This window comes from Lytechinus pictus, chromosome 7, assembly GCF_037042905.1.
Source record: "Lytechinus pictus isolate F3 Inbred chromosome 7, Lp3.0, whole genome shotgun sequence".
NCBI lineage: Eukaryota > Metazoa > Echinodermata > Echinoidea > Temnopleuroida > Toxopneustidae > Lytechinus > Lytechinus pictus.
This window is the reverse complement of record NC_087251.1, coordinates 38,191,476-38,467,993: the sequence shown is the minus strand read 5'-3', so window position 1 is coordinate 38,467,993 and position 276,518 is coordinate 38,191,476. Positions and strand designations below refer to the sequence as shown.

Genomic DNA, 276,518 nt, shown 5'->3' with positions numbered 1-276,518 from the left:
CTGGCTGAGTGGCCAGGCACCCTCATGTTTACAACGAACATGAGTTTAATATGATCTAGAGTAATGAAGGGGTGTGGCCTAGACTATAGCCAGCCTATTCCTGCCTGTACAAAGTAGATCAAGGTGAGTCTAACTCACGCATGTACACTGGTCATTGGCTTTCGTTAAAAGTAGAGCACCATTCGTCTGTGTCATCACAGAGAACATTTCAAGTTTTCAACTGGTATTTTTCACAGAAAGAAAAGAGCATATTGACCTAGATTTAACTATCTGCCTAATGAAGAATGATTATCATAACAACAGATTTGGTTAAGCCACTCTTTTAAATAGTACATGACCTATTTCTGAAGTAGTTTCTTGTTACATTTCTTGTCAGCAAAACATGAAATGTTGCAGTGGAATGCAAAATTGATTATGAATATTTTACAAGCCTGTGTTTTCATATCCAAAGCTTTATTTATTTATTTTTTTATTTTTTTTTTATTCATTCATTATTCATTTATTTATTTATTTATTTATTTATTTATTTATTTATTTATTTATTTATTTATTTATTTATTTATTTATTTATTTATTTATTTATTTATTTATTTATTTATTTATTTATTTATTTATTTATTCATTCATTCATTCATTCATTCATTCATTCATTCATTCATTCATTCATTCATTCATTCATTCATTCATTCATTCATTCATTCATTCATTCATTCATTCATTCATTCATTCATTCATTCATTCATTCATTCATTCATTCATTCATTCATTCATTCATTCATTCATTCATTCATCCACATTCATTCATTCATTTATATAATTCCTTTATAACATCAATTGTTTGGATTTTGTGCCAAATGTAAACACTATAAAGAAAATTCACCAAAATAAGATGTTAAATGTAACTTATTGTCTAGTTGCTCAAGCTCAATACTTCTCCTTTACACAATGTATTCTTCTTTTACCCTTTTTACACAGGATTTTCTTAACCCCGGACTATCGCTAACCCCGTACTATCCTTAACCCCGTACTATTTTTTTTCCTTTTCACACATGCCAAATTGTTATCGCTAACCCCGGATAAGGAATGCTTGCTTTTCACACACGAAACTCGCTAACCCCGGACTAGTGGTTTTTGTCGATCATTCGTAGTACAAGTACTTCACTCGTACCTTTTTACACACGCTAAAATTTCCTTAACCCCGTACTATAGGTGGGGCTAAATTGCCATTTAGCCCCACCTATAGTACGGGGTTAAGCTTAGCCCACTTTCGTTTTACACTAGCGATCTTAACCCCGTACTATCGCTCTTAGCACCGCAATTGCTGGGATAACCCTGCTTTTTTGCAGGGCCAAATAATCCCGTACTAAAGGTGGGGTTAGCCCACTTTGCAAAAATGCTGTGTAAAAAGAAAGTGGGCTAAGCTTAACCCCGTACTATAGGTGGGGCTAAATGGCAATTTAGCCCCACCTATAGTACGGGGTTAAGGAAATTTTAGCGTGTGTAAAAAGGGTATTTGATATTCTTGCTTGTTCGTTTATTTAATTTCATCAAAACTAAAAGTGTTTGGGGTTCCTTTGTGCCTGATGTAAATACCAATACAATTTACCATGTACAAGATGATGAATATACATTTCGGTCTACTCATTCATGCTCAATATATATCAATGCTTCTCTTTTACACAATCTAATATTCTTCTTTGATATTCTTGCTTGTTTGTTTATTTAATTTCTTCATGACTAAAAATGTTTGAGGTTTCTTTATGCCTGATGTCAATACCAATACAATTATACATGTATACATTTCAGTCTACTCGTTCATGCTCAATATACATCAATACTTTTCCTTTATACAATCTAATATTCTTCTCGAAAATCCTTGCTTGTGGGGTTATTTAATTTCTTCATTTATTACATCAAGTGTTTTGGTATTCTTTGTGCCTGATAAATACCCAAATAATTCACCAGTTCATGCTAAATATACATCAACGCCGCATCCTTCTTCACACAATCTAATATTCTTCTTTAATATCTTGTACAATAGTGATGTATATACCATGCTCATGTTAAAGTAATGTCATCTAAAAAAACTGGGTGTGAAATCCTGTTTCCTGGTGATGAGGATAACAGAACATGATCATTCTGCTTTCTTTCCTCCACATCACGATCTTGATCTCAATGCCAAACGAGAGCACCGTAAGACACTGATGGCACATGACATACCAGGAGAAAGTCTTAAAGGAGTTTTGCAAGAAAATATTTGCAATCAATCCTAAATTTCTATTGCAAATTTAATTGATTGATCATTTTCAGCTTTAACACATCAGTTTTCAATCCGTGTTGCCAGAAGCGGAACAGCAATGAATTGCAAGGCGTACATTTCTGTTGCAAATTTACTCTTGATAGATCAATTTTGGCTGTAGCAAATCAGACGACATTCTGTGTTTCCAGAAGCGAATCAGTAATCACTTGCAAGATGTATGAGTATGATTGCAAATAGATTTGCGATTGATTGTAAGTTTGTTGCAATGCCCCATGAAACCCTGCTCACAGTCTCATTTCTTCACCAATCGATCAGTACTGCCTTGATCCAGAGTAGGACCATGAAGCATATATTCCTCTGGAGTCTGGTGGGTGTTTCGTTTGCAACTTATGAACAGCTTAAAATGAAACACCAACCTGTATTGTACAACGCCTACTTAGCGTGTTATACGCGAGCAAATGGGAGGCTGCACGTTGCACATACGACATACCATCCAAAATGTACCGTCGCACGGCTTTAGGAGGTAACGTCACAATATGATTCAATTCATTGCGCTCAGTAATAAATGAAGGTGAAATACGCGTATAGCCTACTGGCTAAATGTGCAATGCTGCCCGAGGTCATATGCGCTTGTGGGATTTTGCTTTTCGCTTTCAATATTTTTGCTCCCTTTTCATAGATTACTGCAGGGAAAAACTCTTTGTTTTTTTCATATTTTCGCTAAACTCTGAGGCGTTGTACAACAAAAATAGCAAATATTCTTATTCGTGCAATGATGCGAGATTTCGCATTTGGTGAAAAAAAGAGACACTCTATTCAACTCGGCTAATGCCTCGTTGAATAGAGCATCTTTCTTTCACCTCATGCGAAATCTCGCACCATCGCAGCCTATTCGCCATTTGTATACCAGGTGGCAATTTTCATAACGCTGTTCGTAAAGTATGCACGACTTTATGTATTGACTGAGTTATATGAAAAATAGAGATCATAATGATGAAGGCCCAAAAATAATTTTCTTGGGGAGCTACAAAACCTATTGCATAAATCTACATCATTGGATAATCGTTAACATTGTAGTGAATAGGACTTTTCCAGGGCTCTTTAAGGCGTATTGGGGATGAAATAACCCCGAGCCCCAGTGAGTTTTTTTTTGTCCCTGCGATGATGTCACACACTAACTATTCTTTTGTATTTTATTATATGAATTACAGAATATCTCAAATTTTGCAGATCTGGGGGATGAAATAGCCCCGAGTCCCAATGTGGTTTTTTTTTGTCCCTGCGATGATGTCACACACTAACTATTCTTTTGTATTTCATTATATGAATTACAGAATATCTCAAATTTTGCAGATCTGGGGGATGAAATAGCCCCGAGTCCCAATGTGGTTTTTTTTTGTCCCTGCGATGATGTCACACACTAACTATTCTTTTGTATTTTATTATATGAATTACAGAATATCTCAAATTTTGCAGATCTGGGGGATGAAATAGCCCCGAGTCCCAATGTTTTTTTTTATTTGTCCCTGCGATGATGTCATACACTAACTATTCTTTTGTATTTTATTATATGAATTACAGAATATCTCAAATTTTGCAGATCTGGGGGATGAAATAGCCCCGAGCCCCAGTGGGTTTTTTTTTTGTCCCTGCGATGATGTCACACACGAAATATTCTTTTGTATTTTATTATATGAATTACAGAATATCTCAAATTTTGCAGATCTGGGGGATGAAATAGCCCCGAGTCCCAATGTTTTTTTTTATTTGTCCCTGCGATGATGTCATACACTAACTATTCTTTTGTATTTTATTATATGAATTAAAGAATATCTCAAATTTTGCAGATCTGTCAATAAGGAGACTGTTCATTGAATCACAATAGCTTTCACAATGACAATGCCACATATTCTGGGAGGAACCAACATATTTGAGGAAAATATTTCAATATTCTATATTTCATTTAAAAAAAAGAAATAGTGAATGGATGTCAGCGGTTCCCTTACTGGCAATACAAAGATGCGCATATAACCTTTTTATGAAATTAAGCAAAATTTTAAAATATTGTAACTTTCTCATTTTACATCCAATTTTGATGACATTTTTACTACTATACTTATTTAAGTTTTCATCTTTTTATCTGATATCAACTTTTTGCTGGGTTGGACTTAACATTTAACAACCTAGAAAAGGATTTTCTATAGCTTCACAGATCATGGAGTTCTAAAAATACATATCATTAGCAAGTAATTACAATCAGACAGGAAAACATTTCAAACACTCCTACACATACATAAAAATTATCATAAAGTAAAATAGGTTAGGACACATTTGACCCAATATGTGACAATCTATTTCATTGATTTCTCTTCTTCTCTTCTTCTAAAACAATGATTACATCAATTTTTATGAAGATGAATGCAAGTATTGATTTGATATGTTTTGTGTGCGATGGTGTACACCACGTTCTAATATTGATATTGATTTTACTGCGTATTTAGGTCATGGGAGTGTAGCCTACATGTACGTCCCGGAATGTCGAAGATCATTAACATATTACATTTAACTGAATGATGTTTCACACAATTACAATTCAATTGATTTAATTACCACATATAAAGATTTAATGGTGGAAACGTTTGTTACATCATCATAAATTTCATATCAGTATACAGAAAAAAAAATACTGGCGCTAATATTTTTGAGCTCATTAGCCAAAGATTCCTACATTAATTGTATTATAATTTGCATTGGTTGGATTCTATGGGAAATTCTGTGTCTCTATTTCAAATGTTCTTGGGCTCTTGGGAGCATTTGGGGGATAATTGTTCCAAGCAATCCCCCCATGTAAATTTTACCCAGTACACAATTAACTTTCCCAGTCCTATTTCTGAATTCATTCCTATGCTCTATAAGACTTTCATCTCCATGATATTGCACGTCTAATATTTTTACATGTTGTGATTATATAGATTAAAAATAAATACCAGTTGTGGTAATGATCTCAAAATGAGTCCGAAGAGAATCCAATAAATTTACCACTTAAGTGTTTGTATCTTTGAATAAAAAAATATGTGCCAAGTGGCACTGGAAGAAAATGTGTAATTGCTGAGAAATGAGCAAAATAAGCACGGAATTCCATCAAATGTTGGGTATTTTTCCGATCAATATTAATACACTGTGCCACATATGCCTTTCTGTGTTAGTTATCAGAATTATTGGTTTTAAGCAGCAAGATTTCATGATTTCACAAAGATAAGTTTACATAAATGTACCAGATGTAAATATATGATAATACGGTGACAATTAATCTTGATTTCAAAGACTTTCTCATGAAATAATTGTTCACTGCAACTTCTATCTTTTTCCTTTAAACAAGTTTCAGTCTGAAGTAGAAACTGATACATGCATTGTATAGAGCTATAGTCCCACAGTTTTTATTTCATAACACAGATCTATGATCAGTTACCCCTGTATGTCAACTTCAATGGCTTAAGGCAATTGAATATATTTTTTTACAGATTCCAGACTTTTCTAGACTTTTATTTTCATTTCAATTCAAACCTTATACATATTAATAAAAATGAAAAACAAATTACAATAACAAAATTGGTGAATGGAAGATAGGATTTAGATTGTAAATAAAAAGCATACACTAAATAAAATCAATATGTATTAAATACACCTGTAAGTAAATTACTTCAATTTTATGAGAAAAAAAGGGACTTTATAGAATTCATATTACAATTTTGACATCAAGAACTGCTCACATGTGATGTCACAACATTAAAACTCTGAAATTCACAACACCATTACTTAACAATGCATTTTCCCAATGAAAATTCAAATGCTTTTCTCCTTTTTCTGCTTTAATCAAAATATACTCAACTTCAAGAAGAGGTGGGGGAAGTGATTCTTTTATACAACAAGCAATTGTTTAGTTATGTGAAGCGTTGTGGCCCAGTGGATTAGTCTTCTGACTTCGATACAGAGGGTTCGTGGTTTAAATCCCAGCCATGGCGTAGTTTCCTTCAGCAAGAAATTTATCCACATTGTGCTGCACTCAATCCAGGTGAAGTGAATGGGTACCCGGCAGGATTAATTCCTTGAATGCATGAGCTGAAAGGCAGCTCGTGCTAAAGCCGAGGTAATAATAATAACAACAACGTGCCTCGGAATAGAATATTTCTAGATTGATGGCACTATAATGCCTTTTATTATTATTATTACTTAGTTATGATCATGTACGCTGATATGCATATTGGATCTTATGTCGAGTATCAAGTTAAGTACAAGATGGGATGCATTAGTTCAGCCACGATAGTCCCATAAATGCCTAATCTTGTCATAATGACATTTGCACACCTCCATCCCCCCTATTAGATAAAGCAGTTAGGCATGGGTACTTCCACACATCATTGCATACGATAATATAAAATTTCCCCTTTTTTTTCTACACCGAGTGTCAATTGGCTATGGTGTTAATACACATCCCTGGCTCCCCTTGCCACTGGGAAATCTGTCTTCTACTGCACCAAAAGAAAGTATTAATTAATCCCGAAAGATCGTGCTAATTGCTATTCCAGACGTATATGCTAGCTGTGTAATATATACATCTCCTTATGATACCATATTTATAGTGGAGCTACCTCTGCCTCTCTTAGTTATTACTGTACAAAGGTGTTATCCTAAGGCTTCATTATAAAAAATAATAATATGCATGTTGGTGTTTTTTGTTTGTTCCGTTATAGGGATGGAATATAAAGCAACCAAACAGTTTAAGGCAAAGATATAATGCTACTTGCAATCAACGAGAAGATTGTAAAAAGATAAATAATGTCGATGATGACAGTGAAGCTTCAATTAGTAAACAATGTCAGGTTTTATAATTACACGATCACCTCTCACAATATTATTTTAAAAAGGGAATCAAAGTTTCAGACGAGAAAACTGCTTCAAATTGATAATGATAAGTGTAAGAAACCCTCCCCATTACATGATTACACCAGAGCAGAAGAAATGTGGTATTAATGTCTCCCAAAATTTTGCCATCGAATGTTTCTCTTCTTTATCCCGGTCCAAGTTGAACACAACATAATTAGCACCTATATTTTATCATTGATTGACAATATTCATGAGGGATATAAGTCGCTTTTATAACTAATGATATCAAATACAAAAAAAAAAGAATTATAATCATGCAGCAATACATATTACTAGTTGAGACTATCAGTGAACACCTCTTGATAGTCTATCATAAGTCTTGAACTTGGAATTGGGCCTACATGTATGTATCATACATTGAATGGAGAAAGGGACAAATTGTCATCCAACCAACTTTGAGTCTGTCTACCTCTACATATTTCATTGGAAGTCGGCTATCCATGGGACCAATGAAAAGTACCAAATTATGATGGCATGACCTTATGTTGCCATGGTAACAAGAATAGAGAGGTTCACTACCTCCAAAGCTGTAGACCTGCTCAGTGGGTAGAATATAGGGGCCAACATCAATAGAAGCTGTTCTGTAGAAGTAACCATTTAGGCCTGCTTTAATTAATACCAGGGTCCCGTCTTTAATACACAGAGTTACGATTGATCCGATCAACCACAAATATGGAAAGCCAGCAATGTCAATCTAAAATAGATGTTTGTTCAAAATATTTTCAAGATATGCTGTACAATCATACATTCATCGTCCTGGAGGAAAGAATACGACATTGTTGGATTTTCTTTTCATAGAGTTTAGGTTGATTGGATCAATCCTAACTCTCTGTAAGGTGGGGGGGGGGGGTGCTGGAGTATACTCCCCACTCCCTGATTTTGTTTGAAGCTCCTTGATTATACTATCTGACTATAATAACTACTATAGTAGCTCCCTGATTATATACTCTCTTTGTTCCCTGTACCCATGCAGCACCAGCTGAATATTATTGTTTCCAGGAATATGATGTTGTATCCACTGATTAACTGTCTAGACAGATATGTCTACAACTAAAACAATAATTAACATATGCTCCTATGCACAGTAGGGGGTAGTCTCCCTTTTCATGGATGTTGCATAACCTCTGCAAGTGTAGTCTCCTAACACCAGACTTCATTCCAAACATGGGCGAAAGATCAAAATCAATATGTATATTTCAGGTAACATATAAGCCAATATAAACAAATTTGAAGAAACTCTCTCTTTCATGTGAGCATTATTGCTCCATCAAGTACTTTTAGTTCTGGTTTCAACTAAACTGCACATAAGATTTTTTTTAATATATACAAAAAGAACAAAAGACAACAGCCTAAACTTATGAACATATGATCAGCGCAAACGTAGGCCTAACACATTAGACAGCAGAACAATGATAACCTCAAAATAATAAATGCATTGATGCCCACATTACATCTCCCCATGCATACATGCAAGGCACAGAGCGGCAATAATACGATTTAAACTAAAGGAAGGGAAAGCGAAGAAGGTGGTGATAAAAAGAGGGCCCCGAGGGGGCGGAACGTCACGGCCATCCTTGACCCTTCTCCTTCAACTTGCAACTACCATTACTCAGACAGATAATTTCTACAACCCCTTCTTTCCTTCTTACTGCTCCTCAAATTACACTTTTCAATTTCTTGCCAAAAAAAAAGTTCGGTAAAGCTGCCCTCTCGGCGATTAGGCACAAGGAGACCTCATCACTACACGGTTTGTTATTTAACTCACTCCCAGTCTGCCGGAGGCTGCGCAGACCATGCTTCAACCAAGAAGAATTATGCGCATATATTAATTCATCATGAGAATGTCAACGACCAGTGCAGGGGGGAGATGGTCAAGCATCACATAGGCCTTAAAATAAAACTTGAAATATTCATAATTCTCGACATTTTACTCCTCATCCATTTTCCATTAAATTTTCACTTTTAGCCTGTATTTCTTATAAACTTCTTTGATTTTTCTACCTCTTATCAAAATGCACAGCACAGCGGTTAAGTTACATCATTATATCAAAAATCTTTCAATTACTCTGATATTGAATTGTTATACTTTAAAGGAATTAGGATTGTATTATTCATGATTTTGAGATGTGAAAACTGTAATTTTTCTCATATGGTGGAAATACATAACATGAAAATGAAATATGTAAATATGCTTAAAACTCTCCAACTACATAATGAAAAAAAAGTTGAATATGTTATTGCTTCGTGTAGGATGGATGAAGCATTTATACATACATCTGACTGAAGAAAGGAATGTCCTGGTCCGACTGCAAGGCACCATGGGTCCTGCTCGTCCCATGGTTCCCTTTGTATACCTTGTACGAAGGCATGTAGAACGCATCAACATCAGTTCTCACTTGCTCAACAAAATTCCTTGCGTACTGAGCTCCAAATGGCGATACCACAGCAGCAGCCCAGTCGTAGAAATCATGTTATGTAGATCACCTCGATTCAGCCATTCCCAAATCGGAACAAAAATCATGAGTGCACTGTGCCAACTCACACAAATAATACCACTATCAGATATATCTCATCAATGTATGATTCCAGGCAACTGTCGGGTTCGTACTCAAAGTTCGTGGCAGGCGACGACGGCAAAGTGGATCCCATGAATGTGTGATATAAACTTATAACTGTCCATTGACACATGGACCCTCCTAGTCCATGATTGAAAGGAAGCAAACAAGTGCAACTCATCGATAAACCAACCTATCACCTGCTCTGTAGGGCTTGACCATGAGTGACCAATTCATGCAACAAACAAAAAAGTGACCTACTTTAGGGCAAAAAGGGTAAACAATGACAATCAGCCACAAGATGAGATCAGTGTCCAAAGACTCCTAACAGGATACAAGCAGTCAAACTCAGCTCTAGAAAGAGAGAGAGGGGGGGGGGGTGTCGGGTCTAATTCAATTGGTATGTTTCGGATGGAGCATAAATCTCCTTTCCTAATAAGCCATATTGATTTAGTTTCTTTGTAGGTTAAGGAGTTAGTTGTGTATTAGTGGGTACATTTGAATAGCATGCAGTAACTACAGTTTGGTAGCCCTTGGAGTGTCCACTTCTAACTCTAGAACCTAGCTTCTTGCACTGGCACTGGGTGTACTGTCTCGAAATGTCCTTCATTTGTTTTTCTTACGAACTGTTAAATTCTTTTGCCTAACTAATGGTGCTATGAACGCAGTTAACATTACTGCCATTATGTACATGTAGGCTAATCGCACCTGTTAATACTTCTTTTTGACATCCATGTCTAGTTTCCATCAAACTTTTATATACATGTGAATTTTTCAAACTATATGGCCTTTTACTTTTTTTCTTTCATCTTTGTATGCCAGTGAAGCTTAGGAAGCCTATAATTCTTCAATAACATCTTACAAATTAATTTGAATAATCTGGTGAAACAAGGAAATAAACAAGAAATAAAATATCAAAAGAATGGTCTTTATCATCCTTTAAAAAATTGATTCAGCATGCAAGGAGATAAAAACATGGTTTGGTTAGTAATTTAACCTTCCTACATCCATGCTGTTACCGCTTTTGTAAAATCTAGTTAATTCATATTTCCTAATTTAAAATTCTGAACAAACATATTTCAAAAAAATATACAAGAATGTAACAAGTCACAGAATCTTGTAGGCCCTACAGTACACAGCAGTTTGATACAGAGAAGTGCAAAAGATCAAGCAGCTAAAGTTTGCAAACTCTATGTGGGTCTATATTCATGGAAGTGTGGCTGGATATTCTTGGTACACATTCGGAATCCGCATAGATAATCAACATGTTTAAAGGAGCAGAGAGGTGTCACGACATATGTAACTAATCTAAATACTCTCTTTATCCCCTCTCACCCTCCTTCTCGCCCCCTAGCTGTTCAGAACCTAGAAGACACCCAAGCCTTTGAGCCATCTGCCCCCTGTTTGGATAAAAACTGTGCAACCCCATGAAGAAGAGACCAGTAAGAAAGGCCAGGAAGACTACGTTACAACTGCACATGCTCAGTTATCAAAACTTTTGTATATAAGGTAAGACCAAGTCAGTGAGAAATAAGACCAATTCAGTGAGTATCTTGGAAAATGGAAACCAAAAAGTTAGTATTAGAATAAATATTTCAAGTGGTATTACAAGAAATTCCTTAATCACAAAAATTATCATACAGCCTCTACAAGATATGACAATCACAAACGCTGAACAGCAGCAGCTATAAAAGTAGTAACAAGAAAATTATTTGTATCTTCAATTATCATAGGTCTTTATCTCCATCTATTAAATACAATTACCAAAAATATCAAAATTATAAACTTATATTATCATCTCAGTGAAACGATAGTGATACAACCTTTCACTGTGATTTAGAACACTGAAAAATGACGTGAAATTCAAGAATGAAACGAAGTGTAACACACATGATCGCACATTTGCATGAAGATGAGTTGCAATCTTTTTCACACCATTTTTAATGCAATTATTTTTGTTGTTCAGTGAATAAAAGGAAAATTATAGGATATGCAATCTTCCAAGCTTTCAACCTCTTAAAACGGCTCTGCATAGAGTTCCATGTACCCATCCACACTTCTTTTATGTATTCATATTATATCAGCATTTTCAGTTGTATTTCTAAACATTTGAATCATCTTCTCATTTTCGTACAGCAATTATAACAAAACCAAAAGCCATGACTGCCCAATAGGGGAAATCAGAAGGCAAAAATTCATGTATGTCTGGCCTGAGTTTAGATAATAAATTAGGTAATTTAAAAAACAAGAGATGTAATAAAACCATGGAGTGGGTATAAGAGGAACCCCCAAAAGACAGCAAGATGATGAACGATGAGGGTGGGTGGGGGGGGGGGAGAAGGGACTATGGGAGGGGGTGGAGAAGAGAAAACCAACTTGTGGGTGAACGCATGAGTCTTTATAGAAGTCTTTGTCATAGTCTGTTTCAAAGACATAGTTGCAATAACATGGAGTGCACTGAATTTACATGTAAAGTTTATCTTACTGTTTTATTCCTCTATCATCGACACAAAAATCATGAAATTATCCTGCGGGTCAAAACTAATAATGTACTTGATGTGAAACTGATCAAAGAACATGATTTAAAAATAATAGTCCCACAGGCCCACACGCATGTATCAATTTCAACTACAATTAGTGTGCAGACTATTATTGACCTGACCACTCATGTAGGAGACAACAACGGAAAAGTTACCGAAATAAACTTTTGACAATAGACGGATCTGAATGGGTGAGTATAGGGGGGGTGTTATCCCGTGAATCAATAGCCAGACCAATCAGATACACCTCAAAACAAACACCTATCTGTCTGAGCCTCTCTTCACCCCCCAAAACTAGGTGATCTACTTTGATAACTGACAAACTAGATCAGACTAAGTTACATCATGCATAACAACAAGATATGAGAGAAGCCCCGTTTTATTTAAGTGCATTTGTTGTTCACCCATGTATTCTAGTATCAATTAAAAGTAGATTACTTTTAAATTTTCTATTTTAAGACACTTCACAGGAAGTAACAAAATTTCAATTTTTTGTTTGTTACAGAGGTAGTATTTCTAAAAAGGGAGTTCTGTTTTGCTATATATGACAATCCATTCCATTGTTTTTGTTTAATCTCTGTTGGCTTTTATTTTTATTTTCATGATAATCAACATAGAATGTAGTTATATTTTATTGTCTTGTTACAAGTACTTTAATCGTATTGACTATTGCATCATTGTAAAGAAAAAATAGAAATCTATGTTCATTACCAGAGGAAGGGGGGGGGGGGTAATAATCTTTATAAATAAAAAGAGGGGGAAAATCAACATTAAATGATAACAAAAATTGCAAGATCCAATTATACAGTATATTTGTATTAAAAATGAAATTCTAAGGGCAATGATTTTCCGTGACCTGTCTCAGAGAATTGTAGTCTCATCATCTCTCATGGACCTGTAAATTAAGAATTTTTTCGCTCAACAATGTACAGAACATTCTGCCATCCTGAGGTGATAAAGAGCTATGTCTGTGGTGCTTGTAAAGCTCACCTTACACACTGTTTTCGAAACTTCAATACAGTCGGGACGGGGTCGGGAATCATGTCTTTATGACTGTGACAGCATGTCTTTCAAGCACTGCAATAATCGCAGAAAGTGGGTTTGCTGGTTCCAAGAAACAGGACTGCATCCTTAAGAGCTGCAAACCTTAACTGTGAAAAAATCCTATTTTCAAATTTCAATCCTGAAATCCTATTTTTCTTTAAATTTTTTTAAAAACATACCAAAACAATAATTCTTTAAAGTTAAAAAAATATATTTCTAAGGGGAAAATGCTAGTTAGTACCACTTTCCCCTTAAAATCCTACTAAATAGGATGAAATCTATTCATAAATCTTCACGGAGATCTAAACATGGGAATGGGGAGCCATCGGGGATACTGAAAAGCACCCCTATCCAGCCTGACTGGACAGCTACCCTGGGGATCTGACCTTAGTCCAGGACACTGATCATTCTGAATTAACCTTAAAGGGGTCTTAGCAATCACTCCAAATTTCACTTTAACTATTAAAGTTCAAGTCCACCCCAAAATAATGTTGATTTGAATAAATAGAGAAAAATCAAACTAGCATAACGCTGTAAATTTCATCAAAATCGGATGTAAAATAAGAAAGTTATGACATTTTTAAGTTCCACTTATTTTCACAAAACAGTGATTTGCACAACTCAGTTGCATGCAAATGAGACAGTCGATGGTGTCCATCACTCACTATTTCTTTTGTTTTTTATTGTTGAATTATACAATAATAAATTTTTTACGGATTCGACAATAAGGACCAACTTGACTGAGCCATATAGTATTAAACAATGTTAGTCCCACATGTTCAGGGCGGAATTGATCGTTGTTTCACTTGACAATGAGGAGAAAATTAGAATATTTCATATTTCACATAATAAAATTCAAAAGAAATAGTGAGTGGATGACGTCACCAGTCTCCTCATTTGCATACCGATCAGGATGTGCATATAACTGTTTTGTGAAATTAAGCGAAACTTTAGAATATCATAACTTTCTTATTTCACATCCGATTTTGATGAAATTTTCAGTGTTACGTTTGTTGGATTTTTCTCTTTTTATTCAAATCGACTTTTTGTTTGGGTGGACTTGTCACTTAAATGTCTCAATGTATTTTTTTTCTTAATTCAATTCAACATTGCTTTGAAGAGATTTAGCAATCTAATAATAACATGTCCTTTCTTTGTCACATTTTCCCCACATATTGAGAATAAACATGAAGTTCTAATTAATTTCCTTTGATTTCTCATACTATTTATACTTTATACTATTTATACTTTTCAGCGTGTACTTAAAGGTTATCTTCTTAATTGTTATTTGTGAGTTGCTCTAGGTTAAGATATGCTTTTATATACTATGTTATTTTTAATTTTGGAGCCTATAAAACTGTATATAAGACTGGAGAATGTTATGATATATCAATATATATTTATCTTGTATCTTGTCTAACTGGATTCTTCTGCAGAGGGTCAGCCCATGTTTTTTTCCTTTTGTATTCTTTTCTTGTGTTTCTTTTACCTTTGTCATGTTTTGTTTTTTTACTTTACTATTATTATTTATACATACGATCGTCCTCTTTTTCTTCATGCCATGTTATCCATACTTATTTCCTCTTCCATCATATATCACTTAATTATATCATATTGTTGTTAGTTTATTAGACTTCATAACTGTACATTCAAGCAATGTATTCTATTAGTGTGTGCTTTTTGTCATTGATTAGTTTTAGTTTGTCTTTTTTGTTTTATTGTTGCATTTTTTTTTTCTTTTGTATTTTTAAAGATATTACATGTCAACACTGAATACTATTCAGTCATGTACTTGAAACAAAGGAGACCCTAGCCTTACAAGCCTTGCTTTTTCAGGGGTTCTCCTTGTCTTTCTCTCAATACGTTTAGTTATTTGCTATGTTTCTTTTTTTCTACTGTAACAATGATTTATGGTTAATTGATTTTTTTCATTTGTAGAATGTGAAATCATACTTGTAAGATAAAATGTATGTGCAGAAAGAAAGACGAATGAATATCTTATCTTATCTTATCTTATCTTTTTTTCTACTGTAACAATGATTTATGGTTAATTGATTTTTTTCATTTGTAGAATGTGAAATCATACTTGTAAGATAAAATGTATGTGCAGAAAGAAAGACGAATGAATATCTTATCTTATCTTATCTTATTTTCAACTGAGAACTGTTATTTCCATCGATGAAACAGTTGGAATATGCTGTCCTTTCTTCAAAATGACAAAATAAAGGAAAGAGTCAGTATTTTACCCCAAGTTTTCAAAACTCTGACAGAATAAAACGGATCTTGAAAAGTGTGAGGTATCCCTTTAAGAAGCGGCTTCCTAGTGGGGAGTGGCCCACGGTATAATGAAAGGTTTGAATAGAGGGGAAAATCTATTGATTGCTGTGTCTATCTGTGAGGTAACCGACTGCTGATGCATTATCACCGTGTTGCTTTTTATTCTTTGTTATGAAATGGCATATAAATACTTCAGCGAGAACATTATGGGGTTTAATCCGTCTTTCGCAACACCTGAACCAATGGAAGCAGTATTCATCTCCAAATGAGATCCCTATTACACGTTTATCCAATCCAAATCGTCATTCAGTTCTCTTTTTTTATGATGTGCCCCAATACCTTCCTTTGCAATATCAGTCATTTTCACATCTTTTCTTCAGCTTCAAGAGATGGAAAATAATTCATTTAAAAATATTTTTTTTTAATTTATTACAGATTGGAGATAATGGTCTGACCCAGGAAGCTCATGGCTTTTTTTAATGATAAATAATAATGATACAGAGTAATTTAATAAAGCCAGCTGAGAATGAATTATATAGAAGATAATGAATGCTTATAGTCCTACATATTACTATCCCATATTTGTATCATTTTAATCAACTTGTACCCCTTTCATAATCCCAATTATGCGGCTAATAGCAGCATAATTTGGTCGTAAAATCAGAGGAGGACCAGAGTTATCCGCATTATTTTGATGCTGCAATTATCCGCATAATAGCAGCATCGGGACAAGATTTTGAGTTTATGAACGTATTTCCAAATAATGCGGATAATTGCCATGGTGCGGTCACAAGGTCACCCTTTTCCAACACAACCGCATCGGAGGGGGCGTGTCCAGTTGTCATGACGATTATCCGCCTTTTTCAGGACGGGCGCTCGTAAAAATAATGCGGATAATTTTCGGAGTTTGTGAACGCAATTTTTATTGAACTATCCGCATTACTATTAGGCGGCTAATTGGAGGATAGGTTTATGAAAGGGGTATTGGTATTTCCATCTTACATATGTATACTTTTATACTTGTAAAAATAAAGTTTGTTGTGAAAAATGGGAGTAATGTGAAGTTTTTCTTTTAATATCACAATGAAAGATAAGTAAACAAGACAAAAAATGTCAACATTCCTCTACATGTATTCAGTATTATTTTGGCAGCCCATGGTTATGGCTTTGACTTCACAGGTTATACCAATATCCCAATAGCCCATAGAGAGAGGGTAGTCTGCTGTGCAAACCCTTAACTCAAGTCTAAGTGGCCTGAATATGCAGCCTACAATAATGTGTACTGAAGGCCTCACAGCAAGTTTAATGTGCTAGTCTTGTGTGAAGACCCACTTGTTGAGCAAAGTTTCAATCGGGGTCTGAGTCTGCAGACTATAGAGAGGGTAACAAGTGCAGTGAAATCGCATTTGGTGAAAGGTGAGGTCATTTTCCTTTGCGCAATTCAGAAGTTAATGTTACATATATATTCACTTATTTCAGAAATTCACAAAAATTGACCAGGAATCACAAACAGAACATCAAATGATCTCATTTATGAATCTTTTATCTTAAAGACAGAGGCCCGTATTCTGAAGTTGGGTTTAACTTAAACTCAGGTTTAAAGTTGTGGTTTAAGTATGGGAAGCCAAAAGTATCAAAATTTTTATTAAGTTGTATGTTTCTTATGTTTACTGTGCTCTTTCCTGATTCACCGATAGTGAAGACAATCATCTATTTATACTTTCTAGACAATTATGAATGATTTGAGAGCCAAATGAGCTGAAATATGATATCTCTACTGTTAGTGATTTATGTAACAATTGGCTATCCATACTTAAATCACAACTTTAAACCTGAGTTTAAGTTAAACCTGCTATCAGAATACGGGCCAGAATATTTAATATTGCATAAGTTCCAGATTATTTTTCTTGCCTAAACCAGATACATGTATGATCTTAAATGAAAATGAATGAATCACACTATCTACTTTCCTCTCAAAATGATATTTACCAGTAAAGAATAACGGTTTGAAAAGGTCCCTCGATCGAAATTCGCATCCTACTTTTTGACAAACTGATTACGTAATTTTATATAACCAAGGATATGTGTGGGGGAAAAAGGCAAGATCATGAAACATAATTATGGAACATGTCCAAGTTTGTTTGTCTACAGGAGCTTTCAGATGGACTTGATCATCAAAATGCCTACAAATTTATGACAAATTGTTCAGTCCTCAGAATATCCTTGTCGAAAGATTCATATTCAGCCAAATCAGACCCTTATAGGGTAAGTTCTCAAAGTTATGAATGTTCACATTACGGTGGGAGTACTACGCAAACAAGGCGTATTCTGCAGGCACAGACCTTTGGTTATCACAATTCGCATAGTGAGACTAGACTCATCACGTACCGTGGGTGCCTTTACCAAAGAGAGTTTGGCTTCTAGTCTTTATTCTAGACAAGGTATAATTGGTTAAAGTGTCAAATATGAGTCTGCACTTGCAGACCAAACAAGGCGCGTGATTTAAATTCGCTACCAAGACAAGCTAGTTACCACTGCACCCTGAGCGTCCGTCTTCCGTGCCCAGCGTACACCCTGGGGTAGGAGAGTTCTTGTAACATTTGCTCCACACTGCAAGAATATCCACAACCTTTAAAAAAATCCTGCGTAAAGTTGACAGGTACATTCTAATACTAGGTATTTTCTTTTGGGAATATTACATGTATTTTGCTTTCACAGTGGCAAAAGTACCTGGGCAAGTATTCTGAAAATTCTCTATCTTTATCTTTTATATTATCTCAACAAGAGCATCTCAAATTGGTATTCAGCTATTTTTTCTCTCTCTGACAGCTTCCCATATTTTGTCTCTGAAAACGTCAATTTTTCTTTTTTCACCAATAAATAATTATTATATATGATTAGCTGAACCAATAAAAGCATCTCTTAATTAGTTTTTGTCTGAGAATATATTGCATGCAACATTAGGTTAGAAAAGCCCTCTAACTCTTGTAAATTTTGTTGTAATTTCTGAGAAGTTAACATTAAAAAAGGTGAGAGAATTTTCAGAATAAATTTTATCAAAATATGTTATCTTACGCACAGAGAAATTTATGCATTGTTTTTTATTTAGCTTTATGCATATTTTAGCTATGACATCATGCATTCTTTCAAAATGTTACATGAAAAGTAAAAAGAAGATATGAAAGAATTTTTGGAATAAAATTTTTCTTGTAACTCTGAAGATAAAAGAATATCTGTGTTAAGACAATTTTCAGATTTTGAGTTCACGATAGAATTAGGGTAAATTTCCCAATCAGAGAATGCCTGGTATTCTCATTTTTTTAGTTGGTCTGAAAGCATAAAGTCATTAGTATGTTTAAGGATAAAGGAAGTAAATTTCCTTCTAATCATACACAATAGAATCTTCTAAAAACGTAGCAGCTTAATAACATAGAAAACACTCCCCCTCTCTCTCTCACAGAAATAAAACCAAAAAGCAATAAAAGATATGGATCCACCAGTAGGCCATTAAAAAGTTAAAAAGAACATTATAAAACAGCTGTGATAATGTATGTTCACAAATGTAAAATAACCATACAGAAAATATTAAACATTTAATGATTTTGTAACCACTCATAAACACCCGATCCATAAACCATTTCATAACTTTATGCCCAATCACAAACGCCCATGTGTAAATAAATGTTTCTCATAAAATTAATTTTGTGAGACAACAGCTTCATCATCTCAATAAACGATCCAGAATGTCATTAAAACTTTATGTATGATGCGGACATACTGTGTGATGCATGTTGTTTGCTGTTGTTTTTTACGCTGACAGTTCACATTAAAACATTCAGAAGGTAATTTGTTTTTACACAATTTATAAAACATATGATATGGCCCAATTTTTCAGCTATATGACGCCGTTCTCACTACCGTCCTAAAACTAGTTTAGTGGAAACTAGTTTAACGTGCAATGAGAACGGTCGAAGCCCAAGCGGTTCAGAAAACCACCTCACGATGTAGTTTTGAAGATTGCTTTCTCTCTTTAAACTGGTTTATTGCATAATTGAGGACACAACCATTCTTCGAGAAGCGATCTTCGCACATTTCGAGCGTGCTATTCCACACACTGTATGTGGAATGCCTACGCTGCAGTTTCATATTTCGCACGAAACATGTCACCCCACTGAGAGTGTTCCCATAGCAACAAGACCGCTTTACATGAAGTGGTTTTGAAAACCACTTTCGGGTGATCAAATGGAAACGCTAGCAAAGCGATCTTCCAAACTAGTTTCCTGAACCGGTTTCCAGTAAACTAGATTTAGAAAATATAATGAGAATAGTGTCTATGAGAGTTGCATACCTTGAAAAGGAGAGACAACAAATTTTTGACAAGCAGCAAACAGGTCAAAACCAGAAAATCATTTGCCAAAACCAGAATAAAAACCAGTGAAAGATAACAAAAAATGCTTGAAATAAAATTGAATCTGAAAATTTTAAAATTTTCCACTCGTAGAATGAATGATCAGTATGTGAATGACTATTCAAAACAGAATGTAAAAAATTCTGACAAAAATAAAAGAGGTCAAAGGTCGCCAACATTTTGGAAGCACCCACCCCCTCATCGTAAAACATATAGAAGGGGTCATGTCATACAAAAATCTGCCTAGGGTTCACTCTGTGCATCCTCCCCCCCCCCCCCCCCCCGTTACGCTAATGGCATTTGATATTGTGGACAAGGCAACAATAATTGATAAGGGGCCTAATTATTTCAAAGATAGTCCGCACTATTTTTCTACGAGTGCTGCAAGGAATTAGTTTGGATTATCGGCAAGGTAACTGCTGGTGATAAAGCTCACAATTTCGGTGTTCATTCAGATCGATTGTACAAAATGCACTGCCGCGGCACGTGGAAAACAAGCGATCTTTGAATACAGGGTCTGTATTATTACAAAATTCAATTAATTTGTTCTGAGATGAGGTCGTGTGCATCTTTAGTGTGGACCAAGTATTTAGCAGAACTCCAATAGTCTGGACTATTCAGGTCCTAGACTTGTATCATTACAAGAACTAGTTCCCACCCAGTTTGTACACACAAAGTAGTGAATGGGGTACATAGATTCATGTTAATGGGTAGGAGTTACGCTCTTCATTGGGCGCAACAAGATTAAAATGGTTTCATTGAGTAAACACCAATCAAAAGATAAATGTACATGTACTATGTTATCACCAAATAAAAAGAGATAACCAAACAATGTGTAATGATGACTCTGTATCTATTTCTTAGTCTGCATGGACAGACCCTAATACAAACTTTATAGGAGTATGTATAACTTTTAATAAATAGGTCTGTCTTGGATGCCAAATGCCGCCCATTGACTAAACCCTTGCTAGAGCTTTAAGTGCACAGCCCTAATTGATCTCTTAGTCTGAAATTCAGACTTCTTCAGTGACTTTCAACAAACCATGTTTGGCACTTCACACAGGGCAATGTAACATACTCTTAGCGATTGACCGTGGGGCTGATTTACACGATTGATTGCATTGATTATTGCGTATAATCAATCGTAAACAGACACCCCACGATCCTTCGCTCAGCTTTATATTACTTGACCCAGGTCTGTAATTACCGTAGACTACCAACCACAGTGTGGGTGTACATGGGGGTAAGTGGGCGTGTCTCTTGATAAAGGGTCATTCTCAGGTCACTCAATTCTTGACAAATGAAGAAATTGATTTGGAGAAACTCAATCAGACTACGCGGCATATGGTGACCAAGTTTTTTTAATCACTTATTGACCTGGATAACTGAGCCATTCAATACGTTAATTACATGCTGATAAGCAAAGACACATCCTATTTTGGAGAAAAAATAAAAAGTAAACTCGCAACTGAGAAACTTATTTCATTCTTTATTCAGGAGAATATATGCTTCCTTCCACATTTACTATGCAAACAGGACAGGATTAAGTCTTATCCGGAAAATTTTTCAGAGAAATCTTCAGATCCTTAATTCTTTAAAAGGAGAAGTTCATCATGACAATAAGAATGAAAGCAGACAAAATAGAGAAAAATATTAGTGAAGGTTTGATGACTGTAAAAACTTCTAAAGTTTTGATTTCTTATATCAAAGACGAGTAGCTCCTCCATTAGGTCTATGTTGTGTATTATGAATTCACTAAAATGCCATTTTCTCAATAGGCCTAATCTGAAAGTGATTTTATTTGTGCTAGGGAGTAGGAATACATCATCACAGACATCATTTCATACAGCCTTCTGTACGAAATGTAATTTCATTCATAATGTTCTATTTTAAATAATGTAATGGCATATATATTATATAACAGAGCTGTTCACATATGACATCACAAATTTAAAACTTAAAAAATGTGTAACTTTGATAATTTATAGCTCTTTTTCTTTGATAATATTTCATAATGCCATTGCCAATACTTTCTCCTAATTTTTCTGCTTTTATTAAAACTAACTTATTGTAAGGATAAACTTCCCCTTTAATTTGGGTTTAATTCATCAAATTGTACCGATTTTCTTAAATCTCAAGTGATATTACACATGCTACAATCTACATTTAAGTGTAGGATGACATTGGATATGTTGTCAGACTCTTTCATTGATCCACAAGGCACAATAATGTCCATTCCGTACTTAAAAAATCAATGTGAGAAAGGAAAACTTGAAAAATCAATGAATCTGTAAGTTGTTAGTTTCAAAAGTTTCAAGTAAAAAATTATATTCAATAATATCTAAATCTAAGCAAAATGTTTTTTGTTTATCTACATAGTATAATCATGACTAACACTTCCCAAATAAACAAAAAAAGCCTCGGCCAAATAACCAAGCCTAAAATGAGTTCAAAATAGCCCCAATCTCTCCTTTCAATTCCTACATTCTATGAAGTATGACTATGAAAGGGGTAAAAGGTCAGAATCAAAAGTCGAAAGCGCGAGTGAGGACGAGAGGCGAGGGAAATAAAAGACAATTCCATGGTAACACGGTGGTGTTTGGCTTCTAGCCCAGCGTTAATAAAAGGATTACACTGCAAATCCATTGTACAGGTAGGAGTGGCCTTGCAATAAGCCCAAACCACCTGACGAACAACGCTATGATATCATCATTTCAACACAATGCTGTCTACCTTAATTACTCATTTATGACTTACTTCAATCAATGCATTACACATATCCATCTATTTCATTTGCTGCCTAGATGGGAATTTTTTTCCCCCCAGTGCTAGATGACAACAAGGCTTCAACATTTACAGGTGTTTTGTTTCATATGGATTTGTATTGGCTTTAGGCTATGAGTGATTCAGTCGTAAACAATTCTGAAGATAATTTGTTGAAACATCTGAAAATGAAACATTTTTAATATAGACACATTTCAAAACGTTTCAAAAATATTTCTTCAGAATATGAGAATATATCTTAAAAACAACCCCTAATAATATGGCTTACATAAATAAATTATACATAAATTTTAAGTGAAAAAAATCTATTTGTATCATTCAGATAGTCCCAAGTAAATGAATCAATTTCTCATCTAGGTTCAGAAGTTTTACCCATCAAAATTTACATGTACATATTAATGAACTGCAACTTTATATACATGTACATTTTACGTCCTGCAACAAAATGGGTAAACCAATACACTGCTCATTTTACATTGATAAGCTTGGTTTGTTTATGCTATTTGAACATATGTTTGAGTGGAGCAAATGCCGAGGTACAAAGAAGGGTAGGAGAATTATTTTTGATGACACTTGCTGTCATCTGTCCGATTTAGAAGGTTGACGGAAATAAGCCGGGGCTTGGATTTAAATGTGTGCGGCTATAAATGCACTGGCGAGGGGTGGCATGGAGAGGAAGACTAATTCAATAACTAGGGGGATAAGGATGATTTAATTACGGCAAAATGGGATGATAAATGTTTGGTCTGTAATACTGCATAAATGACTCCATCAGCCGGCTCCAATCCCGATATTTTTCCTGTGATAATTCACCGAATCAACGCTCTGACAAGTGCTCTAACGATTCCGACAAATCAAAGCTGTTTAGAAGAGTTATTCCCTCCATTCCTTTCAATCATTTGTTTTATTGTCACACAATAGCAATTTTATCATTAAATCAAACATTCTACTATGTGGAGCTGTTATAAGAAGTTTTGAATTAAAATGCTTTCATATAATCACCTTATTCCTCCAACTCCATTCCCTTACTGTATATCTTTATTTCATACTTTTGTGGGATTGTCTCTATGCAATCACACTGACCAACACTTGAATAAAGAAAGTAAAAACAAAATTTGAATAAAGGTATAAATGTTATACAACTTGGTTTACAATATGAACATGTGATTAATTCTTTAAAAAGAATTTAAATCAATGTTTTTTAAAATTCAAACAACAATGTTCAACAATAAATTTCAGAATCTGTACATGGCTTTTATATCTAAATCATTTTGTTTTAAATTTAAACAGTACAAGATCTGTTCATATAGTAAACCAGTGTTTCATGAAAGTTGTCAACATTGACTAAATTGTCAGTGCTGACAATTTTAGTAAAATCCTTGGTTTTGATTGGCTGTGAGGCACTTGCCTCTGACTGTTACTATGGTAACTGTCAGAGAAAGCCGACTTGTCGTGCTGACAACTTTCATGAAACGCTCTGGTTGTTTTAAGCATTTTTACTGTGTAGGTTGTACCTTTCAATCTAATTCATTACATCCATATATATGTATCTCTCTAAAATAGTGAAATGACATTCCACTTTTATACAGCGCTACATCGAATCGTCATTAAGCACTTCACAGATATTATCATCCCACCTGGTCATTGGATCCTGGCTTGTTAGCACACAATGTATGTACTTTCTCCACTCCCTGGGGAGCATTCCAACAAGATTTTTCAAACTCATACTTGCTAGGGATACAAAAATAGGCATTCGTATCCTACCGGGTACCATTCAGCACCTGGGTGGAGAGTGGCAAAGTGTGGATTGATGCCTTGCCAGAGGATGCTAGGATAAGCTAGGATTCAAATACCGACACACCCTCTGATTACAAGGCAAGAATCAGAACTGCTACCTAATGATACTTCCATGTGTAATAATTCATCTATAAGCCATTGATTGTGAATAAAAGGAAAACAAATGAAAATATACCTTGTATTGATAGAATTAGGCCATCCATCTGCTGTTGAATTTGCTGTTGTTGGTGTACTTGATGCCAGTCTTGGCCTGCAGGTGAAAAAATAATAATTGTTTAATTTACTATCATATAAAATAATTATTTACAGATATTTATTACAAAGATGATGCTACTGATGATAAATAGGTTGTTGTTGATGATGGTGGTGGTGGTGGTGGTGGTGGTGGTGGGGGTGATGATGATGATTATGATGATGATGATGGTGATGATGATGATGAAGTACACACCTCAGACTTTCAAAAACATAAAATCAATATTCTGCATTCATCAGATATTTGTTTACATTCTCAAGCTGCAAAACTAATCACAACTCATTGCAGAACATCAACTTTCAGCCAACCCAGAAAGAAGAGCTTAGTTTCGCTGACATCTACCATCCAATATACCATGGATAACTCTGATCTACATAAACATATTCTGCAATATGGTTTCCATGGGAATGTATCATAATTCAGTGTTTATCCTCCCTTTCGAATAATATCCACTGAACTTTGCACATGAACATATAGGAGCCGCAGAAACCTACAGGGCTATAGAACTTATTATCCGTGATTTACCGATACAGTTAGCGCTGGAAATAAATCCCTAGAAGGCACAAATATGATGCGTTGATGGGGGAGGATAAAAAATGGGTGTTTTGTAGTTTCTTGAATGTTGCACCCCACTTGTACTTTTTGTTCTCCTCCTCTCTCTCCCCACAAAATTCACATTCCAGCAAGCATCTCTTGAAACCTTAAATGCTGGACCTGATGCTGCAAGTATCAAGTCAACATCCCATGTGAATTGAGACTTTTGTTAAAGACTCAGTCAAAATATGGTGAAATACAATATCAAAAGTTTGCCCCCTCCTTTAAAAAAGTCTTTTACTCTTTCATTTTCGTTTTCATTTTTTTTACTCAGTTCAATACATCATTCTTGAATCTTGATCTGAAATCAATTTCTAGTATTTTTTTTCTCTTTATAAAACAGTGCATCATCCTTTTATATCATGCATTTTGGCTTGTGGGGGTGCTCCTGAGCTGATTGCCCAGGGGGCACTGTACTTCATGTATACTGCTGTACAAAGGGGTAACCCCCCCCCCAAGAAAAAAATAAACCAGATAAATAAATACATACATAAATAAATGAAATAAATAAACAAACAAACAAATAAATAAGTAAATAAGTAAATGAATAAATACATAAATAAACAAATAAATAAGTAAATAAAATAAAAGTAAAATTTAAAAAAGGGTAGCTGTTGCTGTATAGGATGCGAGATGTGGGGTGCATTTAGCTTGTCCAAGCTGCTAAAAATCAGAAAATCTTATATGTTCATGGTACCAGTATTTTTTTTCATATCCGAGTAGATATTGTGCATATTTCAGTTTTTTATTCATGGTATTCTTGATATACATGTAGTTTAAGGAGTTTTTTAATATCTGTGGTTGTGCATGTATCGACTGTAATACACCCTCCCCCCCCCCCACCCACACACACACACGCTGACTTTCAATACGTCAGTTTAAGGTTGGATCGCTCTATAAGAAATTACATTCAATGTGTTTATTATTCATGTTTATACTTTGTGTGGTGTTCACTTCTGATTTCAGACTATAAGATTATAATTGTTCATAACTCAAAATTTCAAATTACAGGTGTCATTTTCACAAACATCTTGCCAGTGATCTCCACTGACTAATTTGTTCTGAGCCAATCAGATGCAAGGATTTTAGTAGCTTATAACAGTTTCAAGAAATGTTCCGGAGAGGAGAGCTGCAGTGAACTTTTCCTTTTTAAACAGGGCATGAAACACATCATTATGCATTCTCACATATACTGTGTACCCAAAATGGCATGACGATTATTAAAAGTGCTGAATTACTGTAATCAGAGACAACAAAAATACTACCGTACATGTTTATAAGCAGGCTCTATATAGCATCTATCGCTCATCAAAATAAGGAAAATGTAACATAATCGACTTGTTTACTTTTATTTTTGCAATACTTCCATTCCCATTTTAAATTATTTCAATAATCATAAAAAATTATGTGTAAGTTACTTACTTTAGTTACTCTGAATCTTGTTTCTATATCTTGGAGTATGTACACTCTAATTTTCAAGGATTTATTTTTAATCATAAGGATTGACTTCTAAAATCTCTATAGATTTCAATCAAATTCTTTTAGCTTCGAAATCAGATCAGCAAGGTGCGAATCTAAATCTAAGTTAATTTACATCTAGATCTTATATTTGCTGGTCACTATTTACAGCCTATCTGAATTATATTAAATCCTTGAAATTGAGATACCCTCCCATAACCAGTGAAAAAAAAATTGTGGGACATGCTACAAACCTACAATATCCATATCTCCACATATCTGTAAATAATGGGCTTATATGAATTAAACATTTTTTTAACTTGTATGTCACCATCAATACATTTGAATTAAATTAAATATACAATTTAATGCATTTTCCTTGCAGCACATGCAAAGAAACACACAATGAAGAGTTAAGTGATATTATGCTATCATCATACCCTGCATGCCACCATCAGGAAGTCTATCTCCCAATGCCATGCCATCATATTTTAAAAAACACAGAACTCATCATGATAAAAATATAAACAAAAATCTGGAGGGGAAAAATGGAAATGTACCTTCATGAAATAAGTAGACCTAAGAGCAAAGAAAAATATATTTCCTGCATTTCCCCAAAATTATAATTCTCAAGACACCTGTCACTGCATTATGTTTTTTAGGTCATATTGGGGTCAAAATCGACTCTTATAGAAGTTTCTTAATATGCACCCTACCTCTGGGAAGTACACGACACCCCTGCCTAGAAAAGTCAACAAGATTACCTCTCTTTTTTTTAGGAAAGGCACAAAGGCTTTCCATGGAAATAGGTGTTTTGAATCGAACATCATCATAACAATGATATTCAATTTCAATTTCACTTTCCCAGTTTCTACCCAGCCATAATTATGAAACATCTCAACATGGAATTGTTTTCCTGCTTAGATAAATATTGCTACATGTAAACATATTGTACCTATATACTCTTACAAGTTTCTTCAGAGTGCTACTCCAGGCTAAAAATAATATGATTTGAACAGATAAAAAAAATCAGGCAAACAAAACAGTGAGTATTTAATCAAAATCGGACAAGGAATAACAAAGTTATGCTATTTTAACAATAGATTTTAGTGGAACAATTCTAGGCATATTTTATGAATATTCATTGAGCAACTGATGATGTCATATCCCCACTTGTTCTTTTGTATTTTATTACATAAAATTATGTTTATCTATATTTTTCCTTCAAGAAAAAAAAAAGATTGACAACTAATTTAATGCATTAGATATTCATTGCTGCAACTTATAAAGAAGACATATCCTTCACAAATGTAAGAAAAAATTAAATAATTACGATTTCATGTAATAACATAAGAAAAAAGGAAAGTGGGGATGTGACATCATCAGCCCACCTAAAGAATATTCATGACAAAGTACAACTGTCTTCACAAAATATTGTTAAACATTAAAATTCACTAACTTTGTTTATATTTGTTATCAGGTTTTGATATTTTCGGCATTTTGCTCAATAAAGGTTACTCTATTTATATCACTATATTCACTTCAGCACAGAGTACTAGTACCCCTTCAAGATTTATTCATTGAGAAAGATTGATATCTTGAATGTTCTTTGGGGTTGGGGGAATCGAAGTCTGTATCAGCTTTCGTAAACCCAATTTTCAAAGCTTTAATTCGTTGTGGGATAAAACGAAAGAGAATATCTCGCGGAATTTTATTAACATCTTTTGTCTGAAAAGTTGTCAGATCTGACAATTTCTCTTTGTTTTGATTGGCTGAGAAGCACAGGAGTTTGACTATTACTATGGTAACTGGACGAAACATACTTTGGTGGATACAACTTCCAACAAGTCCTTCAATGAAACACTCCCCTAGAAACATGCCATTGAAAAATAATCCAAACTATATAATCTGATGATTTTGATTTTTAATTCACATTAAGTTCAAAATCTCACTTAGGAACATGCCCCTTAATGCAACAACTAAATTCAACCATGTAGTAAAAAAAAAACCACTTCAGCCTATACTGGATAGCTTTTAGGATTCTCTGGGCAATGCATATCTTGTCAAATTCTGAATGTTTGGAGTTTGGAAGATGCAGAGCATTTGTCATTATACCGAATATTATCTCTGGTTGCAAGGGATTTGGGGAAGTTCACGGTCACATAACATGTAAATAAGAGAAAGAGAACCTCAGATTTTATGGGTAGACGGTGGCTAAAGAGATAATACGAAGTTGTTGTCATCAGCCACACATCTAGGGAGAGAAAAAAAAGCTCCTTTCGGAAACAAACTCATGTATGTGGTATTTGGACAGAGACTGCGTGACAAGAGCCATCCAAATCAGATTATACCATTCTCTAATTCTTTATTTTGAATGCGCGACTCATTCCCTTTCAAGCTGCGCCATATCTGCAGGGCGCATTCACAGGGAAGTGAACACAGAGTTAAAGGGAAAGTTCACCCTGACAAAAAGTTGATTTCAAACATAGCAGAAAAAAGGTAAAAGATAATAATGAAGGTTTGAAGAAAATCACACATTTCATAAGTCAGATTTTTTTTTGGTGTCATATGCGAGTAGCTTCTTCATAAATTTTTTTTTTTTTAATGGTATCTTCGGTATATTGACATGTCATTTCAAATCCGCTCCTAAAAGAAACAATTTTTCGGTTATCATGAACCATTAAAAATTTATGCATTATATACTACGCAACATAGAGGCAGCTGCTCATACATGTATGTGACGTCACAAATCAAAAATTTAAAATTCTAATAATTTTCTTAATCTTTGACAGAATTTCCTCAAAACTTCACCATTATTTCTTATTATTTTTGCTGGTATTTTTACAATAATTTTTTTTGGTCAGGGTGAACTTCCCCTTTAAGGGCAAAAAGATGGATGGCAGAGCTAGGAGGGAAAAATGCAGCGCTGGGTTCTCTGGTTGCTGACGCGGAAATCTAATTCAGGGAATGGCAGCGCCCACAGAGAAGGGCTTTGTCTCTTTTCTTCTTCTTCATTGTCGGTGGATTTCCACAAAGAAAAGGAAAAGAATTCTGTGGAGCTCAAATAATTCACCACATATGCATCTTACGACATGATTCATCCGTGAATGGTATTAAAAAGATGGGGTGGGTTTTTAGGCATTCTGGTGAGCACTCCATGCATTCAAATGAGATACAAAGACAGGATTCTTCTATAACTAGATTTTTACACTTCAACCACTACATATTAGTTTATTACGGAGCCATTAAAGTGCCATTGACTTGACGAGATACTTTCTCTTGCCATGTCGAAAAAATAACCTTATGTCGACATGGCGAGATACATTATTTCGCCAAGTTGACTTATAGAAATTTCCATGTCCACATGGCGAGATACGTTATCTCGCCAAGTCAACTTATAGAAATTTATATGTCGACATGGTGAGATACATTATCTCGCCAAGTCGACTTATAAAAAGTTATATGTCGACATGGCGAGATACGTTATCTTGCCAAGTTGACTTACAAAACATTATATGTCAACATGGTGAGATATGAAGTGTCCAAGGCCCGGCGAGTGTCCAAATATCTCGCCAAGTTGACATATAACTTTTTATAAGTCGACTTGGCTAGATAAAATATCTCGCCATATCGACATATAACCTTTTATAAGTCAACTTGGTGAGAAAACGTATCTCGCCATGTCGACATAACTTTTAATAAGTCGACTTGGCGAGATAAAGTATCTCGCCATGTGGCGAGATAAAGTATCTCGCCATGTCGACATGATAAGGTTATTATGTCGACATGGCAAGATAAAGTATCTCGCCGAGTCGTCAAGTCGATGGCACTTTTAAGGCTCTGTAGTTTATTACTCACAAAAGTGGGAGAAAATACATAAATGCCAACATTCATGTAGATACATACTTTTGCTGGGTTCAGATGATTGGTTCAATAAAATTTTTGTTTAAACATTCGACATTCCATTCAAATGCACCAGGATAGAATTTTAATATCATATTTGCAAGGGCTTTCACAGCACTTAATGTTAACTCTGCTAACCTGATCGGGTGCTTGGGTATTCAAGGATTTTTTCCTACCAGGAATCCCGGGGAGGGGGGGCAGTCACATGTATTGCTGTACACATGCGTGACCAGATTATTTGCAAACACCCCCTAAATTAGTTTTTCTCTGCACTATGCAAAATAGCCCCCTAAACTTTCGCTGGCTTCATTTACACATTCTGTCCCCTAAACAAGTTGTCGTACAAGTTTTGTACATTCGGGAAGAACCCAAACACTTTTCAGAAACGAGGAGGAAAAAGCCCCGGGGAAAAATACCCTAAACACGTTTTGCTAGTATTTTTTTAGAAAAAGCTTTAAAAAAAATACCCTAAATACGTTTGACTGCGTGATTGACCATTGACCAGTCATTCAAAAGCACCCCTTTTTTAAAATCAGTGCTAATGTGTCCAAAACTGAAAAAAAAATTTAAACATGTTTTTTTGGTCACAAAACATGATCTCACTTCGCTATAACATCACAATCCAAACATCGTGACTCGACTCCATTCGATTGCATATAGAAAACATTCACAAGCGCAAGCTCAATTCTAGCAAAGTACCAATGTAGAAGGCAGCACACGGCCGTGTGTTGCTGCCCTATACGTTTGAAGATGTACAGCACGATACAAAAATGGCGGATAGGCAAAAGACGTTGACTGCTCAGAACGATGTCCAAAAAGCCCAAAATTATCTATAAAACTTTATCCAACCCTAAAATAATGCTAATATTAACGTGAAAAGGTGAGGATGTATTTATGCTAAATATGTTTACTAAAAGATGTTATGTAATCGTTTACATCCGATGAATGGGGAATTTAAAGCGTTCTTGGTAGTGGCACATACAAATTTTGACCAACGCGAGTATTGTGTCATCGCTATAATGCGTAAAAATGGGCATTGATTATGTTCTTTTGTCGATAGTCATCAATATCAGTAAGATATTTTTAGCAATATATTGACAGATAATTTTCTTAACGATAATAGCCCTACTTACTACACTAGGGTGGAAATTGGCAGATGTACATAAATGCTTGCCAAAGGACGCGAGTGCTATGGTGAGATTGGAACCCTGGACCTTATCCCAGGGGGCCAGTCAAATATATTGCTGTACACACGCGTGACCATAAAACACGTTTAAAGGGGTGTTTTTTCAGTTTTTGACGCGGGCCGCGCGTGCACTCGTTAATGGTATCAAAAACACAGATTTTCAAAAAAGGGGTAGTTTTGAAAGACTGGTCAATGGTCAATCGCAGGGTCAAACGCATTTAGGGTATTTTTTTTAAGACTAGCCAAACATGTTTAAGGTATGTTTTTTTTTCCCAAAGCTTTTTCCCGGGGTCATATTCTGGCGCAGGGGCGACATCGTGTTTAGGGGCCAAAATGTGTAAATAAAGCCCGCGAAAAATCTTGTTTAGGGGATTATTTTGCACACAGAGAAAAACTCTTTTAGGGGATGTTTGGAAATAATTTGGCCACATGTGTGTACAGCAATACATTTGACTGCCTCCCCCCCCCCCCCCCCCGGGCCACTACCAAATTAAAACATTCATAATTTGTGGGAGGATTGTCTGCAGAATACAAAATGACAACCCCAGATCATGGAAACTCACCCCCCCCCCCCCCCCCGGGGACCTTATTCTTCCAATGTATACCAATGCAGAATAATGTGATGTTGTTAATATCACTCAGTGACTCAGATGACATACCGACACTACAACTAGTAGATAGGCATATAATAGCTGATTTCAAGTTCAGTTTGGCTGGCAAGAACAGAAAACAACCAACTTGATATCAGATATTTTTTGTTGTGCACTATAATTATAGCCAGTACCAAGTTCAGTGTTTATCTACTTAATCCAGAATAAAAATGATGGCCCTGCATCGGTTGCAGATGTAATGAAAAGACAACATATATAAAGCAACCATTTGTGAGACTAAATCCATGCTCTCTTAACACTAACACTACACTTTACAATCACACAAACTCTACAATCAAGAAGCAACTGACATCTGAAAATTAATGGAATCTTGAAAATTGTGTAAATAAAATAGCCTGGGTTGCCTTGGGGGTGACAGTCTCTCCATCTTCTTGGTGTAAATAATCTCTCTTCAATGACAGCATTTACAGGAAACATCCCAAATAAATCCTCTGTTTTACTGATTCTGTGAGATACAGAGGATTATCTCCATTACATACGAGAATAATCCTGTGTTCTTACTTTCCCTGTCCTTCGATTGGGGATGCATCTCTGTAAGCCATACTTTGAAAAAACGTGAAATCAACCCAAAATGAGAATAAAAGAAAGAAAAAAAATATATTTGCATATTTTCCGCAAATATATGAAAATGAAAAAATGAAAATCCATATTTTGTTGCTTAAAATGAAAATCTGAAACAGAAATACACCGAAAATTCAATTTTCCCAATGGATCGTGGGCCCGGCAGCCACTGTGCAGTGCCAGATAAACTTTGCTCTATCCCTTCAATCGTTGAAAGCCAAACAGGGTAGCAGCAACTCCCATCTTTTAATTTGGCTAACTTGGCCATAGTTTGACCTCCCGGTTGTGAGACAGACGCTCTACCAACTGAGCCAACACACTGGTAATTAGGGAGATTTGTTGCAATGTCAGACAATCAATTTCAATCACTGACAATTTAAGAATAAAATTTTTGTCGATAATTGATTATCTTTTATTTAAGTACACACTGACATGCTTCTAAAAAGTTCAGGTATTTTAACACTGTTCCTATGTTAGGCAGGCCATTCAAACATCCTTGTGTGCAGATCTTTTCAGAAGTCCACCCTCAGGGTGTTTAGCAGGTTAGATAAAATCCCATGTAGTTCATATTTCTCTAAATGACAGTTAACTTCTTTTGCTTCTTGTGTAACATATGAAATATATATATATATATACATGTATATATATCTCTTTCTACATCTGTGTTTAAGGCGATTTTTTTGGTCTTCTTTCAATGTTCGTAACGCGCCTTAACGCCCTCTATCTTCGACTTAACGTCTAAATGTGTATTATAACGGAATAAACCCATTCATAGACTTCGCCCTTACGTAGGATGTATGCATATACAAATATATATATATATATATACAGTGTATATATAAATATTGCTTTAATTGGTCAAGGACCTTTTAGCCCGACAGAGTTGTAGGTTCATGCTCTGGTGTATCTTCTCGATATCTTGTTTATGTCTGCTCTTCATGAGGGTAGAAAAACACAGGAAAGTGTTCACAAGGGTCCAGCAGACTCCAGCTCACCATAAAGTCATAAAATGATTAACATTATTGAAGCTACAAACAAGAACTACAAGAAAAAATATTTACATCCGAGACATTCAATAAAGAATACAACACAGTCACATACCAACACGCACATCCCTCCCATTCCTAATCAAATTTATCACAGTATGGAGCAAAGAGTGCCACCAAATCTCCCCCTTCAACCCCGACGTATCCGCTCTTGGACTGTAACATAAAAATTTATGTCAGGCCTTGCTCAGTGGGGGCACCCAGATTTTTTTTTACTTTTTAAGAGGGGCAAAAGAAAATGTTGTTAAAAAAATATTAAAATATGTACAAATTTTTGTTTCATTATTCAAATTTTCTGGGGGTGGCAACCAGGGGGGGGGGGGGGTCGGAGGATGCCCCTATGCTCCCCCGCCACCACTGGTCTTGTTGGACCGGACCGAGGGAGGCAAAACAATGGCGGCTGAACCAATTGAACTTCTCAGTTGGTAATTGTGTCAGAGCAGGAAAGGGAAACAGCAGTATAATGCCAGTCACACGGGCAAAACCAACTCCCAACCCAGCAAAGCTATGACATTATATTACTTATGGTTTAAAGGGGAAGTTCACCCTGAAGAAAAGCTTGTTGGAACAAAAGAAGCAGAAAAAATAATGATAGAATATTGGTGAACGTTTGAGAAAAATCCATCAAAGATTAAGAAAGTTCTTAGAATTTAAAATTTGGGATTTGTGACGTCATAAACAAGCAGCTGCCCCACATCTTATGTAATATAGAATGCATAAATTTCCAGTTTTTAGTGGTTCGTGATTGCGTGATTTGTGTTTTCTTTTTAGAAACGGGTGCGAAATTATTTGTCTAATGATATACTGAAGGTACAGTAAAAACTATTTTCAACTATCGGAGAAAATGACATTTCATTGATTCTTTTACCATACGATATGTAGTAAAGCTGCTCTCATACGACGTCACGAGTCCAATAATTAAAATTCTAATAACTTTTTTATTCTTTGACGGATTTTCCTCAAACCTTCGGCAATATTTTTTTATTATTTTCTTCTGCTATTTGTACAATTAATTTTTTGTCAAGGTTAACTACCCCTTTAACATTATTGGGATTGGGGTCGATTTCGCAGGTGTGACTGAGGCAAAAGGATGAATATAAATTCAAGTCAGGTCCATGTCTTACAAAGAGTTGCGACTGATCCAATCAATCACAACTATGGAAAGCCAGCCATCTAAAATGCATGTTTGTTCAAAATATTTTCTAATTATGATGTATATTCATAAATTCATCGTTTTCTTGACAATTTGGAGTTTTCCCCTTTGTTTACAAAGGGCATTTTGCAAATTTCCTGTAGAAAAAAAAAATGACACTGATGGATATCCATAGAGTTATGATTGATTGGATCAATTGTACCTCTGTGTGAGACGCGCCCTATCTCTCTCAGGAATATTATTCCAAATTAAAATGCAAGTAAATTTCAAATCATTGTTATTTTATTATCAGGATATTCAAATCATTTCAAATGCCACTACTGAATATGAGTGCCATAATAAAGCGCAGCAGTTCAAGCTACATGTATGGACATGTATGTAAAGCCCCTGGGGTAATTGTTTGTGTTATGTACATGTACCCTCTGGATAGAAAAATATATTAATCCAGCTTTTTATATCATTATTTATACTGCTACTACTTTGTGAACAAAACTGTATCAAATTAAATACCAACATGCCTAAAGAAATATAAGAACAATAAGTTTCCCCTCCCCTTGAAATGAGTACAATCGAAAGAACCATAACTTTATTTGAATTGTGTCATCCACAGAAAGAAGAGATTTTACATACATTCACAGTCAATATCAATAACAAAGATGAAATGGCGGCTAGCAAAATGAGGTTAGCTACAATGCCTCATCACAGAATTGTGTCAGGACTCGAAACCTAATCTGCATGGCGTCACACCTAAAACTCACTAGAAACACTGCCTTAACGTCATTGCATTACACCTTTTCTTTGTCATAAAACCCCAGTGAATTGGGAAATGATTTCAACCCAGAAACACAAAACAAATTCATGGTTTTATGTATTTTTTTCTTGGTTTAACATAATCAGTAGATCTGTCAGTTTCGATCTGGAGAAAGAGGTCGTACAAGAACATGGCTATGGTATACAGGGCTGTGCTAAACTCCTGCTGAGTAGTAAATTGTCCTGGGCTCTGTCACACAACGGTTAGCAATTAATCGTACGCTTGATTTTCATGATGGATTGTACATTGTGGTCAATGCAATCAATCGTAGAAAAATGTTCTACGATAATTGCTAAGCTTTGTGTAATAGGCCCCTGGTTTGGCTGGGATAGCATCCTCTCATGGATGGCTTCTGCTAAAACCATGATATCACTGAGGCTGTTCTCACTACGTTCCTAAAACTAGTTTACTGGAAACTAGTTTAGTGGAAACTAGTTTAACGCGTAGTGAGAACGGTCCAAGCGGTCTTGGAAGCGATCTTCCAAACCAGTTTGGAAAACCACCTCGCGATGTAGTTTTCAAGATCGCTTTGCCTCGTTAAACTGGTTTTAGCGTAAGAGAGGACACAACCGTTCTTCGGGAAGCGATCTTCGCACATTTTGAGCGCGCTACTCCACACGACAGGTGTAGAATGCCTATGCTGCGGTTTCGAATTTCGCGCGAAACGTGTCACCCCACTGAGAGCGTTTCCACAGCAACAAGAGCGCTTTACGTGAAGTGATTTTGAAAACCACTTTCGTGTAATCAAGTGGGAACGCTAGCAAAGCGATCTTCCAAAGTGGTTTCCTGAATCGGTTTCCAGTAAACTAGTTTTAAAAAGCGTAATGAGAACGGCCTCATATCTTCAATGCATATAAATAGATATCAAACCATGGATCCTACTGGAACATGTTTCCTAACAAGTCTGTGTTGGAGAGAAAGAGGCCTTACAAAGTAAAAACACTGTTCTGAATTTTTATACAATGCTGTTTAATATATTACTATATAATCCTTACAGTAGATGTTTAAACAGTTTAAAGAAGTGTTTAAAACTTTAAATAACAAAATATAATTTTTAATATTCAATTCTCAATAAATTAAACTGACATGGCAGTTTAAACTGTTAAACAACTACTGCAAGGTTCATAATATTATACAGCACTGTATCTAATTTTAAGCAGCATTTCTAATATGTACTTTGACTTGAGTCATACATGTATGTGTGTATGCTCATGCCCTTTTTGCTTTGCCGGCTATCTTCATATAGAAAAGAAGGGACAGTTCACCCCCCTCCCCCCTCCCCCATTTATAAAGATGTTTGTCCCAGAAGATTTTTTTTTTTTTTTTCTTCTGCAGTCATATCACTTTATAAGTAACACAACAAGCACAATATTGTGATAACTGTTTTTGTCATAAATCAAGGATCATGAGTAAAATATTAGAAATATACCATTCAAATAAAATTATCCACTACCAAATTAAAACATTCACAATTTGTGAGAGGATTGTCTGCAGAATACAAAATGACAACCCCAGATCATGGAAAATCAATAGATTTAATACATAAACATAAAGCAAAATCATTACTTTGCTGCCAGGTTCAGTACAATACTATGGAATGCCAAATGTGTATATTATGTTTTTTAAAGACCTTTTTTATTGACCCCCCAATGGTCCTTAAATTGACAACAAAATAAATTCCACATGTTTGTACAAAGAATTGCATACAATGTACTTACAACATATCAATAGAAATAGCATGAATAATAGTCAATTAACATCAACGAAAAGGCATACAAAGAAATGGTAGAGAGCGGAAGAAAATCTTGTAGTATATGAGTATTAAAAACTTAGATTATAAACAGGATAAACAATAAATGTAGAGTACTAAATGATAAGGATTTGGGAAAAGAATTATGTATATTTCTGTTACAACACTACATTTATGAGAAAAAATAAGACAAAGAAATGGGTTAGTTTGAATGATATGCCGGGGGGGGGGGGCACTCAGTATATAATGTATGGTGGGTATGTGCTGCGGAGGGTACCCCCATTTTTACACTAAACTTTCTGTTCCAAGGCATAGCATTTTTATCTTTTTGAGAAAATGAACAAAGAAAGCCGCTCCAAAGCATAGCATTTTCTTCTTATCGAGAAAAAAGAAGAAAGATATCCATTTCAAAGCTACGCATATTTTTTGTTACACCGTTCTGGCCACATTTATCCTCAATTATTTCGGCAGATGTGTAGTGATTAACTTATTGGATGAGCCTGCACCTATGAATGTTTTTAACAGATATATGGCGCAATATAAATGCTGTGGATCACCATCATCATCATCATGAGCGGATGAAAAGCGGCCGCAGAGTTCTGTCCAACCATCGCCTCTGCGCGAGCGCAGCCGGCGCCCGTGCCGCCGGGCTAGCTGCATGCATGTATGCCCGTTCCATAGGGATGCATACGCACTCACACGCAGGCGACCCGTTCCAAAACCGTTCCAAGGACCATCCTTTTTACAATAAGCCTGCTCCAAAGCCCCCGTTTTTTGTATCGCCCGCGGCACATACCTACCACTTGTTTGGTCGAGTACCCCCCCCCCCCCCCCGATGATATATTTCGCAGAATCAAATATGGTGTTCATCACCTTCTCTGGAACCCCCGTATGGTTATAATTGAAATGCAATTTACACTCAGAGTCAGAAAACCAAACATTTATCATAGATGAAGGTCATGTCTCTCAGAATGTATTTGTCCAAATTTGTGACCGATAGAGATTCCCTCCCAATCGCTTTTGTACGTCCTATTATGCAGTATCTTGGCCTTAAAAAAAGATATACCCATTAAATGCGCAAGCCGTGCTGCTGTGACTATGTTTCTGATTCAATGAGTGCATTATAATAAAGAAGAAGAAGATGGACTAAGGGATTGTTTTACCATATTACTTGCTGCTTAACCGCTAAAGAAAGCAAACATAAATTGTACCAGTATGTAAATGGAAAGAAATTAAAACAAGATTACATTCTAATTAGTTGAGAAACCACAGAGATGAAACCAAAGTTCCAAACTATCTTCCAATAGTAACCTTGAAACTCTGCATACTTTTCATTCTTCTGATAAAACAACAAAAGAAGTGAAAAATGTTAATTCATACAGATGTACACTTTTTGGTTTGGAAATTAATCCCAAACGACTGAAGTGAGGGATGAATCCAAAATTAAGTTACATAAATCTCAAAACTTAATCTCATTCCGCCTCCATCTTATTTGAGATTCATCGTCTACTTGAAACTTGTTTTCAAGGACATTGTCAATATGAATGGTACTTATGGATTGGGTTAAGACTACAATGTTAAAAAAAAACTGTTCAAGAAATTTGTTTCATCATAAATGTATATGATAAATCAAGTGAACATATAATAAGCTCTTTCCATTCTTCGTAATTTTATGTACATACATGTAGACACCAAATGGTACATGATTTTTCATAATTTCATCATGCACTTCACAATTTGGCACACAAAACAAAAAAAGTTCTCTTTTAATATGTTTACTGCTGTTCATCCATCCTAAAGGTAAACAAACAACAGTCGCAAAATATCAAAGAAGCATCTATCACTGCGAGCCCTACAAAGTATAACGATCCCATGCAATTTATCATAATTGCGCTACTTTTATTACTGTAAATGACCCGACTCTTTGGTGCATAATAAGCATAAAGGGTCATTGTACTTTGGTGAGGTGAGGGGAGAATACATTCATTGAAGAGAGAGGTGTAGAGTCAGTAATGGTCCACAGCATAGGCAATGAAGTGACTCCCATCATACATTGCTCTAGGCGAGCATGCACCCTCGTAGGTTCAGTGTGCAAAACAGAAATGCACCTGACAAATATTTGTGCTATTGTGCGAGCAGTCTCTGCAGGTAAACCGTCTAATTATTCAGGATTACGCTTGTGTATCAAAACATTCCTTTTACACTATGTAGTTTCAGATGAAAAGTACTAGATTATGGAATATGTGATCAAAATGCATGCTTTGTTCATTATCTACGTGCACCCACCATCCCATTTCTTTCTCTTTCAGCCCCCCCCCCCCACCCCTCTTCATCTCTCTTGCTCTTTTCATCTTCCTACTGCCTTCTCTGCGTTTCTTTGTGTGTCTGTTTTTTCCTCTCTCTCCTCCCCCCACCCCACCCCTCCCTTTCTCCAATATCGCCTCACAAACAATTTTTACTCTCTGGGTATTCCCCTTTTCGTAAGCATCAAGGCTTGATCATTATACCATTATACTGCACATGGAATTATCATGGAAATTTCCAATGCAACATGATCTTGGTAAATATGTACTCATGATATGACCTGCAATAAATCACCTGTGCTACGTGTGCGCAACCATGATAACCAGATCCATGGTACAAGCTAGATTAACTTTCTACTAGAACTACGATGAAAAGGAATCATCCAGGGGCCCGTAAAACAAAACTTAGCAATGATCGTAGAAGATTTTTCCACGATTGATTCCATTGACTACAATGTACAATCCATCGTGAAAATCAAGCGTACGATCAATCGCTAACCTTTGTGTTACGAGACCCAGGTCTACATGTAGGGTCATAAATTTTGGATCATTTTGTTAAATGAAAATTGAAAATTTCGTTCGCAAGGGGAGCTTACAAGAATAGTATTTTTAGAGATTTAATGCACAATGACCCATGGGCAGAAATAATACTTAATTGTAGATGTATATTTCGAAACCTTTTTTTTAAGAGCTACACACTTGAAAAAAAGTAAGGAAAAGCCATCAAAGCTTTTTACAGATTTGACTTCAATTTCTTCTAAAAAAATCAGGCATTGTCTATTATACAATATGGAGATATACATTATCTAGTCAGACACTGTCAGAAGCATTTTTTAAATATTTTCAACTATTAAAAAGTTGATTCATCCCTTTAATACATGTAATTAGACTGCAGGTATGTAAGCCTTTTCCCATTTACATTACAAGTAGAAGTAATACATGTCTTGTATCCATTTCCATTTTCTATATATGTATGACTTCACTAAAAAGCTCAAGTTTTACTTTCTCCAGATGCTCGACTCTAATACAAACATCAAGTTCGGTCTATCTCTGGGTGACCCCATCACAAAGTGACCTGACCTATATCAAAAGAAAGAAAAAAGTAGGATACATATGTACACAATTTCACAGACACGCTGCTGCTGCTGCGACAGCCATACTAGCCAAGCAGACATGCATACAAACTGTGGGTGAGGAAACTGGCTCCGATCGTTCATCAGTTGTTCCTATACAGTTGGATGATTGCATGCATGAGAGCATTGTGGCAATGCGAGATGGTACATGTACATGTAAATGTATGTTATAGACCTACACAACTGAATAAAATATACATATACACGGGGCACAATGACTTTAATGCTGAAGTTTATTTTAAAAATCCACTCAATGCATGGAAAATAGATTATGCAGCAACATAGAGGCCTAATTGTAATTATCAGGAGTGCTAGTAGCTTAGGGTAATTGATGTAAAAATTACTTATTAAAAATAATTGAAAATTTATTCATGAAAATATATCCATGAAAGACAAGATAAAAAATTATTAATTCCACTGCTACAATGTATTAAGTGCCATCTCTATTTTTTTATGCGAGAGGCGAAACTGTGGTGAGCTGCCTCAAACAGTACTATGATACTGTATCTTCAAAAGCCAATATATTACTTTCATCCTTTTGGTAAAGTGAGTGAAAAAGTTGATTATAATTTTGGTATACGTATTTTAAAGAATAAGAAACTACAAATACTTTCTAAATTTATGTCTAGTGTATAATTCAGAAATAACATTCAATAATTAATATCAAGGTCTGTCAGTAGTATCTACATATTATTCAATCACAAACTGTAAAATTGTAATTATTGTATTTGAAAAATTGTATGATTTCTATAGATCTATAAACAAACTGTATGAACAATATATCACCATTCCCACTACCATTCGAATGACTTTCACACAATAGCTACAATGCCTTCTGTGAGGATTCATAGTTTTTTTAAATACATGTACATGTGAGAATTCAAGGATACTAAAAAACACAAACATATGCTGTGAATACTTCAGAGGATGATAATAAGCAAAAATGTTTGTTGCAGTAACCTAACCGACCCAATTAAAAGCTGCCTACTCTTATTTTTCTATTCAATTTTGAAGAAAAAAAATATATGCATGTACCGACCAAGCATGATTTTCATATTCCTTTTTATTTTTCTCAATTTCTTATTAAAAATAATAAAACCTACTAATGGCAAGGTCTAGATGATCCTCTATCTTCAATTTCCACATAAATACATGTACACACAGTTCTATATGTGAGGGTTCCCATCACTCACAGAACAAAAAAACAAATTTAGTTTTCATTTTGTATTAAAAACAAAAAATAGAACCCACCCTCTGTTCCGGCAAACAAATATACATATTATATATATTTGCTTAAATGTACATATAAGCTCTTCCGATTGGTTTCAAATATATGAACTTTATTTTTCATCAATACCCCTATTCCTTTTCTAAATTAATACCAAATTTCTACTACTGTATATGATAAGCCCATGTATCATCCATCAGATTCTACTAATCAATTATTTATTGCCACTCATACATGACATGTCTATATGTTTATATGAGGCAGCAGTTTTGTGACATATACATGTGTATGTGATATTTTGATGAAAGCTAAATGGATTCGTTTTCATCTGACTGGTTTGTAACAAAAAACCAAAATTACAAATTTTATAGGCCTGTCTATCTTAACAAAAATATCATTTAAATTCAATCTATAAATAAACTAATCAAAGAAAAGTCAATGATGAAGGCTCACAAATATATGAGCTTCTTCAATTTTACTTTGATTAGTTTGTTTACTATTTTCTTTCCTTGATGGAGAACATATTTAATTATTTTGTATTTTTCCCACATATTTTATAGACAATCATCAATTCATATAATTAACTTTTTATTACAATTATAATTCATAAGGATCTACAGCATGTACATTAAGAAAAAAAAAGAAATTTCTTAATTTTTTTGTTTTCCTCTGCATTAACAAATTCATGTCACAAACTTGTCCATTAGTAAAAAGTTAGTTTTTCTTTGTATTAATTTCTGCTTTTATTGATCATGTTAATACCCAAACAAAATACGCAAAACATTCTTCTATAGTTAGTAAACAACAAAAAACTATTATATCCATCAGTGTGTATGTGGAAGGACCACTCCAATCATTGGACTTTGTTATTTACCTTTTTTATACTTTAGTTCAACACCTATGAGTGCTATTACACCTTTGGATATGAATTTTACACTCTTTGGTGTAATGTTCAATCTCTAGGTGTGGTCCTTTTGGGACACCAACCAGTGTAAGTTTTAGCACCCCAGTTTTTAACAGTGCAGATCCTACACTGTACAGGCATAAAAACCAAGGAAGTATCATTTTGGGCTCAGCTACCTTTCTTCAACATCATCATAAATTTCATAAACCTCCATATTTTTATATAATAATACATAAAGGACAGTCCTAGCTAGGTGCTTTGATGATGCATTTCTCCATAACGCTCCCTCCATCTTCTTATTGACATGCGTGACAGGCTGAGGTACATAATCCACTTTCGAGTAAATCTCGGCTTCATCTCAGAGCATGCATTACAATCAACCCATCTACAACAGCCCCGGATGAAAATGGCTTTTCACGGAAGCTAGGCCCTCTGCAAAATTCTGAAATTCCTATGCATACACAATGTTATTGATTATGGCCTCCCATCTCCAGAGCTCTCTTCATGTACTTTTATGTGTTGTTGTCTTTCACCACAATCAGGCAGGTCTATACTGCTACATACATGTAGGCCCGTGATTTTACATTGTACGTGTTCATCACCTGTTGTAATCTGTGCATTTCAATTTTCACACTTTGTAAATAACCATGACAATACATCATTATTATTATAATTATCTTCATATCATCATTATTATCACCATCATCAATATCTTCATACTGCACTTTTCCTAAAATGGCCCAAAGTGCTTACAACAAGAAAATAGTAAGGGATTGCTCAACCGATGGAACAAGGTATTATATTGTAATACTTCTTTCCCACTATCGAACGATCCCTTACAGACGCCACGATTGGCCCTTCATAACTGATCACGAAAATTTTAAACCATTCAGTTTTTTTTCTACAATCAATACAATTGCCATGACTAATCTGGTAAGATCTGATATCTAAGATCTGGTAAGATCTGATATGATTACTATGATTAATCACCAGTAACACCAGCGTTTCAATTGTGGCGAAATATTTGTAAGGATCCCTTTGGAAAAATAGGTCTGTTTTCATGATTTATATTCTTTTTTTTTTTATTCTTTCTTTCTTTCATTTTTTGTCAAATTTTCTCTTTAATATCTAATCATATATCATATTTTTACACTGGGAATATACATGCAAAGTGATTATTGTCTATTATGGCCAAGTATGAATACTTTTTATGAATGTTCCAATAACATGACTGGGTAAAGATATCTGTAAAGCGCGGAGAGACATCGTTTCGATATCTAATTAAGCGATATATGAAAGCAGATTATCATAATTGTGGAGCCCAGTCGTGTCAAACACTTCTGTAAACATAATCATAGGGGCAACAAAGGAACTGTAAAATAGAATTTTGAAAACAACATAAATCCAACCTTTAGTCTCTTTGTTTTCATTGTATCTGTTGAGGTGTTACTGTGTGAAAGTTGAGTTCCACAAGAAGGGTAAACAAACCAACCACAATTATTGGAATTATGCGATTTGCTTTGATTTGTATTGATTTCTCACAACTGCAATATAATTTGCACCAGATGACACTGAAGTCCAAGCAGCTGATGACACAAGATAATGGTATGCAACTTAAGTGTTGATTACTTTATACTTGGGTACTTTCCCTCTAATCAGGCAAAAAAAAAAAAATGTTTTTTTTTTTTTTTTTTTTTTGGGGGGGGGGGGGCTATTTGACTAAGAATTTGAATGAAGACATCATGATCAAACACAAAATAAGGTTGTTTCCGATGCTAGATGGGGCTGAAATTCATGTTAAAAATCAATTAAGTTAGATTATTTGGAAGTAAATATGAGCTCAGTTCGAGCATGGAGGTAAATAGTTACATTATCTTGCTGTATATTTGGTATTTTTTATATATATTATATTTTTGCAACTCAAGACATATTATGTCTTCCGATCTCTGCTGTTTTAGCTCTCAACCTGGACCGGCTTGACCCGGCGGAAATCCCCCCAACTCGCCGGGTTCCGAGTTCTAGCCCGGCCCGGCTCCCAACATTAGGGCTACTTTTCGCAACTATATCCTGAATCTGCAAATTGGATAAGCTTTAACATTGGAATGAAAAGGGATCTTCCAGGGCTCCTTTTTTTAGTTTCCAGCGATCTTTGAAACAATTTGGGGGGAAATCGCCCTGAGCCTCAGTGTAATGTATCCTGCCCTAATATCACTATGATCACTAAAAAATAATCAAAACTTTCTCTTAAACCATTGAGGAAAACAATTCTCAATATTGTGGAAAAAAAATTGTTAGGTTTTCATGTACAAATATCACTTTCATCATTTCATATTTCTAAGTTGATAACAAATAAAAGACAGCAGTTTCGAGAAGAAGGAAGTGATGTAGTATGACACTTTTGTCCAATTGATGTACTTGATTTTAATAAATGACAATAAAAGGGAATTGTATATTTCACCTTCCATTTCTTTCTTTTAAAGTCTATATAAAAAGATAGTAAAATCAGTATTGAGATGAAGTTTTATTGTGCGATGAATATTGAACTTTATGTAGAACTTACAGTAACTTAAAAGGCAATAAGAAAGAACCATTATATTTTCCATTCCCTTTCTTTTAAAAAAAAATCTATGATTAAAAAAATAAGGCAGTTTTGAGATGTGTGGCTGTATGACACTTTGAACTTGATGTACATGTAGTATCAGTGTTCTGGCAATTACACAATTCACTTTCCCTTTAAGTCTATAACAAGTAAAATATAAAGCAATATTTAGAAGTGTTGTAGTATGAGTGTGTGACACATCTTGAAATTTATGTACACACACTTAAAGTTTAATGACAATAAAAGAGAACCACAAACGTCCCTTTCTTTCCTATAAGGTCCATAACACCTACATGTAAAAAACAAAGCAAAAGTGAGCGGAATCATATGTGTGTGTGACACATCTTGAAATTTATGTACACACACAAGTTTGATTACAATAAAAGAGAACTACATCATTTCTTTCTCTTTTTTAAAGCCCATTACTAATAAAAAGATAAAGCCATATTGAAAGAAAGTATATGAGTTTTAACAATTTTTTTTCAACTTGATGTACAAGTTTAATGACAATAAAAGAGAACAATAAACTTCCTTTTCTTTTCTAGTATAAGGTCCATAACACCTACATGTAAAAAACAAAGCAGAAGTGAGCGGAATCATATGTGTGTGTGACACATCTTGAAATTTATGTACACACACAAGTTTGATTACAATAAAAGAGAACAATAAACTTCCTTTTCTTTTCTAGTATAAGGTCCATAACACCTACAGGTAAAAAACAAAGCAGAAGTGAGCGGAATCATATGTGTGTGTGACACATCTTGAAATTTATGTACACACACAAGTTTGATTACAATAAAAGAGAACAATAAACTTCCTTTTCTTTTCTAGTATAAGGTCCATAACACCTACATGTAAAAAACAAAGCAGAAGTGAGCGGAATCATATGTGTGTGTGACACATCTTGAAATTTATGTACACACACAAGTTTGATTACAATAAAAGAGAACAATAAACTTCCTTTTCTTTTCTAGTATAAGGTCCATAACACCTACATGTAAAAAACAAAGCAGAAGTGAGCGGAATCATATGTGTGTGTGACACATCTTGAAATTTATGTACACACACAAGTTTGATTACAATAAAAGAGAACAATAAACTTCCTTTTCTTTTCTAGTATAAGGTCCATAACACCTACATGTAAAAAACAAAGCAGAAGTGAGTGGAATCATATGTGTGTGTGACACATCTTGAAATTTATGTACACACACAAGTTTGATTACAATAAAAGAGAACTACATAATTTCTTTCTCTTTTTTAAAGCCCATTACAAATAAGAGACAAAGCCATATTGAAAGAAAGTATATGAGTTTAACAATTTTTTTTCAACTTGATGAACAAGTTTAATGACAATAAAAGAGAACAATAAACTTCCTTTTCTTTTCTAGTATAAGGTCCATAACACCTACAAGTAAAAAACAAAGCAGAAGTGAGCGGAATCATAAGTGTGTGTGGCGCATCTTGAACTTGATGTACACACACAAGTTTAATTACAATAAAAGAGAACCATATCTTTTTTTTTTTCTTTTTTAAAGTCTATAACAAATAAAAGATAAAGCGGTATTGAGAGGAAGTGTTGCAGTGTGACGACTGCAAAGGTCAGGAAAGTACTACTCCAGACCATCTGGATAAGAAATCACACGGAGGAAACAAGACCGTGGAAGTCTAAATAATCTATGATTTTTACTAGCTGATTAAAAGGGGTCATTTTACTTTCACTACAAACAAATACAAAGTTGTGAAATATCCGTAACTGGGGCATGTAAATGGATAGTATATATTTGGAAAATACTAAAATATCAGTGGCATGTCAACTAGGCTTTTAGTTGGAAAGGGGTGCACATGCTCAGGGAGCTACTTTCATGGGCTTTCAACAAGGCAAATTTTTGTGTTTTATGATGAATTAACATTCTCAACACTTTCCCCATGTGGAAGTGTGTTGGCAGGTAGGCGACATAAAGTGAGTATAATTTTACTGCTTCATCATTGCAATGTTTTTTTTTCTTCTTCTTAATATGCTACTGCCCAGAACAAAATGTTAAACCAAACTTTACATGCAAATAAAATAATTTTTCAAAATCATAATATTTAAATGCCTTGATTTAGTGCAATAAAAATGAACCTTTCCGCATAAAAACACCTTTTTTCATGAAAATCCTTGTATTCTAGATAATTTACAGCAGTTAGACAAATATCCTACATCAATGATTTAAAATCTTCTTGGCAGCATGCATATTCATTTGCTCAAAAGTTTCTTAAAATTATCAGTCTTCAGAAACATGTCTTTATCACTACAGGGTGCATATGTACATGTGTGCATCCAAACTTTATAATGAGTTCAAAGATAGATGCATTTTGGAACTGTCCCATACGGTACCAGGATATTTTCATTGCCATTTGTTGTCAATGTGAAAATAAAATCATATAAGTTCACACTACATGTGTGTACGTAGATATCTCACTTCAGGTAAAGGTCGCAAAATTTAAATAAATTTTGAGCAAATGTTATAAGGCTACTTAGTAAAAAAAATCATGTACATGTAAGGAGACATTTATGATATACATGTAGAGAAGAATTCACCCTCTTGGCCTCTTCATGCTCTGATGTTTGATGGAATATGTTGAATTATATTCTCATAAATCCTGCAAATTTCCCTGCATAAAGTTCTAATGATATTTTTTTTAAGGCCCTATACTGATTATGCTTATTTAGATATTGTGAGTCATTTTCTTCCAAAATGGCAAAAAATTGGCTTTTAATTACTTTTCTGTAAAATACCTGATTTGTAGGCTTATAGCAGAGCTGCCAACCTGAACAAAAATATTCCAGTTTTTTTATTTTGAGCTGAAAATCAGTATTTCTAAAAAAATATTTAAATATATGTACCGTAGAACGAAACATAAAACTGAACTTCAGAGATCAGTATTTAGCACGACAAAACCATCAGTATTCTAAGTTTTCAGTACTAAATACGTAAGATCACTACTAATACAGAAAACTTTCATCAATTGTGGATGATTAATTAAATAAACTTTAAGCTTCAACCCACCAATAATTTATATTCCTTAAGAAATACGAAGATACAGACCACCACAGGCAGCAAACTTTGTGACTGATCAATTTGCTTGGGAAAGTCCACAGGAATAGACGTACATGTAAGCATGCCCTATACAAATTAAAGGTTGGTTGAAGCTTAAAATTTATTTAAAAGATCATCACTACTTTGAAGCTCTTCTATATTATAGGACTATACATCAGGTATTTTCCCACATCAGGGAAGAGTGAAAGAACCTGATGACTTGGGTCCTGAATCAAAACCTAAAACCCCTTTCTGTAAATCACTAGTCTGGCTAAGTTGTAAAATTTGGACTTACTGAGGGCATGAGTCACAATTTTAGCTCTTGATTTACATAAAGGCTTCATGGACCAGATATAGCTCCAGGCCCAGCCAACATGATCGAAGGTTACCATGAAATTTCTCCCATTCAGTCTAATGATTTGAGAGGGTAGGCAACATGGTGTTGCAAGAAATTATTTGCAATCGATTGCAAATTTCAGTTGCAGTTTATAGACCAATTTTCACTAAAAACATATCAATTTATAGCTGTTAATGCAGGAAGCAGACCAGCAATTAATTTTGCAATTAATTACAAGATTTATGACAGAATTTTTTAAAAACTAATACTGACTTGCAATCATTGCAATTTTCTTGCAACACCCCATTAGTAGCATGGTCATCTGTGAATTACAAACACAACTTTCACTGCTGACCAAAAGTGGAAACCATTTCTGAAGGGGTATTTGACACTCGAAAAGGAAATTCCAGGAAGAAAAATACAGTTGAGGTAATAATAGATCTCCCTGGAATGTGGAATGTCAATGTCTAGACTCTGGTTCTCTCTTTAAAAAGTTCTCCGCGCTTGAAATTCACAATCATATTAATTACATTTTGAAGTCGAGTTGTGCTGCCATAGAGCTGTTGGTCTTTTGTGTGACTTTTACCCTACGTCTACATGTACATACCCAAGAATAAAAGTTCTGAAAGTTGTACTTGTAGTACTTGCCCTGGGCAGCATAATTTCCCAAAATAGTCTGCCAAGGTGAAGGTGCAAACCATGCACCCACAATTTTAGAAAGCAATTTCTAAAAGAAATACCAAAATAAACATCAATGGATGCCAAAAATATGTACGACTGCTCAAGGAAATCTTACCAAAACAGGGATGAATGAAAGGTATACTTAAATATATTTTTTGTTATGATAATTACAACCCAGACGGAAATACAAGCAACAATCTAATACACAATTGCATGACTGCACAATATCAACTTATGTATTACAATCCATAGAATAGATTTGTTTATTCCTTTTTAATGTAGGGGTTATTATTTTCATTTCACAAAGCCTTGGTTTTATCAAACACATTACGGTACATGAAGTAGATTTACATGTGCAAGAGTTGTGACATTTGGAACTTTCATAACAAATTGACATTCTACCAATCAAGGATTCATATCAGTAGCTTTGGTGGTAGTTTTTCTTATGTGATTGCTGCCCTACATGTAACTCCCCATGCCCAAACTTCTTGTAAACGCAATACCAATTACCAGCAGGCACATCTCATAAAGAATTACATGTACAAGCAAGAAGCAATTACTAGTACTTCAGGTGACAGATTAAAATGACAATTAGCATACACATTGAGTAATGCACAGTGTAGGCCTCTGGTTTATATCAACCGACATGTTTTTTCCTAGACCATTCAAAGCCTACATGTACTTGCACATGAATGTAAAAAACAAGATCTAGAATCTTTATCAATGATCTATCAAATCTATACCTATACATGTAGCCTACACAGTATTCATATACACCGTACATGTAGGCATGTTGTTGTTGATTTAATTATGCATTCAAAAGCTACATCTTGTGCACCAACTGTTACAGATATATCTCTATCTGCTTCATGTTTGATGTATGGATTCAATTCATAAAAAGAAAACCATCATATATTACTGGTTCTTGGAAATATATTTATGATAAAATTACTTGGCTTCCACATAGAAAATGTATCAGGTCTACACTATTAAACTGTAGCCTAATAAATGTTTCACATTTATTTTATACTTCTCGATGGATTACTACTCTGCTATAGTATTGTAACACTTAAAATATAGTAGTGTAGCATGGTGATTGTTCAGTGTTACAAGAATTATGAGACGAATCAATAGTCTTTACAAAAATATGGAATGTAGGGTGTTATAGTATTTATCTCTTGATTTCACAAGTACCCATCTGTGTAAATAACCATCGGACATGTAGGCCCCTACTGCATGTCTTTCTGGAAACAATAACATTCCAGTGAAATTTCATAGTAGGAGATGGGTGGCAGAGGAAGGGGTATGGGGTGAATTTGCCCCTAAAATGCAAAAAAAAGGGCCTGAAATTCTCAAAAGGTCCAATGTAAACTGTAATGTGTAAATAGCGAATTTGAGCTATTGTTATTGAGTTCAGAATGTAGCCCCAGAAAGATTTTCTCCCAAAATGTTGCAATCATAAATTTCCCTGCCACAACTGAATATGGTAATGACAAATTCTGTGAACAGATCTACCGTTTATAAGACAAACCAAACTTGCAGTTTCATATTTCTTCCCAAAGCCTTATTTGCTTTTAAAACATTCCTTCCGAGTGTAATACTCCACGATACCCCATTTTAGTGTTGTGCTTTCTATTCTAACATGAAAAACAAGCATAAACCCCTCAATCTGTGCACACGTAACCAACAAAGTAAATGCTTTGCTATTATTACTTGCCACTGCTTCGATGTGGGCTAATGTGCAATATGTGCACATTTATTGTGTACCTTTTCTAATGGAATTTCTATGAAAACAATACAATATCAACTTTGCAAAGAAGTCATGGTCGTACTACAATCACAGGTTAATCTGCTCTTTGCACTAGTAGAGGATAGAAAACTGAAGGTTTGTTGGCATTCCCCCTCGGCCCACAAAGAAATAGAAATCAGTGGGCTGTGATCAGCCTGCGTCACCTTTGACCTGCCATGTAGCGTTAAGGTTTCAATGCACCTGTAATAGCAAGGGTGTATTTTCTTGTGCAGTGTTATTTTCCTCCAGAGTATTCTCCGGCTCTAGCCCCCTTGTGAAGATTGTGATACAAAGGCACTTTTCATGAGATGATAGGGAGTACATCAAGAGTGATATGGCCGTATTCTGCAGTCAGGTTTAACTTAGACCACGGTCTATTAAACTCTGTGCTAAAATTATGGGGGGCCAAAAATTCTGTTTATATCGTATATTTCTTATGTTCACTATTTTGTTTCCTCTTCGCTTTCATAATGAAGAAAAATGCTTCAAAATACTGAAGTTATCATTCCCAGACAATTTGGGTGTCATATGAGATAGTAAATTGGATGTGTATATACTCTTAGTGATTTGTGCCCCAATTGGCTCTCCATAGTTAAACCACAACTTTAAACCAGGGTTTAATGTAAACCCGAGTTCAGAATACGGGCCACTGTGTTTCCACAGTATGATTTTAAATCTTCAAGCAGTTTGGGATTATGTGATTCAACTTGATAATTATTTAAGCTATCTCAACTGGTCCCTACTTGTCAAGGAAAGAGAAGATTACTATTTAGTTTTCAACTATAGGTTGTTTACATGTAGACCTAGCATAAAATCATAATATTGTATGCACATGGTAATGATATCCATGAAAAGCTTTCAGGAAATTCCAGCTACAAGATATTTCTAAGAAGGTCTACATGTTTTTTTTAGACCTACAATGTACACATTTTTAAAAGTACAATGTCAACAAAAGCACACTAAACATTCCTAATGTAGTGTAATAACTAGTTACCAAAAACAAAAATCATTAAAATATCATAACAAACACCAAATCAGTTTGAAAATGTCAAAAGTAATGACTTCATGTAGACGTAGGCTTCATGGAGAAAGTTCCTTATTTCAACACCTCCCCCCACCCTATTCTCTCTCTTTTTCCTTGCTCTTCTCTCCTCTCACCCTCTCACTCTCTCTAAGTTATATTTCCAAATGTTAACATCTTCCTAATCTTAAATATATAAATTTACATGTAGGCCAAACATTTCTAGGCAAAAAAAAGTTTCAATTTTCAGGGGCTCCTTTTCACACCTACTACCTCAATCTGCAACATTGGATAAGCCATAACACTGCAATGATTCGCAAGGATTTTCGAGGGCTCCATTTTTTTTAGTTTCCAGTACTCTTTTGAGCATTTCGGGGCAAAAATTGCCCCGAGCCCCCGTTTTATTTTTCCCTGCTGCAATGTACATGCAGGGCCCACTTTACTTTGTCATTTTGTTTATGTGTCAGAATTAAAAAGTACCTTGCATGTAATTGCATATATGTAACATTCAAGTGAAAATGATAAACATGATTTACAAAGATCCCATTCATTTCATGAGCACCAATTTCAGTATGTGGTTCCCCCCCCCCCATACTTCCATGGCCCAAGTTTACAAGGTCAATCAATAATGTTGACCCCTGTCAATCACTCATATACTGAGAAACTTACTTTTTGTGTTCTGAAATCTTTTGCTTCATAGTTGACATTCTACATTTAGTTTTAACATTTTATAAAGATATGCCATTTTTCTTTTTTTAAAGAGGTATGTAAAAGTACATGTACAATGATGCACACTTTGTATTCTACTTCTGATTTCATTAACTTGAAACAGAACAGTCAATGGTGTATATTATAATAGGCGTACACGTATGGTCCCTCCTGCTCAAACCATCCTGTCCATATTCAGAATATGCATCTTTTAGCAATTTGTTTTTTGTTTTTTGTTTGAGTACCAGGGTAATTTCAGCATCTATAGTTGAATTAATACATACAGTTATAGATATAGGCCTATTTGAAGAGAGAGATAAATTCTGCACAAATTACAAAAACAAGGAAAACTATTCACATTATCATGACTTTGTTTGTGCACCTACGTATATGTTATCTCAATGCTGTATGAATGAAAGTTTATAATAAAAATATATCCCAAATACTTTTTATATTAAAGGCATCTTCATGTATCAAACTCATGTCTTTATTAAAATGTGTAAAAAAAAAATTCTCTGAAAGACTGAAAATGACCACATAATGGTATCATTGGCAAAAAAATGTTATTTCATATATTGAAAAGACAAGTTGCTACATATACATACGTGTACATGAACATACACCAACATTATAGGCCTTTTACATTTTATAACAATTTAATAACAAACATGGGAAAATCTCTGAAGGCCTTGTACTTTTTTTCTAAAACAAGATATTTAGACTGTATTTTTAGCAGGGAATATGGTACTACCAGTATGTTTCCTACATAAAGACTTACACATGGTTATTTTGTAATATTCCTAGTTGTTTATTTCCTCTAAATTATTGTATTTCTTCCCCAGCTGTCATATGTTTCTGTACTGTCTAAACTATTCCTTTGCATTTCTTTTCAGAACTGTAATTACAATCTAAACTCTGGTTATGAAATATGAGTTTAATGATATTCAGTATTCCAGTTGCTAGTCATTCTTCTACACTCTGAATACTTTTCCTCTGGTTATCTTCTGGCGTTTGCATCCCTTCTGTTTTCACTCATTCCATACCTCTCCTGACTCCTTGATTTCTACTCTTACATAATTACCAAGCCTTGTTGATCATCTTCATTCTCTTACTCTCATTGGCTTCTCTCATTTGGCTTCTCTTATGAACGGGGTTCCTACATTTTAGATTCAGCCTTCCATTCTCTTATTAAAGTTTGATGGGTTGTTGAAAATTCAAATTTATAGGCCTATATGCATTTTGTTACGCTTCAGATTTGAGCTGGGCAAAGTACCCATGAGATTAAAAATCAGTGCAGTACCAGACTTCTTCAGCTTCTTGATTGTTTTTAAAAATGTTTTGCAATGATTGCTAGGCTTTGTTTTATGGTCCCAAAATCATTTCATTTGCATTTCTTATAGTGTCACTTCTTTTCCATTTTGGTTGATGCTTGATTGAGGATTTGAGTTGCTGCTGAGAACTATTTTTTACTCCTAAATATACTTATATTTCTAAAACCCTAACATCTGGTGGCAGCGGTGGGATTAAAAAATAACCATCCTACACACGCATACATTGTACTTCTTTGTAGGGGAATGATTTCACCCACAATCCCACACACACACAATAGTAAATACATTTGAAAACATCATCAATATTATTTATATCAATCATTCAAAATCAATGCATAGGCATACAGTCTATTTCATACAAGTGTAAGTGCAGTAGGCCTACATATATTTAAAAAAATAAATAAAAATGTCATTTAAAGTTTGACCTGTAGACTTGTACATAAATGATTAATAAGTTATTGTGGAATGTATACAAGTTAAACAGTTGTATAGTTTTCCAGAAAGGAAGTTTCAGGATGTGTTGCAATTTCAACTGTTCAGTATCAGATTTCTTTTTAAGAAAACATGGAATTAATGGCTAAAATAATAAGGAAACACATACATGTATTTGCTTAGATTTAGGCCCAATAGGAATTAAATTAGCAGTACATTACGTTATCATAGTATTATATAATCTTACAGTTTTTACATGAGAATATAACATATTTCCACATAAATTGTACATGCAACTATAATCGATAAGAAACTTTGTCCATATTTCATTGACAATTGAACTTGATTTTCAAGTCATCATGATGGTAATAAAAGTAGAAGTAGTAGTAGTAGTAGTAGTAGTAGTAGTAGTAGTAGTAGTAGTAGTAGTAGTAGTAGTAGTAGTAGTAGTAGTAGTAGTAGTAGTAGTAGTAGTAGTAGTAGTAGTAGGTAGTAGTAGTAGTAGTAGTAGTAGTAGTAGTAGTAGAAGTATGTAGTAGTAGTAGTAGTAGTATTAGCTGTAGTAGTCGTAGTCGTCGTCGTCGTCGTAGTAGTCGTAGTAGTCGTAGTAGTAGTAGTAGTAGTAGTAGTAGTAGTAGTAGTAGTAGTAGTAGTAGTAGTAGTAGTAGTAGTAGTAGTAGTAGTAGTAGTAGTAGTAGCTGTAGTAGTCGTAGTCGTCATCGTCGTAGTAGTCGTAGTAGTAGTAGTAGTAGTAGTAGTAGTAGTAGTAGTAGTAGTAGTAGTAGTAGTAGTAGTAGTAGTAGTAGTAGTAGTAGTACTAGTACTAGTAGTAGTAGTAGTAGTAGTAGTAGTAGAAATTAATCACAATAATGATAATAATAATAATTGGATCAATCAATAATTTATTATCCCCATCGAATGGAGAGTCACTTATGAACATCACTGAGATTAAAACAATACCTCAATATCTAAATTGGGTGATTTTTCTCAAATCTAAAAAAAGAAAATAAGGAGGGTATTATTTCATAATTATCCTGTGTATTTCATTGAAAATTGGAAAATAGCCTATGTTTGATCAAACTCTACACAAACAAAAGTTGGTGAGGTCTGTTAGAAATAGACATAGAAAAGAGAGAGAGAGTGGCTATTTTCTGCCTGCAGGGACAATATCCTTGTCTGTGTTATGTCTGCTCTCGAGATCAATTATACATAACGGGACTCTTACGTAATAGCCAGACGGAACCTCTTTCAATCGACAGTGCATAAACTTACGAGGACACGAAACGTCTACCCTCCTATTACAAGGACAATGCACAGCATGAAGGCTTTGCATGTAGGGGGAGCCGCTTACATAGCAATTGTAGCATAGCCTCGCATAGGAATAATACCAGAGAAGCGAAGGTGACTCGCGAATAATACGAAAATTGACTTACCGTTTCTCCTTCTGAATCGGCATTTTTGTTATCCTTTTTCCGATTCCCGATGCATTTGCGATAAGATGGTCCTTCTATATCTTCCTTATATCTCTAACCGTAGCAGTGGGGAGAATTGTGTATGAAAATGATAAGGGTTGTCTCACAGGCGACCGTGTTATTCCGATGTTTACTTCACGATAGCAGCTAGAAGGTCGGCCATTTTGCATGGTTACTTCAGCGAAAGAAACGTCATTTCGAGAGCAAGAGAGTGTAGGACAGAGATCCGCATTTGTACAAGCGGGCGCGACCGACCGACCTACCTATACCACCACCAGCGATGCGCCCGAGCTTTATTCCAATTCTGATACCCAGTTCCAAGCGACATTATACCAGCATCCCATGAATGATGAATTGGGCTCGAAGTTATGGATTGGGGTTAAAGGGCTTTTTTCTTATTGAATGATTTGGGATGAAATAAATTATTCTTATATAATTACTCTATTAATATTTGTCATGATCAAAATATCAATTGCAAAGTTATGATTATTTTGTCCATAATTATGCCATTTTATAGGCCCCACAGCACGGGGGGGGGGTAGGGAGAGTGGTCGCCCCTTTGTTTTTTTTTTTGTTTTTTTATTCATTTTGAAATAAGGAAAAGCTAAAGAGGGTGGAAATAAGGAAGGAAACAAAAAGAAAGCTATATATATGCAGAGATCGAAGCCTTGATCGTGATGTATTTGTACCCATATTATTTCAGCTTGTATTGCCCCCACCCCCATTATAAAAATACCCAGATACGTACCAGTCCCTACCTCCCCCCCCCCCCCCCATGGTAAGCGGTAACGCCGGATTTTGGGTGGAGCCGGGGGGGGGGGCGGGGCATATAAGACTCAAAGACAAGGGCGCAAGTGCATGAAAGAAAAGTTTAGGGTAGTTCCGTAGAAATGCAATGGATCGGCAAAATTAAGGGGGTACTCCAGGCTGAGACTAATATGATTTGAACAGATCAAGAAATTCAGACAAACAAAACACGGACAATTTGATCAAAAGCAGACAAGGAATAACAATGTTATGGCATCTTAAAGATTTACATTACTCAGGTGAAACAGTTCTATATAGGCATAATTATCTCTTAATGAATATTCAATGGCAAACTGATGATGTCATATCCCCAATTGTTGTTTTTTTATTATATGAAATTGGGTTTATTCATATTTTTCCCTTCAAGAACCAAAAGTATTGGGGAAAACGGATCAAGTGCATTACATATTCATTGCTACTAATTTTTTTAAGGAAGACTTATCATTTACACATGTATGAAAAAAATGAAACAATTGTGATTTCATGTAATGACATAAGAAAGGAAAGTGGGGATGTGACATCATCAGCCAATCTAATTAAAATATTCATGACGACGTGCATGTAACTGTTTTCACAACATATAGTTAAACTTTAGAATTCAATAACTTCGCCCTTTGGTATAAGATTTTGATGAAATTTTCAGCAATTTGCTTTGTGAAATTTACTCCATTTTTTTAGATAATTTTCAACCCGGAGCATCCCTTTAACATGTTTAATGATGTCATTAAATTCACAGATTGTCTGAAATGAGTTGTGAGAATTCAATGTGCTCTTTTTAAACCACAAAACGTGCACTTTTCATTAACACTGTAACTGTTCACCGTCAAAATTTTACTTTTTACACCGAAAAGTATTCTTTATTTTTGCTAAGTGCCGTCTCCCCCCTTTTTTTATCAAATATCATATTTCCCTAGTCCCACATACCATATTTACACTCTTAAAATAGGCCAAAAATTCCCAATTTTCAACCAACCCTGCATGGGCAACATACTGTTGGTTGAAATCTGCCCGAATTGGGTAATACAAAATAATAATTGGGTAATAAATTTGCTCAATTGGATAATAATTGCCCAGAATATGTATAATATAATTATATATTTACCAACATTCATTACCCAACACAGTAGACAGTATGTTGCCCAACATTTTAAGTGGGTATTATTATTATTATTTTTTTTTTTTTACGTTTGCCAATATAAAAGTCTGCTACATTTTCCATATATCCGAGTCAAAGGCGGCGGAAGTGGGGGGACGGGGGGTCCTGACCCCCCTAATTTTTTTGTTGATAAACTTTTTTTTTTTTTGCTTGTCAAATTTTTTACCTGTGTCCATCCCAAAATTTGAAATGGACCCCCCCAAAAAAAGTTTTGGCTTCCGCCGCCAATGATCCGAGTCAACATCCTCTCTGTTCTACGCAGGGTCTATAAGAGATACAGAGTAGGCCCGAACCATTGAGCTCCCATAGTAAACAAAAAAAGGGGGGAAGGAAAAAATAAAGAAAAGGGTAAGGAAAAGAAATAAATAAGAACATAAAAAGAGAGGCATGATCGTGCATTTAACTCTTAAAAAAACCGGCATCTTGACCCTCATTATAATACTGCGGTGCCACTCTGGTTCTAAGTGACACCAAGAATCCAAAAAAGTCCATGAAACAAATTGATGGGCAACTAGAGATTGAAAATAAAATGATTTACACATATTTAAAGTAATATCAGACAAACAAAGCAGTGAAAATATTTGGAAACAGAATAACAAAATAATGGCATATTAAAGTTTGGCATTATCTTGGTGAAACTTGTTCTATTCATGCACGTCTTCATGAATATGCAACAGACAAGTTTACGATGTCATATCTCTTGGGCCCGTTGCATAAAACTTTTGCCATACAAAAAAACTCTGGTAAATTTTTTGCGAGTTTTTTAAAGGAGAATGAAACCCTTGAAACCAGCTGAATCCATATCAAAGAAACATATTGTTGAAAGTTTGAGGAAGATTGAATGAATAATAAGAAAGTTATGAGCATTTGAATATTGAGATCACTAATGCCATGTAGATCCTCCCATTGGCAATGCGACCAAGATCTGTGATGTCACACACGTACAACTCCCTCATTACTTTAGTACTTATTTCACTTATATTCTCACTTTTATAGAGTCTATCACAATGTGAGGTGTTCTCTTTATGAGAGGACAAGTACAGAGGTTTCACAACATTATTATCATTGATGAATCGTTTGTCATATGATTAGAATGAGCAAAAAGCGATGTTTTGGGGTATATTTTCAGTGTCCAAAAGGGGAGAGTTGTTCATCTGTGACATCATAGATCTTGGTCGCATTGCCAATAGGAGGATCTCCATAGCATTAGTGATCTCGACATTCAAATGCTCATAACTCTTCTATTGCTAGTCCTATTTTACTCAAACTTTTGTTGATCTTATTCTTTGATTTTTCTGCTTTCACAAAAGCTAACTTGCTCCAAGAGTTTCATTCTCCTTTAATGTGTAATTTTCAATTGCATAAATTTGTTTGCCAGAGTTTTGCTTTAATTACCAGAGTTTTTTTATGGCAAAAGTTTTATGCAGATATCAGATTTTATTACATTTTTAGCATTTCGCTTGGTAAATTTTACTTTTTTATATCGATATGATAGTTATATACCCTTTCATTTGCAACCAAAAAAAAATATTGTCAAAATGAAGACAGTAATTAAAAAAATACAAAGGCTATATCTTGAAAATAATATTATTATTGTGCAAACCCCCAAAATATAATAATGATAATAATAATATAGGGTATTTATATTGCGCACATATCCACCTTGTTAGGTGCTCAAGGCGCTCCTATATTACCCGGCTAAGCTATAGGCGTTCATAGCGCACACAGCTTTTTTTTTAAGGAATTACTTCCTACCGGTACCCATTTACCTCACCTGGGTTGAGTGCAGCATATTGTGGATCAGTTTCTTGCCGAAGGAAATTACGCCATGGCTGGGATTCGAACCCACGACCCTCTGTTTCAAAGTCCGAAGACTAATCCACTGGGCCACAAAAATATGTTAATACTGCTCTGAATGGTTATAACTCCAGGCTGAAAATTATTATGATTTGAACAGATAAAGAAAAATTAGACAAAAAAACACTGAACATTTGATAAAAATCGGAAGGAATAACAAAGTTATGACATTTTAAAGATTTGCATTATTCCGGTGAAACAGTTCTAGGCATGTCTTCACGAATATTCAATGAGCAAATTGATGATGTCATTTGTTCTTTTGTATTTCATTATATGAAATTCGGTTTATTCAATATTTTTCCTCCAAGAACTAACAAAAATGGATTGACAACTGATTTAGTGCATTGGATATTCATGGCTGCAACTTGTTTCATTATAAGGGAATATAAGGGCCTATAACTGTTTTCACAATATATTGCCAAACTTTAAAATTGAATAACCTCGCTATTTATTATCACATTTTGCTTTGTGAATTTTACTGTATTTAGATAGATATAAATATTTTCAGCCCGGAGAACCCCTTTAAATACATATTAAAATTTCGTCCAATCTTTTTGAAAATCAAGTTTGTTTGATTTTCAGAATTGTGTTTGGTTGCATACAACGCGTTGCAACGTGGGCACACTTCCACCCCAGCAACAAGTTTATTCGAACAAAGTAATATAGAAAATCAATTAAACATAACAATGGAAATTTCATGAAAATTGGATATGAAATTAGATTTTCGCTTTTGATCACAGAAAATTAATGCAAACCCTTTTTTTTTTAAATAATATATACTATATACCGGTAAACTGGGGGTGGTATTTTATCAAATTAAAAGTCAGTATTCATAGACTTTGCCAACGATTTCGAATAGTGTTCGATAGAATGCCAGCGTTGGTAAAACAAATTGTTTTCTTCTTCAAACTTAACGGGATCATCTCGGGGGGAAATGATTGGATACACAACAAGAACAAATGGAAGGTTAGTGCCGTTACAGAAAATCATGAACAAGTACAATTTTATTTCACCAAAAACGAGAGAGGGGGCTATTGCGTTCTATTTTTGAGTGACCATTGCGGTTCAGTGGAATTTATACCAAGCTTAACTATGCAACCCTTTGCTGTTATACTTACTTAGGGATACTTAGGGAGTACGGTATACTGAACGAAGTCATTATGACTCTGTATTCGGTTCCAAATTCTTTCTCCTCTTTAGGTTGGCCGGATCATGTCCTGGTGGGATCTTAACGGTTGTCAAATTTTTAGCCTCTAAACGTTTTTTTTCTTCTTTGTATCTGTTCTCTGTCTCAACGACCCAAATCCAGCATAATAGATAGTTTGTACTTTATCTTGTTTAAATGAGATCCTGTAAATGATAATGAACCAAATTATATACAACAAACTTACGGGTATTTTATTTTTGAAAGAGGTGAAAGAGAAAAACAATTAAGACCCAGTAGAAATAGTAAAAAATTATGGACAGAAAATGTTGAGAATTTGAAAACAAGAGAAAGAGAGAGAGAGAGGGCAGAAAGGGAAGGGAGAAAGAGAGGGGCACGGTCACTAGGGTGGGTGTCGTCAGTTCTTCTTAAATGGAAAGTTCACCCTGAAGAAAAGTTTACTGTAAAAATAGCAGAAAAAGGATAAAAATATTCGTAAACATAAGTTTTGAGGAAAATCCGTTAAAGATTAAGAAAGTTATTAGAATTTTAGGTTTAATTTCGATTTGTTACGTCATACGAGCAGCTACCCCATATGTCATGTAATATACAATGCATACATTTCATTTTTTAATGGTTCCTAATGAGTTTTGTTTTCTTTTCATGATCGGATATGAAATGGTTTGTCTATTGATATACATAAGGTACAGTAAAAAAACATTTTCAATTTTCTGACAAAATGACATTTCACTGATTTGTTACCATTCGCTATTCGCTATTTTTACAATTAACTTTTTGTCAGGGTGAACTTCCCCTTTAATTGAAGTTCACCATCGTAGTTTTGCCTCTTGACAAAGATAATTTGAATGTAAGTGACAAATAGTACAGGAATTTGTTTATCATACAGTGCGTCCAACAAAAAAGGGAAACCGGTTTTCAGAGACAGATTTTCCAATTATTAAATATGTTTTTACAATAAATTTGATACTCATGGAAATATTGGAATCTCATCTCTAATTTGAAACCAACAACTTAGCAAATTGTTCACGCATGGCAGATAAGAAACAAAAAAAAAGTTCATTTGAATAAAAAGAGAAAAATCCAACTAGCATAACACTGAAAATTTCATCAAAATCGGAAGAAAGTTATGACATTTTAAAGTTTCACTTCATTTCACAAAATAGTTATATGCACATCCTGCATGGTCGGTATGCAAATGAGGAGAATGATGACGTCATCCACTCACTATTTCTTTTGTGACTTATCATATGAAATATGAAATATGCTAATTTTCTCCTCACTTGACTGTCAAGTTAATTAACAATGATTAATTCTTCCCTGAACATGTGGAATTAGCATTGTTTTTTTATAATTCAGTTTTTATTGTTTTAATATGGTTCAGTCAAGTTGGTACTTATTTGTCAAATCTGTAAAAAATGAAATATTGTGAAATAATTCAAACAATAAAAAAACAAAAGAAATAGTGAGTGAAGGACATCATCGTCTGTCTCATACTCTCATTTGCATGTCACTGAGTTGTGCATACCACTGTTTTGTGAAAAATAAGCGAAACTTTCTTATTTCACAACCGATTTTGATAAAAATGTTTGCGTTATGCTAGTTTGAATTTTTTCTCTATTTATTAAAATCAATATTTTTCTGGGGTAGACCTAACCTTTAACAAAGAATACAAAAGAAATGCCAAAATCGTCTTGCTCATTAATGCGTTAAGTGTTCGTCTCATATTAGGTATCAGAATAAAGAGGAAGAATTGAATTATATGATGATGATGTTAATAAAATATCACAATTAATTTGCCTTTGAATAATAAGAACATGTGAATCTCGGTTCCCTTTTTTTTCTAGGACGCACTGTATAACTTCGATTAAATATTTGAAAAGATGTTCATAGCGATAAGATACAAGGGTTTTTTCAAATCAACCTTTCCATCTATCTGCAGCTTTATTATAGTGAGAAGTAAGGGTACAATTTCTAGTTGATTAGTTCATACAAAGAATTAAAAATCTTGATACTTCCCCTCAATAATATTGATGGGCCACCTGTTCTCAGGACACAGGTAGTTCTTTAAGAAGTATTATATGCTTACAATGTTAAGCCGAAGAGGATGAGCCATTTAACTCCCAGGTATTGTGACACTCGATCTATTCTTCTTATCTTTCAAACACCCTTATAAGAAGTCTTTATTATAGGGCGCGCACGCCGGATTATTATTTTTTGTTGGTGGCACGCTTTTACTTCAAGAGCAGCGGTGCTGTATAGAACAAGGGGGCTTAATCCTTACACAATAGGTGACTCGAGCTCCCCGTACCGACAACAGACGGGGTTTATTCTGGAAGCAAAGAAAACCCACAAATAGAGGTGCGATCGTTTAAATGGTAAATTTATTTGGGATTGCGAGGCAGACAATAGAGCCATTAATCAGTGCTTTATGTGTGTTCCGTTTTGCATGTATTTAAATATTCAAGAGGGGGTACTCAGTTGGCAGAGCTCCGTGGGAAGAGATAGAGAGAAGAGCTATAGCACTCGTCATTCGGATGTTGGCTGGCTCCATCGACGGACAGGCTTTTCTGGAAACATTCATTTCTCGAAAAAAAAAATATATCATTTTTATTCATCTCAAACGACGTTCGTGCCCGTATCTGGACGATGCCGCCGGTTGTAATGAGGAATCGAATGCGGACACGATCCGCGAGTCGTACGGATGCTGCAGCAGAAAGTTCGATGACGAAATCATCGCCGACAACGAAACATCAGAGCCCGCCGCTTCGCCATCAGGAGGTTGACGATGATAACGTCATGTCGCCGAGAGAGCTAGCAAGGGCGATTGCTGAATTCAGGGTTGGAGTGCCATTCTCCACCCCAACCATCGATTCCAAGGAAGAGAACTTCAAGAACAGAAATGCTGATGAGTCTAACAAGATGGATACCCCACTTGATCAAAATGGTAAGAAATCATTGTACTACGATTTTTTTTTTCCGGCATGATTATATTGCTTTTTTTTTTCCCCCCTTTTTTTAAAAAATACATGTGGAAGTATACGTCGTTAAATATTAAGGCACAATCATAGCTTCTTCATTATTATCATTATGTATAATTGTGGGGATTCAATGATTCCCATATAATTATGGTTCGATGAAGAGCAGAGGGATTTGACCCCTTCCCAGTAAAAAAAAGCAAATTGTCCGCTTAATCACATTAGTATTATTGCCAAGACTTAACCTGGATAAATCATTTTTCACATGCATGAATGGTGTCCCCTTTCTCTCTCTCTTGGAGTTCATAATTAAGTTTATTTAATGCAAACGAACTGATTTCAGTATATTCACAAGAATCCGATTTCATACTATATACTCATTGTTCACCGTAAGCAGTTTTTAGAAAAATCATACCCGATATTCAGAGGTGTGACTGTGAACATGATTTGCCTAATTTTAAAAACATGTTCGCGATTATGAAGAAAAGGGTAATTTTCATGAGCATGCATGCATGCACTCGAAATAGGAAAGGAAGTTCTTCAAACTTATATTTTTTTCTGGATCATAACCCCCTTTTTAAAGATTTCGTCAAGCTTTTTTTTAACCTGTGAGGGTGTACTTGGAATTTTGAAAATAGAGTTTCTTGGAACCACTTTGTACCAGCTTTGGGTAAAATATGAAGAAAAAAAACCTAATAAAAAATGTATTCGAAACAATACCTCTTTAGATAGTCACAGAGGGTTCATGTTTCGTTTGCTATCGTTTTCCGAAAAAAAAAGGCCGACGACACCGCCCTTTGTTTGGAACTTCTTGGAAGACCCGCGCCGTCTTTGTACATCGGCGCCTTTCTTCAAATATCATCATTGAATTGAAACTTTTTTTTTTCAAATTAAACTTGAAATGTGAAGAGTCAAACATTAAATACACATAAAGTTCAAACGAAAGACATAGGCCTACAAAACGACCTAGGAATCGTCCTGCATTGATGGTGCAAAAAAGAGCATTATACTTGTCTTCATAGGTCTACCTTCCGTTTTAGCTGCAAAAATTTGTACTTTTTGTCAAAGTCTTATTTCTCTCCCGAAATAATGTTTAATGACCATTATTTGTCGTCTGCATGGAGTTATGCTTTGTGTTAGGCTGCCTTTATGTAATTACGATTGCTGTTTCTTGAAAGAGCACAATAGGTCGATCATTGAATGTATAGTAGAGTATAAATAATAAAGACTCAAGTTTAAGATACAATGTAGTTAATTGCGAGGACATCGAGAAAAACGTAATGATTTTTGTTTGTCCAATAACGATTTGGGTCAATTTTTCATTCATGTTGGAAACTTATGGATGGAATTCCGGGATAGAAATGACACATGAAATGGTGCCCGTGACCAAGAGACGGAGCTCGGTTGTTCTTAAATTCATATACATGTAATAATTTAGAAAATTAACATGCGGGTAGCATGAGTATTACTATATTGACACGCGAGAGTTATATCGATTTATGCAAATAAACCATCTGCACCATAACACAAAGGTACTGGCTGTACAAGGTGTTTTAGGAGTTAAGCCCACAGGAAACGGTGTTGCGAGGACAAAGAAGGCGAAAAGAAAGGGACCTGTTAAGGTTATTTGGTTTGTCCACAAAAGGTTTATTTAATTGAGCCATACAAAGTAGGCTCATCACCATACTTTGAAAATAATTACACATTTGATTTCCTTCCGCTGAAGAATGGTACTTTATCAAATCATCGGCTCCATAAATAAACCCTCATTAAATAGGTAAATTGCGGCCCCAAGGTACGGGGGGGGGGGGCAGGGTAGCCTAATGGTGACAATCCTTTTTTCTTCTTCTTAATTGAGGAACAGGGGTAAATCGAGTCACACGAGCAAGACACTATCTTTAAACTTTACTCTTCTTGTCTCCCCCCTTTAAAAAAAATAAATCTCTCCATTACTAAAAACAAACATACGTGGCACAGTCAGCCTTATTTAAAACTTTTGTTTGTAATGAAAATACTCTCTCATAACAGTTCCCATGACATTCGAAAGATAAAATTTCAATTTTTCCACGGGTGGTTAGCAATTTTGTTAGTTATACTCCACATTGAATCATGTTAAATCTATCTACATTATCCAACAATAGAATATCGATATTACATCTTTGATATTATCACATTCATAAACTTTTTTTTTTGTCAAAGGGTTGTGTTTCAGATTAGGTTAGAAACTCTACTAAAGTGAAGAAAATCCACTTTACCAAAGTACTAGTGCATCTAGTATTTTATCTTAAAAAAGGTTGTATATGTACTGTGTTAATCAGACTCCGTTTGTGCTCAGAAACGCCTTTGAATCACCATGCAATTGCTCTTATCATTATTTTAAATTTATCAGTGACCTTATAAAGAATATTTAATAAAAAAATGTATTTAACCAAGCAACTCAAAGAAAAATTGCGAAAGCCAATATTTTCCTTATATTATGTATTTCTTAGTTTTTAGAAATTCTTATATGTATTTCTATGATTTTACCTTTTGTTTTTCATTGTTTTTTTCAATTGAGATTATTACAGACCATTTAACAACTAAATTAAACCCTAAATTAATTAAGCAGACCAATTAAAACGAAAAATAATCAACCTTTTATGAATTTCCTCTCCCATAGACTTTGTACACAAAGTATAAAAATGAACCATTTTCGGCATGACATTGTCTTGTAAAAAGTCATGTGACGTCGTGATGCTATACCTGTATGTCGCGAATTTGGTCTCAAAAGTCGCATGAGACTACAAAGAAAAAAGCCAAAAAATTTTGCAGCGCTTTCTTTTTGCGTTTCAGAAATATTACGCGAAGCGTCAAGGCCCCCCCCCCCCAGTCCTTTTAAGGTTAATAAATCATGGATCCACCCTTGCTATAAATTTATGCACATGTAGATGAAGTTTGCAAATGTCTTTATTTGACAAGATTTAGTGTATCCTATACATTATCATATCCAGTACTATAATGGGCCCCTAATATTGAAGGGGCTAAAAATGGCATTTGGGGCAAATTTCTAAAGGTGAAAGTTTTTGACCTTTTGAAATGAAAATCTGATTTTGTGACAGGTTTTTGACATAACATTCAGAAGTGCCCTCTTATCTATACACCAGTGATCATACTAATGTGAAGCAAATATTTATATCATCATTAACAGCATCATCCGAAGAACTGTCACCTAAAACCCCTTCACCTGAAGACAAAAGAGCCAGCTCGGATCCATTAGATGCAAATCTTCCTGCTAACCCTACCCAAGCCTCACATACCATGCCTTACAACCTCGAGACAAACGGCTCCCCCATCGTAGGGAATGCAGCTTCTGAAGAACCATCATCAGGGTGTCCAACGAGGCCACACCGAAGGGGTTTCACATCGAGCGAAAGGGACCTCCTGGAAGCGGCCTTCCACATCTCGGATCACCCTGGGACAGCCACCATGAAACTACTGGTGCATCTTACAGGGCTTGACAGCAAGAAGATCCGGGTAAGAATAGTTCCATCATCTGATAAACAGTTTTTAGGGGCCGGCTTCATTAAGGGGTTACAACTGTGAGAACTTTGCTAATATGGCAACTACCATGGTAACAAGGCTCAGCAGCCAATCAAAATAAAAGTCTCCAGGACAGATAAAATAATGGAAAAGTTACAATGAAGAAAATTTACTGTAGTAGTAAGTCTTCATGAAACAGGTCCCATTCGTTTGTAAATTCTTAATCTTTTATTTCAGAGGTATGTTTAACCTTTTCCTTTGTTGTGATGAAGATTTAAAAAAAATTTGAAAGAGCACTGCTTGCCAATAAATAATTGAGGTAATATCTATATGTTGTTAGCTATATTACAAAGAGGGAAGAGAGTGAAATGTATTTATAGAAATATGTATTTCATTATTCACAAAGACATGTTTTAATGTAGGATAAATGTGTAAATTCAGAAATTCACAAAACATGGGACTGAAGTTCAGATTAGCTTCTTGATGTTTTGCATCTAGAATTTGACTATACACTTCTTACAATTACCAGTCTGTCTCTGATTTCTATTATTCCTTAATGTTCTGCTCTTGTTATTCACATGCAGGGTTGGTTTCGGTCAAGAAGACTCCGTCAAGAAAGGGAGGAAGCAAAGGCTGGAAGAACATCGCCATCAGAGACCGAACCAAAACACCAGGTACCACCTCAGTACTGGCCAGAACCTTTGAGAACCTTCTCTCACATGCAACGGCCACACCAAGTGCCAGGTCACAGCTACATAGCTCCATTAGGTTTACCAACAGTACCAGGTGTACCGATAGTAGCACCAGGGATACCTTCTATGGCACCGCCCATGCCATCTAAGGTACCATCAGGCTTCTTGTACCCACCACTACCACCATCAAGTATACCAACCATGGGATTCTTGCCACCACCAATGCCACCACCGGGTCACTGGTACCATCCAATGGGTTTCAATACTAATCAACCACCACACCCTTTGGCCAAAAGAGACAATCCTTTGTCTTCAGGTTCAGCATCAAAGACACCATCAACCACAGAAGCATCAAAGGCACCTACCGCACCTTGGTGCAAGTCTTCCGGTATAGAGCATCCTCTGCAAGGTGTCATCCCACCGCCTACCGGTAATCCACTGCCATCTGGACTCCCGAATGCCGGCCTCATTCACCCTTGGTCCTCTCTTGGATACTATCCTGCACCAGGTATTCATCCTCAGCATCCCGGCACAGGACCTTACCCCTCACATCCAGCCATTCCATACTGCAACCCTTGGTATCCTATGCTTCCACCACCTCAGAAGCCATTGCACATCCAGACTGGATCACAAGCTCCATCTTCAGCAATGGCTACTTCATCAAACTCCCAGATAGTGAAACTGTCTCCATCTGACATGGAACACACCAGGCAAGAGGTCTCAGAGACAGACTCTGAAGCAACTACCAATGAATAACATGCAACTAAAACAATTCAGTCTTTGGATTTTCCTGTAAGCTTGAGTATGTGCTAACGTTGAGATCTACATTTTCTCTACCTGAAGAAATAATAAAAAAAACCTGTTACTCTTGAAACTTTCTATAAATCAAGACTATGAACTAGACATCATACAACTCATTTCCTAATTTATTTTGGTGCTCGAGTTCCCCTTTAAACAGTACTTTTAAGTTCCATCTCAATGATACATATAACATAAATCTATTCTCAGTATAGTAAGTTTTATGATGTGATGTTTTACATACATATTGCTTGAGATTGATTTTAACAGCAAATGTGTGAAATTAATTTTAGTTCATTGGCAAAACTTTGTGCTTCCTCATATTACCTCAATTTAACAATGGCCATATTACCAGGTACTTTTCTAAAAAATACCAATACCATGTTACTAGCAATGTTATGTTACACATTTCATCCATTTGATCAATTTTTGGATCAAAATGAAATTATAAAATTTCTTTTACAAAAAACAAGCTGTTGGCAAATGCAAAAACACTAATTTGATCAACATCACAAATCAATGAAGGATACTTGTTATAATTTGATATAAGTAATATAAGTAATGCATTTTCAATATTTATGTCAATATATGAATGTTTGTTTTTCTTTTTGGTAAATCATGAAAATAATTACCAGACTCAGATTGAAAAAAAAAATAACACGGGCAACTCAATATTTTCACGATATTACATGTTTATTTCTGGATGACTTGCCACATGTATTTTCAATAAGACAAAGAGTCACTTACTACCCATGCACTTTACATTACATACATGTATATGTAATAACTAAATATATGTGTTTAAATAAAATAATTAGCTATATTAAAAAAAAAAATTGTACAAGACTTCACTGTGTCCAATTTCTAAATCTAGCAGTAATATATTCAGGATAACTTCCATGTACTTTAATCTGCGCTTGCATGAAGTATGTCATCAGTAATTTTTAATAACAAATTTGTCCTCAGCCAATCTGATACAAGTATTTCAGTAGCTTAAAACAGTTGTCAGTGAAAAAATCAGACAAATTGATTTGTGAAACACTTCCACTTCATAATTCAATCATCCAGTATCTATAACAATATAAATTGTTTATATCTCTATTTTCTTCCACTTTGTCAATTGACAAAGCCTTCCTCAAAATCTCTCATTATAACATTAACTTATGATATATTCCTTTCATATCATTAATATCACACATTATGTATACATGGCAAGCAGGATAAACATATACAATTTACAAATTAAAATGACATACAAAATGCTATTATAGCAGTACTCTGAAAACATAGATACTGTATAAATACTTTTGTAGTCATCACACAAGTCAATTGGCAGCTGAAAATATATAATTCTTTTTTTTTTTAATCTTCAAATGTTAACTTTGCATACTTTTGATAGCAATGAAAGAACACATGAAAGTGATAAAAAGAAGATTTTCTTTAAACAGTCTTAACAGTTTTATAAACAATTACATGTACATGCTGAAAAAATAAGTGTTTAACAGGGTTTAAATACAGTTTATTAACGTTTTGTATTAAAAAACAAGATTTCCATCACTTGTGAAGCACCAACAACATGTATGCAATCACTTAATTTTTCAATAAGCATTATCTGAGTACATTCCAGGGTCATAATTGTATGGATCAGCTAGCCATATTATTGTGGACACTTTGAGGGTGGGCAGTTGAACTTCGCATCTCAAAAAAGTTGTATTTTAGACTTATGACATAAGTTGCAACATTCTTTGCTAAATAAGAGATCTCTACATGAATTAGTAGACTGTTTTCAGACAATATTAGGTTGCCATTATTGCCATATTTCTAAAATACACCTTTTTCTGAGCTGTATTCAAACCTGTCAAACAGCCCACTGAAGATATAGGTCTGGGGAAAGATTGCAAGTTACAAAGTTATCTCTCTTTTCTTTCTCTGATTTCAAGATTTCAGCGATGCATTAATACAAAACTACAGCTTATCTTATTCTCGAAATACAAAAAATACATAAATGAATACACATATATTTTTCAAAGAAAAAGGAAAATATCGTAACCAAAATAAATGATATCATGAAAAGATGATAACAGGTTGCATTTCAATAAACATCTTGCAGAGTACTAAAGTGTGATGTCATATTTTTTCCCTTCATCTCAGCATTTTTATGACCATATTTCATTAACTCCAGTGTACACTGGCCTGGTTTGTTCAGACTGACACAAATTAAAGTCATGAGTGGCTTGCACACTGAATCTCAACATAATTGCTTTCACATCGGGACAGCAATTGGGCTAAAGCCTGGGTAATACACTGCAAAAACTCCGGTGTTGATTTAACACCAGCCCGGAATCTATATATGTCCACACCAGAGAAGTATTGAAACAACACCAGTTTGGAACCAAACCGATGCTGTTTTAATACTAATTGGTGTTGTATAAACACCTTTCTGGTGTTACACCAAAACGAAGCTGGTGTTGTTTAACACTTCTCTGGTGTGGACATATATAGATTCCGGGCTGGTGTTACATCAACACAATGTAATGACAATATGCAACTTGAACACTCTGCGAAGTTGATGCCAACACCTAATAAGTATATTATTTTCCAAAATATGTTACAATAGTTTAATAATAAAGCCATTGATATAGCATATTTTTTAGTTGGGCAGGTTTGAGACCAAAAATTGAAACAAATGCAATATGGCACATTATATTACAAACAAACTTAAAACAACAGAATGAAAATATTGAAGGAAAAATATTTCAATTCATTAAAATATTAAACATTGACGATTTGAATCAATGCTAACATCCGTAAGTAAAAGTTTCTAAGAAATATTTGCATTAACTGCAATAAAATCACTGAACAATAATAATGCACTTCCATGATCAGAGACACAAATATGTGCAACAGTAGCTAATAAATAGAAGAATGTATGAGGTACTATCACACCTCCACATCAAGAAAAGTATCTAAATTTTTTTCCTTTTTCTAAAGATCAGGTATATTTAATGATCTACTTTGGGAAGGTATGAGTGTGCAAGACAATTATTGGCTTCTTGGGGTCGGAAACAAGTTATAATTTACAGGGATTTTTCTGATCACAAAGTATGCTTTTAGTTGATTTTGTTTTTATCTGTGTTCCAACAAAATACACAAAACTACTTGTCAAATAAAACATCCAACAAGTCCTTACATGAAATGCTTCTCTGGCACACCTAAGTGACGAGACAGTGGCTTGCATGAAATCACATTGTGATTTAGCTTAACCCCAAAATGAAGAAAAAAATGATACCTCATACAAAAGATGATGAAAATATTTTCACATTAAAGAGTGGAAAGGAACAAAGAATGAATAGCTGTATGGCAACAAAATGCCTATCTCCGTCATGTACAGATGACATATTCAAGCTAAAAAATGAATGAAAAATGAGTCTCAATGGTCACAAAGCGGGGAAAAAAAATCTTTGGCTAAAGGCACAGCAAACTGGATGGGCTGGAAGCGCTTCTCAAATGGCACGTCAAAATCAGACTCAAGATATCACAGATTGCTCAAGAAATTCAGCTCCAATCAACATACATGGTACGCTACAGTCACACCTACAAAACCGACCCCAAACCAATCAATGGTATGTCATTGGAAATAATGTAATAGATTTGGTCTGTCTGGGGTCAGCTGTGCTAGTGGGACTGAGGCAATTGTTACATTTCACACAAAAATTACAATGCATCAATACAACACTTCAGTGCTTGTTTTTATCTCTAACTTTGAGTTGTTACATCCTTAGTTGCTTGATAAATATACATGTACTTTAAATATCAATTGCATTAATCAGGGAGGTATGTACCCCGAAATGATATAGTCACTTGCTTCTAAAGTCTTCAAATAAATTATACATAAATTGAAATAAGGTATATAAGTAGCCCTAATGTTAGCAATGACATATGAAAAGTATTTTCAAATATCATCATCTTTTTTGATTTTCCATGAATGCCCTGTCCTGACCCGTATGAACCATGACACCAAGTCCAGACTAGAATATCTCACAAAGCCTGAATTTTGATTGAAACCGTGATTTTAATTGGCTGTTAAGCCCTGTTACACTTTGACTTATCAAGATTGTAGTTCATTTCCACCTCTCATTAATGAATATAAGCATTAATTGTAAGTTATTCATGAAAACAGGCCCTGGAGGATTCACTTAGCCTTGGTATTGATTGGCTGCTGAGCCCTGTTATCATAGGACTTGATGAAATGTTGCAATAATTGTTGAGTTCATCATGAAACAGGTCCAAAATAAATCACTTTTCCTTTGACCTCCATTTCTCAGCACCCTCTGATTTTGATTGGCTGCTGAGCCCTGTTACCATAGGACTTACCATGAATAATTGTAATTATTCTTGAAACAGGCCAAAGACAAAACACTTTGCCTTTAACCTCCACTTCTATGCATCCGTTGGTTTCAATTGGCTGCTGAGTCCACATTGCCATAGGATTTACCTTTAATGAAAAGGAACATTAATTGTAAGTTCTTGATGATAACAGGTCCTACAGGATTCATTTTGCCTTTGGCCTTCACTTCTATGCATCCTTAGATACTGATTGGCGGCCGAGACCTGTTACCGTAGCACTTACCATGAATAAAAAGTTTTAATAATTGTAATTCTTCATGAAACAGGCCCAAGATACTGTATATCACTTTGCCTTTGACCTCCACTTCTCTGCATCCTCCTTCCGAGCATCAGGTAACATCTGATTCCTGACCCCGCCCAGGACGCTGGACGTTGCTTCTGTTGCCAGGATGAGGGGGCGTATGACCGAGGGGGGTATCTGTCGCAGGATGCCCCCAACTGCTCCGGACACGCCCTTGTGTTCGTGCTCTTCCAATGCTGTTTGCATGATGGCTGTGGCCGTATCGCCCAACCCCTGAAATGAGGAAATGGTTTATATTCACTTGATCTACAAACAGTTGGTTTATTTCTCAGTTAGTCTAATACCACATCAGATCATATTCACTCGGTCTATTTCTGAGATACTAGTAGTCTAATACCACATTGGTTTAAAATAACATGGTCAGTTGATCTACTTCACAGATAAGGCTAATAGCACATGGGCTAAAACCCAATGGTCTGAATTCAATAGGGTCGCTTCAATTGCGCTTCTTGTACTACACGCTTCATCCGTGCATGAATTAAGTACCTTACACCAAAAGCTTTTATAACTGGACAATTTCAATTGCATTCTATGAAATTCACATAATTATGTACACGAAACCTGCATAGTCCATGGTTTTGTAACATGGTACAATGGAAACCATCTTTGTGACTTTGGGTCATCGGGTCTAATTGGTCTTTAGTCTACACTACACTTGGTCTAAAACCCACTCAGTCTTATGTCCAGTTGGTCTTATCTCCACCTGGTAGGAAAACATTCCTTGAAATGCATGTGCGCTGTATTAGGGCTAGCCTGGCTAATGCCAGGACAATAATATGCTGAGGCCCTTTCAAAGCATAAGGTGATGTTAAATAACATGTTATGACCTGAATATTATTTTTAGAATTTACAGCATTTCTATGTAAATGATCCAGATTTTGAAGCAAAAAAAAAGATAAAAAACAATAAAATGCAATTATCCGTACCTCTCTGACCACGTTGATGGCATTAGCCATTCCTTCTCTAAAATCAGCTGGTTGTCTAGCTAATCTCTGCTGACCGAATGGACCATACGTGATAGCTCGACTAGACACACTGGGTCCAGGGGACACTACATCATAGGCTGTCTCAGCAGCAACCTGTAAAACAAGAAGCAACAAATATGTCCTTTTTTTTCTATAGTCTAAATCAACATAATGCTTCTTGAAGCAGGCTGCAATTGGATAGATTGGATTTCACTATCAACAAAATTACAAACAAAATGAAACATTAATGATAATAATAATTCTTATTTACGCAGGATAACCACTTCAGATCTTATGAAGCTACATATCATAAAAATGTTTTTATCAGCATTTCTTTATTCTAATAGAGTGCCTAACAAGAAGGCAGAAGGTCCTTTTTGAAGTCTTTAATAGGACTCAGCCAAGGATCGAACATGTGGCCTCTACCACTCAGCCACCATTTTACAGAAATAACATGACCATATTATCATCATGTGATGCATGTCCAGTAAGCGAATCTATAAATTTGATATCTTACATATTCAATATCCCTTTTTTAATGTTGTTATTGATCCTTTCTATTTCAAAGTATACATAACAAAACATTCACAATGTAATGAGTCATTTAATAAAATATTTAAAAGACGTTCATGCATAAAATGGGGCAATACTCATAACCAGTCATGAAAAACATTTTTTTCTTGAATTACAAGGAAGTTAAACTAATATTATTCCTTTTCCCTTGAGAACCCTTTAGTTTAATGTGTTATAAAGTCAATATTAATGACTAGTAATGATCAACATTTTTGCCCCAAATTACAAGCACAAATAACATTAATTTTACCCCATAGTACAGAGGCATTTGAGGACTAAAACTGCTGATTTATTTTAAACATGACAAATATGCATGACTGAAAATATAAAATAAAGAAAAATACAGCATGAACTACCCAAAAAAAAATGGTGAAAAAATTGTAAATACAGGGGAGCTTTTCAGGAAGTCTCTTGTCTGTGATTTTCATTGACTAGTTTGCTCTCAGCCAATCAGATGCAAGGATTTCAGTAGCTTATAACAACAGTCAGTGATTAATGACATACCTGAAGGAGCTTGACGAACCGGTTGGTCAGTTCTACGACAGCCATGGCAGTGGATGTACCGAATGAGTTGGCGCCTCTCTGGATACCTCGCACAAGGCGACCATCTCTCTTGTACTGCTCGACAGGTAACCTTACCAGGTCAAACATGCCTTGGACTGAAAAAAAAAAAAAAAAAATTAATGAAAGTCTAGTTGGTTTAACAACAGCCATGGCAGTGGATGTACCGAGCGACCATCCCTCTTGTACTGCTCAATGGGACTTTTATGGAATATGACCAAGGTCCTGACCCTAATTCTTTTTTTCTTCTTCAGATATAGTAGTAGAAGTAATGATGATGATGATGATAATGATAATGATAATAATAATAATAACAATAATAATAATATGGTATTCATATTTACATTTTTTAAGTATTCAACTTGTTGGGTGCTTAAAGCTGCTTTTATATATTACCCTAGTGAAGCTAAGATGCTAATTTCAGTGATCATAACTTTTTGAGGAACTCATTCCTGCTGGAACCAATTTATGTGCAGCACATTGTGGATTAATTTCTTGCTCAGCAAGAGAAATGCCATGGCTCAGATTCCAACCCACGACCCTCTGATTTCAAGGCAAGAGTCAAACCCACTCGACCACGAGGCTTCAATCGATATAACAGAATAAACTTGCAAGATAAAGTAGTGTTTCACCAAATAATGCAGATATACTTACAGAGTTGAACGAATGAATGCATTGGCCCTACACCTCCTAACACTCTGGGTAACTGGGATTTCTTGATGTCTTGTACCCATTCATTCAATGCAAACAAAATTAATCTATCAACACCAAGCAACCTGTTAAGAGTATAAAAAAAGACAGATTCCACATAAATTGAGTGAGAGGATGAATAATGTTACCCTGATTTATCAACTCTTACTATGACAGACAATTTAAAGTTGTAATTTGGTTTGATATTTATTCATACATAAATTTGGAGTAAAACCTGGTTTTCACATAAAATCAGGAGCATTATCATAATAACAACAACACAGATAACAACACATTCCAATGCATTTATCCAGTATAAAAGGGGGATTCAATATGGTAATAACTTCTGTTTTTTTACCTCAGCTAGCATCTAATAGACTCATCCTTCAACAGTTAAATGTCCACATTACAAATTGGTTTAATAATGAACATCCATTTATGGTATATTAAAATTGAAAATAACATAAAACACTTCCTTTAAACTATTTACAGAGCAGTTGAATGTAAATTGCAGAATATATATTTTGTTTACCCATGACTGGAGGAGTTGCTCTAAAAAATGATAAACAATGGTATTGATTGTTTTCTCTTTTAACACTAATGATTCAAACTTTACACCTCTTACAAAAAGCGATGAGGTAAAAAGTGGTACTGGCAAATAAAAATATTATTGTCACATCGTTCCATGCAAGCCTTGCGTGTGACTTACGGGTAACTATTTTTGCTAACCGCAGGTCGCGCGCATTGACACTATCTTACATGTATCTCACACGCAGTTACCCACAGAAGCGCATGCTAGTCTGATTTGCATGCAAAAAAGTTCTGAACATGCTCATAACTCTGCTGTGGATGAATTGCGAGCAATAACCTGCAAATCACCCGCAAGGCTTGCACGGAACGATGTGACAGTGCCTTAAGATATGAATAAATATCACAGAGAATGGACAGTTGAAAAGGATTCAATGGCCACTAAACTATTGTCAGATTGATACATGTATGTAAGATGATACTCATGTATAATTCAACTTAGTCCATTTAACAAAGCTTTAGATGGGTCTTAAGAATGCATGATTGAGCATGCAACTATACATGCTTCTGGCAGTTTGAGGATGAATAACATAAAAAAAGCATGCATATATAAATCATGACACCATATTTGAATGGCATGATGTTCTTACCCATGTCTATGATGTAGTCTCTTCAGAGTCAGTTCAGAATGGTTAAGTTGACCTAAACCAACCAGAAGACCTAGGAATGTACCCTAAAGAGATCAACAAATTAAAACATTATCATGAAAATATTGAAAAGAGAATTAAAATGTTATTCATTATTCCAGAATTAACAGCTAGAAAAACAATACCAAATTGCACTAGGTCAATTACCTAGCAAAGTTTTAAATACTTTAGGGTTCCCAGCTTTTAAAGAACACAAAATTCCCTGGTTTTTCCCTGATGAAGTTTAACAATTCCCTGATAATTATTTAAACCCATTCCCAGTTTCGCATGTTTTCTAAGTTGTTGCAGTGAATTACATGTATTTTCAGTATGAAAGCAATAGTGTAAAACTAATTAGTACCACCATAACCAGTCATTTAACTCTTTAAGAGCCGTTGGCAGCTATAGTTGCCCATAGGCCTCTAGTGCCATTGGCAGCTATAGTTGCCCAAGTAACTTTTTTTTGTTTAACCAATTTTACAGCCAGAAAATCAACACCATATTCTGTGTTTTTTATGTAGTTATATTGGCAAGGAATTCACAATCGATTTTGTCATATAAATAATAGTGGTTTACATAGGCATTTTTTGAGTAAAATGGCATTTTTGCATCATTATTTTGAAGAGTTGATTTCGGATATTGCCGCGATCTGAATCAAGATTTCCCCTATAGACACGTGTGATATAAAGGTTGTGTGTACCAATACACGTACTTCTATGGGCAGAGCAAAGGCGAGTGTGCGAAGGCATTCAGCTCGGAATTGACCAATGACAGAGCGGTACGATGTCTCTCACCCAACGCTACTCGCCCATTCGCTATTTTTTTATGAATATTCATGAGCTATCGATCGGGTCTTTTGCAGGCCGGTATGGTAGTATTCTTGTGTCAAGGCTTTTTTCTGCCTGCAAATGTGCAAGGTTTGGGGGAGGGGGGGGGGGGAGGTCTTATACTTTGTTTTTTTAGCATTCTCACAAAATTGTTCTCGTTATAAATATATGAGTAAAGAAGGCTGTCATTTCCAACTCTCGTCGCACTGCAATCATCACACTCATTATTTATTAATTCATTTATTATTGATATTATTATTATCATTATTAGTATTAATATTATCGTAATCATTATTATAATTATTGTTATTGTTATTATTATTATCATTATTATCATTATTCTTCTCCTTCACCTTTCTCTTATTAGTATTAATGTTATTGCCATCAGAATCATCATCATCATCATTGTGATTATTATTCAAAAATAATTGTTGTAATCATAACAATGGCATTCCTTCTGCAGCCAAACTCTCTCTTCATAAACTTAAGATCAGGTAAATAACGGTTCATATTCGTTTGTGTTTTTATAGCCCAAACCATTTAAAAAAAATGAATAACTGACTTTGTTATGCTTATCAATATCATATTTAAACTTCTCACAAAAATATGGATCGTTCAATATTCTCCTCTAATAAAATAGGAAGAAGCAAAAAAAAAATGTGATGATTAAAACGGCCGATAATATCGCTTTATTCGTCTCAAGATTTATTTTTTTCAAGGTGGATGTTTTTCCTTTGCTAAATCAAACCATTGTTCAGAGAAAAAGTAAACGGAGTATACACAGTAATATCAGATGTTTTGAGGAAAAGAAAGAAAGGGATACATTAACAAAACCGATCAGACCGACCTGTTAGTTGCTGCATCATTGACGTCACTATCAAGGGGATTTTAAAACGACTTTAGAGAGTAGAAATGAAAATGATAACGGTGATAACGGGTTGAATATTACATTTCTTTATACCACGCATATTATTGTACACTATGTTATCTGAACAAATTATTTCTTTTACCACGGATAGTGCTACAAGCTGGGGAGGCCCTGGGCGGATGCAGGATTTTTCTGTAGGGGGCAAATTGTTTTCTCTTTACCTGGGTCCCCCATAAGAAATCAATACCGGAACCTTTGAAAGTATTCAAAAGTCAAATCAAAAGACGCGCGTAAGCCCCGATTTCTATGAACATCCTGTGCTAAATTACTCTCCTAGATCATGTAGATAATAGGTCAGGAGGGAGCGCGGATTAGAGATTCCTCATGAAAGAGAGTCTGGGCATCTATTGTTCATGACTTGGTGGCATGAACAAAAGGATGTAGTCGCGTAGAATGTTAACGGGTGGCTACTTTGGTCAGACCAGTAATACAGAACAAATAGGCCTATTTTCTTTTTGAAAATTTGTATTGACTTTTTTTGTTTGTAATTGATCTGCATTCCCTCTTCTTTGATTCACGAAAACTATTTTTTTTTCTTACTTCTGTGCACTTTGCCAAGAACGCCCGTATTATTTTGTGGGATTTTATACCCCAAACTTGTAAGTATTGAATCTGTCCGACCCCTCTTTATCTATATTTCAATATATCATCTTTAGTTCTTTTACATTTTGTCTCCTTCTAACTTTGTTTGTTACACTACGAATAAAAAAAAATTACAGAGTCTTATTTTGAAGACTACACGAATGAAAGGGTACGGTTGGCCGCACTTTGAAGATACATGGCTCTAATATATTATTGTGTGTGTTTGCGTGGGGATCGCAGCTGTGCTGTGATTGGTCACTTGATCGACGACAATGCCCTTTTTTGGAAAAGGTCGCTTTCAATTGCGTGTGTATAAACATACTCTCTCATACTTCAGAGGAAATAACTTGAATAGCAAAATAGTATTTCATTCAAAAGAGCATTATTTTTCGTTATTTCTGTTTGTTCAATTTCATCAATAGATACGTCATTTGAAAGGGTAAACATTGAACTTTCATTTTATCTTCTTAATTTCTTGGTATCTCTACAATTCCTCAGGTTATTTACTCTTTAAAATGTTTATGAAATCATAATTTTCTAGGTTTTACTTATTGAAAAAAAAAACGATGTAAAATATTACATCTTTTCTCCATTTTTCCAGACGCGAATATGAAAGATAATAACACGACCATAAAGCCCATGAACCATGCATCATTTCATGTGTAGAAGGTTTTCTTATACAACGTACGGGTAAAGAATTATGACCGTTTTAAAATCAGTCGCTGCTCACGTTTCGGTCAATTTAGGATTCCCTCGAATATCCCTGGCAGTAGAGGGGTATTGAGCCTGGCAGAGTAAGAGTTAATGGATGTTGTTTTGATATGCAAAAAAAATAACAGAGTCTGACTGACTTCTGTGCTTTCGACTTTTAGGCTAATCAAAATTCCATGATTTTTCTCTCATTAGAGTAATTTTTCCCTGATTTTAAGTATTTTTTATCGAATTCCCTGATTTTTCCCTGACTGGAAAAAAGTAAAATAATTTTCCCTGATTTCCCTGATGGGCTGGGAACCCTGGTACTTATACTAGTAGCTTGTTACTTTCCATTGATGATAAAGTTTTGTGAAACAGGGTCACCAATATAATTATAATGATGAGGTGAGGTACTTACTTGATCCATATCAACACGTTTTCCTTCATAATCCAACTTGATGAGAACATCAGGAGAGAATACAAAAGACCTTGAAAGTACACAGAAGAAATATAAACAAATAATGAAATTAACACATGATTTACTGAACCAAAGTGTGATACTCCACAATGTAAAATGATAGGCTACTTAAGCTTACATTAGGTTTTTTTTAGAAAGTCAAAAGGGGCCTAAGCTTTCGATCCTAGCAGAATCTTCGTCGGAGGCAAAATGACAAACATATGAAGTGGAACAACCATAATATAGACCACAGACAAGCTACAGCAACACTAGAAACAAGGAGACAAAAGGGGCATTAGTGAGTAGAGAAGACCAATCAGGTTAGTGAAGGGGATGAAAGAAAAGGAGTAGGCAGACACAAAGGGAAGTTAGTGTAAGTAAGGCCAGTAAAAGACCTCAAGCCAAGAGGTATTAAGATGTTTTTTTTTTCTGAAACCAATATTTCATACTTCAGATAAATGATCACAAACTGATAAGCAAAATGGGTCCACATTTGAATCTTAAAATCTTTCTTCAGGATAAGTTTAGCAGAGTTTGGTGTTCACATTCTTCCTTACATTACAGAATGTCATAATTTAATCTGGGAAAAGTAACAGGTGTGATACTATAGAATATCGGGTAATAAATGTATTGGGAGCAATAGCTATCGACATTGACATCAGCACATAAAACATTTTCTTGACAAATAATGAGTCCAATTCATAAACACTGCATGCAAATGGTCTATATCTGACTGTTAATTCATAAAATCGAGAGATATACAAAAGTTTTAAAAAATAAGGTCTCAATCAAATCATTTATTCTTTAAAAAAGCAGAGATATGATGACTTACTTGAAGAAGACAGGCTGAGCAGGCGAACTTAATACTTTGATCTTCTCACTGGTTGCTTGGTTACTAATGGGATGATCTGATTGGACGGGTTGATTTGGAATGATTTGGGGCGGGGCATCAGCTATCCTCACCTTGTGGGCCTTCTTGTCTGTTGGGGATTTACTAGGCTTGTGATCTGAACACAAAAACACAATAATATTCATGAAATAACAGTAAAATATTGATACAAAACCCCAAAATACAGCTACAGGATTTATGAAAGAATATGCAGTGCATAAGCATATCGCAAAAACATAGAATCATCAATGATTTACCACATTATCAAAAATATAATTGAGAAATGAGATGTCATTGTAAAGCTTACAGTCTCCTCTTCCATCTTACATTACTTAAATGATTCCTCATTCATGTATGAGTGAGTAAAAACATAATATGAAGAAAGGATTCCAAAAAGTCATTTTAAGGATGGCATCTGCATTACAAAAAGAAAATAACACGTTTCATATGTTTTTTCCTCCTTACTCATGTTATACAATAATTGTTCCTCAAGCTCATCATATAAAACAATGCAGATAAAAAAAAAACTCAAAAGGAGTAAAAGTAATGACAAGCAAACATGCATATAAATTGCTACAAAAAAAAGCTCGAATTACAATAATTACAATTATACAGGTGTAGGTAGTAACAATAATATTGAAAGGCATTAATTTTCAGGAGATGGCAAACAAATATTTTCCTCAGTTGAGTGATAACGTCTCCCTTTTGGAAATATATATGGTATCTCCCTCAAAGCCAGTCAATATTATGTTCGTCTATAGAGTAACGAAAAAAAAATTCATATTGTTCGATACATTGCACTACGATATTGAACTGTGCTTTTGTAAAAAAGATATGCTAGAACTTACCGGGACTGGGAACATAAGTAGCTTCAGACGATACCTCTGTGAAGAAATCTCTCAAGAAAAACAATGCATCCTGTCAAGAAAATACAAATACATTTTAATCTAGGGCCCATCTGATATAACTTGATATAATTACCAATTTGCAATAACGGTTAAAAAGCTACTGATATCCTTCAATCTGATTGGCTGAAAGTTAACTCATTATAGAAATCATGCATTTGTTATTATAACAAGTCTTTACGAAACGGGACCCTTGGTCCCGTAGCACAAGGTTAGCGATTAATCGCTAAATGAGATGGCCTATCAAGATCATCATTGCATGCAAATTTTGCTAAGTAGACTGACTAGGAAACAATCCGAATTTCAAATTAGCGATTAATCGCTAATCTTTGTGCTATGGGGCCCTGGCGTGCTCGTGTATGGCATTTGAAGACAGGCAAATTAAGTAATGCAAATTGTGAATATTAAATATGTTGGTCCACACCATATAGAAAACTGCAGCTCATAGCACCAAATAAGATTGAGATTTCTTTGCGATTCTTTACATATCAAGACAATTGTACAGCTTTAACCCTACACCCGGGATTGGGAAATGGGGGGTCAATTTGACGCTTCCTGCTAGAGTATTTGACTGCCATGCATCAGGCCAGCATTTCATTTCATTCCACCTTCATGTGTAAAAATAATAAAAATATATATTTACAATGTGTACAATTAAATCAAGCATTGATACATATGGTGTGGGCCCCTTAAAAAGCTAAGAGCTTATCACCAGGGGCCCAAGCCTGTTAGCATACATAGAGATCCTTTACACTAGTCTTAACATCTGAGCAAAATTTCATTATCATCAGACCTGGGTCCCATTTCAACAGGGTTACAACTATGGTAACTTTTTTATTATGACAGCTACCATGGTAACAGTGCTCAGCAGCCAATCACAATCAAGTTTATTATTGTAGTTACAATAATGGTATATTTAGCATATCTTTATGAATCAGGCCGCTTATGTAGCCAAAATCTATATTTGCTACTCTGCATCTAGGAGCCAATGCCCTGGGACAGGAAGGAATTCCTGGATAGCTAGGAACAGAATCAGCATAACATCCGAGGACCTCGGGCAACTCGTTTGGCGGATTCACAAATTTCATTAAGAATATTCAAAATAATGATCATCACATCAACTGACCTGATCGATATTAAACCTGAGAGGTTGAAGAGAGATCCGCAGACAACATTCTTCTGTGTCAACATGAGGATCAGGTCGGATGTGAAGAGCCTTTACTAGCACCTAATAACAGAAGTATAAGTGATCTTAGTAGATGATATCAAAATCATTTTAAATGCAAATAATGGTTTTTGTCACAATTTTATCTAGTTCCAAGAAATAAAAATCAAGTCAGTCGGTCATTCAGTGGTCCAAGTTTTAAGTCTGGTTTTGTCTACTTGAAAAGGGTGGATAGATTCACCTCACAGGCTCTCTCACACTCGGGGCAATCACCCTTTCCCACTGGTGACACGACATTTGCTCCTGCGACAATTGCTCCGGGCTTAATTTCATCTAAGATATATGGTTAGGGTTCCAAAAGAGTTTCATATTAGGTTTAGTAATATATGTAGTGCTAAACCAAGGGTTGAAGCTGGTAATTCGATTAGTGTGTGGAATTTAGAACTGAGCAACTGTCGTAGGAGCAAATGTCATGGAACCTTCTCACTCATCCCACGTTACATGAAACCACTTCTCAAACATGGAATGGGCTGAAAAATTCAGGATATAATCCTTGTAGTTTTCTGTTAAAACCAATAGCTTTGTTGCTTTCTGATACCCAATCCCTAAATCAAACTTGAACTTTGACACATTTTCATGATTATAAAGATTTTTAAAAATGAGGTATTGGTAAAATTTAAAGACCACTATAGCAGCCACCAGTACCGTAAGAGTTGAAAGAGATGAGGGCATACCATATTTGCATGGGTTCTCTTTGGTCTGGCTTCTGAAGAATAGAGATATAAGAACTTGTTAATTTGAGACTGAGCGAGACGATCCCGCACCTCAATGTCGTTGATCAAAAGAATCTGTCTTGAAGACTGCTTTGCATCGGACGGATAGGTTTCATGACGGAAGCGGACCTGATGGGAGAGACAGTAAATCAGATTAAAAGTTGGTTATTACATACAGCGTAATAATAATAATAATAAAAAAAAAAAAAAACAGCAATCCATATATATGACAGCCAGGAAGCTGGAGTTTAGCATACTCACATCACATTCATTGATCATTTTAATTTCATTCTGTCATTTGAATACCAAGAGAAAAGAGAAAGACATTAGCAATAAGATGATACCATTATGCATATACAAAGTTTAATTATAAGGACAATTAATAAAATAAATATTTATCGGAGTGAATTCTCAAAAGTTAATTCAATTCAATTCAATTCCAAAAGTGAATAGAACCTTGGTCTTAAAAATCTCAATCCTAGAAATCAAAAAGATATCATCAATGTCAACGTCTATTCTTCAGTTAAACACATTAACTTATGTTACTATAATAAAGTTAAGTGAACAAAATGAAATATATGAATGAGTTTGTCATACTTTGTTCATTTGGAGTTCCATAAGAATCGAATGGTCCCTCTCTGGCCCTCCTCTCTCCTGCCATCTCATGTTAGCTACGTTGCAAGTTGGCTTGTCTCCTGGTCTCTTAAAAGGTGAATTACTAGTACTCCCTCCCTGTGGCCTGATAAAGTTAAATTAGCAATAAAGGAACAAATAGATTTTCGTATGAAAAAAATTACATAACAGAGATGTACAAGATTTCGTTGATGAAAATGATGGTTTGAACATGAAATAGAAAATAGTTTTTCAAAACCTTATAATACAAGGAGGAATCTGATGCCCCCTCTCAATATTCTATGCAATACACCAAACTAGTAAATACCAAAGTAGTCAATTTCATCTATTTTTTTCTGTAATGATAAAAAGCCTTGCATGTTTTTAGAAGCAGGTATTGATTGCCAGTCAATTTCTTTTCGGCCCCTCCTGGTATATCCTGGATCCACCCGTGCATGGTTATGTAGACTGTCATCTAAATTAATGAAGAGTGTGCCACTTAACTCATTTACATCTCTGTGTCACAGGTATCATTTAAAATAAACAGCAGCTCATGAGAAAGTAATCAAAGAATATACTTGATAATTCCATTCTGCACTAAATGATAACAAGGTATTTTTATATACCTAATTAACTATTTATATTAAATTCTTGATTTTTATTATATTTAATAACTATAACTTTACCACACCTTTTCTCTCCACTATGTGCTGGGCTGGTACTTTTAAGATCTGTAAGAGATAATGAAAAACCAAAATTGAAATGAATTTCTGAAATATCAGAATCAAAATGAATTAAGGACCAAATTGTAGACCTTATCTATTTAATGAATCCCATCTAATACCCTATCAATAAAAAATCAATACATAAATGAATGACTGAATAAATACATGTTAATTAAATAAATAAATAAATAAATGAATAAATAAATAAATGAATAAATAAATAAATAAATGAATGAATAAATAAATAAATAAATAAATAAATAAATAAATAAATGAATGAATGAATAAATAAATGAATAAATTGATGAATAAAGCATACAAATCCAAATCCTACCTGGTTTGAAGATATTATTGGTTGACCCTAATGACCTTAGGTCATGACCTCCATATATATGCCAGACCACGGTCATCTCTTGCAAAGTATACCTCATGGTAGGAGCCGGGAAGTCTAGCGGAGCATTGAGTTGGTCCCCTCTTGTCCTCGGAGGAGCAAAGTGGTCCTGCTTGATGGTGATTGGTCCATTGTCTAAGACCTTCACCTCTGGTTCACCATTGTGTCTCTGTGTAAGGGAGGAGAGACATGAAGACAAATAGTTTGTACTGGAGTTCTGGGCTCGTTGCATGAAAGTTACCGTTATGGTATTAACTTTGCTATGCCATGGTAACTTGCATGGAATCCTTGATTTCGATTGGCTGTTGATCATCGTTACATCAGTATTGGAGACTTTTCAATATACGCAGTAAGTTAAACGTAATTCATAATGGTGGTGATTTTTTACCTGATTGCTAAGAAAGCATGAATACTTGTAAGAAAGCAACCAGAGGACTGACGGCTTAAGGTCCTCTCCGAGGGACCTGGTAATGATTAATGCAGAGATGCCAACTTTTGGAAATCAGAATTAGGGAGGATTTGCAACCGACACCAAATTATGTGCTTGTAGCGCACATCTCGAGCGCGGAGTGCTCAACCCTTGCGGCCGGGGTCCAGGGCCCGCCTTAGGGCCCTGGAAGCTCTGGGTTTCTAGATGCTCTCTGGAGCAATCTGACCTTTATTTTGGAGCATTTCACATGTTTTTAAAAAAACATTGTTCCCACTTTTTTAACATAAAAATAAAAGAAAAATATCAAATTATATGCATTTTTACATGTAAAAAAAATGAGGGGACAATAGAAGAAAAGTACCTGTTCAACAATAATAATGAGGAATTATCCTCTTTATTATTATTAAAGCGCGGATAACGTCTTCCTCCTCGCTGGTCCCTTGCTTGGTGAAATAAGTCAACAGGGTACTAGTGGAGCTCGAAGATCTCGTCTTCGCAATGTCCGTATGCCGTTTGCTCCCTACGTGCTTCCGAATATCATCACGACCTCCGTGCTCAACTGAAATGTCCACGCTGCAAATTGTGCAAAATGCATGGTAAATTCCTCTTTCCGACTTCCGAATACACGGGTACTGGAGACTGTATTCAGTCTTATACTTCTGAGACCATTTCTTGGTCTTCTTTTGTTGATTTTCCGCCATTTCGTGTCAATATCAACCCATCAATACGCCAAAATCACACACCGATATTCCACCGCACGACTCGACAAATCCAGCGGCCGCGAGCGCACACGCCTCGCGAAGCTAGCCGGGCCTACCAGCCTGGTGCACAGTGGATTCCCGTTGGGCATATCACATGCACCAGCTTTTTGCTGCTCCTTATTTGTCTGCCTTTCACACAGAATTTAGTAGCAGCGAACGTAATGGAGTTACTACATGCTAAAGTTAGCAGACGATACATGTACTTCCGATCCAATTTGATCAATGCAAAAAAATCGTAATTTCGGGAGGATAAGGATGGTAATCGTAAGGGTGGGAGTTGGGATGAATTTTCGGGAGCCTCCCAATGAAATCGGGAGGGTTGGCATCTCTGTTAATGCCTTACCGAAGGGCACTAGCGCACCAAGTGGGAATCGAACCCGGGTCATCGGAATCCGAAACCCCCGCTCTACCGACTGAGCTATCGCACCTCCAGGAAATCTGAATACACCATGGGTTCAACCGGTGGTTTTCAAAACTAACTTTGTGAATTCAGGCCATAGTGTCCTTTGGAGTGAATACATGATGTATATATTGAAAGCTGGGCTCTACAACAACAAGCGCAGTGATTGATCGTAGAACATTCTTGCACAAAAGATTGCATTGACTACAATGTACTATCATTGGTGAAAATCGATCACACCATCAATCGTTAAGCTTTGTGATACAGGATTCTGTACATACCAAGACACCCATACCAGGGTCATCCAGAACACAGAACTCCTCGTCGTTGTAGAACCCGTCTGGCTCGGTCCAGCTACCACCGCTCCCAGAGGACATGCCCACGGACACCGGACTGCTCCCCGGAGGGCTGATGTCAATCAGGACTTCGACGTCGTCATCTTCCTCCTCTTTGACCTCCTCGTCCACCAAGCCGTTGTCTTCGTCGGGGAACAGAAACATTTCCGCCCCGCTGTCTTGCTTCAGGGTGCAGGGAATGTGTACAACATGATCTGGTGATGAAGAAAGATTGAAGTGTTTCTTAATCTACTTTGATATCAATAGTATTCAGCAATTATCAAGAATTTTATGTACAGTGCATCCAAGAAATTAAAAGAAAACTGACTTTCTCAGAATTTTTTTTCTGAGTGAAGGCAAATAAATTTTGGTATTTAATTTACATCATCATTAAAGGAGAATGAAACCCTTGAAACCAGCTGAATCCATATCAAAGAGAAAAAAAAAATGAATGAATAATAAGAAAGTTATGAGCATTTGAATATTGAGATCACTAATGCCATGTAGATCCTCCTATTGGCAATGCGACCAAGATCTGTGATGTCACACACGTACAACTCCCTCATTACTTTAGTACATATTTCACTTACATTCTCACTTTTATAGAGTCTATCTCAAGGTGAGGTGTTCTCTTTATGAGAGGACAAGTACAGAGGTTTCACAACATTATATCATTGATGAATCGTTTGTCATATGATTAGAATTAGCAAAAAGAGATGTTTTGGGGTATATTTTCAGTGTCCAAAAGGGGAAGGTTGTTCATCTGTGACATCATAGATCTTGGTCGCATTGCCAATAGGAGGATCTCCATAGCATTAGTGATCTCGACATTCAAATGCTCATAACTCTTCTATTGCTAGTCCTATTTTACTCTAACTTTTGTTGATCTTATTCTTTGATTTTTCTGCTTTCACAAAAGCTAACTTGCTCCAAGAGTTTCATTCTCCTTTAAGTAAAGTTTTTCTTGATTTTGATATCTAATAAGTGTAGGCATCAATTTAATTTCTGTCAAACAACTAATTTCGACAGGTTTCAGAAAATTATCACAAGGTTATCAAAATGAAACTTTTTTCAGTGACTTCCAAATCAAAATAAAACATATTTTTAATCATATTATCGTTCATTCAACTTGAACTGAATATGCAAGTGAATTACAAGTGTCAATACTACATATACAGTATATCTTCAACAGCCTGTAGCTCCTGTAATGGATCATAAAGATTTACCTTTGTTTTGAGGTGAGTTATGAGGAGACGGTGAATCGCCATTGAGTTCTCTCATAGCTTCTTCCATCAGTTGTTTCATCTGATCAGAGTGGGTATGAGAGACGGGACTGTCTCCTTTATTTGGTATAGGAGATGATGACTCCTACGATGAAATAAAATGCATATGTCTCTTAATAACCGGTGTATTTATTTTAACAATGTCAGTCAGTCAGTTAGTCAGAAGTCTAAAGTTTGAAATCTGGTTTCGTCCCTGTTAAAATTGATGACTGGACTCACCTCCTAATCATGGCAATGGTTAAGTTTAATGTCTATCCACAGTTAGCCAAATGCGAAACTAGCCTCTAAAAGTATATATTTGATTTATGGGCAAATGTAGTTAAATATACTGTCAAGACTGTATTTCAATGAGATGAACAATATTTTCTATGGTGGTAAGAAGCAAAAACTTGTACTCTATTTGATATTCTTTTCTTCTGATAGTTTGTTTCATAAAACAAATCAATAAGAAATATAAATTCAAGAAATTTGGGTTTTGGCCAATCAAATTACCCCATTTCAGCAGCTTATAACAGTATCTTACAACTGCGGACTGATATCAAATTTTATGAAACATTGCTCTGAGGCCCAATGCAGGTTGCAAACACAAAATCCTGAGATTAAATTCAACTTCATTTCATGCCAACCCCCAAAAGCATGCAATTGTATACGTGACATATGTTTGTCTTTTTCGAGTTGTGATCAAATTCAACTCTTTCTGCTACAGGCCCATGGGAAGAACCGCATGAAAATTTATCGGTGATTTTCACAGAGTAATTTGATCTCGGCCAATCAGATACAAAGAGTCGCAATAGCTTATAATAATAATATAGGATTTGTGTAGCGCAGGTATCCACCTTGCTAGGTGCTCAAGGCACTCCTATATTACCCCGGCTAAACTAGTCTACTGATTCTGGTGCGCACAGCTTTTTGAGGAATTACTTCCTGCCGGTACCCATTTACCTCAACTGGGTCGAGTGCAGCACAATGTGGATAAATTTCTTGCTGAAGGAAAATACCCCATGGCTAGGATTCGAACTCACGACCCTCTGTTTGAAAGGTGAGAGTCAGAACCACTAGACCACGACGTGCCCACGCTTATAAAAATAGTGAAATTAGTGGAATTACTGACTAATTAGTGAAATTACTGACAAATATACATTCAGCCAATCAGATGCAACAACTTGCTGGAGCTCAAATCAACAGTCAGTGAAAATCATGGGCTATTTGTTTCATGAAATGAACCCCTTTACCTTACCTCAGGAGGGCTCTCTACTTGCTGCGTTGTACTGCTTCCTCTCGTCACCTGATGATCTGGGCTACATCCTTCGTCACCGTCAGACGACAGGTAGAGTAGCAGTCTTGCGAGGGCACTGCAGGAGTCGGCACAGGTTCGGATGTGAACCACATTGTTACTGACCTTCAACTCAGTCTTGGGATTCTGAGCATCAAGCAAAAAAAAAAATGCAAAGATTAATTAATGTATTGATTTGGATAATGAGGGAAATCATGTTTGTTTCAAAATATCTTAAATATCAAGAAAAAACACCAACAATAAACCACACACCAAATATCAATTACAATGATAAAAATAATTACTTTTAATACATCAAATGTTATGGGGGAAATCTTTTGTCCCCGCCTTTCGTTCAATTTTCCCTTAATGTAGATTCGGTTCCCTTAACGTAACCCGCTGTACTGTTGAAGAAATAAACCTATTGTTCTCCTGGGGTTTTCGTCCAACATCAATTCTTCTTTAATATGGTAGGCTTTAGGGAAATAATAACAATAATCCTTTTCTCACCTTCCCTTCATGGGTGCTCAGTCTGAGAGAAAGCTCTAACATACCAAGATCTACAACACTCACATAATCTAAAACAAAGGAGAATATAAAACATGAATTAATCTTATCTTCGGACCCGAGGACCGCCCACACAGGTCTGGTCACAACTGCAAGGCTCATCTCTACTGTGCAAAGTCAACTATGTTGTGTAAATGATGGCATCATTTAAGTATGAAATGTCTATATATTCCACTATTAAGTGGTCCATATACTTTAAACAAATTATGTAACCACTCTATATTGAATATTTTTTACAGGAGAAACATATATATTTATATCAAACTGAATAATGTAAATTATATGAAGTCAATGCAATGTAAAATATTGCTGTCTAGAAAAAAAAACAACCCAGAAGTTGTATATTGATATCTTAATTGTGTATACAATTTGTTAATGTAGGGGGAATGGACATTATATGGAATGATGTGTAGTGATATAGGTAACCTCAATCAAAAGTTCTAAACGAGTAGTACTGGCGATATTTCCTCAATTATGGTCTCGGCAATGACAATATTTCAGATTTGTTATCTTTTTAATTTCATATTACATCAATCTCACTCCACTTGCCTCGTTTCAGATTCACTTTGGTCTCATTGCACTTTTCAGATATATACAATGCAGCATCATCTATGAGAAATCTGAAATAGAAAACACATAACCAGTGCATCTATTAATTACGTGAGAATAGGTCATTTGCAACACATAATGCAGCATTACAATAACTTCAATCAAAAGACGAGCCACTTTAATAATAAAATTCTGCTTTTATAATGCGCTAAATACATCAGGAGGGCGTCTCTAACTGCTAGATTGCTTGCAGAAAAGTATGCCCTTTCTCCACTCAATGTGGAGCATTCAAAAAATTTACCAATTTCAGAAATGTTTAGGGTTTTACATATCCAACAACTCCATGTGGTCTAGTGTTGGAGCATGCGACTCATGAATAAAAAGTTGTGAGTTCAAATCCCCGCTTGACCATTATCTCCATTTTAATAAACCAAAAGGCCAGAGGGCAATATCTATCTATAAGGTCAGCCAATATGACTGATTAACTTAGATGTAAAATGTTTCCTATGTAATTGGTTGTACCAGCTTGGCATTGATGTGTTGGAATGGTACTGTGTCGAGTTCCTATGGGACTTATTTCAACAGAAACCTAAACAATGTTCATGTGACTGGGTACATGAGACTCACCTGAGTAATGATTCCTTAGCTTCATAAACCAGGTTACTTGATATACTTAAAGACTCTAGTAAGATGAAAGACTTCAACGGTAAGTACAAAGGCCTGGAATGACAAAAGAACAGCCAACATTACAGAAAAAGTGTAGTGTATGAAGGAAACTCATGCTCTATAGGTTCCATGACATGTGCTCCTGCGACAATTGCTCCGCTCTAAATTCCACACACTAATCGAATGACCAGCTTCAACCCTGGATTAAACACTATACCCTACCCTAAACCTAACATAAAACCCTATTGCAACCCCTAACCCTACATCTTAGCAAAATTAAGCCCGGAGCAATTGTCGTAGGAGCGAATGCAGTGTCACTGCTCCATATGCCATCTTGCTGCAATACTCTAACTGGGGGCCGTTTCATAAAGCTGTTTTTAAGTTAAAAGCAACTTTAAGAATGACTGGTGATCCTTTTTTATGATCCTTTCTTATGCGCTAAACCATCGCCAATTCAATATACCACTTACCGCAAGAAGGGATCACCAGTCATTCTTAAAGTCGCGCTTAACTTACGAACAGCTTTATGAAACACCCACCTGGAATGACTAAATAGCAGGTACCATACATGTAGTCATAAATCTAGTTATCACCTAATTATGTAACATGGCCTATACAACTCAGTGGCGGATACACAACTTTGGAATTGAGTGAGGAGGCATGCACCCCTTGCACCACGATCTGCCACTGGAAACTAGACTTATACGGGCCCAAGTGCAGATGCTTGATTTTGTACTAGTAACACATATGAGAGCAAACAGGATGGCAGATGCCATCTAGCTCTCTGAGGAAATTCTTATATTTACAATAAAGATATTAACAAAATGTAAAACATCACAAACAGTTTGATCCCGTACCTGTAATCCAGACCGCAGCCCCAGAAGTGGGCATGAAGCTGGGTGACAACAGCAGGCATATCATAACCCATGATCTGTTCATCTATCACATCAAAGAAATCTCCTAACTGGGTACACCAATGGTACTCCGGCTGACACATGTAGTGACGAAGGGTCGCCCCCCGCACCGCTATTGCACAATCTGACGTCTGTATCAAGAAAAATATGGAAAAGAAACAAAGCCGTAAATCCGACTAAAGTTGAAAAAGTGGCATCTCTGAAATGTTGCTGAGAAACGAAAATCTACTGTACACCAATGGTACTCTGGCTGACACTTGTAGTGACGAAGGGTGGCCCCCTGCACCACTCTTGCACAATCTGACGTCTGTATGAGGGGGAAAATATGGAAGAAAGTATTAGGTGTATTCATTCAATTTTCTTGAATTAGACCAATGAGAGCTTCAGATGAGTTTCAAAACTTGGCCATACTAGTGAGGATCTAGAAGAACCCGGTACAGAGGTATGCCTGGTTCAATCTCACCGGGTGACAAGTTATTTTCAATGCAATAATCATGATACTATTCCAACATGTGCTTATATATGTTTTTTAATTTTTCAGTGAAGATTTCACCGAGTTTAGATGCGGAGACTTACCAGATGTATATTTGTTATGATAAAGTAACCATTAACCTAAATTCTACAGTCATTTTTATGAAATTACTTATTGCTGCAACTACTTGAGATAAGCTTTCAATACATGGCAAGCCAAAGGACAAGGTGATGGCTGTTGCCTTCTTAACCCATACTCCCTCTAGGCATGGATCATACCAGATAAGCAAAGATAACTCACCTTCACATTACCTACAGGATCAAAGGAGTTCTTCATGGCCAGGGACACCATATGCAGGCTGTTCCCCCCTTTGCCTACACTCCCTCCAGTCTTTGTGGAGACCCCATCGTCTGAGAGATAGAGACAGCACTTCATGTGGTCTGGAGGGGACAGTCTGGTGCTGTCCAGAGACTCCCGGAAGGGGTGAGTTACACAACCTACACAGCCATCACATGAAAATATTCAAATCATAATGTTATACTTCTCCTGCTGGTCAAAAATTTCTATTATCTGGGCATCAACTTATTTTTTCTCAAAAACTGGTAATCAATGTTGTCACAATCTACATTTCAATCAAAGATGGATGTTGCAGCCTTTCCATAATTAACTATATAAGTATTGAAATTAACAGTTGCCTACAAATTAACATCACCTGAAACCAATTTATTTACAATAAACATCTTTCAAGATTGACTGTCCAAGTTCTGTGATCAGTTTTGCACTGCTAACTATGTAAGGCTTACTTCCAATGTATGGCACACAGAAAAAAAAATAACGTGAAAACATATCCGATTTTATTTCATTTTTCAGATCAAATTTAAGGAAAGAAATATCTTTATTTCAATATACATTAACCTTACTGGAATTTAAACTTACATATTTTATTCTTGATTAATCATCATTTAAGAAATTCCAACAATAATAATAATATGTCCATTTATATAGCGCAGTTACTATGTGCATATACTCAACTGCGCTTTGATACTTGGTATCATATTATTACCCCGGCTGTAGCTAAGCCGCCATATTAATAGGCGCTAAAGCGTTCAAGGAATAAATCCTACCTGGTACCCATTCACCTCATCTGGGTCGAGTGCAGCACAATGTGGATAAATTTCTTGCCGAAGGAAATTACGCAATTGCTGGGATTTGAACCCATGACCCTCTGTTTCAAAGTCCGGAGACTAATCCACTGGGCCACAACATTCCAACAATATAGGGTTAAGGATCACTGAACAATTCTAGCTTAACAGTGTCATCAGGATGTTTTGAAATGAAAAACAAAAATGTTCTCTGATGATGATGACAAGACAGGGTGGTAGAGGGCATAAGTATGGAAGTATTTTGATATTATTCATTATGAGGTTGGACTTATAATACAAACAGCTTTTGGGAGTACTTACCGTCATGGTAAAGAGCTACTCTGTTTGCTTGAAGGCTGAGGTAACTCTCATTGTCATTCCCTTTATAAGCGGTTACAGCGAACAAACAACCATCTTCCACCTCCAGAAGACATTCCCCATGTTCATTCTCACTAACAGTACCATCAGGATTCTAGAATCATTACAGAATAGTGAGATAATTTTCATTTCCTTTATAAGCGGTTACAGCAAACAGGCAACAATCTTCGACCTCAAGAAAACAATCCCCACGTTCAATATCACTAACGGTACCATCAGAATTCTAAAATCATTAAAGTATAGTCAATTTAAGATTAAAATCTCACAGCATATCATTTCTGCATAAATACTCAGTGATTGTTAGGTCTTCTATGGAATAAATGACATCTTTAGCAACTATTACAAAATATTGTAGGTATTGAAAAAAAAGACATAGAATCTTAATTCGGCACAAATAAACATATTTCCCACATTGGATCCTTTGGAAGAGCTGGAAACAGTACCATAAATCTTATGAATACCAAAACATGAATACTAAAAGCATGAAGTAATCTTAAAAGTATTTTACTACTGAAAGGTAGGACACATTCAGCCACCTACTTGAACCTAGATGAATGTTCTAATGGTCAATCAAGGACATGACCACTGGTCCTACATTCCACCAGACCACTCACCTTGATCGGCATACCCATGGTCAGTTTACCATGGTTCATATTCAGGGTAAAGGACATGTAATGTTGACCACTGGTCCTTTCTGCTATCTGACCGCCGTGCTTTGACCGATGGGATTTTGAATTCATTGACGATGAGTTGTGATCGTAGACAGAATAGAACTGAAGGCTGTCCGGCTCCTCATCTTCGTCCGACTCAGAATCTAGATCCATGAAGTAAAATAGATCAATGATGGCATCTTATACTGGGGCCCATAAAACTTGTTATAACAAAATTGCAATAACAGTTAAAAGCTACTGAAAACCTTCAATCTGATTGGTTGATTGTAAACTTGTTATGAAAATTGTGCATTTGATATATTTCAACAGCCTTTACAAAACAGGACCTTTGTGTTTCTATCATTTCTGGGTCCTATTGCATAGATGATATGATAAAATCGTGATATGGATCCTAATCAAACGATTGGCTGAATTCTATCATGTGACTAGTCATTTACTTTAGCTAAATTTACTAATGACTTGTACTACGACAAATCCTATTGACCAGTAATGGTTTTGAGCTGAAGACTAGTTATAAAAAAAAAAAAAAAAAAAAACCAGGATCCACATCACTATTTTATAAAACAAATAATACACGTCATTTTGTACGGGCATTACAATAATTATCCAGGCTTGTTGGTTTCGAAACAGCTCAGGCTTGTGATATTGAGTTCATATGGATGGACAGATGTACAACCTGAAATCAAACCATCTCTTGTTGCTTCCTCAAACAGTTCTTTAGTTATCATGAGAAAACGATACTTTTGGGTATATAGTGACCGCTGTGACCTTTGACCTCGATACCCTAACCTTGATTGGATCATCATCACTCTCATATGCAAACTTGGACCAAGTTTGAAATTGATCCCGCGATTGGTTGTTTAGTTATCGCAACAACGAAAATGGTACAGATGGAAGGATGAAACATTGAGGAAGTTGGCTTTGTAACAGCACTAACTCAAATAGGTGACTCTAGTTCTCGCGATTGACAATAACCAAAAAGTTCCCGACTGTAGCATATGACATGAATTTGCCATTCACTTTGTGCACTCAACTAGAAATTCTGCTTCTTGTTCAGTGATGTGTGACCCAACAACTTCCAGTCTTACTTGTACTGTAGCTTGCGCTAGTCTAGTTGCATCTGCTTTCGCACCACATTCTTAATCTCTTCTTACATCTCTTCAAGGAGGGATCATTGAAAAACTTGCTACTCGTGCTATTCCTCTTGCTGTATACTATTCTTACCTTCAAGCTACCAGGGCCCCGTCTTACAAAGAGTTACGACTGATCCAATCAATCGTAACTCTATGGAAATCCATCAGTGTCACAATTTTTTCTACAGGAAATTTGCAAAATATTCTTCGTAAACAAAGGAGAACACACCAAATTGTCAAGAAATCAATGAATTTATGGATATGCATTCATATGTAGATAATTTTTTAAAGCAAACATGCATTTTATATGTTGACTTTGCTGGCTTTCCATAGTTGCGATTGATCGAGTCAATCGCAACTCTTTGTAAGATGGGGCCCTGAAGTTACTGGGTCACACAAGTAAACCACATGAGCTCCATCTGGGAAATCTTTGGTTAATGTCGACGAGAATTCTTTAGGCAACCCTTGAAACCTGGTTTGATTTATAACCTTTACTCACCAAACTGAAGACCTGACTTGCACATGCCGAACCTCTCGGCTACACTACTCCCAGCCAGCTGGGTAGCTAGATCCAAACCACCTGACCCTTGATAGTATCGACTATCTATGGGATCCCTTGGGGTTGGAGCAGTCGGCTGCCATAGCAACATGTCATTGGCAAACCTACATAGCAATAATAAGTTTATTTGTAAATAAATATTAAAAAATCTCTTTTTCCATATTTTAAAAAACAAATATTTGTTGAAAATGAAAAAAAAATCACAATCCCTTTCATTACTTACTAGACTCATTGATGGTTAAGTCAGAATAGAAAAAAACCCTACTGAATACAGACAAATTTCAACCCACCCAAAGTAAACAAAGTAACTATCTCTATGTTTTATGTTGTTTGGAAATGTGTATAGGCATTTATGTGCTATATACCATACGTAAATTGCATAGGCATTTTATGTGCTATATTCCATACATGAATTCTTTAACTAGGACAATTATCAAGATTATAAGGCAATCATATAATATACCTGTTATAGAGTATTTCTAAGAAGTCTTTGCTCTCTAATAACACATTGATCCTTGGTATATTGAGTTCAAACACTAGTCTTGATTTGGGTATCGTCTTTTTCATGAAATCTCTCATCTCTTCTTGGTCCCCTGGCATCACCATCTAGAAAAAACAAAACAATGATAATATATAGCATGAAAACCACACTGTTGAGTGCTTGAAATGACTTAAGTATTGAGGAGTAAATAAAAAAATTCTGAAAAAGGTTTTGGAAAATTTGACAGAGATAAAATTTTTGATGTCTTCAAGAAGGGTTAGATCAGTATGGGAGAGATGGAGTGCTTTGCATATTCCACTACATCGCTTTGTCACCTGGAATACAAATGAGTCAATGTTATAAGCTTGTATTACAAACTGTGGATACATTAATCATATGAGTAAACTTGATCCAGAAATGGCCGAAATATTTATCAAAAACATTGTCTGTCTTGGTATTGGCATCATTCATATAACTTCATACACCAGCACACATGCATGTACAATAGGAATTTCATTTACTGCATATACAATGGAAGTGATGTGTGTTTTAATGCTGAGCTCATGTGTGTGGAGGCATCTTATATATGATTAACATCCATTCTATGAAAGAAGGACTTTGGAAAGTCTGTGAAGACTTTCCACCCCCCCCTCCCGATGATCATAACACACTGACCTGCTCGCTCTCGTACATGACTTTCTTTGAACTGAAAGGCGATGGTTCTGTTTCTTGCTGCTGGAAGTAACTCTTATCCCATGATATGTTTAGATCAGGACCAGCTGGGCTTATCTCTTGGTCCTCTTCCAACACGGAAGGCTGCATGACAGGGCTAACAACCACCAGTAATCTGAACACACATAGGTGAGAGAGAGACTATGTTAGGCTTTTGTATTTAATGATATCACTTCACTGCTTGGTCTGGAGAATTTTTTTTTCATCACACTCAATCAATCCATGTTACAAACTCCTCTGAACAGGTAACCAGATCAAATGTACCTAAAATGATGATCATTATCATTATCATCATTTCATCATCGTCGTTGTCATCATCATCATCATCATCACTGTTATCATCAAAGGGGAATTCCCCCAAATACATTAACAAAGTGCTTTAGAAATATTCTAAAGTCACATTATTCAAGAAAAATAGAATTTAGATGATATTAAGCTGGGGAAAAAAGTAAACAAAACTGTACATGAGACTAATTGAGAATCAATATATTTTTAACTGAACACAAAAAGCTACATGATGAGTAAAACAGCAATACAACTGAATCGTTTCAATCAACTAAAATCACAAGAAGGAACTAAATTATTACCAAAAAAGAATAAGTGGAATATCATCTCTAACATACCTTGGCCAGTTGAAGGTCTTGTCTGAGTTGCATGAATTATCTGGCCGGCCTTCACTCACTTTCACAAAGGGGATTGGTGCTTCATCTGGCTTTAACTTCACAGAGGCTGTTGAGATGGTATTTCAAAATAGTGTTGGACAGTATCAAGAATGAAGAGAGGAGTGTTTCACAAAGCAAATAGTCAGTGATTTTCGCTGACTAATTTGTCCTCAGCCAATCAGATGCACGAATTATGGTAGCTTATAACAATAGTCTGTGACAATCACTGACTATTTGTTTCAATGACTATTTGATCTCCAAAGAAAATTTTTTCTTCTATTCTACATCCAATTAACCTATTGGGGCAGGTTTTTTCCTGGATTATTTAATTTAATTTTCATCTCATAAAAACATGACTGATGTTGCATAATCATCAATAAAACCAAAGGAAATAGATGTTAAACAAAAATACATCCTTTATCCTGCATTTTCTTAAGGCCACCGCACACCTTACGACTGTTCGCGATCCGATTTTGGAACAAATCGCACTTTGCTCATTTTCTGAAAATGTGAATGGAACATATCATTTTATTTGAGGTTAATATTAAATGAAAGAATACTAATATAACCATTTTGAAAGATTGCAAACCTTTATTTTGGAGTAAAGGCCAAATTAGTTTCAAATCATAGCCAATCGTACGACTGCTATGACGTCATTACGACTAGATATTAAATTCGCTTTTATTATAAGAAGGATGATAGCATAGTCACAGATTTGGACATACGTATTCCTACGATGATTTAGAACATTACACATTAAAATATTTTAAGTCTCAATATTAGCATCAAATTCTACAACATTTTATTCTGAGATCAGGTCGCAGACCAATCGTAAGGTGTGCGGTCGCCTTTAGAAATAGTGTCCCTCTCCATTACTTTCATATCTGTCCAAATCATTGTAAGTGCAGATGTTGGACTTACATTTGATTTCCCTAGCTTTGACAAGAAACTTCTGTTGGGTCTTGTTATCTCTGATAGCGCAATTAAACTCTCCTTCCGTGATTTGTACGAGGAGTATCTCATCACGCAACGATCTCCTCCACCAAGCCACCTCACTTAATCCTCTAAGATCAGGAATGGGAAACCTACAAAGAAATCATCCATACAGAATAAAAATTAAGCTATTTTGAAAATTTTCATAAAATAGTTGACCTTTTGGAATATCTGACCACAATTTTTCTCAATTCTAACTTCACTTCTAACTCCTCAAGCCACAATAATTTGAGAGCATTCCAACTTTTGGACGATTTCATAAAATAATCAACCTTTCTAGATGTCCAACAACCTTTTTGCTTCATTCTAACTTCACTTTATGAACTCCTCATGATAATTTTAGAGCATTACAATCTTTCATATGACCTAGAAAACAGAGACAAATCACTTCAAGACAAGTCCCATACAAAGGGGGCCAGACATACACATTTTAAAATGTTATCTACATATTGCCTCAATGGCACATGTAATAATAAAACATCACTCCATAAAACAGAAGTAGAAATCCCTAAAATGCACATTATAATAACAATATTCTTCAAATTTCTATAAACATAAATGAGTAAATACAGAGGTTTACTTCACAGCATCCCTCTTCCCGACCTTACATATAGGACCCAACTTTGTGAATTCATACATACAAACACTTGGGTGGTCATTTGATTGAATTCTATTCAAACTCGTTGAGATTGTCACTACAACTGGCATTTAAATTTATTTCATTCAACACAGGTCCCACCTTACCTCAGTGCTATGACAGTAGACAAACAGGTCACACTAATATTAGTCTGCAGGTCAGACCCACTTGGTGAATCATCTAATGCTTGTCTGAAAAACGCTTGTTTATTCTGCAAAAAAATAAAATATAAAAAGGTTTGCTTAGTGTCAAGAAATTCTTCACCAACCTTCATCTAGCATTGCCTGAATTTTTTTCAATTGTGAAGAAAAAAAAATTATTGTCAAATGCCAACAAATTATTCTTCAACCTTCATCCTTTTATACAGTGCTTGTCTAAAAATGCTTTATTTTGCAAAAATGAAAAACAATGTTTTATTGTCAAATGTCAAGGATTTTATCATCCACCATGATCACCCTTCAATAAGAATTGATCATACACTCCCAGGGTGTACCTCCTCCTTTGTGATTTATTTTGTTCAGACTTTTATTCAAAGGTAGAAAATCATAAATCATATGAAGCATAGACATTCATTACACCAAAATTTACGATAAAATACTTTAAGAACATTAATACATCATTTGAATGTTCCACTTTAATAAATTAGCTTTATTTTCAAGAAGTCAAAATAACATTCATGTATCTAATATTTATTTTCGCATGCACAAATGTTTTTCACATAAGTAAGAAAGTCATAAAATCATTCTAAAAAAATGTTCAACTGTGCTACATTTTTATGACACCAAAATTTATGAGACGCATTTTACGATGACATTTCAAGAAAACAAACAAGTGAAGGAAAACACCTTGGAAACTGAGAGACGAACTAAAGTAACTCTGCAACCGATCACTTATGTGTGCAGCCCCTAGATTTTGGAAAAGATATCCACTTTAAATAAGGAAAACATCCTCTCTACAGAATTTCAAATCACATTAAAACACTCTGTGTTCATTTAGAATATCATATGATCTCAGAGCTCATGCAGCACAAGAGAATATATTGATATAATCACTGCACTTTACAAATTACAGGCTAAACTTTGTAAACTTTGCTTTGACTTTACAAATCTGAGCTGCAAGGTCCTCTTTGTCACCCGTGTCTGTGATATGTTGTAAAAAAGAACCCCAAAAGTCATTATCTAGTGCTTCAATAAAGTGAAAAATAAAGAGACCAGAAATATCATTCCAACATTATTACATATACTGCATTTGTTGCGATTAGACTCCCCAAGAGACTCATTAAATGATAATTTTTAAGTTACAGATACCTTAATGTCTGCATGAATCTGATTTAGTTTTTTCTTCCCAGGTGTTTGCTTTTTAATCCGTATGAACAAAATTAAATACAACACACCTCAAACAATGGAATTTTTAAAATAATAACAACAAAGTCTTTAATATTATTTATGTAGATACATACCAGACTAGTATTCGCTTGCATAGAGTGATACATTCTTTGACCAGATGAATCCATGCCATAGGAAGGCTGGGGATGGAGCAAGGTGTAAAGACGATCGACGAGAGAGATATCCACTTCACATTGCACCACGCCCAGTTCTATGCTGACGTCAAGAGTCGGCTTCACTATATGTCTTCTCTTGCTGGTCTGATGAATAGAAACATATATCGAAACAATTCTTAAAGATTACAATCACCTTTAAGAATAAACTCTGTTACTGGTAACACCAGAAAATGAAATGTACACAAAATTGAATAAAACTTACATAGATTTATAAAAACTATAAATAAATTACATCTGCCAAACGATTTTCAGGAAAATGTAAATGTGTATGTTAAACTACAGAGTTATGAGCAAATGAAGATAAGATTATGTACTGAAAAATGCTTGCCCGTTTATAGCGTGGTCCCACATGATCTTTACTGTGTTTGCTACACCACGAAAAGCATGTGGTAATGAAATGAACTCTAAGAAGCATGAAATACTTCAATTAAACTTTGTTGTTCTGTCATATAATAAACACTTTAAAATTGCTTCCAACCATTTTTATTTCAAAATTAGATTTCTATACTAGAACTCAAACATAGCTTTAACTGGATAGTGTAGTATATATTTGAATGGGCATACATTATATATCACTCAATAATCATTATTCTAAAGTTATTACTTGCCAGCCTTGTTTCTGTTAACCATTTCTTGATTTTAATTGATGGTTCTTACTCACAGTGTATCAGTGGTCATAATCATTCTGTTTCACAGTACTGATAATGGATTTGAGAAGGAAAATGTCACTGTGACAACCCTTTTTTGCAACAACAAAAATACATCGTTTATCCTGATATCATGATCAGTAATCTTTATTGTCCTTTCAAGAGAAAATACATGTGTATGATTAAATATCACTTTATTCATTTATTTATTTGATTTATTTCAAAATGGTAGCTCTATTATGTTGTTTTCTAAAGAAGTCCTTCAAAATAACAAAATCGGAAAACATATATTTCAATACAAACTGTTTGCTTATGAAACTTACAAAATTATCTTACATACACAACAGTGTCTGCATTGTAATAAGCAATTTACACCAGTTGAAATCAATTGCAACTAAAATCCAACCACTGCTGTAAATTAACAGGAAAAATTCAAATTGTTAATTCACTTTACAAATTCTAAGTTGTCAGAAAGGTAAACTCACCTGATTTCTGATCTTCTGAGCATGTTTTAACTTGGTCCTGATACTAGGTTTGGTAATATAGCTGCTTTCATTTCCACTCTCCCCACTCAATGATAAGATCTATAAATCACAAGACGACATGTAGAGAATTTCATGAAGAAAAAAATGGTGCGTGATTTTCAGACACCTGTTACAAGCTACTGAAATCCCGCATGTTGCTGTTCAATGAAAATTAGTCAGAAGAAATCGTTGAGTATTTGCTTCATGAAACATTCCCCAGGGGTCTATTTCACAAAATGTTACAACTGTGGCAAATACCATAGAAACCTGATTTTGATTGGCTCCTGAGCCTTGTTACCATGGTAGTTGCCATAATTACAACAGTTGTACATCCTTCATGAAACAGGCTCCATACCTTTATTACAAGATTGTAATTTAACATTCAAGGGGTTGTTTCACAAAGAGTTACTGGTGATTTCAAAGCTCCAATTGAATTTCTACTTGCCTGAGGTAAATAAAAAAAAAACACTCCAAAATTGACCAAAGTACGATATGGAGATGCTGTGCAGCCTAAAGAGATTATGCATTCAATAACATAGCCAAATTATTCGTTATGAGAACAGTCAATGGTCAAACACCAGTTTTGTTTGCCTATTTGCCTTCTTATAATATAAAATATATTTACCCTACATCAACAGTTTTACCCCAGCCTAAACCTTAAAAACAATTCACATCCTTAACCTAAGCCCTCTATTGTTTGACTGCATAGTATCAAGGCCCAGTCTCAAGAATATTGTCATCAATAACAAATATGCTCTCAATCAATCAAATGTCAAAAACTCAGAAGCTTGTAATCGTTATTTGTCATAGAAAATTGAAAATTAGTATCATAAAATATGGTTCTTGAACAAACATTTCAAGAACAAACAGTGCCAGTAAAGTCAAATCTGATGGACACAGGCACTACACAACCACCAAGATGTATAATACTATTGGGTTCTTATAAAATTATCATATTGGTCAGATGTAACACTCCTGGTGCTTCAAAATTATTTCTTTCATAACACATAGCTGCAAAAATACTGCACTTCAGCATTTCAAGGAACAAATTATTGTTTGGTACCCATTCACCTCTACTGGGTTGAGAGCTGCAAACGTAGAACAATGTCTTGCCAAGGGACATTATTGCTGCAGTGGTATTTGAACCATGAACTTTGTGGTGTACAGTCCGGAGATATATCCACTAGACCTCAACATCTCTATTATTCATTTATTATCCTTTTAACTATAACTATTTTAACTATAAATATAGGTAGTATTGTATAAGTAGGTACGTCTTGCACAGTTATTCAGACACCGTTCTCACTACCTTCCTAAAACTAGTTTACAGGAAACTAGTTCAGTGGAAACTAGTTTAACGTGTTATGAAGCGATCTTCCAAACCAGTTCAAGTTTTCAAGATCGCTTCACCTCGGTAACCTGGTTTTAGCGTAAGTGAGGACACAACCGTTCTTTGGGAAGCGATCTTCACACATTTTGAGCGCGCTACTCCACACGACAGGTGTAGAATGCCTACGCTGCGGTTTCAAATTTCACGCAAAACGTGTCAGCCCACTGATAGCATTTCCATAGCAACAAGATCGCTTTACGTGAAGTGATTTTGAAAACCACTTTCGTGTGATTAAATGAAATGGGAACGCTAGCAAAGCGATCTTCCCCACTGGTTTCCTGAACCGGTTTCCAGTAAACTAGTTTTAGAAAGCGTAATGAGAACAGTGTCCAAGATGACCTGCACTGTGTATCAACTCTGTAATAGAGAAAACAGGACCTTTCAACTGACCTGTATGTGTTCAGCTGGCTGAGGTGTCCTATTAGGTAGACTATTGGTCTGATTCTGCCTGCTGAACAGACACTCTTGGAGGTCAACGCTCCCAACAGACAGCTCGACCGAGGTCAAATTCCAGTGGCTATTGCTCTTGCATTTGCACTCAAGGGTAAAGGGAGCTGCTATAAGCCTGTAAGAACAAGTAGTAATGATTATGATGATAGCTTTAAAATAGTACAATGTTCATATGTACCACGTATATATTTTAATCTGGGGTTATCCAGCTTGATTAACTTGTACTTATATTTACAAGAGCATTTATATTTATGTGTAAAATATGTTAATATTGTTTTATTGTTACCACATGTAGACTGATTGTACATTGTTATTATGTTACATTAGTCAGGATTAACTGATATGTTGTTTATTCCATTATCATGCATCCTTTTCATCATTGTTTAAAATAGCCAGGTGGCAACTTTTTATAAAGCTCTTTTGCTTTTCTTGCTGTCTTTGGATAATTCTGTTACTTTGTATGTATTTTTTTTTACTGATTACTTTGATGGAAATAAATAATGACTGAAACAATACATTGTAAATGAATGAATGAATGATTGGATTTTTGAGAAAAAAAATGTATATTGCTTCACAAAATTAGCTCTGATAGCTTGATGTTTTTATTCAAATCAACTCATTGTTGGTGTAAGTTCATCCTAAAAATGCAATACTAATCCTTCTGAGGGGACAAATTATCCATTAAAAAGGAAATCATCCCTAACTATTTACCTGAGATGATCATGGGGGCAGGCCGTCTCGAACCTCTCCGCCCAATCGTCCTGGTCCTTGCGTCGGAAACCGCCCTTGCCCAGAGCAGCAAAGAAGTAGCCCGCCCTCTGGGACAACACCTCCTCTCTGGTCATCCCGCCGCCAACCCTGGTCTGGGACGATGCAGGGGACGGAAGGGAGGATGAGGAGGAGGAGGAAGGGACGGTGGATGCAGGAATGACGGGGGGAGGAGACGGGTCTTCATGGAGGATCGTTGCCGTGATGCTGCTGAATCGGATCTTGTAGCGTGTCATCTCGGCTGCATCGTCCAGGTGGTCGGTGTAACCTGTAGCGAACCAAGGAATATGGGAGACTTCGGTACATTTATTCTTTCCTCATCAGTGAATAATTATACAAATACCTCTTTTCAAAGACATAAAATGTACAATACATACATGAATAATCATAGAATGTGAAGATTTCTACAATAATAATAATAACAATCATAGTCAATTCTTAGACATGCATAATTCCATATCAAACGTCTCTACGCATGTGGAAGGTATGTCTCAGTTTTTTGTAGGACTAATACAAGATCTGTAGAGAACTGTTTTAAATTAAGCAATTAATTTTATTTTCAATGCAATATGTTACCTTTTTTGTGCCTGTGTTTCTTGTGTCCAGTAGACCTTGGCATAGCAGTTGCCATAGGGGAGGCTCCTGGTGCTCGATACAGGGTGCTTCCATAACTCATGTGAGTAACACTGCTAGCTGCTTTATAAACAAGGAGGAGAAATAGGTTTTGATGACAATGACAAGATCAGGGGAATGTTGAACGAGTAAATGACAGGAAAGGTAGGAAAGGTGGTAAAAACTTAAACCAAAATACAAGGTGAGAATCAATCTTACCAGGAAGAATAAAATGAGAGGAGCAATCTAAAACTTGTTTTATCAAAATCAGTTATAAAGCGAGTTATGGAAGTTTGAAAAGTCTTGTACTATCTATGGGAATCCTCAAACTGGCAAACATGCTTGAAAAATGGCTGATTTTGTGGGCAACTGTCCGTTTGTTTTATACAAAAAATTTCAGATTTCCCCCTTTAGTTTGCACACTTCACATCATCTCCTTCTGACCTTGACACATGTGGTGTGAATTATATTTTCCCATGACATAGGTTATGCTCAGGAGACAAGATGCAATTTGAAAGATAATGGGGAAAATCTGAAAATATGAACATTTGTGAACAAAACAATTGGAGAGTTGTCCACAAAATCAGCCATTTTGAAGCATGTTTGCCAAATTGAGGATCCCCACAGAAAGTACAGCAAGACTCATCAATCATCCATAACTTGCTAATTTCATAACCGATTTTGATGAAACTTGTTTTAAATTGTTCCTCTCATTTTACTCTTTCCAATGAGGTTGCTTCTCTTCTAGGTTTCCTTAAATTTGGGGATTTCTTCTTAGGTCATTTCCTTGAACAGTATTGCAATCTACACATGGAGAATGAAAATACAATGAAATAATGAATATAAAATCTTGTGATTTTCCGTTGTTGAAGCAAAATAACAAAATATAATGCCAGCCTAAAATAAGGTGTATACATTCAAGATCATTTCACCGCATCAACGCAAGTGCACTAATACCAGTAGTTTTTAGGAGAAGGCTTTTCAAAGGATTACCTGTGTGACTTGTATCAGTAGAACACGAACTGATAGAACTGGACAGAGATGATTCCATGTCATTGGAATGGACAAAGGTCGACAGTGACATCATACTACTTGTCATGGAGAAGAATACATCATCATCATCTGCAGGGGTCAGAGGTTAACAGAGAAAGATAATGCACCCAGGTTAGAAGTGGCAAATTAAGATTAATGTAGTAATAGTATATAAGTGTTGCAGTGAGACTCTATCTTGGATTGTGGGATGCAATATTCTATACAAATCACAAATAAGGACCTATTTCATAAATGTTGATATCAATGGTGTGCGTGTTGTACATTGAAGTTGAGTTTTTACAAACCAGTTTCAATTGGATATTATTTAATTCTGGGGCCAGCCTTTAACATCACCATCTGAAAGATGCGACGATTGCTCAAAACACAAACCTCAGCATCAATTCCCCAATGTAGCTTAGAACTATACTGTAATCCACAAGACCCAGTTACAAAGGCAAGCTACATGTACAACCATTTGTTATAGGCCACTGAAATGGCACCATTTCATTGGCCGAAAGTAAGTTTTAAAGAAAAATTAAATCTTTTACAAAGAATAATTCATGTACGAGCCAAACATTCCAAATAAAAAATGATCAAAATGAAATAGTTGACACATATCTTTATAGCCTAAAAATCATAATGGAAGCAGAAATGAAAGATTAGAAATTGAGAATTACATTGTAATTACAAATATATGGACTGAAATAGGGATGACTGAAGTACGTATTTACCCAATGAGTGTTGAAAGGAAGGTTGAAGATCATCATCACAATCGTCATCAAGATCATCATCACCATGGAGACTCCATGATCCTTTCTTCATTGTCTGATCTACCTGATGATGCTCCTGATAAAAAAAGAGAGAATTATTTTCTTGACATAATTTCACCATTTTATTGTTCTGTTTTATTATTCTTATATGATTTCAAGTGTTAACCCCTTTAGGAGTGACACCTGGGCCCCGTCTTACAAAGAGTTACGATTGATCCGATCAATCGCAACTATGGAAAGCCAGCAAAGTCAACAAATAAAATGCATGTTTGTTCAAAATAATTTCTAGATATGAATGTATATCCATAAATTCATTGATTTCTTCTTGACAATTTGGTGTGTTCTCCTTTGTATACAAAGGACATTTTACAAATTTCCTGAATGAAAAATTATGACACTGATGGATTTCCATAGAGTTACGATTGATTGGATCAATCGTAACTCTTTGTAAGACGGGCCCAGGGTATTTTGTTGGGGTTGGGAGCAAGGCTACCTACAGGGCACACTATTCAATTCTTAATGGGATAATAGAGTTAATATATACCGGTAGTTATACGACCTAGAGGCCTTTAGTTAATTTGATTCCCATCAATCTTATTTTCATCTTTCCTTTGTTTTTTTCAATGGGTATTACCATGGAAACCTTCACTCCGGAAGATGGACAGTCAGTCCCCCTTAAACTTTGAATCTTCTCTCTTGCTCTACAACTCAGCTTGCTGACTCAAGCCAGCCTTCTCTCTTTTATCTAACTACTCAAGCCTCTCATCTTGCCTACCATTCAAATTTTTCAACTCTTTCTGATTAAAAGTCCTTGTAAATTTTTGAATGAATACTCTACTATCTAACCACCACTTGTCTCGCCTATCCATTTCACTTCTATCTGTATCCACTTTTCTTGGTCCTTTCTAGGACTTTCCACACAGTGTACTGAAAACAGCTTCCGTGATGGTCCATACCACCATACAAACCAACAACGCAATCTAATGTGTGCTTCGAACAACAACATGTGGATTGTTGTGGCCCAGTGGATTAGTCTTCGGACTTTGAAACAGAGAGTCGTGGGTTCGAATCCCAGCCATGGCGTAATTTCCTTCGGCAAGAAATTTATCCACATTGTGCTGCACTCGACCCAGGTGAGGTAAATGGGTACCCGGCAGGATTAATTCCTTGAATGCTTGAGCGCCTAGGCAGCCCAGCTAAAGCCGGGGTAATAATAGCAGGGCCCGCTGGGAGAACAGTTTTCGGAACTGAAGCGGCTACCCTGGGTAAATATACCGCTATTATTATTATAACATCAGCACCAACACCACTCTTGAAATCATAGATTGACTAAAATGATAACAAAAATAAACAAATGAAAACAATATTTACCTGTATATCAGTCTCTATCCGTTGGTAATCCTCGGGTCGCATAATTTTGTTAGGCTGGTGCCCCCGTACAGTAGCTACATCCGAAGTTGCTAAATTCAATAAAAATTGTAAAATTTTTATTAATCTCAACGCGATAATAGAAAAGAAATCAATCAGATGACTCATTAAAAAAAAGGTCTGCTTACGATTGAACATAAGACCAAATGACAATTACACCCATTGACATACCTGCCAACATTTAAAGATGCAAAAGCTGAACAACCAATGGCCAGGGGTCCGACTAGGACCTCAGTGGGGTCCATGAACACAGCCACAAGTGGTTTTAAGAAGGCAGTTTCCCCTGAAATTCCTGTATTTTACCAACTTTAACCCTAAAATGACTGTACTATATTTGATGCATTGAGGACTTTGGGGGAGGGGGGGGGGGCGGCATGTATGGGTCTATGGCTTTTTTTTTCCCCCACATTTCTTTTTTCACATGCAATTTCAGAAATCAGGATCATCCTGATTTTTGGCCATTTTGAAAATCAAAACAATTGGCAGGTCTGCAGTGTTGGACCAAATGGTAATTAGACCAAATTGACAGTAGACCATTTGACTGCACTATTTTTTATACATTGAGGACTGGGTGGGACATGAATGGGTCTACAGCGATTTTTTTTCCCCCCACATTTCTTTTCTCACATGAAATTTCAGAAATCAGGATCATCCTGATTTTTGGCCATTTTGAAAATCAGGACGATTGGCAGGTCTGCAGTGTTGGACCAAATGGTAATTAGACCAAATTGACAGTAGACCATTTGAGAAGTAGACCCAGTGCAAGGAGACCAAGTGGATATAAACAAATGAAAGATATCAGAGAAGATAGAGCATTAAACTTACCAGGAGACAGGAATCCACTGAAGAGTTCCGTCAATAGATGCACTTGTTTAGGAGAAAGGAAGAAATTCACCGAAGCAAGGTAGACATCCAGGTCGGCCTAACAAACGATAAGAAGAATTAATTGACGAATGTGTAATCCAAAGTGATTGGAGATTCTCTTTTTCTAGCAGTACAGCTATTTAAAATCAATCATAGATATGTATAACTTTTTTTACAGTCAATGATATTCAACAGCATGCATGTACAATGGATGTAAATACAGTCAAACCTGCGTTAGTAGCCACCTGCCTATAGTGAACACAAAACCAATTCTCATGGAGGAAGATTGTGTGTATAAGAATCTGTCTACCAGTGTGTTGGCTCAGTTGGTAGAACGTCCGTCTCACAACCGGGAGGTCGGGAGTTCAAACCCCGGCCGCGTCAGAAAAAAAAAAAGTTAAATTATTGGAGTTGCTGCTACCCTCTTTGGCGTTCAACTATGATAGGGATAGAGCCTTGTCGATCTTGGGCAAAACAGATTTTCAGAGTATTTCATGTCTATTTAGAACAATAAAATATGGATTTTCATTTTCATAGCAGTCATTGGAGTGGTTCAGAAGTTACCTTATAAACAGAACTCAATTTGTAGTCATTAATAATTCCAATTCTGAAATACAGCACATTGCATGTGGCGTGCCTCAGGGTTCCCTTTTGGGTCCATTGCTATTTATTTTATACATCAATGATTTCCAAAACTCATCCTCTTTATTATCATTTCTTCTTTTCGCAGATGACACGAGCTTATTTTTTACACACAGCAATCCTCAAATCCTTCTTGGAAGACTAAATGTTGAATTATGCTATGTGTGTGATTGGATACAAGCTAATAAATTATCCCTAAATTTTAAAAAGACACATTATATGGTTTTTAGCAACTCATTACACACATTGCCAGGTCTTGTTTATATGAATGGTAATGTTTTAGAACAAATTGAATCAACAAAATTTCTTGGTATCTTTATTGATTGTAAATTATCATGGAAAGTTCACATTGATCACCTTTGTAAATTGCTCTCAAGAAATCTTGGAGTAATTAATAAACTTAAACCTCATTTTCCTCATCACATTTTGAAATCATTGTATTCTACTCTATTGCCACCATATCTGAATAATGGAATTTTAGCCTGGGGAAATGCCTCTAAGACAAAACTTGAATCCATACTTAAAATTAAAAAAAGAGCCGTGAGGATAATTTCTTCTTCTGACTTTCTGGCTCATACTAATCCGCTATTTTATTCAAACAAGTTATTGAAAGTAACAGATTTATATTATTATTTTGTTGGTATATTTATGTATCAACTAAATAGACAGGAATTACCGAGTGTATTCTCTGATTTGCTTGTTCAAAATCAAGAAATCCATTCCTACCCAACTCGACAAGTACACAATTTCCACATTTCCCCAGTGCGCACTGTTCTTGCCCTTAAATCATTTACTTTTACAGGGCCTTCCTTTTGGAATAATTTAGACACCCATATAATTGAGGCGCCCTCTTTATATTCTTTTAAATGTAGGCTGAAAAAATTTCTTTTACAATCGTACGCTAGTGGGTAAGCGCCTTGCTCGAGTGACTATCATGTAGAACTCTTTATAATGTATTATTTTTCTACATTTGATTTATCTCGCTTCATTGCATTAGGAGTTTTTAATCCTTGATTATTTTCTTCTGGGAACCTATATGTCTACAAGCTTTGCTTTTTAATAGGTTCCTCATATTTCACGATTTTTTATTTCTTTGTAAAACACTGTTCAACTATGTATATTTTGTCATCTTCTCATAATTATGTTCAAGATGTATGTTTTTGTGGAATGTGAAACAATAAATCAAATCAAATCAAATCTGTATATAAAGGACAAATTTTGTGTTTCCCTTGTGTAGTCACTATAGACAGGTTTCACTGTATACCTCATGTACATTTTGGAAATATTTCAAGAGATAGGCTCCTCCAAAACCCAATAGTGATTAAATAATATGAACAAAATTTCAGTCAAGAATTTTTATACAAAATCAATATGCCATTTTTATTTTGGGGGATTAAAAGTTGCATATTTCACTGAAAGTCATTATTGATAACTGCATCAAAGCCTATGTTGTTAACCAATAGATTAATATCATGTATTTGTGCGACATACTGCCATGGCACTATTTCATCACTGGCAAGCTACAAGCAACTGCTACTTAACTTGTGTAACAACTTTACAATTAATCATAACTGAAAGTCATGGCAAATCATACACAGAGTTATAATCCGTTAAAAGTACTTATTGCATCTCTTTATTTTACACCTCATGTTACATCAAGACACTATTCGAAGTAGGAGAAGGTTTTAAAAGAGGAAAATATCTGAGGCAAGACGTTTGTCAACAATCCATATACAAAAAGTAATAATCAAACTTTGTAACTATTAATCTCTTAAGGTTACATCCTATCATTACATCAGTGGAGTGATTCATCCACATTTGTCATCAGAAAAAAAACCCTTGGTTGATTTTGATTTGGCAGAGAAACACAGGTGTCTGATTGTCACTATGGTTACTATCAAATAAAATCGACTTTGTAAGATGAAATATCTTAAAGAGATTTTCTCATAAAACACTTCTTAGGTCACAACTCAAAGAGGATAAGTTTTTTTTTTATTATTGAAATTTCTGATGAGAAAACAAACCTTTGGTCCAGCTATGTGATCATTCTGTTTGATCTTGACCTTGAGTTCTTGTTTACCAGCACACTCTCCGACCAGGCATGACCCGAGAAGGTCAGCTGTGAAGGCAGATGACCCAAGACCTTTGACCCCATTCATCTCACGAGGGTGTTGGGGAGGCATTTCAGGGGAGGAGGCGGCATGCAGGAATGTACTCTGCTCCATCCCTCCGCTGGTGTTCAGACCTTGGGAAAATTGGGATAAAGGTGAATATATATAAACATATATATATTCACTATATATATATCTATATATGTACATCCGCAACTAGCTAAAACTTTACTTTAAACAACTATTGGAACAACAACAGCAACAAAAAAGTTATGCAAAAAAACAGCTGAAGTGCATTCAGTTTGAGATTTCTGTAACTAACAATTACCAACAAGAAAATAATAAAATCATTCTAATCATAAAAAAAAATGTTTTTTAAAACATGAATTCAATCTGTCAAATAGGCCAACATGCATTTCAAATGTTGGAAGAATTGGTGTATTCCTCTTAAATATTTCTTTAATTCATCATTTCTCATCCATCCCTCCATCTGTCTATCTATTTATTTATATCCCTTAATGAAAATTTGTTGCTATTTGATTGGTCAAGAGCCCTTCACATTACTAATCATAATTTCACCAGAAAAATGAAATTCATCGGAGATCAAAATAGTTTGTGACGTTAACATAGAATAGTTTTTTTTACTATTTTGCTTCCGACTGAAAACCACGCAATCACTCGGGCACAGCGCACGACGGACTGCCTCCATCGGACAAGTCTAGTGATGCAACGGCGCGATGCTTTATCGGGGGTCCGCTGAGCGCAGCACAATCAACACAGGTAAAAATTCAATGCAAGCTGAATCACAAACTCTCTGATAATTAAATGACAATGTGAAATTGCATCTTGCTTGTTTATAATGAATCTGTATGCTGAAAATAAAATGAATGATGGCCATCATTCGATCATCGAATGATTCGGGCTGCTTGATTTTAGTTCAGCAGGGTTAGTTCACAACCCTCACAACCGGTAAATGGAATTATTAGATGATCGATCTCACTTCAGCTGCCGCGCCGTGCAACACCAAACCACCCTGAGCGATGCTTGGGCCGGAGCTGATGGTAGCCGTGTGTAGTCAATTCAGGAACTGGCTAGCTAAGAATGATAGGCCAATTTTGCTTAAATTAGAGCTCAGCAGATCTAGATTTGTCCAGATCATACAGAAGGGATATAAAACAAATATACCAGGAATTTCTTTGAAAAGTGTAATGGAAATATTTTATCCTCGGTTGGCCCGGCATTGTTACTATTTTCCCTCGTGGCTCGCACCCCTAAGTAATTGCCGAACCAACCACGGATAAAAATATTTCCACTACACTTTCTCAAACCTGGTATAGTTGTATACTATCTATCTATCTATCTATCTATCTATCTATCTATCTATCTATCTATCTATCTATCTATCTATCTATCTATCTATCTATCTATCTATCTATCTATCTATCTATCTATCTATCTATCTATCTATCTATCTATCTATCTATCTATCTATCTATCTAGAGTAGGACTCTCATGTTAAAGTAAATTGGTGGCACACCCATTATGAAACACATAAATTGTACTAATTATCAGATACATTCCCTTTTCAACTCATGAAAATGATAACATTTAGAAAAATGAAAAGTTGATTAATTTTAAATGATAACTAAGACGTCATCACGGTGCTTTAGAAATCCTCACCCTTCGACAAAGCATCTTTCAGGAGGTCTGACGAGGATGGAGGAGAACTGGTCGGGGAGACGACCCAAACAGGCTGGCGTTGCTGCTCCGGGAACTCCTCGCACCTGACCGTCACCCCCATCATCTGTAGGTTCTTGTGCACGAAGGCTGCCGGTTCAAAGCGCGGCGGGCTGGAAGGGTCCACACTGCTCCCCTGGTCCCGATGAACGGCTTCCTGAGCATCCTCGTCAAAGAAACGTAACCTATAACGTAAACATAAATAACAAAACATGTAGTATTAATTAGATGTGAACGCAGGTAAGAAGTTGGGTTAAATGGGTATTCCAGGCTGAAAATGAAATATTCAATGAGCAAACTGATGATGTCATATCCCCACTTGTTCTTTTGTATTTTATTATGTGAAATCAAGTTTATTCAATTTTTTTCCTCCAAGAACAAAAAAAAATGTTTTGGCAATTGATTTAGTGCATAGGGCGAAAGTTGATTTGTCAAAATGACTTTAAAACTGAAGTTAAAAAAAATTTGAAAAATTAACTGCAAAGGGGGGGATTCGGATTAACAGAAAAGAATGAAAGAACATGGTTAACATTTCAATGTATCCAATGAGATTCTCCTACCATTGAGATATCACTGTGACTTGCTCATTTGTCTCAGCATTAAAATAATAAAGCAATTTTCCTCAAAATTTGAGACACAGCCTTTTCACACTAGTAACATTGTGTATACATTCTGTAGAAGAACTTGCAAGTCAACTTAAGTGATGAAATCAGAGTATTTTTTTTACTTGCAAATAAAAGAGGAAAATCTACTGGGTAGTTTATTCTAAGACAAGGGAAATCAATTCTAAATAAAATGGTGAAATGACCCTTTACTCCGAAGCCCTAATTATTTCGCTCTGTCCTGAATACCCACGCATAAATTTTTTCTCTCACTTTTAAAGTGAGTGATATCAAAGGCCTCTGCAAATCAAACGATATCATGATGCAAGATTAGCCCACTTTGGTATCATACTCAGTAGTTCCAAACAAAATAAAGTTCATGTTCACACTTTTATTTTGACAGCCACCTTGAGACTACACCCATAGTACAATTAAGCCATCCATCAGGCTAAATAAAGACGGGGAAATATGGCTTTTTTACCAAGAAACAGGACGTTTTTAGTCAAGGTAGCTATGAATAGTCTAGTGTATATTTCAAGTCCAACAATGAAAAAATCCTTGGGAGAAAATTAAAAAGTTCTATATTTAACCCATGTCTGAGATTGTCTTACACTATTCATCTTTGTCAATAGTGTTTTACCCCCAAAAGGCATTGAACTCGGCCAGTTCATGGGACCGAGATCGGGCAGAAATGACAAAAGAAATGGAAATGGATTGTGTGGAGTATTTTGTGAACTATCCTGTTTATGTTCAAATTTAAAATAGGACCAATTCTCGAACCAGTCCGAGACTGAGGTAGAAAATGACTGGCATCATTTTGGTGAATTAGGTTTTGACATGGTCTCCTCAAGTCACTATAGGATAAGGCAATGACCGAAGCTTTATTCTAACCCATGCGGTGCTTATATTGCCGCCCTTTCACACGGTAAAATAATCGTAATTTGAATGATTCCAGTGAAAAATAAGGCTAATGACGAATTATTAGCATGTGTGAAACACAACTAGAACATGATTAGAATCACGATCGCTAACCACAATCATGAATTCAAATTCTTCTCCGGAGGTGAATTCCAGTTAAGTTTCACTCAAATTACAGTACAAATTTTGCGTGTGAAAGGCTTGACCTTTCTTTTCTTTGCTTACCAAATACATGTAAAAAATACTAGCTGTGCAGCAATTGGTCCGACTTTAGGAGTTTTTTATTAATTTTTTCATTAATAATCAACTAAATAAAAAAAAAAAGATCATATTCAAAAGGGGTGGATAATATTTGACTTTTATTACTTATAGTATAACTACACTCTCAGTGATAGCTCACCAAATCCTCTGGTTTTGGTATAATCTAATTACAGTTACAGCACAATTATGAGCATGACTAAATTTAAATCTCGGTTTAAATGAATAATGACTTTATATTACAATTTTAAATCCCTATTCTCACGGCTTAGAGGTCTAGACATTGGCTCTTCATTTATAGAAACAAGAATAATGCCACATCATCATGGGGCTATACCAGAGAAAAATGCTTTCCTGTGAGTGTGTCATGAAGCAAATAGCAAGTGATTTTCACTGACTAGTCATTCTGAGCCAATCGGATGCAAGAATTTCAGTAGCTTATAACAGTTTTCAGTGAAAATCACTGATTACCTGTTTTATGAAATGCTCCCCCTGTGTGATGTTCTCCTCTTACATGTACCTCCCTCCTCAAGGGAGTGGAGGGAGGGGGGGGGAAGAAACAGACATATAAAATACCATTTCCGCCATGTAACGACCACCCAGAGGGCTAGCAATAATCATAGACAGGCTTGTTAAGTAGCATGTTTGTATTTTCAGCCCCGGTAAAGTCCAATTGTTATGTGCCGAGATTAGCCCTAGGGGATGCCTACAGACATGCGGGAGGATCACAAAGCGTGTGTCCTTCACCCACTTCTATCTTTGCTCTGCCACAGAGAATTCTTCCTAATCGCCTCCTATAGGTGACAGCTCATCCACAAAGAGTGGCATAAAAGAGAATTTAATTTGAAATAGGAAACAAAAGCACGAGGGTGAAAATTCTCATGTTTTTCTAGTTTTTACCCCCGCTGTATTTCTGGAGGCATTATGCTGCTATACACAACATGCTTTTATTATTTTTTATCCCAGCCTTCAACTTCATCTTTGTGCTGACGAACATACCAAGCTTCTTTCAGAGAGTTCTCATGATCACGTTCACGGCCAATCAAAAAAGTTCTCGAAAAGAATTCCCTTTTTTTTTACATTTCCAAGTTCCAACACACAGTGAAACAAAGCAGGGGGATGTTCTTTTTTACTAAAATGCAAAGACACATCTCCGATGCACGCAATGAATCAAGTTACTGGGCACGTCACTGGAAATTTCAGGCTGGCCTTGGGAAAATGAAATATACTTCAAATGAGCAAGAGGGTAGGAGATCAACATCGATCAAAGGACGTAATGGCTTGTCGTAATCTCCTATAATAGGATTTTATTGAAATTTTGAGGTACTGAGGTGGGTCAAGTTTGCCTCCGACTCATAAAGAGCATGGAGCATCCCCCGACAGTCAATCCAATGAATTGGCGTCCTTCGGCAGGTAATCCCATTGTTACAAAGTCACATTCCAGATCTTTTCAAAATAGTTTAGATGATCACGTTCAAGGATTATTTATTCCTATGCCTAGACAAATTTTTCTGTTTGAAGAGGTGAGCGAGTACACATGAAATTAAAAGAAAAAGGGTGAAGAGGATTTCATACTAGGTTGATTTAAAAATGTAATTTGAAAAAATGTGATTTAAATTTTGACTTCTCAAACTTCAATTAATCTGTATCGATTTCGAAAATATGGTTGCTCTTAATAAACACACAATGCATTTAAATAATAAATTGAACATTCATGAACATTGTGTGGTAACTTAATACTTTGCATACTTTTTCTCACACTCTCACTTATGCTTTCATCCACCCCTTCCCCTCTTCCTTCCTGTCCCCTTTCTCTCCCCATCCCCTTCCTCTTCCCTCCCTTCCCTCTGTCTTCCCCTCCCCTTCCCTTCCCTTCCCCTCCCCTTCCCCATCTCTCTCTCTTATAATTCCCCTTTCCGGAAATAAACTCCAACAGTTTTAATATCCTTATATCAGATTTCCCACCAGCTATCAAATTTCCCTAATTTTCTCTTGTCCTTCAAACAACTATAAATTTCAACTGAAATATAACAAGCAACAAATCAACATGTATAAATCAAACAAAAACATCAAATTTCTTCTAGACTTTAAAAACAGAAAAAAGTTACAAGGGAGGTGCTTTTTAATAATAATGTCAGAAAAGGTGAAGGCTATACAACACGGGAGGTAGACTCCAATCAAAATACCATCATAGAATCAAATATCTGGTCAATATACATCAGAGTGTCTATCAATCAATCTATGAATCAAATTAAAAAAAAAATGAAATGTTGATATTCCCACAATATGACACTTTCATGTAGTATCTTAGTTGCTCACTTCATCGTAATCCATTATACACTAAAGTGCTAGTTCAAGGCAATCTTTCGCACTGAATATATTTATAAAGTGAGGAGATTGAAGGTCTCGGAGCATGGGAAAAGAGCTTGATTGCAAGGTTAGCCCAGCAGGGAGAAACCAAAGAAATCTTCCACTACACTTCATTTTCAACCGATTCTAAAACATTTCAACAATTCAATCACTTTAAGCAGCCCCCTTTTAAAAACATGAAAACCCCCCTTTCGCAAGAATCAGAGAATAGCATGTTTAATAAAAACATCAAAGAGGGTGCGGAGCTGGATATTTGTATGTGTTTCTATCCTACAACACTCCATATGTGGTAGGTTTGAAGTTGAAAATAAAAAGATATGAATAAGGGAGATAAGGTTACAATTTACAATTCATAAAATTTCCACAATTTACTCAACACTAACTGCCCCCTTTTCAAATCATGAAAACACCCATTTTCTATCAAAGTTAGAAAATAGCATGTATGATCAACAAAAAATATGCAGGGCTGAAAATTCTTAATTGTATGTTTTCTAAAACACATTAAATGGCAAGATCAAAATTAAAAATGAAATAAAGATATAAAGAAAAAAGATATACAGACTTTAACAAACTATAATTAACCTTATTTAAATGGCCCCCTTCAAAAAGTCTCATTCTCTCAAAATTAGAGAAGTTAGAGAACAACATGTTTTATAAATCATCAAAGAATATGCGAGTTAGAAACTGTTTTTTTTCTATAGCACTCATTGGCGTACAGATGGGGGGGGGGGGCTCTTGTCCCCCCTTAAAATATTTCCCAACCAAGAAAACAAACAGAAACTTAAAGAGAGAAGGGTGAAATATGATATAATTTTCTGAATATCATATCAAAATCTATCACAAACTTTAATTTTTGGAATAAAAATTGCATGCACGTCCCCTAAATATACCACCCAAGTTTGGTTGAAAAGTTTGGATCCCTTAGTCTCGCCTTCACCTCTGTTGGGCGAGACAAAAAGTAAGAGAATAGCATGCTTTAATAGAAACATCAGCCTGATCAGTATACTATCTACAACACTCTAGTAGGTTTGCAATAAAAAATAAATACGAATCATACAATTCTAAACATTACCACAATTCATTCACTTGAAGTGGCACGCTTTTCAAAACAGAAGGGGCTGGATTTTTTTTGTGATTTTGTATCGACAAAGGTTTGAAATTAAATGATACATTTCAAAAATAAATTTACAAAAATGTTATTGATATTGAAGTTTTAAGATGTATGATTTTATTATCTTCGTTAGAACATGTACTTCAAAATCATGTAAAAAGTCACAAATGAATACATTTTATGAGCTATTTCAGATCATAAAATGTATTTATTTTTTTATTTTTTACAACTGAAAGTTACTTGAGATATGATCTTCTTTCGAAAATTGTTTTTAAAAAGAATTGTGTTTTTTAATGACATCCTTACTGAAATATGTATTTTAAGACGATGGGATGAAATGAAAAGGTTATCTGATTTAGACACCAACGACTATTTTAGATTACAAGAAGGGTATTCTGCATTTTTAAAGACAAATTTTTCTAAAATAACGTATCCAGACTCATTTAAGAAAACAGCTATATCAAATATTATTTTTCCTGTTGAATTGGCACAGCTAAACAAAATAAAAAGTAAATAGTTTCATGATCTATTGGTAGCAGAAAGATATGAGCATCCAGTAAGTTCGTTTAGAACTTTAGACTAAAAAATAGATATGATGCATCAGATAAAATATTGGCTCGTTCATTTATTTTATTGAACATTATTGATAAACTTGAACTATTAGTTGTATAAAATGAAAATCATTACTTCATCTTTATGTTCTTTCTGTAATGCAGGAAATGAAACGATCAAACATTTTTGGGGGGAATTGACCATTTACACAGTTATTTTGGAATCAGCTACGAAAAAAACTATGTTTGATTTTTCATTATTAACAGAAAAAAGTGTAACACTCGGTATGTTATCAAGACAATGTCCTCTTTTTAATCATGTTCTAGTTATTGCAAAGAAATCAATTTATCTTAGTAGATGAAAATCATGTAAACCACCAGTTTCTGATTGTGTTCATTTGTTAACTAGATTGTATAAAATGGAAAAATTTATAGCTATTCGAAATAACAAAAGGAGTGTCCACGAACGCAGATGGCGAGACATGACACAGTGGTTATCCACTTATGTTATGTAACCGTTATAATTTCTGATAATGTATCATTTGTATTTGTTCAAGTGTATTGAATTGAATGTACCTTGAGGGAACCCATAAAACATTTAAATACAAAAATAAAAAAACATTTCTGAAACAATACATCAATATTTTTACACACAAATGCCATCATTGAAATAAAATGAAGTCAATAACAAATTACTCCTTCTTCCACATTTTTCAGAAATATGGGTGATTAACAATTAATTAATTTGTTTATTTTAGGCATTGCAGGCAAATATTTCTTTATTACCTTCAGAGGATGATTACAAAGGGGGATATAAGAAATTATAAACTGCTGACTCAGTCACTATCTTTGTGTAGTGCAACATCAAGGCCCTGTAACATAAAAGCTTAGCAATTGATCACAAGGCTAATATGTACAATTGATCATACATAATGATCCATGCAATCAATCGTAGAATCAGCCTCATGATCAATCGCTAAGATTCATATTACAGGGCACTCACCGTGTTTGTTTGTTTGACAGCTTTTGACAACGTGAAGAATATAATCGTGAAATGAGGAAAGGCTTGGCTTGTGATGTGTGAACATTTTGCCATACCTTTATTCAACACAGACAATAGAGGTGATGATAATACCTGTCTGTCATCACCTTGCGGCTTTAAACCACAAAGGTAAATTCTATAAACATTTGAAAATAATTTTTGTTTGATAATAAAAGTTTAACATCACGGACAAGAAGAAGCATTGTCAATATAGTACATACCATTCATTGTTATATCTGTAGGCCTACTTCACATGAAGAATTTTCAGCATTTCAATAAACTTTGCGCAAATCCAAGCTTGCATGAGTTGAAACACAATTCAAGGTAATTGCACAAGATCATCCTCTATCTTATTTTGGTAAAAATCCCACGGCTAGTAGAACGTGACTTTACCTATCTTGCATCTTCTAGGTTAACTGCCGATTGGTACCACTTCATCTACGTTCCATTTCATCTCATCCCATGATCCCACACAGTCTAATCCTAGTTTACCTACAACCAGTTCGCCTATGTATCATTTGGTCTAATTACCATGATGTCACTTTAACATTTTGTCTAATTTACAGTTACGCTATAACCATTATCATCTAATATCCACTTGCTGCCCGTTGCATAAAACTTTACCTGAGAAAACTCAGGTTGTTTTACCGAAGTTTTTGCCCTGTGTTAAAGTCAATGGCACAAATCAGACTAACCTTAGTTTTCTCAGGTAAAAAGTTTTATGCAACAGGACCTTGGTCTTACACCATTTAGTCTATATGGTTAGATGAAATGTTTATGAATCAAATTTCCATTACACCAGGTGGGCACTGATATCAGACCAGGGGCCCGTAACACAAAGCTTAGCAATGATCGTAAACATGTTATTCTACGATTGATTCCATTGACTACAATGTACAATCAATCGTGAAAATCAAGCGTATGATTTAATCGCTAACCTTTGTGTTACGGTACCCTGGTAAAGTGAAGCCCAAATGGCGATTAGACCAAATTGATAGTACATCCGGTGGGTTTAGCTCATGGGGTAGAAGACTATCTGAAAAGAAGACCAACTGCTTGTTGACCAAAATGAATATAATCTCTCAACCTCTCTCTCTCTAAATAACCCTTTCATCCACCCCTTCCACCCCCCTCCTCTTGCTTTCCCCTTCCCCTCCCCTCTTGCTTTCCCGTCCATTCCCTCCCCTCTCCAGTAGACCAAATGCTTGTTGACCAAGTGGATGTAGACCTATCATTAGTGTCAAAATGATAGTACATACCTCTCAATATGGACTTCTAGAGCTATCCCTGTGCTTGATCCCTGTGGAACATGTTCTAATCGGACAACAGTCTCAATCAAGGTCACTTCCACTCGCATCAAAACTGAAAAAACAAATAATAAAATAGTAGTAAATATAAGCAATTCATCATATTGCATTTACATGATAAAAAATAATAACATGGGCACAAGGAAAATAAAGACTACTTCATAACAATTTCATACAATTCATAATTCTGAAATATCCACTTCCCAATCAGGATCTATTTGGGCTTGCCCTAATAGGTAGGCTGTCGCAAAATTACTGCCAGCCGAAGGGCACATAGAAGTTATTGTTTACTGATTGTTATTGTTAATGTTGTAAATTGCACTACATGTACAATTAATGATATTCAATGTACGGTGAAGGGTTTATACTTGATGAGAAATTATGGTTGGTCTAAGTGTTTGGTGGCCCAAAATATTCAGGCCAACCTACTTGCAATGGTTATATAAGGCGGTGCTGCACCATCCCGAGTTTGCTCTATCTCGAGATTTTAGCCCGATCGGCCCTCTTCACGATTAATCTCGAGATTCAAGAAACCCCGTGTCCACCATCGCAAGAGTGATTCCTGCTCGAGCGAGGCATCTATGCATTATGGTCTGACACCGAGAATAAATAATCCCGAGTGCGTCTGCACCTACGAATTAGCGCGATAATTCGTAAAATAGCGTGATAATTGCGTCTCCACTGCAAATTATCTCGAGATCTTGGTCAGATCGGGATAATTTGCTGGATCAGAAATAGCGCGCTAATTTGAAAACTCGGGATGGTGCAGACGGCCCTAATAAGACCATCACAGAGACAGCCTAAAACTAAGTGCCAGTTGGAAAGATATAGGCCTAGTTGGAAAGATATAGGCCTATAAGAAAACCATGATTTATTGTTCCCCTTTTTTTATTGATTAACAAAAATTGATTAGACAAAAATGCAAATTAATATGATGGTTTGTTCATGTAACTCAAAATTTTGTTTCTTAACTTTACAATCAAGAACATACAAGCTCATATTTTCAATAAACAGGAAATAGAGGGATAAATAATTATCTCACGTCTGTGGCACAGATAGTGAAGGACGATGCTCCTCTTCTGTCGTAAGTAGGTCAAGCATAACAGTATTCTACAAGAGGTGTTATACATCGGAACAAGGAATACCCTTCAAAGAAATTAGGTTGCACCATCAACTTAGCCTAGTTCCAGTGTTTGACTCAACTGATAAACAAATTCATGACATTGTCCTTTTGTGTGCAAGTCACTCAGAAGACAAATGTACGGTCTATCTCTAGCACGTGATATTATGTGCTCATCATATATATATTTTATCTTTATTGCAACACCAACAAATTGACAGATTGTTGTTTTCATCAAAATTCTTTTCCCTTCAATTCAAAGCTATGAATTGTTCATTCATCTCTTTCTATCCTTTAGGAATATCATTTGTTACCCTACTACATGTAAATATGTTTTAAAACAGTGACTGAATGGCATCATTGGTTATTTATTGACATACCGACCAGGATGTGCATATAATTGTTCTATTAAATCAAGCAGAACTTTAAAATGTCACAACTTTTATTTCATATCCAATTTTGATTAAATGTGTTAAAGCATATCTTTTAAGTCAAATCAATCTTTTTTTTCGGGGGGGTGGGGGGTGGGGCTTACAATTTTGTGTGCTCTACTGTTCTAAAATCAAGTCATCACATCTTATACCGTAGTCATAATTGTGTTATCTTTATAATTCAATTTTTTTTTAAACTTAATGGCAATATTAATATTCTTATTCACACCCCTTTATACAGGTATCTCTTTTATAATGATTCTGTTCCCCCACTCGCCCTTATATTTCAGTAGAGCGCCCTCTTTGTTTACAATACATCTCACTGTCTTCCACTTCCATTCCTTGCAGAGTTCACAGTGGGGGCATGACGGCCCTGAGTATAGCTAGTGATATTGACAATCACCCTATTGACCAGTTGAATCTCCCTTCATTACCCACGTAGGCGCATTCAGACCGACTCCATCAGCAGAATACCCCATAAATTTATGAGAACTTGTCCAGGTCTCAATATAGACCAATCTCACTTCAGAGCAATGTAACTTATGGCAGCCATAGTTGGGGGGTTACCACTGGGCTATCAGCCAATCAGCAATGAGCTAGGTGCACGTATGTATGTACATTTCTTTTGTTATGCATTCTGGAAGCCCCCCAGTCATGGCCACCATAAGACAAAACAACACTCAACCCGCATTCGTCTATACCCAATAGTTATTTTTGCATTCGTACCGACCCAAAGAGGACCCTTTCGGGGTAAGTTCTCGAAGTTACAAGCATGTGCAGTATCATGTATGGTCTGATTAGCAGGCAAGGCACTCGATTAAAAATCGCCAGCTTAGTAGTCCACGCCCCACTACTCGCTGGGTTCAAGAAGTTCTTGTAATTTGCTTTCACACAGCGAGAATACCTGCGGCCTTGGAAATATCGATGCGAACGTTCTTGTAATTTTGAAAACTATCTTCTATTTACCAGGTATTTTTCTTTCTGTAATATTACAAGGGTTTTACTTTCATATACCTGGGCCCCATTTCACAAAACTTGTTATAATGAAAAATTGCAACAACAGTTAAAAGCTACCAAAATCCTTCAATCTGATTGGCCGATAGTAAATTTGCTATTAAAATCATGCATTTGTTATTATATGCTCAATTCTTTATGAAAGGGACCCTGGTATTTTCTGATAGGGGTAGATCAGGGTAAATTTCCGGACCAGAGAAAAAAAAGCATTCTCCAACTTCAGGTCGGTGTGATTATGCCTTCCTTTTCTTCCTCTCCTTCCAAACCCCCTCTTAACCACACTTAATCCCTGATTAATAAGACCCTATCAATCAGAGGGAGGGGTTCATCCTGAGGGCAAGGTCACTTGAGGTCAAGCTCATGACTGATTGGACTAGACCACTGGTCATCAACATTTCTTCCAGGCTCCTACATTCTTATTGCCGTCTTCCCTTCCCTCTCCACTCTCTCTTTCTCTATCTCTCTCCCTCATGTGCATTACTTACAAACCACAAGAATAAGTACAGCTAAATTGGCTAACCCAAAGTTTTCATCATATTTTAACCAGACAGACACAAAAAATGGCGAAGTTGAATTACACAGAATTTGCAAAAGGCTTATTTACTTGCACATTATAATTTATCTGTCATCTGGCAAATGTGACAAATACAATTTGCAATCATAATTCAAGCCTTAAAACAAAAGCAGTACAGTACAAATTTATGTTAATCATCAATCAACATATTTCAACTAAAATAGAGGCAGTATTTTTATTGCAAAACCCCACTTAGCTTGCCAAAATAAAGTCATTTGCTATAAAGTAATTTATGACTTTAGGAACAAGTTTTGATCTCAACAGAGATGTTTGATTTCTTAGCATGTTTGGAACTTGAACTCTTTGTAAGCTAAATTAACCGAGAGGTGATGATAATGACTATTTTTCTTTTGATGTAATGTTGTAAATCGAATCAAAAATCGGATCAGCAGTTAAGCTTCTAAAATCGAAATTGAATCGGCGATGTTTTAAAAAAAAGGAATACATTAAAATTTTGTTCGCGGTCGCGCGCATCTTCCTGACAAAGTCACAAAGACGAATGCATCGGAATTGAAGTCGCCAACATGCGTGATCGTTTGGAACATGTTTTAAAGGGGTTTTGAGGTGTTATTGCTTTAAAATAAACCGAGTGATTTTTATTAGAAAGATAAACGAAAGACGCATCTTCCGAGCAAAGGCGCAAAGGAAAATAAAATGAAAATAATTCTCATAGATCACAGGTTAATGAACGATCAGCGGGACATCTTTTATAAGTATTTTTAGGTGCTAGTGATTCAGAATTATTGGAATGATCTCTTGATCTCGTACGATGCATCATCTTAAAGTCCCAAGTGCACTTAAATATAGAAGAAGTCGCAAGCACGCGCGATGATTCGGAACATGTTATTAAAATGTTTTGGGGAGCTAGCGTTTTCAAATAAATTTATTACTATCTTGAGAAATGAACTTTTGATATCCAAGAAGAAATATAAAAGAAGCATCTCCCGACGAAGTTGCAAAGACAAATAAATTGAGGTTGAAGAGAAGATGTATATCATCATAAATGATGTAAGAGTGTAACGCAATGAGCTCCGTCAGTAGTACGATCTTTAAAAGTTCACGGCGGGTCCGCTATCACCACGAGGTTGAAGAGAAGATGTCTATCATCATAAACGATGTAAGAGAGTAGCGCAGTGATGTCCGTCAGTAGTACGACCTTTAAAAGTTCGCGTCTGGGTCCGCTATCACCACGAGGTTGAAGAGAAGATGTCTATCATCATAAACGATGTAAGAGAGTAGCGCAGTGATGTCCGTCAGTAGTACGACCTTTAAAAGTTCACGGCAGCGTTCGCTATCACCACGGGGTTGAAGAGAAGATGTCTATCATCTTAAACGATGTAAGAGAGTAACGCAATGAGCTCCGTCAGTAGTACGATCTTTAAAAGTTCACGGCGGGGTCCGCTATCACCACGAGGTTGAAGAGAAGATGTCTATCCTCGTAAACATCGTCAGAGATAATAACGCATTTTTCTCCCTGATTAATGCGACCTCTATAATAGCTAGCACCTCCAAAAAAAAATCTTGAAATATGTTCTGAACGATCACGCACTGTAACTAGATCTACGCCGATTTTTTCCTTCAAGGGGCATGATCGAAGATCGGGAGGTGATCGCCGATTGTGGTAAAATCGGCTAAAATTGTTTGGAAAACTGCAAAAGAACTTTATAATTCTTGCAAATATTATCTTGCAACACCCCTCCGTACGATTAGACTAAAGTTTAGAAGACTGGCCTAATGCCCCAGTCACATCATCAAAACCTATTCCAGACCGATCAAAACCATTACATTATTTCCATTGACATACTATCGGTCGTATTGGAGGCAGTTTCGTTGGTGTGGCTGTAGCCTAGCGATCTTTATAAACCTCTATTTAAGAATGTGAAATAATCTAACGTTACAGTAGTCCTAGGCCCGAGATCTAGTTCTAGACCTTACGATAGGCATAACTTGTTGTAGATCTAATGTTAGCTGTTCCGTTAAGTCGTAGATCTGACGTAGATCTATACTATTTTGGAGAAGTTAGACTCATTATTAATTTGGTTCATGAAATATATGTGGACTGCTTTGATATTCGAGACGTGGTTGTTTCTATCGGCTTGTGGGGACTGCACCGGCCAGACTATGCCCACGGGCATAGTCGCATTGTGGTCCCCTTGAGCCTCTAGAAACAACCATGCCTCTCATAGCAGTCCATACATCTATAATATGTGATGATAACCTACCTGACTCGATAGTCTGTGCCAGGAGCTCTGGCCCTTCGAAGGGTTGGCTGCTCCCTGCCTCCTGTTCTCCCTCTGTGGGATCCTGCTTGAGACACTCCTGGGCAAGCATGATACTGCTGGTCAGACTGCTCCACATGGAGTCACTGATACTCCCATTTCCTAGAAGAAAGATGGTACAGAGAGATTTAAATCATCATGGACTCTTTGAGATTACCATTAGAATGGTCATATTATAAAAATTAATTTTCTGAATAGCTTTATTCAACACTAGGAAAAAGCAGTCTTGATGGACAGGTGTCATTTTACTGAGGTGACGATTTCAGACATATGGTAACACTAATAAAAACCAGTTACATGAATTCTGCCATTCCAAATTATAAAGCGCTTTATAAATGTGGAACATTATTACACTTCCAATTATCATTATTACTATTAAATGATCGTCATTATCATCACTACCATCATCTTATCATCATCATCATCATCATCACCATCACCATCATCATCATAATACTCCTCCTCCTCTTCATCATCATCATCATCATCATCATCATCATCATCATCATCATCATCATCATCATCATCATCATCATCATCATCATCATCATCATCATCATCATCATCATCATCATCATCATCATCATCGTCGTCATCATCATCACCATCACACAAGATTTGAGTACACCAATCTTCTGGAGATCTATTTTCAGCCATATAATGTAGTTGTATGGTAGACTGTAATCTTTTAATAGTCAGTTATCATTCTCATTCTTATCATCATCATTATCCCCATCATCACTATCAATGTCATCATCATCATCATCATTATACCAACCTTCTGGCGAGCCATCTTCAGTCCTATACTTTGGTTGTATGGTAAGCTGTAATCCTTTAATCTCCACCTTGCTACTAGACGTGAGCAAGGACGACCAGGGTATCTCAACAGAGATGCTCCCAACGCTTCCATCTCGTATCTCTACCGGTGCTCCACAACTCTCCAATAGCTCATTCAGTGCCTGAAGAAGATGAATATTTGTGAGAAAAAAAAATCACAAATTAATCACGATAATTGTGCTTTTGTATGTTTTTGATGCACACCCAGAGTAGTGGAGTGTCATTTTCTGGGGCAACATTCTAAATCCATTTCCACTTCAACATACAAGTGCTCTAAAAAGTAAACAGATTTATTCATTTCAAACACCATCAAATGGACATTTAAAAACATTCCACAGAGGTTGCGGAGCAAGACAGAAGGGGGGGGGGACTTGGAGGTAGCTTCACCCTTCGCTTTTTCCTCATTAAACGTGTACATAAACATGAATATTACCCCTTTTATTCATGATTAGCCCCCCCCCTTCTAGATTGTTCTATGGCCCCTGTTACAGCTGTACACGAACAATACTTTGTTATGACAATATTGAATATAGTAATATAAATAGTACACATGGTCGTGAACACAGTCAATGAAGGAGAATGAGAGAATTCAATGGAAATACATTGAAACAGCCAAAACACAAATACACATTTCCTCTGGAATCTGAATGGCTCTTTCCAAATTTTTTCAGGGACCTTGACTATCCTTCCATCTAAAAGTACAATAATATTGTTCCTGGGTTGTGGTTTACTGTCAGTATAGACCATCGCAGCAGATGGCACTCGCCCTATCAAGGAGTCACAATTGACCAAGATCATTGAACCCTGGAGGACTTCCAGAGGATACATGCAACCACGTTTTATGCTTGATTATATCTATTCAAGCGATTCTAGGAACACTACCAAGATCACACCGAGGTATAATATAACCTTCATCATTCGGGAGAGCAAGAAATAGAGGAAAGCATCACTATTACAGATCATTCCCGACACACGTACCCATTTGAAAGGCACATGTAATGAATTGATGGCATTGATGACCATTTCGCCCCACTTGTTTTGATTTCCAGGTAATGCACACTACTGATTCTGTGATTCATGTGGTTTATATCATTTTCCCCAAATACATTATGATCACAATGTGAGCTACGAACACATGTAATGGTGTTTTCTTTGAAAAGCCAGTCATAGATCTGTCCGACCATGCTTTCCTGGGCTTCTTCATCAGCTAGCTGCAAGATTCCCAAAATACACTATTGATCATTGTGTAAGTTACAATGAATTTTACACAAGTCTCCTCTGACTATATCACTTGCGGTAAGTTACTGCCTCATCCCCCCCCCCCCCCCGGTAATTTCAAGAACATGAGGAAATTTCTACTTTTTGTTGTCAGCAGGAAAGAGAAAAACCTTCTTCAGGGGCTATTTTGTCCACATGGAGCAATCCCAAAGTTTTTAAGCTATTTCTTTTATTTCAAGGGCTACTTATTTGCTAAAAAGAACAATAATGCTGTAAAAGCAAATCTCATTATCCTTTACTGTACATGTATACTGTTGCGATTAATACAGATTTTCTGAATGTTCTTAGATATTGTTTGAGGCAGATCTTGGGGCGATCCTAGGAAAGACGGTTGCCCAAAAATATTCCATTTTGGGAATTTTAGGGACAAATTAGGGTGTGTCACAAAATCAACTGTCCATCTCATGTACATATAAATGTAGATGTATTTGATTTGACTTGATTTATTGTTTTCTTCTGCATTCATAACATTTTCATACAATACAAAATTCATTACCTAACAAACATAATATATTGGTAATTGATTTTGGCATGAATCATAAAGAAAAAAAAACAACAAAATAAAGTCCTTCTAAATAAATATGATCTACTACCAACAAAGAAAATTTAACATTTACAGTTTGCAGTTAAAGGATTGTCATTATAAGCAGATTGCTTGAAAAACAATGACAACCCCGGAATAAAGCTCATTAAATTAAATTACTTTCAATGCTGGCTCTCATACTATCAAACTGCTAGTAGTAGAAGCTCACCAAAGACAGCAGTCATCATCTGAAGAAATTATAACAACAAAGCACACACAGTTTTAAGTTGGTCATGGGACAAAGAAGAAACTGTTTTCGGCTGGTTTGATACATTGTTTGCCCCCCCCAAAAAAAATAAATTATTTCGGGGCATCATGGCCTGATGGTTACAACTCTCGTATTTCAATCTGAGGGACGTGGGTTCGATTCCTAACCATGGCGTGTTTCCTTCAGCAAGAAATTCACCCACATTGTGCTGCACTCAACCAAGGTGAAGTGAATGGGTAATCGGTAGGAAGAAATTCCTTGAATGCATGAGCGCAGGCCTATATGGCGGCTTGGCTACAGTCGGGGTGATATAAATTATGATACCAAATGTTAAGCGCAGTAGAGTTTATCAAAATAGTAGCTACAGCTTCTGTGCTATATATATTGTAAATAGTCCATATTATTATTATTATCATTATTATTATTATAATAATAATTATATTTTGAATAAATAAATGAATAGATAAATAAACAAAATAATGATAAAATTCAAATATTTGTACAAATATACTTTTCAAACTGAATTTTAAAATTCTTATTAAGCAATGGAAACTTATCCAACTCATGATTTTGTCATCTATACAATATGCAAGTCCATCAAAAAAAGAAGGAAGAAATTAATCTTCTCTAATGACCTATACACACACAGACCTACATAAAAACAAAAATATGCTGGAAAAGTGACCAGCATAAAGAATAGGAAACATGCAAGTCACTGAAGTAAATAGAAAAAAGGTATTAGTAGTACAAAGACCCACAATGAGAGGAGAGAGCTTCAGGGCCTTAACCTTTACTATCAGCTGTAGATCCAATGTTTCCGAGCCTTTTTACACCTTGGCTGTGGCCTTAATCTAACCGTCTCTATCATTTTTTTCACCTTGAGATTGGTGTATGCTTTCCCCATTACACGGCATGTAAAATCCTGTTTGTCTGCTGTCTGTGTCTTATATCCTTCCTTGATGCCATACACAGAAGCTTCTCACCTCTGGGCCCTGCCTCACAAAGAGTTACAATCGATCCAATCAATTACAACTATGGAAAGCCAACAACATCAACATCTGAAGATCTAGGCATTTCCTTGTTTCATATATATTCTAGATTTAAGTTATAAAGTCATGCCTGCAACATTGCAGTGTGTTCCTCTGAATTTCCAAAGGAATGTTGTATAAATTTCCAGTATTAAGAATTATGGCATTGTTGGATTTCCATAGTTAATACCGATTGGATCAATCACAACTCTTTGTAAGACAGGGCCCTAATAAATGTGCTACCCTTAGATACACACACACACACCTGTACCCAAGCTATATACACATCAAATACCTTCGGAGTCTGCGGATTAGATCAGCTTGGCGACATTGAACGTGCCTTACTTACCGCATCATTCTCAATTTCCAACTTAAACATGCATCTGGGTCAACTCTCTTTCAGGGAAACCAATTACTTGTTTTCATTTTTTAGTTTCCACTTTATCCTTCTGGTATCGGAGAGGATATTGGCATTTACTTGCTCGGTAAATAAACTGATTCAATATTGTGAGCTTTGATTCAATTTCATTAAGATCCTCATTGTTCTACTAAGTAGTACTACTACAATATAGCAATTAAAACATTGGAACGACTTCCCTATGATTTGTTTACTTTGTTTGGTACTTACTTTACTACACATAGCATCCATACTGTACATGTACTGTACTAAACTTATTTTAATGACCAGCTTGTTTTGGTTAAACATGGTAATTTTAGCAAGTCTTTTCATGGCTTTTTAGCGCATTCCACAATCATTAAAGTCTCAATCATATTAATAATGTGTCATATCTACTTTACTATTGTTTCTGTTTTATTAAATGTATTTATTGACATGTTTTAATAAGTTTTATTGCCTCTTTGATTTTGTTATCAATTGTTTTTTTTTATGAATTGATAAATCAACATTGAATAGGATAAAATCATAAAGATTTATACCAGGGTTTGTTACGAAAAAAGGTGTTTATAAAAGAATACATTATTAAAACAAGTGGAATGCCTCTGGCCGTCTCACCTGCATCACGCGATTCAATATAGCAGCAGTGCTGATTTTGAAAACTACTATAACTCGCACAAGATGTTCAGTGATACTTGGTTACTCTTATTTCCACGTTTTATGAACTAGACCAATACACTTATAGAGATATGATGGCAATTCAACAAATACCCCCAACGTGGCCAAAGTTCTTTGACCTTACATGACCTTTGACCTTGATCATGTGACCTGAAACTCGCACAGGATGTTCAGTGATACTTGATTACTCTTATGTCGAAGTTTTATGAACTAGACCAACACACTTTCAAATTTATGGCTGTAATTCAACAAATACCCCAATTTGGCCAAAGTTCATTGACCCTAAATGACCTTTGACCTTGATCATGTGACCTGAAACTTGCACAGGATGTTCAGTAATACTTGATTACTATTATGTCCAAGTTTCATGAATCAGATCCATAAACTTTTAAAGTTATGATGGTAATTCAACAGATACCCCCAATTCGGCCAAAGTTCATTGACCCTAAATGACCTTTGACCTTGGTCATGTGACGTGAAACTCATGCAAGATGTTCAGTGATACTTGATTAACCTTATGTATAAGTTTCATGAACTAGGTCCATATATTTTCTAAGTTATGATGACATTTCAAAAACTTAACCTTAGGTTAAGATTTTGATGTTGATTCCCCCAACATGGTCTAAGTTCATTGACCCTAAATGACCTTTGACCTTGGTCATGTGACATGAAACTCAGGCAGGATGTTTAGTAATACTTGATTAACCTTATGGCCAAGGTTCATGAACTAGGTCCATATACTTTCTAAGTTATGCTGTCATTTCAAAAACTTAACCTCAGGTTAAGATTTGGTGTTGACGCCGCCGCCGTCGCCGCCGCCGCCGCCGTCGGAAAAGCGGCGCCTATAGTCTCACTCTGCTATGCAGGTGAGACAAAAACAAGTGGAACGCCTCTGGCAGTCTCGCCTGCATTACGCAATACGATATAGCAGCAATGCTTCCTTTGAAAACAGCTAATGAATAATTATTCACAGAAGATAACACTAATATGATAATAAAATGCTATGTCCATTGACCCAAAATGACATTTGACCATGATCATGTGACCTAAGACATGTGCAAAACAATCATTCATACTTGATTACCCTTCTGTCAATGTTTCATGAGCTAGATCCATAAACTTCCTAAGTTATGATGCCAATTCAACACATGTCATTGACCTTTAAATGACCTTTGATCTTGGCCTTGTTCCTGAAACGCACACAGTGTATTCAGTGATACATTGCTGCTCTTATGTCCAAGTTTCATGAACTAGATCCATAGACTTTTAAAGTTAAGATGACAATTCCACAAATACCCCCAATATTACCAAAGTTTGTCAACCCTAGATGACCTTTGACCTTCGTCATGTGACCTGACACTAGCACAGGATATTCAAGGATACTTGATTGCTCTTATGTCCATGTTTTATGAACTAGATCCATAAAATTTCAAAGTTATGATGACAATTCCTCCTATACCCCTAATATGGCCAAAGTTTGTTGACCCTAAGTGAACTTTGACCTTGGTCATGTGACCTGAAACTCACACATCATATGCAGGGATACATGGTTGCTCTTATGTCTAAGTTTCATGAACTAGATCCATAAAGTTTTAAAGTTATGATAATTCCTCAAATAACCCCAACATGGCCAAAGTTTGTTGACCTCAAGTGACCTTTGACCTTAATCATGTGACCTGAAACTCAAGCAGAATCTTTAGTGATACACTATTACCCTTATGTCCAAGTTTCATGAACTAGGCCCATATACAATCTTAGTTATGATGACATTTCAAAAACTTAACCTTGGTTAAGATTTCAATGTTGACGATGCCGCCGTCGCCGCCGCCGTCGGAAAAGCGGCATCTATAGTCTCGCTCTGCTATGCAGGCAAGACAGAAATGATAGAAATAATAACGTTCTTATTGTGCCATCCCTAACTTGTACCATTCCAAGAACATTTCAGGGTCGTGTTTCAAATAGACTTTTCATAATAACAATGGACAGTTTCTATATCAAGTCAATCACTAGAATGATATCAGTAGCTTTTAACAGTTATCACAAATTTGTATTTATAAATAACAAGTTTTATGAAACTGGCCCTAGTTTAGTTCTATCTAAATTTTAGTAAAACGTACATGTATCATAGTATACTGATCACCCTTTTTTTCCCTTTCGAATTTTTAAAAGTAATTCCTAATAACAGTATTCCAATATTAAACAGTCTATCATGTAAATATTTATTGATTAGCCCTACAGAAATACTGAAAATTAATGTTATATTCCACTTTTAAAATGTTGCCTTTCGATATAAGCATGAATCCAGGATTGGAGAAAGAGGAATGATTGGTCTGTTTGGTCGGTGCCGGGTAAAAATGGCAAAGGTAAAAATTATTATTATTATTATTATTATTATCATCATTATTATTGTTATAGTTGTTGTTGTGGTGGTGGTGGTGGTATTCATCTTCGTTCTTATAGCTTGTTGTTTGCATTGTCTTCTTCAATAATGCTTTAAGTAAATTGCCTATCAAATGCAAGGAGTACGTGTTCTGTTTTTTGCTGTTCTCTCAATTTAAGAGCTTTGACCTGCAAAGTCGCATTAGATATGATCAATACATGTGCTAGAAGAAAGTGTATAGCATTGTGTACTGTACCTTTGTACAAGTTTGTTGTACTGTAGGCCTGTTGCCTATAATATTTCACTCAAAAGATAGTTCATTACTCACACACACAAAAAACTGTAAAAGCAAATAAGTTCCAAAAGCAACCAGGAGAGATTGAACTATACCTGAAATGTGTTTTAAGCATGGGTTTAATAGTTCTTAAAAGAAATATGCTCCCCTTTTTAAGTATGAATGTCATTTCCAATGTGGAATATAAAGTAAAAAGCCACCTTTTGCTTTCAGTGGTTGAGTCAAAATTAATGTACGTAGATGCTATCTTTCTTCAGCTATCAATTAATATTGACAACTGACAAAATGTTGCGAGCGTGTCTAAATTCACTAAAACCTGACAAAGTGGAGATTATAACTGTTAGCAATGTTCTGGTTAAAACTATAAGTTAAAGTTAATCCCCTTTTCAATTGTATGTGGTTAAATAGTATTATTATCTCTGGATTGATGGGGACAGAGGTTATGTTCTGGAATGCCCCTAAACCAAGCTACATAAATAACTTCGCACAGTTCGGGCAAACCCCAAATTCAGAAGTCTCTGGGTGCTGAACTTCCAAATTATGGATCTAATAAAGTTCTGACATGGTATATCAGCATTTGTTTGTAGGATGCTGAAACAATTTAAAGCACAGTGCTAGACTAATGATAATAATAGGCATTTATATAGCCCCATCTATGATCTAGAAATATTCTATTCCGAGGCACGCTGTTATTATTATTATTACCCCGGCTTTAGCTCGAGCTGCCTACCAGCGCTCATGCGTTCAAGGAATTAATCCTGCCGGGTACCCATTCACCTCACCTGGGTTGAGTGCAGCACAATGTGGATAAATTTCTTGCTGAAGGAAATTACGCCATGGCTGGGATTCGAACCCATGACCCTCTGTTTCAAAGTCAGAAGACTAATCCACTGGGCCACAACGCTCCACAAACTTACAAACTTTGTGCCAAACCATATTTTGCGCAAGATTATCTAACAAGTTATTACCTTGAAAATCTGATACAGTTGTGTGATGATTGATAAGAGCTTTTCTCACATTTCAATAATTTATCAATACCTATTCAATACTTAATCAATGTTTCTACAGGAAGTATAACTTGTCTCTATGGCCCGAATTCACAAAGATGGCTTTTGAAACCATCGGTTGAACCCATGGTTTATGCAGATTTCCTGTGTATAAATTACGCTTATTTACCGTGTATATTAAAAAATGCCCAATTCTAATGCGCTTGTGTCAGTGCGCCAAATTGACGCCTGTTGCCATGGTTAAGCATGCTATTTTATTCATGGGTCCACTGTTTGTAGAGTGGACTCATTAATTCAAAATAATGACTCATAAATAACATGGCTTGGATAACCACGGCAACAGGCGTCATTAATTTGGCGCATTGTGACAAAAGCGCACACCAGCATTGGACATTTTTTAATATACATGGTAAATAAGCGTAATTTATACGGTACATGAAATCTGCATAAACCATGGATTCAACTGATGGTTTTAAAAACCAACTTTGTGAATTCGGGCCTACTGTGTATATGTCTCCAAAGTAAATTCCAATTTTCTTAAGAAAGTATTACTCATTAATTAACTCATCCTTCTTCCAGCTAAACTTCTGACACATACTCATTTTGTGGGTTTCTTATACAAGTTCCTCCTTCCTACTAAAGTCCTGCTAAAAGGTCCAGTTCCCAATTCACATTAAAGTTATGATGTACAGACTTTGGTCAAGGATTCAAGATTAACCAACAGCTGTTAAGGTCTTGACCAACCATTATATAAAGGGTTCACTTCTGAACTCCAGTCAGTTTACAGATTGGTTATGAGATTATCTAGAGATCACAACTTCCATTAATACTACATCGGCTTTTGCTTTATACATGTATGACTTCAGACCGAATACATGTACAGTACATGTACTGTCACCATCAGACATTTCCATGAATATTGTTATTTGTAACCAATTAAATCATCTTCCCTGTACACATCCCCTCATCCTCATTTATGGTGATTGAAAGGAAAAAGCGCAATGATCCGACAACTGGGCAATGCCATAGAATATGTATGTCCGACCCCCTACCGGACCTTCATGAAATTCTCTGTCCCTGATTTCTTGTTCTTTTGACAGTCTGTAATGCTCTCAAATGACCATGACTTGGTCAGTTTATGAAGTGAAGTAAAACTTGAGAAAAATGGGGGCCGGACTACAAAAAAAGGTTGATTATTTTATGGCATTGCCAAATTCTGCATAACAATGTCACCATCAGAAAAGGCAACTTTACATGTGAATTGGCCTGTGGTGTAAATTTATTAAGGATAAGTCTAAATCAAAGCCTAAATATTGGCAAAACATCATCATCAGCAAATGTTGCTACCTTTGTGCCCCTTTCAAGAAAATCTGGACTTCCCAAGAATAAGAAAATAACCATTTTGCAATCAAACGTCTTCCAAATCTTCTTCTTCTGTTGAGTACAGTCCTCTTTCCAGAGTATAGTCGTACTTGTCAAAAGAACAAGAAATCAGAGACAGAGAATTTCATGAATTTCCCGTAGGGGGTCGGACGTACATATTTTATGGAATTGCCCAGTTGTTGGATCAAATCTTAAAATGTGACACCAAGCGATATTATAGCATCTCCAAAAATGCCATCTAATATAAATATCTTACCTTTATCTGCATGGCTTTTCTGAAAAAAACTTTGCAAATTCTCTTACGCAAAATAGGATCACACTTTCAACACAGCGCGCACGTGTCGATCGACATAGAACTTTAACATCACATAACTGGTGGCTGTTTCATAAAGCTGTTCGTAAGTTAAGAGCGACTTTAAGAACGACTGGTGATCCTTTCTTGTGTAAAATGGTATATTCATTGGCGATGGTTAAGCGCGTAAGAAAGGTTCACCAGTTGTTCTTAAAGTAGCTCTTAACTTACGAACTACTTAATGAAACGGCCCCTTGGTAAAAAACCCTTGACCTTAATTTTTTTGTTCAGTAGGCCTAAAGTTTTGCCAAATATAAAATTGTCGCAATAAAAATTGTATGATTTTATGTAAAATTATTTTATTGAATATACCTTAATAATTATGGGAGTACCTTTAGAATCCAATGTCATGAATCGATTACAAAAGAGCAATTACCTACTAATTGCTGCTGCCGGTGTGGTGCGATATCAGTTTTGTCGCCCTCTACGTTCGTGAGTGAATTAAGAGTCCCCGGCGACAAGCAGGAATCGGATCGGGAGATGGATAAAGGATGGGGGGAGGGGGCAGATGGGGGAGGGGGGATGGCCCCGTAGAGGGAGTACATAACTTGTCCAATGTGGTGGATGTAGTAGGAGAGAGTGAAGTAATGGCAGGTGATATAATAATCAGAGGACTTAAAAAGGGATGATATATATGAAGCGATCAAAGAGGGGGCGCGTGATCGAGGACACGTGCAATGGTATATAATTATGTTGATGATGTTGTTTAAGGAATGATATACGTTGATATCTATATATGGATACAGAATACTTGGATACTATTATATTAAAACATGTATGGATATGAATACATGGATACGTGGATACTTGGATACTATTGGATACTTGGATACGAGGATACGAGGATACGTGGATACGTGGATACTTGGATACTGTTGGATACTTGGATACTTGGATACTTGGATACTTGGATACGTGGATACGCGGATACGTGGATACGTGGATACTTGGATACTATTGGATTCTTGGATACTTGGATACGTGGATACGTGGATACGCGGATACGTGGATACGCGGATACTATTGGATACTTGGATACTTGGATACGTGGATACGTGGATACGCGGATACGTGGATACGTGGATACTTGGATACTATTGGAGACTTGGATACTTTGATACTTGGATACGTGGATACGTGGATACGCGGATACGTGGATACGTGGATACTTGGATACTGTTGGATACGCGGATACTTGGATACGTGGATACGCGGATACGTGGATACGTGGATACTTGGATACTATTGGATACTTGGATACTTGGATACGTGGATACGTGGATACGCGGATACGTGGATACGTGGATACTTTGATACTATTGGATACTTGGATACTTGGATACGTGGATACGTGGATACGCGGATACGTGGATACGTGGATACTTGGATACTATTGGAGACTTGGATACTTGGATACGTGGATACGCGGATACGTGGATACGGGGATCTTAGATACCTTTGGTTACATGGATACTTGGATACGCGGCTACGGGCACATGCCTACATGAAAACTTAGATACATAGATACTTGGATAAGAACATCAAGGAGTTTTTGATACTCTGGAACATGGAAAACACATGAAGAAGTGCATGATACTAAGTGTACTTTTAGAACGAAGCATCACAGACCCTAATTACCTTATTTTCAGATAATTGACATCGTCACTTTTAATCTGTATTTTTCTTGAGAGAAAAGATAGAAAAGGCTACTTTCATCAGTGAATCGTTAAAAATTGGCTGCTCTCTTTATAATTATAACGAGACATATATCAATTCCCTAAGCCCATATGATTACAATTTGACCAATTAATCTTAATCCTTTTTAGGATTGATTTTATTTAATTAAGTTGATTTCAGTAAACAAAATATAAATAAACTATTTGGATTATTATAGATTTTTCAGTCAACATAAAAGAAGGCTAATATAATAACATGTACGAATATGCAGCTTAAAGGTCAAGTCTACCCAAAAAGTTATTGATTTGAATCAATAGAGAAATAAGAAACAAGCCAATTTCATCAAAAAACGTATGTAAAATAAGAAAGTTATGACATTTGGAAGTTTTTCGCTTATATTTCGCAAAACAATTACAATCATGTACAACTCAGTGATAAGTAATAAGACACGAGCAACAGAGAACAACAAAATAGTTAAGTAAGGGGATAATAAGAACGATATACGTTTTGGTTATATTAAAATGACCAATCAATTTCAAAACATTGGTTACAATTCGACAATTATTTTCACTCACTCCTGTTGGTAATTGCAACGAGACACATCATAGGGCCAATATCACAATCCTTTTTTTAAACAAATTAATTTCATTCCTATGTCTTGTTATGTGAATGTCTCGTTCTGATTATAAATTATCTCATATGACTCGTTCTATTTATAATTATTGGCATATAATTTACTTCTTTTCAAAAATTATAGAAAGAGTGAACTTGATGAAGAGAAATAGAAGAGGAATTACAGAAGGGGGAAAATAGGATAAAAGGAGAAGACGGAGGAGGAGAATGAAGAAAAATAGGAATATGAAGTAAGGGAGTGCAATACAAAGTTTTGTGAATGATATATTGCATTATTGGCATATAATTTACTTCTTTTCAAAAATTATCTTCCTACTTATACATCCAGAAGACTATCAAGAGAGCATGGAGAACTGCAATTGTAACAGAACATCGGCATGCAATGACGCCTATGATATAATATCTCGTTTTAAGCATAAATTGGATTAAAATTTAATTGGTGGGTTGTAATGTGAATGTCTCGTTCTGATTATAAATACGGATAAGTATTAGTCCTATATGATTCGTTCTATATCTTAATTTTTATCAAAAATGATTTTTTTTTTAATAAATATTTTATGAATTTAGACCTAGTTAAAAATTGAATAAGTTGACCGGTTTATGAAAAGACATGACTTTCTTAGCGTTTTTTGAAATGGTGAACAGGAATGTTATATCTGACTAAACAATATTACTGATTCGAGTGCGAAGTGCGATTTAAAATATGTTATAGGGCCTATTGCGATCGGAAACTTCATATTTTAAGTACGTTTTGTACATAAATTTAGACCTAAAAACGGACATTCCTTGCTTTTTTTGGGGGGGGGGGGTCTTGTTGTATGCATTAAAAATTCTTTAGTAATTTACGTTAAATAATGTGTTTAATTGCCAATATTTATTATCATCTACGATTATGCTGTAACGAAAAATGCATACACGACATACCTACAGTTACAACATCACCTTATTAATAAACTGGTAATTAGATACTGTCTTGCTCGAATGCAGTATACTGAAAATTTATCAAAATCGAATATAAAATAAGAAAGTTATGACATTTAAAGATACGCTTATTTTCAACAATTGGAAATTTTGAAATATGACGTGCTTGCACAACACATGTAATTCGATTTAATTATGTTTAAAAATGTCACTTCAGAATTCCTTCAGTTCATTGATAAAGAACCACCTGTGAATGCCTTTGAGACTATAGGGATACCGTGTAAGATTAATACCCCAAATTCTTGAAAGGAGGGATTAAGATTTAATAGTGATTACGTAATCTATTGAAGTTAATGACCGGCATGAACGTGAGACCGGCATGAGACGAGGAAAGAAAGATGAAATAAAAAAAGAGAAAAAATGTGAAAAAGGAATATAAGAAAAAACAGAAATTCAAGTTTATATTCCTAATGCATTTTAAGCACTTTGTTTGATCGTGAATGATATTTTATTAATAAGAAATAATAATAAATGATAGCATGTTTATAAATATCGCTTTTCTCAGAACGGCTCAAAACGATTTACAGCATATTATTGTCCCATGATTCATTTCAATCCCGCATGAAAAGTGCACAATTTCCACATCTTGGGAAGCATTCCTTGCATTCATCGCAGCCTCGAAATGGCGCTTGCAAATTCAAGCATACAATAACTTTCGCATCCAACCGGGTACCCATTTAGCACCTGGGTCGAGAGTGGCAAGGTGTGCCGGCAATACGTCTTACCAAAGGACGGTATATAGACCGCGGTGAGAATCGAACACACGACTCACCGTTTACAAGGCGGGAGTCAGAACCACTATACACCACGACTCTTAAAAAAAAGGCCTTCCTGAAAAAGTCGTGCACAGAACATGTTTCTCATAAACATAAAATATGAGCGCGAACTTCTTTCAAACATCAAGGACGAAAAGACCTAAGTATTTTTCGTAAAAATGAATAGCGTGCACAAACTTCTTAATTAAAGTATTAAAAGCATGAAGAGCGAAATGAACCAATAATTTTAACAAATTGACCTAGCTGAAACACTGATATCTTCCCGTCTGTAAATTTCTTCACTCTTTTTCTTCTTTTCCACTCTTCTTTGCATTTATTCCATTTTTCCTTTTTACGCAGCCAATAGGGCGTAGACAACGCATTCGGCCTCCTGGAATTGCCCATTTACATTTTCTTTTTTAGTCTATATTTTAATTGGTACAAGAGGAGGCAAAGGCGATTAGACACTGGATTCACAAGTTCGTCCAAAAATTAAAACTGATATTTCTAATCTTACACATTCACAATTTTGGCCAATTATTTTCTGTTCATTATCGCGATTTTTTTTCCTACTTGATTCTATTTCACCTCATTTCATTCATCTCCTTTGTTTATCCAGGGGCCGCGGAACGGTTTTCAAAGTGGGGGGGGGGGGGGCTGAAGCCCCCCAGCCCCCCCCCCCCCCGGTTCCGCGGCCCCTGTAATTCCTATTTCTTTTGTGCTGTTTGTATATCTCTTTAATACTGGGAGGGATAAGCCAGCAGCAGGGAGAGGAGGGCAGTATTAGCACGACATTCCCCCTTTGTTTTTCTTTTCCACCATATCATTTTTTAAGTTTCCCTTTCCATTTTAATTATATTTCTTCTGTTTGTACTTTTTTAAAGGGGTAAGCAAGACCACCTCGCCCCTTGGTCTGCATGTGCCTGTCGAATGCAATTTGCATCCTAACTTCCCGTTTTCTTCCTCTTTTGTAATATATGTATTAATTTGTGGAAAAAACTATTAGAAAGTAATGTTATAAAGGGAGCCTCGACTTTGCTATTAACATATGCAGTCTTTTTAAAGTTACCTTAGATCCGAGATAATTTATTGTCATGTATAAAATGCACAAAATCTGCTTTCAAAAAGTGAATACTATTACACCGACCATGGACCTATGAAAAGATGGACGATTAACGCGAGCATTTCTTTGACCCAATGATAGTCACCGTCACCTGGTTATGCGCATCTTAATGAGAACATACAGGTGTTGTAACAATAGCAATTACCATGACTACCAAGGGTATCTGATCACTCAAAGACGGAACAGTTTCCCGGTCTTGATTTTTGTTGGCTGATCCCCTGTTTCAGTATGTGCCTTTCAGTCAATATGCTTCATATATGGATCAGCAAACTTGAGAAGCAGACGATTTTTATGATATAAAATATGATATTATTCGATCCGCTAACTACCGCTCACACATAAGGACCACAATAACATTGAGAGATACACGATCTACACATGTTATGTGCCACGTATATCTGGAATATTATGGAGAAACTTGGGAAAATTGAATTTTAAATGGTAAACAATCAATCACGATATTGCCTCTATATTAAAATATGCAGACATTTCCCCAAATAAAACACATGGAACTAAGATAAACAAAGGTAAACAAAAACTGCACATCGATTATCCATTGTTTCATTGATTTTCTATCAACTGCGCATATAATTTGTGAAATATAAATGTCCAATCACGAACTAATTCAGTCCCTTCTCACGGTGACGATCATAGGACCAAAGAAGACTAGTATGAAGAGAATGTTATTCAGATGACAATTACCGTCACCTGTTAGTGAATTCATTATCTAAGCGATGAATGTCCATCTCTTCATAGGTCCATGCACCGACAAACACAATTGTTTTTAGCCTACATATTTCAACAATCAAATAATGTGTGCGCAAAGCGCGAGCTGAATATTTCTTACATTCCCAGCTATATACAGGGCATTCTAAGCACCTTTTAAAATCACGAACAGGATAGGGGTATGACTATACACTTGATGTGATCGCGAAGCGCGAGCCGAAACGAAATTCGACATCTTACGTTTTGTAAATCATGAAAAGGATGGATAAGTGGATAAATGGATAACATTCCTACATTAATAATTTGATAATCTGATCTGAAACTGGAACAAGATTCGTATCTAAATAAATATGCGTGCGTGTGTTTAGATTCAAACCTAGAATCTGGACATTCTAATTACATTCTTTATCATAATATCAATAATAAGAGCGCGATCCGCGAGCTAAAGATATTTGATTTTCCGATCCCCCCAAAAAAGTTAATTTAAGCGCAATTACGAATTGGATATGGATCCTGCTTAATAAATGATGCGAGTCAAAGCGCAAGTTGATATTTTTATCAATACATATATTTCCAGTTGCGACCGGGAAATTTTAAGGACATTTTTGTTTTTGTCGAGAGATGAAACTTGTCGATATTCCGTTCTGAAAAAAAAACCGGACAATGATTATTAGGAAATAATGAAAATATTATTATCTTACTTATTAATCTAATAAGCCCAATGAGGTCGCGAAATTAATATCAAGGTAAAAAAACTGGATATTTTGTAATCATGAAAAGGATGCATGGGTTAATATACTTTAAAGAATACTTTAAAAATAATGCGAGCGCAAATTGCAAGCCGAAAATTTTGATAAACTGTCAAGAAAGAGGAATTTAAAATAATTTGTTACAATTGATATAGGTATACATTACTCCCCAATGAAAATGCAAGTGCGCAGCTTTAGCTGATACTATTCAGAATCAGATAAGCCTAAAAAGGGATATTTTTCAAAAAAATATGGAATACACGAAGAGAATAGTTACTTGACGAATTAAATAATGCTAGTGCGCAGCGCGAGCGGAAAATGTCGATATTTAGACCATAAAATATAGTAATTTTACAGAAAACTATAAAATATATTTGTAAATCAAACAAATTGAAAACTCAGTGTCCGAGAAATATTTCATATATTTACTTCAAAACTTGATATTTTAAGCTCAATATAAGCCTATTGAGCAAGTTATGTATATCATAGATTAGGCAATGTGAGCACAAAGCGAGCGAAAATTTAAAATAGTGACATGAAATCCCCCCCCCCCTCATCTTATTTTATTCACTCGTCTTACTCCTCTTATTTTCCCTCTTCATTTTCTATTCTCTTTTCTCTTCTTTTTCCTCTCTTTCCATTTTTTCTTGTTTGCTCGTTCCAAAAAGTGGGGGGGGGGGGGCATTTGATATCAAATTCCAAAAAGTGAGGGGAAGCGTCTCCCTGTCCCCCAGGGATTTCCACCAATGTATGCAATTTGATTTGAAATAAAAGAAAACCCTACATCGTCTTTGTAGTCGATTTTTTTTTTAATAGCGTACTTTCATGACGAATTACTTCATTCTCGCCTGCTCCTAGATCGGATTTAATAAGAAAATCAATGTTTCTTTAAAAAAAAACCGCACCCCAAACCCCAAATAACACCCCTAAATTCATTAAAAAAAAATATATGAACGATAATTTTCTTGGAGTATTCGCAATTTGTCCGAAAATTATTCTTATTGTCCTCGTCCTTAAATTTACCACTCGTGACGTTGTCCTAAATGTCTCCGGTTCTGTCCTAATACGATCTGCATGCTGTCCGCGCCGAACGCCGACAAATTGATTTAGATAATCTTGTCACAGGACAGTTCCAGGAATGTCCTACGACAATACGCAGACAGTCCTGATCGTGTCCTAGGACAAGATCATTTGCATAATCTTTTACGGAATTTGGTTGCCGACAGCATGCCGAAATGACAAAAGTAGCTTCCGCAACCCTTCCTGGTCTTGTCCGCGCCCTAGTGGAAAACCGCCTTAAAAAAGCAAGCTGTGTGTCTCGAACAATTAAATGTGAGCGCGAAGCACGAGCTTAATTTTTTGTATATTGACATGATAAAGGAGCATTTTGACAAATTTTGGAAAGAATTTCCAAAGAGGATAGGTATCTCACAAATCAAACAATGCGAGTGCGCAGCGCGAGCTGGAAACTTTTATATAACAATTTGTGTAAATCAAACAAAATAATGAAAGCTTGAGGTGCGAGCTAAAACATTGTGTGCAAATTGATTTCAGAACTGGATATATGAAATGTCATTTAATTCTCTTGAATGGGATTCATTACAAAGGCAATGCGAGCGCGAAGCGCGAGCCACTTCCATTCACGAGTGGATACCATGCGCGACCATGGGGTCTCGAAAAGCACCCTAAACACGTAATTTCCATATTCTGAAAATGCGCCCCTTATACGAACCAAAAGTCCAGTTTTCTGTCTTATAATTTACTTATTTTTTTACTTATTTACTTATAATTTTAAAAAAAAGAAGAAAAGAAAGGAGAAAAACAACGTAAAGGAAAACAAGTACAGGAATGTTTTATTGTTACGGGTCCTTCGGTCGTCGGCTTTACCTTATTTGGTTTAGTACGACCCCACCTTCTACACCTCGCGCAAATCGTGACTCTAAATACGAAGTGTTGGGGCAAAAAGGACATCCTTTATAAAACATTTTAATTTTGTTTTATCATCCCCGCGAATTCGACCCTAAACACGTAATTTTCCTAGCGAAATAGATACCCTTTTTTCATTATTTTTGTGTTTTTGACACCCTTATCACGTTACGTACATAACGTGCCCTATCGTGAAAAAGACATCCTTTTTACGTGTTTTTTTTTTGGTCGCGCATGGTATCCACTCGTCAATGTAAGTGCCCCCCCCCCCCGCGGGGTTCAAACAAGGACAGAAAATGAGCTATGCCTATATTATACGAATCGCTTCATATTTATCCTCCTAAACATTCAGAATCCATGTCATATTCATCATAATCTCTAGATTTATAGAGAAAAAAACAGCAAAAATATTGCTCTACAATTCTAAAAAGAAGGGTATATACATGTATATATTATTTTAATTATACGAACCAAAAGTCCAGTTTTCTGTCTTATAATTTACTGTGAAAATCACAAGAATTTGATTTAAAAAAAAATAGGTAGGCCTGTACAATTTTTCTTTTAATTAAAAAAGAAACAAAAATAGAATGGACAAGAAAGGAAGAATATAAAAGAGAAAAGAAAAATATATTTAAAAAAAAAAGAAGAAAAGAAAGGAGAAAAACAACGTAAAGGAAAAGGAAAAGTATTTAAACAAGGACAAAAAAATGAGCTATATGCCTGTATTGTCTTGAAAATGATTTTTTTTTTAAATAAGATGACTGAGACACGTACTGCACTGGGCCATGTTAAACCAAGAAAAGAATATAAACCAACAAAATTCTACTTTTAGTTAACGACAGATCGACCGACTGAAATGTGGATGAAAATATTTTCTGATTCTCCCTTCTTTTCCCCCTTTTCGCGAAAGGTGCATGGATCCTCCCCTGTATAACATACCCCCACGACTCTCCCTCCTTCCACCCCCCCCCCTTTGGCGAAAGCTGGATACTCCCCTGTACCCCCTCCCCCGTATCCACAAACATTATCCCAGCTGCCCGTATCCTCGTATCCACGTATCCGCGTATCTTCGTATCCATGTATCCAGTTATCAGTACGGGAGTAGTATCCACGTATCCGCGTATCCACGTATCCTCGTATCCATGTATCCAGTTATCAGTACGGTAGTAGTATCCACGTATCCGCGTATCCACGTATCTTCGTATCCATGTATCCATTTATCAGTACGGTAGTAGTATCCACGTATCCCAGTATCCACGTATCCTCGTATCCATGTGTATCCACGTATCTTAGTATCCATGTATCCGCTTTTATCTCAAAAACGTAATTTCTAAATAAAAAGTTAACAAGTACCGGTACGTCGTATCCGTTGTTTTCTCGTTTTAAAATCTAGAGATTTTTGTAATCGATTCATGACATTGGATTCTAAAGGTAAGCCTAATTATGTTATCTTACTTCTTAGAAATGAGCATGAAATATGGACAACACATCATACAAAGATACATGATAAGAGCCATTACCATTACTAACGCATGCAATTCCTATACACACATTTCCAATGGGAATATCACAATTTCGTGATACAATCATATGGATTGCCCAGGAGCTAAATCCCCAGCCAGATCATCTGATTGGACTTTTTTTTTAGAGCGGTTAGCCAATAGTTTACTATAAGTTTACTCACTCATTCAATTAACAGTCATGAAGCCCATGCTGTGGAAAAAACTATAACTATTTTTATAGATATAAATAGACCTGTAGTGTAGGTACATGATAAAAAGTCAAAACAAAAAGAATCATACCCAGACATCAAGCTTTACGTCTTTCACTGTTCCAGTGCCACTGTAAATATCCACACTCAGCTGATCGAGAGTCAATTTCTCCTCCAAGAAATTGCCGACATATCGCTGAAGTAAATACCTGCATGCCTTTTTCTTTATGTAATCAGGCCAAGGGAAGTACCACGGCATTTTACTCGATGAACTTCATTCAAAAAACGAAGAAAATAAGGCAGAAACCGCTAATGATCGATGTTTGGGATTTCCCCATGAGTTCGTTCACGTCATTCGGCCATTTTCTATGTTTATCAATTTGTTATGATTTTCATTTTCGCCAAGAGAGGGCGTTTACATTTTCGTCTCGCTTTAGCTTTGTTTCCATTACTTATTTTTCCACGCAGGGAGGGTGACGTTTTCAATACTATTGTGTGTCATTAATTCAGGCTCGCGCACAAATCGTAAGCATTTGAGTTTTTTTCAAAAAAGAGAAGAAAAAGTTCATGCGAACTCAAGGACACACTCGCGCGAAGTCATCGTGAAAATTCGGCTAACTCCATTATTGTCAGGGTTCAGCAGGCAGATACGAAACGTGCAAGAGAACGTCGTTATGCGCATGTCTGTTTCTACAATGAAGCGCTTTTCGCCTGCCCTGGATGTCTAATTAAAGTGGTTCTTGCTTAGCTACTAAAAGTGGCTGCATGACCCAAAGTTATCAGAAGTTAGTTCCATCTCACCTGAGAAAGCTCCCAGTTGCTCCTGATTAGCAGCACGCGAGTTCATTTACTTTCCTCAACTTTTCTCAGTAGCCACCCGCCCACCAGATCTCGAAACGATCCGCAAGTCCAACTCTCGATTTACTCGTTAGTATCAGGCATCCAACTCTGCTCTCTTGCCCACGCATTCTCTAATTTCCCTCTACTTGGTATCAAACCTGTCTTTCATCACAGCACGTTTTCTCCTCGTCCTTTACTTTTATTCTTCTCTCTTCCTTCGGATCTATCTGCCCTGCCGTCCGTCTTTTAGTTGACTTTCAAACTCAACCCTTTTCGCGACGAGGCGGAAAAGAGTAACGTCAAGAGCAAATATACACTCGGGGTCAGCATCTGACTACTCTTTACTGCTGCTAAATTATTTTGATCAAACAGTGCTCCACTGAGTGTGGAGTTCTAAAGTCTAACTCCCATCATTTTTTTTTTAAACTTTGATTATTTATTCTCAAATAAAGGCAAGGCATGATAGGAATGATCAAATATTAATAGGCTGTTTGCTGAACACAAAATATCATCTCCTTTCATTCTGATTTCATTCTCGATCGTCAGGTATTCTTCGTCTGAAAAAAAGGGGGACAGTATCATAATGGAATCGGCGCCGACGATCACGATGACCACAGGAGCCCGCCAGAGATCTTTTAAATGTGAGCCTGCAGATTGTGACGCCAACGGGAATGTGCCGTTCATGAAATCGGCGAACATGACTTTGTCTCCGTTAGTGAAAGATGGGAAGGGTTTCACGACGAACGGTCATTTAATTCATGCAGAGTACTGTGAAAATGGAGACAGTAAGTACTCCGGAGGCAGGCTCGTGAACGGAACGGCATCCAATGGCAGCATCCCGCATCACGCGGTAAACGGGGAAACCCCGAGGAAAGCACCACCATCGTCGTCATCGTCAACTATCTCGTCATCGACGACGAAACACGGGTTTCCGGTCAGCGTCAAACTCTTGATGACGGCTGCGTCCGGTGTCGTCTTCGGCTTCGCGATGGAGAAAGGAAGGGGTAAGTCGATTTTTATTGAAACATAAAATATTGAATCATGAAAAGAATAACTTAAACAAGAAAAATATGAATTACATGTTCGTGCATATGAGATCCCAATGGGCAATATTATACCTTTGGGAATGTTGTCACGCCTGTGTCGAAATGGTGCACTGATATTGAGGGCTGAGATTTGACGACTACATTTTCTCTGGAGAGCGTGCATGCGAAGGTAGTGAGTAATAAAGATTGGCAAAAAAACCCCACATTTATCAAGTTATCATAGATTTGGCATGTGAAACGTAAAATCGGCCAAAACATTCAAGGAAATCTGATGAAAATCATGTTTTTCAAACAAGAGTTATTGAAATATAATGAGTTTTACTTTATGTGGGAGGGCTCCAGTCCCCCACACCAATAATGTATGTTGATGTTTAATTAGGTTAATTAAGAGGGATGTTCTAGATTACATTCACGGAACACGATGGTTCTTTGATTAACACAGAGATGGAATCTAAATTTATATTTCCATTGCACCTATGAACAATATACATGTGAACGTATGAGAGCAGATAATCTGCGCCAAATATGTATATATATAAAAATTATTTGCATGTAAATACTATCATTTTACAGTTAACAATATTTTACATAACGTGAAGAATGGGGGCCAATAAAACATAGTCAGATATGACTACAGACACACCGTTCAGATCTCACGGACATCAACGCCCAACACTCTTTAAAAAATAGTAAACTTGACTAGATTAGTATAGTCAGCAAGGTGTATCCGAAATTACTTTGTTGTAGTAAAATGAGACTATATAGCATCGATCCAGCTGACTCTTTTACAGCTAATCACTTTTAAGTGATTTGTTTTAAGAGTTGCAGCACGATCCCTGAACACTGATTCCAAGTCAATCAAACAACCCTTCCGCAACCCTTCATGTTTACTGATATAATTATTTTGCTGTAACCCTGAATCCCAAGGGCACTATACGATTGCAGTCAAAATTGACACCATTCCATTTTATGAATGAATTAAAGGTTAATGTGACCAGAATATCCCCGCTGGAACGAATACAATGTGATCACATGTGCGTTCACATAGTGAACTATGTGAAAATATTATTCACACTAGCTGTTAAAATTCTCAAATTCAACAATGCATGTGAAGCTATATTTTCAATCTGTGGACAGCTCGAGTGTGAGCGTGTTCACACAGTCGACTGTATGTTTGAATATGTGATTAACACTGTTGAAATGCTCAAATTAAACAGTGTGAAGGTGAGTTCACATTGTGTTCCACGCTATGCACTCTCTGTGATACACACACCGTGTTCTACCAAGTAGGGATGGTATAATAATGTATATCAATTTTTGACCTTAGAATCATTGCGAATTTATTTCTGGTTTGAATCGTTGAATAGTCGAATCATTTTCATTTCAAGAGTATAAATAATTTTATTCGATCTGTGTCTATTTCGACCATACACTCTGAAGGATTACATGAGAAAAACCGATATATTGGTGAATATGCACGTGTCCACCCCCAAAATTGTAAGAATCAGTCAAACTTCTGTTACGTTTTAACAATTATCATTCGGTAATATTGACCTTCATATTGTGTTTTCGTCGGACACATTCACGAATAGATCGGATGTTTTGACAGATCCTTTAAAGATTGCATTAAATAATGAAGTCCTGTGTGTTTATATATATTTTGCTTGTACAAAAGCTGTTAATTATTCGTTTCATAAATTTATGAGCATACAAAAGATCTCATTTCTTGTTTGGTTATGAGATTTATTGAAATACATAAAATATGCATTGAAAATTGTACTATCTTCAGTTATATCAGAATTTAATTTTTATTCGGTTTTCTTTTTTTGTATTGCTGAAGATTTTATGTTCGAAATTATCTAACCCAAAAACAAGGATTGTGAAAACATTTCTTGAGCCTTATGTTTCTTCACTCGGTGATATGTGCATATTATGATTGATATAAATTTTACTAAAACTTAAAATAAATTGATGTCAAATCGGTGATTTTGAAGAGACGGGGAGGGAGCGGGGAGAAGGAGAGGCAAGGGAGAGGGAGGTACATAGAGTGGGAAGAAAAAAGAGATTGGAGGGGGGGGGCCCACTTCTAAGTAAAACCTCAGGACTGTGAATTTTCTATCCAATGCCACTATATTTTGTGTTGTTCTCATTTGCTTGATATTCAAAGATTTAATCGTTTGTTGGGATAGGATCTATGTGTGTTTAGTTCATAAAATATCGTTATTTCATTCATTAAAATTACAGATATTTATTGAATCCGAAAAGTTTACAATCAAATGAGATTAGATAAAATATATAAATATACATCATCCGATTGTGGATTTTTTTTACAGTAGAAAGTAAATGGAACCAATATTAAACTCTTGAACACAAAATATTTGTTTAGAATCGTCTGCATAAATAAAAGGAATGCTCCGGGCCAAAACATACATTTGACATAAAAAGGTACAGTCAAATAACTAAAACAATGAAAATTTCATCCAAATCGGATGGAAAACAAGGGAGTTGTTTGAAATGTGAAATTGTGCACCATTTCAATAAACTGATTTTATGCAGGTCTTCGTGAATATGTAAAGAAATAAATAATGATGTCATAATCGCATTTTCTATGAAATATTTAAGAAAAAACATTTTTTCCTCGTAACCGAATAAGTTACAGCAGTGATGATACACATGAAATGAGTTGCAAATCCTATTTTTACATTTCTGTAGTAGATAATGGAAATTATTACATTTTATCATAATACAAAGAAGTAGGCAAATATAATATAAATTTGAAATGTCCCGTCCGCTGCAAATTTAACGTGATCCGAAAAAATCACAACTTAAGTTGAATTAGGAGTTACAAGCCTTGCTTTTTTCTTTTTTTTTTTCATTCGATATTGATGTTCAATGTTTTGTTTGTTTCATTTCCTATACTTTATTCATTCTTTTTTTTTCAGTCTGGAGTAACTCTTTAAAACACATGTTGTCTAAGTGTAAATAAGTGACGTCCAACTTCCCCTTAATGTAGGCGTCTCCTTTCTGTTTCCTACTTTCCTTTTATAATATACGCGATGATTGAAATTCATTCAACAAGTTCTTCTCCATATATCTTTTTTTCAGCTTTTCACTATTTTATGTCATCCTTCTGGTCTTACCGTAAATTTCACCTTCTTCTGGTTTTATATAAATAGGGCCTGTCCATCCGCTGGTCAGTGGTGTAGCTAGGATTTTTTCCTGGGGGGGGGGGACACTCGGGGGTTCCTGCTTTTTAATGGGGGGGGGGCAACAATATTTTCTGTGTATGTGTCACAAGGGCGGATCCAACTTTCGCCAGTGGGGGGTAGGGCCCGAAATTATTTACCCGATCGACCGCTCAATATTGATTTTGGTTTGTTTGAAGGGAGAGTCCTCACAGTCACTTCATAACTTTATTCTTATAAAACAACATAAATATGAAATAATTTCATAAGCCCTATATAGTGCGAGCGCGAAGCGCGAGCTATTTAATTTTCGTGTATTTTCTCATGAAAATTTAAAATTCTGTTTGTGATCCTGAACAAGATGCGTATGTAACTAAGTAATAACCGCGAATTCGCACCAAAATGTTATCAAAAATAACCTAAGCGGGCATAAAAATCGGTAATGAAAATATCCGACACCCCTTTGTGGAGGTACTGTGACCGAGTGAGGAGCCTTCCGTAAACATGGTAAAGGTCCGAGGTTCGATCCTACCAGGCAATGGCACTTTATGCCTGTGAGCAAGGCATTTAATCGTAAGTGCTCTTTAATCCCACATTCAAAATTTCAAATAAATGGAAATGCTATACGCATCCTTGTAAACTCTGTGCGTTCTCTGTCTTGATTTAAAAAAAAAGTTTATTCAAGCCCAAATGGACAAATATAAGGCCTGAAAACTTGTAACTAAAAAAGGACGCATTCGCTCAATCAAACAAGTAACAACCACCACCCCCTTATCCATGGCACATAACGAGCGTACTGGAATCATTACCGTCCGTGATGAGTCAATTGATATTCACATGCATTTTATCATCCCTCCCTCCGTTCTCGAGGAAACATATTTCCATCAAGGGGCCGAACTCTGAAGAATGAAAAGTGGCACAAAGTCGTGCCCGCAGCCGCCGCAAATTGAATTACCAATTATTATTTTCCACTTAGGATCCGACTACGAGGTCAAATCCAAGGTTGTTAGCATGTCAAAGCTATTTACAACTTATTATTTTTGCGATTTGTCCATTATCCGGCTTCTGGGACGCGAAGGTGGAAGTGTTTGTTGAGCGTCGATACGGGGTATTACGCAGGCTGCAAGATTATGTGGCGTTACATCTCCCCTCAGGGCGTCTCGATCGACAAAATTGCCATTGAAAGAGTTTATATACATGTACAATTGCTAATCCATGTTGTAATGAGTTGATTGTGATGCCTTAATGAGAGAATATCTAGTTTTCTGAGTTTACTTTTATTTTTACATAATGTGTATCGTGTTTTTTTTTGGTGAAGTCAAATGTTGACGAAAAAGCGATATTGCTTTTTATTTGAAAAAGAAATAACTAATTCAAGTAAACTATCCACAAGATATCTGTTTTATTATATAGCGCAAATCAACTCGAAAGATATAATTAGAAAGAGACCCGACATGTTAAGGGAGAATAAAGATAATCGTTGCCGGGGTACTTGGAAAGCTAAAAAAATATGACAAAAGGAGAACATCATGCAAATATCTAATGAATGAAATGATTAAAAAAATAAATCATGCAACCAACAATATGAATCAATGCAAACAGAATCATGGGAGGGAATATAAATCACAGCTTGTGGATACTCTCTCGTATTATGTATTTTGTGGATTTTAGACAATAATTTTAAAGGGCATATGACCCTGCAGCCTTAATATCCCCATCTCAAGTCCAGGGCCCCGTCGTACAAAGAGTTACGATTGATCCAATCAATCGTAACTCTATGGAAATCCATCAGTGTCATAATTTTTTTTCTACAGGAAATTTGCACAATGTCTTTTGTAAACAAAGAGAAGCACAGCAAATTTTCATGAAAACATTGAATGCATGAATATACATCATAGCTAGAAAATATTTGAACAAACATGCATAATAGATGTTGACATTGCTGGCCGTCCATAGTTGCGATCGATCGGATCAATCGCAACTCTTTGTAAGACGGGGCACAGTGAACTACTCATACCTGGCCAGGTTCATACGATTACGTTTCAATAAATGATAACAAACTTACTTGAAGCTGAAGAAAATTAGCCGGTCTGACAAAGATTCTTTGGGGGAATAAGATCTAAGTTTTTGATTAAATTATTTATAAAAAAATCATTTGGGAGTGAACTTTCTATGGATTGAAAATGAATGGAGATTATTATTGATCATCTTTCCTCCGGGTTAGAGATACTCACACACTCTTAAAATAATTAGTAAAAATAACCAATGTGTTGGAGATCATGATGAATAAGTGTCTGTGCCCCCCCCCCCCCCCTGCAAAAAAATGTAAAAATTGACATTCATGATCATTGAGAAAGAGTAAAGGTGTTTTAGGGATTGCTACGATTATTAGTTTAGAATCAACCCACATTCTGTTTGATTTTGATAATTTTTTATTGAATTTATGGGCTTTTTAATTTATCCATCTTTTGGCGGGGAAGCAGGGCAAAATATCACAAACAGCTAAAATATTCACTGTTTTTTTTTAATTAATGTCTTCGACAATTCACGTGTTCTTAAATTTGTATCATGTTTACACGAAGAAAGACAAACGGTTACCCTTTTCGTTCATATGATATTTTTACCACCCCATTTCCTCCGATTGTATTAATTTTGTCTCCACATCTATTTCTATTTTTAACCCCTTCGTCTAGTTTTTCCTTTTCTCCCGAGTCCCGCGTTTGAAATTGCTCATTGGTAGTGACGGGTTGAGTTAGGGTCAGGGTTTATATGCGCGACTACCATTCCTCGTGTGCCCTTCAAAAACACCATACTTTAGGTGAATGACTTCCCAAGTTCAATCGCTTTCATTTTTCCCCTGTTGTTCGCCAAACGTCAAGCTCACTCATTCCACCCATCGCTCATGGTTATGATTATATTTCGGTGAATAATTTTACAAAAATAACAACCATTCTTAGAATGTAATCTTTACAAAGCGAGGCGCCACCTTTTATCATAATTATGCCGTGAGGTTTTTTTTATAACCTCTGTGAGTCTGCCGACTTCTTTACAGGGTTTTATAATATGCTGTCGTCTGTTTTATTCTTGTAAGTCAAAGCGCTGTCAAACCAGAAATATTAATAAAGGAACTGCTGACAAAAGGCTTCTTGATAAGATCTGACTTCAAACAGTCTTTTGCGGAGTAGACAGGTTACAGGACGCAGGACAAAACTATATACACTATAGATACCTTTGACCTATATTCTCCATAACTTTTATTCATTCCGATACCACGTTTGCGAATCTTTGCATTCAAATCAACCTTTCGATAGAAAATAATTACGTTTAAACAAATCTTTCATATTAATGTATATTAATACAAATAATAATGATACAAATAGAAAGCAATTTAGCGAAATACATAGTCCCGGGGCCAATAGTCATATTATTCAATTCAACTCCACTTTATCTCATTGTGGTCACGCAAACAAGATTCAAAAGTAACTTTTGAAAATTATTATCTGTGGGGAAAATAAAGATTCATCAGAAGAGGGGGGGGGGGGCTTAAATTGAAAAACATGTCTCGCAAATCATTTAGAATTAAAAAAAGAGGATAGATATTTGATGTTTGTAATTCATTGTATTCAGACATGTATAAGTCGGATATTATTTACGTATACGTCTGGACCGATCTTTAACATCACCACCCGAAGGACGTCTAACCTCTGCATCAATTCGTAACATCCTTTATGAAGCTTGGATTATACAGGCGCAGGTCACAACTCCCGATTTCAGAGTATCTTCAAAACTGTGTGGTAGAGTTATTTTGTCTCCATGGTAACGAGGTTACAATTAATGGATAACGTAACCTCTTATTTTAATGAATGGAACTCCAAACAAAAATACACTTAACAACATCATGATGTCCACCTACGTGATCTATACTGATGAGTATAGAGTAAACAGAAAGTGAGATCCTTGCCAAGTGCCCTTCAAATCGTTCTATCTTCGGTCATGTGTTCGTATCTTCTGATCCTTATTAACTTATAACCCTTCCTGTTTGTTTAAGTCAGTCCAAGCTGAAAAATAAAGTTCAGCAAAGTGTTACTCGTACTCGCCAAAGAGTGGACCATACAGGGTGTATTTTCTTATGAACCTACACCCCATCTGCACGGCCCTATAACATGATGTCAAAGTAGCAACACCTTCTAGTACTAGGTGCTATATATGCACCCCACATAAAAAGGGTGCAAATATGCACCCTCTTTGGATTATTTGAACCGGTTTGCACCCTTAATGGTATAACCTTGCACAGTTTCAAGTTGCGGGAATTTTTGCATTCAAAATGATGCAAATTTGAACCTTTCCAATAGGGGTACAACTCTGCAAATTTTGTATATGGTGCAAAATAAACATACCTGCGCCCATAGAGGTGCCAAAGCTTCCAAGAGTGACAAGGTGCGCCCCCAAAAGGAGCTTCTATTGTGACATATATTTTGAAGGGTACGAAACTGAAACTTTTTTAGTGTGTGTATAGGGTTGTATTTGATATGGAATTACAACCCATATCATTGCGGATCTTAAAAGTATTTTGTATTCTCTTACATTTAGCATGTTTAGTGAATTTTAAAGACATAATCACGAAAGTGACGAAACCCATCTCAAGTATTTATCTCATCGTCACCCTCCCAAACGAATGTCGAGGCTTTGCAAATTCGGAGCAAGGTCGGAAAGTCAAGAATCTGCTTTGTTCCTGCTTTCGGACAGAGCTGAGGAACTCGAAGAAAAACGAAAGAAGTGGAACACAATTTAACTTCAAACGATTTAATATTGGCATAGTTTTGTTGGCTATATGACTCGCAAGGGTCTATGTCCCCATGGGCCGTCGCTGCGGTCACGGCCGGGGCCCTGTTTGTATTTGAACCTCGCGATAGCCTCCAAATAGGTTCTTTCGCGTTCTTACGGGGGTAATACTATGTAATTCTTACATCGACTCTTGCTGGCGAGCTTGCTCGTGGGAATTGGCAACAAGGATTTGGTTGCATCCATGGGGAACTTACGACAAGATTTACAACGGGGTACCGCAGGGTGTGCCACACCTGGTAGAACCATCGATACCTTATATAGAGGGAAGCATTTCATGAAATAAAATAGTCATGTCATAAGCTACTGAAATTCTGACATCTGATTGGCTCAGAGCAAATTCGTCAGTGGAAATTACTGTGACAAGAAGTTTCATGAAATACTCCCAAATTCGCCATACACCAAATAATTTTTTAGGCGAAAATGGAGGAGGGGTTATGTGTTATTCATAGCTGTAATTCCCGTTCTCCTATTTATGCAATAACATTTCGCACTTTGCCATAATGATATCAATTTCTCTATCATCTTGCATGATCATTTCTGTAGATGCTACGAGAAAGGAAATAAATGATAAAAAGTATAAGATAAATTTGTTGTAAGAAAATGACAGTAGTGTGGGGGAGATCGAAGTGGGGGCTGAAGAAAAAAGAGGCATCTTGTAATTGCTTTGTTTACAAAGAGTGAAATGATTTATACTATATTTACTCATTTTACTATATTGTTTTGAAGAGCAGCTGTTAGGGATGCTGGGAGCGCGTTCCAATATTGTGTCACTTCAGATGTTGCGACTGCCCCAAGTCTTCGTTTGAGTATCGTCGTAATGTTACAGTCACACTCACGAAACCGGCTCCTGACCGTCCAAAGCTATTACCTTGTTTTCAATGACATATTATCGTTCAGTTGGGAATCGGTCTGTCGGTTGTGACTGGGGCCTAATGTATCGAAACGTCGAGCTTTCAGCAACTTTTGAAAAGGCTCAAAACTCATGTACGTATTTTCAAACTGATATTTTACTTACTTGTTAAATTGATCGGAAATGCAATTTGAGCGGAAGAGTAAAAATTTTACAGTTAACTTTGTCGAAGTCGAATCATCAATTATTTTGGAACACAGAAATCTTTTCGACTGAGGAGAAATTCGACTTACAAGAAGAAGAGGTATATTGTTTTGCATATAGTAAACAAAAGAGTTCAACCAGGGCGAATATCTTGAATATAATTTTTGTACAGGGATACTTGAAATATGCTTTTTTTGTATGTCAAAATGTACAATCAAACTGTAATTGTTGAAAATGGAAATAAACGAAATGAAATGAAATATTCAACTTATGGACGGTCGATTTATTCAAGTTTATCTGATGTAAATCATTTTCAGGATTTTGCGGTCAAGTTTCTAGCGATTCGGTAGGCATCGTCATCAAATTCCTAGTTTCCTATAATAGATATGAAAACCAATTAATCAGACACCTTTTGCAATCTTTTCGGACTCGGGTCAACACTTTTGGCTATACATCACTTAAGGGTTATGACTTATACTGCTTTCAGGGAATTAGTAAAATGACGAATCGTATTATGAATCACATTCTTGAAAAAGTTGCATATACAGGCCTGTATGAATTCTATCAAAGGAAACCACACATTTTTATATCCTTTCTTGCAGCGACCTGAAACACCTGAGTTTAATTTTTGTCATGATTATACGCGGGAGTTGTTCGTCGAGGGCAAAATCTTCAATATCATAACCTTGTTGACCAAAATAACAAACCAAGCGCGGGTCACGTAGAGTTGAAATTATAGAAATATTTGAACGAAATCCAATCATAATCCACATAAAAATCGTTTTCCCGAAACCATATACTGTGCGCTACCGTCACTTTGTATCACAAAAAAAAACCTGCCCACAACAATCGCACAATTAAGTTCGATCTGGCTTGGGTATCGCTGACAAATTGCTTTTTAAGATTTTATGTACAGATACAACTATATTATTGAATACGTCAATTTTTTTGTCATTTTGTGGTTGAGAATAGTAATACAAATCAGGGTACATAAGGAAGTAATAGCAGAAAGACGCCAAAAAAGGAGAGGCGCTGATTGATATAGGCCTATATTTTTCAACTTTGATTTGAATCAGTCGTCAATTTCAAAGTGGTAAAAACTAAGTGCATAAAGCTATAATTGATTAAAAATTCCTTTGTAAAAAATCGAGAACCGTTTACAGAATTTGTATCTTAATTATTTTTTTCTTTCTATCTAAGACATATCGCCCCCCCCCCCTTTGCACTTTATGGCAAATTTCTCGGACCCCCTCCTTCCGCCCATCACACACACAAAAACATAGACATAATAATCAAATCATTATTCTTAATTTTTTATGACCTAAATAGCACTTACAACACTATCAAATCAAATCGAAAATCAATTACATAAAAAATAATATGTATAGTGCTAAAATTATGGCTGTGAATTGAAATCAGCTACAGACCAACTGTAGCTTTTATTTCCTTGAAAAGATTGTTTAAAACAATACACAGAGTGATACTTGTTGTTATCATTATCAACATTTTAACACTTACTGAAACAAAATATGAAATATTTTTATAAACTGTACTTTACATCTGGACAGCAAGGATACGGAGAAGAGACTGTGAGGAGAAATAATTTGTCAAAAACGTGACGACATACAGTGCGTCCCAGAAAAAAACCCACGCGAAACCACTAAAAGTGTGTTTGTTAAATGCATGTTCCTCTTCAAACTGTCACTTCATATTTGAAATATAATTATACTCCTTTTAACATCTTTTCTATAAAGTGCTGTAAAAGAAATCAGAAGAAAAAAAATACTGGAGGCATCAAGAGCAGAGGTTGAACAACAAAAGTTGTAACCATGGCGACGCATACTGGCAAACCCCCTTCCAGGGCTGGCATCACTCAACGGCAAGGATGTATTATAGTGACCGCACTTGAAACGTCGAGTAATATAGAAGGGGGTTTGACATTGGCCGCAGCCGAGGCCACGTGACCCTGTAGCGGTTGACATTGAAGCCGTCATTGCGCTGGCCATAACTTTGAGATGCGAGCACGTAGGCTACAGCAGGCAGACTTGTTATTTTGATTCCGTCTGAGAGGGGAGGTCAGCAAGAGGAGGTGGAGAAAGGAGAGAGAGAGAAAGAGAGAGGTAGAGAGGGATAAATAGAGATAGAGTAAGGGGTATGAAAGCCTGCAGAGGGGAAGAAGTACAGAGAAAGAAAGGGAGAGTGACATAAAAAAAATGACAGAGAGATGACAGAATTAAAGTGTGCCCAAATTAGACACTCGAGTGACGAATCAGAAAAAAAACACATGAGAGAGAATAATTCATGGTTGAAAATGTAGATGATTTGATAACTTACAAAATTTTAGACATTTCTTTGCAATAAGTTCCGTCGTTATTACCGCTATCCATGAATGAAGTCGTTATATGGTCATTTTTGTCAATGTCGATAAACATCTTTTCTTTGGAACAGATCAACAGAGAGTGACATCAGCCGCTTTTTCCGAGAATGCTTGTTGGATGAGCCCTGATATATCTCTGAACGTAAGGAATAATCATTTCCCAGTATTATATTTCCCGGTCAAGTAGTACCTGAGTCATCGCCAAGTTCACATTTCGAATTCATTCAGTTTCATAACTAGTCTTTGAGGTCATTGGCATTGAGCTAAACACGAAAACCCCATGCAGATATGTTGTCATTAGACACGGAGGAGAGAGAGAGAGAGAGAGAGGGAGTGGGGTAATAAGGCTAGTCAAATCATGAGCCCAAACGTGCACTAGTTATAAATCCAGTAGATTTCATTCATTACTCAACGACATTTTGGCAGGTTGATATTAATATTTCAACCAAACTTCTATCATTTTTCTTAGAGCGTATGGGTAGATATCAACCTATTTCAAAGTAAAATAATGATAACATTCTACAAATCACTGGTTCAAACGTTCCATTACAGTTTGTTCTATTATCAGTTGAACAAGGACTATAAAATTGATTTTCATTATTCAAAAAGTACATTTTCTAACCAGATTTTCATCCTATAAACGCGAACGTGTGGATGTATCGCCCAAGGCCTAACAAGATTCCTTTATGGCAACACAGCTCGAAGCGTCCTTTGTCGCCAGGCAGGGGGTACAACCTGTCGAAATTTGGTTTTACAAGCAATGGAGGTTGCCAGGAAATTTCCTTTTTTGTTATAATATGTAGAGATACCTTCGATGAGATCCGCGCGAAACACGTTCCATCCATCCTTCCTTCATAAAAGTTTCAGGTTGTTTATTTTGTTACCCAATTTCAATGCCAATATAAGGACGAGGTATGTGGCACATTTCGAGAAGTTTATTTGAATGACTCATTGCGTTTGATGTCTTTGATTTTACACCTTTAGGCCTATTTCTTAATCCAGCTTAAATTAAACATTATTCTATATTGATGACTATTGATCTCTATAAAGATGTGAATGATAATCTTACTTTGATGAATAACATTCAACTACAAGTCCTAATTAATCTTTATTTACATTATATCTAATGTAATTCATTTAAATTTGTTAACTTATATATATACTTGTAAATGAAAACCTGTCGCGTTGAGACGTGAAACTACAGGTTTTTGAGAATACTTTTGAAAAAAAAAATTGTTAAAGTCAGTGTCTATACTCTGCAGGGGCTTCAGCTACACCCCCACTTTTCCCTTAATCATGAACAAAAGCATGAAAATGACCATCAAATTATGACTTTATGCATGTTCCAACTTCCCCTCACTTTTAAATTCGTTCAGCAGCATCTGCTTGCTTTTATAATTGAAAGTAATCTGGCATTATATTGTATGTACAGGTCAGAAATGGAATGCAATTTATTTATTTCAAATCTTTTGAAATATTGAGTGCTTCCTATTAAGGGTGATATAGCTACGTGTATCAAGACAGATGGAATACGTGACTTGTGCGAGATACGATGAAGGCTAAACCTGTGTGAGTAAGGATGACCCATTCTCGTGCCCTTCGTCATATTTTCTCGTGCGAACCTGTGTGTATTGCAGTTTAATTGAGCTCCTTTTTTTTGCTCGATGTCAAGGCATTTAGACAATTATCCACATTATCTGCATTAAGTTATAAACGTCTTTGCATCGTCTTCGGGTATAGGGGGATGTTTAGTGGGGTGGGGTATGAAAACCCCCAAGCTCTTTCTTTGGATTTTCATTGGCGATTCCGTGAAAAATTGCTTTTGCATGGCGCATGCTCAGTGATTTCTTGTTTAAAATCGTGAGCTGGGTCGTCACCACTGAAATCAAAATTTTTGGAATAGGACTCGTGAAAAAGCGACGTGTGAAAAATTGTAAGCATCCCGAATTATTATGTTGGAGAATTGTATTTAAATAATTATACTGGCTTAGGTTAAGCTACAACATGTATAAATTACCTGATGTATAGATAATGATGTTTCGATAGATAAAACATCAACTCTATGATGTAAAGGCCTATCAGCTTTTCGACAGATATCAATGACCTTCCCTAGCCCCAAACCCCACCCCCTCCCCTGCGTTCTCACCTTTCCCAAACATTTTGTTAATCGGTTACACAATCACTAACAGACACGTGACTAAATCCCCCGGGAATGCCAGCCAGTCCCTTGGATTTTATTTAAAAAAATGAAGACCTGGGAAAACGGATGACCTAGGAATTACCAAGAGAAGGAGAAGAGATTTATGGCCACGATTGACCGGTGGTCACGTACACACAGACCACGGGAACTTCCCTGGAAGGAATATTGACCAGTCCGCTCTGATCAAAGTACAATCCACCAAGGTTGTCTGTGGCGCCTGCACGCACACGCCACGCAATCATTAAATTAACACGTTATGTAATACGAGCGGCACATCGCCCTGAAACGTGTAATTTGTCGCATCTTTCAAAGTTCACACTTACTTTTTTTCCCGCGCTTTCAATTCAATCCTGACTGAATGGTTAGAAGGGGTACTTGAACTGCCTATTTATAGCATGCTTGTTATATAAGTATCGAAAGTATTAAGTTTTGCCACATTTCATTAGATTTCTTTTTTTTAAATATAAATTGATGAAGATATTCAATCGTTTGATTTGATTTGATTTAAAATCATTCAGACAAATAAAATGTCTTCGGTTGCCAAACAAAGTTTACGAACACCCATACAATTTGGCATCCCAGATAATTTTATCGTTCGTTTAAACATTCAACAGGGAAACCAAATCTAAAAAAAGGATATTCATTACAAACATGGATTTTATTTTAGAAGACAAACATTATTTTGCAATATATCATAATTCTTAAAGCGAGGAAAAAAAAAAAAAAAACAGAAGTATACGAAAAAGTGAAATCATATTTGAAAACCTATGACTTGTGATGCGGTGTGTGTTTCTCTCCTTATTATTATTGGTTAGAACAAAATTAGAATCAATGATTTGTGGTGCAGTACGTGTTTCCTTCGCACTTCGTTAAAATATCACGAGTAAAATACGTTTTCAGCATTTCGACTTTTAAGGAAGTTATGGGTTCAGTGTTAACGACCCGGTGCTGCGAATTACGGATGTTAAAGGCAAGAATGATGTCTTTAAAAGAATATTAGCAGTCTGACCCTCATTTTAATAACATTTTTATATTCCTGTTGTCATCTCGGTGAGGTTGATTGTTCTTGATGTTGCGTGATGTCGAACGGAAAACGTAAATTCGAAAAAGAAACCGCGGCCATCCCGAAACTCTGAAATCATGTGGGATTTGTTTAAATGGTGTAAGTAACAGGGGGCGGCGCCAGGGTATATAATTATATATGGGGGGGGGGGGGAGACCTAACGATTACTTCATTCCTTTCTTTGAGTAGGTACATTACACAGTAAAAACTATGTTTAAAATGTTTATACATCACTGTTTACTATATATGAACCGTAGAGCAGTTGTTTAAACAGTTTAAACAATTGTTTGAAATCTTTAAAAAAAAGTTTTATTTGTAATATGCTATTCTCAATAAGTCAAGCATGGTTGTTAAAACTGTTAAACAACTACTGAAAGGTTCATAATTTATTGTAAACATCGTTTGTACTGTGTATAGAGCTAAACAACCCCCTTCCCCCCAAAAAAATAATAATAATGAAATAAATAAATATTAAAAAAAGAATAAAAAAATAAAAAACATAATTTTCTTGCTTTTTTTCTTTCCTCTTCCCCCATCCTTTCCGGGTTTTTTGTTTGTTTTAGTCTCTTCTTTGAATATCCTGGGAATTGTCGTCCCCTGCTCACCCGGTGGCACCACCCCTTTATGAAACCTCAGGGTATTCGTGAAACCAAGTTTACAGCTAAAGTGGGGGATGCTTCCTCTTAGAAAAGTCGTTAGAGAGTTTAAAAAAGAAGGTCACTATTCGCTAAAGGATAGTGCATTGTTATTCTCGGCTCCTTAGTCATGTCGATGTACTAACAAAAGACAATGACTTTTTTTTTTAATCTGGAAAAAGCATCCTACGTTTGAACTTAAGGATAAGGAAGAAAACGATCATAATGGGCAATGTAATTATAAGTTTGTAATACACGATGAAATTATTTGAGTGATCTCGAACCATGTGAACGTAAAGGTCTCAAGCTGAAGTGTTTTTTTCGTGACGAAATTTGGCAGATCTTGCCAAGTTCTCTCCATCTCATCTCTCTCTCTCTCTCTCTCTCTAAAAAATGTTTCCTCAGATGATGCGGTCCGTGCATGTTTATTTTTTCTTTGAGGAAACACAGTTTAATAAGTTTAGTGATTAGTGAAAAAAACATCGAAAGTCAATGTATTATCATAAAGTGAGCGTATAGAATCTTGCACTATACTGAATGCCATCGTTAAGATATTTCACATCATGTCAAATTTAGGTGCTCCTGTGTACTTGAAATGTGTCCAAGTGACGATATTCGTATATGCATATATGTTGGACGGTATAGTATACCTGTAATGCTGCAGAATATTTATAAACAACTGTGTTCCGTCTGTACAAGCGTCCAAGCATATATACTTAAAAAAATTGTCAATGATATAGCTGACATGGGATTTGGTTTTAAAATTTTGTTTGAAATATTGCAGTTGTTATTTTTTTACTTCTTGAATTGAAAACAATCATTACCGTTTTCAATTAAGTGAAAGAAATCAATTTGAGAGACTCTTAATGCTAAAACTAAGAATCAATTAATAGACGAAGAACATCTGTGTTTCGGGAAACATTTCTTTGAAAACTGAGATTGAAGACTATTTTCAAAGTAAAGGAGCATGTTTAGATTAAAAGGTAAGCTGCTTAAATCATCATCATCCATGCTTCACGTGCATCTTTTCCTCACTCGCATTTCCGTCGGAACATAAATATATATATATCAACAAAAGAAGACTTAATAAAAACGCCATGAGGAGACATAATCTTATATATATATATACATTTATATATATGTATATATATATATATATATACAATACAAATAAAAATGATACAGAGTTCCCGAGTTGTGAATATATTAAACGTTCAGGTGTTTCTTGGTACCAAAGTTGCACAAGTATGGGACCTTTGAAGAAGAAAACAAAACGAAAAAAAAAACGTGGGGAAGAGGATAATAAATGCGGTGATATTCAAACGGTAACCGTGCGTGAAATTGGAACGTCCGTTCTTGTGTTTCTAACCAATTCGTCATTGGACTAATGAAGCATGTACGATAAAGGCACGGATCAAAGTCAGGTACGTGTTTCTCCCCATCGTAAAGATGAATAATGAGGAAGGTTACCTGAGAAATAAAGCCTCGCATGGTCTGAACGAAAATGAGAAAAACAATACAATTTGACCACTACCTGCAGAGCTAGACTGTCCTTGTCCTCGCTTTTATATCTTCAAAGATTTCATTTAATTGAAAAGCAGTGAGAATGCTGGCGATGAAGCTGTTTTTTAAAATTTATTTAATGTATGTCTACATCATTGATCAGATTTGATGATCATCGATGATAGTTGATATCCCGACAATTGGAAACACAATGTGAAGAACAATACAGGGAAATACAGTCACTTCGACATCCTTAGATTAAATTTAGAAATGGCAGACGGCCATCAGTTACAATCAAAGCAAGAATACAATACGAAACAACCAAATGGAAGGAGATGACGAAGGGCTTCTTGCAAAACCTGTAACTTATTTGACGAGAAACGTCAGTAGTGAATTTTGCGCTGGATGCCAACCCCGTGAACTTTAAATTGTGTAAAAGAAGATGAAACATGTGGACGCCAGGCCCGGTGAGCTGTATCCTCTCTCATCCAGTAATCAGGGCTCACTCTCCCCGGCTCAAGCGGCTGCCTTTCCGCCCCTATCCAATGACACGCCTTGAGGTGTCAAACAAAAATAGTTATCACGGTGATCAAATTGTCAAATCCCAGATATTGAACTATTTTTTTTCTGAGACTTGAACTTCGGCAGGGGCACTTGCTATGCAGCGAGTGAGCGAAGCGAGAAACTGGGGAAAACAAGCGCATATAGCTAATTTGAGCTCAATTTATCAGATATTAATCATGACGAGGTTAATCGATAAATAGATTATTTTGATTGGTTGATTAATAAATATTGATTGGATGATTATATTCTTCCCTTCTCTCCCAATCCTTACTCATCAGTAATTTATCCAGGTTTAGCATAAGTGATAATCATCTGTAAATGTTTCAAGTTGTCATTTAAAAAAATATTGATTAACACTATTTCGACTGAAACATGCCGTCCAAATCTCTGAGATGGAAACTTAACATGGATCAAATCCTATTCTTAATAAATATTGTAACATTATTTTCACGACATATTGATTATCATTATATCAATTAAACTGTATTATATTGAGAAATCATCAGTTACTTCAATTAGGCCCTATATAGATATAAAGAATGTCAGAGAAATTGGATCATGGGAAAATATTACTCAAGATAATGGAAAGTTTTAATTGAAAACAGTTATCATTATTGCAAATCAAATCATAAATTCTCATTTATTTAATTTCTTTTACAGGAATTCGAAATGATCGGCACCATTCATTTCTTCATTTGCAAATTATGCCATATTACTTTATAAACACATCGAATCTTTTCCGCTTCACAGTGTGTTAACCCTAATGAATGATAATAAAGAATAATTATCCTGAGTGAATGTTATCAATCTTTGATATCTACACATTAGTGTAACTGATTGTGGGAGGTGAGGGATAGTTATCATAACAGTCTTTCATTTTATCTCGTCATTATGTTTTTTCCTCGATATTTGTAAAGCTATAGAATGTATTGAATGATTGTGGCAGGTGAGATATGACGGTCATTTTCGATTTTTTAATCTATTCCCTTCTTTTGAATTGCCGATCTTTGCATTTTATATAATCATTTCCCCTCCTTTCACATCCATATTCCTATCAGCTATACATTTATATATTTAAAAAAATCTGATGAGATTATTACTGGGTCAGCTTCTGAAAGTTGTAATACCATTTTCATCTTTTCACAGGGGACAAAAGAACTAGAAATCCAAAACTTCCTCGATCTAGTCATTCTTTAACGCGGATATTATGCGTTTTCACAAGTAATATGCTTTTATATTGCTCCTTTTAATGACGTCTGACAGTGCTAATATGGAAATGAATTGATGTGGTCCATTTTAGTTTGGCCTTTTTATACTAATAGAGGTGTGATTTTGCAAATTGAATCCGGGATTAAAACTCTGATTGAAAGATAACCAATTTGTTTGAATTCCTTTTAGTGATACAGGGTGTGATCGAATTTGTTATACCCTCGAGCATTTTCCTTTCCAATTAAAAAAAGAAACGAGTATCATCAAAATCATGCGAAAAATTGTCAATATCTTTTAAATAACAGCATGCTATAGTCAATTGGCAAACTAAATCTGAGTCAGCTGCAAAGAAAAAAAGTAATTTATTTTTATTAAAAGAAACTCATGATGAATATGTAACGAGTCATTACACAAACTGATGTCATTAATTTAGTTGTATATATTTTTAAACACCTGCATGATCTCAGGATACTTTGTTAAATCTAATTCCTATAGACCGTTTTCATATTTTTTTTAAACTTACAATTATAAATAGGCATATTGGTTTACTCCTCAGAGACTGAAAGAAGTGTCTTTATCATGTTTATATGCACACGACACCTAATATATACACTGTTAGAAAAAAACAGAAGATTTTACCGAAGAAAAAATTAAAAAGCAGATTTTACAGAAAAAAATAACCAAATCATTCTGTAAATTGTTAAAACAGGAAAGATTGTATCTTCCTTTCTTTTCTCCCCTCTTCCCCCCTCGATTCCTCCCATTCTCGATTATTTAAATCCACACAGAGACATGTTTCATATCATCCAATTTTGATTGTGAAGATAAGATTCTCCCCTGGTGAAAAGAAATGGATTTAAAATCACCTCACAAACCAATCTTTCTTTCATCCCAACTCCTCCCTAAAACGATCAAAGTTTGCAAAACACAATTCACTTTTCAATCGACGAGAAGATCATGTGAAATTAGCCTACATAGATGTTATCTCTCCACTCTGCATTGTGGAAAGAGATAGCTTTGTGCCGACGAAATATCTCAATTCTGAAAATAAAAGAGCGTTTTGTTGGCGGAATCTGTTAGGTCACATCTGTGATATGTGGCGGTTCTACATCGATTTTGATGTGTCTGTAATTAGCCGACTTTGATCTTATCGGTGAATCGCTGATCATTACCAACATGATTATGAACAATTTTCAATGTCAGTGTAAATGATGTGAAAACCAAAATCGCACAAAAAGTCAGAAAATGATAAAGACGATACGTTTTCAGCAATACTCTTGAATGATATGCGGGTTATGTAATCACAAAGAACAATCTATGTCTCGACAAAATAATCAATGACTAATACGGTTGATCGAATCTAGTATATACAATATCATTAAAAAAATCCTGAATTATTAGTTTGATATAACTTTATTTGGATCACAATAATGGAAAGTTATACAAAGTCTATAAATATACGAAACATAGATTAAGATAATTCCAGGTTTATATACATATGTAAATTCAAGCAAACCACATGCAGGCGAATTACAAAAATCATAAAGAGTCAAATGTGTTGGACGTATCTGATTGGATGGTTTCATATTCGAGAATCCTTTATCATAATGTAATGATAGAGCTGTTGTTGTTGTTGTTGCTGCTGATGATGATGATTAATGGTGTCTCGACAGGCTTCGGTCCTGTGCATCATTATTGTTGCAGAGATCCTACCTAGCTGCTATGGAGCCAAATACATTGCAAAAGATAAAAAGAAACCACATAAATTACCGATTCTTGACAATATCTAACAAAATCTCTTGGCTTTCACATAAAAATTTGCATTCATAAAAGAATCAATTAATAATTCATAATAACTGGTTTTTATCGATGATAGCAATGCACGTGGTGCGATTGATTCGGTCCAATTCACGCTATAAGGTCTCTTCGCATTCCTATCTACACCACAACAGAAGGGTGCCGAAACGCTCACCTTCGATCGGCACAAACTCCAAAAGAGCTTCCCACACGCTCTTAAACAAATCACATCATTTTCATACCCATTCTTCCCTTCTCTTTGCTCCAGTTGAAAATCTAAACACAGCCAAGGTGAAATGGTGAATGAAAGCAAGCGAATTTTTTTTTGAATGGATCAAAGTGGGAGAACTGTCATTGACTTTTGATGTCGTTCCAATTGAGTAGGGTTTTGGTCCGCGTAATCAAGCACGATCACACTCTGAAATTAATCTTTATAATGTATTTTTATACATTCATTTGTCTTTGCCAGCATTTTTTTAGACATGTTGATATATTTTGTGTGACAAGTACCAAGGGGACAAGTAGAGCAATGATTTTAGTACATCTTTACATTAGATTCCATTGGAACATGGAGCTACTTACGGAAGTAGCTCCACGGACAAATCCAAAAGGGCCGCGATTCGACCAAATCTTAAAAGCGAAAGATTAGTCATGATATAGCTGGACACACAAAACTATGATAAAAATGCAAATATTATTAATTGATGTGATCCACGTATGCCACATTGTTAAGGAAGAGATAACCTTTCAGGTTAACTGCTTCACTTCCAGAATATAATGCAACTAGCTCCTATTTTGACCTAATACCAGACTGTTGTAGAATTCAAATATTGATTGGCCATTATTGGCAGAGATTTATAATTTCGATCGCACAATGGCCCTTGTTAGGTGTTATATGTATTATAGCTGTCTACGGTAGATAGCAAATGTGTTCTACTGGATTTATAACTTTTCTTTTTCGAAGATGGGAGAGAGGGGATAAGAAGAGAGAACGGGAAAGAGAGGGAGGGGGGTGTGTGTGTGTGAGAGAGAGAGAGAGAGAGAAAGCGGGACTGTGTGCGTGAGTGGGTTAGGGAGAGGGGGGCAGAGATAAGAAGAGAGTGAGACGAGCACAGAGAGATTGTCGGAGGAGGAGGAATCGAGCGAGAGAGAGAGAAAGAGTGAGGGTATGTATGTGAGCGGGTGTGTGTGTGTGTGTGTGTGTGAGATAGGGTATTGTGTGGGTTAGGGCAAACAAAAAGAGCGAGTGTACGTGTCAGGGTATAGAGATAATGAGAGAATGAGACAAGCACAGAGAGATAGTTGGGGGAGGAGGAGTAGAGAGAGAGAGAGTGTGTGTGTGTGTGTGTGTGTGTGTGCGCGGGAGAGTCAGAGAAGAGAGGGGGTATATAGGTCGTAAAATTGAATAAAGGAAAGCTAATAATTAGGGTGGTTTTACAGCCAAGTGGTTAATGTTTTAAAGGTTTGTATTATTAAGAACTTGAGTTCGATTTTCTCTACACGTCATAAATTTCCTTGTTCTTTTAATCATGCTTGGAATAAACTGGTGTTTGACAAAACTTTCATTCCCACTCGTAATTTAGCGTCACATTAGATTAAGATGGAGGGTGAAAGTATTAAAAAACAAACCCACTTGTACTCAATAGGCTTAACATGCATCCACCATTCTCATTTTACAGAACATTACATAACCTTCGTAAATAATAATACACAGTCTAATTTTACCATCAGCTATTTTTGTTTCCGAAGTAAAACGATCCCGAAGTGCTTATCCGCTTTATGCGATCAACAACTCCACCAACGAGGACCCCAAAGTCATCCCTTTATATCAGCATATAATAGGGGTTTACCTCTGAAGGGTTAGTTTGTCGTCATATGTGAACGAGGTCATTAGAATACGACCGGTGATAGAGTGCTTGGATCGGGGCTACTACGCAAACATAAAAGCTACCAAGTTCAATGAAAACCCAACGAGGATATGTTTTTATTCTCTCTCTCTCATTTTCCATCACAAAAAAGCCGTAAGGTCTCTCGCGCTCGATATCAAAGGGAGTTGGATTTGAATGGCGAATAACGCAATTTGTTGTTATGATAAAACAGTATTGATATCGCATAATAAACGTCCCTGTGCGCTATATAGTAATAATGCCCAAGGTTCGCGGCCTCGGGGTGTTATATACCTGGATAAAGCCCCGGGATTTTAGAGGGTAAGGATTCCGGTATTATTTGATTATTTCCAGCGGTAACAGATTTAGGAAAAAAAATCATTATTTCTACGGTGTCGATTTATGGTCATTATCGGTCTTGCTCTTATAAGCAGACTAAATTGGCCTCATGTGCGTGATTGATGAATAAGAAGGTAGACTATCAGAAATAGTTTAACTAACCTGTTAAAATCCCGGGGTTAAAATATGAACCTACCAAACATTGGTTGAAACGAAATTGCATGCAAAATGAATTGGAATGTTTTGAAAATCAACTTTTGGGTTGGTTAAACGAATTCCTGTGAGTGCATACTATTTCATGGCCCCCTTCCCCGGTGATTTTGTCAGTATGATGAGGTTCATGAAATTTATAATTGGCTTACAGATGGGGGGGGGGGGAGGGGCTTGAGCTCAGACCCCAAACAAAAAACAACAGAGGAAAAAAGAAAGAAAAAGATAGGGTCGGAATATGATATTATTTGCCGAATTTTACATCAATATTACAAAATTAACTGCCCATTTCGAACAGCCACAATTTTTGCTCACTCGCTTAACTCGTTCATAATTTTTAAATAGAGATTTTCCCGCATGTGCCATATTAAAACGATGATGATTGTGTCACAGGCGTAAAGGTTACGAGAACAACCAAGAAGTAAAGTAACATGATTACAGCACATTCTTTAAAACATGAATACAATAAAGGGTTAATACTTGTAAAATACCATAGAAAAGATTGAAATTGAAATAACCGAAATTAATATTGATTTCTTTTTGCAACAGTATCATATAAAACATGATTGTTATTAACCAAAGAAAAATTGTTGAAAAAGACCTGTTTTTACACATAGAAATCGTGGAAAATTCAGATACACGTGTCCTTCAATAATTTCACCTGGCAATACGATCTGAGGGTCGCACGTAAGCCCCCTTGCTGGGATATATAACACGCACTCCGTGAAAACTGGGCGGAGTGTCGTACCTGGTGAGTTTCACCTATACAGGATATGAAATATTGACATTGACAGGTAATGTATTGTAAAACCAGGAAATATTGCATTCTTCCCGAGACCTTTTATCCGTGCCGCTTCAGGTTTTTTTCTTTCTTCGTGGCCATGAAGTTATTTGATTTCCCCAGGTATATAGGTTCGATTTTTCAATTTCCTTTCTTTAATACATATTTCTATTTATTATGTTATCACTCGCTTCGGTCACTTGTTGATTGTTGTAACTAAGTGAAAAGATTTTATTGCCATCTACCTATTGTGTCACCAATAACATTGATTTATTATACGCTCTTAAAGTATATTGTCATTTTTAATCATTAACCAACGTTTATTCATCCATTCAACATTTGGACATTAATTGTCCAAATTTTGTTGCTCACTAGATTGACCAATTTCGTTTAAGCAAAAATTGCCCAACATAATGTGTTTCTCAATGACCAGTAATTATTGCACATCAACACACAAAATACATTAACACAATTTATCATCAACGCACCAGTTTGCCCAAGATGAAGTAAACCTAAAACATGTATCAAATGTCAAGGTATATTTTTCAAACGTCAATTTGACCACAAATGTTCACTGTAGAAATACATTGGGTAAAATTTTAACCAGCACGAGGGTAATTATGTGTCCATCCAATTTCGGGCAGTATTTTACCCCATGCGGGAAGCATATTGTCCAGTAAGGTTAAAAAAATTAGTAGCAATTACTTTAGAATGGGCGAAACTTTCATCACACTGGATTAAAAAAAATGCCCAATGTTGTTTAGACACATGATTCCCCCCAAGTAGCATCTTTACCCAATATTTTTATAGTGTTCGTAGAATTATGACCAAGGGTTTAGCATAAAAAATTTCTTTAAACAAATTAGTCAGTTGATCTTGACCGTTTTGGGCATCATTGCACTTCTGGGGGCAAAAGTCTAACCTATGTTGTGTTGCCCAGCTAAACTGATCTCAAATTTTACAGAGTGTAACGCATGCAATCTTTATTTATATCCTATTACAGTTTTCGAGCCTTACAACATCCGAGGCCAGATGCTCTTCCAGAATTTCGTCATGCTGAAGATGTTCCTTTCAGCCATCGTCGCAAGCATCGTTTGGTTTAGCATCCTTTCGCTGCTCCCCTTCACGGCATCCAAGTTCCAGTCAGCGCGCAACAATCTAGGTTGTCGGATGAACAGCAAAGGGATGGCAGCGGCCGCTATCGGTGGTGCTATGTTGGGCATCGGCATGGCCTTGTCAGGAGCCGTAAGTTACTCTCACTATATAATTTGATAAACGGTACCACAAGCTCTTTGTTTAATTGATGCCTCGAGAGAATGTCATGAAGCCAAAATAATGATGTTCACTGACAATTAAGCTACTGACATCCTTGCACGTGATTGGCTTAGAGCAAATTACGGAGTGAAATCCTTGGATATATTTCTTTCATGTAGCACTTGCCTGAACATGTCGTGAGTTTTTTAAAAGATAGAAAAAATATTATTACTATAAATATATATATATCATCAACTATAATGCTCTGGACTTAAAACTATGCTGGACTTTATTGTTGTAGAAATTACTTTAAGAAACGATAATAAAAAGATGGGGCAATGAAACATAAATATCTAGTCGATTTTAAACTCGAATTATTTGCCTTGAGCTGCATTTGCATTACAGTAAATTTGCTATACATGTAGCATTGCCTCTCGGTAATCCTCTTAAACCACCTAAATACTAATGAAAATAAAAAGGGGGGTTTCGCAATAACACCTTCATCATAAATAAAGATTGCAGTATATTTTCCAGTTCTAACGTAAATGAGAACAGGCCCTCGTAACACACAGCTTTAAACCATACAGTTCATTAATATTCAACCGATATAGAGGTCAGGGAGATACAGTGTTACATTTTAATCAATTAAAGCACCATTAAACCTGTAATTATGTTTCGGAAGTCCTTGATTGGGTCAGAAAGCCCGCGAATCAGATGAAAAACGCTTCAAATCAACGCGCCAACAGTACTAAAAGAAACTACAAATTTTATGATATATTTCCAATGCCATCGTCTAAGCGACTGGTTGGATGATAATTACAAACCCTGGAATTTTCATAACCTTCCATATTTTAATTTTATCTTTATTTTATTTTTCTTGTTAATATGAGTTTACCATCACCTTTTTCATTTGATTACCGACACGCAACATCCTTGAATATGTAATATGAAATCGAACCACAATTGAAGCATCTTGTGATTAAGTGAATTTGGTATTGGAAGTCATGGCGAGATGGTCCGATCGGGAAAAAAATAGGTTTCCAGACATTCTTGAGAAGCCTCTTGACCGCCGGACGAATTTTGTGACCACCGGGGTGACCACATACAGGGGCGCATCTACACTTTGAATAGTGGAAATTGTTGAAAATGTGTTTTAATATCATTAGTCACAACCCGTCAATCGTAAAAAGTGCACACAATTGATTTGAAGATGTTTACAAATTCCACCCATCTCAATCAACCTCGGCGAGCTAGAAGTCCCTTGAATTGACTGTCCTTGATTCTATGGTCAATAGCCTTTATGCTCCTCTTGCGATCAGGATAATCTCCTATGACGTAATACATTAATGATAATTCATTTTTTAACCGATTAGACCCTGGATTGACACATCACCCAGTCCTCGACCTCTCTCACAATAGCACGAGATTCCCGTTTAAGGGTTTCATCCCAGAAAATTTACGTAACTATATATAGGTAAGGATAAATGTAATCTGGATGAGCTAAATGTTCTGAGAGTATGTCTAAAAATAACGCGGATTACCACGGGTCGACCTAGTTTGAAGGATTTTCGTCAATATTGTATTAAAGACTATTCATCCGTTATTTCATTCTGGGATCCTTCGCTCGAGATCTGTATCATTCGCTCATTTATAATTTCGTTCGTCTTTACTCCATGCACTGTATCTGTATAGAGTCCCGGTTTCCCGCAATCAATCATAAATCTTAGTATAGCCAAGGGTATGAACCCCACAAATTACAAATCCAATCGCCACTACCACTACCACCACCATTGGCGGCGGAGCAGAGGATTATCTTTTGTGTTCGGGGGGGGGGGAGGGGGGACGTCTATTGTTGCGTCCCCCCAAACACAAAAGATAATCCTCTGCTCCGCCGCCAGTAACCACCACCACCACCACTGAAACCCGGAAACCGGACACGCCCTAATTTTGTTGCTATAGAACGGTCAAATCCACATAATAAATTATATTACACTCAATTTTACCATAAACCCAAACAAGACTTAAAGGTTGTAGGCCTACATAATCTCGAATACTTTCTCTTTTCCGAGCTCTTTTCTGGCGTGACCTAATAACTCTGATTTGGAACTTAATGGCAGGTAGGCCTTCTGACACAAGTCGTCTGAATCCATAACCTTTCAGATATGGCGCATGCGCGACACGTCATCGCCAAACCTGACACGATTATCATGGTATCGCAAATCTAAATCTGGAAAATCAAATTTACTTCATGTTTTTATTTATTTTTTGTCTAGTGTCCGGGAGCTGTTTTGATTGAAGTAGGAGCTGGTGTCCAACATGCAGGTACGTTAAAATGAAACAAATAAATTAAACAAAACAAAATGTGCAATCAATAATGCATCCATCAGGAGGCGCGATAGCTCAGTCGGTAGAGCAGGGGATTCGTATTCCGGTGACCCGGGTTCGATTCCCACTTGGTGCGCTAGTGCCCTTTGGTAAGGAACTAATCCTCAGTACCAGGTCCTTCGGAGAGGACCTTAAGCCGTCGGTCCTCTGGTTGCTTGCTTACAAGCATTCATGCTTTCTTAGCAATCAGGTAAACGAATCACCACCAATCAGTCATGATGGGGATACATGATTCGCATCAATGGGGAGTTTTCGCAATCAATACGCAGACGCTTTCTCTAACGCAGATAATCTTTTGTTAAAATCCATCAAATGACAAAACAGGCATTGTCGAAAATCAGTGAATCAAAACAGCACTGTCGTCTTGGACTCTAGACAAACGACATATTTGCACTGTTTCGTCTGGTCTGTATCTTCGGACGATCTGCTGCCCTGGCCCACCAACTTTCGACAAAAACCTCTCGGCTGTCCATTGTGATTTGACTTGCATTTTCAAAGTAATTGGTGCGTTGTAGAAGGCATCATAGATTTCGAAAACTTCCTCTTTGTGTACTGCCATACCGTATTATGTTAACTCCATCTCCCAAATAACAATGATAAGAAATTGTCGTAGCCTATATGTCAGCGATATTTTGGTGATGAATTTGGAACTGAATTCGATTCAGTCCAATATCTGTGTGAAAATTTTGAAAATATGAAGACTCTTCCAACATGGTTAGAATTCGAATTTCAAAAATCTGAGTCTCGAGCGAAGTTTGACTTTTGAAGTGCGTGCTTCAGATTGTCAATAGGGAGCTTTCGCTCAACGACGCGGCATGAATCATACAACGCAGCAAATGCATTGAAAGTGCAAGTCAAATAACAATGAAGGCTTTATCAAGGGGGGGGGGGGTCGGTGAATCAGAACAGCAGTTTTGTCCAACGTTTCAAAACTAACGAAAAAATCGCAAATATGTCGTTTGTCCAAATAAGAGTCACGAACGAAAGTAATGTTTTGGTTTACCGACCTCCGATAAAGACTTCGTTGCCTCAAAGTGTATTCGACAATAGATTTTCTACGTTCCAGAAAGCGTCTGCGTAGCTGTCGCGAAATCTACCTTTCTTCACGGAGAAGTAAGACGATGAAGTCACTCACCCTATAATGCAATAGAGAAACCACATATTTGCAAGGTCTTCGGTTATTTAATTTGGGTTGGTTAAATCAATTCAAGTGGTTACGGCCGGATCCTCCAAATTTTAGCAGCACTTGCCCATACGATTACTTAAGATGCCCTCTCAAAATGGACCGCTGTATTAGTACGACTATAGCGCTTAAAAGGCTTTTCTCTTTTTTTAGATTACTTTTTATCTCTTTCGAAACAGTACCATGCCTATATTAAACTGAATGTTTGTTTCCTTACTGTTACTACTACGAATTCAATTATTTCAATTACTTCCTAATCCCAATCACCTTCAGTTCTTTTCCCATTCAATATTGGAACCGAATTATTTGTTATTCTTCGATGGTGTAAATCCTAACGAACCATCGTCAACGAATTTCATTTAAAGAATATCTCCCAACTCCATTTCTTCGAAAATGATGATCATTTGAACTCAATTAATTCCTGGATGGCTGCAATTTACCCATCACCATAGTCCCTTTAATTGTAGAAAATCGTACAAGGTTTCCCTAGGGATGAAGCAAAAGACATCGTGTCAAAAAGCAAGTTTTGTCAGAAACACTTGTTGAGCATCCCCTTCTAGTAATGCTAGTGGGGGCATCCAAATGTTCTCTCTTGTTTTCGGATTATCACTCTAGTTAAAGTACTTGAACAGTTGAGATTTTCAAGGAATCATTAGTTAGGTTTCGAAAAGCTGATTGGAACGTTGGCGCTGAATGAATACATGCTCGGAAATCTTTGTTTTAATCTTATCTAGAGCAAACGTGAGAATAAGTTAAAAAAATAATCAAAAAGGGAAGAAAAGAAGAAACTGATTCAGCTCTTTTTCGGACGTATCAACTGGACATGGAGAGCGTCCCGTGAAAAGTTTTGTCAGAGATTTTCGCCGACAGATGTTATAAGCTACTACAAATCCTTGCACTCGATTGGCTGAGAGCTAAGTAGTTGGTGAAAATCACTGAAAAAGACTTATCAAGAAACGCTCCCATGTTTGTTATAATGAGAGTAAAGATACATCAATGTGATTGTGTTCTTTGAAAAAAAAGTTATACAAGGAAAGCTTCAAGTGTGACATTCATCACTTTTAAACTAAATTCTCTTTGAAAATTGAAGTTATTTCAGAAAGCGATTAGTGCCCCTTCACACGGTAGAATGTGAAGTTTAACGGGTGAGCATTTGAGCCCAAAATATGCAACTGAAAATTAATAAACCTTTGATTAGTGGCCACAATGCAACGAGAATCCGTCAACAACATAAAGATTATAATTTACCAAGAATAACGTGGAAAAAAAAATCAATAAAGCGGTAAATGTCCCCCCAAAATAACACACTTTACAGAAGACCAACAAACACGACATAACGTAGTTGGATTGATTGTGTTTTTATTTCATGGCGTGTTCATGTTTCTTTTTTTTAGTAATTGTTAATCTACTATTTTTGCTCTAATGACCATCCGTGTTTCCTTTTCTGCTATTTGAAGGACTCTGTCGGTGGGTTTCGGCAAATACATTTATTCTTTCTTTCACCGGACACAAACATGCTTCTTTTCTAGAAATAAGATAAACAGAATTGCTTTGGCGATAATCTGTGATTATTATGAAGTGTATATCTAGTGGGCTAATTTCGATATTAAGTTGGGCGTCATAAGCGTCGAAATCCAAGTAATCACATTGGATTACATAAATTTGAAATAATAAAACTTTGCTTGAGGGAATGATCATGAACATTGTCTTGCGTATTATCCTTTGAATTTACAGGTATGACATTCATCGGTTGCTTGGTTGGTGCAGTGCTGTATGGAATCACAGAAGAATCTGTCAATAACATGATCAGACCCTCCGAGCAGATAACAGTGAAAAAGTAAGTCATTAGTCTCCATCTCTCCGCTCAAAAAGACAATTCTCAAAGCTTCATTAAAGAATTGGCAATTATTATGTGAGCCAGACGTAGGAAAGTCGGAGTTCATGACCCCTCCCGGTGACCCCTTTAGATTGGTGTTTTCATATCTACGTGAGAGGAACGTAAATACATGTAAATCGCTTAAATGTAGGAAAGTGAAGAGATCTTTGGAGTGACAGAGTTGTATAAAAACATGGAAATGATAGGATTACGTAATTGTATCGGTTTGAGAGAGAAAAAGACGAGTGATGGCTCCGTTGCATACAAGTGTTCAGGATTATGGTAATTTGTCATGCATGCAATGGTATAAAGTAGCTCCAACAGCCAATCAAAATCAAGGATTTTACTAAAGTTACCACTAGACGGCAATGTTATTGACTTCTATTGCATTGAGACACAGGAGGGGAGAAAAAGAGAAAGAATAGAGACACACGGAGACGAGGGAAAGGAGGGAGGGGGAGGAGAGGGGAAGGAAGCTATAAATAAGGGGAGTAGAGTTGGGGAAAAGGGGAATTTGAATTAAAGAGACGAAGAGAGATAGAATATAGGGTCGCATACTCGCATGCACCAAGACAAGTGCAAAGACATTGTTAAACGTTACAATGAAAGTGGCAGTGCCCCCCTTACCTCATAACAAGTCGAGTCTGTCGTCAGGTCTTTTCGAGATGACTGAGCTGAGCTGAGCTGGGTTTTATGTAGGGCGATACCTGTTTTATTTTTACAACGAACTTGGCAATGCATGCTGGCCTTGACAGGACACACCGGAGTGAGTAGCGAATCTTGTGATAGGTCCCATGCCGGAGCTCCCCCGATGATTGTGATGAGAGATGTGTGCCTGGTGTCTGTTGGCGGCTCCTAATCACATAATTGTTGACTTTTGAGGCGATACGGCGAGTCACTTCCTTTCTATTTCTGCTATTGTCTACTGTAATTGCTTTATCGTACACCTGTGATGTATAGTCTCGCAACTGTAGACCTGTATAACTGTTTTGTTTTGTTTTTTAATCAAATTCGTCTGGTCAAACTGAATTTAGATAATATTCTTTCGTATAGTTAATCAAATTTTAAGCCCTTCTTTCTAAGATCTGACCTAATTCTCGCTGGTATTTCTTTTTACATAAGTGTAGCGAAATGTTCCAAGACTTGATTTGATAAGGGCAATCAAGATTTTTTTTATCGTAAACGGAGTAGTCTAGTAAACCCTTAATAATGATTTTGTTAAATGCATTATTAATTTCATTACGAAGAATAAAAAAGGGAATTATCAATAAGAAATAGTTTTACTGCGTTTTAAGAGTAAGCCATATGTGACTATACTAAGCATCATAATTCACCATTGCAAAAATCATAATATTGTGGAAAGAAAAAATGACCGCATTTCCAAGCATTATTATGAATCCAAGTAGGGTTTTAAGGAATTTCGACTCCACCATTTTCTTAATCATTTCATTGGGAATATGGGGAAAATATATTTTACTGAAGTTTATAATATTTGGTCTATTGAACAATTAAACTTGTAACTTCTCATCAGAGCTTTAAAGTATAATTAAAGATACTCCGGAACTTGCATAGTCATTACTAAATAACTTGCAGAAAAATATTATAAATTAAATTTAATAACCACATATCTTTCACAATAATGACTGAATAACCGAATGAGTTCCATAATTATAAGTAAATGAATTATTATTACGCGATAACTTGCACAATTTTATCAGGAATATGAGAGGAAGTAGCAAGACTATATCTATCAAGTTCATCTATCGCCTGCAGCCATAGCTGGCACAGACCTCTATTCGATAAAGCAGGGGGGAAGGTCGGTACGAGATCTGATAAAAGATGACAAGCCGACGAGCGGAAGATGATGAAGGCACCTCAAGAAATTGGGCTGCATGGTTGAGTGAGCTTGATGACAAGCGCGGACAGGGGTTCGAATCACCTTTCTATACACCGGAGGGGTCGTAGTGATAGAGGGGAGTGGATTGGGGTGGGGTGGAAAGAAGGGAGGGTGGGCGGGTGAGAGCGACAGAATGGGAGGGGGTATATAGGGGAGCGATGGGAGAAGCAGCGGATCTAGCTTTTTGCTAAGAGAGGGAGGGGGGGGGGTGACCGGCCATGTTTGTTTGACCCAATGAGCTGCGGACGTATTGCGTCCTTATCCCTCCCCTCCTGTAGATCCGCCACTTTTCTGTATTCGCGACACTCGTGAGCCCCCTTTTATTTATTATTTTTAGGGAGCCCAAGGCTAAACCCCCTTGATCTGCCACTAGGGAGGGTGGGAGGGATAGAGGGGAATTTGTATTGGGGAGGGGATGGGAGGGCGGAAGGGGTTGAGGGAGGGAAGGGGCATGAGGATGAAAGGGACTGAGATGAGATTGAGAAAGGCATATACAGGGAAGACATACTGAGAATACATCGGAAAAGAAGAATTAGTTGTATATGCCTATTGGGAAAATGTTGTAAAGGGTGCAAACACTATATAGCCAATGTGGGCCTATATCAACTTACCCAGTATACACTGTTACCCGAATTGTTCGAGAAAAAAAAAACCCAAATCATCAGCGGTGAAAGATTACCATTTCACACTGAAATTTTCACCAAACCGAATTTTTCATTGTAGCCGAATTACATTGGTTTTCTATGAACTTATTCCTGTATATTTTTTTTGGCGTAATGAATGCGTTAATAATAATAAAGAGAGAGAGGTAGAGAGAGAGAGAGAAGACAAACTGAAAAAAAGTGGCCATGCAAGACGATTTATCTCTATCTTATTTTTTTGTTCTAAATATAAGACTGACAGGGAGTTTACCACAGTGCGTGGTATGGGGTCCAAGGGTGTTCCACAAAGAAAGAATTGGGGGCGTAGTTGGACAGCCTATTAATACTGATCAAATAATAATTGTCTTCTGATTTCGACAAGGCCACATCGCCGTGAGACGCGCGATTAGATGTAACGAACTGACGGAGACAAGACACTGACCGATCTCTGACCTCAAACAAGCATTTTGTAATGTTCCATATGAGCCCTTGAACTTTGTTTATTGTCGGAGTATTTTTTTCTTGACGTAATAAGAAGATATAAGATTTTCGATTTCAAAAGTTAAAAACGTGATTTAATTCAGAAAACAATCATGACAATTGGATATATTAGTACTTCTCGCTCAATTCTGTCTTCTCCCCCCAAACAAAACAAAACATATCATTTTTAAAACAAATCAGCAAAGCTGTAATACTGTTCTTCCTTGGGGTTTCCCTACCACCCCCTCTCATCTCCCTCTGGTTCATTCAGCATCTTCCTCTTTCCTATCTTTTTTGTTTGTTTGTTTGAGATGCGTTCTTCTCTTAGTAATCTTTCAAATTAAATTCCCTCTGTCCTTTTCTCCTAAAGATGTGAAATCACAAATATTTTAAGTCCACTTTGGTTTAGAGCATGATGTAGGAGTTTGGAAGTTTACTGAGTAAAGAAACACATTATGAACACAAAGAAACGAAGACAACGATCGCACGAGACAGATATCACTTAAAAGTCGCCACTTAACCCCTTTCTTTCGTTCTGCTTATAAATATACGGACACTGTCGCTCCAATTACTATTCTCCATATAACGAGTTTGGTCATAATCACGGCCACAGCGATTTTTATGGTTTAACATTTGTAACCACACAAACCACTAATAAGGGCCAGGGATGACATGAATGACTCAAGTGAGAGATCTACATTTATCAGATTAAAAAATAAAACCAACCATGATTTGTTTACCGCTTGTCCTGTAGTTGTAATACAACTATATTTTCTCGTGAATAATTGCCACTTTTCCAAATGATTGTTACATACCCGTGATATAACTCTCTAAAAAGCTTGTGAAGAAGTCACTCGTTGGAGAAAGTGTCATATGAATTATATTCACTAGATCAGGAGTGACTTTCACTTGTTTTTGAGTGAATTACACACTTTCTAACGTGAAACTGCCTAAAACATTCGTATGTTTACTCTAATTCACTGGAAACGGAGTGATCCTTGACGTTTCTACCAAAGGGAGTTGAAAGCGACTGGAAATTCACTATTTTTCTTCAAAGAGAGCTTTAATTTGTCAACTTTTTTTTTTACATAAACACTCCTCACTGTAAGTTATCACAATAAATGGAATAAAACTTCGAAAGTATTTATAGCCTGCCATGACAATGCATCTTTTATTTCTACCTTCATGCAGGTTAGATGAACATGTTGGTGTGCCATACATCATCTTCGCCTTACCAGTAGCCCTGGTCATCATGCTAGCCCTGGTCCTAATCGAGTACATGGCCCCATGGCAGACCGAGCTTACAAGCCCTAACGCGAGTGATGTACTGACCGGATTGATTGATTTTATTTCGCTTAGGTCATGGCCACCTGTTCTGGCTGGTGAGTAGTCGCTCCCTTTCTATGACTAAAATTTACCAATTTATTTTCATCAAATTATGAAGCCTTTGCAGTGAAGTAGAAAATGAAATCAACAATTGTTTTGACAGTCTATATCAGAGTTTAAGCGACAGTATACACAGAAAGTACGAAAAGGGGTGGTGTATCTTACCAGATGGAAAGAACACAACGCCACCCAATATGTTCAGTGTATTCACAGTAAAGTTTACAGTGTATTCACAGTGTGTTGACAGCATATTTACAGTGTAGTTTACAGTGTATTCACAGCGTGTTCACAGTGTATTCACAGTGTGTTCACATTGTATTCACGGTGTAGTATACAGCATATTCACAGTGTATTCACAGTGTGAGCACAGTGTGTTCACAGTGTGTACACAGTGTATTCACAATGTGTTCATATAGTTTTCACATTAAGTTCACAGCGTATTCACGGTGCACACAGTGTATTCAGAGTGTGCACAGTGCATTCAGAATGAATTTGCAGTGTTCACAGTACATTCACACAGTGGACTATGTGCAGATGTCATCCACATTGTTAAAATACTAAAGTTTCACATTGTGAAAACAATTCCACACTGATACCAGATGGAAAGAACACAATGCCACATAATATGTTCACATTATGTTCACATTATTTTGACAGTGTATACACAGCGTGTTTACAGTGTATTTACAGTGTGTTCACAGTGTATTCACAGTGTATTCACATTGTATTCACAGTGCGTTCACAGTGTGTTCACATTGTATTTACAGTGTGTTCACAGTGTATTCAGTGTGTTCACAGTGCATTTACAGTGTGTTCACAGTGTATTCAGTGTGTTCACAGTGCATTCACAGTGTGTTCACAGTGTATTTACAGTGTGTTTTGTGTTTTCACAGTGTGTTCACGGTGTATTTACAGTGTATTCAGTGTGTTCATAGTATATTCACATTGTGTTCAATGTATTCACAGCGCATTTACAGTGTGTTCACAGTGTTCACAGTGCATTCACACAGTGGACTATGTGCAGATGCCATCCACATTGTTATAATGCTCAAGTTTAACAGTGTGAAAACAATTTCAAACAATGAACACCTCTACAATGACACTGTGGGTTTTTCAGGAGGAACATGTCAGTGTCAGATTTGGTAATTTGTGGGTAGTTAGGTGACAAGATGTGAACTAGTAGATGTGCTTTATCAATTTTGTGTAACCATATTTGATCATTGATTGGTCTCATGAAATATTCTTTAAAAAAATAAAACAATTATCAGGGAGGTAGTCGAATAAAGGATGCAAGAAGAAGTAAGGAAGGAAGGAAATCGAATGAAAAATTATAGTTCTTGTTGGAACGTCCCCCAAGGAGTGGAGAAAGTGCATACATTGTGTGTGGGCAGGCCAGGATCCGTTGGCCAGGGTAATAATAATTTCTATGTGAAGCCTAAGAAATATTGATTATTATGCTCTTTATAAATGTAACTTATTATTTAGTTCTTTGGGTTCATAATTAAGCACTTTGTGAAGACAGGAAAGGAGGTGAAACATAGGGAATGGGGAACTGTTACGAAAGTCTCTCAACATTCTTTAAACTCATCACCAGTCATTCTGGTCGAGTTAGCTCGGGGTAACCTCATTCTGATACTTGTGGAGATTCAGGCTGTCACTTGCAATAAAAGGGTGAACACTAACCACACCATTCACCATCCTCCCCGCGTCATCATCCCTATATTAGTTTCTAGTATTAAGGGCTGTCACACCTGGACCCTGTCTCATGAAGAGTTGCGAGTGATCTGATCACTCTCAGCTATATGGAAATCCCACGATGTCATAATTTTTTACTATAAAATTAGCAAAACGTCCTTTGCAAACAAAGAGAAGCACACTGAATTTTCAGGAAAAGGATGGATGCATGAATATACATCATATATAGCCAATATTTTGAACAAACATGCAGTTCAGGTGCTGACGTTGGTGGCTTTCCATAGTTGTGGTTGATCAGATCAATCGTAACTCTTTGTAAGATGAGGCCCTTGACATATGTTTGCCATCGTATGCTTATGTATGTAAAAATCTTTCACTTTTTAATACTATTCATTAAAATTAATTTGATTAAATTATTTATATCAATATATTGATATCAACAAATACAATCCTTGATATCAAGAAATAATTTTGGTCGTCAGGAAATTCAACTTCTGTATTCGACACACTGGAAAAATTCCCCAAATGTTTTTATATAGTTGTTTATAAACGGCAATTCTTGATATGATTACATTGTAAAACTGCTTCTTATTATAGCTAGCCAATCAAACCCAGGGACGGGGACATGGAAGTAACTATTGGATGACAAAGATACTGTTAAAGTTTTATTATGTAATGAGCCATGATGTGACAATCCTAAAGACCGAGAGATGGTTGTCCTTAATTATCTGCAAACGTGACCATTGAATCTAAAGCTGGAAGCATGTCCCATCCTCTTCCCTGACACAGACTAATCAGTCAATCAACGTTCGGAATCATTGAATTGGACGAAGGAAACGCTTAATAAGGCCAACTTCCCGATGACTGTGTCTCACATATCACCTAGATTTCATGACAGTGTCCAAGCAGTTTAACCCAAGGCATCTTCTATTGTTTCAGTGTATCCAACATAATAGGATCTTTGACTACTGTGTGGTCTGTTGCCACTAGACACAATTTGGTCAAATCATCTAATTTTGGTAATCCCAAAGGGGTACAGAATGTACAAAAGTAATCCTGTCTGGAACTAAGTCAGGTGTTTGTATCAATATTTCTTGATTTATTCCATTGTATATTCGGGAGAGAGAGAACAAATAAAAAATCATAACGTTTTATTAGTGACAAGTACTGGTATCGTACGTGACTATAGCTACCTTGTATATTTTATGCACTTTCAAAAGAGAAATTTGATGTTTGCATTGTCCATTTATTGACATTAACTTTAATACTCTTTATTTTCCTTACATATAACATAATTCAAAACCATTTTTGTTTTTCATCTTATGGGTAAACACAAATGCTGTCTGTGTTTTCGATCATCAAAATGTGGTTTCTTCCAGAAACATGTAATCCCACAGTACACCATCTTTTCCCTCTATTGTTCTAGGCATGCTGGTCGGGTGTCTCCAGCTGCCCATCGTCCTGGCTGTGGATGAACCAATAGGTGGCAGTAGAGGATATTGCACCTTGGTATCTCAGGTGATTCCTATGAGCTTCCTTGAGAAGTTCTCACCTTATCTCAAGGCATCTAGGACAGGCCTTAAGAATTGGTGGCAGGTAAGTTTGTATCTAGTTTTAATATTTTTTGGGGTGCATGGTGTGATGTCAATATTATATCATGGTTATATACGAATGTCATATAATGAGTCTGCTATTCAGCAAACTGAGTATAGAAGCATTTACCTCCAACTGATGACTTCTCTGCTTCTGTCACTTCTAGATGTTGCATCACCACATATACTCAGGGTATCCAAATTAAGTTTCACTATTTGTTGGGTGCATAACGTAGGATATCATTATTATATCATGATTTTATATGAACATTATATAAAACTGCCATCCCCAATACTGAGTGAAGAACTATCTACCTATGATGTACACTATTAAAAAAAGCCTGATTTTACAGAAAAAAGAAGATTTCGCAGAAAGCAATAACAGAATCATTCTGTAAATTCAAAAAATAGGAATTTTTCTCAAATTTAATAGAACCGGTCTGTTTAAAAAGGGGAAAAGGATGTTTTATTTAAGGAAATTTGTAAGATTCCATACACCAAATACCAATTTCCTGTAAGATTACGCAATCTGGTAAGATTACAGGTGTTCTTGAGACTCTGCTGCAGGAACTTCTTTTATTTTAAGGATAAATTTTCTAACAGTGTATGCTTATTTTTAATTTCAAACAGTGGACCACCACTATTTGAAATGAATCATTTGGCCTTGTTTGTATCAGTAAATACACTCAAAATTATAAACATACATGATACAGATTAAAACAAAATGACCTACAAATGAAATATAATTTGACCAAGCAATCCTTTAATAAACACATCCAATTTGTGTTTGTAATTTGATTTGTCTTATGCATTAAAGAAAAAAGAGAAATGACCTCCAAATTAAATATAGTTCACATACAAGCAATCATTTGATAAAAACGTGGAGTTTGTGATTGTAAAGTGATTTTTTTCTGATTTTAAATGAATACATTTTATTTCTGAACACTAGGTCCTGTACATCACATCAGCGATTGGTGGTGCGGCAGCCTCGGCTCTTTCCTCTGGTACATGGTCTTCAACGGTGGGAGTTCCTCCCCTGCATGCACTGCTGGGCGGTGTGGTCATGATCTATGGCTCCAGATTGGCGGGAGGATGTACGAGGTATGGTGAAGATTGTTTTCTCAATCAAAATGACTCGTATTGTAACTTAAAGATGATGAGTACAAGTAGGGTTTAAAGGTATTTTTTATAAATCTACATTAGTCAACTGTAAATTCATTCATTTAAGATGATGAATATCAGCAAAGATTGTTTGATCAATCTTCAGACTCACACGGGCCTATAATTTCATCCCTTTAAGATCATGCTAAATATAAGTAAAGAGTAAAGGTTATGTATTCTCACTCTGAACAACTTGTACCTTAGTTTCATTCATTAAAGATCATGATCAATATAAGTAAATATAAGATACAGTAAGTAAAGATTGTTTTATCAATCTAAGTGACTTTAACTATAATTCAGTTCATTTAAGATCATGATCAATGCAGGTAAGGATTGATTTATCAATTTTAATGCCCTACGATGTAATTTCATTCATTCAGGGATACTGAGTAGTACAGGGTAATAATCCCTGTATGACTTTTTTTTCAAGTAGTGAAATATAAAAATAAAACAGGAAAACAGAGGAAAAGGGAAGAAAGGATAAGGGAGACAATAAAAAAGATCTTTATCTAACTCTGTTTATCTATTTCTTTTTCATTTTTCAGTGGTCATGGTCTCTCCGGTATCGGTTCACTCTCAATCTTATCTTTCATCGCTATTCCAGCCATGTTTGCTGGAGGCATCGCTACAGCAGTTACCATGACAACCCTCGGTATCTACTGAACAGCATCCATGCCGCAGTCTTCATCTTTTTTTATACTTGATTAAAAAAATAATTTCTTCGAATCTCAAGAAAGACATGATTTTTTTTTCAACAATGCTGCATCCTAAGATTTACCTCATGTAACTGTTTAAAGAAAAATAGTGTCAGACTTTCACATAAAATATGGTGAGTCCTTTGGGATGAGTCTGGCAGTTTTACTTGAAAGGTAGAAATTTGCTGATAGAAAAATGTTGCTGCATGTTCATTGCATTTACTATTTATTTATTTATTAAACACTAACTCGGACGAAAATTTGTTGATATACTATTCATCAAACTAATCAATTTCATCAGTCAATGTAGATGTATTCAAAAAACCATAATGGAAATTCAAGAGGTAGAGATTCAGGTGATACAACGTCAGGTTATGAATTATGAATTGATTTGCACATTTAAATACCTCTAACAAAATGAAACATAACTTCAAGTCACTAAGTCCTGTTTAAGTAGAATCCGCATCAATTATAGTATCTCTGAGAAGTCATTACAATCGATAACAAAGTTATGAGAATGTTTAAGAATACTTTTTTGCCTTAATATGAGTAATATAATTCAGTTCACAAGTGCCTTAAGAAAACTAATATATTCATAAAGTGTATAATACTCTATGTATTGAATTATTTCTTCTCTTTTCATTTTTTTGCTGCATTGTTGCATATTCAGAGTATACATGTATATGTGTGTATATATCTTTGTATATAGAAGCTTATGCCAAGAAGTTAACTCCAAGATTGATGGATGATTTGCAATTTTACTTGGAGTTTTATCTTTTAATGGATCACGATGGTGGTCAATTCTGTCTCCCACCGAACGTGTATAAAGTCTTGCATTATTCATTTTGACAGGCAAAAATGATTAAATTTTTAGATATGCGCCACTGTAAATATGATTAATATTACATTTGCATGACAGAAAGAAATGGAACTGCTACTTAATGTATATAGTATGAAGAAAGAATATTAGTGAGATTTCATCTTGTAACTGGACGGGTTGCTACCTCGATATACAAGGACTATGTGGTGATATTAACAGTACTATTAGGAGTCAGGCATCAATGAAATGGAAAGAATTTGGGAGTGGCACTGGTGGTGAGAAGTCCTGAATGTTTCGAAAGAAGTGAAATATAATGGAAATTCATGTACATTCAAGATGAGAAATATACAGGAATAAACCGAATAGATGATTGAAATATTCTTTATGGTAATTATGATCATGCAGGCATTTTACGGGCTATATATTCAAGTTTGTTAAAGTAAATCATGAAAATATATAATCGTTGAGTGATGTCCAATTCAAGCGTGTCTCATGATACAAATTCAAGTTCTTGAAAAAGGCATTTTAATTTGCAATAACCAACCCTCCCCCCAAAAAAAAATGCATAAGACACAACAATCTGTATAAAGTTGTCTTGAAATTATTCCTTTCATCTTAAAATTGGAAAAACTTGGCTTAAACTCACGACCCTACAATGCTTACTACTATGCTGCAAGATAAGAAAAGAGACATTACATATTTCTAAAAATATGCTGCAGTTTGTTTTGAAATTGATTTGTTACTTGATGGTTCTCCTCATAATTATTGTCCAAAACAATTTCGTCAATCATTTTCTAATTTGAAATAAGATGAAATGCCATTTATATTGTGTCTATACTATAATCTATACATGATTGGAAATATCACAAGGAGTATTTATCTGAACAAGACAACTCTATAAATCTTCAAATGATTTTGCAAGTTATGGATTGGTGTTGCATATCTATATCATTGCCTAACATGATGTATTCGGCTCATGTATGCTCTAAAATGCCAATGTCTATTGCACTAAAATAATTTGGTAGCTTGAGCCTTTGATTGAAAATTATATTTTTGAAAATATTTTGTAGACATTGTATCTTAAGGTTCACTGTGATGCTGGAATTAGATTTAAGTCTCTTCTCATTATTTTTCATTATTCAGTTCATCATATTACTAAAATATGCTATTGTCATCTCGTAGATAAGCCCATAATTAGTCCCAGCTTTGAGTATATGCATATTTGCCAGATGGACTTTTTATCGTGTTTTGTAAATTTTTCCTTAAACCAGAACAATGATTATCCACCTAAACTTTACCTCAAATTTATATAAACTTCTACTGTCGTGGTGTATATTCTGATAAAAACATAATATATGTTAATTTATGTTACATTTACTTTTTTTGATGAAGGTGTCGTTGGTTGAATGTTTTATACTTCTCAAATGATGTTTATACTTTGAAATTTTATATAATCGATAATATTGTGATTTGTATTTGAAAGAAATGTATTCAGGTAATATGTGCTTTGGTGACTGTAAGTTGCCAGTTGGTCTACATTTATATCTGCTTTGTCTACTTTACATTTGGTCTCATCCCACATGGTCTAATACAGGGTGGTGTTTCATAAAGCTGTTCCTAAAGTCACGCACAACTTTACGCACGACTGGAACCTGTTCTTAGGCACTAAATCAGTTACATAGGGATATCATTTAGAACAAGAAAGGATCACCAGTCGTGCGTAAAGTCATTCGTATCTTACGAACAGCTTTATGAAACGGGCCCCTGGTACGTCTACAATTAGTTAGTCTACTAACCATTTGGTCTATTAACTGGCCTAATTTAGCCCACCTACCACTTTTTATCTAATATCTAGTTAGAATAGACCCACTTTGTGTAAAATCCACTTGGTCTAATATCACTTCGTCTACAAGGTTAGATGAACTGTATTTATGAACCATATTTTCATTTCACAAAGTGAAATATAATATTTTTTCATTTGTAAAGAGTAAACAATGATAATTTAGACGAAGTGGAAAATTAGACCAAATGGCATTAGACTAAATGAGAATTACATGTAGACCACATGGGTATTGTAGACCATAGAGCAATTAGATCAAATTGAAAGTGGACCAAATGGGATTAGCCCATGTGGTATCAGACTATCTGGGAAGAAGACCAAGTACTTTTAGACCAAGTAAATATATATATACCCATGTGCTTGGTGACATGTGGCACCAGCATTTTGTACAAGACCATACTGAGTACATGTAATATTGCATTTAAATAAAGGAACATCATAATATGCAATCTATTTCTTGAACCCAATAGTTGTATTCGAGTCACATTTATTCAGCAAAGTATGATGTCATGAAGCTCAAATCTCGAAATGAAGTACTTTTTTTTTTACTTTCTTCCTTTCCTCCTTTTGAATTCATTTACATCTGTCTGTGCTTCATTCATTCTCTATCTCCTACATTCTTTCTCTCCTTTAAGATCTTTTTGTTCAAACGTGTTAGATGTTTAATAAAGCTGTTCGATAAGTTATGCAGGACTTAACGCATGACTGGACTATGTTCTTAGGTACTAAGTCAGTTACATAGGGATATACCATTTAGCAGAAAGAAAATGATCACCAGTCGTGCATAGAGTCATTCGTAACTTATGGAAAGCTTTATGAAACACCTAACTGCTCTCTTGTACTAACTGTAATTTGCATACACATGTAAGTCATTCATCTTTTGCAATTTGTTCTGTCTTCTTGCCCACTATATGTACTGCCACTTCTCCCCATAGCTGCAAACAAGCTGTGTCTCATAGTCTCCTTGAAAATTCTTTATGAACTTCACATGAAATTAAAAAGAAAATGGAGACAAATGTTTGTTAATCATCAAGACACTTCATTGAATTTACTGATATACATTTCACACACATGACATTAGCATCATTAAAGACATACAGATTCTTTCAACCTCGATTACAATAGATATGAAGAGGACTATTTGTTTGGAAGGGAGAAAAACAAAGAGACAGAGAGAGGAAGAGGGAAAGTTAAAAAAGGCAAATCAGGAGAGAGAAAGAGAGATAAAAGGGGAAGAGGGAGGTACAGACAGATAGAAGGGCGTTGGAGAGGGAGAAAGGAACAAAAAGGGAAAGTTGGATAAAGAAAGAGAGAAAGAAGGGGGGGGGGCTGGAGGCAACCAGAGAATAAATACTTGAAAATTCAAATTTCAAGGTACCTGAATATATAATGTATATGACATACTATATTACCCTCTATTTTATGCACATCATATCATACTCATTTTTATACAAATATTTGAAAAGAATATTTCCGAGTTCTGATGAGGAAAATTTGAATGTCTTTCTTTACACTTCATGTATATGCATATCATTATCAACTGTCACTGTCAAAGAGTTGTCTAAAAATTTCTGCAAAAATGTATAAATCATCAATCTCAAATTGAAGAGGTAAATATTATGGAAAAAGAATAATGAAAAAAATCTTACAAGCATGAGTGATGGAAAATTCACTACATTTCCTTGATCCCTGGACAGAGCCATTCCCATATATCAATACTATCATGAATAGACTGTTCACTCATTCAAATGTTTACCAACAAGTATAAACAATATATTACTCCATGCACTTATGCTTTAATAGGTTAAGTTTGATTGCAAATGCTGTACAATAAGTCTCTCTTTTATATTTTATACGAGTTGGGAAGCATCTAAGAAGGCTATGGTTTAAAACTTACATAAAAATAACACATATATCTATGCTCATCAGAGAAATGCCCAAAATGCTCAAGAGACCTGGGCCCCGTCTTACAAAGTTACGATTGATCCAATCAATCGTAACTCTATGGAAATCCATCAGTGTCATTATTTTTTCCACAAAAAACTTGCACAATGGCCTCTGTATGCAAAGAGAAGCGCCGTGAATTTTCAAGAAAAAAATGAATGCATGAATATACATCATAGCTAGAATATATTTTGAATAAATATGCATAATAGATGTTGACGTTGCTGGCCGTCCATAGTTACGATTGATCGGATCAATCGTAATTCTTTGTAAGACGGGGCCCAGGTAAATCCCTAATTCACTGCAATATTGAAGCTTATCAAATGTAGCAGATTCAGGCAGTAGGTTTTCAAAAGAAGCGCATAAAAATAAAAAATAATATTTCCCCCCCTAAAGCGCAGGTAAGTACATAATTCATCTAGATTTTGTACAGAGGCTGCGTAGAGAACATGCAGTGGCCGTGCGATATCTGCACCACTTTGTTTTGCCCACCCCTGACTACCCCATATTATCCAATTGAAATCAATGTAGCCTCCCTACAGTTCAAGGATACCACTCAAAGATGATTTTAAAAGTCTGATAATCATCTAGAGTGACCCCAAAAGGTGTTTTCTATGGCTGAAAATATATTGAAAAAAAAAACCCCATAAATTCAGAGTTTACTTGAAAAGTTTACTGGCTATGACCTTTGGAAAGCTTTTAGAAGTGTCAAACTTCACAATTGTAGCGGCGATGATATCCGTCAGTAGCCCACGAAATCCAGGGCTTAAATTAATCCAAGGCGACCATTGCATTTGCATTGGGATCCCTCTTGACTGGCAACAAGGTCCCTCTTATTGCCCGCGGAATTTGGTGCCTCTTTCATTTCCCTCGTTTGTGCTCAGTTAAGCCGAACATTCTGACCAAAGAAAGCTGCGGAAAGGCAAGCTAATGTGTGTTAAAAATGGTTTGCTCCATAGAGCTTTGTCTGAGGAGAGCGTTATGGCGCCAGTGTTTGAGCTATAATGTGCCGTTCAGGTAGGTGGCTTTGTCCTCAAAATATCATAACTTAAGGCTAAATATCATACCATAATGGTAAAGTCAGAGCTTGAATCCCTCTGGAGACCAAACAAGTACCTGTATGACGAATCGACAGGTCCTGTCGAGTTAACACGTCGGCCAAATGCGCCATGTGTGTTACCATTTCTATACATACAAATATTCGCAAGTTGAAATTTATACTCATTCAAGTTTATATAAAAATAAGCATTTCTTAAATGAATGTAACACAATGTTACCAATATATCATACAAAAATACAAATTTACAACATCTTGAGCAACAGTACATGCAGTGTTTTGTTTTGTGTGTTAGTCATGAGAATGTCCCTTTCTTTCTCTTTAATCGTGCCCCAATCCCTTTGTCACTGTATTAACCACAATTATATAATTTACTCCATTCATTTCTGAACTTATTTTTGAAATGCAAATGCAATCTTCATTTCCAATTTCATGTGGGGTTAAGGACATGCAAAGCAATGAATTGTACTGAGGTTCCATAAAATATCCATTAAGTGACAAAATATACATAATGATTATCCGAATGGAGAATGATTAATAAAAAAAGGGATAAAAATCATATTCAGCACCATTAAGTGTCTTAAATTAAGATGATTAATACATTGTTAAAGCAATCGAAGAAGAACAAATTTGAAGGGTAAAATCAAAGGATAAAATTCACCAATGGCGATAAATTAGATTTCCTTTTATTTCCAACTTCTGTTAAATTACATGTTCAAAAGAGGATGATTATGTTTCTCTTTTTTACTGTATAAGTTAAGTTTCCTTTCACATTTACTATTTTCATTTCACATTTAAAAGCCATAATTGCACAGAAAATAGAAATGCAACATCAATATTCACAATAAAATATTGCACAAACATGTAATACCATCTTATACCCAAGGTATTCTCTACAATTCATTTGAAGTTTATAATATTGAGTATAAGAAATAATATTAACAAGAGTGTTGCTAAGGCGAGCACATAATCTTCCGTCTGTAACACGGAAAATTGAGTTATTGGTCAAGCAATAAAACTAGAAGGTGGCGACTTCACCTTTGTCCTTCTGGCCTCAAAATCAATAGGCTTCCTGGGATCCATGCTAGTATCATATACACCACATTATATGAGCCTAAGTTAAGTTAAACTTAAGTTATCACGTTTACAAGGACTGCAGCAGGATAAGGTGAAAACATGTCACTGTGACCTTTGACCTCAAAATGAATAGGCTTCCTGGGATCCATGCTAGTATGATACACACCAAATTATATGAGCCTAGGTTAAGTTAAACTGAAGTTATCGCGTTTACAAGGAAAAGTTAACGGACGGACAGACAGACAGACGGACGGACACCGAGCGTGATACCATAGTACGTCCCGTCGAGACGGGTGTATATACTAGCACATCAATGATGTGGAGCTCATCCGGCATCTCGCAACGAAATTTAACACAATTTTAATTTCAGCCCAGTTGACACTGTAGTGAATTACATTGGTGACATAAATTGAGGATATAGAATTGAAATTGAGGAAGAAATGACATAGAAGCATTTTTTGTGATCTATGAATAAATTTCATATAAATTAAGCATAAATGATATTCCAGTCAAAATGTCTAAACTCTGTGTAGAACCTTGGTGAACCTCATGTAGCTCTCAGATGGAACAAAAAAAATAAAAAACAGTCAATAATTATATAAGTATTTTTTGTGAGTTTTGAAAATATATGAATAAATTAGCATATTTAATGAGTTTCAAAATTCTGTGTTGAAATTTAGTATCACCACCTAGAGCTATCATATAAAGCAAACAAAATTGAAATTGATCAACAAATGAAGGAGAAAAAACATTTTTTGTGATTTATGAATAAATTTTGCATAAATTAGCATGAATAATTTTCTAGACAAAATTTCAAAATTTTGTGTACTCTTTTGGTGAACCTCATGGAGCTCTACAAGATGGAAGAAAAAAAATCAAAATCGGTCAAAAAATAAAGAAGAAGAAGCATTTTATTTGAATTTTTACAAATATGCATAAATTAATTTCGCATAAATTAGCATAAACATTGTTCTGGTCAATATTTCAAAATTCTGTGTAGAAATTTGGAGAACCTCATAAAGCTCTACCAAATTGAAATTTAGTATCACCACCTAGAGCTATCATATAAAGCAAACAAAATTGAAATTGATCAACAAATGAAGGAGAAAAAACATTTTTTGTGATTTATGAATAAATTTTGCATAAATTAGCATGAATAATTTTCTAGACAAAATTTCAAAATTTTGTGTACAATTTTGGTGAACCTCATGGAGCTCTACAAGATGGAACAAAAAAAATAAAAAACAGTCAATAAATATATATGCATTTTATATTATAAACAATACACATGTACCCCTTCAGTAACCCCTTTCATCTCTGTCAACCCAATGTTATACCCTAATGCACATGCTCTGTATACTTTATTCTGTCCCAAAATTGTGTTCTTCATACTAATCAGTCGCTGATGAACCTTAGGGTGAAACAGTCTGTACGACTAGCTTAGTTAAGCAATCCAACCAATAAATTATTTATAAGCATTTTATCTGAATTTTAAAAATACGCATAAATTAGCATATTTTATGAGTTTCAAAATTCTGTGTAGAAGTTTTGAATCCCCCACCTAATGCTATCATATAAAGCAAACAGAATTGAAATCAGACTTGAAATGATGAAGAAGAAGCATTTTGAAATTCAGTCAACAAATAAAGAAGAGGCATTTTCTGTGATTTATGAATTTTGCATAAATTAGCATAACTAATTTTCTACTCCAAATTTAAAAATTCTGTGTAGAAGTTCGGTGAACCTCATGAATCTCTACAAGATGGAAGAAAAAAAATCAAAATCGGTCAAAAAATAAAGAAGAAGAAGCATTTTATTTGAATTTTTACAAATATGCATAAATTAATTTCGCATAAATTAGCATAAACATTGTTCTGGTCAAAATGTCAAAATTCTGTGTAGAAATTTGGAGAACCTCATAAAGCTCTACCAGATGGAAGCAAAAAATTCAAAATCGGTCAATAAATAAAGAAGAAGCATTTTTGGTGAATTTTGAAAAATGCGCATAAATTAGCATATTTAATGAGTTTCAAAATTCTGTGTAGAAGTTTTGAATCCCCCACCTAGTGCTATCATATAAAGCAAACAGAATTGAAATCGGACTTGAAATGGTGAAAAAGAAGCATTTTGAAATTGTGGATGGACGACAGACGACGGACGCCACGGCATAAGCTCATCCGGCCCTCTAAAAATGATAGTATCCAGTGACAAATGATGTGGGAATTTAAAAATCCACATCCACATCTAATATTTTACCATTTAACCTCATATTAGCATGACAACCATAGGTGACGTAAAAATCCACCATTTAAACATCATATAAGCATGACTTCAACCATAGGTGACGTAATAATCCACTTGATATTACTTGAACACACTGTAATGGCAAACTAAAGGACCATTAGAAACATACAGGTACATTTATTTTGCTATCAAAGCTCTTATAAAGAGCACTGCTGCCTAAATGCAAATCCCAATAAAGAGAGAAGTTAAAAGGGAAGAAAAATATGAACCAATAGAAAGAAATCAGCCAAGCATAACACTGGAAATTTCATCAAAGTCAGATGTAATATAGGAAAGTTATGAAATTATAAGTTTAACATATGAATACTTCCATGTATAAAAATTGATCCTTTTTTATATTTTATTATGCAGTGAAGAGAATCTTCACCGCATCACAGTAAATCATGATGATGATTTAACTAGAAGGAATCTTACCAAGTTTTAAATTAATGGAGGAAAATAATGTACTTCATATTTCACACAATCAAATACATAATAGTGTGTGATGTCATCGGTTTTGTCATGTATACTGCCCATCTATACACAAACACTTACAAATGTCATAACATTCTTACTTTACATCCAAATTTGATAACATTGTTAGTTTAAGCTCGTTTATTTTTCTCAATTGAGTCACATCAAGTTATTGTTGGATGGACTTGACCTTGGAAATGTTTGAATTGTGATTTTGATCAATGTACGTTCAACCTATCCCAATAACAGACTCTATTCTGGACCAGATTCCTACTGCTTAGCCCTAGATCCATCTTACAACAGTAGAGTTGCCAGATCCTGGCCCTCTATATGGGTCTCTGTTACGTTAATCTCACTCTATCCACACATTTGTATGACAGCTCATTTCCTGCAGGTGCATTTTTGAGGACAAAAAGGCTCTCGATGTCTTCTGGATTGGTTAGGACTATAATAGACCATGGAACTGCCTCAGTACCCTGATAATTCATTTTATGATCAATAGAAATCTTCCTCACTGAATAAACAGTTACCAACTTACGGTTTCAATCAACCTTCCACTGAAAATGGTTATAATGTAGCACTGAGAATTCATCTAGCTTTCGGAGAACCAATAAGAACAGAGTTTCAGTTGGGCTTACAGTAGCCTAGCCCCCTATTCTTAGGCCTCATGTAAGCCTGGACCGGTTCTCGAATACCTGCTCCTTCAGCTCCTAGTCCAGATCCCGGCGTCCATCCCATGCTCTGCAGCATACGACTTCCGACATTCCCTGATGATAAGGGCTCCGCCTCCGCTCCCACGGCAACTGGTACAAATAGAAGATAGATGAATATACATGAGGATATTTTTTAGTTTACGTGATGCAATAGGAGATGCAAACATCACGGATGTAGTAAATAAAGAGGCTTTAATAGGAGGTAATAATAAATTGTGAGCAAATTTTCGGCATTACTCCTATGTGTTTAAGATCGCATGCTCGATCTGTAATGAAACTTAGCCGTGAACCAGAATAGCCTGGTGGTTGAGTCGCTGCCCGGCAAGCAGTAGATGACAGGTTCGAATCCCACTGGTTCCAATTTTTTCTGACTTATGATTTTCATTACAGATGGAGCATGCGATCTTAAACACATAGGAGTAATGCCGAAAATTTGTTCACAATCATGGATGTAGTCGAAGCAAGTCAAGTCACAAGGCCGCTGAAGAAAACCTCTCATTGAATCAATACACCTGACTCTGGCCGACGCCAAGGATAAGGCCTGCAAAATGTGGCTTTGAGGCCGGCCTTGACTACATCCCTGCCAAACATCTTGTAACTAATCATTCAAATTGATAAACAAGACATAAAGATAACACATGAAAAAAAAAGGCCAAAACAATGGTTTCAATAAACATGCTAAAAAAAATAACTTCTACTAATAATGCTCTTTACAAAACCGTTTTTAAGGACAACAAAAATAGAGGGGGAAAAAATAGAAAACTAACTAAAAACATGCCAAACCATTAGTTGCATACAGATACAATAAATCCCGTCATGAAAATATGATAGCTATATCTGAATTGCATACAAATAATTATAAATCATTATATTTAAAAAGAAATTGTACAAATACGTCTACCGGTAAAAAAGAAAGCCATAAGCTTTCATCTCCCTCATGCAATGTACCTGTAGTAGTAACTCCAGGCGGGGGTGACTTCCGTCTTCGTTTAGCAAACTGTGGATAGAACGAGGGCCGAGACTTGACGACTGCATCATTCTCCATACTGCCAGTCTGATAATTCAGTACTGTATGCCTGTAAGTTTGAAGGTGAAGAAAGAAAAATACCAAATGATAAAATGTGATTTTGAATATATTTCCATACACTCTAAGAACTGGGTGTAAAAATTTGCTGAACAAAGTCGCTGCTTAAAAAAGTTGAGTGATTTCTTGCTCAATGTTACGTCAAAACATGAAATTTCGCAAATAGCCACTACAGTTCCCATCGTGTGAAATGATCACTTACTCTTCGAGTAAAATATAACACGATGATTGGTGAAATTTGACTTACTGTTGGGTAAAGTCAGTATTTTTTCTCAACATCCATGTTGTCATTTATTTTTTGCACTTGTTTTACTCATAATGTTGAGTAAACTGTCGGCACGCGCACTTACTCTAAGAATTATGTATAAAAATTTGCTGAGCAACGTCGCTGCCTAAAAAAAGTTGAGTAATTTCTTGGTCAATTTTGCATTAAAACATGACATTTCGCAAAATATGCACTACCATTGTGTCAAATGTAAATAGAGAATCACCCATACTTCAAGTAAAAAAACATCACGATGATTGGTGAAATTTGACTTACTGTTGGGTAAAGTCTGTATATTTTCTCAACATCCATGGTATAATTGATTTGTTTGCACCTTGTTTGTGAAAATATTTTACACAACCTGTGTGTCACGTTTTACCCAACAACAAACATGTTCCCTTTTTACCCAACATTAATATTTAACATTTTACATTCCCCATTGTGTCAAATATTCTTCACACTTGTTGAGTAAAATACTGCACATTTATTGGAAAAAATATTTTACACAACTTGCCCTGAGCAAAGTTTTACTCCAATGATAAACATGTTCCCTTTTTACGTAGGTAAAGGGTAAAATTTTACCCAATACTGAGTTATTATTTTTTAGAGTGTATAACTTGTATATTTATGTAGGAAATGAAACAAGATCCTTGGAAACTGTTATCTCATAAAATGAAGATCTAGAGAGATAAATGTCATTAAAGGCAACGAATGGCCCTATCAAGACGACCTCATGTGAGGAACATAGCATTTTCCTCTGATTTATTGTCATGTTGTATTAAGGCAACATGGTGTCTGTCAACTCTCATGAGTACTGGGCGAAAACTGAGGAAGAAGTTCATTGTGCAAGATTTTCTGATTTAATGCCATATTAAGCCAATATCATATCAACGCAATACACAACACGTTCAAAATACGGGTCTTGCATGTCTTCACAATCTCATTAACACTGGGCACAAACTGAAGAAGTACTTGGATCTGCAAGACTTGCAAAAGACAGCACTCAATTATAAAAGAAAAATTTGCAACAGACAGTCTGACTAAACCCCCCCACCCCGAATACAGATTTCTACCTTTTCATACTTTGTTTGACGGTGAATAACGATCCACATCTTTCACCCAATAACCTACCTAGTCTTGGTCAAGACTGATTTGCTCTTTTGTCCCCCTCCTTCTGTTCTAACATCCAGTGCATACATGGAAGCCAGCTGGAATACTTGGTTTTTCTCCTTTGATTTTGTCGAATGAAGACTAAGCCTGTTTGTCAAGAATAGGGAGAAAAATCAAATCATACAAGTAGTCCAATCACTGATAGATACATTCAATTTTAGAACACAGAAGGTGATGCAAAGCTGTGAGTAGCAAGAAGGAAATGGATAAAAAATGGGGGTAAGTAGATGTACTAGATTATGCAAGTAGTCACATGTATTGGAACGCCAGTGCTATCAAGTATGTACTCACCACAGCCCTGTATTTTCCATTGAAAAAACTACCTAATTTGAACAGGTAGATATAATGTACCATAACAACAACATATATAAGCTTTTTCAGGCCTAAGTTTTCTTGTGCTTTGGCTTCTCTACAAAAACGCCAAAAAGATAGTTTGGGGCTAAGCTTAGCATGGGAATAAAGATTGAGGCGCAAAAAGCCAAAAGCAATAGAATACATCTTATATACATGTATTAGAGTATTTTTTTCCATTTACCCATGTTTTGATTGATATTTCCCTAACATCATTATACTCATTCTGAGTGAAAAAAAAGATTTCATCCTCATAATAATGAAATGGGTGAGTGTGATATTATCCCTCTTTTTTCACTCTAGATGAGAATGAAGGTCTAAAATTTCTGAACTGAAGTCAAAGATAAATGAAAGAAGTTGCAGTAAACACTAATTTCACAAGAAAAAACCCCCCAAGATTGTCACTATATCATCATAGATCTAGTACAGTTATCTAAACTGAACTTTGTTTAATTATGAAACCCATTTAGCCGAAAGCGATCAAACTGTATATCGCTAACACAGATTAGCACATGTGGGACAGTGTTTGATTACTGCTTGGAAAAACACACAACAGTTTGCTCCAATTCTTTGATACATATTTTTCATTCATGCAAATAGACTGTATAGACCAGGGGTTCTCAAACTACGGCCCGCGGGCCGGATCCGGCCCGCAGAGCTTCTCTATCCGGCCCGCGAGACTCTGCTGGGGTTTTTTTTAATCACTAAAGTCACAATATGAAACAAAGCTCAATATGATTACATTGTGTATCCATGTAGACCTAACCGTAATAAAAGTAATGGCAGTCAAATTAATTTGACATTTAAACAAAGTTTAGTGGAGTCTTTTCTGTCTGTTCGATCTACTTATTAGATGACCAGCGCTGTTCTCACCATGTTTGGATCTACATACAGGTGTGAAAGTGCATTTTCCACAATGAACATTTTAAAGAACTAACTCATACCGAAGTACCTTGACAGGGGCCGCGGAACGGTTTTCAAAGTGGGGGGGGGCGCTGGCCATGCAAAAAATCACAATCGTATGGTCATTTTTACGTTTATATAAATGGTTTTGGAAAAAAGTGGGGGGCTGAAGCCCCCCCCCCCCCCCCGCTTCCGCGGCCCCTGCTTGACCAGTGAACATTTGCACCAGTGCCTTCGTCTGGTAATTACACCTTTTGTGCCAAGGTTCAAGCAACTTGTTGCTGACAGACTGTCACTTTTCCCATATTGAAAGTGATCAAAAGACTGACATCCTTGTTAGAGTCTACAACAGACATACTCTATTATTCATTATACTTTGACTGCAAAAATATTGATACTTCAAGACATAATCTGTCTCCCCAATACCAGTTATGTATACTAGGTAAAATCTAGATTCCTTCTAACAAAGTGCTGCAATTTTGTTATCATTAATATTGACTCTCGCTGTATTTTGAAATCTTTTTTAATTTTGCCTGCGTTCTGTATGAAACTGTTATAAATTTGTTGGAATAAAAGCTCCCAAAATAAGGGCCAGATTATAGAGCATCTAGGACCCCGACCGCAAGGGTCTTTGCGCTTCGCGCACATTTTTGTCTAAGTATCCACTTCACCCTGGCCCTTTCAGGTTTACTTGGAGTCTCATCTGGCCCTTCAAAGAAAAAGTTTGAGAACCCCTGGTATAGACACTTGGTTTGTCATTTTATTGGATTCTGTATGAAACTGATTTTAAAATCGTTAAACATAACTGGCAATTAGATTGTGGGCGCGTCGTGGTCTAGTGGTTCTGACTGTCGCCTTTCAAACAGAGGGTCGTTGGTTCAAATCCTAGCCGTGGCGTGTTTTCCTTCAGCAAGAAATTTATCCACACTGTGTTGCACTCGACCCAGGCGAGGTAAATGGGTACCAGCAGGGAGTAATTCCTCAAAAAGCTGTGCACACCAGAATCGGAAGACTAGCTTAGCCGGGGTAATATACGAGCGCCTTGAGCATCTAGCAAGGTGGACACGTGCGCTATACAAATCCTATATTATTATTATTATTAATTACTTACTCTTGTTCAAATGGATTGTGAAGAAAGCGAACAATTTTCTCATTGAAGGATGCCAAGCTTGATTTCTTTAGCCTCTGAAAAATGACAAAGGAGATAATTATGTTGAAAGGTTAGTGTCAAATTATATTGTGTATTTACATGCAGCATGGCAAAGGAGATAATGATGAAGACTATACAATATACTATACAGTGCGTCCCACAAAAAACGAAACCGAGATTTATTGATGATTTATTATAACTTATTTACAAATACTATAGACAAATGACCTACCATTTTAAAGCTTAGAGTTAGAATCTCCTCTTTCATCTGAAATTACCCATAATATTTCTTATTCACGCATGAGTGAGCAAAAACAATTTGAAGAGGGGTTACCAAAAAGTCACTTGGCAGGCTGTATCTGGGTTTCTATAAGAAAACCACATTTTAAAAAAGTTCAATATCTGCTCTTTAATTTGATACCTCAATTACAAAAAATGGTCAAGAAATAACAAAGTTCTGGATATTTGAAATAAGGCTTGAATTTCAATAATTTCATGAAATTTAATAAAATTATGGAAATACAAGCATTGTTTCGAGGGAACAGAACTTTTTTACTCCTTGACCATTTTCTGTGATTAAGGTATCAAATAAAAGAGCAGATATTGAACTTTTTAGGCATGTGATTTTCTTTTTGAAATACAAATGAGTTTTTGGTATCCTTTCTTCAAATTGTTTTTGCTCACTCATGCGTGAATGAGGAATAATTAAAGTAATTTTAGATGAGAGGAGATTCTAAGCTTTACATTGGTAGGTAATTTGTCTATTGTATATATGATTAAGTTATGATAAATCATCGCTAAATCTCGGTTTCGTTTTTTGTGGGACGCACTGTATATATAACTCTAGATAACAGGCTATTAAGAGTTAAAATAACAAAAAGACAAAGGGGTGGGGAGTTCCAGGGGTGAGAGTTCTTAGTAAAATCAACATTCTGGATGCAGGGGAAATTTTTTTATAAAAATTCAATAAAAGAGCGTGCACATTGGTAATATCAGTTCAAATATTCAATCTTTTATTTTAAACCATCATCAGGAGCTGAGCTTGTATGATACAACAGGTAATATACTGGTTACATAGGGAAAAGTACCTATTAAATTTTGTCTATCAACACAATATTCAATATTATCAGTTAAAATAATTCACCGAAAACTTGAGGTCAACAAATATCTCAAATTTCTGAATATTTTTAAGTCTGATTCATGTTCATTATGCAATAACTCTGCTGAAATTACAGAATATTTATTTTGGGATTGTCCAATTACTCAAGATTTTATTATGGATGTTTAATGTTTTATTTTAGAGGATAAGGTTACTTTAAGTCAAAATAATTTTTTATTTGGATTTTATGGAAATATAGGCGTTCAATCTAATTTCATTATTTTCTATGCCAAATATCATATCTTTTCACACAAATCCAGAAAAAAACACTATCATTAAATGCTTTTAAATCTAGGTTAAATTACTACCATTCCACTAAACACAATATTTATGTTGAAAATAATAAATTTGTATCATTTGATAATAGATGGAGATATATATTTTGATGTAGATGAATTATTTTGATTATGCTGTATATTCAAATCATACATTGTTGTACATTATTTATGTATATAATTATGGTACTTTACATTATATTGCTTTATAAAAATATGGTTGAAAGACATTTTGAAATAAATATCTGATAAAGAAAAAAATAACTTAATTTGTACAAGAGTCCCACATACCTTAGCTTTAAGCCTTTGTCTGCATCCTCTCATGATGGAAGAAGGCTCCTCTAAGCCATGACAACCTCGTAATTTTGAGTGAAAAGCTAGGGAAATAAGAAACCAATATTATAAGCCAAATATTGTTTTCTTTGCATTCATTTGCCTCAGTATATTTTCCTTTAGAACATATAAATGACATAAAGGTAACAATAGGAGAAAATGTGAACATAACCTGTAATTCATTCACCGATCTTCACAAAGTTTTTCTTTATTAATTTATTTATTTAAAACGGTTTATTTCAACAAGGGTATCTATAGCGGCAGAAAGGCCGAATCGCATAACCCTTTACAATCATTTACAAAAAATACAATCAACATCAAATTTTTAAAAAGCTCAAACGGAAACAGCTACATTACATATATTATGTCACTAGTAGAAAAAAACAATCACTAGAACATCAGAACAAATATGAATTTAAATTATGCTTTTGATTAGTGGACTTGTCTTTAGTCATCTAAAAATTCTACAGAAAAGGGGGACTAAAATGATAATTTTAGTATATAACAAGAAAAAAGTGAAGTGAATGAGAGACAACACTTACACCTCTGTGCAGGCTTTGATAGATGTTGAAAGCTACCGCTGAGAATACTATTAAAGGTTTGATCCTGCTCATACTCCTCTAGAGTCTTACTGTCCCACCATGGAACCACGCTAGGTATACCTGACACAGTCCCTGGCTCATGGAAGAAATCACTCTGCTCATCATCACCTGAACAAGGTAAGTAAAGAAAATTTATTTTAATGATACAAAAATAATGCCAACAACAACATGAACAACATCAATATTTATTCATAAATCAACAGGGTGCCTGATACAGTCACTGGCTCCTGAAAGAAATAACTCTGCTCATCATCATCACCGGTACACAAAAGGAAATGATAATTAGTTCACTCAATGATAAAAATAAAACAAACAACATTAACAATAATGGATATTATAGTGCAAGCATTAGTCAACAAGGCACACTACATGTATAACCCTGGCCTTGCCCTTGGTATGAAGTATTTATTTTAAGTGTTCACTGTTCACAGCTTTCAAGAATTTCTCCCTGCCAGTACCTTTCACTCTCGGGTGGAGAGCGGCAAATGTAAATCTCATGTCTTGCATAAACATCAAAATATTGTTTGAAAAAGTTCAACATTATCAACCATACACATGTACATATTCATTAGAAAGAGGGAGAGCGTGAGAGGCGGGGGGGGGGGGGTAGAGGGCGGAGAATGGGTGTTCAGTCTGACAAGGCTAAATTAACCCACGGCCATGAAGGCCATGGCCGTGGTTGCCGATTCAATGGCTTCGTTGGCCTTGGAGATTTGTTGTGCTGTGCCCTTTTTCATTTTCTACTCTTGTATCATTCTATAATGATGTGTCCCAGATAGAAAAGTCACCTTCCACTAAAATGAAGAAATTTAAGCTCTTGGGGTGTTTCACAAAGCTGAAAGTATGACTAAGAGTAAACACTTAGGTTTCAGTTGTGTGCGGTATTTTACCCTTCACCAATTGGTCAAAACTAGTGCTCAAGACACGCACTACCATGTATACATCAATCAGACTACGCATTGAATAACACGTGCACGTTGGCATTTAAGTATGAGTCTCAGTCACACCTAATGCTTTGTGAAACACCCCCCCACCTGGGGCACGTTTCACAAAGTACTTGCAACTGTTGCAACTTTGCCACTATGGCATCTACCATGGAAACTTTGATTATGATTGGCTGCTGAGCCCTGTTACCATAGTAGTTGCCATTATGGCAAAGTTACAATAGTTGCAAGTCCTTTATGAAACGGGCCCCTACTGGTCTGTAGAAAATGCATTTAATGTCTTAAGCATGGTCTTACCTTCTCTTCCTTCATCATTTGTGTAGCCATCATCTTCATCCTCTTCTTCTTCGCTAGATGACATGTAACTGCTACTCGTTTCCCTAAAATTCAAAGATAAGAATTTTCCAGGATTTACAATCTAGTGCCTTGTTAATTTTTACTACATGTATAGCAGAAATAGTGAATAAAAAGAAAATATTATGTATCATTATCATTGACTTCTAAAACAATACAAAGTACAGGCAAGCTATTGGTACATGGACATTACATTATACATGTGTGTAAATTTGTTAGAAGGTAATTGTGAAATAGTTCAACAAAATAAGGAGATATCATTTGAAAATAAACCTTTACATCTTCCAACCCAAGCTATTGGTGGATACATAACAATACCATGTATACGTAAATAAAGTTTGTCATACAATTTTCCATCAGTACAGGGGACTTTCTATCTCTCCTAGAATACAATTGGTTTGGACTTTTGATAATGACATTATAAGACCGATTGCAATCACTATGAAATAATCACCAAATTACTTCCTCTATATTCTCTTCATGAAGGAAATAACTATTATCATAACTTAAGTTACATGTATAAAAAAAAAAAACCACATATGGGCAATTCCATAGGTTGGTGGACATGAGCTCAATGTGTCTTTGTACATATAGCCCATCTGAACCGTAACGTGAGTAACCACTTTATCTGCACCCCTTGTTAAAACCATGTGTTCTTTATTTTTTTAATTATATACAAATTTGTCTCCCTAATATACTTCTTTGAAATGGATATAATCAACTTTCATAAAAGCCTTGCATGAGGACACTTTTCACTTATGTCCACTTTTCATTTTATGCATGTCCAAATCATGTAACATGAGTAACCGACATATTTCAAAGATTTGCCAGGAGCATAATGAAATTTCCCAAGTTTTGTTTTTATACAAAGGATAGTCAGACTGTGTACTATGTTGTGATAAAGAGATGTTTAGTTCCTTTCAATAATAATGGAGTTACAGCTCCAAGTATGAGTCAAGGTGTCTCCAAGTGTAACGGGAGTAACCGTGGAATAGCCCATATACCCACCTTGCAGATGATCATGTACATGTACAACTGCATGTTGAAGAAGCAATAAAATTTATTAAAAAAAGAGCCTACCCCAAAATGAAAGAGAACTGATGAAACGTGTCATGGAGATAAATCAAATATACTCACTCATTCTTTGGTGTTAAAGGTTGTCTCATTGTAACATCACTATCATTACTAGAGCAATCCATGTTTTTACTCTCTGCAACTTCTGTAGAAGTTGCACCATCAGAGCTGGATGATTGAGTTCTTTCCTTTGAAACAGGTTTCCCTGTCACTGCAATACCACTGTCAGTTCCTACTTTATCCTGCTTTCTTGAGCACACTTCTTTGTCTTCGGCAATGTTTATGGAGGTTTCGGCTGGCCTCGACAGGTCCATCGGGTCAAGCTTCGGCTTCAATTTGGCACCAGTTTTTGAGGATTTAGCAAGGAGAATATCAAAGTCAAACTCCCCTTTCATCTTGGGCGTGTCGTCGGTCTTGTCCAGTTTCCTTGGACGCACTTTCTTGACACAAGGGCGCTTGTGGCAAATTTCCGGCACAAAGTCTGGCATCAAGGAGCTGCGGACCATGCAACCCGAACCCGATGGTATCGAATCCACGACCATACGTTTGAAACGTTTCTTGCGTTTATTGACATTTTTCTTGAGCATGGTGTGGTTTTCCGTGACCGAGTCCGATTCGCCATAGAGGTTGCTTGATGAAGTCATATTGAGGGATGACAAGCGTTTCATCATGGTGGTATCATCCGAGCCGGACTCGCTTTGATTCTGTTGCTGCTGAGACGATACATTGTCCATATAGTCTTTCAAGGCTTCATCCAGACTTGAATCGGATCCTTCGCTGTACTTGATGGCATGCTCCCATATAGGATTTGGATCCAGTCGCCTCTTTCGTCCCCTTCTCTTCCTAGACTGACGTCGTACCGACTTGGGGCTATTGAAGTCAGAGGTCAGGCAATCCTTACCAGAACTAAGCTTAGATGCCATTCTAAATCTTGATGGTCCCTTTTTACAGTTGAGGGCTGTAAAAAACTTCACTGTGTTGAACTCTTTGACACACACCCTTCTGGTAAGGCCATCTTGTATTCACTGATGAAAGAAATAAAGAAAATGATTGAATGTCAACAATCGATGCACTTTCTAAAACTTTAAACAATCTTAAATCATTATTAATTGACCATCAGATATCATACAGGTGTATGCTCCACATACAGTATATGAGGAAAATGAGAGAAGAATAAATACCTAGAGACTGGAAAAGGAGAGCAAGACCTCAATACAGGTATGTCCCCTCCTCTAAAATTGAAAATTAGAAATTAGATATTGAATTCATTTCTTTAACTTACATGTATATCCAAGTCCAACTCACAGTCACACCCACACAAACACACACCCACATCAAAGATTCTAAGCATGAAAAAAAAACTTAAAAATATAATTTTACAAAAATCATACAAGATCAACAATGAATAATAATTCATCAATAAGTGAACAGGTATTCCTCAAAATACAAAAAATAGCATTTGAAAACAGCCCCCGCACAGTGGCAAATTGTATAGAACGGATAGTGGAGCGTTCAACAATAGAGGACGTGTACATTTTGCTTATTACATGACGTCATCCAGCCACTGCCGAGAGCCAATTTATGAATGTAAATATAGTAAGCATGCGCAGTGCAAGCCTTCCATTGCCCCACACAGTATTCTACCAAAACAAGTGTACAATTCTCTATCACCTCGTACCAAATTCGACCTGGAATTTCACTTTCCTATATTTTATATGAATTATGAAAGGTATTCTCGGAGGATCTATTTTCTAACCAATACCGCACAGGTAAGTGAATTTTGATTACTTCTTGCTTTTCCGTCAAAATCTTACGAATTAGCGTCGATATGGCATCATGTTTGTTCGCGTTTGTAGAGTCTATCGCAACGTGCACAAAGTCGATTGATTTCCGGGTTTCGGAGCGACACGTGAATATGCATGAAATTGCTGAGTCTCGATAATTTTCAATCGATACTGGAACGATCCGATCACAAACCGAGACCATTTCCCGCGTAGACAATGTGACCGGATATCGTTGTTGCTATTGATACTTTCGCACGAAGTCCGAGGGAATTATTTTGGCGACCATGTAGTCATGACGTGATCTGCGCGATTAACCAATCAGCGGTCTCCGATTCGCTGAGCGGAGACAGTCTATCCATTGTACACAGTCTATGGACGATTTACTTCTGTGCCCCGAAAGGTAGGAATGGAGCCCCAAAAATTTTACAAAAAATCTAAAATGGAGCCCCCCCAAAAAAAGTAATTTTTTCCCTGATCGGGAGTATCTTGTACTGTGCTCGAGTGACTGTTTTTTTTATTGAATATTTATTGAAAATAAAGCGTATAATCAACAAAATATACAAATATATCATCAAGATAATTACAACCAAACATAGCAATGAACACATTACAGTGCATAAATGAGAAGAAAATTAACCTTTGTTTTTAGCGAAATTGCTTTAAAATAAACAAATTTAACGTTGAGGATCTTATTTGGAAATTTTTAGTGATAAATAAAATATTTTAACAAAAGAAAATGTAGGTACCGGTAATAAGAAATCTTAGCTAGGGCTTGTTTTCTAACTCTGCGCTGAATTCCGAGCTATGCGTGCATTAGACAGCTGGCAGCCGTCTGTTTCAAGGAGTTTTTAAACATTTTTAATTTTTTTTTTTAATTTCTCCTCGTACACAGACGGCTCGCTATCGTGCAGCCACCATTAGGGGGTTAACAATGCAAAATCCCCCCGACAGGGCTCATCGATTTTTGTATTTCATAAAAATATATAAAAAGAACTGTACCAAAATAAAGATTATTATTCCACTTTGGCCGGAAATGCACCCAAACGGGGAAAAAACAGTGACTTTCTTCGGCTGTCGCGCAACTTCACTTCCCTGTTTTATCCGAACTTAATAATACATAAACATATGGCCATTGACTGAGTCCCCTGTACAAATCGAGCTAGAACTTCGGTCTGTATTTTGGTGAGTGGAGCCAACGTAGACGTAGTTCAGCGGAACAACCAAGTACCAACATAACAGAGACCGAAGCTTAAGTTTTGGTCTACATAGACCGAAGTTTTTGGTCTATGCGTGCATGCACTGTACGATCCACTCACACTAATACGAGGTTAGTGCGTACGATCCGACACTCTGAGGATGAGGGACTAGCAAGATGGTGCTCAGTGCACTCAAGTGAAGAGTAGGGCTATTTAATTCGCGACAGACCGGTGCGTGCACTGTGAATAAGTATGAGCCTTCTTTCCCTTCCTTTCCGACCTTCCTTCCTGGTTTTCTCCCTCCGCTGCTTTCGGAGATCAGCCCTATGAAGGCAATAGTATCCAAGTCACTATATCCATAATAAATAATCATCCAGGGTTAAGAGTAGACAGGACAAGTCGTAAAGACACGGTTCATGCAGTTTAATTATGGTTATATGCAGGTTTTGAGCATGTATCAATAGATTTCAATCGACACATATGAAGTTTATAGATAAAAAATAATGTCTTAAGAAGCAGGCAGTCTTTGATAGAGACTGGTGGATCAGATACAGGAGGAAGAAGCACAACACAAGTGAACAGAGTAGGATTTGCTGAGTTATAAGAAGAGATCACATCTGGGTAGTCTTTCAGAGATTCATTGAGTAAGGAAATAAACTCAAAGCGAATTGAGTTGGAATGGGGACATGTGGCGATAAAGTGTTCTACTGTTTCATCTGCACTATGACATCTGCACCGGACCGTGGTCCGAATCAGGGTACTAATGGATAATTCGTTTTTCATTCCTGATTTTCGTAGAGCAAAAACGGAAGTCAACCTCATGGATTGGTCTTTGAAAACACAAAAACGAAATCACAACGAGAAAAACCCTGTTGTGATTTCATTTTTGGAGATCAAAAACAGAAGAATGAAATCAGAAATACTTTTAGTCCTCTCTGATACCTCATTCTATACCTTTGTTTGTTATATATTAAAAACAAAATAAGAACACGCTTTCTACCCCCTGATTCTGTTTGGAAAAACGCAGACAGCGAAAATGAAATCGGGTAGTTCGCTTTCCACTTCCTGCTCTCTGATTTCGTCTTTCGCACAACCAACAGCCATATCGAAATACGTTATACACACGGGCACGCAGTACAGTGCATGCATGATACGACCATGAAGCTATTACGTAATAGCTTTATGTTACGACCACGTGCAACAAAAATTCACGTTAACATGGCTTTTAATTTCCAGCGTTTTCGGACCTTCACAGACAGTGGCGTAGCTAGGATTTCCCCCCCCCCCCCGGGGGCATTGGGGGGTCCTTGCTTTTTCAGGGGGGGGCACCGGCCATTTTTGGCGGTGTGTGTGTAATAAAGTAATTTTTCAAGGGGCGCCCCAGGGATATCCCGACGGCCTAGCCAGGGTAACCACGTACCCTAACTTGTAGAGCTCGACACGGGCAACCAGTTAAACACTGACTTGACCCGGCGCATGCACATTAAGGGGGCTCAAATTAACAAAATTAAAGGGATTTAAAGGGCTATTTATCGCATTTTAAAAATTAAAATAAAGTAAATTTTCAAGGGGCCCCAGGGATATCCCGACAGCCTAGCCAAGGTAACCACGTATCCTAACTTGGAGAACTCGACTCGGGCAACCAGATAAACACTGATTTGACCCGGCGCATGCACATTTAGGGGGCTCAAATTAACAAAATTAAAGGGAATAAAGAGATATTTATCGCATTTTTAGATGATTAAAATAAAGTATTTTTTCAAGGGGCCCCCAGGGATATCCTGACGGCCTAGCCAGGGTAACCACGTATCCTAACTTATAGAACTTGACTCGGGCGATCAGATAAAAACTGATTTGACCCGGCGCATGCACATTTAGGGGGCTCAAATTAACAAAATTAAAGGGAATAAAGGGCCATTTATCGCATTTTTTAAATTAAAATAAAGTATTTTTTCAAGGGGCCCCCAGGGATATCCCGACGGCCTAGCCAGGGTAACCACGTATCCTAACTTGTAGAACTTGACTCGGGCGATCAGATAAAAACTGACTTGACCCGGCGCATGCACATTTAGGGGGCTAAAATTAACAAAATTAAAGGGAATAAAGGGCTAATTATCGCATTTTAAAAATTAAAATAAAGTAAATTTTCAAGGGGCCCCCAGGGATATCCCGACGGCCTAGCTAGGGCAACCACGTACCCTAACTTGTAGAACTCGACTCGGGCAACCAGATAAACACTGATTTGATCCGGCGCATGCACATTTAGGGGGCTCAAATTAACAAAATTAAAGGGAATAAAGGGCTATTTATCGCATTTTTTAAATTAAAATAAAGTATTTTTTCAAGGGGCCCCCAGGGATATTCCAACGGCCTAGCCAGGGTAACCATGTATCCTAACTTGTAGAAATCGACTCGGGCAACCAGGTAAACACTGACTTGACCCAGCGCATGCACATTTAGAGGGCTAAATTTAACAAAATTAAAGGGAATAAAGGGCTATTTATCGCATTTTTAAAATTAAAATAAAGTAATTTTTCAAGGGGCCACCAGGGATATCCCGACGGCCTAGTCAGGGTAACCACGTATCCTAACTTGTAGAACTTGACTCGGGCAACCAGATAAACACTGATTTGACCCGGCGCATGCACATTTAGGGGGCTCAAATTAACAAAATTAAAGGGAATAAAGGGATATTTATCGCATTTTTAGAATTAAAATAAAGTATTTTTTCAAGGGGCCCCCAGGGATATCCTGACGGCCTAGTCAGGGTAACCACGTATCCTAACTTGTAGAACTTGACTCGGGCGATCAGATAAAAACTGATTTGACCCGGCGCATGCACATTTAGGGGGCTAAAATTAACAAAATTAAAGGGAATAAAGGGCTATTTATCGCATTTTTTAAATTAAAATAAAGTATTTTTTCAAGGGGCCCCCAGGGATATCCCGACGGCCTAGCCAGGGTAACCACGTATCCTAACTTGTAGAACTTGACTCGGGCAATCAGATAAAAACTGACTTGACCCGGCGCATGCACATTTAGGGGGCTAAAATTAACAAAATTAAAGGGAATAAAGGGCTATTTATCGCATTTTAAAAATTAAAATAAAGTAAATTTTCAAGGGGCCCCCAGGGATATCCCGACGGCCTAGCCAGGGTAACCACGTATCCTAACTTGTAGAACTCGACTCGGGCAACCAGATAAACACTGATTTGATCCGGCGCATGCACATTTAGGGGGCTCAAATTAACAAAATTAAAGGGAATAAAGGGCTATTTATCGCATTTTTAAAATTAAAATAAAGTATTTTTTCAAGGGGCCCCCAGGGATATTCCAACGGCCTAGCCAGGGTAACCATGTATCCTAACTTGTAGAACTCGACTCGGGCAACCAGATACACATTAGCTTGACCCGTTGCATGCAGTGGCGTAACAGGGGTCGGTGGCTGGGGGGGGGGCAAGAACCAAGAATTTCCCGGTCACATCATAAAGCAGGCAATGGAGTCATAAGGCAAAAATGTTGAGGGGGCGATATTATGGAGTATCGGAAAAAAATATATATTTATGCGAGCGAGCGGAGCGTTCGAGCAAAATTGTTGACATTTTAATGGCAAAAATTAGTGGGGTCCGGGGTAGAGCCCCGGAACCTCTTGATATTAAAGCCATTTTAAACCTTACAGATGGCCACTAATTTTAATCAAATTGCGTGTATATTTATATAGCTTTCACACTACACATAAATTCAGTGCTGCAGTTGTGTACCGTAATCATCTAAATATTTTGAGGGGGTCTACCATAGCAAATGTGGGGAAATTTGTAAAAAGTCGGCAGCGAGCGAAACGAGCCAGAAGAAAAATGGCCTTTTGAAATAAAATTGAATTGTGTGATAGACTTTTACATCACAGCAAATATCATGTCTTATATTTTTTTTATTTCATTCATCTCATTTCGCTGCCTCCTTCATATTCTTTTATTTCCCCTTGGCTGTGGAACCAATCCCCCCCCCCCCGTACGCCAGTGCTTCAACGCAAAGGTTAATGCAGGAAGGGTCCATATAGGGGCCCGTTATAGAGCCCTTTAAAAGTTACAAGTTAAGAGCCTCCACTGCACGGGGTCTTGACTCTTGGACAGAGCCCCCGGTAGGTTTGGATATTTAGCAAGTTTATAATAGACTTTCATACGAAATTATGCTATATACCATCCATCTTTTTTTCCCGCTCGTTATCTTCAATCCTCAGCAGCCCGGTAGTAATATCTTGTCCCTTTTTTTTATTTTCCAATTTAGATTTTGCCTCATTCCATTCTACCTTCACTCGCTTTTGTTTGCCTTTATCATCTTTAATTTATTTCCCTGTCTTTTAAAATTATTTTGAAATTAAATTCTAATTATGTGATAGTCGCTTTGGAAATTTAGTCGATCAATCAATCAATCAATCAATGTAGTTGTGTACCGTAATCATCCAAATATTTTGAGGGGGCACACCATAGCAAATGTGGGAAAATTTGTTTTTAAAAAAAGTCGCCAGCGAGCGAAGCGAGCCAGAAGAAAAATGGCATTTTGAAATAAAATTATAATTATGTGGTAGATTTTTACATCATAGCAAATGTCATGTCTTATATATTTTTTAAAATATTTTATTCATCTCATTACACTGCCTCCTTCATTTTCTTTTATTTCCCCTTGGCTGTGGAACCCCCCCCCCCGTACGCCAGTGCTTCAACGGAAGGATCCATATAGGGGGCCGTTATAGAGCCCTTTAAAGGTTACAGGTTAAGAGCCTCCACTGCACGGGGTCTTGACTCTTGAACAGAGCCCCCGGTAGCTTTGGATATTTAGCAAGTTTATAATAGACTTTCATACGAAATTATGCTATATACCATCCATCTTTTTTTCCCTCTTGTTATCTTCAATCCTCAGCAGCCCATCTTGTCCCTTTTATTTTATTTTCCAATTTAGATTTTGCCTCATTCCATTCTACCTTAATTTCCTGCTTTTGTTTGCCTTTTTGTCATCTTTAATTCATTTCCCTGTCTTACTAATCATGCTAATCAGTGGCGGATCCAGGGGGGTGGCGCAGGGGGTGCGCGCCCCCCCTAATATTTGAGCGGCGCCAAAGGCGCCGCTCAAAAAAAATATAAAAGAAAAGTAAAAGAAAGAAAAGGCGCTGCTTGAAAAATAAAAATAAAGGAAAGAAAAAAAAAGAAAAGGCGCCGCTTAAAAAAATTATACACTGATATAATATTAGCAACAGTAAGGAAAGACTATCCCCCAGCAAAGCACAATCATATCATCTTCCTTTTCTTTTAACTACCCTTTTCCCAACAACTTCGCCGGTTAAAAATAATCAGCAGTGCGCTGCATTGCCTGCATATAACTGGCGCCAATCAAGAATAATCAGCGCCACCTTAATCTAAATCGGCGCCGGACAAGAATAATCAGCGCCATTTGGTTATAAATCGGCACTGCCAGAGTCTTAACCGGCGCCGATCAAGGATAATCTGCGCCACCTAAATCTAAATCGGCACCAGATAAAAATAATCGGCGCCATCTGGTTATAAATCGGCGCCGGTACAGAAAAATCGACGCTGCCTGAGTTCTTAACCGGCGCCGATCAAGGATAATCAGCGCCACCTAAATCTAAATCGGGGCCGCGGACAAGAATAATCAGCGCCATCTGGTTATAAATCGGCGCTGCCAGAGTCTTAACCGGCGCCGATCAAGAATAATCACCTCCACCTAAATCTAAATCGGCGCCGGGCAAGAATAAACGGCGCCATCTGGTTAGAAATCGGCGCCGGTTAAGAAAAATAGGCGCTGCCTGAGTTCGTAACCGGCGCCGATCAAGGATAATCAGCGCCACCTATATCTAAATCGGGGCTGGTCAAGAATAATCAGCACCATCTGGTTATAAATCAGCGCTGCCTGAGTCTTAACCGGCGCCGATCAAGAATAATCAGCTCCACCTAAATCTAAATCGGCGCCAGTCAAGAATAATCGGCGCCTCCTGGTTCTAAATCGGCGCCTCCTGGTTCTAAATCGGCGCCAGTCAATTATGAATTGCCGCTACCTAAATCTTACGTGACGTCGGTAAAAATAATCAGCACTACTTGTTCTAAATCGGCGCCGGTCAAGAATAATCAGCGTCCCCTGGTCCCAATAAATGACAGAATGACAGATGTCATGAAATCTTTAATTTATTTTAAAAATCCCAGAATCATTCAAAAGCGTAGAGCAAATCCTTTAATTTTGATCTTATTTTCCAATGCTTTAATAAAAAGAAGGTCAGTCACTTTTCTTCTTTACACATTCCACATTGTGCCACCTCTATGGCCTTTAGTTTAAGACAGCTTCTATATAGTGTTTTATGAAGATGATTCGATATTTTAGCCCAAAACTTTGCTAAAACCCGTTGCAAGTACCGGGAGTGTATATAATTACGCAACCAGTTACCAGTCGTATATTGAGATTGAGCTACACAACTCGTTCTTTATTTAAAATCGTGCTTAAATTATCCGCTTCTCAGATTGGAATATAAAAATTTTCAGCTCGCGCTTCGCCCTCGCATCATTTCTGTAGCAAAACCCCATACTTTTCATGATTAAATAGGTGAATAGAATGTCCCTTATTCAGGACTAAATGTCAAAAGAACTCCCGCTTCGATTTGCAATAATCTTTTGCTGGATATAATTTTGTTCTTTATTACAAACGTCCATTAAACTGTCATTTTTTCAGATCGAAATATCAAAATTTTAAGCTCGCGCTTCGCGCTTGCATCTTTTTTTTTTTAGATACCCATCTTAATCATTGGTACCAAAAATGCATAGAATATCAAGCTTTCTGGTCAGAATATAAAGAAATTTCAGCTCATGAGTTACTACAAACAGTCCTAAACAGGCACCTTTTTCCTGTTTTCAGGTCAATATACTAAAAAAATTCAGCTCGCGCTTCGCGCTCGCATTAATTTGTTGGTGACATATGTGTTTCTATCTCATGAGTTATATAAATATATATATATATATGCATATGTGTGTGTGTGTGTTTGTGTGAGTTTGTTTGTTTTGTGTGATATCGAGCGCCTTTGGGAAGTTGATTCATGATTTTGCCCCCCAAATCTTAAAAAAAAGGATCGACGCCCCTGTGTATATATATATATACATATAGTTAAAAAAACTTGTATCTCTATTAATATACAAAAGTATTGGCCTCGCCCTCATCGCAATAAAAGGGTTAATACACGAGATTTTGAAATCGCACACAACATGCATAATTTTGTGTTCATTTTTGCTTGTTTCTTTCTTTAATAAGTTTTTCAATCTCTCTATATATATGTTTTAGAAAGATTATATGGATAAATTGATGTATATTTTCTGTTATAATGAGATATGAAGTGGACTTCAGGGAATGGTCGTACGCAGCAAGGGGGAAGGGGGGGGCACATTCGCGAGCTGCTGTTGTGAAAAACAATTTTTTTTCCTTATTATTTTATGAAAACTATGAAAAATGTGAGATGTGCACCAAATTTTCGAGTCTTGCCCCCCCCCCCCCCGGAAATATTATCTGCGTGTGGTCATGCAAAATGGCATGACTGGAAATCTTACATTTTGAAAAGAGCATTTGACAGGGTCAGACTTTACCCCTTTTTCAACATTTTCTTTTATGGCGCCGGTGAAGTGCAAAAATATGTGCGCCGCTCGGTAGTGCGCCCCCCTTTCGCCAAAAGCTGGATCCGCCTATGCTAATGTATGTGTATATCTGGGAAAATTGTTCTTCCTCACATGTTCTTCTTTCCTTCCTTTTTCCAAATTCTTTCCGTTTTCCCTTTTTTTTTCTTAGTTTTATTTTCCCTTACCCTTTTCTATTCCCCTCCCTTTTCCCCCATTCATCTGTTTTCCTTTCCTTTTCCTTTCCCTTTCTTTCTTTCTCCCCTTATTTTTTCCTTTTCCCGGTTTTTTTTTCTTAACATTTTCACGGTGAATTCCGCCAGGGGGAAGGGGGGCAGCTTGCCCCCCCCCCCCCCCCCCGGCTGTTACGCAACTGGTTGCATGCTCATTATGGGGGCTAAAATTAACAAAAGTAAAGGAATACGGGCTTTTTCAAGCATGGGGAACCACGGTCCCGACTTTTCCCCCCATCCCTTAGTGCTGCCGATGGGTAGAGAAAAAAACAACAAGGAAAGAGAGAAGACAAAATAGAAGAGAGAGAAGCGAAAGGGAGAGATAGGAAAGAAAAGGAGGGGGAAAGGGAGAGAAAGAGAAGGGAGAACGGAGGGGTCATATCATTGTATGAACAGGATATTTTATGATTATGCCTCGAGCATTAGTGCGAAGCTCAATGCGAGATAAGAACAAAATAGAGGGGGCACACCATGGCGCACGCATCAAAAATTTGCTTAATAATAAGTCTCCAGCGAGCGAAGCGAGCGAGAATAAAAATCACCTTCAATTTTGAGATTGATTTTGACATGGTATGCAGAAAATGACATATCTTTCCTCTTCCTTTTCTTTCTTTCCTTTTATCATTTTTTTTTCTCGGTTGTAGAACTTTTTTTTTTTTTTTTTTTGCTATGCGGTTCGGGTCCGGGGCAATGACGGTACTAGGGTTTTTAACCTAGGAGGAGGCAAACAAACATTTTGGGGCCGGGGGGATGGCACACATTTAAAAAAAAAATCGAGCGAGAAGCGCGAGCTAATTTTATTGCAAATGCAGTCCCTACTGATTTAAAAAGGGAACTGTTAAGAATCAGCTGTTTGCATTAATTGGGTCATGAAGATGATATCTCACCAAATGAATAATGCGAGCGCGAAGCGTGAGCTGAAAATTTTTGATATCCGGGATGATACCTGGCCGTTCTAAGCTTTTTTTTAATTATAAAATGAATGGCTATCTAATTCGCTGAAAATAAATCCTCTATGGAAATTATGAATACGCAGGATATGTATCTCGCTAAAACAAATAATGAAAACTCTAATAACATTTGATTTTTAAGCCCCATGTGAACAGATAATCATTAATAACTGCGAGCGCGTATCGCGAGCTACATTTTGAATTTTATATAATGGCCTGAAAGATTTATGTTAGTGACCAAAATTGTTGGGACCTAAATGCTAACGGTGAATGGATGAGAATATTTTTAAAATTTAAAGAACAAAAAACATTTTTGGAGTATTATGATAACGTTTACTATACATTTTGTTTCTTCAAATTTCGGGGGGGGGGGCAACTCACTGGGGCCTCCCCATTCGGTGGCGCCACTGGTCTGGGGCGGAGCCCCCAGAACCTCGTGATATTTTTAAACATTGCAGATGGCCATTTTTTTTTAAAATCAAATCGCGGGTACATACATCACATATTATATTAAGTTGCTAATTAATTGAATTGAAGGCTACACGTGCAAAAGAAAATGTCTCATGAGAATAATTCGAAGATTAGAGGAGCTTTATACTCATATTTTATATTTTGACAATACGTTTTCTATCGATATACGCCCCCATCTTTTCTCCAAGAGATGACGATCTACAACAGAAGGCTGAAGATATTCATTCGACCCAACCCATTCTCATTTTTTTAATTTGTAAGTTGATTACAAAAAAGAATATGTATAATGATTAGACTGATTCTAGAAACAGAGAATGGGCAACCATTGAACATATTTTGTGCAAATAAAAGAAAAATACAGGTGTCACTCAGCTTTCGGAACTATTTTATTGGCGGAGGATTTAGGACTGAGTATAATATATGAATAAGATCTGCTCATGAGATGCTTTAACCAGTTGCCCCCTAAATGTGCATGCGCCGGGTCAAGCTAGTGTTTATCTGGTTGCCCGAGTCGAGTTCTACAAGTTAGGATACGTGGTTACCCTGGCTAGGCCGTCGGGATATCCCTGGGGGCCCCTTGAAAAATACTTTATTTTAATTTAAAAAATGCGATAAATAGCCCTTTATTCCCTTTAATTTTGTTAATTTAAGCCCCATAAATGTGCATGCGCCGGGCCATGCTAGTGTTTATCTGGTTGCCCGAGTCGAGTTCTACAAGTTAGGATACGTGGTTACCCTGGCTAGGCCGTCGGGATATCCCTCGGGGCCCCTTGAAAAATACTTTATTTTAATTTTAAAAATGCGATAAATAGCCCTTTATTCCCTTTAATTTTGTTAATTTGAGCCCCCTAAATGTGCATGCGCCGGATCAAATCAGTGTTTATCTGGTTGCCCGAGTCGAGTTCTACAAGTTAGGGTACGTGGTTGCCCTGGCTAGGCCGTCGGGATATCCCTGGGGGCCCCTTGAAAATTTACTTTATTTTAATTTAAAAAATGCGATAAATAGCCCTTTATTCCCTTTAATTTTGTTAATTTTAGCCCCCTAAATGTGCATGCGCCGGGTCAAGTCAGTTTTTATCTGATCGCCCGAGTCAAGTTCTACAAGTTAGGATACGTGGTTACCCTGGCTAGGCCGTCGGGATATCCCTTGGGGCCCCTTGAAAAAATACTTTATTTTAATTTTAAAAATGCGATCAATAGCCCTTTATTCCCTTTACTTTTGTTAATTTGAGCCCCCTAAATGTGCATGTACCGGGTCAAGCTAGTGTTTACCTGGTTGCCCGAGTCGAGTTCTACAAGTTAGGATACGTGGTTACCCTGGCTAGGCCGTCGGGATATCCCTGGTGGCCCCTTGAAAAATTACTTTATTTTAATTTTAAAAATGTGATAAATAGCCCTTTATTCCCTTTAATTTTGTTAAATTTAGCCCTCTAAATGTGCATGCGCCGGGTCAAGTCAGTGTTTATCTGATTGCCCGAGTCAAGTTCTACAAGTTAGGATACGTGGTTACCCTGGCTAGGCCGTCGGGATATCCCTGGGGGCCCCTTGAAAAATTACTTTATTACACACACACCGCAAAAAATGGCCGGTGCCCCCCCCCCTGAAAAAGCAAGGACCCCCCAGTCCCCCCCCCCCGGGAAAAAAATCCTAGCTACGCCACTGTCTGCGAAGGTCCGAAAACGCTGGAAAAAGCCATGTTAAAGTGAATTTTTGTTGCACGTGGTCGTATCATGCATGCACTGCACTGCGTGCACGTGTGTTGGCTGTGCGAAAGACGAAATCAGAGAGCAGGAAGTGGAAAGCGAACTACCCGATTTCGTTTTCGCTGTCTGCGTTTTTCCAAACAGAATCAGGGGGTAGAAAGCGTGTTCTGATTTTGTTTTTAATATATAACAAACACAGGTATAGAATGAGGTATCAGAGAGGACCCGACAGTATTTCTGATTTCATTCTTCTGTTTTTGATCTCCAAAAATGAAATCACAACGGGGTTTTTCTCGTTGTGATTTCGTTTTTGTGTTTTCAAAGACCAATCCATGAGGTTGACTTCCGTTTTTGCTCTACGAAAATCAGGAATGAAAAACGAATTATCCATTACCCTGATTGGTCCGGACACACTGCACTCACACATGCATACGATTACGACGACGAGGTTAGCTATCAATTTTGATCATCATTCAGACCACTCACACAACATCACCAGGCGGAGGCACCAGCACTGACGAAACAAACAGCATCGAATGGGTTGGTGACTAATTTGATAATGCCCCCAAAATGTAGCATACCTACCAAAGATTCTCGTATAGTTGTTCGGAATTCAATTTTCGCCATTTAGTAGAAAAAATAGGTCGATGTACACTCTAACAAGTTATATTTCTCAACGACATCAAAATCCTAGAACATAATACTACTGGGCACGATATGAGACAAATCACAACGGAAAATAATGTTGTTTGTAGTCATTTTCATTTTGTCCTATTATCATTGAAATACTGTGATTTACAAATTTTCCATGGAAATTTGATATAATTAGTCATAAATATGATAGCCTATAGCAACTTTGATATCTATTTATTTATTTATTCACTTCATTTTTATCTTTTAAGCTGTAGGCCTACTCCTTTTTTCAGTTTGAAATCTACGCACAGCCAGTTATGGAGCATTTCATCAACATTTCCATCTGACAAGTCTCCAGATCAGAAATGTCCTTGTTTACTGATTAACACTGTTACTATGGTAACTGTCGGATAAATTAGAATTTGTCGGATAAAACGTCCGACAAGTTTTTTTCATTTAACATTGGCATTTCCGAGACACTATCCTTGAACATTTATTTTAATCACATTAATCTTTTACACTAACATTAATTCTAAATACATTGTTTCAATGTCACGATATTTCCATTTCTATTAGAGTAAAATACAGTGTAAAAACGCTTGAAATAAGTCTTCGATACTTCTCCCTCAAAATTATTCACTTTCAATAAATTAAGAAATACCGTTTTGGCAATTGGTATCTTGGTAAATCAGGTGTATATGTGATAAAATGTAGATTTTAACAAAGGTTGATTTCAAGAATTTGCTTGTCAAGCCCACTACATGTCTCATGCAGAAGCCCAGGCTATGTATCGGCTATATTAAAGCAAACAATGTGTATCTGCATGCGTATGTGGGTTGGGTGTGAGTGTAAGTGTAGGTATGTGTGTTGTAGTGCCATCATATACGAATTGATTCGTTTAGAAGATATTTCTCATGCTACCCTTTGAAATATTGTCCGAATCATAAAAATAACCCTAATCAAGAAAAATTGTAATGCTATACTGATAAAACAAACAAGATCAAGACACCGAGTATATCATTACAATGATTTTATTGTAAACATATCGTACAGAGGCACAATGAGCCTAAAAAAAATGAGGGGGCAAAATTTCATAAAAGTTGCGAGTGAATTAAGCGAGCGCAAAAATGGCTATTAAAAGAAATGAATTGTTATCTTTTTGGATTATGCGTTATAGTGTTTGTTTGCTTGTTTCATTTCCGTCATAAAAGATAATACTTAACAATATATACATGTGAAGAAACACAAAGAATAACATATAGTATAATGAAATAAATTCTAGACATTGACAAAAACATTGCATAAAAAAATAATATTCTAAACATGCCAAAGAATTTAAAAGAAAAAATGAAAGACAAAAGACTAGAATTGAGACAAAAGACGGTTGGATAATATATATTCAGCTGCACCAATTATATGACAATAAAGACTTCATAAAACTCAGATGAAATGTCAATACATGTTTAAACTACTCGGGCTTAAACAATTCCAAACTTATCAAAACTGCTGCTCATCTCTTTTCTCGATCACGGAGATTCATTAAATGTTGACATTGTACCCCATACATAAAGTAAAGTAGGCCTATTCATAAATAAAGAGTTTGTAGGATGTGACAAGAGTTGGCACATTAAATAATGCACTCTTTAAAATACAGCAGTCGATCTGGACGATAATCTTGCTTATCGGAGGAGGGGTAAAATGCTTCCAAAAGGAATAACGCTGTCCTAATCCCAAGAAGAAAATCCACAAGCAAAGAAAAAATCAAGAGTGTTTCTATTTACACCATAACCCCTAAAAAGTCTATGTGAGTTTGACAGCTAATAAAGAAAAGTTGATGAAATCATTTGGTTAATGGTTAGAATACAAACACATACAAGGCCAACCAGCTATTGGTCAAAAGTTTCTTTGGGAATGATTTAAAGAACAGCTGGTTTATACTAGACTTAATGTACGTTTAGAAGATTTTGATAATTTATGTTATCATTTATTTATTTATTTGGTCTTCTTTATACAGGGTAGCCCTTTCAATATCGAGTATTGTTCTGCCAAGGGACACTGTATATACAGATAAAAACATTTAAAATATACACAATAAATTGCAAAGTAAAACCTTACATAATACATGATAATAATATACAAAACAAAATAGTACTATACTTCGAATATTGACATAATTGACATAACAAAATAATAACAAACACACGACAAAGTCTAATATATTAGAAGTATCAGGCATATCATAATACATTACATAATTATTTGTTCTTGAGAAAACTGACCTCAGCTGAGTTTAGTAAAACATAGTAACGGAGAGGCTTGCCAAAAAGTAAATCTTTTATAATAAGAGGCAAGCCCCTGAATTTAGGTTAATTTCGTGAACTTAAAAACAATTTTGGTCGGAACAAAAATAAATATGTAGATTTTTCTCAGTAAAAATATACTATTTACATAATATCAGAATTTAAAGACGTTAACAACTCGCGCTTAAGTTGATAGTGAATATAAAATGTCACTATAATGCAGAAGGATTCTGAACGCTACATATTTTAACGTGTCAACTAAATAGTCTTTGGTGCATGTTTTTCTTAGAGTAAGATTTTAATCCATTCGAAATTCATCGATTGTGTCATGTTGATTGCGTGGAATGACTGGAAGAGTGATTGGGAGGTTTTGTTCTCCTTTTGGATCATGAAAATAAAGCCGTCACCGGTGCATTTCTTGCAAGCCTGCAAAGAGAGAGAGAGAGAGAAAAGACAATGGCGAAATTAACTTCGTATGTTACAATAATCACTGTGGCCTATGAAGATTATGGGCAGGGGCGAATTACTTGAACAAAATAAAAAGTTTAACATTATTTTTTGTATGAAAAAGGAATGAACTTAAAAACAATTGATGCGTACATCAAAACATACTTTATTCAATTTTTTTTTCAAATTGTATTCCATCATTCTCCCCGTTTCAAAGCAATTAGCATTCCATAAACCCAAAACCCCACAAAACTTTATATATATATTTCTAAATCATTTAGGTCGATCAGCAATATTCGTGTTTACGAAAACAAGACAGGAAACAAAAATTACTTCGTTATAAATAAGTTAGAAGTATAAGATAAATGGAGGGACTTGCTGGAAAAAAGAGCAGCGCCTGTAAAAAAAAGTTACCGAAATTTATTTAATTGGATGAATGTATTTTTTGTTCAGTGCTTATTTGAATTTGAATTTGGAATTACAAAGCTTACCTGCAGTGTTGAACGAAGTAGGGCCTTGCCTAAGCCTTTACCTGTATATTAAAAAAAAACTACAACAATGAAATAGCATGGAGATATCAACCTCAAATAATATCATCTTTATGAAAATAATGTGCAGGAAGCAAGGTGGATGGCACTTGGCAAACACCATTTGGTCTTTAATCTGTACTCTGGCAAAACATTAGGCCTATTTTGTACTCTTGCATATATAATGTCAAATAGTCATAATGTTTGTAGGCGATGACACAGGGGCTGATCCAGGATTAAAAAGTGCAGGGGCGGTAACAGTGCAGGGTGCACAACAAATTCTGCCAAGTCCCAACCCCCCGCCAAAAAAAAAAAGAGAGAGAGAGGGGGGAGATGAAATGTCACCACTTAAGAAGCGTTGGCCCTAAAACTGGTGATATGCGAAAAAAAGAGGTCAAAGCCACATAGAAGCAATTGGCAAAAAAAAAACAAGCAAAATAAAATTGGTCGGGAAGGAGCGGGGGGGGGGTGTGAACCAGTTCTTAGCTTTAAAATTTTGACTTTCTATACCAGCTAATTCTCTAATGCAGCAATCAAACAGCCACATTTATAGGCTGCAATAAACCTCAGGCCATAGTTTACATTATTTTTATTAACCATAATCAAAGTAAAAAGAATTATATAAAGCAATTCCAACATTTTAATTTACTTTGGAAAGTCAACAAGATTTGCCACCCAATAAATAAATATTTATTGCCCTGTCCAAGAGTCATTTGACTTTCCGTTGAATCGTGGGCAAAGAATATTTATCAGACGTTCTATATGCAGTAGAAATCAATTCAATTCGCGAAATACAATCTATAGCCTGCATATGTTGAATTTTGGCAAAAAATTGTGGGGAAGGGAAGAATTTCGGTAAGTCAACTTCAATCGTTATTAGATGATTTTGTGGTTCAAGTATAGGCCTATATATATATATATACGTTTCGGTACAAATATAGGCCTACATTTCAAAATATGTTTAAGTGTGCTCTTATATGATGGCTATTTAAAAATATATATATTCGATTTCCCATCACATTTGTTTGAATTGAATTCTGAAGGCATTGGCATCTCATAATGGGGGCCGCGGAACGGTTTTCAGGGGGGGGGGGCTGAGCCAAAAGTGGGGGGGGGGGATGACCGTGCAAAAAATCACAATCGTAATGGTTATTTTTACGTTTTTGTACACGGTTTTATAAAAAAAAGTAGGGGGGCTGAAGCCCCCCAGCCCCCCACTTCCGCGGCCCCTGCATTGTTTGCAGGCATGTCAGGATCCGATGACGGTGTAATAATAAATAGAATGTTAAGCGATTAGAAACAAAGTGTAATAAACGCTATACATGTAATGTAGAAACTAGTATCATTATCATAACCGGTCAATACAAACATGACAAAGTAAAAGAAAGAAAGGTTAAAAACGAATATTAATTAAGAGTCATTAGAGTCATGTATGTATAGCATTAATTACCTTTATGCTCCTGTTTCAGATAAAGGCCTTGTAAGAAATATAATTGCCCCATCAAAACACAATACATCTTTGAATACAGCATACAACCAACGATTTCGTGGTTGATTTCGGTCTCTTCAGACTGATCTTCAACACGATGTCGACGCTCTAAGACGACACAACTAAAAAGATTCTTGTCAGTAGCACCGTCACGTTCAAAATCTGCAAGAAAAAATCAGGAAAAGTGATTAATTTATTTAATGATATCATTCTCCAGTTCTTTTATGACTGAATAAACGAAATAATTGCTATATATTCAGGGCCTCAAACTTCAAGTTGAAATATTAAGAGAAATATTTTCATTGTTACAACAAATTCGGATAATGGTATTCATTCTACAGGGCCGCAGAAACAGGGGTTGGCTGGAGGCTGAGACCCCCGGTTACACTTCGTAATTCCGAAGGTTCGTAATTCCGAAACACGTAAATTGCCTATACCTCGATGTTCGTTAATCCGAAAACGTAAAAGGGTTCGTTAATCCGAACATTTGTGGCGTTATTCCGAAGGTTCGTTATTCCGAAGGTTCGATAATCTGAAAACGAAATAAGGTTCGATGTTCCGACGGTTCGTTAATCCGAAAACGAAATAAGGTTCGTTGTTCCGATGGTTCGTTAGCCCGAAAACGAAATAAGGTTAGTTAATCATTTAGTTTTCGGACTAACGAACCTTCGGAATTACGAACCTCATTTCTTTTTCGGATTAACGAACCTTCGGAATAACGAACCTCATTTCGTTTTCGGACTAACGAACCTTCGGAATTACGAACCTTCGGAAATACGAACCTTCGGAATAACGAACCTTCGGAATATCCGAACCTTCGGAATTACGAATGTATGCGGAGACGCCCCTCCACTTTTTCAGCGACCATGTACAAGAAAGTGAAAATTACCATCATCATCATCATCATTACATATCATCGTCATCATCACCATCGTCATCATCATCACCATCATCATCATCATCATCATCATCATCATCATTATCATCATCATCGTCCCTACCATCATCATCATCGTTACCACTACTGCTACCACCACCGAAATCATCATTAAATCGACATTATTTTTGTCACCCACACACTTTCATCGTTAATCCTGTTATCTTGGCCTTTCATTTCCTATTTCGTGGCTTCCTTGGCCAAATGAGAAAATATTTCCTACCATCTTTATTGACCACAAAGTCCGCGGTAATATCCTCAATTTCTACCAACTCTTCTAGGAGATCGTATACCTTGCTTAGATCTTCTTCAGTGCCATCACGGATAATGTAATCATCATACTAGAAATAAAATTGAAACAATAAATCAAAAAATTTTAACAAAGGTTTCTCAATGTGAAATTTGGTTTAGATTAATAAATTTATTGAAAATGTGACAGAATTTGCTCAGATAATATGCAAGAAATATACGAACAGGGTGAATTAATATTTCTTAGTTTAACTGATGGATGAAGTATATTCAGATATTCAGTGGAAGCTAACTGAAAACTAATTGATCACTGAAAGTAGTGAATAAAAAAAACACAGATGATTTAAAATTGCTTCACTGTATAGATAACCTCATTGTCGGCATAGTTACCGTTAGAGTATTTGTTGAAGTCTGATTTGTCATAATCCAAACCTCGATCTCAATGCTCCTGGACAGGTTAATGATACCTTCATTCATCAAAGCTCTTCCGTATTTGGCATCCAATGGTGTCAAAAGAGTCAACATTTTGTCGATATTTGCATCTCCAGATATCTTTTACGAGAACAAAATTAGAAGACTATGCAGGTATAGCATGCAGTCAAATTATCGCAATTCTCGTTTGCTCGTTGGTGTGACAACGGATTATATTACTATACCATGATGATCAATATCTTCCGTTTGGAGAACGTAATTGGTCAGGTCTAATTAATATTTACCTGTTTATTGATCTCTATATTCATTAAAACAAGAAATAATTTGAAGAAAGGCCTATAGTACCTCAAATCATCAAACAAATATAAGTTCAATTATGAACTTATGTTTACAAGAAAAATGTGTGATGAAATGGAAGAAAATAAATGTTTTATTTGAATTGAATTGAATAGGCCTGTGCATTGCACGTCAGCGTTTCCTACTGTCAACTGAAAGCAACATGCTTGTATCTCTTGTTCCATTTCATTTCTTTTTTATGATAAGAAAAATACCATGAAAACGCCGTTTCGACATTTAGAAAATCGTTATTGGCGGACTATTTTAGCATATTTTTTTTCAAATCAATACAAAAAAATGACAATCACTCATTCGGGTACAAAATCAATACCGATAGTGATCGCTGCTTGAACTAAATCAAACCTTCTTAGCATGCTGAATCAACTTTTGCTCGATTCCAAGATCTGCAAAAAAAAAAGAGAGAGAGTATTATATAGAGATACAAAAGATAAAACAAGCTGGATGGATCATCATAATGGGAGAGGAAGGTAATAGGAAAATATTTTATTTTTCTATGTCCCCTCTGCTCGATCCACCTCTTCCTCCTCCTTAACTCTTCTTCTTCTTCTTCTCCTTCTCCTCCTCTTCCTCTTCCTCTCCTTCTTCTTAAAATTCTTCTTCTTCTTCTTCTCCTCCTCCTCATCCTTCCACCACCGCCATCACTCCTGCATGCTGCTGTTACTATGCTACCACCACCACCACCACCACCACCACCACCACCACCACTACTACTACTACTACTACTACTACTACTACTACTACTACTACTACTACTACTACTACTACTACTACTACTACTACTACTACTACTATACTATACTATTATTAAAATACTTCTATACAACTATACTACTTCTACTATACTATACTACTATATTACTATATACTACTACTACTACTACTACTACTACTACTACTATACTATACTATTATTAAAATACTTCTATACAACTATACTACTTCTACTATACTATAATACTATATTACTATATACTACTACTACTACTACTACTACTACTACTACTACTATACTATACTATTATTAAAATACTTCTATACAACTATACTACTTCTACTATACTATACTACTATATTACTATATACTACTACTATACTACTACTACTACTACTACTACTACTACTACTACTACTACTACTACTACTACTACTACTACTACTACTATACTATTATTAAAATACTTCTATACAACTATACTACTTCTACTATACTACTACTATATTACTATATACTACTACTCAGTGGCGTAACTACGGGGGGGCATGGGGGGGCACGTGCCCCCCCAATCGGCTGGCCAAAAAAAAAAAAAAAAAAACGGAAAAGGAGAAAAAGAGGGAGAAAGGAAGAGAAACGTAGTGGGAAAGGAGAAATTATTGTCCATTATAATGCTATACTATATTATGTTATGTTATATTACATGTTATGTTATATTACACAAGAAACATTTTTTTCATACTATATGAAACATTAGTTTGCTGAGGTCCTATGTCTTCATTTTTTCTGGTGCTCGCATAGACTGTTTAACGAGATATATAATTCAGTTGTACTAAAACCTCCCGTTTTCAAGTCAATATACACCAAATATATTTCCTAGCAATTCGATGTATTGTTTTTTTTTGTAATGACATACAGCTGTATGTTTCTTCTTCATAACTACTTAAAGTGATTGCACCATTTTAAGGTCTTAGTATAAAACATTTCCTGTCCGTGCTTACGTTCGCATTAGTGGATTGGTGAGATGTCTGCTCTTCATGAATTCCTAAATTCAGTCCTTAAATTTTTTTCTGATCTGAATACCAAAATTTTCAGCTCGCGCTCCGCGCTCGCATCATTTGGTTAGTGAAATACATGCGGTCTTAGTGAATTCTTACAAACAAGCCTTAGAATGCTTCTCTTCAGGTCTGATTTTCCTAAATTTTAAGCTCGCGCTTCACGCTCGCAGTATTTGATAAGTGAGATGCGTATAATCATGATTACAATGACTTCAAAAAGTGCTTCATGTGTTTAGATTTAATTCTAACAAAATCAGCAAGCGATTGGCACTCGCATTAGATGACTATGGTGAGATATGTATTCCTAAAAATAGTCCTTAAAATATCCATGTTTGGGGTCAATATATACTCAAATTTCAGCTCGCGCTACGCGCTCGCATCATTTGGTTAGCGAAATACGTATGGTCTTCATTAATTCCAACAAACAGGCCTCAAAACGCTGGTCTGAATTTCCTAAATTTTCAACTAGCGCTCGCAATAATTGATTAGTGAGATGCGTATGTTAATCATGTTTACAATGACTTCGTGTATTTAGATGTAATTCTAACCAAATCAGCAAAGCGTGACACTAGCATTATATGACTGTGGTTACATATTTATACTCTTAATGGATTCCTAAAATATAGTCCTTAAAATGTCCCTGTTTGGGGTCAGTATATACAAAATTTTCAGCTCGCGCTTCGCGCTCGCATTTTTGTTTAGCGAGACAGGTACGTATCATGACTACAAAAAACTTGCTTATAATGTCCCTTTTTTGGTCTTTATATCTAAACCAGTGAAATACATATCCGTTTAATGGCACTGGATGTCCGTAAAATGTCTCTATTATGTCAGTTTACCTGGCAACAGAGCGCGCTTCGCGCGCTCACTAAGTGACTCGAAATGTTTGCTGGTGCCCCCCCAATGCCGTGACCCACGGTACGCCACTGCTACTACTACTACTACTACTACTACTACTACTATTGCTGCTGCTGCTGCTGCTGCTGCTACTATACTAATACTATACTACAACTACTACTAAAAGTCATACCTCTAAAATCTGGTTTTATATAGCAGCAGTGAGGGAAGGCCGTTACACCTACAACATATTCATAAAAGATGGAGAAGAAAATGCAACCAATGATGTTCCTCTGATTCACCGTTTCACCTTTAACCTCGATGACAAAGGCTTTGAATAATGCTTGGTTGAAATGTTCTTCAAAACCTATATGGGAGAAAAATAATGTAATTAGTAACTCATGAATTATGATTGAATCAAATCACTTATACTCAATAGTTTGAGAAGATGCTCTACAGTGGGAGGGGGCGGGCTAACCCTTTATTGTTTCCCTAATAAAAAAGGAAAGGAGGAAAAAGAATGGAAGAAAGAAGTGTAGAAAACAGGAGCTGTTGGTAATCTAACTCGAAATTACCCTCATTATGCCTGTAATTCTAGTGAGAAAAAATGACGCCTCTCTTATCAACAAACTAACGCCGGATTGTATGTAATATAGGCGATCGGAATTCGGAAAAATTTAACTGCATTTAAATAAAAAAAAATTTATTGAAAAAAAAAAATCATTTTTCTAGCTAGTACCAAAATGATTAAAACCAATAATAAAACTTTGGATATAACTTGAAGGAGGCAACACAGTTATCCATTAACCAAAATCAGAGTCAGATTTGACCCAGAATATATTTTTAGGGCTTTGGCCTAGGTCCATATTAGGGTAATCTCTTCCTGCCTTGACACGATAACATGACCAAGAATGTGATCATAATTTATACTCTTATTTCTGTGGAGTCAAATTTGACTCGGAATGGTGGGAGTCGATTAACCACTCCGATTGAAATTCACTATTCGGAATCTTGAGTCACTTTAACTCGGAAATGAGTTGAGTCCCAATATTGGCACCATTCCGTGTCAAATTTGATTCCGCAGATATAAACGTGCATATTACATTGTCACTGGCAGTTTACGAGCCGTATAACGGAGTTTGACCCCAAAACAGACTTATCCCTTCTAATGTTTGGATCCTACGGATGCACACACAAGTGAAACTTACTCGCTCTTGAATACTTGAATACATCTTCAAGTTTTTGTTCGATGGTGTATTCCTTCAGTAAATCATAAAGAATGGATGCATCGGAAGCGAAGGCACAACGAATCTCGGGAATTATTTCAGGGCTCTCCATTACCGGCATAAGTTGATAATAATCTTTCAAACCGACATGCTCTATACGGTCAACCGAACTTCTTATCTTCAGAATATGTTTACCATGACTGTTTGCAACACGGAAATATGCTCAAAGTCCATCCATTTGATGTAATGCGACAGCAGATCAAATCCGCTACATTAAATGGGCCTATAGGCGGGGAGGGGAGGGGGGGGGGCATAATCCGGTCATCAGTTCATCAAATTTGGATAAATTGTAAAAAAACAAAACACAACAACAACCAACCAAACAAAATACGATGTGGGCCTACAGGTATATAAGGTATGTAGGAATGACCTATATTGCAGTCAATTATGTTTGTTTATTTATTTATTCAGGCAAATATAAATTATATCTAGGCAATGTGTGATATGATTACTGGAAGTTACTTTTTACTAACTCCAAATTTTTGAAAGTATAGGCTTAGAAATCGGATTATACCTAAGCTTAATGAGTAGCCTACATACGGAACCGTATAAGAAAATATTTGATTTAAATTTCATAGAAAAGTTCCCATCATTACACTCATGCAATGCAGTAAAACCATCGGTAGACTATAGGCGAGATGCGCCCCATGATACAGCCGGGTTTTATTCGTATAGGATCGAGCTTACGGCTGAAGAAAAACCTTACATGCCCATTTTTTGTAACATTTGTGTACCTTTGTTGAGATATTTTGTTAAACAAGTGCACACCCGGTTATCAAGAATACATATAGCATTTCAATTCATTTAAATGTAGGATAAAAGAGTAGAGCACTGCTAAATTAAATGCCCTGCTCACGGGCATGGAGCCGTGGCCGCGGATCGAACCCCAAACTTTCAATGTCCAGTCACTTAATTTAGTCAATACAAGCAGCATTGGAGAACCACTCGGCCAAGGCACCTGGCACAATATGCCGGAGCCTAATAATAAAGATTAGCACAATTCATGCATCCGCTAATCCACCGATCTGAATTTGCTTTTGGTTTACATTCCATGTATCTTGATTATTCAATTTAGTCATTTCTTTTCTAATTATGTATATATTTATATCTTCTAGGCAATGTAATTTTTATAGCTTCATTTAGAAAAAAAAAATCGATTCAGGCGGTGGGGTGGTGCGGCTGGGGGGGGGGGGGACGCTCAGCCTCACCACCTTTTTCGGTATACCCTATATACGGTTTATGTGCTACCAATAATAAAGTCAAGTTCAGTGGGTCGGTTCAAGTGCACCATGTTTATATCTTTGCCCGATGCTGAAAATGCCGGGTGAAAATAACACCTGGTTCCTTGTTCATTTTGATGATCCAACTCTGACTAATTTTTCGATTCTCAAAGCAGTTTAAACCAGCTTTTTGAAATAAATTATTTCTACACTTCAGCCAAAGATCAGGTAGGTGGTTATAGTATCATTATATAGCCTTCTCATCAGATATATAGGCATATATTCAACTCAAAACGATAAATACGACAGCTTCTATGTCACAGTCATCGATCTGCTATATATGTGCTTATTGTGCTATTGCATGCACATTCATGTTCATGTAGGCATATCTTACATCAATACATACTGCCCTGTTCCCATACAATCGACCACGGGTATCTTCGCATGCCCGAGACATTGGGATCGAATATATTTTAATAATAATAAAAAAAAAACGTATGAACGTCTTATATGAAAACTTGATGGGGACAAATGGCAATGTATGTACGTTTCTGAGTTATACTTCTGTTTACTCCATTTCTATCTTGATATCTTGACATGGTACTTGTCATATGAATAAATTGATAGAAAACAGAAAGATCTGACTACTTCTCTATGTAGGCCTATAAAGACGCGGTATATAAATGCACAAAATAGGGCCTACTCATTTATTATACATTTTTTCTGTTCACCATGCACACATGATTATTTTGTTTTTGCTGTATTTTATCTTATGTACTGAGGATTCATTTGTATTGTCACTTGCTCACTGTGTATAATTTAGGTTTTCTCGTCCAATTTCACCCGAATTGCATTTGAATTAAAGGGATGATGGTCAGGCTGGATATATTTATATCTCAATAAATAGAGTAACATTCACAAAGCAAAATGCTGAACAATTGATCAAAATCGGAAAACAAAATAACGAAGTTATTGAATTTTAAAGATATGCATTATTCCGGTGAAACAGTTCTAGGCATGTCTTTATGAATATTCATCAGGTGTGCTGATGATGTCCTATCCCCACTTGTTCTTTTGTATTTTATTATATGAAATTAGGTTTATTCAAACAAAATTTCTACTAAGAACTAAAACAACTGGATTGACAACTGATTTAGTGCATTAGTTATTTATTGCCGCAACTTATTTCATCATAATGGAGACACATCATTTACACATGTGTGAAAAATGAAACTTATGATTTTATAATAACATAAGAAAAGTGAAAGTGGGGATGTGACATCATCAGCCCACCAAAAAATGCTTGAAATGTACAGTGTTCAGGCCATAATATCATCAGATTCCGCGCCCTCATTATGCATTAATAAATAGGATATCATTTTAATAATTAAATTGTCCCTTTTGTTTAATCTCGCGCTTAGCAAGAGGAATAGGAAGATAGTCATCATACTCATATGATAACATATCCTAAGGATGTCCCGGTGATAATAATGTCTCAAAGTAATAATAATGAAAAATATCAGCTCTTTATTAAGTGCGATTTATATCCACCTTATAAATGTCCTACAAAGTGCTTGAAATATAAAGCTGAAATTGACCTCCTTTTCAGATCGGAATATTAAATATTTTAAGCTCGCGCTTCGCACTCGCTTTTATTTTAATGATAAAAAGTGTATTTAGAATGCCTAGATTCTAGGTCTAAATCTGAAACACGCGCGCGCATGTTCATTCAGTTATCCAATTTCAGATCACAATATAAAAAATTATATATCGAATTTTTCCGCTCGCGCTCGCATCAAATGTTTAGTTATATAGTTATCTTGTTCATGATTACAAAAATTGATTAAAATTTTCCATTCTTTATGTAGAAATGTCAAAATATTTCAGCTCGCGCTTCGCGCTCGCATTATTTGATTGTTGAAATATGTAACGTCTTCATAGCTAACTGCAAGCAGTTTTTAACTGGTAGGCCAACCTTTTCGATCAGTTCAAAACGTGTATCAAAAATTTCTGCTCGCGCTTCGCGTTTGTAGTAATTATTTAGTTGCAGGCACATCTTTTTCAGGATAAAAACTTTGCCCAAAATGTTCAAATTTTAGGAAAAAATACATACAATTAAAAAAAAAAAAATTTGCTCGCGCTTCGCACTCGCATTATAAAATAAGGATTATGATATTATATATTTATGTTGATTTATAGAATAAAGCTAAGAAGTGACTTATAGGAATACCCCCTTCAAAGAAGCAAACAAAAAATCATCTTCGAGCGGCCGATCAGGGAAAATATGGCTGAAAATATTGGCGAAGGCTGGATCCGCCCCTGCACCTAATGAATATTCATGACGATGTGAATATAACTGTTTTCACAAAATATTGATAAACTTTAAAATTCAATAACTTTGTTATTTGTTATTCTATTTATTTAAATATGAATATGTTCAGCCCGGCCGGACCATCTCTTTATAGGGGAATGTGTGTTCAGGTATAAACGATTTTTGTCATCTTTCTGCACACGTGCTTCAATTTCAATTATTTAACATTCATTTCCGTTTTTTATCATTCATTTGCCTTTTTTTTTTACAAGAAATTCAATTAAAAAGAAATTAACGATCCAAAATCACCAACCGAATGGTGGTTCAATTTCGTCCTAAATATACTATTTTGAATTTCATCTACAGGCACATACATTAAACGTCCAAATTCAAATAATAATGTTACGTTGTTGGCTCTTCGTCACGTCGTTTTAAAGATCACTTGTCAAATTTGCATAATTATTTTTGCCCCCTTGACTCCCCTTTAAGCAGTGCCATAATGAGCCAAAATTTATGAGGGTGAGATATGGCGTATCAGGCCTAATTTATTATTTTTTTTAAATATGAAAATTTCGACATTACGAAAATCAAATTTTGTGATAGATTTTAACATGATATCAAAAAAATTATATCATAATTCACCCTCTCCCTTTCCTTTTCTTTTTTTTTTTTATTGGTCATGATTTTTTTTTTGGGGGGGAGCGCCTCCCAAGCCCCCTTTCATCTGTACGCAAAGCCTTTGGGGGCCTATTTTTTTTTATGGGGGAAATTACAGTTTTCGTGAGTGGTGGTAATTTACTTTTTTCGCGTGCATCTCCCTAAATTCACGGAAAATATGCTTTTTCTTGAGTTGTGATAACCCATTATCTGGAAAAAAATCAGTAACCCCATTCCAGGTAACAGAAGAATGCGAGGTTCCAATTATCAATTTGAGTTTGATATATCGCTAAAATATTCAAAAATACATTGCAATACATTATAGTTATCAGTTCCATTCTTGAAATTTTTTGACGGTATATATATCTTCGCCGTTAATTTGAAATGTATAGGGATGGCCAGTGAAGTCACCCCCGTGATCATTGTTCACGGCGGTGCAGGAGACATCGCTGAGGGAAGGGAAGGTGTCGTGTATTCAGGTATCCAGGACGCCGCCAGAGAGGGGTACAAGATTCTCCAGGATGGGACTGCTTTGGATGCTGTAGAAAGAGCCGTGTGCTGCCTCGAAGACAACCCACAATTCAATGCAGGTATGTATCCCCAGGGATGGAGCCAAGCGCGGTGGCAAGGGGAACACCCTCTAAGTTTCTTTTAAAGAAAAAGAAAATAGATTTGAAAACTCACCATTATCAACATCATCCAGCGTGGGCACTTGCCCCTCAATCGCTGCCTTCCCCCTAAAAAAAGAAAAAGGGAAAGGGGATGAGAGAAACGGAGGAAAAGAAAGACAAACAAGCGCTTGGGGTATAATTAGGAACCAAACCAAAAATATATACCAAAAATCTAAATCTTATAGAATGGGAAATATTATTGATTAAAATCTGAATCTAATTTGGACTTGGTCCCTTATGAAAAAAAAGAAGAAATACCATATTTTATTGTTCGAAATAAAAATACTCTGAAAATTCTTTTCACCCAATTGATCATGGGCCCGGCAGCAACTGTGCAGCGCTCGATCGACGAAGCTCTCTCTATCCCTTAAAATGTTGAACGCCAAACAGGGTAGCAGCAACTCCCATGTTATAAGAGGTGTTTAGATTTTAATCTACTAATTCGACTTTAAATCAGGAACTTAATTATTCTGTTATTTTATTAAACATCATCACTTCAATCCAATTTTAATTACAATATTTCATTTCTGTCATAACTATGTGTCATGAAATCAAGCAATAAAAGGTTTATTTATTTATTTTTATTATTTTTTTGTCCAGGCTATGGTTCAAAGTTGAATGCTGCTGGGGAATTGGAGATGGATGCCATTATGATGGAGGGGAAGTCCCTAAAATCAGGCGCTGTATCGTGCGTTCGGGACATCAAGAACCCAATCAAATTAGCAAGGACGGTCTTAGAAAAGGTGAGGGGGCATGCAGACCTTTTTATGGGGGTAATCCTTTATGTTAAGATTTGAAATCAATGAAAATAAACTTAAACTTGAAACTTACTACCAAGATGACGTCTTTTTTTTTAAGCGATCCAATTGAATGATAGTGAAATGTAGAGTTAAGAAGCCTAAAATGCCCACAAAACCCGTGGCATCATGGGGGGGAGGGGGGAGGAAGCAAATTAACAGGTTGTAAAATAGGATACATTCTACAGTAAATGAATATGATGTCATCACTCACAATGATTAATAAATGACCATGGTATTTCATACTATAATTTGCTCGTTTATGGTTCATCATTAACACAAATTCGTTAATGAAACCGAAAATATGACCACTCTTGAACCAATAAGACTCCTAATACCTCCACCACACGAGCCCATCTTTTTCCCTGTAGAGGAAAATACGGAACATGCACTTTAGCTTTAAAAAAATTTCCGGGGGGGGGGGGTGGACAACCCTCATAATGCTAACTCAATAATATTTTGAAATTTTGTTTTTCATGCTCAGGGGCGGGGATTTTCCAAAAAGGGAGCACATTTTCCCAAGGAAAATTTGAAAAGCAAAAAAAAAAAAAAAGAAGAAGAAAGGTTGTCACTATAAAATGAAGGCCATTTTGTCTCACGTAAAATTTGAAAAGCAAAAAAAAAAAGGAAAAAAGGTCAATACTTATGAACGGCAAATTCCCATTAAAAAATGTTTAATGTGACTCTAAAGGGGGGGGGGGGTGGGCACACATGTGTATGAACGACATCAGCGGGGGGGGGGGGGCACGGGCCGGAAATGCCCCCCGTATCTGCCACTGATCGTGCTCTATATTGATTTAACATTTAAAATTTACATCTATTCCGTCTTTTAAAATTTAGACTGAGCATGATTTTCTGATTGGGAAAGGACTTGAGGCTTTTATCGATGAACATGGTTTAACCAGGACATCTCCTTCAGAGTTAATCTCAGAACGAGCGATCAACCTATTGGAGAGTATGAAGGGAACCGATTACCTCTCAGAAGTAAAACGTGAAGAGTATGTAATATTTATGTTGAAATGTCAAGCAATTTTTTTTAGGGTGGCTGTCGCTTTTTCCATCTCATTTTTTCTTACAATTTTTGTAAAACTTTCTTCTTTTTCCTTTTCTGAAGAGTAAAGAACAAAAAAATGTCTTCATCCTTGTTTTAATTTTAGGATTATAAGAGCCTTATGTCAATGCACATGTAACTTTATAATTTTGGTAGATGATAGATTAATTTTTTATTATTATTTTGTTAGTGCAATCATTTCCAGAATTGATAGGCCTGTGTATTTTTACCTTTTCTCTTTAGTTTTGTTTGGAAGAATTATCGGCGGTACGTATTCATGCAGAATCGCTGTATCTGCAACATTCCTGTGTATGTGGTGTGTGTGTGGGGGGGGGGGGGGTGGTAGCGGGCGAATGCCTTTCTAGGGGCAATGTCATCACTCTATAACCCTCACTAACAATTCCCCGCTCCGACTCAAACGTTTTCAATTCGCACCCATTTCCGTGGCTTCATTTGTCGATCATCCAATTAAATTCCCCTATATGAGAGGGGTGCCCTCCCGGTGCGGTTGCCTTATTCCATCGAGATGCGCTATTGTTACTTTACGGAGATAATTATGATCACTCATATTATCCACTTTCATTTTTCCATTTTCAAAATCATATATTTGTTTCGTTCTAGCGTTCTGTTCATTCATTCACTTTTACTCCGATGAGTGCATGTCGAAACGCTCCATTATGTCCGTTTTTAATGCTATTTTGCTATTTTCTAAATTATTGACGATGTCATATCGCACCACGTACATGAGATCATTATTTTTTGGAAATTGAAAACTGTTCATCTAAATATTGGGTTTCCAATGCCACTTACAATAATATTCACGAAGACATAAACAATAAATACATTTGTCTCAAATAGTTGAAGAACAAATAAAACTTCAGAAGATGAGAACAGAAAAAATATTATTATGTATACCTCCAATTAGACTTATATCATAAAATTATCGAATTATAATGATAATAGATATTTCAGTGTTCCTCTCCCTTTCAAAGTACAAAATATGTAATTAATATCATCATGACCATGGCAAATTTTGAAAAACGAAGGTGATAACCTATAAGAAACGATATAATTTGTTGATAACAATAGCCTTCACATAATATAGAGCAAATCATGAAAATTGTTATTATACTCAACTATACAAGCATTGTATATGATGATGGGTAAAGATTTCTCATCGTATAAAATTGCTCTTTTGTCAAATTTCACAGAAGGGAACAAACGGAACATGATACTGTGGGGGCGGTTGCCCTTGATAGATTTGGAAACATCGCTTGTGGTACATCTACCGGGGGACTTACTGGTCAACGGGTTGGGAGGGTTGGAGACAGCCCTTTGATTGGTGAGTTCTTTATAAGAATTTTATTGGATAGTTTCTTATCACAATTGAACACCGGCAAAGTTTGGAGTGAAATGCTATGCACCTTGTACCTCGGACCTTTATGGTCACTTTAAAGAATCCCTTTGGGGTCATTTTTACCACTAAAGTTATATGTAAAAAGCTCTTATCGGATTAAAGAATTTCATGAGTTTGGCCGTTGTATATGTTGTAAGAACATATTTTGAATAAAATAAATGAAAAACATTAAAAACATGTTTGGCGTAAGAGTTTAAAATGAATTAAAAAAAAAAAAATCGTCTTTTCAAAATCAGGATGCGGTGCCTACTGTGACAATGCTGTAGGAGGGGTATCAACCACGGGTATCGGTGAAGCTATAATGAGGATCGCAATGGCTGCTCGTATTATACTCTATATGGAACATGGTAAGGAAGTGTGCTCCTATGCCCACTGTCTCCCCACCCCCACCCCTCCCCCATCTCTCTCTTTTACACTCCAAAACAACGGTGTTGATTTAACATCACCAGCCCGGTATCATTATGTCCACACCAGAGAAATATTGAAACAACACCAGTTTGGAATAAAACCGATGCTGTTTTAATACTAATTGGTGTTGTATAAACACTTATCAGGTGTCATTTAGACCAAAACCAAAACTGGGGTTGTTTAGCACTTCCCTGGTGCGGACATATAGATTCCGGGCTAGTGGTAAATCAACACCAGAGTTTTTGCGGTGTATAAAGGCATTATTGTTGCCTATATAACTCACTCATGTCCGTATGCTAGTCAAAACCACTTAGTATTCGGTTTTACAAATTTAGGTTAAGTTTAAAAAGAGTGCATGTGTGCATAATCATGGATTTCGAAATAGATACTAGAATTTTGAAAGAGAGAGAGAGAGAGGGGGGGGGATATGTATAGAGAAAGCTGAAGAGAAGGACAAAGATACAGTGAACATGGCATTGGCGTAAAGATGGGGGCAATGGACCCCATCAAAAATATCAGTACAAATTAAGAGATAACAGAGAAAAACAAAGAACACGAAAGGAAAAGACAGGATATATAATTACGGTATCATGTTCTGTATATGTTAAAATTTGATTTGCTCGCTTCCAGCTTTTTACAAATTTTGCCCATGTATTTTTTTCCCACTCATTCCGTGACTAGAAGAAAGGAATGAGATACGAGAGAGATTGATGAAGAGGAGATAACATTATAGCATTGGACTGTGGGAGAAATCCGGAGTTACATCATTATCGTATAGTAAAGAAAATAATGCTGACAAATATAGAATGCAGAATTCTTCCCCAAAGTTGAACTAGGTTTCAACTGAAATTATCACCCAAACCGTTTCAGCCAACAAGAAAGCAGTTTTGAGGAGTATTATTCATTTCCTCCATGTTTTTAGGAATGACAGGTGAGGCCGCAGCAAAGAAGGCCCTTGAGATGATGAAAGAACGGACCGGTTACAAATCCGGCGCCATTGTCCTCGGTGCAGACGGACAACCATCACCGGTCTTCACTACTTCCGGGATGCCCTGGGCCAGTGTAAAAAGTGGGCGAATTTCGTATGGGGTCAGAAAGGGAGATATTTTGGACGGAGGGAGTATGTGAATTGGTTATAAATCACGTAGTATGACGATTGATTTTGGAAACTATTGTTTGTTTTAACATATAGGCGACGGATTTGTAATATTTTTAATTCATCGAGAGAAGGGGGGTCCTTTCCTCGGATCATCACCAATTGTTAAAGCTCCCCAGGCATAGCTTTGACTGCCAGAATCCATATTTAACTACAAAGATTACTTCGTCGTCGTTTTTAATCATGATTATCGATATTATTACAGCTGTTTTCTTCTTCTATTTGGTATGGTAGTATTTCTTAATCGATTACTTGTCAATTTAATTTGTTGACATTGTTTTCATAATGTATTTTATATATTTTATGTAAAGGGCCAATATTAACAAGCTTCGGCTTCATTTTGGTCCTAACCATCTTATGATATATGTTTTGTATTTGATTTTATATTGTTAATTGGTTTTAATAAATGAACTTGAACTGAACTGGTTAAACTTAATAATTTGATCATTCTATGTCATCCATGCTGCTCATGCAAGATGATTACATTATTCAACATATGCCTAATTATGTTTTGGTTTGTCATATTCTCTATTTGCTTACGATAACGACAAGTGGCTTTACGATGTATATTTCTGATATATTGTCAAACTATCTTTGTTATATTTGTGTTACCATAATACATTGTTATGCAGAGGAAAAAATAGATAATAAAATCAATCAAATCATAGATGGAAAGGAGTAGTAAAACACAAACATGATAAAAATGCAGGAGCATAATAAAGTATCAACATGCATGCTAGGCGAATGACATAATAGCATCAACGGTATTATGAGTATGTGATATTTCAGGTTCTGGTAATGGTGAAATTATACAATATTCGTGAAATATTGATAAGATGTATTCACCGACACGGAATGGGCTTGAGTTTTTTTAATAAATATAACACGATCTACTGTAGATGTCAACCAACAATTAAGATTAAGGGGAAGGTTATAGAGAAAGACGTTTTGTACCTGAGACCGTTTATGATCGAATTACAATAATAGGTCTAAACAATCCAAGTTCTTTTAAAAAAAATTTCGATACAGAAATGATTTGAAGTTTTTGAAAACTATAATTTGATAAGAAATAATCTGAAAGACGGTTATGAAAATCAAACAGTTTTAAATGAAATTTTCTGATATTTCTGAATGATGACGTTTACTGAGCGTCAATATCAAAAAACGCACCAAATAGAGCAGCATGCATCTCTGCCTTAGTTTTTTTTTTAATTATAACCGACGTAGAAAACTCTCTTTATAATGAGAACTAGTTTAGTTCGACTGAGGGCTAGAACTTAACTTTTTTTTAAATTGAGGCTGCATTTGGGCTGAAAGCATTATTGTGTCACTTGTTGTTCATGTAATTGTTTTGAAGCTATTGTTTCAAAATTACGTACGCGATTTCCCGTTAAATCAGTGCATGGTATTACGGTTATTGCAACGATAGGAATTTAATTACGTGAATTATGAACATTTACAGATGCATGGGTCCTGGTTATACATTAGTATCGACAACATACATCGCCGATCTATAAGTTTTCGATTTTGATAAGTCGGACCTAATTTCTGACGATGCTGAGTTTTAGAATTAAGTGCCGAATTATAGTTGGTCTCCTTACAGATTTTATATATATTTTATATTTTGCCTCCGACGAAGATTCTGCTAGGATCGAAAGCTTAGGCCCCTTTTTGACTTTCAGATTTTATATTTGTAATAATAAATCTTATATGCACACTATTGTTCAGTACATTTCTTAGTCATTTTATACCAATTTGAATTGTCTCTTGTAATTATTTACTCTTGCTATGCTGAATATCACACAAGTTTTTGTATTATGCTGTAGTCTGATTTCTTTCCCCTTTTATTTCGAGACCACCATCAATTTCAAGCTCCAAGCTTAAGATGGTGGTCTCCCACATTTCGAATGTATCATATATTCTTTCTGCTCATATTTATCTTTTATTAATTGAAAAAGATCAAATTTTCAAGTATAATTATATTTTGATTAGAATAATGTTATGTATCTTATTCATTATGTTTGCTCATTGTTATGTAATGTTGGAAATAATCCTTCTTGTATATACTTTTGTTATTGGAATGTGGTAATAAAAAATGAATAAAATCATATATATTTTTAAAATATAAGGATTGATTGAAAATAAACACAAATGAAAACGACGTCTTCACGAACACAAACCTTTGATATATTTTGTGTTTTTTCTGCCTTCTGTTTTTTTTTATTGTTATTTTCATTATAATTAATATATTGGGACCGAGATTATCTAATTCAATATAAAGAACAATTTCCTTAAAAAAATGATTTTATTAACGAAACATACAATATACAAGTATTCAATTACCGTGAACCATTCAAAATGGAAAATGATGAGAATTATTTTACATGACAACGGGGAGCTGCTAACATGTGACGATAGAATATTGAAATTTTGAAAATTCACCAATATCACCCTCTCTATTTTGTTTACCTTTGATGTCTTTGTTGTGTCTTATCTTCATTTTGCTATAATTAATTTTATTTATTTCATGTTGTATTGCTTTTAAATGGATCCGAATTTATTCATGGAGTGGAAGTAGAACTCCCTTTTAAAATGAACGAAATCTATGTTTCAATACTATAACAAAATCAGTTGCTCGAAGAGTTAGTTTTTTTTAAAGGAAAATGTAGTCCTGAATTCTAAAGTACTTTTTAGTTTTATTTTATTACAAACAAAGATAGTGTATCTCACTTGGCCTAAATAAATTAAACGAGCTGATACGAAGCGCGAGCTGATTTCCATTTAAAGGACAAGTCCACCCCAACACAATGTTGATTCGAATAAAAAAAAAAGATCTAACAAGCATAACTCTGAAAATTGTATCCAAATCGGAAGTAAAATAAGAAAGTTATGACATTTTGAAGTTTTGCTTGATTTTACAAAATAAAGTATGCACATCCCGGTCGGTATGCAAATGAGGGAACTGATGACATCACTCACTATTTCTTCTGTATTTTATTATATGGAATATGAAATATTCTAATTGTCCTGTGAATCAAAGTTTTATTTCTCCCTGAACATGTGGCATTACCATTGTTTAACATTTTATGGTGCAGTCAAGTTGGTCCTTATTGTCAAATCGGTAAAAATTGAAATATTGTAATTCAAACAATAATAAACAAAAGAAATCGTGATTGAGGGACATCATCGGGTTCCATGACAATTGCTCCGCCGACACTTGCTCCGCCGACAATTGCTACGCAAAATACGACAACTGCTCCGCCGACAATTGCTCCGGACAGTTGCTCCGCCGACAGTTGCTCCGTCGACACTTGCTCCGCCGATATGTGCTCCGTCGACACTTGCTCCGCCGATATTTGCTCCGCCGATATTTGCTCCGCCGACATCTGCTCCGCCGACATCTGCTCCGCCGACATCTGCTCCGCCGACAATTGCTCCGCCGATAATTGCTCCACCGACATCTGCTCCGATTATACGACAATTGCTCCGCCGATATTTGCTCCGCCGAAAATTGCTCCGCCGACAATTGCTCCGCCGATAATTGCTCCACCGACATCTGCTCCGATTATACGACAATTGCTCCGCCGATATTTGCTCCGCCGAAAATTGCTCCGATTATACGACAATTGCTCCGCGACAATTGCTCCGCCGATATTTGCTCCGCCGACATCTGCTCCGCCGTAAATTGCTCCGATAATGCGACAATTATTTATTTATTTTTTTATTCGTACTTTCATACGCATAACAATTTTAGCACAGGCTGAAGGCGTCAATTTACCATGGAGCATAGCTCCATGAATTTACAAAGTAAACTTAAACTATGCTTGCATGATATATTAAATGTCATATACACAGGGGCCGCGGAACGGTTTTCAAAGTGAGGGCTGAGTCAAAAGTGGGGGTTGTCCATGCTAAAAATCACAATCATATGGTCATTCTTACGTTTTTTGTACACGGCTTTGGGAAATTGGGGGGCTAAAGCCCCCCGGCTCCGCGGCCCCTGATACATGCATATAGAAAGAAATAGAAAAAAAGGGGTAAGCACAAAGGAGGGATAGATATTCTTAATGCTTATTCATGGTGGGGGGGGGCAGGCGCGTAGCCAGGGGGGCGGTGGGGGCGGTCGCCCCCCCAAAAAAAACGTCCCCAAAAAGAAGAAAAAAGAGAGGAGAAAAGGAAAAGCGAAGGGAGGAAAGGGAAGAAAGGTAGCTTTGTGGGTTTTTCTTGTTATTCTTTATTTTTTCTCAAAAGAGAAACTCTTTCACTCTTGCTCTAAATTTATATGAATTTTGCTTCCGCGCTGCGCGCGGTTAAATGAGAATATTGCAGTTTTCCTTTGTATCCCCTCACCCTTTCTCTAACCCTGTTTTTACACCTCAGCTATGTGTGTTTTTTGCCAGTTAAAGTTCAAATGTATACATTAGGGCGTGGAATTAGACATGTTTTATAGCTCCATGGAATTAGAGTAAGGTTAGTCTGAAGTATATGAAGTTATCTTTTTTTTTATTGATCGGGCAACTTCTGGTCAGGTCGACTCCGGGCGGGTAAAATCTTTATATCAATTTCTGCCGTCACCTCCATATAGGCAACTTCTCCCGCTTTTCAGCTCATTACTAAACAACCATAATTTGGGGGCAAACAGGTACCTATTTAAAAAGAGGAAAGTATACAATTCGTGTCGTATTAAATAAAAAAAGTACAATATTTTTTTATCAAATTCTATTAAACTTCATTTCCCTGCACATTCATCTCCTGTCCTGTTTTGCGCCCTCAGTTTGAAATTTTTAATGACACCTAAGTTTCTTTATCATTCAAAATGAAGCGCTTCAGGATAATAGTAAAAGAAATCGTCTTTTTTATATAATTTAAATAAATCACAGAAGTTTCAACTTTTTGCGCACTATTTTCCTCGTAATGAAGTTCAATAATCTTAGAAAATCAATTGAATTAGAGCCGATGAGGTATTAGAGATATCTGCATTTGATGAAACATCCACCCTTTGAAATTTCAGTTTCATTGCTCAGGGCGGGGAGGATTATCTTCCTCCCGGCATATACCCTTCTCCTCCTCTGTTTTGCGAGTTAAGGATATAATTGTTTGTAATCAAATCTGATCTTTCTAAGGGACGCATTCATTTTAACTTAGAGAACCCTTATCCTGGGACCCTTTTTTATTTGAAAAAAAACTTGATAAAATGCTTCTGCTTCCGCGCCTCGCGCGGGGTAATTATTATTTTAATTTCTTCCATTTTATCCCTTTTTTGTGCGTTCACAATCACTTTTGAAAAAAAGGTTCAAAATCAAAATATAGTCAACTGAATTGGAGCTAGCTGATATAGGTACTAGAGACAAGAGAGACGGCTCCTTTTCATTTTAATTCATGAAACACCGAAAGCTTCGCGCTTCGCGAGAGAGGGGGAAACTCCCCCTCCCTGCACCCACCCCCTAGGGAGCGCGCTTCGCGCGCTCTGTAAGTGTTGGCACGCTTCGCGTGCATGTACCGCCCCCTCCAAAATAAAATCCTGGCTACGCGGTTGGGGGGAGCATTTGTGTACGTTTTATTACGTGCCTGGCGATTAAAATGAAACAAAAAAAAAACGCGTTTTCATGTAATTATTATAACCATATAGCTCCATGTTATAACAGTAGAAACAAATTAGACATACCCCATTCTTAGCGTCAAAATCGCTCAGACTGGCGAAATATGCTCCGAAGTGGAGACATTTGCTCCAGGTGAAATTCAACGGTATACCCAACCTTATTTTGTCGAAAACCTGTACTGTAGTCACGCAAAATGTTTACTGTCGGCAAATTTTGTGCCATACAAACATGACCAAGACATTCAGTAAGTAAAAATTAATACTCAAGAAAATACCAACTTGTTAAAGGCTACATGTCGTGTCACCTTCTCGGCACACCCCTCCACTCTGGTTTCCATATCCTCTCGTACACACAGTGCTCTCAGTCTGGTCTCCACATCCACATCATGTCATACACACCGTAGGTTTTTAGATTATGATAATACTGTATATAATAGTGAGTTGCTTTTTTGTTTTATGTTGATCATGATTGTTTTCTTCACTGATAGAAAAAGGATAATTAATTTTTGTTCAATAATCCAAAAATAAAATCCATATGTTCTGTTTTATATAGTTATTAGTCAAGGTTACTTTAGTTCGCATTGGTTCTCATTGTTTATACGTTCTAATTCTTATGCATTATACCGATTGATATTGTACTTTAAATTTGACTATGTATTGTTACTTTGATTTTGTTGTGCTTTGTGAACGGAAAATGAATAAATCTTAATCTAAATCTAAATATGGTCCGCCAATAGTCGAATTATATTCATTGTGATGTTATAATGTAAGTAACAATTTGTTGTTGATGGGGGATATAATTTTACACGTAGTTTCAAAAAATAAAAAAAATCAATCAAACAAGATTTTCTTCTATAAATGATATACCTTCATGTGTATATGGCCACCTATGTATTTTCCAAGAATGAACTATATGAGAAGAAAACGTGTGTTCATGTACTTATTATCATTATCATTGTACCACCATTATCATCATCAGCATCATTATCAGCATCTTCATCATCACCATCATTATCATTGTCGTCGTCGTTTTGCTTATGCGGAAATCAAACAAAAATGATTGTGAAAAGGGTTATGGAGGGAAAGAGAGAGAGAGAGAGAGAGAGAGAGAAAGAGGGGGAGTGAGTGAGGGCTTGAGGAAAAAAGGAGGTGTATGACTTATTATTTCTGAATATCGCGATTTCTGTTTATTCATGGGATTGAAATAGAAGGACAAACTTAACAAGTTCTTGTCATTATCATTTTTTATTTGATTTACTGATCAGAACATGAGATAAATGAAATCATGAAGACTGTACGTTCTCGACAGTTTTATTAACGTTTTCCAACCAAAACTACACTTTAATGACTGCAAACACCTTCATTTTCACACACTCGCAACTATGGACACAGTATACATGTAATTGAGAGTAGTGTCATTTTCAAAACCTTTCTTAGCTGCAAGGAATACTGAATCTCATTTCCACAATGTGCATCTGAATGCACAATGCCTGTGTTTCTAACATGTACCCAAATTACCCAATTTAAAGAACACATGTTAAGATCTAATGAATCAGCAAAATAATCCACATTCTATCATGATCAGCAGGCATAACAGCCTATATACTCTTCAATACTTCAATTACAGTTTGTCGAAAGAAATAACAGAAAGAAAAAGAAATATATAGAATTGTAACTCTGGTAAATATATCCAAAATATTAAATTAACGCATCGTGCTCTCATTTCTTTTACGAGATATCCCCCCCCCCCCGAGATATGCTTCATGTTTACAATTTTAAAAAGGCGTATAGATGTCCCCTTTCCATGTCAATAACAGCTCGTGCTTTGTGCTCGCATTATAAATTCAGTGAGATGCGTATTGGGTTTCATGAATTTGTAACTATATTATTGCTGGTATATATATTATTGTCTTTTAAAAATAACATTATTTGTTTAGACGTAATGAGAGAGATACATACATATATTCATTTATTATAATATATTTATATTGTCGCTTTGCACAGAATAGAACAAAAATACAACCGAAGTCTAGTTTTATAGTAACTCACCAGGAGCGTAATGGGCCAACAACAAAAAATGGAGGGGGCGAGACAAGGATGACATTTATTTTCCTTTACTTTATTCTTTTTTTTCATTGGTAGGGAGAATGGGGGGATCCGTGACCCCTAGCACGCCCCTCCACCATCTGTACGCCAGTGATGATCATACTTTCGTTTGAAACAAATTGAAGGAAAAAAAGTGCAAGGGTACATAAGGCCGAAGACGTAAATAAAAATTATTGATACAAATATTAATAATTATCATAATACTGATAAATATACAATAAATCAAGCGGTCACCAATAAAAATAAACAACGTGAAAGAACAAAACGAGAAAGAGAGAGAGAGAGAGCCCGCGCGAATGTATGGTGTATAAGTTGCTGGAAAGCAGAAGAGATATTGTGTCCAGCACCCCCCCCCCAAATTCTCTCCCCGCTCAAGACCGGAGTGAAACCAATGATAATAATATAAGAACAAAAATCCAGATTCACAATTTCAATGGGGAGTGTGTCATTCCCCTTCTCCGTTACAATTTGTCAAGTGGCAGCGGCAGGGAGAACAATTTGTTTTGTTTTTTAAGCAGAAAGCTGTGATGATAGGGGGAGAATAAAATAAATAAAACATTAACGAATAACAAGAACAAAACAACGACAAAACAATTTGTATCAGGATGAATTTCTTATCATTTAACATAGACCAACTTGGAGAAATAAGATGTTCATGCAATTGTCGTATAATCGGAGCAGATGTCGGCGGAGCAAATATTGGCGGAGCAATTGTCGCGGAGCAATTGTCGTATAATCGGAGCAATTTTCGGCGGAGCAAATATCGGCGGAGCAATTGTCGCGGAGCAATTGTCGTATAATCGGAGCAGATGTCGGCGGAGCAATTATCGGCGGAGCAATTGTCGGCGGAGCAATTTTCGGCGGAGCAGATGTCGGCGGAGCACATGTCGGCGGAGCAAATATCGGCGGAGCAAATATCGGCGGAGCAAGTGTCGACGGAGCACATATCGGCGGAGCAAGTGTCGACGGAGCAACTGTCGGCGGAGCAATTGTCCGGAGCAATTGTCGGCGGAGCAACTGTCTTATTTTGCGTAGCAATTGTCGGCGGAGCAGATGTCGGCGGAGCAATTGTCGGGTCACCCATCATCGATTCTCTCATCATCATATTTTTTTTGAGGGGGCTTAATATTGTGCATTTAACTATTTTGTGAAAAATAAGCGAAACTTTAAAATATCATAACATTCTTATTTCACATCCGATACTGATGAAATGATTATGCTTGTCTGATTTTTCTCTATTGATTCAAATAAAAAAATTCTGAGGTGGACTTGATCTTTAATTACATGCATGGGCTGACTGACCTGACAATTTGACATTCTAAGCAAATTTGTTTGTATAATTATGAAAAAAGATGCGTATATCGTAGGCCTATATCAAGGCAGGGGCCGCGGAAAGGTTTTGTTTGTGGGGGGGGGGGGGGTGACCATGCAAAAGGGGAAAAAAAGGCTGGGGTGCTCAATGGAGACATTGGACACCATCGGTACACCATTATATTGATTATTTTACAGCTAACCTCGATATGCATTTGATGGGGGAAGCCAACTCCCACGACGACTAAAGCTACTTTCTATCGCTGTCGGGGTTTAGAGGAGGTTTCAGTGGTATAGCATCATGCAGTCAACAGCATGAGAACTCTTTGCCCTGTAATCATTTTTTTTCTCTTTCTCTTTCATTTATCCGTTCTGGGATCCGAACTTCATTATCTTTGTCTTCTTCTTCTTATTTCCTCCCATGTCTCTTTTTCGTTTTGGCGTCGTCGTCAGGGGCGGCTCTCCCCGATATGCTTTTTATGGGGAAAACCCGACTAAAGCTATACTCATTGGCATACCGTGGGTCACGGCATGGGGGGGGGGGCACCAGCAAAGTTTTTGAGTCACTTAGTGGGCGCGAGAAGCGCGCTCAATAGCCAGGTAAACTGACCTAATAGAGACATTTTAAGGACCGTGTCATAAAAGGATATGCATCTCACTAATGGAATAAAGCGTTAGCTGATAGTTTTTTTACCCTAAACAGGGATATTTTATGGACTTTTTTCAGGAATTTATGAAGAGCACACATAACCCACCTTAGTCATCTAATGCGAGCCCCAAGTGCGGGTTTTTTTGTTGAAGAATTAATCTATTATAATTATGAAGCACTTTTTGTAGTATTGTAATCAACATTATATACGTATCTCACTTATCAAAATAATATTGCCAGCGCGAAGCACAGACTGATTTTTTAAAAATATTCAGACCCGAAGAGGGGCATTGTATGGCTTGTTTGTAAAATTCATATTTTACTAACCAAAATGCGAGCGCGAAGCGCGAGCTGATTCATTTTTTATATTCAGACCAGAAATAAGGGTATGAATTCATGGTGAGCAGACATAATTTTATCTCACCAATTTCCTAAAGCGAACCTAAGCACGGACTGAAAGTATTTTATATTCAGACCTTAAAAGGTGGCAATCACTTTTATAGTCACTATATTATCGTAAAATAATAAAAGCTAGAAGTGCAAGGAAATGTAGTAGGTGTTTATTGACTTGAAAACGGGATGTTTTAGTACCATTTAATCCACTTGAACATGATTATTTATCTCATTAAATAGACAATGCGATCACCAGGAGTGACGAACACATAGACCCTAAGCAAATTATGTTTCATAAAGTTATGTAAAAGATATATCTTATTTGATATTTAAATGTAATATAGGCCTATATAACATAATATTGTATAATATACAATAATTTCTTCTTCTTGCCCCACTAGGTATCTCTTTCTTTCTCCCTTGTTTTCTCCTTTTCCCCCGTTTTTGTTTTGCGCCCCCCCCCCTCCCCCGTAGTAACGCCACTGGCTGTACTACCATCGCTATTGAGGTTTGCAGTCGGTCGGTTTATAGCATCAATCGCCTGCATGAGAAACTCTGGCACTTTATTATAAAAACAACTACAAGTAGGCATAGGGGAATAGTTCTGGCCAATTATTTTACAAGACCCCTTCTCCAAACCAATCCTTCTATATTTGAATGTTCTGATTAAAAACTCGGGTGCAAAATGCAGGTGAAAAGATCAAATTTGATTTTTTTTTTGTTAATTGCCCCCTGGCCTGGCCCCCACCCTGCCCTCACACAACGACGAGGTGCCATGCACTAGAGTCACAGAAAAGGAACATGGTAAAGAATGGGCCACTTATCAAATGAATACTAGCCCTCTTGTATGAAATAGCAAATATTATTGCCATTTTAGGGAGGGTGAGATGGGCCGGGAAGGGGGGGGGGGGGGGGCTGTGACTATATAGACTCGATCTAATAGGTCTATGTTAGGGGTTTATTATTTACAAGTTAATGCAAACAAATTTCTTTCATATCCATAAAGATCCATGTTACCTTTGTAGATAAATTTGTCATGTTTTTTTCTGATTGAAATAAATATATGAAGTAAAGTGAACTGGACTGAACTGACTGTGGCGTTTTTATTGATAAAAAGGGAACTACTATTTGGTTAAATGAAAAGGTATGGGTTGGTCCCGGGGTGCGTTGACAAATTTAGGTACCCTTCCAAGCCAAGTTGGCCTAACTAAACCGACTTCATAAATTCCTTAACCGACGGTAAATCGTGATTCTCCTGGAATTCGAAATGTCGCCATCACTACCCCCGCGGAAGAGAAAGTTGTTCAATTTTTTATTTTGATTGAACTCGGAAAAATACTCGCGATCTGCGCATGACAGGAAGTGCACAAGCGAAAAAAATCGGGCGACTAAATTTTGTCTGCCTGTCATCAGCAAAACTGGAAATATCGTGGATTTTCTATGATTTTTCTTCGTAAATCTGGAGCCCTGAACAGATTGAGGACATCATGTCGTCAGCGCCAAGTGCAGAGATTTCGAGGAAAAATCCCTTGGAGGACTTTGAGTTGCTGCAAAGAATAGGTAGCGGAACGTACGGCGATGTTTACAAGGTGAGAAACCGTGAATTATGGAGCTGTGTGTAGTGTGATGTGATGTGAGGTGGAGGATGTGGGATGGGGCACACATGAGGCCAATACCATTGACGGTGCAGGCAATTCTTGTGCACACAAAGCCAACGGGGACGTCACTATTCCGTGACAGTATTTTGATTGCATGAAATGAGCACCTATTTGTATTTGTTTTTACATGGTCAGCTCCCCTGCCCCACTTTTAAAACAGTTCTGTGGCGCCTGAATGTGGACTCAGTCTCAGTGGAGTGTGGAGAGGCAGGGAAAGTGAAATTCTGAAAATCATTCGCTAAGCCTAACTAAAAAAAGAAAGATAAAGAGTAAGAAAGTAAACTAAAAAAAAAATGAGGTCTGACAACATCGACAATTAATATTAACAATAATATTAACAATAATATTAATATTAATGATAATGATGATAATAATTATAATAATAATTATAATATTTATAATATTAATATTAGTAATAATATTAACAATAAATATTATTGAATATTATTTGATATTGACAATAATATTGTTGTCATTGTTATTGACAATAATATTGTTATGATGGTGGTCCCCAAGTCTGCGCACCTAACAATTCGAGTTAAGATTTAATATAAGTTTCTTTTTATTTCACAAAGTCTTTCAGATAATAATGTTCCTTATATTATTTAAAAGTAAGTGTAACAAATATCTCATACAAATTTGAAAGAAATATAGGATTTTCTTGGAAAAAATCTTGGGCAGTCATTTTCAGATTGAAAAAAAAAGGTACCCCATGTCTGCGCACACATTCACTTTGCACACGATTTTGGGATTTTGATGAAAAAGGCTGCATTTTGAGGTCGTCATGAAATGCCCAAAATTCATTATTTTTCCACCATTTTGAGTCGGATTTTTAAAATGAATATCTGTCTATGTATTGCAGGTGTAAAGTCTTTGTTCGTTGCAGATCTTCTTTAACTAGAATCGCGCAGATATGCATGTGCGCAGACAAGGAGGACTGCGCAGACTTGGGGGAACTTGCCTTTATACTAGTATAATGGGGGGTCGGGTGTCCGGACACTTTATATTTTTGAAGCCTTCTTATTTGTCTTTGGATTACACTAAAAATATGAATTCAATAGTTGTAATCATCTATTTTGTTCTCTATAATATTTCCTCACATTTTGTACTAGAATTTTATGAAACTTCGCTTGTAAGTTTTCCCAAATGACTTTCTAAAATTGATCGTCGGGACACATAACAATTAACTGGGTATACTACTAGATCTAGTCATTGAGGTTACTCTCCGAAAGGCGAAATGAAAGTAAAGTTAGACCTAAACGTCTGGCACTTCTTGAATTGCAATTTGCATGTTCCCCAATAGAAATGCATGCAAAAAAATATCTTGAAATAGCCTTGAGGACTCTGTGATGATATTCAAAAATATTTTTACATATACTTTTCATCACAGAGCCTTGCAACCCTCCCCATACTTGCCTAAGCGGGACATATAAACACAGATGGATTTCCCTCGGAAATCCATAATGAAAGCTATAAATTACCAAAAATTTTTGGATTTTATTTATCTACACACCTTCATACGCCTAATGCGTATGAAGGTACGAAAAAAGTGTTAGTATAAATATGAAAAATTAGAAGTTTTTACCACAACGATCTCATGTAGAGCCCTCGATTCATTCGTAAACATCACAAATACAATAGGCTTGACCCTTGAACCGCTTCGTTATGACGTAGCTTCGATAAGGGATGTTACAAAATGCCGTTTTGAAGAACAATTTATAGATAGAAATTATTATTTAACAACAAATAAAATTTGAACCTTGATTATAGATAATTATTATTATAATAGTAATTATTTATAATCAAGTTTCAAAATTTATTAATAAGGTTGAAAAAGTACATGTACAGTTAGTAATTCAAAAAGTTAGCTTGAATTTCACTTTTATTTCTCAAACAAAATCAGAGCCAAAATTATTTCGTAACATATTTTTATCAATATTTATTCACTCATTGTAATAATACAATGTATTTTCCATGAAATAATTTGATTTTATTGTCATCTGATTGACTCTATACACTGGTATATTGACAGCTAATTGCATACTCATTAATATTCATATGTCACATGATAGGTTTGAGAGGTATAAGATTATATTCACAAAATTCAACAGTTTTGCATTAAAACCAACTTTTATAAAAATGAATCTAACAAAACACAGCTTCGAAAGATTCCTTTTACAGATCAAACTATGACGTTATGAATTTTTAATCTAAAGGTAAAATAAGGAAATTTAAGTTTTTTTTTTTTTAAGGTACAGATTTTTACCCATACATGTTCATTCAATGTTCGGATTTTTTTCATGTTTCCTTTTAGAAACAGAAATAAAATTAACTTGATAATGTACAGATGTACACTGTAGTGTAGGCCTATTAGTCCAGTCAATATAGGGTTTGACCCACCACTAATTGCAACACGAGATATTCCACTGCAATGCTTTCAAGGAAGGTCCCCTAAACAACATACTAAAAGTCCCAAGAAATCCAAGCAGTGGAAATTTATGAAATTTGCATTTTATGCAAATTAGCCATAAAAAGTAAAAAAAATAAGGAAAATAACCCAAATATTACAAATTGAGTGTCCAAAACAATTCAATTTGAGCGAAAATTCATGATAAATAACTGTATTCAATGTATTTTGTCAAAAGTGCAAAAAAATCTACCTCATTTGCATAATATGCAAATAAGCATCCTTATATGGAAAAATGTGTAGGTATTGTGATTTTTCTCTCATTATCTGCTTGAAAATTTCACTAATGTTGAAATTTACATGCTGCTATCACTAAGGACGTTGAATATATTTGTATTCAGCTTAGTGTCTGTAGTGCAATTTGCATATTATGCAAATAAAAGTATCTAACATGTTATAAATATTCAAGAAAACACACTGGTGATACATCCCTCAAAAATTGCAAGTAGATTATCTATTGAAATTGGAATATGGCAATACCTTACAGGAAGGTTTCCTAAACACCGTATTAAAAGTCCTTAAATATACAAGCATATGGGAAAATCACAAAATTTAAATTAGCCATAATAAATTACAAATAAGGAAAATAATCCAAATATTGGAAATCAAGTGCAATCAATACGAATTGAACTGAAGCCCATGACAAGCTTTACAAATTTATTTATGTTTTAAATAAAAAATCGTAAATAAATCTACCTCATTTGCATATATATGAGCATCGTTATATGGAAAAATCCAGAAATTTTGATTTTCTCACAAAAACAGTTATGAAAACATTTCAGTCTAGATCAATATGATTTGATCACTAAGAATGGCAAATACATTAATAATCAGTTTAATATCTGAAGTGTAATTTACATATTATGCAAATAAGCATCCGACATGTTATAAATATTCAAGGAAACACATAAGTGATACTTTCCTCTAAAATTCCATGTAGATTATGTGTATTAACCATGATGACCTTCCCTACACTCCTTGCTTGGTTGATATTGAGTTTTGTCACGAGCAGTTACCCCACTCATATTGTACAATGATGAGTCCATTCTACATGGATCCCACTGCTTGAATGCTTCATTATTTCCATCCAAGTCTTGCTCTCTTCTTGACTTTGTATAGAGACTTTGCGTTTCTTGCGAGTATAGTCCACGCTAGCAACTCCTGGATTGCCAAGTGATCAGCACAAGATGTCACACCCGTACAAATAAAAGCCCATTAGCTTCGAATATTTGGTCCTTGTAGCACACCAATTAGCTTATAAACTTGGGGTCCTTGTATTTAAAGCGCTTAACGATAAATCTCCACCCTACATCTCAGAGCTCTTATCTCAGCATAGACCAACACGCAGTCTCAGATCAGCAGCTCATGCATTGCTGAGGGAATCTCTCAGCCACACAACCTGGGGTGACAGAGCCTTCTACATCTCTGGACCAAAGCTGTGGAATAGCCTTCCCCAATTTATCAGGAGAGCAGAGACCCAATCAACTTTTGAGTCTTACCTGAAGACCTTTCTGTTCCCCACTCCAACATTATCACAAGACAAGTATAACTCAATTGTAGCATTACTAGGACAGTACTTGAACTGAATGATGATCCTAAGCACTGTTTGAAGACATTGAAATTTGTGAGATATTCCTATTTTTGAGCAAGCGCCATGAGCGCCCAGCTGAGGCGGATACCGACGCTTTACAAGAACCCATCATCATCATCATCATCATCACTTGTCTTGGTGGTGAATATGAGTACTTGCTTGGATCACAAGATCTCTGGGCATGCTTAATAAGAGTAACAATGGGCATTTGCCTATACGAGCGACATGAAAGCCATTCATAAATTCATGATGAAGGCTTAAAGTGCATTATAGGCATCTTTCTCAGATACAGGAATCGTAATTAGACGTTCTTGCTGAATCCAGTTGCTGCTTCATGATGAAGCATCAATTTTCTGTTCTCTCCTCTTTGATAAATCTCCTATGGCAACCATCTCCAAATATTGAAGCTATAGTTTCTAAGTAAGTCGTATGCAAATAATAATATTAATTTCCTGATATTTATGGTAAACAGAAATTCCTCAGTGAGACAATGAACAAACCAGATGGAGAACTAAGCCAGATTATTGCCTTTCCAAAAAGAGGACACAACATAATGGAACATCCTTAACATCACAATCAAATACCATCCAACATTGATTAGACAGTGTGTACCACTTCCAAGATTTATTTGCTACAATGTGCTACTCATGGGTATACTGTGAGGTTATCCAGAGGAATAAACATTTTATGGTACGACTAAGGATGTTCTTCTGGAGGAATACTGACTTTAATAGTGTCATGCAGATGTACTTTGGACAATCATACAACTCTCTGTACTGAAATCCGACAAGTCGAGCATAGGAGACTGAATGCCAATCAAGAGGACTTTAACAAGAACACACCGTTAACCATGTCTTCTTCCGACACAAGTTGCCTCAATGAGAGAATGGACATAAGTTGTGTCGGAAGATGTCAAGAGTTTTAGAGAAAGGCTAGGAAGGCTTGCACATTTTAGAGCTCCAAAAGCATCAGTAAGGTAAAGCTCAGAATTGCTACAATGCATTAAAGAGGACCATAAGAGGGTTTGTAGACAAGCCTATATAATACATCATTTGTTGACCGGATTGACAATGATCCAGGCTGTAACAATTAGCATGTTGGGAGCCCTTAATATCAATAGCTATGACTACATTGGAATATCATTATTAAAGGAAGGCAAAGATTTTTAGTCTTAGTATTCACCACTGATCATGATGATGATGACGCTGAAGTCCTGGGACCCAGTCCTGACCCAGATATGGCCAGATAACATATTGTTTAGTCAAGCAGGTGTAGCTAGACTACTGAAGAAATTGTTAAAGAAAACAACCTGCATGAAGCTACTAGGCCAGACGGAATCTCTGCTGCACTTCTTAATGAGACTACTCATCAGATCTTACCTGCCATAAGTTTGCTTTTCCTGGCCTCCCTTTATCATGTTTATGCGGTGAAATTTCAAGAAAGTCTAAGTCGTTCCCTTCCATATAAGAAAGGGTTGTCAACTCTAACAAACTACACACCAATTCAAATACTGTGCTTTGTTCTTGCCAATCCCATCATCTTGTCAGACTGACGCTTAGGAAGCGAAGGACTATTTCCAGTATTTTTCCTTGAATATAAATCATATTAGGATAGATTTGAATGCTTAGTGATAGCAGCATATTAATTTGAAAAACTTAAATGTTTTCACTGCAGTCAATGTGATAAGAATATAAATTTCTTGACATTTTCCATATAAGGATACTTATTTGCATAATATGCAAATGAGGCAGATTTGCTAGCTTTTTAAAATAAAGACATTGAACTTATTTATTCATCATGTTCAAAATTACTTGCTGTGGACATTTAATTTGTAATCTTTGGATTAATTTCCTCATTTTCTATTTTTTATAATGGCTAATTTGCATAATATGCTAATTAATTTTCAGGCATTGGGATGAATTCTCATGCTTAGTGATATAGTAGCATATTAATGTCAACATTAATGAAATGTTTTCAAGCAGTCTATATGAGAAAAATCACAATATCTTGACATTTTTTCCATATAAGGATGCTTATTTGCATAATATGCAAATGAGGTAGAAATTTTTGCACCTTTGATTGAAAACATTGAATTCAGTTATTTATCATGAATTTCCATTCAAATCAAATTATTTTGAACATTTAATTAGTAATCTTTGGATTATTTCCCTTCTTTTTCTAATTTTTCATGGCTAATTTGCATATATGCAAATTTCATAAATTTCCACTGCTTGGATTTCTTGGGACTTTTAGTATGTTGTTTAGGGGACCTTCCTGGAAAGCATTTCAGTGGAATATCTCGTGTTGCAATTAGTGGTGGGTTACCCCCCTATTCTGGCTAGATTGACTGGACTATATATATATCTGCAAATGGATTTCAATGAAACTACATGTAGGTACATGTACATGTACACAGTACAGTTACCGGTACTGGCTACCAGCTTGCTGATCCATATGAGAAGACATGCTGCATGCAGTATATATGAGGCCATACTTCAGAGTCAGACAAGACAGGAACAAAGTGGCAGAGACCTTGGAAGGATAGCACACATGGCTCTGCAAGGGAGTGGGAGATTATATGGAGACAGAAAGAGGAAACTTTTGATTTCCCTCTTTGTTGGTTCAGCCCCATTCCCAATTCGTAGTCACCTGTCAAAAGTGTTAACTTTTATCATTTACTAGGGCCCCCATGTATTAAAGTTGCTTTCTGATTAAAATAATCCACGTTTATCAGTTAGAATACATGTATAAGTCTCCGTTTTTATGAGAAATGTGAATGATTTATGGAAGTAATTAATGAAGTGAGAACTGATTCTCTGTAGTACAGTAGATGATGTACATGTACATGTATTAGATGATGCGTGTACTATAAGTACGGGTATGCATTGAGATCAATTGTATCAAGTTTAAATTCCATGTCTGCAGATCAGAAGTCAGAGCTCATTACATTTTAATTTGTTTTTGCATGATGACTTCAAAATGTAAGACAGATTTTCAATTTGATGCGTAAGTACTGTCAACGTTAAAATTTTTGAGTACCGGGCTGGGCCTGCATGTCAGAGCTCAAAGGTCAGAGGTCAAAATGTATTCAAATTTGATTCTACATGGTTAATTTAATTTAGTTTGATGTAATTCAATTCAGTGTTGGGACAGATTCTGGTTATTTAGATGGCACTGATATGCAGGTAAAATTTTGATTAAATTAGATTCTTTAAGATTTTTCTCTATTTTCCTTTTAGGAAAGCTATTCTCTTTATTTGCTGAGTTAAGGCTCAGAGTCTGCAGGTAAAAAGTCACAGCTCATTATATGTATGTATGATTCCATGGTGATAACATAAGTGTCATTTTGATACTAGATACAGGTCAAGTTCAAATTTAGAGTCTGCAGGTCAAAGGTCACAGCTTGTCATATATTTTAATACATCTGGATTGAGCAAAGTGGGAGAATTCTTGTCTAGTGGAGTATACTCGAATTTTTTTTTAGTTTTTAATATTATTCATGATCTGGGCTTATATCTAATACAACTTTCATTAAGAAAAAAAGAGAATTGATTGTAATTCTTACATTTTTTAAATACTATTTCTAGGCTCGGATGACTCAAACTGGAACTCTGTCTGCCATCAAGGTTATCAAGATAGAGCCAGGTAAGTAGCCTACACACACTCATAACATGTAGGATGTGCTCTCCTATAGTACCTTGTATATCAAAGTAGATGACAGAACACTCAAATAAAAAAGGAAGTCCTGAACTCTACCAATGGGACCAAGGAAACACAGCAACCAGTGAGGTTGTTTCATGTGTTTTCTTGTGTACACACTGTGCAAGAAAATCTATGCAGACTGGGTGCTGGTGCACTTGGTAGTTTGGGCACTTTATGTACTCCTTTCCCATCTAATGTACATGTAGACCTGTGTAAATGAAGGTTATTGCTGGCCAAAATCTACCATGTGCCTCTTTCATATACCAAGATTTTGGCTGGCCAAAAGTTATTTACCCTTTCCCACCAGAGTTTAATACTTGTAGGTTGGCTTTGGGTGGACTTCAGCCACCTTATGTCTGGCCCACATTTTGTTGGTGTAAGATGGGAAATGGGCATTTATGGTCAATTTTTTTGTCCCGGGGGGGGGGGGGGGGGGGTAGGACAGCATTTACAGGCCTCCATGACAGCTTAGTATCCTACAGTCCATATAACAAAGGGAAAATAGCCCATTATCATTATTGAATTCGAAACCTCTCGGATCAGATACAGTTTACCAAGTGTATGTGATTTCAGCCATGAAGAAATTTTGCTAATTGTTTTCCTTATTATCAAATTCAAACTTTGCTTGTTAATAAGGCATATGCCAGTGATAATGATCTGTTCTGATTTTGGGGTTAAAAGGTCAAAGGTCAAAGAGTTCATGCTTTATAGCACAACAAGCTATAGGTCAAAAGTGATTTTGAATTAATCTTACAAAAGTTGTTGATAATTTAATTGTACTATATATACAGTACGTCCCCCCCAAAAGGAGACCCCTTCATGAGATGGATTTCACCATAAATCGTCGAATAAGCACGGTCGTCATATCTCGAGCCAATAATGTCGAATTTTTTACGCAACCTGGTTTCGACACTAAAATTTCAAACTCGTCTTGCTCAATAATGGGTGAAGTGTTTGTCTCATATAAGGTATCAAAATAAAGAGGAATAATTGAATTATACATGTACATGATTATGTAAATGAAATATCATAATTAATTTGCCTTTGAAGAAAAAAGACCTGGGTATCCCGGTCTCCTTTTTTGTAGGACACACTGTATTTTAGATCTTGCAGTACAAGTACGTATAAATTTTAATCTGCTTGTAGAGTGCATACATAAGCCTGCATTACTTATATTTTATTTTTTTGTGAAGTGATGAATTTATCTACAGGTGTATAATATTGTTTAGTAAATATTGATCATTGATCATTCACAGGAACTTTCTGTTCTGAAGATGTACATACTGGTAATTACATTGTAGGGCCTATCATGTAAAAGGAGAATTTATGAAATCAATATTATTCTTAGTCATGTGTGAATTGATTTTATTAAAGTTGTATTATGCAACGAGATTGAATAATGTTACAAAATCAAATCTTAAGGTATATGAAATGTATAAACTGCCTTTAACAGCAAATCTACAGGAATTGATGGTGGATTTGTATCATTGCTATCAAATAAGGCTGTTAAATTCCAAATTTCCTGTTGTTAATTCAGACTGAACATTTAGTCTTGGATACAAATTTAGAACGCCTCGAGGCATCCTTGTGAAAGTAATATTGCTAATTTCCAACAGGAACTACAATGAAATTATGATCTCTATAAAACTACTGCAGTCACTGACAGCCCGTTGACATCAAATGGTGCAGTGAAAGCTCTGCTCCATTTTCAATGTATTGGCTTGTTCGTTTCGTTTTAAGTTGTGGTTGGGAGGTCTATTTTTATAGGACTCATTCCAGATATGAACAGGAAAAAACACTTCCATTAGAAAATTGTATCCAGACTCAATTGAAACTATGCTCGTTTCATTAGCCCATATGACCTTTCTACTTTCATGTAGGTCATTGCGACATCCAAGGCAAGTTTGTCTCAAATGTCCACGTCTCCATTAAATGTAGATCAAGACCAAAGCGTATTAAATGGGTCGGATGATCTGGAAAATGGCACTTGCTCAAAATGAAGTTAAAGGGATGTTCCGGGCTGAAAATATTTATATCTAAGTAAATTGAGCAAAATTAACAGAGAAAAATGCTGAAAATTTTATCAAAATCTGATAACAAATAACAAAGTAATTGAATTTAAAGATTAGCAATATATTGTGAAAACAGTTATATGCACATTGTCATGAATATTCATTATATGGGTTGATGATGTCACATCTCCCATTTTCTTTTTCTTATGTTATTACATGAAATCATGATTGTTTCATTTTTCATACATGTGTGAATGATATGTCTCCCATATAATGAAAGAAGTTGCAGCAAAATGAATATCTTATGCACAATAATCAGTTGTTATTCCAATATTTATGGTTCTTGAAGGAAAAAAATTGAACAAACCTAATTTCATGTAATAAAATGCAAAAGAACAAGTGGGGATATGACATCAGTTTGCTCATTGAATATTCATGAAAACATGCCTAGAAATGTATCACCGAAATAATGCAAATCTTTGAAATGCCATAACTTTGTTATTCCTTGTCCGATTTTGATCAAATTTTCAGTGTTTTGTTTCTCTGATTTTTCTTAATTTGTTCAAATCATTTTATTTTCAGCGTGGAGTATCCCATTAATATAATTACATGTAGTGTCTCTTCAACAGTACAATCGGTCACTTTTTTTTATAAAGAGTTGCTGTATATGTATTTCAGGTGATTTTATCCAACGTGTCAAGAATTTTCAAGTTCTAAATTATATGCATCTACAATGTACATTATGCATGGTGATTATAATTGTGGGTAAAGCAAGAACGACTTGCCATGGGTGACAAATCTTTTTTGTAAGCAATAATTATATAGGCCTATATTCCCACATGTTGGCAACCTTCGGTTTACTCACTTTTTCGCGAGTGAACATTTTTCCATTGAGTGGGGGAAAGGCAGTGAAAGGTGGTGAAAGGGGAAGTATGGAAGGCACAGGTGAAAACTTCCCCATTGAACTTTTAAGCTGGTAACTTCTCCAAACCTGCACTGCACTGTTAAAAGAAAATTAAAAGCTTGTGCCCGTGCCCTGCTGTACTCCTGTAACAGCTCAAAATCACACTTTGAATTTACTAGGGAAGCAAAGGATGCACTGATTTTTTTCGTCGGTGAAGTAAAGAATGCATCCTTGTAAAATTAAGCAGTGAATTTCATTTAGTTGGGTTTTTATTTACTAAATCTTCATGTACACTGTAGATCTACAAACAGTAACAGTTAACCTTGTACTGAAAATTTCATGAAAATCGGTTGTAAAATAAGAAAGTTACGACATTTTAAAGTTTGGCTTAATTTCACAAAACAGTTATATGCACATCTTTTGGAGACGCAATTATCGCGCTAGTTCGTAGGATTAATCTCGAGATTGCAATCCCAAGTCAACTTGGGATTTTGCAAAATAGCGCGCTATTTTATAAATTATCCCTCTAATTCGCAGGTGTAGACGCACTCTGGATTATTTATTCACGGCGTCAGACCATCGTGCATCGATGCCTTGCTCGAGCAGGAATTGCTCTTCTTGCGATGGTGGAGACGGGGTTTCTTGAATCTCGAGATAAATCGCGATCAGGGCCGATCGGGCTAAAATCTCGAGATTGAGCGAACTCAGGATGGTGCAGCACCGCCTATTGTCAAATATGTATAAAATGAAATATATAACTCAAACAATGAAAAACAAAAGAAATAGTGAGTGAAGGACATCATCGACTATCTCATTTTGCATGTCACTGAACTGTGCATATCACTGTTTTGTGAAAAAAAAGCAAAACTTTAAAATGTCATAACTTTCTTATTTTACGTCCGATTTTGATGAAATTTTTAGCGTTATGCTAGATTTTTCTCTATTCAAATCAACATTTTTCGGGGTGGACTTGACCTTTAAGAGAAAATGTTCTAATACATGTACATGTATTCTATACCTGCAGTTTGTAATTTAAGCAACTGAGGTTTCCAGTTGTCCAACTTCAAACCGTTGTCGATAAGGTCTAATTCATACTAAAGTTCTCTTCTTTGGCCAAGGAAAAGATCTAAGCCTCGGGTCATTTTGTATTAAAGGCTGATCATAAAGTAGTTATGACCGTAACCATAACTGGTTATCTTTTCTTGTGCTACATGTACACATTTAAATGAGATACCAAAAATTTCCCCAGTGTTTTAATTGGGCCGGGACTTCCACCAAGCAAGTTCAAATTTTGACGTAAGAAACATTGCCTTCAGATGCTTCTTTTCAGTATGTTGATGCATTTAAATCTAAGATCGGATCTGATTTGGCACCAGAGAACATGTTCCAGTCATGCTTAGAATCGTGCATAAAGTTATGCGTAGCATCATGTGTAATATAAATGTACAGACAGCTTTACATGTAGGCTTGTAGGCCTACATGTACATGTATGAAACACCTCCCTGGTATAGCTCATGTAATGTACATATTAATTAATATGACCATCCATGATACAGTAGCCTGTTCAAAAGCAAGCTAAAGGTAATGAAATGATCATGAGGCAGTCATACATGTATATACTGTAATAAAGTCGTAGGCTTGTTTCTTTCTCTTCTCCTGCACGCATGAGCATTCCTTGGATGTTTGCGGAGATTTACAGCAGTCAGCCATGGGAATATTACATGTAGAGAGAGAGAGAGGGATGGGGAAGAAGGAAATAAGTATGCCAGGGCAACGTTACTGAATAGACAGCAGGCTGAGCTTGTCTCCCGTGCCCAAATCCATTTCATTACATTGCCAATTCAATGTTACACCACCTATTTATGTGTCTGTGTTCAATACAGTGATGGTCCTTTATCATGTAGGCCTAATGGGGCAGTCGGGCCTCGGCTGCTTGGCGTTGATGCCTGCGTGCAGGAGTGGATGCATTGAGGGATAGTGGGGTGAAAGTACACATGAAAAGCATTTTGGCAAATTAGATTGTTCACGGGGAAGGACAGGGAGGTATTTGTGGAATGAAAACTGACGTAGCTATATTGGCAGAGATAATATTTTGAAATGAAAAGATTGAGTTATGGTATATGACACCGTTATCATTGCAGACATTGTTTACAAAAGTGTGTTATGTCTATAAAAGTAAACAGAGAATTGTGTTTACAGATCTGTTTTGTAGCATACATACCAAGTTTTTGAAATATACATGTACATGCATATTTTGATCAATGAAATACAAGTATTAAACAGTGATTTGTTTTAAAGGATTACTATAAATACACATGTGGAATTTAATGGTAGCTGTTCAAAATAAAATCTATCAAAGCAGTATAATATATGAAAGGACATGTACATGTAGACCTACATCATAAACTGCATATATATATGTAGGCCTACTTTGTATTTGTTTGTTTAAAACTTAAGACTTTGGTAGTAAAACATTACAGCTTGACTGAATAAGTTTGATCAAAATCATGTTTACTAATAACATTGAATGAAAATCATGCCATTGATTATAGAAAATAATGTCATTGATTTATGACATAATTTACCAAAATAAATAGTTAATGATATGTATGGACACGGAATACAGATACACCTGTAGGCCCTATTGCAAAATTAAGTCCATTTCATCGCATTTACTTACTTATTTTTTAACACTATACATGCAGGAAAGTGGAGTACATGTACTTACCTGGTACATGTATGTTGAACAGTGGATTTTAACTCAACATTACCACTACCCTGTTCCAAAATGAAGTCCATTTTGTCACGCTTTTTACACTGAGTGCACGTGTATGTTGAATAGCAAATTTCAATTCACCATTACCACTACCAGAGCTCTCCTTATTTATAAAGCGCTTGAGAAATGTCCAAAATTCTAAATGTTAAAATGTCAAATTGGTGTTTTTGTTTGGGGCGTGTCTCTCAGAAATTTTCTGTATCCTCTTGAAAGAGAATATACATGGCTCATTTTATCTGCTTTGTCTCCTCCAGGTGATGATTTTACGATCATCCAACAAGAAATCTTGATGATGAAGGACTGTCGGCATCCAAATATTGTGGGATATTTTGGGAGTTATCTGAGAAGAGAGAAGCTATGGATCGCCATGGAATACTGTGGAGGTGGATCTCTACAAGATATCTATCACAGTGAGTATATCATAGGGTATTTATATTGCGCATACAGGCGCTCCTATATTAGTCCGGCTACTATAGAGTCAAGCAAGGCAGAAAGGCAACCGATCCTGATGCTCACAACTTCTTGAGGATTTCCTTCCTGCTGGTACCCATTTAACTCACCTGGGTCGAGTGCAACATAATGTGGATGAATATCTTGCTGAAGTAAATTAATGCTGTGACACACGGTTCCATGACATTTGCTCAGGCGACAATTGCTCCGCTCTATATTCCACACACACATCGAATGACCAACTTTAACCCTGGGTTTAACACTATACCCTACCCTAAACCTAACATTAAACCCAATTGCAACCCAACCCTACATCTTATACGAAATTAAGCCCGGACCAGAAGTCGCAGGAGCAAATGCCGTGTTACCAAACCCACAACCCTCTGATTGCAAGGCAAGATTCAGAACCACAGGTAAGAGTCAGTGCTGCCAAACACCCTTTGATCACAATTCCCATCTCTCTAAGATCAGGAGAGTGTTACATAAATAATCATGTTAGTGATTGTCACTAACAAATTTGCTCTGAGCCAATCAGATGCAAGGATTTTTAGTTGCCTCTATCATCTGTCTTCGAAAATCATTGACAAAACTCTTCATGAAACACTCCCTTGGAAAGACGGTCCCCTTCCCCCTCACACATTAGGTGGTGCTTCACCATCCCGAGTTTGCTCAATCTCGAGATTTTAGCCCGATCGGCCCTCTTTGCGATTAATCTTGAGATTCAAGAAACCCTTTCCCCACCATCGCAAGAAGAACGATTCCTGCTCGAGCGAGGCATCGATGCATTATGGTCTGACGCCGTGAATAAATAATCCCGAGTGCGTCTGCACCTGTGAATTAGCGGGATAATTTGTAAAATAGCACGCTATTTTGCAAATAATCCCATGTTGACTTGGGATCGCAATCTCGAGTTTAATCCAGCAAACTAGCACGATAATTGCGTCTCCATTATAAATAATCTTAAGATTGTTCAGATCGGGATAATTTGCTGGATCAGAAATAGCGTGCTAATTTGAAAACTCGGGCTGGTGCAGACGGCCCTATTGATCTGAACGCAGGGTTATGTGCACCAGTATATAAATTGCGTTTGTTGGACTTGGGTCTCCCATTGCAAATTCTCCAGTGATATGGTACCCTAAGGGACATTAATGAAGGGATGGTTTGTTAAACCTTTTCTTTGTTGGAGACGAGGAATACAGTTAGCAATAAACAGACTGCCCTGAGGTCATAGTTCATATTAAATTGTGATAGAGAGAATGAGAGAAAGAGCTAAATGGGTTCTAGTTGAGAGTGACTCGCAATACCACAATCTCATAATGGGGGGGGGGGGGGGTCGATCATTTCAATATACTTGGTCATTCCTATGGAATAAAGTTCCACAAGATATCAGTAATATTTCTTCTTGTAGCACCTTTAAAATCTCACAAGATCCCTGGTTAAATTGAAATTCAGATTCAGACAAACTTTCAAGTAAATATACTGTAGTTGCTGTGGAGTCACTGCAGAGTTGTTGCATGATGATACCTAAGTATAAATGCAGAAGACAGATATTTACGAAGGAGGAAGAAAAAGCCAGCCGACTCTTCAGAAGGCGGGAAACCAGGCTTGTAGGAGGAAAGAGAAAGAGAATAGATAATGCACTGACCTGTTTCTTTCTGCATCATTCTTTTATGATTGCATGTTGGGTTTCATTTGTAATATCCATGTACAAAGTCATTGGAAGAACATCTCAGAAAAATAATTGATCCAACGTATATCAGTCCCTTTTATAATGAATTGAAAAATAAAAATAAATAAAGAAGGGGAAAATCAAGCGAAAGAAACAGAAACATTACATTTATAATACATGTACCAGATTTATTACCTTTTTGGTTTTTATTATAAAGTGAGATGCCAGTCAGTGTTTTCATCATGTTTTGCCTCATTGAAATGTATTGTATTCTGTGTACAAGTTATTCCACATTGATCCATGTTAGTGCTGTTGTCGGAAACAAAAATCCATGTCGACATGTCGCTTAAAAATTAATCCCGACATCGACAATGTCGATGTCGACATGAAAAAGGGACTGTAATTTAGCCTAGGCTCCCTAACATAAAAAAAATCATTCGATCGTGGAACATAACACTCTCAATCAAATGTATTTACCTTGACACGAGTGATATCCCCACACTAGATCTAGATCTACATATAATACAGGCTCAGTTCGGGAAACATTTTCACTAAGCTAGAGTGAATTCACTTCCAAAATCACCGATTAATCCACATTTTTTTCTGGGGAATCAAGTTTTTGTACCACGATCCGGTCTCGAAAGCATTGCACAATAACACTCGGAGCCAATTTGAGAATCACCAATTACAACAGTGATCATTGCGTATTATAAGCTGGTACACATGTGCTGCAAACGCAAGCTCCTCAAATTGACAATAAAAAATAATGAAAATCGACCGATAATTTCAGTATCACTTCCGCGGCGATCCGTGCAACGATCTCCGAACGAAGGAAGGGAAGTTTTGTGTGACTTCGTGATATGAAGTAAGCGCTCAATTGCGGAGGTCACAACTTTGACAAAAACACATGTTCGCTGCTGCTCACGTTTATGTGAAAAGTAATGCATTCGAGGAGCAACGTATTATCAAGCACGGTGAATAGCGATGGGTACATATTTCCGTGGATGGGTACAGGAATGCTACTACGCTACGCTCGCTATAGCGCTAGATATAGATCTAGAGCGATCGTTGGTATCGAGGGCGGTTCGATCGGGCAGGCCGGCCCCGCACTGACGTATTTCTGCTGCCGCGAAGC

General features: G+C 36.1%; 7 protein-coding genes across 9 annotated transcripts; 4 read left to right on the top strand and 3 right to left on the bottom strand.

Annotated features, from left to right (window-relative positions):
- The first annotated feature begins 64,478 nt into the window (after nucleotides 1-64,478).
- Nucleotides 64,479-70,807, top strand: LOC129264461 (uncharacterized). Its single transcript, XM_054902342.2, has 3 exons — nucleotides 64,479-64,942; nucleotides 68,161-68,486; nucleotides 69,077-70,807. The coding sequence occupies exons 1-3, from the start codon at nucleotides 64,645-64,647 to the stop codon at nucleotides 69,938-69,940; spliced, it is 1,488 nt and encodes a 495-aa protein (XP_054758317.2). The 5' UTR covers nucleotides 64,479-64,644; the 3' UTR covers nucleotides 69,941-70,807.
- LOC129265198 (autophagy-related protein 2 homolog B-like) lies at nucleotides 70,093-151,754 on the bottom strand. The gene is made up of 44 exons (XM_064101505.1): nucleotides 151,587-151,754; nucleotides 131,570-131,750; nucleotides 130,735-130,893; nucleotides 125,326-125,428; nucleotides 117,158-117,399; nucleotides 115,391-115,611; nucleotides 112,686-112,782; nucleotides 111,804-111,892; nucleotides 110,394-110,508; nucleotides 109,624-109,752; nucleotides 108,595-108,711; nucleotides 107,962-108,286; nucleotides 107,191-107,365; nucleotides 105,372-105,470; nucleotides 104,138-104,323; nucleotides 102,786-102,889; nucleotides 101,970-102,133; nucleotides 101,010-101,115; nucleotides 100,330-100,501; nucleotides 99,637-99,779; nucleotides 99,114-99,277; nucleotides 97,425-97,624; nucleotides 96,754-96,904; nucleotides 95,591-95,787; nucleotides 94,762-94,949; nucleotides 93,866-93,958; nucleotides 93,239-93,309; nucleotides 92,633-92,700; nucleotides 92,087-92,269; nucleotides 90,793-90,934; nucleotides 89,513-89,781; nucleotides 87,584-87,809; nucleotides 87,216-87,255; nucleotides 86,510-86,651; nucleotides 85,874-86,041; nucleotides 85,101-85,202; nucleotides 83,918-83,987; nucleotides 83,013-83,187; nucleotides 82,142-82,211; nucleotides 78,658-78,740; nucleotides 77,444-77,565; nucleotides 76,733-76,887; nucleotides 75,617-75,769; nucleotides 70,093-74,903 (listed from the first exon to the last, which is right to left on the bottom strand). The coding sequence occupies exons 1-44, from the start codon at nucleotides 151,752-151,754 to the stop codon at nucleotides 74,673-74,675; spliced, it is 6,558 nt and encodes a 2,185-aa protein (XP_063957575.1). The 3' UTR covers nucleotides 70,093-74,672.
- A 12,540-nt stretch (nucleotides 151,755-164,294) lies between these two features.
- LOC129265197 (thiosulfate transporter TsuA-like) lies at nucleotides 164,295-196,396 on the top strand. The gene is made up of 8 exons (XM_064101503.1): nucleotides 164,295-164,352; nucleotides 178,033-178,274; nucleotides 180,557-180,605; nucleotides 183,586-183,688; nucleotides 187,937-188,127; nucleotides 191,253-191,422; nucleotides 192,368-192,519; nucleotides 193,125-196,396. The coding sequence occupies exons 1-8, from the start codon at nucleotides 164,295-164,297 to the stop codon at nucleotides 193,240-193,242; spliced, it is 1,083 nt and encodes a 360-aa protein (XP_063957573.1). The 3' UTR covers nucleotides 193,243-196,396.
- Nucleotides 196,397-200,480: 4,084 nt separating this feature from the next.
- LOC129264460 (G patch domain-containing protein 2-like) lies at nucleotides 200,481-214,167 on the bottom strand. Its single transcript, XM_064102637.1, has 8 exons — nucleotides 213,210-214,167; nucleotides 212,016-212,098; nucleotides 210,715-210,882; nucleotides 210,131-210,216; nucleotides 208,367-208,440; nucleotides 205,963-206,088; nucleotides 204,431-204,558; nucleotides 200,481-203,572 (listed from the first exon to the last, which is right to left on the bottom strand). Exons 1-8 carry the CDS (start codon nucleotides 214,067-214,069, stop codon nucleotides 203,394-203,396), a joined length of 1,704 nt encoding a protein of 567 aa, XP_063958707.1. The 5' UTR covers nucleotides 214,070-214,167; the 3' UTR covers nucleotides 200,481-203,393.
- A 14,625-nt stretch (nucleotides 214,168-228,792) lies between these two features.
- On the bottom strand, nucleotides 228,793-238,609 carry LOC129265195 (uncharacterized). Of its 3 annotated transcripts, none has more exons than XM_054903207.2 (8): nucleotides 238,331-238,609; nucleotides 237,316-237,489; nucleotides 234,858-234,898; nucleotides 234,117-234,278; nucleotides 233,701-233,818; nucleotides 232,502-232,702; nucleotides 231,016-231,056; nucleotides 228,793-230,503 (listed from the first exon to the last, which is right to left on the bottom strand). In XM_054903207.2, exons 1-8 carry the CDS (start codon nucleotides 238,467-238,469, stop codon nucleotides 230,363-230,365), a joined length of 1,017 nt encoding a protein of 338 aa, XP_054759182.2. In that variant the 5' UTR covers nucleotides 238,470-238,609; the 3' UTR covers nucleotides 228,793-230,362. The 3 variants fall into 3 exon arrangements, with proteins under 3 accessions (XP_054759182.2, XP_063958705.1, XP_063958706.1); XM_064102636.1 differs by having other exon boundaries at nucleotides 228,795-230,503; nucleotides 231,016-231,074; nucleotides 238,331-238,540; XM_064102635.1 differs by lacking the exon at nucleotides 234,117-234,278 and having other exon boundaries at nucleotides 238,331-238,540.
- Nucleotides 238,610-239,697: 1,088 nt separating this feature from the next.
- LOC129264459 (isoaspartyl peptidase/L-asparaginase-like) lies at nucleotides 239,698-250,272 on the top strand. Its single transcript, XM_054902340.2, has 7 exons — nucleotides 239,698-239,856; nucleotides 242,989-243,186; nucleotides 243,868-244,010; nucleotides 244,905-245,062; nucleotides 246,327-246,457; nucleotides 246,769-246,879; nucleotides 247,863-250,272. The coding sequence occupies exons 2-7, from the start codon at nucleotides 242,991-242,993 to the stop codon at nucleotides 248,066-248,068; spliced, it is 945 nt and encodes a 314-aa protein (XP_054758315.2). The 5' UTR covers nucleotides 239,698-239,856; nucleotides 242,989-242,990; the 3' UTR covers nucleotides 248,069-250,272.
- Nucleotides 250,273-259,497: 9,225 nt separating this feature from the next.
- On the top strand, nucleotides 259,498-276,138 carry LOC135154634 (mitogen-activated protein kinase kinase kinase kinase 3-like). Its single transcript, XM_064101446.1, has 3 exons — nucleotides 259,498-259,743; nucleotides 267,458-267,515; nucleotides 273,519-276,138. The coding sequence occupies exons 1-3, from the start codon at nucleotides 259,642-259,644 to the stop codon at nucleotides 273,788-273,790; spliced, it is 432 nt and encodes a 143-aa protein (XP_063957516.1). The 5' UTR covers nucleotides 259,498-259,641; the 3' UTR covers nucleotides 273,791-276,138.
- The last annotated feature ends 380 nt before the right edge of the window (nucleotides 276,139-276,518 follow it).

Bases quoted from the DNA above. Each gene is read 5' to 3' on its own strand.
- LOC129264461 (XM_054902342.2), top strand. From the start codon at position 64,645: ATGCCGCCGGTTGTAATGAGGAATCGAATGCGGACACGATCCGCGAGT. The intron at 64,943-68,160 runs GTAAGAAATCAT...CATCATTAACAG, and splicing joins TACCCCACTTGATCAAAATG to CATCATCCGAAGAACTGTCA. The intron at 68,487-69,076 runs GTAAGAATAGTT...ATTCACATGCAG, and splicing joins TTGACAGCAAGAAGATCCGG to GGTTGGTTTCGGTCAAGAAG.
- LOC129265198 (XM_064101505.1), bottom strand. From the start codon at position 151,754: ATGCCGTGGTACTTCCCTTGGCCTGATTACATAAAGAAAAAGGCATGC. The intron at 92,701-93,238 runs GCAAGTGGAGTG...CCTTTGTTTTAG, and splicing joins CAAAGTGAATCTGAAACGAG to ATTATGTGAGTGTTGTAGAT. The intron at 74,904-75,616 runs GTACGGATAATT...TCCTCATTTCAG, and splicing joins CCATCAACGTGGTCAGAGAG to GGGTTGGGCGATACGGCCAC.
- LOC129265195 (XM_054903207.2), bottom strand. From the start codon at position 238,469: ATGCCGGTAATGGAGAGCCCTGAAATAATTCCCGAGATTCGTTGTGCC. The intron at 237,490-238,330 runs GTAAGTTTCACT...TCTCCCATATAG, and splicing joins ATTCAAGTATTCAAGAGCGA to GTTTTGAAGAACATTTCAAC. The intron at 232,703-233,700 runs GTAGGAAATATT...TTTTTCTTGCAG, and splicing joins CTTTGTGGTCAATAAAGATG to ATTTTGAACGTGACGGTGCT.
- LOC135154634 (XM_064101446.1), top strand. From the start codon at position 259,642: ATGTCGTCAGCGCCAAGTGCAGAGATTTCGAGGAAAAATCCCTTGGAG. The intron at 259,744-267,457 runs GTGAGAAACCGT...TACTATTTCTAG, and splicing joins CGTACGGCGATGTTTACAAG to GCTCGGATGACTCAAACTGG. The intron at 267,516-273,518 runs GTAAGTAGCCTA...TGTCTCCTCCAG, and splicing joins GGTTATCAAGATAGAGCCAG to GTGATGATTTTACGATCATC.
- LOC129264460 (XM_064102637.1), bottom strand. From the start codon at position 214,069: ATGGCATCTAAGCTTAGTTCTGGTAAGGATTGCCTGACCTCTGACTTC. The intron at 208,441-210,130 runs GTATGTGGGACT...GTCATTTTTCAG, and splicing joins GACAAAGGCTTAAAGCTAAG to AGGCTAAAGAAATCAAGCTT. The intron at 206,089-208,366 runs GTAAGTAATTAA...CTTGACAAACAG, and splicing joins CACAATCCATTTGAACAAGA to GCTTAGTCTTCATTCGACAA.
- LOC129265197 (XM_064101503.1), top strand. From the start codon at position 164,295: ATGGCGACGCATACTGGCAAACCCCCTTCCAGGGCTGGCATCACTCAA. The intron at 180,606-183,585 runs GTACGTTAAAAT...TTGAATTTACAG, and splicing joins AGCTGGTGTCCAACATGCAG to GTATGACATTCATCGGTTGC. The intron at 183,689-187,936 runs GTAAGTCATTAG...ACCTTCATGCAG, and splicing joins GAGCAGATAACAGTGAAAAA to GTTAGATGAACATGTTGGTG.
- LOC129264459 (XM_054902340.2), top strand. From the start codon at position 242,991: ATGGCCAGTGAAGTCACCCCCGTGATCATTGTTCACGGCGGTGCAGGA. The intron at 245,063-246,326 runs GTATGTAATATT...CAAATTTCACAG, and splicing joins TCAGAAGTAAAACGTGAAGA to AAGGGAACAAACGGAACATG. The intron at 246,880-247,862 runs GTAAGGAAGTGT...CCATGTTTTTAG, and splicing joins TATACTCTATATGGAACATG to GAATGACAGGTGAGGCCGCA.